This window comes from Lithobates pipiens, unplaced genomic scaffold, assembly GCF_037356315.1.
Source record: "Lithobates pipiens isolate NorthernLeopardFrog02 unplaced genomic scaffold, aLitPip1_a1.2 Scaffold_10, whole genome shotgun sequence".
Taxonomy (NCBI): Eukaryota; Metazoa; Chordata; class Amphibia; order Anura; family Ranidae; genus Lithobates; species Lithobates pipiens.
The window spans coordinates 28,336,103-28,624,460 of record NW_027507686.1 but is presented as its reverse complement, the minus strand read 5'-3'; the positions used below and the strand labels follow the sequence as shown (position 1 = coordinate 28,624,460).

The window sequence follows — 288,358 nt, the reverse complement described above, 5'->3', positions numbered from 1 at the left end:
GTGTATGGGGCTCAAGAGAAAGGATGGCTGGATAGACAGTCAGACAGAGATATGGATGGATGGATGGATGGATGGACAGACCAAAAGGAAGAGTGAATGTGAGAATAGATGGATGGACGGCCAAATATGAATGGCCCTAGAGTGGAATGATGGATAGATAGACAGACAGAAAGAGATATGAATGGACATAGAGAGGATGGATGGACAGACCAACAGAGAGGAAGGGTGAATGGGAGAATGGATGGACAGACAGATATGAATGGCCCTAGAGTGGAATGATGGACGGACGACAAACCAATAGATATATATGAATAAACAGAGTGTAGGAGAAAGGATGGCTGGATGAATAGACAGACAAAGAGAGATATGAATGGACCGAGGATGGACAGACCAACAGAGAGTGGAAGGGTGGATGGATGGAAGGGTGGACAGTCAGATATGAATGGCCCAAGAGCGGATAGATAAATGGGACAGACGGACATCTCAACAGATGTGAATGGACAGAATCATAGATATAAATGGACCAAGAGAAAGAATGGATGCATGAATATATGAATAAATATAGAGAAAGAGGAAGGGTAGATGGATTATTGGATAGACAGACTGATATGAATGACAGAGAGGGAGCAAGAGGATGGATGGACAGATCAATATGAATGGATAAAAAGAAAGAATGGATGACTAATTGACTAGAGAGACAGACATGAATGAACAGAGAGAAAGAAAAGGGTGGACGGACAGACATGTAGAGATATATACACACCATGTTATTATTATAAAGGATTTATATAGTGCCAATATACAATACAGAAGGGATCACACATTGCACATTATATGTACACAGGAGGACGCTCAGTATATTCCGGACTTTTCTCTTTCGGGTTCCTGGCAGCACAGGCGGTTCTGTGAAAGTCTACATGAAATTAACAGCTGCCAGGTACGTGTGACAGGCGAGTGTGACCAGGATGTGACAGCGCACTCGTGTAGATGGCAGAAACCCAAACGCCAAATAATCACCCCGCACTTCCTAAAGATGAAAGGAACGGCGGCCGGAAATTCCCGAGGACACAGGACTCTCCCCACAGGAGCTTACACTCTAATGTCCCCCCACGATCACACACCATTATGATTATACATGTATATAGCTCTGACATATACCATAGTGCTGTACAGAGAACACTGAGCCATTATCATCAATCTCTGCACCAGAGGAGCTTACACTCTAATGCCCCCCCCCCCCCCCCATCACACACCATTATTATTATACATGTATATAGTTCTGACATATACCATATGTGTGTGAGAGACATTAGAATGTAAGCTCCTCTTGTGCAGAGATGGATTATAATGGCTCAGTCTTCTCTGTACAGCACTGCTGTATATGTCAGTGCTATATACATGTATAACAATAATAGTGTGTGACTGTGGGGGGGACATTTGAGTGTAAGCTCCTCTGGTTCAGAGACTGATGTGATTGGCTCAGTGTTCTCTGTACAGCACTGTGGTATATGTAAGAGATATATAAACGTATAATAATTATAGTGTGCGTCTGTGGGGGGACATTAGAGTGTAAGCTCCTCTGGTCACCGATTGGTGCTCTGGAGGGTCTGAACACGGCATCCCCTCCGCAGTCTGGAGAGCCAATTAGGAGGTGGAAGCCAATTACCCTGCCAGCAAGCATGTATGGTGGGGGGGGGGGGGGGGGGGGGGGGGCACCTGGAGGAAACCCATACACACCCCCTGCAGACAGGGGAGGGGAGGCTGAGCACAGGATCTCAGTGCTGCAAGGATCCAGATGGAGACAGAGAACAGATATAGAAAGTTGTTGGCAGTTCAGTGAGGAGCAGGAAGTGTCAGTTGTCTGTACGCATTATATATATATAATATATATATATATATATATATACCCCCTCCCCCTCTCTATAGATATAGCAGAACGCTCAGGTGCTCTCCCTCCATACACTCCTCTCTGGGACTTGCAGTTCCTCCAGCTAGCAATATACTGGCAGAAGTGGCTCCCTATGAGCTCCTCTCAGGCTCACCTCTCCCACCATACCCCGGTGCCCTCCCCTCTTACCTTCTCCTCGGTGCCCGGCACACACCCCGCACTCTCCGCTCCAGCCTGCACTGACTGAGCCTTCGCTCTGCCCGGACCACGCCCACTGGCAGCAGCTGGTAGCTCTTAGCGTCTGCGCACTGTGCGCTACACCCAACTCAGCCCTACGGCCTCCATCTTACTCCTCCCATTAGAGGACGCGGGGGCTGCTGGGAGATGAAGTTCCCTCAACAGTTGAAATCTCCGGTGAAGGAAGACCTTTCACTTTCTACGTTGTAGCGCCTACAAGACCGACCAATCACCGAGAGGGATAAAAAATTAATAAATGGGAGGGACCAATCACTGAGAAGGATACAAAGTAATAAATTGGAGGGACCAATCACATACCAATCCTAGAGGTGCCTGTCAGTGCTGTAGAAATGTATAATCATCAAAATAACGAGAAAAAACACACATTAAATGATAGTATATATAAATATATATATATATATATATATATATATATATATCTATCACGAAAAATAAAACATTAATAATAAAATGTAATAATAAAACTATTAGAATAATAAAAAAAAATGATAATATAAGAAACAATAGTATTATTACTTAAAAATTGAAAATATAATAATAAAGTAGAATAAAACATTAATAATAAAATGAAATATAATTATAATATTATAAATATTATAATAAAAATAAAAGAATAAACTTATAATAAATAATAATAATATAGGAAACAATACAAATATTATAAATGGAAAATATAATAACAAAGTAATAAATGTAAGGGGCCAATCACATACCAATCCTAGAGGTGACTGCCAGGGCTGTAGAAATGTATAATCATCAAAATGACAAGAAATAAGAATAATTTAACTAAACTATTAGATATAAAAAAAAAAAAACACACACACAATAAATGATAGTATATATTTAAAAAAATAAATATAAAAAATAAATAAATAAATAAATAAATATATATATATATATATATATATATATATATATATATATATATATATATATATATATATATATATACATATATATATAAAATAAAGAAAAATAAAATTAATAATAAAATGTAATAATAAAACTATTAGAATAAAAAAAATACAATAAATGATAATAATATAAGAAACAATACTATTAATAATTAAAAATAGAAAATATAATAATAAAGAAGAGTAAAACATTAATAATTAAATGAAATAATAAAACTATTATAATAATAAAAAAACTTACAATAATTTATAATATTATAACAAACATTACAAATATTAATTAAAAATAGAAAATATAATAATAAAGAAGAATAAAACAATAATCATAAAATTAAATAATAAAAATAAAACTATTATAATAAAAAAAACGTACAACAAATAATAATAATATAACAAACAATACAAATATTAATTAATAATTGAAAATATAATAATAAAGACAAATAAAACATTAATCATAAAATGATATAGCAAAAATAAAACTATTATAATAAAAAAACGTAATAAATAAATAATAAATAAAATAATAACAATAATAATAATACAATAAAAATATAAAAAAATTAAAATAATAATAATTCATAATAATTGAATAATAAATAAGAAAATATTAATCATTCACTTCAATAACAATGAACAGCAATATTAAGATTACTACAACAAAAAAAAGTATTAATAAAAATAACAAAGTAATAAAAAGAATAAAAACTAGAAATAATAATAGCAGTGAAACTCATAATATTAGAATAAAATAATAATATTAATAATAAAAGAATAAGAACATTATTATTATTAGTGACTGTGGGGGGACATTCGAGTGTAAATTTTTGTTTATTAAAAAAATCATACAAACATACAGCTTATTAATAAAAACATATTTACACAAAAATAAACAACAACTAAACAAAAACAAGAGTGCTTACATCTGCAAGTAAAGAAAACCGTTTCCTGACAAGATAACCTAGAAAGAAACATATTTTAATGACAAAAAAAAAAAAAGACTACAAACCCCAAACCTTAACTTAAACACAACCCAGGCTAAGAAACCTTTTGAGATTTAATTGCCACCAGGGAGCGATTCCAAAACTCCCCATTAACCCCTCCCCCCACACCATTCACCCCGAACTTCCACATCATTAACCTTACATTCTGCACCAGCCACCCTCATTCCCACCTCCCCCTCCACCATCATCCAATCCACCCCTCACTCCACCCCTTGGTGTCCGCCGACCTCCAGCCGCACTTCTGCCACGCCAAGGAGGAGGGGTTGGCACCACCATACAAGCCGGTCCAGCACCCTCCACTGCCTTCCACAGAATCACAGTATATACAAAATAATCTGCAAAGTGGTTGGAGGGAAGCTTCGGAATGGCAAAAATGATTTTATTACAAATTATGTGAGCAGACTGCAGTTCCTCTTTAACCGACCAGATCAATATCCCAGGCGTTTCATTGACCTAATTAAAAAAGTGTTCTATACATTGTTGAGCAGTGTATGTCAGTGCTATATAAATGTATACATTTTCAGGAAATTCTGCCTTATTATTTAATGTTGGATCTCTGTAGTTCCTCGATTGTCACATCCGGGTCGGTCACATTCACCTGACAAGTTCCTGGCCATTGGCGGTAATTCTCAGGAATGTCAGACAGGAAGGAGAACATGGTGAAATGCTCGGTGTGTTCTCAAAATACAGGATACTGAGAGCATTAAAGCAGACCTTTAAAAAAATATATATACTGTAAATTTCCTCCCCCCACCTCCTCCATGTAATGTAAAAAATACATTGCTGGACCTTTCATAGGCACTTGTCAAGAGTCCTGACTATGCCCACCCTTTCTGTCCCCTCCTCTATTCATAGAAGCTGTACTATAGCTTTCAGCAATCACAAGTGATCTATGAATGGATTGGGCAGACCTATCAATCATCTGCCCATCCTCCAATCATAGATGGCTTTCCATTCATGGAAGTTGTAGCTTGGCTTTTATGAAAGGAGTAACTGGGTGTAAAGGGTGGGCATAGTCTGGCTTTATTGATGACAGTACCTTAGTCATATGACCCCCCAACACTGGAAGACTACAGGGGCTGGTTGGGGGGAAGCATCGACTGAAGAAGATTTCTACTACCAGAAGAGGAACCAGCACAAGGGACACATGCTGCATGTGCTGATTCTTCTGCTTTTTTATTTGGCTGCACAAATTCTAGAGAAAGCTAGAGGGAATTAGCAAAAAAGATGTCACAATTGGTCACATTTTATTTTCTGATTCACTCAATTGTTACATTAAACCTCTTGCTACAAAATGTATGTATTTCCCATGCTCTGCTTCTCCATCTAGTGGCCATAATGCGGTATTTTACTACTAGTTATAACAAAAGAACATTCGTTCAGAAAAGAAAATAGTCTGAAGAACATTTTTGTCCATTTCCCACAAAAAGAATGTACATGCAGGTTTGGTGGATGATAAGTATACCCCTAAGAGTCTATAGGACAGAAGCAGGTAAAGATTGCATAAAAATGTCTATAAAAATAAAAATAATTCTATATATATATATATATATATATATATATATATATATATATATATACAGTATCTCACAAAAGTGAGTACACCCCTCACATTTATGTAAATATTTTATTCTATCTTTTCATGTGACAACACTGAAGAAATGACACGTTGCTACAATGTAAAGTAGTGAGTGTACAGCTTGTATAACAGTGTAAATTTGCTGTCCCCTCAAAATAATTCAACACACAGCCAATAATGTCTAAACCGCTGGCAACAAAAGTGAGTACACCCCTAAGTGAAAATGTCCAAATTGGGCCCAAAATGTTAATATTTTGTGTGGCCACCATTAATTTCCAGCACTGCCTTAACCCTCTTGGGCATGGAGTTCACCAGAACTTCACAGGTCACCATTGGAGTCCTCTTCCACTCCTCCATGACGACATCACGGAGCTGGAGGATGTTAGAGACCTTGCGCTCCTCCACCTTCTGTTTGAGGATGTCTCAGATGCTAAATAGGGTTTAGGTCTGGAGACATGCTTGGCCAGTCCATCCCCTTTACCCTCAGCTTCTTTAGCAAGGCAGTGGTCATCTTGGAGGTGTGTTTGAGGTCGTTATCATGTTGGAATACTGCCCTGTGGCCCAGTCTCTGAAGGGAGGAGATCATGCTCTGCTTCAGTATGTCACAATACATGTTGTCATTCATGGTTCCCTCAATGAACTGTAGCTCCCCAGTGGCGGCAGCACTCATGCAGCCCCAGACCATGACACTCCCACCACCATGCTTGACTGTAGGCAAGATACACTTGTCTTTGTACTCCTCGCCCGGTTGCCGTCACATACGCTTGACACCATCTGAACCAAATAAATGTATCTTGATCTCATCAGACCACAGCACATGGTTCCAGTAATCCATGTCCTTAGTCTGCTTGTCTTCAGCAAACTGTTTGTGGGCTTTCTTGTGCATCATCTTTAGAAGAGGCTTCCTTCTGGGATGACAGCTATGCAGACCAATTTGATGCAGTGTGTGACGTATGGTCTGAGCACTGACAGGATAACCCCTACCCCTTCAACCCCTGCAGCAATGTTGGCAGCACTCATACCTCTATTTCCCAAAGACAACCTCTGGATAGGACGCTGAGCATGTGCACTCAACTTCTTTGGTTGACAATGGCGAGGCCTGCTCTGAGTGGAACCTGTCCTGTTAAACCGTTGTATGGTCTTGGCCATCGTGCTGCAGCTCATTTTCAGGGTCTTGGCAATCTTCTTATAGCCTAGGCCATCTTTATGTAAAGCAACAATTCTTTTTTTTCAGATTCTCAGAGAGTTCTTTGCCATGAGGTGCCATGTTGAACTTCCAGTGACCAGTATGAGAGAGTGAGAGCGATAACACCAAATTTAACACATCTGCTCCCCATTCCCTCCTGAGACCTTGTAATACTAACGAGTCACATGAAGGCGGGGAGGGAAAACAGCTAATTGGGCCCAATTTGGACATTTTCACTTTTTTTTTTTGCCAGCGGTTTAGACATTAATAGCTGTGTGTTGAGGTATTTTGAGGGGACAGCAAATTTACACTGTTATACAAGCTGTACACTCACTACTTTACATTGTAGCAACGTGTCATTTCTTCAGTGTTGTCACATGAAATGATATAATAAAATATTTTCAAAAATGTGAGGGGTGTACTCACTTTTGTGAGATATATATATATATATATATATATATATATATATATATATAAAAATATATAAAGTGCACACTCTCAGGTTTAATTTGAGGGTATGTACATCCAAATCGGAGGAAAGGTTTAGGAATTACAGCTCTTAAAGCGGGAGTCCACCGGGAGTTCCGCCGTTTTTTTTTTTTTTTAAAAGCCAGCAGCTACAAATACTGCAGCTGCTGACTTTTAAAATAAGGACACTTACCCGCCCAGCGCGCCCGCGATGTCGGCACCCGAAGCCGATCTCTCGATCGTCTCTCGGGTGCTGCCGCCGCCATCTTGGGTATGGGAGTCAGGAAGTGGAGCCTTTCGGCTTCATTTCCAGGTTCCCTACTGCGCATGCGCGAGTCGCGCTGCGCAATAAGGATGGACCCGCTGCCTCTGGGATCTGTGTGTTTCCCAGCAGGCAGCGGGGGACTTTCGGAAAGGGGCGTCGATTCTGCAGAATGTACGCCCCTTTCCGCAGATAGCTATGCCGGAAGTGGGTGCAGATACCTGTACTGTACAGGTACCTGCACCCCCCTCCCCCCTGAAAGGTGCCAATTGTGGCGCCGGAGGGGGGGAGGATTCCAATGAGCGGAAGGTCCACTTTAGGGTGGACCTCCACTTTAAGAATAGCCAGCCCCCTTTTTCAAGGGACCAAAAGTATTTGGACAATTAAATTAAAAGCTGTTTCATGGCCAGGTGTGGGCTATTCCTCTGTTATTTCTTCATCAATTAAGCAGTTCAAAGAAGTTAAGATTAATCTGTACCAAAATGACAGGAAGAAAAAAGTGTGGAGAAGACTTGGAATAGCTCATGGTCCAAAGCACACAACGTCATCTGTAAAACATGGTGGAGCTTGCAGTGCGATGGTATGGGCATGCAAGGCTTCCAGAGGCACTGGGTCATTGGTGTTTATTGATGATGTGACAGAAGACAGAAGCAGCCGGATGAATTCTGGAGTGTTTAGAGATATACACAAGCCCAGATTCAGTCAAATGCAGCAAAGTTGTTTGAATGGCGCTTCACAGTACAGCTGACAATGATCCAAAACACACTGCAAAAGCAACCCAGGAGCTTTTGAAGGAAAAGAAGTGGAATATTCTGCAATGGCCAAGCCCAAGTCAATCAACTAATTTCAACCCAATTGAGCATGCATTTAACTTGATGAAGGCAAAACTAAAGGCAGAAAGACCCACAAACAAAGAGCCAAAAGACTGGCAAAGCATCAGAAAGGAGGAAGCCCAGTCTTTGGTAATGTCCATGGGTTACAGACCTCAGGCAATCATTGCCAGTAAAGGATTCTCAACAAAAGATTAAAAATGAACATTTTATTTATGATTATATTCATTTGTCCAATTACATTTGAGCCCCTGAAAATGGGGGGACTGTGTATAAACATGGTTGCAGTTCCTAAAATTTGTACTTGATATTTAATTTCAACCCCTTGAATTAAAGCTGAAAGTCTGCACTTCAAATTCATTTAGATTGTTTGATTTTAATTTTATTCTGGTGGCATACAGAGCCAAAGTATGCAAATTGTGCCTGTCTCCAAATACATATGGACCTAACTGGAAATATTGTTATTGTAGAGCAGGGATAGGCAACCTCATCACTCCAGCTGTGGTGAAACTACAAATCCCATCATGCCTCTGCCTCTAGGAATTGCGCAGGTGATTGTCAGGGTCTTGCAATGTATCATGGGACTTGTAGTTTAAAAACAGCTGGAGGGCCGAGGTTGCCTAACCCTGATCTAGTGCAGTGATCTCCAAACTTTCTAAACAAAGGATCAGTTTACTGTTCTTTAAACTTTAGGGGGCCAGACTGTAGCCACTGGGAGTAGAAAAGTGGCTGAAATCAGTGGGAAAAAAAGCCTAATTGTTGGTGTCAGAGGGAAGGATTATGCTCCATCATCGGTATCATTGTAATAAATTGTGCACCATCATTGGTGTCAGTGGGAGGAATTGTGCCCCATTGTTGGTGTCATTGGTCCCCATTGTTGGTGTTCTTGGGAGAAATTGTGCCTCATCATCGTTGTAAGTGGGATGAATTGTGCCCCATTGTTGGTGTTCTTGGTAGAAACTGTGCTCCATCATTGGTCTAAGAGGGAGGAATAGTGCCTCATCAATGGTGTCATTGAGAGGAATTGTATCCCACCATTGGTGTCATTGGGAGAAATTGTGCCCCATTTTTAGTGAAAGTCAGAGGAATGGTGCCCTATCGTTGGTGTCAGTGTGAGAAATTTTGCCCCATCGTTGGTTTAAGTGGGAGCAATAGTGCCCCATCGTTGGTGTCATTGGACCTCATTGTTGGTGTTCTTGAGAGAAATTGTGCCCCATCCTTGGTGTCAGTAGGAGGAATTTTGCCCCATAGTTTATGTGTCATTGTGAGATATTGGGCCCCATCATTGGTGTCATTGGGAGAAAAAGTGCCCCATCGTTGGTGTCATTGAGAGGAATTGTGCCTTATTGTAGGTGCTATTGGGCCTCATTGTTGGTGTCAGTGGGGGTAGTTACGCCTCATTGTTGGTATCAATGGATGAAATAGTGCCCCAAGGGCTGGATAAAGGCAAGCAAAGGGCCACATCTGGACCCCCAGGCTGCAGTTTGGAGACCATTGACTTAGAGTGAATTGTTTCTGCAGATGTACTTGCTGGGTGACACTTAGGGGGTTATTTACGAAAGGCAAATCCACTGTGCACTGCAAGTGCACTTGAAAGTGCAGTCGCTCTAAATCTAAGCCCTCGTATACACGGTCAGACATTCCGATGGACAATGTCCGATAGGACTGTGTTGTCAGATAATCCGACAGTGTGTGGGCTCCATTGGACCAAGTTTTCTAGCTGGGCTATGAAATTTTACGACAACATGATCTGATAGGACTTTGTCCGATCATGTGTAGAAAATTTCGATCGGATAAAGTGCCACGCATGCTCAGATCAAATTCCTAGACCAAAGCTATTGGCTACTAGCCTGAACGTAGTCCCATCCTAACGAAATAACGTCATCAAGTTACATACGATCGGATTTTCTGACAACTTTGTCCGACTGTGTGTATGCAACAGTTTCGGACAAAATCAGACGGATTTGGTTGTCGGAATGTCCAACCGTGTGTACAAGGGCTAACGGGTGAATCTGAAATTAGGGGAAGCTCTGCTGATTTTATCATCCAATCATGTGCAAGCTAAAATGCTGTTTTTTATTTTCCTTGCATGTCCCCCTCGGATCTACAGTGACTTTACTTCCAAGTGCACTTTCAGTGCAAAATGGATTTTCCTTTAGTAAATAACCCCCTTATTTTCATTCTGGTGTTCATCTAGCTTTCATTCACGACTCCCAATATCCTTATTATATGAATGGCTTAGAATCTGACTTTATCGAAAACACAGGCCATGTGTTCTGGGGTTCCAGCACCGCCCTCCCTCACAGCCCACATATACACCAGAATCACAATGGACACGTAGATTGTGGGTAACTTAAAGAGGGATTCCACCTAAAAAAAAAAAATATTAAAAGCCAGCAGCTATAAATACTACAGCTGCTGACTTTTAATAAATGGACACTCACCTGTCCCGGGTTCCAGTGATGCCGGCAGCCGAGGCCGATCGATCGCTCGGCTCTCGGCTGCTGCCGTCACCATTTTAGGTGAGGGAATCAGGAAGTGAAGCGAATCGGCTTCACTTCCCGGTTCCCTATTGCGCATGCGCGAGTCGCGCAGCGCAATAGGAATTGTCCGCGCTGTCACTGGGACCCGTGTGTGTCCCAGCAGACAGCGCGGCAGGACAGGAAATGACATAGACTCCCACGGGAGTCTATGCCCGGAAGTGGGTGTAAATACCTGTCTTTGACAGGTATCTCCACCCCCCCCTCCCCCCTGTAAGGTGCCAATTGTGACACCAGAGGGGGGGAGGGTTCCGATTAGCGGAGGTTCCACTTTAGGGTGGAACCCCGCTTTAATGGACTTTTTTGACTTTGGCATGATTGCCTTATTTGCTGTATAGAACCAGCAGGTGATTCACTTTCTGAAGCTGCAACGTAAAAAAAAAACAAAAAAACAAAAAAACGAATTCACACACAAAGTCCATCAACTCTATTCAACACTTTGATTATGCTTATGATGTTCCTCTTTTCACCCAAAACACTTCAAGTGAACAACAAAGTTACGAAATAGAACAATAGCAGAAGAGAAGCACTTCCTTTTTTCAATGGGGGAATAAACACAGCTTAAGAAAACAATATACAATATTTCTTCACTATCATATATAAACGGATTACAGCTTTCCACGTAGCTCAAAGCAAAATTCCAGTCATTATAAAGCAAGAAAACATATTTTATTCTAGAAATTGGCTGGAGACACTCATAGACGGATCCACAGAAGGCCAAAAAAAGACGATTCCAGACATAGGATGATAATAGGTCACCCGGTGTTAATGAAGAGGTGGATGCTCCTTGCACAGATAGAAAGGGCTACAAAGGGCTGGGATAGTAATAATAATAATATTACTATTACTAATCTAATATTAGTCTGCCTAGACCAATTTTGAGCTTTCAGCGATGTCGCACTTTGAATGACAATTGCACGGTCATGCTACACTGTACCCAAATTAAATTTTTATCATTTTTTTCCCACAAATAGAGCTTTCTTTTGGTGGTATTTGATCACCTCTACGGTTTTTATTTTTTGCTAAACAAATAAAAAAATACGGACATTTTTTAAAAAAAATATGTTTTTTTTTGTTTCAGTTTCAAAACTTTGTAAATAAGTACGTTTTCTCCTTCACTGATGGGCACTGATGGGGTTACTCTGATGGGCAATGATAAGGCGGCACTGATGGGCACAGATGAGATGGCACCAATGAAGTGGCACTGATGAGGTGGCATTGATGGACACTGATATGTGGCACTGATAGGCGGCACTGATGGGCGACACGGATGGGCACTGATAGGTGGCACAAATTGGCACTGATAGCTGGCACGGATTGGCATGGATGGGTGGCATGGATAGGCGGCACAGATGGGCATGGCATAGATAGGCGGCACAGGTGGGCATGGATGGGCACTGATAGGTGGCACGGGTGGGAACTGATAGGCGGCATTGTATTATATTATACTGTATTAATGGATGCCAATCAGTACCAAACAATAATGCATGCCAATCAGTGATGCCCATCGAGGGGGCTGCGCTGATAATAGATCAGCACAGACCCCCCTGTCAGAGGAGCAGCCGATCGGCTCTCCTCTACTCGCGTCTGACAGACGCGAGTGAGGAAAAGCCGATCACCGGCTCTTCCTATTTACACTGTGATCAGCCGTGATTGGACACGGCTGATCACATGGTAAAGAGTCTCCGTCGGAGACTCTTTACTGAGATCGTAGTTGCAGGGTGTCAGACTGACACCCCGCAACAACGATCGCCGCGATGCGCGCCCCAAAATCCTGATCACGTCACATGACGTCCGGTCAGGATTTTGAAACCACTTTGCCGCCGTGTATCTGCTATAGGGCGGGCGGCAAGTGGTTAAGTAAGGGCGCTGAAAGAACAGTTAAAAGACAAAAATGTCAAACCATGTAGAGCTTACTACTAAATTCAGAACATCTGGGTAGCAGTGGCTATAACATGCGGTGGCGGCGCCACCCACCTTATCCATACACCTGGCCCCTAATCTACATGCAGGGCGCTGGATGCAGAGATTTCTATGGGTTTTTTTTTTTAAGCACATGATTACAGCTCAAGGCTCTAATAGGCTTAAAAAAGGGATGGGCCCTGAGCCCACCCACTTGTGTGACAATAGCAAATTGATATTTGCTATCGTCTTCCTGCTTCTCCTCCCAGCCAATCAGGCTCAAGGCTCTAACAGGATTCAAAAAAGGGTGGGCTCAGGGCACAGAGCGCTGTGCCCTGAGCCCACCCACTTGTGTGACAATAGAAAATTAATATTTTCTATTGTCTTCCTGCTTCTCCTCCCGGCCAATCAGGAAGTGGGTCCTGAGACCCGATTGGTCAGGGAGTCTCAGGACCTCTGGCCAGTTGGGTCTCAGGACCCACTTTGTTTGGCAGGAAGGAGAGGCCATGCCCCCCGGCTCTTCACTTGGCAAGATGGAGCAAGGAGCAGCATCAGCCTCCTAAGGTAAGGCCACCTATTGCCGCCGGGGGGGCAGGGGGGGCACTGATCGCCGACATCAGTCTCCCACGTGGGGATTGGGGGTCACTGATCGCCGCCGTCCGTCTCTCATGTGGGGATTTGGGGCCACTGATTGCCGCCATCCGTCTCCTGCATGGGGGTTGAGGGGCCACTGATCGCCATTGTCCATCTCCCGCATGGGGGTTGGGGGGCCACTGATCACTGTCGTTCGTCTCCCTCATGGGGGTTGGGGGGCCACTGATTGCCATTGTCCGTCTCCCGTGTGGGGGTTGGGGGGCCACTGATCGCCATTGTTTGTCTCCTGCATGGGGGATGGGGGGCCACTGACAGCCGGCGTTCGTCTCCCACGTTGGGGTTGGGGGGCCACTGATCACCATCATCTGTCTCCAGTGGGGGGCAGGAATGTTTGCCGCCCCTTCCCACTGATAACATCATTTAATTTAGCCCATGTTCACGCTGGGCCGATTTGACATGTGAAACGGCATGCTAAATCGGCGGCTATTGCCGGCAATGTCACCGTCCGAATTCCCGAAAGTAGTTTCTGCACTACTTTTGGCGACTTCATGGGTGATTTCAATAGACATCTGTGTCTCCCCTTGAAGTCGGACTGAAATGCCAGTTTGAAATTGTGCAAGTTCAGCTGAACTCACACGATTTCAAGCCCGCCCTCAGTGTGAACGTGGGCTTAGGGCCAGTTCACACCACCTGCAGTCCGGTGCCTTTTTTTTCTGCATCAAAAACACATGGAAAGTAGGTTATATGGTTTCCAAGGGCATAGTTCACAACAGCGCAGTTAGTTTCTAAAAAGTAGAACATGCTGCATTTTTCCTGTACTGGAACATGGTAAAACACATCAAAAATGCACTGGAATGTACTGGTATGCATCAAAAACGCAAAGGACCTCAGTACAGTTAAAAAAAAAAAAACAGAAAAAAAAAGCACCTGGAATGCATCAGAAGCACACCAAAAAAGTACCAGATCGCGACAAAAACGCGTTGAAAACGTACATGCAAAAATGCATTCTGGAACGAATCTGAAGTGCTTTTTTATGGTGTGAACCAGCCCTGTATGTTAGCTGTAAACAACAAACACATACGGGAAATATAAAAACACTTAACTTTAAGAGAGCAAATTTTCCAAGGATGAGGGCTGCTCTCCCAGTCTTAAACTGGCATTGATGTATGTGAACTCACTGCAACATACACTATATTGTCAAAAGTATTGGGGCGCCTGACTTTACACACACATGAACTTTAATGGCATCCCAGTCTTAGTCCGTAGGGTTCAATATTGAGTTGGCCCATCCTTTGCAGCTATAACAGCTTCAATTCTCCTGGGAAGGCCGTCTACAAGGTTTAGGAGAGTGTCTATGGGAATTTTTGAGCATTCTTCTGCATTTTTGAGGTGAGGCACTGATGTTGGACAAGAAGGCCTGGCACGCAGTCTCCGCTCTAATTCATCCCAAATGTGTTCTATCGGGTTGAGGTCAGGACTGTGCAGACCAGTCAAGATCCTCCACCCAAAGCTCTCTCATCTTTGTCTTGCTTTGTGCACTGGTCCGAATCATTTGTTGGAGGGGGGTTTATGGTGTGGGGTTGTTTCTCAGGGGTTTGGCTTGGCCCCTTAGTTCCAGGGAAGGTAGGCGTCAGCATAGCAAGACACAGCAGGCTGACAACGCTGCGGGTAATTGTGGGGCAATGGCTTAGTGTTGTCAGACTGCCACAGGAAGTGCGGATACTGGCAGGATCTTCACATAAGAAACTCTAGATATACAAAAATGATTTTGCTTGTAAAATCTGTGCGTAGCGAGCCATGATGTCACACATGCTGAAAAATAGAATCCAGATTTATGTCCACTTTTGGCATTCATATGTATTGCATAAACACAAACTTTATGTGTTGCCTGTGAGGCTTTCTGCAGTAATCTTCTTGGGAAGGTTGGCACATAGATGCCAGCTGTCCCAGATTTAATAAGACAGTCCCACATCCTAACCCTTTGCCCCGCTAATGCTGAGTCCAGGGCCATGTCCCGGAATCACAGCACCAACCTTATTTGGGTTACTGCAAATGAACAGGTGGGGTCTAGGAAGAATCAATCCATAAAGTGAGCATGGTGGGCAGTCCCTGCATATATAAAAGTCTGTAGGCTGGATCAAATGGTAAAGTGGGTGTGATGGGCGGTCCCTGCATATTTAGAGGCGGGGTCTAGGCTGGATCAACCTGTAAAGTGGGTGTGATAGGTGTTCCTTGTATATTTAGAGGTGGGTCTTGGTAGGTGTGATGCGCAGTCCATGCATATTTGGACGCGGGGTCTTAGCAGGGTCAACCAATAGAGTGGGAGATATAGGTGGTTCCTGCATATTTAGAGGTGGGTCTTGGCAGGATTAACCTATTAAGTAGGTGTGATGGGCAGTCTCTGCATATTTAGAGGCGGGGTCTTGGCAGGATCATTCTGTAAAGTGGGTGTGATGGGCAGTTCTTGCATATTAAGAGGCGGGGTCTTGGCAAGATCAACCCATAAAGTAGGTGTGATGGGTGGTTCCTGCATATTTAGAGGGGTGGTCTAAGCAGGCTCAACCTGTAAAGTAGGTGTGATGGGCAGTCTCTGCATATTTAGAGGCGGAGTCTTGGTAGGATCATTCTGTAAAGTGGATGTGATGGGCAGTCCCTGCATATTTAGAGTTGGGGTATTTGCAGGTTTAACCGCTAAAGTGGGTGATGGGCAGTCCCTGCATATTTAGTGGCAGGGTCTTGACAGGCTCAACATAAAGTGAGTGTGATAGGTGGTTCCTGCATATTTAGCGGCGGGGTCTTGGCAGGATTAACTTGTAATTTTGGCGTAATGGGCGGTCCACCACAACGGTAGTGCAAAACTGATAAGAAATGACAAGAAATTCACAAAGATGCTCGGCGGTCTGCCCCGACCTCACAGCATTGTATAGGAATGGGTATATGGGATTGTATGATTTTTTTTAATTTTATTTATGTATTTATTTTTTATGGTTGAACTAGACGGACTTGTGTCTTTTTTCAACTTGACTAACTATGTAACTATGCATTGGTACCTCTAAGGAAGAATTGTACAGAAACAGGTCTGACCTTTATAACATTCGACCACAAAATACATTTATACATAAAAAAAAAATAATAATAATTATGAAGAAAATCTGCGTACCAATCAACTTCATTGTGACTAGAGGACACAGATCATAAGAAATCATAAAAATTACACTTTGTAGCAGTCGAACCGATCCCAATGGTCTGAATAAGAACAAGTTTCACTATTTGTTAAAATCTCTCTTTATTATTATTTTTTTTTTCCAAGAATTAAACCCATCGAGTAGTTTTTATTTTCTTGTACAACAACATCTCACTATACACGCGCCACCACATCAGTGCAGATCCGAGGGGACTCAGATACAAGCGTGGTGTCGTTCCCCATGTTCTGCTCTAATAAAGTAGCCCAGCAGTCCATCCATATTCTGCACTAACAACCTCACCTAAAACATCCCCAGTTAAGCTAGATTGCAAGCTCCCATGACCACATCCGGATCTGGTGCCTTTGTTTCCATGTGTTATTATTTGATATGTTTTGACTGCAACATTTTTTTTTTTTTTTTTTTTTTTGAGGTGTACCATATTTTTGGGACCATAAGATGCACTTTTTTCCCCCCAGAAATATGGGGGAAAATGTGCCTGCGTCTTTTGGTGGGAATATACGCTTGGCACCGCCCCCCCCGCCGCGCTCCACGGCCTCGGCCTTAGGAAAGGCCGCGGCTTCAGCCTAGCTCCGGAGCGGCGGCCATCTTGGTGCACCCGCCATTTGCAATGCGATCGCTCCGTCAAATGACAGAGCAATCACTTGTAAATGAACCGGCGTCATGATGACGTTCCTCTCTCCCCTTTGTGTACAGATCTGTACAGTGGGGGGGAGAGGTCGGATGGCAGCAGTGCTGTGGGCTGCATCTGTAGTGCCCACAGCGCTGCTCTGTGACAAGTGCAGTCACAGCCATCCCTCAATTCCCTGCCAATACTCTGCCATACCCTGCCAATACTCTGCAATACACTGCCAATATGCTGCCAAAATGCTGCCATACCCTGCCAATACTCTGCCATACCCTGCCAATACTCTGCCATACCCTGCCAATACTCTGCCATACCCTGCCAATACTCTGCCATACACTGCCAATACTCTGCAATACCCTGCCAATACTCTGCCATACCCTGCCAATACTCTGCCATACCCTGCAAATACTCTGCAATACACTGCCAATACTCTGCCAATATGCTGCCATACCCTGCCAATACTCTGCCATACCCTGCCAATACTCTGCCATACACTGCCAATACTCTGCCATACCCTGCAAATACTCTGCAATACACTGCCAATACTCTGCCAATATACTGCCAATACTCTGCCAATATGCTGCCATACCCTGCCAATACTCTGCCATACCCTGCCAATACTCTGCCATACACTGCCAATACTCTGCAATACCCTGCCAATACTCAGCAATACCCTGCCAATACTCTGCAATACCCTGCCAATACTCTGCCATACCCTGCCAATACTCTGCAATACTCTGCAATACCCTGCCAATACTTTCTATGGTAATGGCCACTCTGCATTTTCTATGGTAATGGTCACTGCATTTCATGGGCACTGGAAAATATTTTAGTACACCATTTGGTTCAGAATATTTTTTTTTCTTGTTTTCAACCTCTAAAACCTAGGTGCGTCTTTTGAAGCGGATTTATAAAATACCATTTAGTTGCAAATGGGGCAAAATCAAAGGTTCTCACGTCCATTGTCCTTTATAGAGTGAATGAGGAAAATACTGCATTATCGCCATTAGATGGAGCGGACGATCAGAGTCAATAAGTATTTATTTTCTATGATCAGACTCCATCTAGTGGCCATAGTTGGTATTTTCCTGGTTAATTCTATTATGCTTGAATAAATAACATTCGACCTGGAGATATAATAGCCTAATAATATTAAATTTAAAATGTTACCCTCATTCACACAGAACTAATGTTTCACAGGATGCAAAGCTCTATTTTGATTAGTTTTTTTTTTTATAAATACCCCCCAACTATTGTAAACCTGTCAGTAAATACTTGTTGTTGGTCTGTATCCAGCCTAAAATCTGCTGACACCTACACACCTGTCCCACTGTGCATGATCTGATACAAGAGTGGCATGTGATAATTGTAAGACTCTACAAAAGGAAGGAAATATAAAAATTGGGAAAAACAGGCATTTATTTGTCTGGCTGAAAGGTCAATCTTAAATCCCTGCACCAGTCAGACATCAGAAGGTTGCACTACCTTCCGGTGTTTGCATCTCAGCACCCTACACACAATCCAACAAATTTCTACCCAGATCCCACAATGCACTACCTGCAATGCCCAGCCATCAAGGACCAATGTAAGTGCAATAAAGATGGTACACCCTCCTCATTGGATGTGACAGTGTAACTGCATTACCACTCACACCAGAGTAGTGCATTGTGGTGCACTAAAACCAAAATGCATTGGGGTGGCAGTAAGCATGAATGGCACTGCAGCACACCAATGCGTGTTGCAGTAACATGCTCAGTAACGCATTTTCAGCAAGCACAGAAAATACCTGTTGATCCTGCCAGAAACGCAGTGTTTGGGTCACTTCCTGTAATCTGAACTGAAAGTACAAGCAATGTTATCTTTCTTCTGTAAACTACCAATCCCTGTATACTCCATGTAATGAAGATGAACAAAGGCAGACATGTTTGCAGACTAGCCTGGGTGACAATCATGGCTCCCTCCATGGATACAATTGGTGAGCGTAGCTGCTTAAAGGCAAAGAAGTGTATAAGTCAAATGACAAAAGCCTGACAAATATAAAACTAATGCAGCAATGTCATCCAACAACTAGTAAGCTTCAATATTTTACTTTGTTGTTCAGGCCACTTCTTGCTATGGGGTGACCACACTCTGGCCTTGCCCTCATATTGTCCTTGAGTTGTCACCCTGCCGCATACGCCCCCTGGTGGAAACTAAATAAGGCTGTGCCCACAAATTTTGTACATAGGCATGGTCTGCCCTTTGGAAAGCTGGTCCAAAGCATTGATGTGCAGCCGATGCTGGTGTGGGTGCATATAATCAGGAAGTGGCTGAAAAGAGGCTGGAGGAGATTGGCAGCACTGAAAAAAGGGGGGGGGGGGTTTCTGAAAAAAATAAAAAAATAAAATAAAAACATGGCAAATATGTATCATACACAGTGCTTTAACAAACAAAATGTCATTCAGTTAGGTCTACTGTAGCAAATACAGTATATAGTACCCCACCCACATGTCCAAGGTACAACCTATTGGGGCAGTAGCTTCAGAGGGCCTATAATACACCTAAACCTGGCCCGGGTCAGTAGGGTTTTTGGAACCTTTCAGTTTGGTGGCAATTCAGCCCAATTGTTTTGTCACCTGATTGCTTAGTTATTGCAATCGCATCCAGGAAAAATTGAAGGGCATTATTTTTAATTCAGTCTTTTAATAGATTAAATTAGGATTTTATAAAAATGTATTTCACGGCTCTGCCTCGCATCGCCCTGGAAAAGAAAATATGATCAAAGATTCAGATCAAATCTTCAGAACTGATGTATGGACAGCCACATTGTAACATGAGTATTGCAGCTGCACACAAGAGTGGCATCTTGTGGCAGTAATTGGTACTGCAACCCATTATTATATACAAATTAAAAAATATAGATTTTAATTTTAAAATCTAAATTTAGCTAGTGCAACCTATACATGGAACCACCCTGGGCTTTTTACTGTTAATAAAATATTGCAATAGACCATTACTTTGTTGCTCAGGGTAAGTTACCTTCTTGCCATTTAGCTATACCCGCCCCCCGCTTGTTCCTGCTTTTAGATGGATGTACAAAAATAGGACCTGGTTTATCCTGCCCTGATAAAGGTGGGATCATTAATATATAAGTTAGGTATATATTTATATATTATTACATAGGGTAGGCTGATTATATACATGTAATGAGGTTTGCTTTTTTCATTTCCCTTGGTTTTCATTGTTTTTAAAAGCATCACTTTCAGACTCTTTAGTATCCTACAGAAACATTGCAATGCATTGCAAGGCCTGTCAGTACACCATCGATTAAAGAGTACATGCACTGCGTTTTCTGCCCTCCAGAGGTCGCCATAGTTGCTTGTTGAGGTTGGGAAAAGGGGTGGGGGTGGGAGACCTAGACAGTGAAATGACCCGGCTCCTCCCACCACGCTCCCCTAGGTTGTCCATAGTTGCATAGCTCGCAGGATTTCATCGAAGGCCTCCGGCGATGGCGGCTGAGAGTTCTGAAATTTGTCCTTCATGCGGCTGTACAGGCTGAAGGATTTCAGCTCCAGCCATATGAATCCGAAACGGTTGTCATCAAACAGGATGAAGAGGCCAGGTGTCCGCTCCGGGCTGCTGAATCCATGGCCGGCTATGAGGCCCGTTCCATAAAAGCTTTAAAAAGGCAAAACAGAAAATTCCGTTAGAAATAAAACAAAAATACACAATGACCAAATATATATATATTTTTTGTTTCACTGTTGTTCCCTGACCCGCCTGCTTTGGTGTCAATTAGGAAAATCTTCCAAAGATAAAAATAAGCGATCCGAGTGAGAAAAATCTCTCTCTTTACTATCTGCATCTAAGCCCTGATGAAGGGGAGTGTTGAGTCCTGGATGATGTTTGCATTTTCTTGTGACCTTGTGTGCAGATAAGAGTAACTATGCTTACACCATATCAACAGCGCTTCATTTCCCCACACTTTGTAATCTACTCCGGGGACCCCCAAGGATATTCTGGTTGATAGAGAGCTGCTTTGAAAATGGTGTCCAGTTTTGTCTCTCTACCTATTAAGGCTAAACCAGGGAATGCACTACCATCTGAGAGCACTGGGGCCTTGGGTGTTCTGGGCTGGAGGTAATCCAAATATGTATTTGGGCACTTGGAAGGAACTGCTCTATGGGCCCAGGTCTAATTTAGAAAGGTAAGGTGAGCCCACAAGTAGAGTTTAATGTAATGTTTACACATTTTGGGAAGACTTGCATGTTCATACAACTTACATATAGATGTATATATTGCTGCTGGAAAACCCTTGAATGACCCCCACTGCTTGACATATTCAGGGTCCCATCATCAGCACAAATAATTATCGAATACACACTATGCCAAAATGTTTGAACACCTGACCATCACACATCTATATGAGCTTGTTGGGTAACCCATTCCAAATCCATGCCTTGACACCATGACCATTAATATAGAGTTGACCCCCTTTGTGACCAGAACACCCTCCACTCGTCATGGCCATTACTATAGAGTTGACCCTAATTATGGAGTTAATCTTCACCATGGCTAATAATATAGAGTTGACCCTCACCATGGCCATTAAAATAGAGTTGCTCCTCGCCATGATCCTCAATCTACAGTTGACCCTCACAATGGCCACTAATCTAGAGTTGATTCTCAGCATGGCCGCTAAAGAGCTGACCCTTGACATGGCCATCAATATAGAGATGACCCTAGTCATGACCATCAATATAGAGATGACCCTCGTCAAGGCCACTAATAACGAGTTGACACTCATTATGGCCATTAATATAGAGTTGACTCTCACCTCACCATTGCCACTAATATAGAGTTGACCCTCAACATGGTCATTACTACAGAGTTGACCCTCGACATGGCCATTACTATAGAGTTGACTCTCACCTCACCATTGCCACTAGTATAGAGTTGACCCTCAACATGGTCATTACTACAGAGTTGACCCTCGACATGGCCATTACTATAGAGTTGACCATCATCAAGGCCATTACTATAGAGCTGGCTCTCACCATGGTCATTGCTATAGAGTTGACCCTCGATATGGCTATTATTATAGAGTTGACCCTCGTCATGACCATTGATATAGAGTTGACCCTCACCATGGCCTTTGCCTTCTTGGAGCCGGTGCCCCCAGACCACATCATGAATATATGGAGCTGGCTTTGTACACTGGGCACATGGTGGAACAGAAAAGGGTCTTCACCAAACTGTTCCAACAAGGCTGGAAGAGCACAATTGTCTACAATGTCTTTGTATGATATATTACCAGTACTTTTCACGGGAAACACCTGAGCTCCATAATTTGGAGGTGGAAGTGCACATACCTTTTGCCATATATTGTACATGTGCACACAGGCAATGAAAGTATACATGTTTCAGGATTATGGGGATTTGTCTAAAAAGACTAAAGGTGGTCTTAGAATGTTAGAACATACAACCCCCCAATCAATGGCCAGCTCACCTGTGTCTACATTTCCCACATCCCTCCCAATTTCTGTCTGTTTATCTAATACTCTCCTCTTGGCCTCATTCATGATGAAATTGAGCCATGGTATCCTGATGCTAAATAATTCAGTATGTAGCATGCCCTCACCAAACTCTACAGCTGCGGGGGTATTCTCCATTCCGTGCCATCACCTCCTCCGGGAGGACAAATGCTTGCAGATCTTGAGGTTGTTGCTCCCCGTTTTCGCTGGCATCCGGTCCATTGGAAGCGCTCTCCTCCACACTGGCAACAGGCGATGGTGCCTGTGCAGGTTCTGCCCTGTTGCTGCTTCCAGCATCCTCCACACCTCCCGCCAGCCGCTGCTCCCTAATGATCAGGTCCCGGATGTCCAAGATGAGTCGCGACAGTTCAGAGAAATTGCCTAACTGCTCTATGCTGGGAAGGCGCATCGGCCGGGTCAGGTCTACTTCCAGAGTTGGCTGCCCAGCTGGGACATTGGGGTCTCCCTGAATACAAAGAGAACAAATTCATAATGTATGTACGCACCATTATATGGCCACTACACAGATGACAACTATACATTGTACTTTACATCTGACCTCTGGCCTTCTCTTCAGTCTTGAACAGTTGTACAGGCTCCTCTCCTGTACTGAAATGGCTTACACTAATTTTACTGCACACTGCGAGATTCTCACAACGTGCATTAGAAGCTGAAGCAAGTCACATAGAGCCTGACAAATTTCCTGGCTGGAGGACTTGCAGCATCTTGTAGCCCTTTCCTCCCCAGCCTGACTGTCCCTGGCGAACCTCTTTCATTCTGGACACTCAACAGAGCATGTAGGCCCTACTTAGTGAGGTCTGTATGCAAATACAACGTGTAACAAGTGTGTAGGGCACTGAACTGCAATACCACCATATAGATAGATATCAGCAGACAGAATAGGGTGCAATGTCAGATATTGGGCAAATCCGAGACCCTCAGAATGATCACTGGGATAGTGGGATAAGGACAGCACTGAATAATACACTAGCCAGGTGCTTCAGTGGAATCGCATATGAACAGTCTGTGGAATGAGCGGTATACAATGGGCTAGATGACAGTTGATTTCAAAGCCCAAAATCCACAAGAGACAGGATGTCCAGTTCAAGTCACGATTTATTGTAATGAAAAGATAAAAAGTCTTATATGGTGCATCACAGTGTGTACCAATTGTTAAAGGAATGTGCCGGAGGGACTCGGATGACAGATGGGATCCATGAAAGGAGGATGGCGGCCGCGGTGGAGGAAAAGGGGGAGCTCTTGTCACCGGAAATCACATCACCAGAACCTGAAAGGCTACAGTCGCACAACGTGGACCACTGGAACACACCAAAGAGTTGCTAACTACACCAGTTGCCAGGACAACGTGTTTTGGGGGAATGCCCCTTTGTCAAATCCTGATGGGCTAACCGGCAAGGCAAACTTATATACCTACATCAATTGGAACAGCACATCCCCTAGCCCAGAGATAGGGCAATCAACTACCAGTGGATAACTAGATTTAAAAAAAGCCATTATACCAACAGATATACAGCTGTCCCAATATAAGATGATTAAAAAATAAAACTATGATGTAATAAAAAAATACAGTTACAGTCATATTATTCTACCAATGCTTGTTTGATACAATATAAATACCAGAAAAAAGTACTGGGCTGAAGCTCATGATATAATGAAAGACTAAAGGAGATGCATGGAAGGGAGAGGAAAAAAAAGGAGGGGCCAGAATCAGGGGTTACATCCATCCACACCCACATGCCCATGCCCATGCATACAGTGCCTTGAAAAAGTATTAATTTGCCTTGAAATGTTCCACATTCTGTCATGTTACAACCAAAAACGTGAATGTATTTTATTGGGATTTTATGTGATAGACCAACACAACGTGGCACATAATTGTAAAGTGGAAGGAAAATGATAAATGGTTTTCAAAATTTTTTACAAATAAATATGTGAAATGTGTGGTGTGCATTTGTATTCAGCCCCTTTTACTCTGATACCCCTAACTAAAATCTAGTGGAACCAATTGCCTTCAGAAGTCACCTAATTAGTAAATAGAGTCCACTTGTGTGTAATTTAATCTCAGTATAAATACAGCTGTTCTGTGAAGCCCTCAGAGGTTTGTTAAAGAACCTTAGTTAACAAACCACATCATGAAGGCCAAGGAAAACACCAGACAGGTCAGGGATAAAGTTGTGGAGAAGTGTAAAGCAGGGTTAGGTTATAAAAAAAAATTCCAAGCTTTGAACATCCCATGGAGCTCTGTTCAATCCATCATCCGCAAATGGAAAGAGTATGGCACAACTGCAAACCTACCAAGACATTGCTGTCCACCTAAACTGACCGGCCGGGCAAGGAGGGCATTAATCAGAGAAGCAGACAAGAGGTCCATGGTAACTCTGGAGGAGCTGCAGAGATCCACAGCTCAAGTGGGAGAATCTGTCCACAGGACAACTATTAGTTGTGCTCTCTACAAATCTGGCATTTATAGAAGAGTGGCAAGAAGAAAGTCATTGTTGAAAGAAAGCCATAATAAATCCTGTTTGCAGTTTGTGAGAATCCATGTGGGGACACAGCTAATATGTGGAAGAAGGTGCTCTGGTCAGATGAGATCAAAATGTAACTTTTTGGCCTAAAGTCAAAAACACTATGGGTGGTGGAAAACACTGCACATCACCCTGAACACACCATCCCCACCGTGAAATATGGTGGGAACAGCGTCATTCTGTGGGGATGCTTTTCTTCAGCAGGGACAGGGAAGCTGGTCAGAGTTGATGGGAAGATGGATGGAGCCAAATACAGGGCAATCTTAGAAGAAAACCTGTTAGGCCGCGTACACACGTGGGGACTGTTCGCCCAACTTTGTCCGTCAAACAGTTTCGGCAAACAGTCCGCTCAAAATTAGCATGGACGGACATGGCCACACACGACGTACGAACAGTTTGCTGAAACCGTGCGCGATGACGTGAACGGCACGTACGACGGGACGAAAAATACGACGTCCTATACACTGCATTATAACTTTCGGCGTGAAAATCCTTTCTGAGCATGCGCGCAACTTTGTTTGACGAACAAGCCTACACACGCGGGGACTGTCCGCTGAAACAAGGTTTCAGCGGACAGTTTTTCGGAATTTCCGAAAAACCTTGTTCAGCGGACTGTTCGCTGAAACTGTCCGCTGAAAGCCCACACACGAGCGGACTGTCCGCTGAAACTTGGTTTCAGCGGACAGTTTCAGCGAACAGTCCCCGCGTGTGTACGCGGCCTTAGAGTCTGCAAAAGACTTGAGACTGGCAAGATAGAACCAATGTTATGATGGACTGCTACCTTTGTCATTCTTGCTCCTCTTCCTTATTCCTCCTCCTAATCTTCCTCCTCATTCCCTGCCCCTTCTTTGTCTATGCCTGCTCACTTGGCTGTCGTTCCTTATATTCAATGGCTAATATTTGGCTACAGTTGCCGTAAAGATATGTAGATGGGTTTGGAGCAGTATATTATTGCTATTGTTCATATGTTATAGTATTGGTTGTGTTGCTCTCCATGTATCGGCACCCTCCATATTGGACCTCATGATGTATACCATGATCATTGCTTATTTGAGCGGGTTTACCCCTCTTATACTTTTTCTATGACTGTTATCAAACTGTGATGTTTTCTTTATGCATGCTGCACATACAAATAAAGATTATATAAAAATAAAAGACTTGAGACAGGGCCGGAAATTCACCTTCCAGTAGGACAAAGACCCTAAACATACAGCCAGAGCTACAATGGAATGGTTTAGATCAAAGCATATTCATGTGTTAGAATTGCCCAAAGCCCAGACCTAAATCCAATTGAGAATCTGTGGCAAGAACTGAAAATTGCTGTTCACAGAAGCTCTCCATCCAATCTGACAGAGCTTGAGCTATTTTGCAAAGAAGAATGGGCAAAAATCTCCCTCTCTAGATGTGCAAAGCTGGAAGAGACATCGCCAAAAAGACTTAGGCCGCGTACACACGGGCGGACTGTTCGCCCAACCTTGTCCGCTGAACAGTGTTTGGGCGGACAGTCCGCTCGTGTGTGGGCTTTCAGCGGACAGTTTCAGCGGACAGTTGGACGGACAAAGTCTTTCGGAAATTCCGAAAAACTGTCCGCTGAAACTGTGTTTGAGCGAACAGTCCGCCCGTGTGTGGGCCTGTCCGCTGTACTTTCGAAATGAGCGGACTGTTCCCGCTCGGAAAGTCCGCCCATTTCGAGCGCGTGTACAGGTAGGCGGGGCCCGCGAAGGAGACGTTGCGGGCTCCGCCGCCTGGAATGGGCTTAAAGGGGAACCCCAACGCCGAAAAAAATCGGCGTGGGGGTTCCCCCAAAGTCCACACCAGACCCTTGTCCGAGCACGCTACCCGGCCGGCCAGGAAAGGGGGGCGAGCGAGCGCGCCCCCCCTCCTGAGCCGTACCAGGCCGCGTGCCCTCAACATGGGGGGTGCCTTGGGGAAGGGGGGGGCCGCGCGGCCCCCCCACCCCAAAGCACCTTGTCCCCATGTTGATGAGGACAAGGGCCTCTTCCCGACAACCCTGGCCGTTGGTTGTCGGGGTCTGCGGGCGGGGGGCTTATCGGAATCCGGGAGCCCCCTTTAAGAAGGGGGCCCCCGGATACCGGCCCCCCCACCCTATGTGAATGAGTATGGGGTACAATGTACCCCTACCCATTCACCTGTGAAATAAAGTACAAAAAAAAACACAACACAGGGGAAAAAATATTTTATTGCACAGCTCCGGGGGTCTTCCGTCTTCGGGGGTCTTCTCGCCGGACTCCTCCGCTATGTGTGTGTAGCTCTTTTACTAGCGGAGGAGCCCGGCTTTCTTCCTCCCCGCCGCCGGCCTCTTCTCCCGACTTCGGGGGTCTTGTCCCCCTCTTCGGTTCTTCTGCCGGGCCACCGCGCCTTCTTGTAGCTCTTTTACAGGCGGTGGCCCGGTCTTCTGTCGCCGCTGCCTTCCGTTCTTCTGTCGCCGCCTTCGGTTCTTCTGCCGGGCCACCGCGCCTTCTTGTAGCTCTTTTACAGGCGGTGGCCCGGTCTTCTGTCGCCGCTGTCGCTGTCGCCGCCTTCCGTTCTTGTTCTTCTTCTTGTTCTTCTTCTTCTTCTCCAGGCGATGTTGACACGTCGCTCCCTCCGGCCGGAATGCCAGAGCCGCGCTGTGCGGTCACTTATATAGTGACAATGGGGCGGGGTCACATGGTATATGTCACATGGGTTGGTCACATGGGTTGATGTCACATGGGGACTATGACATCGTAAGGGGGCGGGGTCACCATGTGACCAACCCATGTGACATATACCATGTGACACCGCCCCATTGTCACTATATAAGTGACCGCACAGCGCGGCTCTGGCATTCCGGCCGGAGAGCTCGTCGAGTCAACATCTCCTGGGGAAGAAGAAGAAGAACAAGAAGAAGAACAAGAACGGAAGGCGGCGGCGACGACAGCGGCGACAGAAGACCGGGCCACCGCCTGTAAAAGAGCTACAAGAAGGCGCGGTGGCCCGGCAGAAGAACCGAAGGCGGCGACAGAAGAACGGAAGGCAGCGGCGACAGAAGACCGGGCCACCGCCTGCAAAAGAGCTATAAGAAGGCGCGGTGGCCCGGCAGAAGAACCGAAGAGGGGGACAAGACCCCCGAAGTCGGGAGAAGAGGCCGGCGGCGGGGAGGAAGAAAGCCGGACTCCTCCGCTAGTAAAAGAGGTACACACAGATAGCGGAGGAGTCCGGCGAGAAGACCCCCGAAGACGGAAGACCCCCGGAGCTGTGCAATAAAATATTTTTTCCCTGTGTTGTGTTTTTTTTTGTACTTTATTTCACAGGTGAATGGGTAGGGGTACATTGTACCCCATACTCATTCACATAGGGTGGGGGGCCGGTATCCGGGGGCCCCCTTCTTAAAGGGGGCTCCCGGATTCCGATAAGCCCCCCGCCCGCAGACCCCGACAACCAACGGCCAGGGTTGTCGGGAAGAGGCCCTTGTCCTCATCAACATGGGGACAAGGTGCTTTGGGGTGGGGGGGCCGCGAGGCCCCCCCTTCCCCAAGGCACCCCCCCATGTTGAGGGCACGCGGCCTGGTACGGCTCAGGAGGGGGGGCACGCTCGCTCGCCCCCCTTTCCTGGCCGGCCGGGTAGCGTGCTCGGACAAGGGTCTGGTGTGGACTTTGGGGGAACCCCCACGCCGATTTTTTTCGGCGTTGGGGTTCCCCTTTAAGCCCATTCCAGGCGGCGGAGCCCGCGACGTCTCCTTCGCGGGCCCCGCCTACCTGCACACGCGCTCGAAATGGGCGGATTTGCCTCCGCCTTACGTGGGCGAGTCCGTTCATTTCAAAAGTTGAGCGGACTGTTTGGCAAACAGTTCGTTGAAACAGTCCGCTCGTGTGTGGGCAAGTCCGCTCATGCAAATTTTGAGCGGACTGTTTGACGAAACTGTTTGACGAACAAGGTTGGGCAAACAGTCCGCGCGTGTGTACGCGGCCTCACAGCTGTAATTGCAGCAAAAGGTGGTTCTACAAAGTAGACTCAGGAGGCTTGAATACAAATGCACGCCACACTTTTCACATATTTATTTGTAAAAAAAAATTGAAAACCATTTATCATTTTCCTTCCACTTCATAATTATGTGCCACTGTGTGTTGGGCTATCACATAAAACCCCAATAAAATACATTTACATTTTTGGTTGTAACAAGATAAAATGTGGTCAAGGGGCATGAATAGTTTTTCAAGGCACTGTATGTGTGTATATTAAACTGTGGATTTCCTGGTCCTTGCCGAGGCCAATTGAGGATAAGGTGTTTAATTTATGGATCCAAAAGGTCTCACATTTACACAGCACAGAAAATCTTTAACTGGCAGTGAGAGATTTATCAGATATGCATTTGATGGCAAAGACAGTCAAGGCACCTGTGTCCCCACCCTGACATGAGGTGAAGTGGCATAGGACACAATGATTGTCTGAACGATCTTCAATGAATCTACGATGCTCACAGATTCTCTTACTAAGTGAGCATATAGTGCACCCCACATACAAGAGACTGTAAGAACACCTTAACCCATAGATCACATAATTCAAACGTGATGATCTGTTTAATATTGGAAACATTACCAGTCCCCGGAACATGGTTTGTCCAATAATTTCAATACTCCTGCATCTAGTGTTGACCCACGAGGGAGGGGCAAATATTACGAAGAATTTCTGCAAATCGGTTGGTGGTAACTCGTATTTACATTATATGAGTTGCCACCACCCCGCCTGGAAGGACAATATCCCCTCTGGCCAGTTCCATCGACTAAGAAAGAATTGTTCGAAGGTGGAGGACTATACAGAACAGAGCTGTCTTCTCAGACAAAAATAAACGCTATCCTAAGGAGTTAATACAAGAGGCATATTCTAAATTCCTTAATAGCCCAAAAGACCCCATATCAAAACTAAATCCCCTGAGCATAACATCACACATTTCACTACAGTATTCAACAGTGATTACCAACAGTGTTTTTGAAACAATGGCATATTTTACAGATGGACCCCAAATTGGCACCTGTCATTTCCGACACACCCCGTATCACCTTTAGAAGGGCAAGTTCTTTTGAAGAATATTATTGTGCGCAGCAAGTTAAGTGAGGCCAATAAGGCCAAACAGGAAGATATTAGCTTTTTCTTTGATAATATAATGGGCATTCTTATATGTGGTAAAACGAGGATGCCTCACAAACCACAGGGGGGACAAACCACATTTTGAGATAGGACTGGAAATGTTTAGAATATTAAACAGTTCATCACGTGTTCTACGGATTATGTGATCTATGCGTTACTGTGTTCTTGCGGTCTCTTGTATGTGGGGAGCAATATACCCCCACTTCATAAGACAATCGTTGAGCACCGTAGGGTAATTGAAGATCGCTCAGACAAGCATAGTGTCCTACACCACTTCACCTCATGTCATGGTGGGGACACAGGTGCCTTGAAGGTATTTGCCATCGAATGCATATCTGATAAGTCCCTCACTACCAAAGATTCTCGGTGTTGTGTAAACACGAGACCTATTGGATCCATAAATAAAACACCTTATCCCCAAATGGCCTCAACGAGGACCCGGAAATCCACAGTTTAATATAATTGTGATTGCACACACATATCCATGGGCACAGTTTTGTGGGTGCGGATGGATGTAACCCCTGATACTGACCCCTCCTTTTTCCCTCTCCCTTCCATACATCTCCTTTAATCTTTCATTATATTATGGGCTTTAGCCAGGTACTTTTTTCTGGTATTTGTATTGTATCAAACATGCATTGGTGGGATATTATGACTGTAACTGTATTTATTATTACATCATAGTTTTATTTTTCATTTTTAATCTTCTCATATTGGGACAGCTGTATAGTTATTTTTGGTATAATGGCTGTTTTTTAATCTAGTTACCCACTGGTAGTTGAATGGCCTATGTCGACGAGCCTTGAAACATGTTGCCCTGGCAACAGGTGTAGTTAGTAAATCCTTGGAGCGTTCCAGTGGTCCACGGTGTGCGGCTGTAGACTTCTGGATTTCATCGACGCAAGTCCTCCATTTCCTCTGTTGCGGCTGGCGGCCTGCTGCCATAAATCCCATTTGTCACCGGAGTCCTTTCCGGCACATCCCTTCCGCCCTCAGCCTGGGTTCTTCCAACAACTGGTACACAATAAATCATGACTTGAACTGGACATCCAGTCATTTGTAGATTTTGGGCTTTGGAATCATCTTTCATCAAGTCCGTTGTATACAGCTCATTCCACAGATTGTTCTCATGCAATTCTGCTGGAGCGCCTGGCTAGTGTATTATTTAGTACTGTGTGCAAATACAGCCTGCCTAGGAAAGCCCTCTGCTCCAGAATAATATCCACCAATCAAGGCATTTTAAAATTTGCATAGCTCCTCCCACGAGCCAGTCCACTGCTTACATCAGGACTGAGGGCTCTCTCCCCAATAGAGTTTCCCTTTTATCAGGGTCCCCCTTAGACTCCTTGCTTATATCAGGATTTCCATCAGAGTCCCCCTTACATTAGGGTCCCCAAAAAAGCTTCCCTCGCCTAAATCAGGGTCACCATCAGACTCTTCGCTTAAATCAGGATCCCCATCAGAGTCCCCCTTACAATATGGTACCCAAAAGAGTCCACCTTACATCCCGGTCCTCATCAGTCTCCCTACTTAAATCAGGGTCCCCATCAGACTCCCTATTTACACCAGGGTGCCCCTTCAGTCTCCCTACTTACACCAGGGTCCTCATCAGTCTCCCTACTTACATCAGGGTCCCCATCAGTCTCTCTACTTACATCAATGTCCCCATCAGACCCCCCCACTTACATCAGGATGCCCATCAGACCCCTTACTTACATCAGGGTCCCTATCAGACTCTCTACTTACATCAGGGCCCCCATTAGACTCCCCACTTACATCAGGGCCCCATCAGACTCTACTTACATCAGGGTCCCCATCAGACCCTCTACTTACATCAGGGCCCCCCATCAGACTCCCCACTTACATCAGGGTCCCCATCAGACTCCCCACTTACATCAGGGTCCCCATCATACTCTCTACTTACATCAGGGTCCCCATCAGACTCCCAACTTACACCAGGGTCCCCATCAGGCTCCCCACTTACATCAGGGCCACCATCAATCTCCCTACTTATACCAGGGTCCCCATCAGACCCCCAACTTACATCAGGGCTCCATCAGTCTCCCTACTTACACCAGGGTCCCCATCAGACCCCCAACTTACATCAGGGTCCCCATCAGTCTCCCTACTTACACCAGGGTCCCCATCAGTCTCCCTACTTACACCAGGGTCCCCATCAGTCTCCCTACTTACATCAGGGTCCCCATCAGTCTCCCTACTTACACCAGGGTCCCCATCATACTCCCTACTTACACCAGGGTCCCCATTGCACTCCCTACTTACACCTGGGTCCCCATCAGACCCCCAACTTACATCAGGGCCACCAGAAATCTCCCTACTTACACCAGGGTCCCCCTCAGGCCCCCAACTCACATCAGGGCCCCCATCAGTCTCACTACTTACATCAGGGTCCCCATCAGTCTCCCTACTTACATCAGGGTCCCCATCAGACTCCCTACTTACATAAGGGTCCCCATCAGACCCCCAACTTACATCAGGGTCCCCATCAGACTCTCTACGTACATCAGGGACCCCATCGGACACGCTACTTACATCAGGAACCCCATCAGACTCTCTACTTACATCAGTGTCCCCATCAGTCTCCCTACTTACACCAGGGTCCCCATCGCACTCCCTACTTACACCAGGGTCCCCATCGCACTCCCTACTTACACCAGGCTCCCCATCAATATCCCTACTTACATCTGGGTCCCCATCAGTCTCCCTACTTAAACCAGAGTCCCCATCGGTCTCCCTATCTACACCAGGGTCCGCATCAGACTCCCTACTTACACTAGGGTCCCAATCAGATTCTCCACTTACATCAGGGTCCCAGAGTCCACCCTTATCTGGCTGTGAGGCAAGTACCGCCCATTCTTAAATCAAGTCTTTCCACCAGCATTCTACAGCCCAATGTAGTACCCTCAGTAGGCTCTGGCATTGGACTGCTAAATAATGGGAGGGGCTTACCTCTAGATAATAGCAGGGCTTAGAGAAAGTTGGGCAAAGGTATCAATATACAGACATGAAGAAATTAAATACTCTCAGTGTATGGCCACGGCCCCCCCCCCCCCCCCCCCGGCCCGCTTAGCGGGTCTGAAAAAGGATAGAATTCCAGCTCTGTTCCCAGGATCCAATATTCTTCCTTATAGAAAAACACATCAGGCTCCTGCTCACCGTTATTTTTGTGGCCTTTGCTGTCATCCCCTGGAAACTCAGCATGACTATCTCCAGGCCATGGCTTCCATATGTGCCCTTGAAAAAGCCAGGCTTTACCAGATCATCCGGCCGGCTAGGTGGGTGATATATCCGGCGATAAGTAAGGCAATTGCTGCAAAGAGACACAAAAGAACAAGATAAAAAGGATAAAGAAGCCAACCATCTACTTCTTTGGTGTCCACATATGTCTGACACAGATCAGCCCCTACTTGCTACAAAGTTACAACACATAGACTGATCACTGGGAGAGAGGAGACCGCTCCCTCCTGCTTGCAGCAGACTTATGACATCATCTAATTTTGTGATAGCATTGGGCAGGTGACAGGTCCTCTTTATGGAAATATTGGGGGTAAAAAACAAAAATGAATTATTTTTATTTATTTTATATGATATCTTTTTTACACTTTTTTCTCTACTTAACTTTATTGCTATCACAATGGGCAAACAAACCACCATATGTAATAGCATTGGACAGATTACAGGTCCTCTTTATGGAGACGCTGGGGGCAAAAAAAATTATTTTAATTTAATATATATATATATTTAATTTATTTAAACAAACATAAATATTTTTTATTTATTTTATATAATATATTTTTTACACTTTTTTCTTTACTTAACTTTATTGCTATTGCAAGGGGCAAATAACCCCCCATATGTAATGGGTAATATATTAGCTGTAATGGAGGACAGTGGGGAAATTGATAGTCTAATAGGCTAACAAGCCCCCTATGTTATTGCATTGGGTAGGTGATAGATCATTTTTATAGAGACATTGAGGGGGGCTAGACCCCCAATGTCTCCATGAGGAGAACTGGTCACCTGCCCAATGCAATAACATAGGGGGCTTGTTCACCTATTAGGCTACCAATTTCCCCTCTGTCCTCCATTACAGCTAATCAAGCACAGGTCATGCTTGATTAGCTGCATCCTTGGCTCCAGTAACCAAGGAGTTGCAGCTGTAAACCCAGAAATTGGGTAATACACATCACTTTTGGATTCATCTTAAAGGGGATCAGGGAACAAATGTGTAAAGCTATTTGCCGCAGTCTTGAGCATACCCAAGGAAGGGGAGGGCCTGGGAAGCACCGCACGTGGTGGCAGTGGGAAGGTGTACCATTCAGAGCCCTATAGAAGTGATTATAAACAGGATCACTTTCATGTAAAAAGCCCTTTGCTGGCTCTACAAATAAATAGCAAGCTTATGGCTGCTGCTTGCTTTAACCCCTTGTATACCGCACCGTTTATGAACGTTGGTTGGTAGACGAGGTGACACTTTTCTGATAAATGATACTGTTCCTGTATATTATGACAGGTCAGAAATGTATTCATGGAAACATGGAAAGTTACTGGCAGGTGCACTTGAACCTTTTACCCAGCTTGAAAAAAACAGCCACTAGAGGGAGCTCTTACAAAGCTGAATTTGAAATAGAACCAGGCAAATATGGATCAGAAGTGTCCTATCAGGAACTATCTTTAGGTAAACATTATAATAGCTGAAGATGAGACTCACTGAAAACACATCACCATCCCCTTTTCAATACAAATTCCCAGAGGGGGAGGAGGAGGAAGACGAAAGGAAGGAAAAGAAGAAAGAAGAAGAAAAAGAAGAAAGAAGAAGAAAAAGAAGAAAGGAAGGAAGGAAAAGAAGAAAGAAGAAAAAGGAAGAAAGGAAGGAAAAGAAAAGAACAAAAGAAAAAGAAGAAAGGAAGGAAAAGAAGAAAGAATAAGAAGAAGCATTTTTCCCCAATGTCCTCTCACTTACTCATATGGCAGATATAGATGAATTTCATCAGGATGAGCTCCTGCATATGTTCATGGAAAATATCGTCCAGCGTCCTCCCCAAGTCATCTCGCAGCCACGTGTGAAATTCCTGCCGGCAAAAATTTTAAAAAGCGCAAGATAGTTAATACATCGATATGCGGGGATGGCTGCGGAACAAGAGATGATAGGTCCTCCCTTACCTCCTGCCGTCCTCCGGACATTCGGTGGTAGTCGGTCTGAAGGCATTTGGTACAGAACTCATCCTTCTTCACCATCTGTAGCAACAATGTAATTGGTTAGCAGTGGCAGGAACATATGTAATAAATTAGCAGGAAGCGAATACTTGCTGATAATTATGTTTATTATGATATTCCTGATATTATGATAAAATTATGATGATGACTAGTTTTGGAACAGGAAACATGTATTTTCAGTAGGGACAAGATTTAAAGCGGAGGTCCACCCTAAAGTGGACCTTCCGCTCATCGGAACCCTCCCCCCCTCCAGCGCCACAATTGGCACCTTTCAGGGGGGAGGGGGGTGCAGATACCTGTACAGTACAGGTATCTGCACCCACTTCCAGGATAGCGCTCTGCGGAAAGGGGCGTATATTACGCCCCTTTCCGAAAGTCCCCCGCTGCCTGCTGGGAAACACACGGATCCCAGAGGCAGCGGGTCCATCCTTATTGTGCAGCGCAACTCGCGCATGCGTGGTAGGGAACCGGGAAATGAAGCCGAAAGGCTCCATTTCCTGATTCCCATACCCAAGATGGCGGCGGCAGCACCCGAGAGACGATCAAGAGATCGGCTTCGGGTGCCGACATCGCAGGCGCGCTGGACAGGTAAGTGTCATTATTTTAAAAGTCAGCAGCTGCAGTATTTGTAGCTGCTGCCCTTTAAAAAAAAAAAAAAAAAACGCGGAGTCCCGGCAGACCGCTTTAATACAGAATAGACAATATGAGAATCAAGTGATTTCTATTAATTTCCTGTCCTGATGACACAACTGGAAGTGAGGGGAAATCCCATTTTAAAAAGGCCCTATGTGCTTTTATATTTGTCTTCTCTATATATAATACACACACACATTTATATCTATATAAAATACACTCTTCAATCAAATGTGCTTTAAAATGCATGGTTTTCCCTTTCATGAACAAGAAAATAATGGCGTTTGCTGTTGGGTTGGTATAAAAAATGCAATGGGGCTGGTATGAATTCTTTCCAGGGCTGGTTTTTATTCCCAGTCTGGCCCTGGTCACATGACCATAAGCCCCACCCTGCCTCGCCTTCCAGCAGTTCAAATCCTTTAAAGGACCGGCGGCAGTTGGCGCCAAGGGGTTAAACAACAAAAGTGCATCAAAAACTGATCAGTTTTAAAGGGCCCTAAGTGTATGGAAACCCAAAATCAATTATTGAGTATATCTGGCATCATATCTCACTGTATACAGTTTATAACAAAACAAATTGAATTTCACAGTTTCTTACCTGGAGATCCTGCCAGCAACACCACTTCCTGTTGCAGATGACAACCCTAAGCCACAATTTACATCAGCGTTGTCACCCTGCCATGGAAGCTACTTCAGTTGGCTGTTGGGTTGTATACATGATAGACAGCCCAATGGCCCAATGGCAGGGTGCACACAGCAGGCCGACAACACTGCTGCTAATTGCAAACTGGTGACTTAGCATTGTAAGTCCCCATCAGGAAGTGCTGTTACTGGCAGGATCTCCAGGTAAGAAATTTGGCAAAAGATTCACACAAAAGGATTTGCTTAAAGTGGCCTAAACCCATCAATTTAACGGATTCTCAACAGTTACATTTAAAGCGTGTCAATAATGCTAACTGACACAGTTGCTTGTGCTCTCAACCGAACTGTCAATCCATCAAATGACTGGTGACATAACTGATCACATGTGCAGCATAATGGCAGCTGCAGATAAACAGAGCTAAGATGGCAGCTCCCCTGGCTGTAAAGGAGAGAAGGGTTTAGTTCCACTTTAAGAAAACTGTATACAGAGAGACTTGATGCCAGACATAATAAATATAGATTTGGGGAATACATACACATTCAGGGAACTAGGATCACCATCAAGCCGCCATTGCTAACCTCTCCTCCTGGAAAAGCGAGCTGCCTGGCTGTCATGCTGATCCTCTGGCTCTGAGCCTTTCTCTTGCACTGACCCAGAACAAGTACACAAATTAGGAGGAGATCTGCTCTCATTGGCTCCATGCTTGTTCTGGGTCACAGCCAGGTCATCTGTATTTTCAGAAGCCACCACCATGCTTCACAGTAGGGATAGTATTGGCCAGGTGATGAGCGGTGCCTGGTTTCCTGCAGACGTGAAACTTGCCATTCAGGCCAAAGAGTTCAATCTTTGTTTAACCACTACAGATCCGCGCTATTGCCAAATGACGGCATTAGCGCGGACCTACATTTCCGGGACTACGTCTATTGACGTCGTCCCGGTTACGAGCGGCCTGCGCGCCCCTCAGCGCGCGCTCTGTGATCGGCGAGTCTGTGAGACTCGCCTGATCACCGATCCGTGTAAGGGGTCGATCCCGACCCCTTATCACGTGATCAGCTGTCAGCCAATGACAGCTGATCATGTGATAGAACGGAGCCGGTAACCGGCTATTATTCCTCCTCGCGCTGACAGCGCGAGGAGAGAAAAAAAAAGCCGATCACCGGCGGCCGTGATCGGGACATTAGTCTCGATCACGGCCATCAATACAAGGGACCACCTGCCACCTGCCTGTGCCCACCTGCCTCCCGCAGTGCCATCCTGAAGTAAAATAAAAGCAAAAGTAAGTGCCCCCCGTCAGTGCCCATAGTGCCCACAGTGCCACCCACAGTGCCACCCCACAGTGCCACCCAATCTGCCTCAAAGGTGCTGCACCCCAGTGCCGCCCATCAGTGCCCAGCAGTGCCGCCCATCTGTGCCCAGCAGTGCCGCCCATCAGTGCCCAGCAGTGCCACCTATCAGAGCCACCTATCAGTGCCACCTATCAGTGCCCATCAGTCCCATCTATCTGTGGTACCTATCAGTGCCCATCCGTGCCACCCATCCGTGCCACTTATCCGTGCCACCCATCCGTGCCATCTTATCTGTGCCCATCTTTGCCCATCAGTGCCGCCTTATCTGTGCCCATCGGTGCCGCCTTATCTGTGCCTATTAGTGCCGCCTTAACTATGCCTATCAGTGCCCACCGGTGCAGCCTATCAGTGCCCACCAATGCAGCCCATCAGTGCCCACCAATGCAGCCCATCAGTGCCCACCAATGCAGCCCATCAGTGCCCACCAATGCAGCCTATCAGTGCCGCCTAATCAGCGCACTTCAATGAAGGAGAAAAATGACCCGTTTGCAAAATTTTATAACAAACTATTAAAACATGATTTTTTTTTTTTTTTTTGCATCTTTTTTTGTTTGTTTAGCAAAAAATAAAACTCCGAGCTGTAACTAAATACCACCAAAAGAAAGCTCTATTTGTGGGAAAAAAATGATAAAAATTTCATTTGGGTACAGTGTTGTATGCCCGCGCAATTGTCATTCAAAGTGCATCAGCGCTGAAAGCTGAAAATTGGTCTGGGACTGAGGGGGGTTTAAGTGCCCAGTAAGCAAGTGGTTAATCAGACCAGAGAATTTTGTTTCTCATGGTCTGCGAGTCCTTCAGGTGACTTTTGGCAAACTCTAGTTGTGTACCTTTTACTGAGGAGTGGCTTCCGTCTGGCCTGATTGGTGGAGATGGTTGTTCTTCTGGAAGGTTCTCCTCTCTCCACAGAGAAACACTGGAGCGCTGTCAGAGTGATCATCGGGTTCTTGGTCACCTCCCTAAGGCCCTTCTCCTCCGATCGCTCAGCTTTGTCGGGAAGCCCACTCTCCAAAAAGAATCCTGGTGGTTCCAAACTTCTTCCATTTACTAGTTGATGGAGACCACTGTGCTCATTGGGACCTTCAATGCTGTGGAAATTTTTCTGTACCCTTCTCCAGATCTGTGCCTCAAAACAACCCTGTCTTGGAGGTCTACAGACAATTCCTTGGACTTCATGGCTTGGTTTGTGCTCTGACATGCACTGTTAACTGTGGGACCTTCTATAGACAGGTGTGTGTGCATGTCCAATCAACCGAATTTATCACAGGTGGACTCCAATCAAGTTGTATAAACATCTCAAGAATAGTGGAAACAGGACGCACCTGAGCGCAATTGTAAGTGTCAAGGCAAAGGCTGTGAATACTTCTGTACATGGGATTTTTTTTTTGTTTTTTATTATTAATAAATTTGCAAATATTTCAAGCAATCTTCTTTCATGATGTCATTATGGGGTATTGTTTCTAGAATTTTGAGGAAAATAATACATTTAATCCATTTTGGAATAAAGCTGTAACATAACAAAATGTGGAAAAAGTGAAGGGCTGTGAATACTTTTCGGATGCTCTGTATTTTACAAAGTTACTTCCCTGGAGGCCCAGCCAGTAGCAGCAGCACTTCCTGTTGCAGGATGACAACCCTAAGCCACAATTTACATTAGCGTTGTCACCCGGCCATGGAAGCTACTTCAGTTGGCTGTTGGGTTGTGTACATGATAGACAGCCCAATGGCCCAATGGCAGAGAGCACACAGCAAGACAACACTGCTGCTAATAGCAAAGTAGTGTCTTAGCATTGTAAGTCCCCATCAGGAAATGCTGTTACTGGCAGGATCTCCAGGTAAGAAACTCAACAAAGATTCACACAAAAGGATTTGCTTAAAGTGGCCTAAACCCATCAATATAACAGATTCCCAACAGTAACATTTAAAGCGTGTCAATAATGCTAACTGACACAGTTGCTTGTGCTCTCAACTGAACTATTAAGCCATCAAATGACTGGTGACACATCTGATCACATGTGCAGCACCATGGCTGCTGCAGATCAAACAGAGGCTAAGATGGCAGCTCCCCTGGCTGTAAAGGAGAGAAGGGTTTAGTTCCACTTTAACCACTTCCCGCCCGGCCTATAGCAAAATGACGGCTGGGCAGTGGTTGGGTTATCCTGACTGGGCGTCATATGATGTTCAGCAGGATAACAGCCGCCGAGCGCATCGCGGTGATTGGTGGTGCGGTGTGTCAGTCTGACACACCGCTAAACCGATCTCAGTAAAGAGCCTCCAATGGAGACTCTTTACCACGTGATCAGCCATGTCAAATCACGGCTGATCACGATGTAAACAGGAAGAGCCGTTGATCGGCTTTTCCTCACTCGTGTCTGATAGACGTGAGCAGAGGAGAGCCGATCGGCTGCTCTCCTAACAGGGGGGTCTGTGCTGATTGTTTATCAGCCCTGCCCCCCCTCGGATCCTGCCCAGGACCACCAGGATGACCATCCACACTGAAACACCAGGTATGTCCCCCAGACCACCAGGGAAATGCAAATCTGTGTCAAGGCAGCTGCCAATCAATGCCCAGGCAGCTGGCAATCAGTGCCCACTCACAATGCCTACCACTGCCAGTGCCACCAGGGATGCCTATCAGTAACATGTATCAGTGCCCATCAGTGCCACATATCAATGCCCATCAGTGCCGCATATCAGTGGCCAGCAGTGCCCCCTATCAGTGCCACCCATAAGTACCCCTCTTTGCAGCCTTTCAGTGCCCAGTGCCACCTATCAGTGCCCACCAGTACCTCCAACAAGTTCCGATCAGTCCTGCCTATCAATGCCCATCAGTGCTGTATATTAGTGGCACCCATCAGTGCTGCATATAAGTGCCCATCGTCAGTGCCACTCACTGGTGCCACCTCATCGGTGCTGCTTTATCAGTGCCCCTGAGTGCCGCCTTATCAGTCAAGGAGAGGACTTACTTATTTACAAAATTTTATAACAGAAACAAAAAAGCAAAACTTATTTTTTTTTCAAAATGTTCAGTCTTTTTTTTATTTGTTTAGCAAAAAATAAAAACTGCAGAGATGATCAAATGCCACCAAAAGAAATCTCTATTTGTGGGAACAAAATGATAACAATTCTGTTTGGGTACAGTGTAGCACGGCCGCGCAATTGTCATTCAAACAGCGACAGCTCAGAAAGCTGAAAATTGACTTTGTCAGGAAGGGGGGTAAATTCCTGGTATTGAAGTGGTTAAGAAAACTGCCGTTACTGGCAGGATCTCCAGTAAGGAAATCAACAAAAACATTCACACAATAGGATTTGCTTAATCCGTTGCCGTCCGGCCTCTGGCAGAAAGATGCTTGGGGGGGGGGCTATTTGTCGCTTCAGGTGGACATCATATGACGCGGGGGCGTGCTGCGGTGTGATCTGTCACCGACTGTCTCTACCAGACACAGCTGATGACTGATCAGTGTACCGGTCCGCTGTCAGTACCATGTGACCGCTGTAACCAAAAGTTAGCTGAGATTAGTCACAGTGATCACATGGAGTAGACTGGGGCCAATCACAACAAAATAAACTAAATGAATCCATTTCATTCTTTCATTCAGTAAATTTCTTGCTTAAAGTAACAAAATTCATTGCTATATGCAAACATAATGTGTAAAAAAAATAAAATAATAATAATAATAATGATCACTTCCCCAGAGTAGTACAATGATCCATGCCTTCCCCTAGTACAACCACCTCCCCCACAGTAGTAAAACTCTGGTCAGGCACGCATTTAACCCTTTGATCACCCCTGATGTTTAACCCGTTCTAAGCCAATGTCATTAGTACAGTGACAGTGCATATTTTTTAGCACTGATCACTGTATTAGCCTCACTAGTCCCCAAAAATTGTCAGTTAGATGTCACAAATGGCCGCTGCAATATTCCAGTGCCGCTCGAAGTCGCGAATCGCTGCCATTACTACTAAAAATAAATTAATAAAAATGTCCCATAGTTTATAGAAGCTATAAACTTTGCGCAAACCAATCAATATACGCTTATTGGGATTTTTTTTTTTTTTTACCAAAAATATGAATACATATTGGCCTAAATTGATGAAGAAATTCAATTTTTTTAAATAATTTTATTGGATATGTTTTATAAACAAAAATAAAAAATATTCCTTTTTTTTAATTTTTGGTGTTTTTTCATAAAAAAAATAATAAATATTGTTTTTCAACATTTTGGCTTTTTTTTAACCAAAAATATATACACATTGGATATGATTTATAGCAGAAAGTAAAAAAAAATTTTTTTTTTCATTTTTAGTCTTTTTTCATTTTTTTTTAAACAAAAATATTGTAAATGCTATAAGTAAGAAAACAATTAATATACATCTTTTTTTATAGCGAAGACAAATAGCAGAATGCATTTTGATCTAAATTTATGAAGATTTTTTTTAAAACTATATTATTAGATATGTTTTATAACTGAAACATTTTTTTTTGGTCTTTTTTACATTTATTTGAATATTCAGTTTTTTTATTTATATAATAAAAATACCAGTGGAGATCAAATACCACCAAAAGAAAGCTCTATTTGTGGGTAAAAAAAAGTGTAAATTTCATTTGTATACAGTGTTGCATAATGATGTAATTGCCAATTGAAGTAGAACAGTGCTAAATAGCAAAAATGTTCTGGTCATGAAAGGGTTAAAACCTTCTGGAGATGACAGGGGGAGAAGGATCCTTATCCTGGTGTGTTATCTTTGTGAAATTTGTCAATATGAGGACATCACATTTCATGGATGGGGTAGTTTTTCTTGTTATTTGTAATTTTTTTACATTTATCTATCTATCTATTTATGGGAAGTAAAACAGAAATAAACTTGTTTATTGCAGAAATGTAAATCTCAGCAGTCATCTCATCCTCCCCTCCCCCACAGATTAGAGAAAATTTGAAATCTGACAGTTGACAGTTGAAATCCAGAAATGTACTGGCTGAGGTCATGTGACTGTACTGGCTGAGGTCATGTGACTGTACTGGCTGGCTTTTTGCCAACTTAGGGGAGGAGTCACGGTGACCAGCACTGTGATTTGATTGGCCGGCGTGACAAGCACTGCGATGTGATTGGTCAGTGTGACCAGCTCTAGGATGTCATTGGCAGTGCCGCTATAAAAAGCAGTCTCACACCTGTGGAGCTCAGAAGAGTCTGACTTCTCTTGGTGTGAAGACCTATTCTGAGCTCCTAAGAGATTTCTTCTTCTAGCGTATGATTTTCACTGTGTTTTTAACCAGTGAAATGAGACCATTTATAATGGAAAGCATGATTCCAGAGATAAGACCTGAGCCATTTAATGGCTTTCTGGATCATGAGAGGGATGTAGTCCACACCATATCATCTGTGAGGACTCCCCAGAGCTGTGTCCCTAATAACATCAGGGGAAATATTGCAGCCATTAGGAAGATCATGAAAAATGCCGCGCCAGCTAGAAAGCCCATGAAAATTGCCGTCGCCGCTGAAGTCTCGCCTCTTGTTACTCCCCCCGGCTGTGACACTAGAGAGGGCATGAGAAATATTTCAGCGATTAGAAAGATCATGAGAAATGCCGCACCAGCTAGAAAGCCTCTGAGGATTGCAGCAGCAGAAGTCCCGCCTCTTGTCACTCCCCCGAGCTGTGACACTAGAAACATCAAACTTGTCACAGCAGGAAATGTCCAATCAATACCATCACACGGCGACAGCCAGTCACCTTTCATATTGCACCGCCTGCTCGGAGAAGGCGGATTCGGACAGGTCTTTCTGGCAACTCATTCTGCAGCCAAGAAGATCATGGCCATCAAGTCTGTAGTGAAGACTTCAGATCAACGTAGCGCCATTGAAACAGAGCAGAAGGTCATGCAGATGGCGGCAGGGTGTCCATTCCTCACCCAACTTTACACCACTTTTCAGACCCGCCATTCTGCCTGTTTCGCTATGGAATACGTCTCTGGAGGGGATCTGTTTGATTTCACCAATAAACATTTCCCTCTTCCTATTTCCGTCATAAGGTAAGTCTCATCACCACAATGAGAATAGAATAGAAAGTAATCTTTATAAGATATGTTGCTTTACAATCCAGGCTTTTAGGAGTTTAGAATTACATTGGACTCCATTAGAATGCGTAGCTACATCAGTCCACCCAGATCTGGCGTAGATACTTTAGAGTAATTTCACTCCGTCCCGCCAAAAATTGGGGACCCGGCGCCTCTCCCAAGCTTAGATACGCTATATTATCATAGTAGGGTTGGTGTTCCAAGTAGACTGTTCACACACATGGCATTCTGCAATCCCAGTTTCTCCAAAGCGGCAGTGATTGCACCATGTGGGGAAGGAGATGGAGACAGTCCAGAGTCACCTAGTAACGTTCTCTAAGAGGTTTGCCGGGAGATGGAGCTGGGTTTCTGATCATGTGACCACCGCCATGATTGGCTGTCACAGTGGTCACATGATCAGAGAGCTCCCAATCGCATGTAGATATCGGGAGCTTTCCTTTAGGCAGCAGTAACTGTGCCGGGAGTGCATCCTCAGGACAGCTCTGTTTACATTCTGGCACCCATATATGCGGCCTCTCAGCATTAATTCCCACCCACCTAGAGGCCACATATATGCATACCACCAGCACGAAGGGGTTAACACTTCTGGACCAATGATGTACTGGTACCTCATAACCCTGGTACTGCTTTTTAGAGGTGGCGGTCTAACTAACAGCTGGATTGGTTTTACATGCAGCAGGAGGGGACTTCCTCCACTCCCGGCACCTACCACAGATTTCTCAGGCTCTCTCATCCTACCGGGAGACCCAGGCGACCAGCCGGCACGTCTACTGGCTGGTCAGACAGCTGAACAAAGCTGTGATCGTGATCGATCGGCTCTCCGCTATGGTACCACGGATGTGATGACATTGAGACCTGACATTTTTAAGAAATCAAAATCATTCAAAAACTCAGATCTCGGTGTTGTGAATGCTGTTAAGGGCAGAGGAGAGACTTGGGGTCTTATAGTACCGGTCACATGCCTATTGCTGTGACAAGCATGTTTACAGCCTGGATCCTACCAATGGGTTCTCCCAGGAGACTCCAGAAATACCAGAAATGGTGAGCAGGTGCCATGCCCAGAACTCCGACCATACGGTAACCTAAACAAGCTCAAAGTTGGGACCGGTAATGGGATAGAGCCAGGTACTCCCTCCCCCTGCCCATGGATAATGTTTATACTTAAGTCTAATCACTGTAAAATCTAATGAATTTTTCTCTTTTATAGATTCATTGCGGCGGAAATAGCCTGCGGACTTGAGTTCCTCCACGGACGTGGCATAGTTCATAGAGACCTCAAGTTGAGCAACATCTTAATGGACAATGAAGGTCACGTCCGTATTGCAGACTATGGATTGGCAGAAATGGATCTGTTTGGTAATAGGAAGGTGACGGGCGTAGCCGGAACGATTGGATACATAGCGCCAGAAGTAAGTCACGCTCTTTTTACCCAACACTAGACCTCATCTATTCAGCATATCACAATCCAATCACTATCCCTCTGATACTTGTAATATAAACATTTTAGATTGCATACAGAACCCTGCAATGTAAAACACCTGATTGGTAATCATTAACCACTTAAAATTATTTAAAAAAAATATGTTAACCACTTGCTGACCGCCGCACGAACATATATACGTCAACACAATGGCACGGATAGGCAAATGGGCGTAGAGGTACGTCCCTTTAAATTTGCTGTTTTGTGGTCGCGTGCAAGCTCCAAGATCATGCCCACGGGACCCGCAAACTCGATGTCCGACGGTGTCCCGCGATCATGTCACGGAGCTGAAGAATGGGGAGATGTCAGTGTAAACACAACTTCTCCCTGTTCTTCCTAGTGACCTGTCACTGTTCATCTGCTATAGGGAGCAGCGATCAGTGACGTGCCACTCATAGCCACACCCCCTAACAGTTAGAACACATCCCTAGGACACACTTAACCCCCTTCCTAACCCCCTAGTGGTTAACCAATCAAACGCTTATTGTGATTTTTTTTTTTAATCAAAAACATGTAGAAGAATATATAGCCTAAACTGAGGAAAAAATTAGTTTTTATATTCTTTTGGGGGATATTTATTATAGCAAAAAGTAAAAAATATTGCTTTTTTTCAAAATTGTTGCTCTTTTTTTGTTTTTAATGCAAAAAATAAAACCACAGAGGTGATCAAATACCACCAAAAGAAAGCTCTATTTGTGGGGGGAAAAAAAGAAGTCAATTTTGTTTGGGAGCCACATAGCATGACCGGCAATTGTCAGTTAAAACGACGCAGTGCTGAATCACAAAAATTGCTCTGGTCTTTGGCCAGCCAAATGGTCCAGGCTGAAGTGGTTAATATATGTCCATGGGGGCAGCCATTGCGTATGCCGCCTCTGCCTCCTGGTTAGCTGTTGGGCACAGTGGTTGTTCTTTGCTATTCCTCTTGCTTAAAGCGAGTCTAGCTACAATATCTATAATAATGGACATATGAAATAGTAAACATATCAAATTTTAAAAAGCTACATCAAGGTTAATGTTGCAATGATTTCTACTGGAGAGCAGATATCACTATCTGCTCTCTGTTACAATCTGCAGAATTACGGCCCATTCATTAAATGCATGCCACTGTGTAGAGCCTGTGGTATCCTATGAAGTTCTATATACTTAGCATAACAAAGAGAACTCTGATTTGATTAGGGTGAATCACATGACTAGGCTCTCGCTCAAGTTTTTTTTTTATTTTTTATGTTTACACCCATTCCCTGTAATAGCACTCAAAGTCCCAATTCCACCGCTGTGCTTTATAAATGTCATTTTTATTAAAGTAGCGCTATTGCCACAGTAAGGACATACTGATGCTTTGTAAATGCCTCCCTTAGAATACACGTTCAATGAATATATATTATTATTTCTCTTATAAAAGGATGCTAAGTTTGTAGGAACTAAGTAACTGATTTCTCTTCTCTGATTGGCAGGTTATCAATGGCGACTTCTACCAGTTTGCACCCGACTGGTTTTCCATGGGGGTTGTCATATACAAGATGGCCACAGGAACTGTACCATTCCGTGACGATACCACTCAGGTATACAGGAGGGCCGTGAATTATGAAGATCCTGTTTACCCCCCGGACATGGACCAACATCTGAAGCACTTCCTGGGAGGAGTAAGTACAAGACATTTTCTAATTCTGAAGAAGCACAGGGAAGGTTTCTAGGCCTACTGCTGCTGCTTTAGCGGTATAATGTAGGGGTGTTGCCAATTCTGGTTGTCAGCTGGATTGTTGGGTAGTTTGGCTTCTTCATTCCATGGTGAAGATCCAATGGGAATACTTCATCCTGGGGCTTAGGGCTCAGACGATGATGCCACATGGGGTCAATCGCTGATGTGCACATTGTATGAGGTTATTAAAGCAGAACTCCTCCCCATTTATTATTGTTTTGAACATAGTGGGGAGGATTAGATCACCTGCCGTCATTGTGTCCCTGTTGTAGACATTTTGTTTCATATCATGTCCTGAGGACATGGAAATCTCACAAAGGGGGGACACAGAAAGCAACCACAACCTAACAGAGGGGTTCTAACCCATTCCAACTCCATTCATTAAACTGCTTTTATCGCCCGGTGCTGATAAATGATGTTAATGAGAAGAAAAAAAGATCTTTAAAAATATCCAATCTCCTCCCTTTTCTCGTGGCTGTAATTCTCCTTAAAGTGTCACCACCAATCTAAAGATCTCAGGGAGTTAGAAGCCATCTAATGGCGGCACATCATAACATAACATTCCAGCACAACACTGATTTGTTGTGCTGGAATATAATATGAATTCCATCCATGTCAGTAGACATCCAGCACCTGTACTTGGCTATATATGTGCCTTCACATGCTATGATCCTCCAATGGGTGAAAGGACCGCCCAGGAGGAGACGCACTGTAGTCAAAGTTTTTTTTTTCTTTTCTAAAAAGTGCAAAATGAACTCAAAATAACTCTTAATTTCTCTTTTATAGCTGCTATGCAAATGTCCGGAGAAGAGGCTTGGAGTTGGCAGCGACATAAGACGGCATCCATTCATGAGGTTCATCAATTGGAAGTCGATGGAACAAGGGAAAGGACGGCCCCCTTTCTCTGTAGGTCCGGTAAGTACACAAATCTTTATAGGATGAGGATTCAAAAAGAAGATTGTTACACACTGTAAGGAGCATTGCTGTGTCCTTACAGCTAATATAGGGGGTACAGACATATCCCAGCCTGCAGGAAAACCTCACAGACTAATCAGTCAATATTTCATTTTCTACGGAAGTAAATAAGAATGTAACTTTCTAGGCATCAGACACAATGGGGATGATTTACTAAAACTGGAGAGTGATAAATCTGATGCAGCTGTGAATGGTAGCCAATCAGCTTCTAACTTTCTGCTTGTTCAATAAAGCTTTGACAAAAACATGTCAGCTGATTGGTTACCATGCAGAGCTGCACCAGGTTTTGCACTCTCCAGTTTTAGTATATAAACCCCATTGGTGCACAGCTGGGAGTGATAGTTGAAGGGAGAAGGTGAAATGGTTCATAATACAATGTCTGGGGTGTCTAGGACATGTGACTTCGACCACCATGATGTGGTGGAAGGCATGGGACCAGACATGTAGTTTGCATCTAGATTTGTATCCTATCTGCTCCTCCACTGCATGGAAAGAGGAAGAAGGTTCTAGGTTGTATTAAAGAAGTTAGTCAATGTTAAAGCCCAACTCAAAAAATAAATAGATTGCGCAATAGGCAACCACCAACCCCACCCCACCCTGCACTCTAATGTTTTATTGCTTGTAAACTCTAGGGGCAGAGAAAGAGGGACCTAGCCCTAACCTCTCTGCATCATCATGTACAATACAGGCCTATCAGTCTTACATTGTATGTGGGGGTAAGAATGTGACCGTGGCTGGGAAAGCTTTAGAGAAGGTCTGTGAGGGATGGGTTGCATAGATGAAGGCTGTCCAAAGAAAGGAATACATTAGTATACCTTATTCCTCTACCCCTAGGCACAAAATCCACCCCCCCCCCCCCCACACACACACACAAATACTGCAAGGGTAATTTATACTTGTTTCAGGTATTGGGCTTTAAGCAATATCCTGATATTTACTCAGGTCAGAAATCTATGAATACAGAATCTCATATTTGTTTTTCATTTTACAGCCCACCAACATGGACATGGAAACATCTTCTCGACTTCCTCCGTCAGCGATAGATGGCAAGGCATTGGAAATTCCAGGAAAGAAAGTATTCTTGCCTGGATTCCCTAACATCGACATGATCAACCTATAGTGTGTAGTGTGGTGTGTGTGTAGTGTGTGTAGTGTGTGTAGTGTGTGTAGTGTGTGGTGTGTGTAGTGTGTGGTGTGTCGTGTGTCGTGTGTCATGTGTGGTGTGTCGTGTGTGGTGTGTTTAGTGTGTAATGTGTGGTGTGTTTAGTGTGTAGTGTAGTGTAGTGTAGTGTAGTGTAGTGTAGTGTTTAGTGGAGAGTGTGTTCCATCAGTGTGCCAGCCAGCAAGCCCAACAACATCAGGGTGCCAGCCAGCAAGCCCACCAACATCAGGGTGCCAGTCAGCAAGCCCACCAACATCTGGGTGCCAGCCAGCAAGCCCATCAACATCTGGGTGCCAGCCAGCAAGCCCACCAACATCAGGGTGCCAGTCAGTAAGCCCACCAACATCAGGGTGCCAGTCAGCAAGCCCACCAACATCAGGGTGCCAGTAAGCAAGCCCACCAACATCAGGGTGCCAGTCAGCAAGCCCACCAACATCAGGGTGCCAGTCAGCAAGCCCATCAACATCTGGGTGCCAGCCAGCAAGCCCACCAACATCAGGGTGCCAGTCAGCAAGCCCACCAACATCAGGGTGCCAGTCAGCAAGCCCACCAACATCAGGGTGCCAGTAAGCAAGCCCACCAACATCAGGGTGCCAGTCAGCAAGCCCACCAACATCAGGGTGCCAGTCAGCAAGCCCATCAACATCAGGGTGCCAGTCCGCAAGCCCACCAACATCAGGGTGCCAGCCAGCAAGCCCACCAACATCAGGGTGCCAGCCAGCAAGCCCACCAACATCAGGGTGCCGGCCAGCAAGCCCACCAACATCAGGGTGCCAGCCAGCAAGCCCACCCATATCAGGGTGCCAGCCAGCCAACCATAGCAAGGTGTCAGCCAGCCATCCACCCACAGCAAGGTGTCAGTCAGCAAGCCCACCCACAGCAGGGTGCCAGACAGAAAGCCCATTCACAGCAGGGTGCCAGCCAGAAAGCCCACCCAACGCAGGGAGGCCAGTCAGCAAGCCCACCCACAGCAGGGAGGCCAGCCAGCAAGCCCACCCACAGCAGGGAGGCCAGCCAGCCAGCCACAGCAGGCTGCAAGCCAGAAAGCCCACCCACAGCAGGGAGGCCAGCTAGCAAGCCCACCCACAGCAGGGAGGCCAGCCAGCCAGCCACAGCAGGCTGCAAGCCAGAAAGCCCAAGGGTGGATGGACAAGATGAAGATTGGTCATATTTGGACAATAGTTCTTGATGTGACATAATACGTGGATTGTACTGCTATACCCATATATTCATGAGAGATACGGAGAGGACAATTCATCTGTAAAGACATTGATATCATCCTCAGAAGATACAGATGAAAAAAAAAAAAACTGCACTGTACAGAGGAGCCACCCACAGCAGAGTGCGAGCCATGAAGCCCACCTGCAACAGGGTGCCTGCCAGCCAGCGAGCCATGAAGCCCACCTGCAACAGGGTGCCTGCCAGCCAGCAAGTCCACCCACAGCAGAGTGCGAGCCATGAAGCCCACCTGCAACAGGGTGCCTGCCAGACAGCAAGTCCACCCACAGCAGAGTGCGAGCCATGAAGCCCACCTTCAACAGGGTGCCTGCCAGCCAGCAAGTCCACCCACAGCAGAGTGCGAGCCATGAAGCCCACCTGCAACAGGGTGCCTGCCAGCCAGCAAGTCCACCCACAGCAGGGTGTGTTGGAGAATAATCAGACCGTCTCTCAAGTCAAGGTAAGACATTAATTCCATATTCAAGAGAAATGGTTACATGTACGCTCAGGCTTCAAAAATCCATGCATCCATCATTGGCATTGATGTGAGCTATGTGTTTTTCAATTTCTGCTAATGTAAGCATTTTCATAGTTATATGATTATTCAGCATATTGAAGTATAATAGGGTTATATAAAACATATTTCTAAGCATTTTAAACTTAATTAAGATAAAGCTATATTTCTATGCATATTCATAGTTGACATTTAGAGGTATAATACTTAATTTCTCTAACAGGGTGCCAGCCAGCAAGCCCAGCAACATCAGGGTGCCAGCCAGCAAGCCCAGCAACATCAGGGTGCCAGCCAGCAAGTCCACCAACATCAGGGTGCCAGCCAGCAAGCCCACCAACATCAGGGTGCCAGCCAGCAAGCCCACCAACATCAGGGTGCCAGCCAGCAAGCCCCCACATAAGGGTGTCAGCCAGCAAGCCTCCCCGCATCAGGGTGGCAGCCAGCAAGCCCACCAACATCAGGGTGCCAGCCAGCAAGCCCACCAACATCAGGGTGCCAGCCAGCAAGCCCACCAACATCAGGGTGCCAGCCAGCAAGCCCCCACATAAGGGTGTCAGCCAGCAAGCCTCCCCGCATCAGGGTGGCAGCCAGCAAGCCCACCTGCATCAGGGTGCCGGCCAATAACCCACCCACAGCAGGATGCCAACCAGCAAGCTCACCCACAGCAGGGTGCTGACAGCCTATGTTACGCTATGGGGACGGAGCAGCCGGGCAGCCGGGGAACACAGGTCCTAATTTGTGTGCATTCAGGGCCACTCACCCACTCCTGCACACCTGTTAAATTAGGGCTGTGTTTGTCCAGCCGCTGCGTCCCCGTAGGCTGGATTCACACCTATGCATTTCTAGTGCTCTTTGCATTTTGCACTACAGAATGTGTTCCATAGGAAACAATGTTAAATGGACTGTAGTGCAAATCTGCAAACTGCAAATAGCACTAAAACTGCATATGTGTGAATCCAGCATTAAAGAGGTGGATGGATATGATGATGAAGATTCCTCCCATATTTGGACAATAGTTCTTGATGTGACATGATGGATTGGATCTATATACCGATATATTCATGAGAAATTTGGGGAGGACAGTTCATCTGTAAAGACATTGATATCATATTCAAAGATCCTGATGAACAAAGATTCCTCATTTTTGTACATTACTTTTTGATATTCATCAAACAAGCTGTTTTAAATTGAAAACCATCAAAAGACATTGTAATGTCCACCCACAGATGTATAATACAGGGAGTAATCCGATCGCCTTCGGGGGTCAGGAAGGAATTTTTTCCCTGTTAGAGCAAATGACACCATGCTTTATCAGGGTTTTTTTCGCCTTCCTCTACATCTACACGGGTCTGGATAATCACACAAAAAAAACACAAAAAAAAAAAAAAACTGCACTGTACAGAGGAGCCTTGACGAGGCAGTGCAGCTTCCACATACATTTGCAAATGTGTGCAATGTGACTGCCTGCACGGGGATGCATGGAGTGCCTGTACCCACTGCCCTCACACGGGGTATGGATTCATACGCCTTGTGTGAACGAGGCCTTAGGACCTCGCACTTTACAGAGCAGCCTTGGCAAAGCAGTGCAGCTTCCCCATTTGCAAATGTGTGCAACTAAGACCTCTGTTTTTAATGTCAAGTGTTAGATTGTGCATTTTTGGATTTATTTGCAGGCAAGCTGGTAAGTGTGCTGGGAAATCTTTTGTTTTTGTGTTGTGCAAAGCCCTTCCATGTGCACCTTACTTCAAAAGCTAGTTCTAAACTGCTGTAGCTGTCCTTCTTTGTACACTGCTATTAGATACAACTTATATTATGCATATACAATTTTACTGTTGTCAATAAACATCAGATGACAAGTAAATACATTCCCAGAGCACAATGGGTTATCTAAAGAGGCAGAGGGCATAGCAGACAAAGCCTGGATTTGGGAAGATATGTGTGACTGAATCCTTAGAGGGGAGCCATAGAAAGGAGGAGACACGGCTGTAAATGTAGGCCTCCTAAAAGGGAATGTTTAACTGCAATGCATAGCAGGCCTCTGTTGTAGAAGCCCTTTCCTCAGAGGATGGACACCAAGCAAAAAGAAGAAGCTCATTACTCTTTACTCTGTGGGCCATTTCACTCCCGAGAGCTCAGGAGGAGCTGGTAGTACCAAGAGGAGTATGAAGGTAAAAGAAGGTTACTAAGGTCGAAAATTAACCACTTCCCACGTCCATGACGATGTATGTCGGCAGAATGGCACTGACAGGCATATGGGCGTACAGGTACGTCCCTTTAAGAATGCCGCCATGCAATCACGTGCGTGGGACGCCGTTCGGGACCCCCGTGGGTCTGGTCGCGGGTCCCGCGGACTCGATCGCCGCAGGGATACCTGCGATCGTCTCACGGGGAAGCTGAAGGGGGAGATGCGGAAGTAAATATCTCCCCGTTCTGCCTAGCAACAAGTGATACTGATCTCTGCTCCCTGTTATTGGAGCAGAGATCGGTGTTCACTAACACACAGCCCAGCCCCCCACAGTTAGTAACACGCCCCTAGGACACACTTAACCCCTACACTGCCACCCCCTGGTCAACCCCTTCACTGCCAGTGTCATTTACACAGGAATCAGTGCATTTGTATAGCACTGATTGCTGTATAAATGACAATGGTCCCAAAAATGTGTCAACAATGTCTGATTTGTCCACCATAATGTCGCAGTCACAATAAAAAAAAATAAAAAAAAAAATCGATGATCGCCGCCATTAATAGTAAAAAAAAAAATTAATAAAAATGCTATAAAACTATCTAAACTCCCTATTTTGTAAATGCTATATATTTTGCGCAAACCAATCAATTATCACTTATTGCGATTTTTTTTTACCAAAAACATGTAGAATACGTATCGGCCTAAAATGAGGAAAAAAAATGTTTTTTTATATATATATTTTTGGCAAATATTTATTATAGCAAAAAGTAAAATATAATGCGTTTTTTTCAAAATTGACGCTTTTTTTTGTTTATAGCACACAAAAAAAAACGCAGAGGTGATCAAATACCACCAAAAGAAAGCTCTATTTGTAGGACAAAAAGGACGTCAATTTTGTTTGGGAGCCACGTCGCACGACCATACATTTGTCAGTTAAAGCGACGCAGTGCTGAATCGCAAAAAGTGCGAGTCTGGTCTTAAGCCAGCAAAATGGTCCTGTCTGAAAGTGGCTAAAGAAAGAAAGCCAATGGAAACTGCCATGAAAATCAGAATAGATGGGGATGATGTGTGACCCTCAATGAATTGCACATGAAGTGCTAACTGCGCAAGAAAAAAAAGATGGGAGGCCGAAACAAAGAGGAATAGGCCAAGAAATAGACTGACTCACCAATGAAATAAATACGTGAATATCTCAATTTCCTCTGAAATATGCAAACAAGGAGAAGGATCATTCCCGCACATCCAACAAAACCCATAGGTAGTGATGGTAGCAACAGTCTCAGCTCAGAATCCATCCAGGCCTTGCCCGCTCTGACATGTTTCGCCCTGTCCACTGGACTCAGCCTTGGGGGACCTCCATGACTAGATTTTGTAGGATGTGCGGCAAAAAAAGATCCTTTTTCTTGTTTAAATTCACCAAGCTGAGACAAGCCCAGTGGTGTCACTAGGTTTGGTGTCACCTGGTGTGTAAAAACCCGGTGTCACTCCCCTTATCAGACCAGCTCAGAGTTGGAGGTTCAGCTACTGTACATATATATATTATAGCTGTGTCCAGCAGCACCCCCGTTATCAGATCAGCTTGGGGGGCAGCTCAGCTACTATGTGTATATTATATATAAAAATAGATGTGTGCAGCTGCACCCCCCCCCCCCCCCCCCACCTTTAGCAGACCAGCTCAGGGTGGGCAGCTCAGCTACTAAATATATTATATGTATATTTATATATTAGTTGTATAGTTGTATATAAAAAAAAAACTATAGTATATGTAGCAGCGGCTCCTGAAGAGCACGCACTATGCATTGTTCTAAAGTTAAAGTGGCCTAAACTGCAGTTTGGTTTGGGTATAATTATCTAAATTGGGCCTCTGCATCAGTCTGACTGGACTGTGAGATGTTCAGCCTGGCTACAGGGGGCACTGTCTCCTCTGGCAGGCATGGAACTATGGTCTGGTCAGGTGCTTAAGTTGCTCTCTCTCGGAGCATACCCAGTGGGAGTGGTGCTCTCTGGGAGAGGGTATTTAATATGCAGAGGACACGTGGTTCGGGGTTCTGGTCCAGAATGATGTGCTGACTTCATGGTCCTGGTCCTCCAGACCAGCCCCCAAGAAAGCTATGGCCTGGGGTGCAAATCCACCTGACTTTAATGTCTTGGGGCTGGCTAGCCTGAGGCAAGGAAACTAAGGAAGGATTCTGAGGTGGTTTGGTGTCGTCTCCGGTTCGGGAGAGACCCAGTATACTTCCAGCATTCCAGGGGAAGACTCTTCAGAAGAACACCACGTACAGGTTGGTTTTCTTAGCAAGAGCCTGGAAGGGCTGAAGTAACCAAGAGAATCTGGTCTTGTGGATATCGTCAAGTAGGTTGAGAGATCCAGGTATCCTACAAGTGTTCTCCAGCTTAGTTTTCCTACGGGTTCTACAGCAACGTCTGTGTCAGAGACATTATTTTGTACGTTTCTACAACAATGTCTGTGGCAGAGACTTGTTCCTGAGTAAGCACCAAGTTGGCGGCTAGGCCTTGTGAGAGAAGGACTGTCCAACCTGAGTGATCATCCCGTTGCAAATGGCTATTCTCTGGATGCAGTCAGAGTAAGCACGTTCTTCAACGTTTTTCCTGACTTTGACACTAAGGGTACCTGAACCCTCTTTCCAACCCTCTGATCCCAAGTTAAAAGACTGTTCAATTGTCTGAGTTTTGCAAATAAAATCCATTCAAGTGGACCTGTTGTCAGTCTCGAGTTATAGGCCATCTGCCACGGGACATCCCCTGGACGTGCTACAAGGAGAACGGAAGGTAACGGTAAGCCCAAAAATAACCAGCAGCTCCTTCGGGGGTTAGTGCTACATATAGTTGTATATAACAAGCACAAATTAATTTCCCAAATGTATAGTTGTATATAAAAGAAAACTATGGTATAGTTGTATATAAAATGCACAATTTAATTTCCCAGTGCTAAACCTTTCATCCAATTTCTAAGCGGCCATATTTGTTTATTTCTAAAAGACCCCCCACCCCTCCTTTACACTTCAATGTATTCAGATTGCCGAAAACAGCAATTCTGAATACCGTATATCTTTTTAAAACCGGCGCCATTGGCAGCAGAGTAAACGGGAAGTGACGTCATGACGTCGCTTCCGTGTTTACTATGAGGAGACTGGAACGAAGCCAATTACGGCTTTGTTCCAGTTCCTCACCAGCAGCCGGAGGCATCAGACGTGGAATCGGTGCTACCGATCGAGCGGGAGCACCGGTAACAGCCCGCTCCTCCGGCATAACAGCCGAGCGGCTTTTAGCCGATTCGGTTGTTATGGCTGGATAGCCAATCGCCCGCTGAAAAAAAACGGTACCGGGATGATGCCTGCAGGTGCGGGCATCATCCCGGTATACCCCCCGGAAGCCAAGCACGCACATCTGCGTACGCTCGGCGGGAAGGGGATAAACATTCCACCTGGAGATATAATAGAAACATTCTATTTCAATTTTACCCTCATTCACACAGAACTTATGTTTCACAGGATGCAAAGCTCTATTTATTTATTTTTTGTATAAATACACCCCCAACTATTGTAAACCTGTTTGTAAATACTTTTTGTTGGTCTGTATCCAGCCTAAAATCTGCTCACATCTACACACCTGTCCCACTGTGCATGGTCTGATACAAGAGCGGCATGTGCTAATTGTAAGAATCTACAAAAGGAAGGAAATTTAAAAATTGGGAAAATCAGGCATTTTTTTTGTCTGGCTGGAAGGTCAAACTTAAATCGCTGCACCAGATAGACACCAGGAGGTTGCACTACCTTCCGGTGTTTGCATCTCGGCACCCTACACACAATCCAACAAATGTCTACTCAGGTCCCACAATGCACTACCTGCAATGCCCAGCCATCAAGGACCAATGTAAGTGCAATAAAGAGGCTACACCCTCAAGTGACTCATTGGATGTGACAGTTTTACTGCATCACCACTCACACCAGTGTAGTGTATTGTGGTGCACTAAAACCAAAATGCATTGGTGTGGCATTAACAATGAATGGCACTGCAGCACACCAAGCAAGCACAGAAAATACCTGTTGATCCTGCCAGAAACGCTGTGTTTGGGTCACTTCCTGTAAGTTGAACTGAAAGTACAAGCAATGTTATCTTTCTTCTGTAAACTACCAATCCCTGTATACTCTATGTAATGGAGATGAACAAAGGCAAACATGTTTGCAGTATAGCCTGGGTGACAATCATGGCTCCTTCCATGGATCCTCACAATTGGTGAGCATAGCTGCTTAGAGGCAGGAGGTGTGTAATTCAAATGACAGTAGCCTGAAAAAGATAAAACTAATGCAGCCGTGTCATCCAACAACTAATAAGCTTCAATATTTTACTGTTACTTTTGTTCAGGCCACTTCTTGCTATGGGGTGACCACACTCCGGCCATGCCCTCCTATTGTCCTTGTGTTGTCACCCTGCCACTTACGCCCCCTGGTGGAAACTAAATATGCCTGTGCCCACAAATATTGTACACAGGCATGGTCTGCCCTTTGGAATGCTGGTCCAAAGCATTTATGTGCAGCCGATACTGGTGTGGGTGCATATAATCAAGAAGTGGCTGAAAAGAGGCTGGAGATCGGCAGCACTGAAAAGAGGGAGGCGGGAGGATTCTAAAAAGAAAACCTGCGGCAAATGTTTATCATACACAGTGCTTTAGCAAACTAAATGTCATCCAGTTAGGTCTACTGTAGCAAATACAGTATATAGTACCCCACCCACATGTCCAAGGTACAACCTATTGGGGCAGTAGCTTCAGAGGGCCTATAATACACATAAACCTGGCCCGGGTCAGTAGGGTTTTTGGAACCTTGCAGTTTGGTGGCAATTCAGACCAATTGTTTCGTCACCTGATTGCTTAGTTATTGCAATCACATCCAGGAAAATTTGAAGGACATTATTTTTAATTCAGTCTTTTAATAGACTAAATGAGCATTTTATATAAATTTATTTCACGGCTCTGCCTCGCATCGCCCTGGAAAAGAAAATACGATCAAAGATTCAGATCAAATCTTCAAAACTGATGTATGGACGGCCACATTGTAACACTGTATCATGTGTATTGCAGCTGCACACAATAGTGGCATCATGTGGCAGTAATTGGTACTGCAACCCATTATTATTTACAAATTAAAAAATATAGATTTTCATTTTAAAATCTAAATTTAGCTAGTGCAACGTATAGATGGAACTGCCTGGGCTTCACTAATAACGAGTTGGCCCTCATCATGGCAATTAATATAGAGTTGACCGTCACCTCACCATTGCTACTAGTATAGAGCCTCGACATGGCCATTAAAGTGGTGGTAAACCCTTACAAACCACTTTGACCTACATGTAAGCCTAGATTAAGGCTTACCTGTAGGTCCAAGAAATATCTCCTAAACCTACACAGTTTAGGACATATTTACAAAAAGACAGTCACTGCTGTCAAAGGTGCACTATATGCGGTTAGTGGCAGCTCCCGTGCGCATGCGTGGGAGTGACGTCATCGCTGCTCCGGCAAGGAGAGTGGCCGGAGCAGCGATACCTGGAAGAAGATGGATGCTCCGAGCTACAGGGGACATCGGCGACATCGCTGGTTCCTGTGTCAGGTAAGTGACACATAATGGGCTACTATGCGATGCATAGTAGCCCATTCTGCTTTACCTTTACAGGGAGACAAAGAAGAAGTAAACCCATAGTTGAACCTCGACATGGCCATTACTACAGAGTTGACCCTCGACATGGACATTACTACAGAGTTGACCCTCGACATGGCCATTACTATAGAGTTGACCATCATCAAGGCCATTACTATAGGGCTAGCCCTCACCAAGGCCATTGCTATAGAGTTGACCCTTGATATGGCTATTATTATAGAGTTGACCCTCGTCATGACCATTACCTTTTTAGAGCCGGTGTCCCCAGACCACATCATGAATTTATGGAGCTGGCTTTGTACACTGGGCACATGGTGGAACAGAAAAGGGTCTTCACCAAACTCTTACAACAAGGCTTGAAGAGCACAATTGTCTACAATATCTTTGTATGAGATATCACCAGTACTTTTCACTGGAAACACATGAGCTCCATCATTTGGAGGTGGAGGGGCACATACCTTTGGCCATATATTGTACATGTGCACACAGGCAATGAAAGTATACATGTTTCGGGATTATGGGGATTTGTCTAAAAAGACTAAAGGTGGTCTTAGAATGTTAGAACATGCAACCCCCAATCAATGGCCAGCTCACCTGTGTCTACATTTCCCACATCGCTCAACCCATTGTGTCTGCTTATCTAATGCACTCCTCTTGGCCTCATTCATGATGAAGTTGAGCCATGGTATCCTGATGCTAAATAAATCAGTATGTAGCATGCCCTCACCAAACTCTACAGCTGCGTGGGTATTCTCCATTCCGCACCACCTCCTCCGCAAGGACAAATGCTTGCAGATCTTGAGGTTGTTGCTCCCAGTTTTCGCTGGCATCTGGTCCATTGGCAGCGCTCTCTTCCACACTGGCAACAGGCGATGGTGCCTGTGCAGGTTCCGCCCTGTTGCTCCTTCCAGCATCCTCCACACCTCCCGCCAGCCGCTGCTCCCTACTGATCAGTTCCCGGATGTCCAAGATGAGTCGTGACAGTTTGGAGAAATTGCGTGACTGCTCTATGCAGGGAAGGCGCATTGGCTGGGTCAGGTCTACTTCCAGGGTTGGCCATCCAGCTGGGACATTAAGGTCTCCCTGAATACAAAGAGAACAAATTCATAATGTACGTCCGCACCATTATAGGGCCACTACACAGATGACAACTATACATTGTACTTTACATCTGACCTCTGGCCTTCTCTTCAGTCTTGAACAGTTGTACAGGCTCCTCTCCTGGACTGAAATGGCTTACAACAATTTCACTGCACACTGCGAGCTTCTCACAACAAGCATTAGAAGCTGCAGCAAGTCACATAGAGCCTGCCAAATTTCCCAGCTGGAGGACTTACAGCATCTTCTAGCCCTTTCCTCCCCAGCCTGACTGTCCCTGGCCAACCCCTTGCATTCAGAAGGCTCAACAGAGCATGTAGGCCCTACGTAGTAAGGTCTGTATGCAAATACAATGTGTAACAAGTGTGTAGGGTGCTGAACTTCAACACCACCATATAGCTAGGTATCAGCAGACAGAATAGGGTACAATGTCAGATATTGGGCAAATCCGAGCAGCCTCAAAATGATCACTGGGATAGTGGGATAAGGACAGTAATTAATAATACACTAGCCAGGCGCTCCAGTGGAATCGCATATGAACAGTCTGTGGAATGAGTGGTATGCAACCGGCTAGATGACAGTTGATTCCAAAGCCCCAAATCCACAAGAGACAGGATGTCCAGTTCAAGTAATGATTTATTGCAATGAAAAGATAAAAAGTCTTACATGGGGCATCACAGTGTGTACCAGTTGTTGAAAGAACCCAGCCTGAGGTCGGAAGGGATGTGCCGGAGGGACTCGGATGACAGATGGGATCCATGACAGGATGACGACGGCTGTGGCAGAGGAAACGGGTGAACTCTTGTCACTGGAAATCACATCACCAGAACCAGGAAGCCTACAGCCGCACAACGTAGACCACTGGAACACACCAAGGAGGTGCTGACAGAACAACATGCTTTGGGGTAATGCCCCCTTGTCAACTCCCAATGGGCTAACCAGCAAGGCAATCTTATATACCTATATCAACTGGAACGGCACATCCCCTTGCCCAGAGATAGGCAAATCAACTACCAGTGGATAACTAGATTAAAAAACAGCCATTATAGCAAGAACTATACAGCTGTCCCAATATAAGATGATTAAAAAAATGAACAATAAAACTATGATGTAATAAAAAATAGAGTTACAGTGATATTATCCCACCAATGCTTGTTTAATACAATACAAATACCAGAAAAAAGTACTGGGCTGAAGCTCATGATATAAGGAAAGACTAAAGGAGATGCATGGAAGGGAGAGGAAAAAAGGAGGGACCATTATCAGGGGTTACATCCATCCACACCCACATGCCCATGCTCATACATACAGTGCCTTGAAAAAGTATTCACACCCCTTGAAATTTTCCACATTTTGTCATGTTACAACCAAAAACTTAAATGTACTTTATTGGGCTTTTATGTGATAGACTAACACAAAACGGCACATAATTGACAGGTGGAAGGAAAATTATAAATGGTTTTCAACATTTTTTACAAATAAATATGTGAAAAGTGTAGCGTGCATTTCTTTTCAACCCCTTTTACTCTGATACCCCTAAGGCCCCTTTCACACGTGCGGACAGTATGTCCGTATTTCATCCATCCATTTATGGATGAAATACGGACATACATGCATTCCTATGGGATAACGGGTGTCAGCGGATGAAAATCTGCTGACACCTGATATCATCCGTCTCCGCTATGGTCCAATTCTTATTTTTCTATCCATCTGCAGAGCGGATCGGATGAACACGGACAGACGGTCCGTGTTCATCCGATCCCCCATAGAAGAGAGCGGAGATCTGACAGGGCGGTCCCTGCACAGTGTGCAGGGACCGCCCTGTCATCTTCCGGCTCAGCGTGGATAAACAGAGCAATCCCCGCTGAGCAAGCGGATGTTCACAGGGCGGATCATCACGGATCTGTCCCGTGTGAAAGGGGCCTATCTAAAATCTAGTGGAACAATTTGCATTCAGAAGTCAACTAATTAGTAAATACTTAGTAGTCCACCTGTGTGTAATTTAATCTCAGTATAAATACAGCTGTTCTGTGAAGCCCTCAGATGTTTGTTAGAGAACCTTAGTTAACAAACAGCATTATGAATGACAAGGAACACACCAGACAGGTCAGGGATAAAGTTGTGGAGAACTTTGAAACAGGGTTAGGTTATAAAAAAATATCCCAAGTATTTTACGTCTCACTGAGCTCTGTTCCATCCATCATCTGAAAATGGAAAGAGTATGGCACAACCGAAAACCTACCAACACATAGCCGTCCACCTAAACTGACAGACCGGGCAAGGAGGGCATTAATCAGAGAAGTAGCCGAGAGGCACATGGTAACTCCATGTGCCTGAAGGAGTTACAGAGATCCAGAGCTCAGGTGGGAGAATCTGTCCACAGGACAACTATTAGTCGCGCTCTCCACAAATCTGCCCTTTATGAAAGAGTGGCAAGAAGAAAGCCATTGTTGAAATAAAGCTACAAGAAGTCCTGTTTGCAGTTTGCGAGAAGCCATGTGGGGGACACAGCAAACATGTGGAAGAAGGTGCTCTGGTTAGATGAGATCAAAATGTTACTTTTTGGCCTAAAAGCAAAACGTTATATGTGGAGGAAAACTAACACTGTACATCACCCTGAACACACATCCCCACCGTGAAACATGGTGGTGACAGCACCATGCTGTGGGGATGCTATTCTTCAGGGACAGGGAAGCTGGTCAGAGTTGATAGAAAGATGGATGGAGCCAAATACAGGGCAATCTTAGAAGAAAACCTGTTCCAGTCTGCAAAAGACTTGAGACTGGTAGGATAGAACCAATGTTATGATGGAGTGCTACCTTTGTCATTATTCTTGCTCCTCTTCCTTATTCCTCCTCCTCCTCTTCCTCCTCATTCCCTGCCCCTTCTTTGTCTATGCCTGCTCACTTGGCTGTCGTTCCTTATGTTCAATGGCTAATATTTGGCCACAGATGCTTTAACCAGTTGCCGACCGCCGCACGACGATGTAGGTCGACAGAATGGCACGGGCAGGCATATGGGCGTACCTGTACGTCCCTGCCTTCCCGCGGGTGGGGGGCCCGATCGGGCCCCCCCCCGGTGCCAGCGGCGGTCGGAACCCGTTCAGGAGCGATCCGGGATGAGGGGGCGGCCATTCGTTCATGACCACCCCCTTGCGATCGCTCCTGACGAATGGAAGTGCAGCGTGACATCACTTTCTCTCCTGTAATGTAAACACAGGCAGAGGAAGTGATGTAATCTCTCCTCTGTGTCGGTATTTTTCGTTCCGGCACCGAGGAGAGAGGATCGGTGAGTTGCACCAACACTACACAATACAGTAGAACATGCCGGGCACACTCTCACCCCCCCTTCACCCCCCGATCACCCCCCCAATCACCCCTGCACCCCCAGTCACAGTGACACCAATTGCATTTTTTTTTTTTTGCATTTGTCATTTGTGTGTCATTTGTGTCATTTGTGACCGTAATAACTGTTAGGGCAGTTAGGGTTAGCCCCCTTTAGTTCTAGGGTACCACCCTAACCCCCCAATAAAGGTTTAACCCCGTGATCACCCCCCGTCGCCAGTGTCATTAAGGCTGGGTTCACATTGCAGCGGTTTATGAGAACGGATGTGATTCGCACCGCACTGCACTGCAAATCACATCCGATCTCTGTGCGATTCGAGTTCAGCCATACAGATAGTATGGCTGAATTCGCATCGCACCCGCCGCACCCGCTGCAAACTCGCACGGGACCCTTTTTTTGGTCCGCAGCAGAATCGGATCGCATGGGTGTTCACACCATGCGATCCGATTCCTGTCCGAGTTTGCAGATCGCACTGCGATATGCGAACTGATCTGGGGGTGTCATTAACATTTCACTGACACTCCCAGCAGTTCGCATAGGGCAGTGTGATGCGGGAACCCGCCGCGGATTCGTGGCGTTCCCGCATCGCTCCAGTGTGAACCCAGCCTAATAAGCGATCGTTTTTCTGATCGCTGTATTAGTGTCACCGGTGACGCTAGTTAGGCAGGTAGGTATTTAGTTTCGCCGCAGCTTTTTATAGCGCCAGGGACCCCCATATACTACCGCATAAAGCCCCCTGATTGCCCCCTAGTTAACCCTTTCACCAGTGATCACCAAATAACTGTTACAGGTGACGCTGGTTGGTTAGTTATTTTTTTATAGTTTCAGGGCACCCGCCATTTATTACCTAATAAAGGTTTAACCCCCTGATCACCCGGCGGGTGATATAAGTTTGAGGGTCAGATAAGGTCTGCGTCGCCCCAGGCAGCGTCAGGTTAGTGCCAGTACCGCTAACACCCACGCGCAAAGCATACACCTCCCTTAGTAATATAGTATCTGATCAGATCTATATTAGCGTCGCCAGCAGTTTAGGTTTCCCAAAACGCATTGTTAGCGGGATCAGCCCAGATACCTGCTAGCACCTGCATTTAGCCCCTCCGCCAAGCCCAGCCCAGCCCACCCAAGTGCAGTATCGATCGATCACTGTCACTTACAAAACACAACGCACATAACTGCAGCGTTCGCAGAGTCAGGCCTGATCCCTGTGATCGCTAACAGTTTTTTTTTGTAGCGTTTTGATACAGTCGCTGACAGCCTAGGTGCTTTTTTACCTGTGAGTCTCACTAGTGTACCCCTAAAATTAGGGGTGTCTACTTTCCAAAATGGGGTCATTTGGGGGGGTTTGTGCCATCTTGGCATTTTATGGCCTTCAAAACTGCGATAGGTAGTGAGGAGTGAAGTCAAAAATGTACGCCCTTAGAAAGCCTGAAGGCGGTGCTTGATTTTCGGGGCCTCGTACGCGGCTAGGCTCCCAAAAAGTCCCACATATGTGGTATCCCCGTACTCAGGAGAAGTAGCAGAATTTATTTTGGGGTGTCATTTCACATATGCCCATAGCATGTGTGAGCAATATATCATTTAGTGACAACTTTGTGAAAAAAAATAAAAAAAAAATAAAAGTGTGTAATTTTCCCGCAACTTATGGCAAAATATAAAATATTCCATGGTCTACTTTCTAAAATGGGGTCATTTGTGGGTGTTTTGTGCCATCTTGGCATTTTATGGCCTTCAAAACTGTGATAGGTAGTGAGGAGTGAAATTACAAATGTATGCCCTTAGAAATCCTGAAGGCGGTGCTTGGTTTTCGGGGCCCCGTACGCGGCTAGGCTTCCAAAAAGTCGACCACATGTGGTATCCCCGTACTCAGGAGAAGCAGCAAAATGTATTTTGGGGTACAATTCCACATATAACCATGGCATGTGTGAGCAATATATCATTTAGTGACAACTTTGTGTAAAAAAAAAATAAAACATTTTTTTTGTCATTATTCAATCGCTTGAGGCAAAAAAATAAAATATTCAATGGGCTCAACATGCCTCTTATCAATTTCCTTAGGGTGTCTACTTTCCAAAATGGGGTCATTTGGGGGGGTTTTGTACTGCCCTGCCATTTTAGCACGTCAAGAAATGAGATAGGCAGTCATAAACTAAAAGCTGCGTAAATTCCAGAAAACGTACCTTAGTTTGTAGATGTGACAACTTTTGCGCAAACCAATAAATATACAGTTATTGACTTTTTTTTACCAAAGACATGTGGCTGAATACATTTTGGCCTAAATGTATGACTAAAATTGAGTTTATTGGATTTTTCTAATAACAAAAAGTAGAAAATATAATTTTTTTTCAAAATTTGCGGTCTTTTTACGTTTATATCGCAAAAAATAAAAATCGCAGTCAGTCAAATACCTTTAAAAGAAAGCTCTATTTGTGGGAAAAAAAGGACGCAAATTTTGTTTGGGTACAACATTGCATGACCGCGCAATTACCAGTTAAAGCAGCGCAGTGCCAAATTGTAAAAAGACCTCTGGTCATTGACCAGCAAAATGGTCCGGTCTGAAAGTGGTTAAAGATATGTAGATATGTTTGGAGCAGTATATTATTGCTATTGTTCATATGTTACAGTATTGGTTATGTTGCTCTCCATGTTTTGGCACCCTCCATGTCGGATGGTCAATCGGACCTCATGGGGTATACGATGATCGTTGCTTATTTGAGCTGGTTTACCCCTCTTATACTTTTTCTATGCCTGTTATCAAACTGTGTTTTCTTCATGCAATCTGCATATACAAATAAAGATTATATAAATATAAAAAAAAAAGACTTGAGACTGGGGCGGAGGTTCACCTTCCAGTGGGACAACAACCCTAAATATACGGCCAGGGCTACAATGGAAAGTTTAGATAAAAGCATATTCATGTGTTAGAATGGCCCAGTCAAAGTCCAGACCTAAATCCAATTGAGAATCTGTGGCAAGAATTGAAAATTGCTGTTCACAGACGCTTCCCATCCAATCTGACAGAGCTTGAGATATTTTGCAAAAAAGAATGGGCAAAAATGTCTCTCTCTACATGTGCAAAGCTGGTAGAGACACCTCCAAAAAGACTTACAGATAGAATTGCAGCGAAAGGTGGCTCTACTAAGTAGACTCAGGGGAGCTGAATACAAATGCACACCACGCCTTTCACATATTTATTTGTAAAAAAAAATAAAATGAAAACCATTTATCATTTTCTTTCCACTTCACAATTATGTGCCAATTTGTGTTGGTCTACCACATAAAACCCCAATAAAATATATTTAGGTTTTTGGTTGTAACATGACAAAATGTGGAAAATTTCCAGGTGCATGAATACTTTTTCAAGGGACTGTATGTGTGTGTATTAAACTGTGGATTTCCGCATCCTTGCTGAGGCCATTTGGGGAAACGGTGTTTAATTTATGGATCCAAAAGGTCTCACGTTTACACAACACCGAAAATCTTTAACTGGCAGTGAGAGACTTATCAGGTATGCATTTGATGGCAAAGATAGTGAAGGCACCTGTGTCCCTGCCATGACACAAGGTGAAGTGGCGTAGGACACTATGCTTGTCTGAACGATCTTTGAAGAACCTATGGTGCTCACAGGTTCTCTTACTAAGTGGGCGTATAGTGCACCCCACATACAAGTGACTGTAAGAGCACCTTAACCCATAGATCACATAATTCAAACGTGATGACCTGTTTAATATTGGAAACATTACAAGTCCCCCGAAACATGGTTTGTCCAATAATTTCAATACTCCTGCTTCTAGAGTTGACCCACGAGGGAGGGGCAAATATTACGAAGAATTTCTGCAAATCGGTTGGTGGTAACTCGTATTTACATTATATGAGTTGCCACCACCCCGCCTGGAAGGATAATATCCCCACTGACCAGTTCCATCGACTAAGAAAGAATTGTTTGAAGGTGGAGGACTATACAGAACAGAGCTGTCTTCTCAGACAAAAATAAACGCTATCCTAAGGAGTTAATACAAGAGGCATATTCTAAATTCCTTAATAGCCCAAAAGACTCCATATCAAAACTAAATCTCCTGAGCATAACATCACACATTTCACTACAGTATTCAACAGTGATTACCAACAGTGTTTTCGAAACAATGGCATATTTTACAGATGGACCCCAAATTGGCACCTGTCATTTCCGACACACCCCGTATCACCTTTAGAAGGGCCAAGTGCTTTTGAAGAATATTATTGTGCGCAGCAAGTTAAGTGAAGCCAATAAGGCCAAACAGGAAGATATTAGATTTTTCTTTGATAATATAATGGGCATTCTTAGATGTGGTAAAACAAGGATGCCTCACAAACCACAGGGGGGACAAACCACATTTTGAGATAGGACTGGAAATGTTTAGAATATTAAACAGTTCATCATATGTTCTACGGATTATGTGATCTATGCGTTACTGTGCTTTTGCGGTCTCTTGTATGTGGGGCGCAATATACCCCCACTTCATAAGAGAATCGTTGAGCACCGTAGGGTAATTGAAGATCGCTCAGACAAGCATAGTGTCCTACACCCCTTCACCTCATGTCATGGTGGGGACAGAGGTGCCTTGAAGGTATTTGCCATCGAATGCATATCTGAGTCCCTCACTACCAAAGATTCTCGGTGTTGTGAAAACGAGAGACCTTTTGCATCCATAAATAAAACACCTTATCCCCAAATGGCCTCAACGAGGGCCCGGAAATCCACAGTTTAATATAATTGTGGTTGCACACACATATCCATGGGCACAGTTATGTGGGTGCGGATGGATGTAACCCCTGATACTGACCCCTCCTTTTTTCCTCTCCCTTCCATACATCTCCTTTAATCTTTCATTATATTATGGGCTTTAGCCAGGTACTTTTTTCTGGTATTTGTATTGTATCAAACATGCATTGGTGGGATATTATGACTGTAACTGTATTTATTATTACATCATAGTTTTATTTTTCATTTTTAATCTCCTCATATTGGGACAGCTGTATACCGTAGTTATTTTTGTTATAATGGCTGTTTTTTAATCTAGTTACCCACTGGTAGTTGAATGGCCTATGTCGACGAGCCTTGAAACATGTTGCCCTGACAACAGATGTAGTTAGTAAATCCTTGGAGCGTTCCAGTGGTCCACGGTGTGCGGCTGTAGACTTCTGGGTTTCATCGACGCAAGTCCTCCATTTCCTCTGTTGCGGCTGGCGGCCTGCTGTCATAAATACCATTTGTCACCGGAGTCCTTTCCGGCACATCCCTTCCGCCCTCAGCCTGGGTTCTTCCAACAACTGGTACACAATAAATCATGACTTGAACTGGACATCCAGTCATTTGTGGATTTTGGGCTTTGGAATCATCTTTCATCTAGTCCGTTGTATACAGCTCATTCCACAGACTGTTCTCCTGCAATTCTGCTGGAGCGATTGGCTAGTGTATTATTTAGTACTGTGTGCAAATACAGCCTGCCTAGGAAAGCCCTCTGCTCCAGAATAACATCCACCCATCAAGGCATTTTAAAATTTGCATAGCTCCTCCCACGAGCCAGTCCACTGCTTACATCAGGACTGAGGGCTCTCTCCCCAATAGAGTTTCCCTTTTATCGGGGTCCCCCTTAGACTCCTTGCTTATATCAGGATTTCCATCAGAGTCCCCCTTACATTAGGGTCCCCAAAAAAGCTTCCCTCGCCTAAATCAGGGTCACCATCAGACTCTTCGCTTAAATCAGGATCCCCATCAGAGTCCCCCTTACAATATGGTACCCAAAAGAGTCCACCTTACATCCCGGTCCTCATTAGTCTCCCTACTTAAATCAGGGTCCCCATCAGACTCCCTATTTACACCAGGGTGCCCCTTGAGTCTCCCTACTTACACCAGGGTCCCCATCAGTCTCCCTACTTACATCAGGGTCCCCATCAGTCTCTCTACTTACATCAGTGTCCCCATCAGAACCCCCCACTTACATCAGGATGCCCATCAGACCCCCTACTTACATCAGGGTCCCTATCAGACTCTCTACTTACATCAGGGCCCCCCATTAGACTCCCCACTTACATCAGGGTCCCCATCAGACTCTACTTACATCAGGGTCCCCATCAGACTCTCTACTTACATCAGGGCCCCCCATCAGACTCCCCACTTACATCAGGGTCCCCATCAGACTCCCCACTTACATCAGGGTCCCCATCATACTCTCTACTTACATCAGGGTCCCCATCAGACTCCCAACTTACACCAGGGTCCCCATCAGGCTCCCCACTTACATCAGGGCCACCATCAATCTCCCTACTTATACCAGGGTCCCCATCAGACCCCCAACTTACATCAGGGCTCCATCAGTCTCCCTACTTACACCAGGGTCCCCATCAGACCCCCAACTTACATCAGGGTCCCCATCAGTCTCCCTACTTACACCAGGGTCCCCATTAGTCTCCCTAATGACACCAGGGTCCCCATCAGTATCACTACTTACACCAGGGTCCCCATCATACTCCCTACTTACACCAGGGTCCCCATTGCACTCCCTACTTACACCTGGGTCCCCATCAGACCCCCAACTTACATCAGGGCCACCAGCAATCTCCCTACTTACACCAGGGTCCCCATCAGTCTCACTACTTACATCAGGGTCCCCATCAGACTCCCTACTTACATAAGGGTCCCCATCAGACCCCCAACTTACATCAGGGTCCCCATCAGACTCTCTACGTACATCAGGGACCCCATCAGACACGCTACTTACATCAGGAACCCCATCAGACTCTCTACTTACATCAGTGTCCCCATCAGTCTCCCTACTTACACCAGGGTCCCCATCGCACTCCCTACTTACACCAGGTTCCCCATCAATATCCCTACTTACATCTGGGTCCCCATCAGTCTCCCTACTTAAACCAGAGTCCCCATCGGTCTCCCTATCTACACCAGGGTCCGCATCAGACTCCCTACTTACACTAGGGTCCCAATCCGATTCTCCACTTACATCAGGGTCCCAGAGTCCACCCTTATCTGGCGGTGAGGCAAATACCGCCCATTCCTAAATCAAGTCCCTCCCACCAGCATTCTACAGCCCAATGTAGTACCCTCAGTAGGCTCTGGCATTGGACTGCTAAATAATGGGAGGGGCTTACCTCTAGATAATAGCAGGGCTTAGAGAAAGTTGGGCAAAAGTATCAATATACAGACATGAAGAAATTAAATACTCTCAGTGTATGGCCAATCCCACCCCCCCCCCCCAATATCCCCCCAGAATATCCAATATTCTTCCTTATAGAAAAACACATCAGGCTCCTGCTCACCGTTATTTTTGTGGCCTTTGCAGTCATCCCCTGGAAACTCAGCATGACTATCTCCAGGCCATGGCTTCCATATGTGCCCTTAAAAAAGCCAGGCTTTACCAGATCATCCGGCCGGCTAGGTGGGTGATATATCCGGCGATAAGTAAGGCAATTGCTGCAAAGAGACACAAAAGAACAAGATAAAAAGGATAAAGAAGCCAACCATCTACTTCTTTGGTGTCCACATATGTCTGACACAGATCAGCCCCTACTTGCTACAAAGTTACAACGCATAGACTGATCACTGGGAGAGAGGAGACTGCTCCCTCCTGCTTGCAGCAGACTTATGACATCATCGCATTTTGTGATAGCATTGGGCAGGTGACAGGTCCTCTTTATGGAAATATTGGGGGTAAAAAACAAAAATGAATATTTTTTATTTATTTTATATAATATATTTTTTACACTTTTTTCTTTACTTAACTTTATTGCTATTGCAAGGGGCAAATAACCCCCCATATGTAATGGGTAATATATTAGCTGTAATGGAGGACAGTGAGGAAATTGATAGTCTAATAGGCTAACAAGCCCCCTATATTATTGCATTGGGTAGGTGATAGGCCATTTTTATAGAGACATTGAGGGGGGGCTAGACCCCATTGTCTTCATGAGGAGAACCGGTCACCTGCCCAATGCAATAACATAGGGGGCTTGTTCACCTATTAGACTACCAATTTCCCCTCTGTCCTCCATTACAGCTAATTAAGCACAGGTCATGCTTGATTAGCTGCATCCTTGGCTCCAGTAACCAAGGAGTTGCAGCTGTAAACCCAGAAATTGGGTAATACACATCTCTTCTGGATTCATCTTAAAGGGGATCAGGGAACAAATGTGTAAAGCTATTTGCCGCAGTCTTGAGCATACCCGAGGAAGGGGAGGGCCTGGGAAGCACCGCACGTGGTGGCGGTGAGGAGGGTGTACCATTCAGAGCCCTATAGAAGTGATTATAAACAGGATCACTTTCATGTAAAAAGCCCTTTGCTGGCTCTACAAATAAATAGCAAGCTTATGGCTGCTGCTTGCTTTAACCCCTTGTATACCGCACCGTTTATGAACGTTGGTTGGTAGACGAGGTGAGACTTTTCTGATAAATGATACTGTTCCTGTATATTATGACAGGTCAGAAATGTATTCATGGAAACACGGAAAGTTACTGGCAGGTGCACTTGAACCTTTTACCCAGCTTGAAAAAAACAGCCACTAGAGGGAGCTCTTACAAAGCTGAATTTGAAATAGAACCAGGCAAATATGGATCAGAAGTGTCCTATCAGGAACTATCTTTAGGTAAACATTATAATAGCTGAAGATGAGACTCACTGAAAACACATCACCATCCCCTATTCAATACAAATTCCCAGAGGGGGAGGAGGAGGAAGAAGAAAGGAAGGAAAAGAAGAAAGAAGAAGAAAAAGAAGAAAGGAAGGAAGGAAAAGAAGAAAGAAGAAAAAGGAAGGAAAAGAAGGAAGGAAGGAAAAGAAAAGAACAAAAGAAAAAGAAGAAAGGAAGGAAAAGAAGAAAGAGGAATAAGAAGAAGCATTTTTCCCCAATGTCCTCTCACTTACTCATATTGGCAGATATAGATGAATTTCATCAGGATGAGCTCCTGCATATGTTCATGGAAAATATCGTCCAGCGTCCTCCCCAAGTCATCTCGCAGCCACGTGCGAAATTCCTGCTGGCAAAAATGTTAAAAAGCGCAAGATAGTTAATACATTGATATGTGGGGATGGCTGCGGAACGAGAGATGACAGGTCCTCCCTTACCTCCTGCCGTCCTCCGGACATTCGGTGGTAGTCGGTCTGAAGGCATTTGGTACAGAACTCATCCCTCTTCACCATCTGTAGCAACAATGTAATTGGTTAGCAGTGGCAGGAACATATGTAATAAATTAGCAGGAAGCGAATACTTGATAATTATGTTTATTATGATATTCCTGATATTATGATAAAATTATGATGATGACTAGTTTTGGAACAGGAAACATGTATTTTCAGTAGGGACAAGATTTAAAGCGGAGGTCCACCCTAAAGTGGACCTTCCGCTCATCGGAACCCTCCCCCCCTCCAGCGCCACAATTGGCACCTTTCAGGGGGGAGGGGGGTGCAGATACCTGTACAGTACAGGTATCTGCACCCACTTCCAGGATAGCTCTCTGCGGAAAGGGGCGTATATTATGCCCCTTTCCGAAAGTCCCCCGCTGCCTGCTGGGAAACACACGGATCCCAGAGGCAGCGGGTCCATCCCTATTGTGCAGCGCAACTCGCGCATGCGCGGTAGGGAACTGGGAAATGAAGCCGAAAGGCTCAATTTCCTGATTCCCATACCCAAGATGGCGGCGGCAGCACCCGAGAGTCGATCGAGAGATCGGCTTCGGGTGCCGACATCGCGGGCGCGCTGGACAGGTAAGTGTCACTATTTTAAAAGTCAGCAGCTGCAGTATTTGTAGCTGCTGCCCTTTAAAAAAAAAAAAAAAACGCGGAGTCCCGGCGGACTCCCGCTTTAATACAGAATAGACAATATGAGGATCAAGTGATTTCTATTAATTTCCTGTCCTGATGAGACAACTGGAAGTGAGGGGAAATCCCATTTTAAAAAGGCCCTATGTGCTTTTATATTTGGCTTCTCTATATATAATACACACACACACACACATTTATATATATATCTATATATATATATATATATATATATATATATATATATATATATATATATATATAAAATACACTCTTCAATCAAATGTGCTTTAAAATGCATGGTTTTCCCTTTCATGAACAAGAAAATAATGGCGTTTGCTGTTGGACTGGTATAAAAAATGCAATGGGGCTGGTATGAATTCTTTCCAGGGCTGGTTTTTATTCCCAGTCCGGCCCTGGTCACATGACCATAAGCCCCACCCTGCCTCACCTTCCAGCAGTTCAAATCCTTTAAAGGACCGGCGGCAGTTGGCACCAAGGGGTTAAACAACAAAAGTGCATCAAAAACTGATCAGTTTTAAAGGGCCCTAAGTGTATGGAAACCCAAAATCAATTATTGAGTATATCTGGCATCATATCTCACTGTATACAGTTTATAACAAAACAAATTGAATTTCACAGTTTCTTACCTGGAGATCCTGCCAGCAACACCACTTCCTGTTGCAGATGACAACCCTAAGCCACAATTTACATCACCGTTGTCACCCTGCCATGGAAGCTACTTCAGTTGGCTGTTGGGTTGTATACATGATAGACAGCCCAATGGCCCAATGGCAGGGTGCACACAGCAGGCCGACAACACTGCTGCTAATTGCAAACTGGTGACTTAGCATTGTAAGTCCCCATCAGGAAGTGCTGTTACTGGCAGGATCTCCAGGTAAGAAATTCGGCAAAAGATTCACACAAAAGGATTTGCTTAAAGTGGCCTAAACCCATCAATTTAACGGATTCTCAACAGTTACATTTAAAGCGTGTCAATAATGCTAACTGACACAGTTGCTTGTGCTCTCAACCAAACTGTCAAGCCATCAAATGACTGGTGACATAACTGATCACATGTGCAGCATAATGGCAGCTGCAGATAAATAGAGCTAATATGGCAGCTCCCCTGGCTGTAAAGGAGAGAAGGGTTTAGTTCCACTTTAAGAAAACTGTATACAGAGAGACTTGATGCCAGACATAATAAATATAGATTTGGGTAATACATACACATTCAGGGAACTAGGATCACCATCAAGCTGCCATTGCTAACCTCTCCTCCTGGAAAAGCGAGCTGCCTGGCTGTCATGCTGATCCTCTGGCTCTGAGCCTTTCTCTTGCACTGACCCAGAACAAGTACACAAATTAGGAGGAGATCTGCTTTCATTGGCTCCATGCTTGTTCTGGGTCACAGCCAGGTCATCTGTATTTTCAGAAGCCACCACCATGCTTCACTGTAGGGATAGTATTGGCCAGGTGATGAGCAGTGACTGGTTTCCTCCAGACATGACGTTTGCCATTCAGGCCAAAGAGTTCAATCTTTGTTTAATCAGACCAGAGAATTTTGTTTCTCATGGTCTGCGAGTCCTTCAGGTGACTTTTGGCGAACTCTAGTTGTGTGCCTTTTACTGAGGAGTGGCTTCCGTCTGGTCTGATTGGTGGAGATGGTTGTTCTTCTGGAAGGTTCTCCTCTCTCCATAGAGAAACACTGGAGCGCTGTCAGAGTGACCATCGGGTTCTTGGTCACATCCCTAAGGCCCTTCTCCCCCGATCGCTCAGCTTTGTCGGGAAGCCCACTCTCCAAAAAGAATCCTGGTGGTTCCAAACTTCTTCCATTTACTAGTTGATGGAGACCACTGTGCTCATTGGGACCTTCAATGCTGTGGAAATTTTTCTGTACCCTTCTCCAGATCTGTGCCTCAAAACAACCCTGTCTTGGAGGTCTACAGACAATTCCTTGGACTTCATGGCTTGGTTTGTGCTCTGACATGCACTGTTAACTGTGGGACCTTATATAGACAGGTGTGTGTGCATGTCCAATCAACCGAATTTATCACAGGTGGACTCCAATCAAGTTGTATAAACATCTCAAGAATAGTGGAAACAGGACGCACCTGAGCGCAATTGTAAGTGTCAAGGCAAAGGCTGTGAATACTTCTGTACATGGGATTTTTTTTCGTTTTTTATTATTAATAAATTTGCAAATATTTCAAGCAATCTTCTTTCATGATGTCATTATGGGGTATTGTTTCTAGAATTTTGAGGAAAATAATACATTTAATCCATTTTGGAATAAAGCTGTAACATAACAAAATGTGGAAAAAGTGAAGGGCTGTGAATACTTTCCGGATGCTCTGTATTTTACAAAGTTACTTCCCTGGAGGCCCAGCCAGTAGCAGCAGCACTTCCTGTTGCAGGATGACAACCATAAGCCACAATTTACATCAGCGTTGTCACCTGGCCATGGAAGCTACTTCAGTTGGCTGTTGGGTTGTGTACATGATAGACAGCCCAATGGCCCAATGGCAGGGTGCACACAGCAAGACAACGCTGCTGCTAATAGCAAAGTAGTGTCTTAGCATTGTAAGTCCCCATCAGGAAATGCTGTTACTGGCAGGATCTCCAGGTAAGAAACTCAACAAAGATTCACACAAAAGGATTTGCTTAAAGTGGCCTAAACCCATCAATATAACAGATTCCCAACAGTAACATTTAAAGCGTGTCAATAATGCTAACTGACACAGTTGCTTGTGCTCTCAACTGAACTATTAAGCCATCAAATGACTGGTGACACATCTGATCACATGTGCAGCATCATGGCAGCTGCAGATCAAACAGAGGCTAAGATGGCAGCTCCCCTGGCTGTAAAGGAAAGAAGAGTTTAGTTCCACTTTAACCACTTCCCGCCCGGCCTATAGCAAAATGACGGCTGGGCGGTGGTTGGGTTATCCTGACTGGGCGTCATATGATGTTCAGCAGGATAACAGCAGCCGAGCGCATCGCGGTGATTGGTGGTGCGGTGTGTCAGTCTGACACACCGCTAAACCGATCTCAGTAAAGAGCCTCCAATGGAGACTCTTTACCACGTGATCAGCCATGTCCAATCACGGCTGATCACGATGTAAACAGGAAGAGCTGTTGATCGGCTTTTCCTCACTCGTGTCTGATAGACGTGAGCAGAGGAGAGACGATCGGCTGCTCTCCTAACAGGGGGGTCTGTGCTGATTGTTTATCAGTCCTGCCCCCCCTCGGATCCTGCCCAGGACCACCAGGATGACCATCCACACTGGAACACCAGGTATGCACCCCCAGACCACCAGGGAAATGCAAATCTGTGTCAAGGCAGCTGCCAATCAATGCCCAGGCAGCTGGCAATCAGTGCCCACTCACAATGCCTACCACTGCCAGTGCCACCAGGGATGCCTATCAGTGCCATGTATCAGTGCCCATCAGTGCCACATATCAATGCCCATCAGTGCCGCATATCAGTGGCCAGCAGTGCCCCTATCAGTGCCACCCATAAGTACCCCTCTTTGCAGCCTTTCAGTGCCCAGTGCCACCTATCAGTGCCCACCAGTACCTCCAACAAGTTCCGATCAGTCCTGCCTATCAATGCCCATCAGTGCTGTATATTAGTGGCACCCATCAGTGCTGCATATAAGTGCCCATCGTCAGTGCCACTCACTGGTGCCACCTCATCGGTGCTGCTTTATCAGTGCCCCTGAGTGCCGCCTTATCAGTCAAGGAGAGGACTTACTTATTTACAACATTTTATAACAGAAACAAAAAAGCAAAACTTATTTTTTTTTCAAAATGTTCAGTCTTTTTTTTATTTGTTTAGCAAAAAATAAAAACTGCAGAGATGATCAAATGCCGCCAAAAGAAATCTCTATTTGTGGGAACAAAATGATAACAATTCTGTTTGGGTACAGTGTAGCATGACCGCGCAATTGTCATTCAAACAGCGACAGCTCAGAAAGCTGAAAATTTACTTTGTCAGGAAGGGGGGTAAATTCCTGGTATTGAAGCGGTTAAGAAAACTGCCGTTACTGGCAGGATCTCCAGTAAGGAAATCAACAAAAACATTCACACAAAAGGATTTGCTTAATCCGTTGCCGTCCGGCCTCTGGCAGAAAGATGCCTGGGGGGGGGGGGGGCTATTTGTCGCTTCGGGTGGACATCATATGAAGCGGGGGTGTGCTGCGGTGCGATCTGTCACCGACTGTCTCTACCAGACACAGCTGATGACTGATAAGTGTACCGGTCCGCTGTCAGTACCATGTGACCGCTGTAACCAAAAGTTAGCTGAGATTAGTCACAGTGATCACATGGAGTAGACTGGGGCCAATCACAACAAAATAAACTAAACAAATCCATTTCATTCTTTCATTCAGTAAATTTCTTGCTTAACCACTTGCTTACTGGGCACTTAAACCCCCCTCAGTCCCAGACCAATTTTCAGCTTTCAGCGCTGATACACTTTGAATCACAATTGCGCGGGCATACAACACTGTACCCAAATGAAATTTTTATCATTTTTTTCCCACAAATAGAGCTTTCTTTTGGTGGTATTTAGTTACAGCTCGGAGTTTTATTTTTTGCTAAACAAACAAAAAAAGATGCAAAAAAAAAAAAAAAATCATGTTTTAATAGTTTGTTATAAAATTTTGCAAACGGGTAATTTTTCTCCTTCATTGAAGTGCGCTGATTAGGCGGCACTGATAGGCTGCATTGGTGGGCACTGATGGGCTGCATTGGTGGGCACTGATAGGCTGCATTGGTGGGCACTGATAGGCTGCACTGGTGGGCACTGATAGGCATAGTTAAGGCGGCACTAATAGGCACAGATAAGGCGGCACCGATGGGCACAGATAAGGCGGCACTGATGGGCACAGATAAAATGGCACGGATGGGTGGCACGGATAAGTGGCACGGATGGGCACTGATAGGTACCACAGATAGATGGGACTGATGGGCACTGATAGGTGGCACTGATAGGTGGCTCTGATAGGTGGCACTGCTGGGCACTGATGGGCGGCACTGCTGGGCACTGATGGGCGGCACTGGGGTGCAGCACCTTTGAGGCAGATTGGGTGGCACTGTGGGGTAGCACTGTGGGTGGCACTGTGGGTGGCACTGTGGGTGGCACTGTGGGCACAGACGGGGGGCACTTACTTTTACTTTTATTTATCCTTCAGGATGGCACTGCGGGAGGCAGGTGGGCATTGGCAGGTGGCATGTGGTGCCTTGCATTGCTGGCCGTGATCGGGACTGATCAGGAATAATAGCCGATTACCGGCTCCGTTCTATCACATGATCAGCTGTCATTGGCTGACAGCTGATCACGTGATAAGGGGTCGGGATCGACCCCTTGCACGGATCGGTGATCAGGCGAGTCTCATAGACTCGCCGATCACAGAGCGCGCCGCGCGCGCCCCTCAGGGGGCGCGCAGGCCGCTCGTAACCGGGACGACGTCAATAGACGTAGTCCCGGAAATCTAGGTCCGCGCTAATGCCGTCATTCGGCAATAGCGCGGTACCCAAGTGGTTAAAGTAACAAAATTCATTGCTATATGCAAACATAATGTGTAAAAAAAATAAAATAATAATAATAATAATGATCACTTCCCCAGAGTAGTACAATGATCCATGCCTTCCCCTAGTACAACCACCTCCCCCACCGTAGTAAAACTCTGGTCAGGCACGCATTTAACCCTTTGATCACTTCTGATGTTTAACCCGTTCTAAGCCAATGTCATTAGTACAGTGACAGTGCATATTTTTTAGCACTGATCACTGTATTAGCCTCACTAGTCCCCAAAAATTGTCAGTTAGATGTCACAAATGGCCGCTGCAATATTCCAGTGCCGCTCGAAGTCGCGAATCGCTGCCATTACTACTAAAAATAAATTAATAAAAATGTCCCATAGTTTATAGAAGCTATAAACTTTGCGCAAACCAATCAATATACGCTTATTGGGATTTTTTTTTTTTTTTACCAAAAATATGAATACATATTGGCCTAAATTGATGAAGAAATTAAATTTTTTTAAATAATTTTATTGGATATGTTTTATAAACAAAAATAAAAAATATTCCTTTTTTGAATTTTTGGTGTTTTTTCATAAAAAAAATAATAAATATTGTTTTTCAACATTTTGGCTTTTTTTTTTACCAAAAATATATATACTTATTGGATATGATTTATAGCAGAAAGTAAAAAAAAATATTTTTTTTCATTTTTAGTCTTTTTTCATTTTTTTTAACAAAAATATTGTAAATGCTATAAGTAAGAAAACAATTAATATACATCTTTTTTTTTATAGCGAAGACAAGTAGCAGAATGCATTTTGATCTAAATTTATGAAGATTTTTTTTAAAACTATATTATTAGATATGTTTTATAACTGAAACTTTTTTTTTGGTCTTTTTTACATTTATTTGAATATTCTGTTTTTTTATTTATATAATAAAAAATACCAGTGGAGATCAAATACCACCAAAAGAAAATTTCATTTGTATACAGTGTTGCATAATGATGTAATTGCCAATTGAATTAGAACAGTGCTAAATAGCAAAAATGTTCTTGTTATTTGTAATTTTTTTACATTTATCTATCTATCTATTTATGGGAAGTAAAACAGAAATAAACTTGTTTATTGCAGAAATGTAAATCTCAGCAGTCATCTCATCCTCCCCTCCCCCACAGAATAGAGAAAATTTGAAATCTGACAGTTGACAGTTGAAATCCAGAAATGTACTGGCTGAGGTCATGTGACTGTACTGGCTGAGGTCATGTGACTGTACTGGCTGGCTTTTTGCCAACTTAGGGGAGGAGTCACGGTGACCAGCACTGTGATTTGATTGGCCGGCGTGACAAGCACTGCGATGTGATTGGTCAGTGTGACCAGCTCTAGGATGTCATTGGCAGTGCCGCTATAAAAAGCAGTCTCACACCTGTGGAGCTCAGAAGAGTCTGACTTCTCTTGGTGTGAAGACCTATTCTGAGCTCCTAAGAGATTTCTTCTTCTAGCGTATGATTTTCACTGTGTTTTTAACCAGTGAAATGAGACCATTTATAATGGAAAGCATGATTCCAGAGATAAGACCTGAGCCATTTAATGGCTTTCTGGATCATGAGAGGGATGTAGTCCACACCATATCATCTGTGAGGACTCCCCAGAGCTGTGTCCCTAATAACATCAGGGGAAATATTGCAGCCATTAGGAAGATCATGAAAAATGCCGCGCCAGCTAGAAAGCCCATGAAAATTGCCGTCGCCGCTGAAGTCTCGCCTCTTGTTACTCCCCCCGGCTGTGACACTAGAGAGGGCATGAGAAATATTTCAGCGATTAGAAAGATCATGAGAAATGCCGCACCAGCTAGAAAGCCTCTGAGGATTGCAGCAGCAGAAGTCCCGCCTCTTGTCACTCCCCCGAGCTGTGACACTAGAAACATCAAACTTGTCACAGCAGGAAATGTCCAATCAATACCATCACACGGCGACAGCCAGTCACCTTTCATATTGCACCGCCTGCTCGGAGAAGGCGGATTCGGACAGGTCTTTCTGGCAACTCATTCTGCAGCCAAGAAGATCATGGCCATCAAGTCTGTAGTGAAGACTTCAGATCAACGTAGCGCCATTGAAACAGAGCAGAAGGTCATGCAGATGGCGGCAGGGTGTCCATTCCTCACCCAACTTTACACCACTTTTCAGACCCGCCATTCTGCCTGTTTCGCTATGGAATACGTCTCTGGAGGGGATCTGTTTGATTTCACCAATAAACATTTCCCTCTTCCTATTTCCGTCATAAGGTAAGTCTCATCACCACAATGAGAATAGAATAGAAAGTAATCTTTATAAGATATGTTGCTTTACAATCCAGGCTTTTAGGAGTTTAGAATTACATTGGACTCCATTAGAATGCGTAGCTACATCAGTCCACCCAGATCTGACGTAGATACTTTAGAGTAATGTCACTCCGTCCCGCCAAAAATTGGTGGACCCCGCGCCTCTCCCAAGCTTAGATACGCTATATTATAGTAGGGTTGGTGTTCCAAGTAGACTGTTCACACACATGGCATTCTGCAATCCCAGTTTCTCCAAAGCGGCAGTGATTGCACCATGTGGGGAAGGAGATGGAGACAGTCCAGAGTCACCTAGTAACGTTCTCTAAGAGGTTTGCCGGGAGATGGAGCTGGGTTTCTGATCATGTGACCGCCGCCATGATTAGCTGTCACAGTGGTCACATGATCAGAGAGCTCCCAATCGCATGTAGATATCGGGAGCTTTCCTTTAGGCAGCGGTAACTGTGCCGGGAGTGCATCCTCAGGACAGCTCTGTTTACATTCTGGCACCCATATATGCGGCCTCTCAGCATTAATTCCCACCCACCTAGAGGCCACATATATGCATACCACCAGCACGAAGGGGTTAACACTTCTGGACCAATGATGTACTGGTACCTCATAACCCTGGTACTGCTTTTTAGAGGTGGCGGTCTAACAGCTGGATTGGTTTTACATGCAGCAGGAGGGGACTTCCTCCACTCCCGGCACCTACCACAGATTTCTCAGGCTCTCTCATCATACCGGGAGACCCAGGCGACCAGCCGGCACGTCTACTGGCTGGTCAGACAGCTGAACAAAGCTGTGATCGTGATCGATCGGCTCTCCGCTATGGTACCACGGATGTGATGACATTGAGACCTGACATATTTAAGAAATCAAAATCATTCAAAAACTCAGATCTCGGTGTTGTGAATGCTGTTAAGGGCAGAGGAGAGACTTGGGGTCTTATAGTACCGGTCACATGCCTATTGCTGTGACAAGCATGTTTACAGCCTGGATCCTACCAATGGGTTCTCCCAGGAGACTCCAGAATCTGGTAAAACCAGAAATGGTGAGCAGGTGCCATGCCCAGAACTCCGACCGTACGGTAACCTAAACAAGCTCAAAGTTGGGACCGGTAATGGGATAGAGCCAGGTACTCCCTCCCCCTGCCCATGGATAATGTTTATACTTAAGTCTAATCACTGTAAAATCTAATGAATTTTTCTCTTTTATAGATTCATTGCGGCGGAAATAGCCTGCGGACTTGAGTTCCTCCACGGACGTGGCATAGTTCATAGAGACCTCAAGTTGAGCAACATCTTAATGGACAATGAAGGTCACGTCCGTATTGCAGACTATGGATTGGCAGAAATGGATCTGTTTGGTAATAGGAAGGTGACGGGCGTAGCCGGAACGATTGGATACATAGCGCCAGAAGTAAGTCACGCTCTTTTTACCCAACACTAGACCTCATCTATTCAGCATATCACAATCCAATCACTATCCCTCTGATACTTGTAATATAAACATTTTATATTGCATACAGAACACTGCAATGTAAAACACCTGATTGGGAATCATTAAGCTCTTAAAATTATTTTAAAAAAATATGTTAACCACTTGCTGACCGCCGCACGAACATATACGTCAACACAATGGCACGGATAGGCAAATGGGCGTAGAGGTACGTCCCTTTAAATTTGCTGTTGTGTGGTCACGTGCAAGCTCCAAGATCATGCCCACGGGACCCCCAAACTCGATGTCCGACGGTGTCCCGCGATCATGTCATGGAGCTGAAGAATAGGGAGATGTCAGTGTAAACACAACTTCTCCCCGTTCTTCCTAGTGACCTGTCACTGTTCATCTGCTATAGGGAGCAGCGATCAGTGACGTGCCACTCATAGCCACACCCCCTAACAGTTAGAACACATCCCTAGGACACACTTAACCCCCTTCCTAGCCCCCTCGTGGTTAACCACTCAAACGCTTATTGTGATTTTTTTTTTTACCAAAAACATGTAGAAGAATATATAGCCTAAACTGAGGAAAAAATGTGTTTTTATATTTTTTTGGGGGATATTTATTATAGCAAAAAGTAAAAAAAAAATAGCTATTTTTCAAAATTGTTGCTCTTTTTTTGTTTTTAATGCAAAAAATAAAACCAGAGGTGATCAAATACCACCAAAAGAAAGCTCTATTTGTGGGGGGAAAAAAAGACATCAATTTTGTTTGGGAGCCACATAGCATGACCGGCAATTGTCAGTTAAAACGACGCAGTGCTGAATCACAAAAATTGCTCTGGTCTTTGGCCAGCCAAATGGTCCAGGCTGAAGTGGTTAATATATGTCCATGGGGGCAGCCATTGCGTATGCCGCCTCTGCCTCCTGGTTAGCTGTTGGGCACAGTGGTTGTTCTTTGCTATTCCTCTTGCTTAAAGCGAGTCTAGCTACAATATCTATAATAATGGACATATGAAATAGTAAACATATCAAATTTTAAAAAGCTACATCAAGGTTAATGTTGCAATGATTTCTACTGGAGAGCAGATATCACTATCTGCTCTCTGTTACAATCTGCAGAATTACGGCCCATTCATTAAATGCATGCCACTGTGTAGAGCCTGTGGTATCCTATGAAGTTCTATATACTTAGCATAACAAAGAGAACTCTGATTTGATTAGGGTGAATCACATGACTAGGCTCTCGCTCAAGTTTATTTTTTATTTTTTATGTTTACACCCATTCCCTGTAATAGCACTCAAAGTCCCAATTCCACCGCTGTGCTTTATAAATGTCATTTTTATTAAAGTAGCGCTATTGCCACAGTAAGGACATACTGATGCTTTGTAAATGCCTCCCTTAGAATACACGTTCAATGAATATATATTATTATTTCTCTTATAAAAGGATGCTAAGTTTGTAGGAACTAAGTAACTGATTTCTCTTCTCTGATTGGCAGGTTATCAATGGCGACTTCTACCAGTTTGCACCCGACTGGTTTTCCATGGGGGTTGTCATATACAAGATGGCCACAGGAACTGTACCATTCCGTGACGATACCACTCAGGTATACAGGAGGGCCGTGAATTATGAAGATCCTGTTTACCCCCCGGACATGGACCAACATCTGAAGCACTTCCTGGGAGGAGTAAGTACAAGACATTTTCTAATTCTGAAGAAGCACAGGGAAGGTTTCTAGGCCTACTGCTGCTGCTTTAGCGGTATAATGTAGGGGTGTTGCCAATTCTGGTTGTCAGCTGGATTGTTGGGTAGTTTGGCTTCTTCATTCCATGGTGAAGATCCAATGGGAATACTTCATCCTGGGGCTTAGGGCTCAGACGATGATGCCACATGGGGTCAATCGCTGATGTGCACATTGTATGAGGTTATTAAAGCAGAACTCCTCCCCATTTATTATTGTTTTGAACATAGTGGGGAGGATTAGATCACCTGCCGTCATTGTGTCCCTGTTGTAGACATTTTGTTTCATATCATGTCCTGAGGACATGGAAATCTCACAAAGGGGGGACACAGAAAGCAACCACAACCTAACAGAGGGGTTCTAACCCATTCCAACTCCATTCATTAAACTGCTTTTATCGCCCGGTGCTGATAAATGATGTTAATGAGAAGAAAAAAAGATCTTTAAAAATATCCAATCTCCTCCCTTTTCTCGTGGCTGTAATTCTCCTTAAAGTGTCACCACCAATCTAAAGATCTCAGGGAGTTAGAAGCCATCTAATGGCGGCACATCATAACATAACATTCCAGCACAACACTGATTTGTTGTGCTGGAATATAATATGAATTCCATCCATGTCAGTAGACATCCAGCACCTGTACTTGGCTATATATGTGCCTTCACATGCTATGATCCTCCAATGGGTGAAAGGACCGCCCAGGAGGAGACGCACTGTAGTCAAAGTTTTTTTTTTATTTTCTAAAAAGTGCAAAATGAACTCAAAATAACTCTTAATTTCTCTTTTATAGCTGCTATGCAAATGTCCGGAGAAGAGGCTTGGAGTTGGCAGCGACATAAGACGGCATCCATTCATGAGGTTCATCAATTGGAAGTCGATGGAACAAGGGAAAGGACGGCCCCCTTTCTCTGTAGGTCCGGTAAGTACACAAATCTTTATAAGATGAGGATTCAAAAAGAAGATTGTTACACACTGTAAGGAGCATTGCTGTGTCCTTACAGCTAATATAGGGGGTACAGACATATCCCAGCCTGCAGGAAAACCTCACAGACTAATCAGTCAATATTTCATTTTCTACGGAAGTAAATAAGAATGTAACTTTCTAGGCATCAGACACAATGGGGATGATTTACTAAAACTGGAGAGTGATAAATCTGATGCAGCTGTGAATGGTAGCCAATCAGCTTCTAACTTTCTGCTTGTTCAATAAAGCTTTGACAAAAACATGTCAGCTGATTGGTTACCATGCAGAGCTGCACCAGGTTTTGCACTCTCCAGTTTTAGTATATAAACCCCATTGGTGCACAGCTGGGAGTGATAGTTGAAGGGAGAAGGTGAAATGGTTCATAATACAATGTCTGGGGTGTCTAGGACATGTGACTTTGACCACCATGATGTGGTGGAAGGCATGGGACCAGACATGTAGTTTGCATCTAGATTTGTATCCTATCTGCTCCTCCACTGCATGGAAAGAGGAAGAAGGTTCTAGGTTGTATTAAAGAAGTTAGTCAATGTTAAAGCCCAACTCAAAAAATAAATAGATTGCGCAATAGGCAACCACCAACCCTACCCCACCCTGCACTCTAATGTTTTATTGCTTGTAAACTCTAGGGGCAGAGAAAGAGGGACCTAGCCCTAACCTCTCTGCATCATCATGTACAATACAGGCCTATCAGTCTTACATTGTATGTGGGGGTAAGAATGTGACCGTGGCTGGGAAAGCTTTAGAGAAGGTCTGTGAGGGATGGGTTGCATAGATGAAGGCTGTCCAAAGAAAGGAATACATTAGTATACCTTATTCCTCTACCCCTAGGCACAAAATCCACCCCCCCCCCCCACACACACACACACACACACACAAATACTGCAAGGGTAATTTATACTTGTTTCAGGTATTGGGCTTTAAGCAATATCCTGATATTTACTCAGGTCAGAAATCTATGAATACAGAATCTCATATTTGTTTTTTCATTTTACAGCCCACCAACATGGACATGGAAACATCTTCTCGACTTCCTCCGTCAGCGATAGATGGCAAGGCATTGGAAATTCCAGGAAAGAAAGTATTCTTGCCTGGATTCCCTAACATCGACATGATCAACCTATAGTGTGTAGTGTGGTGTGTGTGTAGTGTGTGTAGTGTGTGTAGTGTGTGGTGTGTGTAGTGTGTGGTGTGTCGTGTGTCGTGTGTCGTGTGTCATGTGTGGTGTGTCGTGTGTGGTGTGTTTAGTGTGTAATGTGTGGTGTGTTTAGTGTGTAGTGTAGTGTAGTGTAGTGTAGTGTAGTGTAGTGTTTAGTGGAGAGTGTGTTCCATCAGTGTGCCAGCCAGCAAGCCCAACAACATCAGGGTGCCAGCCAGCAAGCCCACCAACATCAGGGTGCCAGTCAGCAAGCCCACCAACATCTGGGTGCCAGCCAGCAAGCCCATCAACATCTGGGTGCCAGCCAGCAAGCCCACCAACATCAGGGTGCCAGTCAGTAAGCCCACCAACATCAGGGTGCCAGTCAGCAAGCCCACCAACATCAGGGTGCCAGTAAGCAAGCCCACCAACATCAGGGTGCCAGTCAGCAAGCCCACCAACATCAGGGTGCCAGTCAGCAAGCCCATCAACATCTGGGTGCCAGCCAGCAAGCCCACCAACATCAGGGTGCCAGTCAGCAAGCCCACCAACATCAGGGTGCCAGTCAGCAAGCCCACCAACATCAGGGTGCCAGTAAGCAAGCCCACCAACATCAGGGTGCCAGTCAGCAAGCCCACCAACATCAGGGTGCCAGTCAGCAAGCCCATCAACATCAGGGTGCCAGTCCGCAAGCCCACCAACATCAGGGTGCCAGCCAGCAAGCCCACCAACATCAGGGTGCCAGCCAGCAAGCCCACCAACATCAGGGTGCCGGCCAGCAAGCCCACCAACATCAGGGTGCCAGCCAGCAAGCCCACCCATATCAGGGTGCCAGCCAGCCAACCATAGCAAGGTGTCAGCCAGCCATCCACCCACAGCAAGGTGTCAGTCAGCAAGCCCACCCACAGCAGGGTGCCAGACAGAAAGCCCATTCACAGCAGGGTGCCAGCCAGAAAGCCCACCCAACGCAGGGAGGCCAGTCAGCAAGCCCACCCACAGCAGGGAGGCCAGCCAGCAAGCCCACCCACAGCAGGGAGGCCAGCCAGCCAGCCACAGCAGGCTGCAAGCCAGAAAGCCCACCCACAGCAGGGAGGCCAGCTAGCAAGCCCACCCACAGCAGGGAGGCCAGCCAGCCAGCCACAGCAGGCTGCAAGCCAGAAAGCCCAAGGGTGGATGGACATGATGAAGATTGGTCATATTTGGACAATAGTTCTTGATGTGACATAATACGTGGATTGTACTGCTATACCCATATATTCATGAGAGATACGGAGAGGACAATTCATCTGTAAAGACATTGATATCATCCTCAGAAGATACAGATGAAAAAAAAAAAAACTGCACTGTACAGAGGAGCCACCCACAGCAGAGTGCGAGCCATGAAGCCCACCTGCAACAGGGTGCCTGCCAGCCAGCGAGCCATGAAGCCCACCTGCAACAGGGTGCCTGCCAGCCAGCAAGTCCACCCACAGCAGAGTGCGAGCCATGAAGCCCACCTGCAACAGGGTGCCTGCCAGACAGCAAGTCCACCCACAGCAGAGTGCGAGCCATGAAGCCCACCTTCAACAGGGTGCCTGCCAGCCAGCAAGTCCACCCACAGCAGAGTGCGAGCCATGAAGCCCACCTGCAACAGGGTGCCTGCCAGCCAGCAAGTCCACCCACAGCAGGGTGTGTTGGAGAATAATCAGACCGTCTCTCAAGTCAAGGTAAGACATTAATTCCATATTCAAGAGAAATGGTTACATGTACGCTCAGGCTTCAAAAATCCATGCATCCATCATTGGCATTGATGTGAGCTATGTGTTTTTCAATTTCTGCTAATGTAAGCATTTTCATAGTTATATGATTATTCAGCATATTGAAGTATAATAGGGTTATATAAAACATATTTCTAAGCATTTTAAACTTAATTAAGATAAAGCTATATTTCTATGCATATTCATAGTTGACATTTAGAGGTATAATACTTAATTTCTCTAACAGGGTGCCAGCCAGCAAGCCCAGCAACATCAGGGTGCCAGCCAGCAAGCCCAGCAACATCAGGGTGCCAGCCAGCAAGTCCACCAACATCAGGGTGCCAGCCAGCAAGCCCACCAACATCAGGGTGCCAGCCAGCAAGCCCACCAACATCAGGGTGCCAGCCAGCAAGCCCCCACATAAGGGTGTCAGCCAGCAAGCCTCCCCGCATCAGGGTGGCAGCCAGCAAGCCCACCAACATCAGGGTGCCAGCCAGCAAGCCCACCAACATCAGGGTGCCAGCCAGCAAGCCCACCAACATCAGGGTGCCAGCCAGCAAGCCCCCACATAAGGGTGTCAGCCAGCAAGCCTCCCCGCATCAGGGTGGCAGCCAGCAAGCCCACCTGCATCAGGGTGCCGGCCAATAACCCACCCACAGCAGGATGCCAACCAGCAAGCTCACCCACAGCAGGGTGCTGACAGCCTATGTTACGCTATGGGGACGGAGCAGCCGGGCAGCCGGGGAACACAGGTCCTAATTTGTGTGCATTCAGGGCCACTCACCCACTCCTGCACACCTGTTAAATTAGGGCTGTGTTTGTCCAGCCGCTGCGTCCCCGTAGGCTGGATTCACACCTATGCATTTCTAGTGCTCTTTGCATTTTGCACTACAGAATGTGTTCCATAGGAAACAATGTTAAATGGACTGTAGTGCAAATCTGCAAACTGCAAATAGCACTAAAACTGCATATGTGTGAATCCAGCATTAAAGAGGTGGATGGATATGATGATGAAGATTCCTCCCATATTTGGACAATAGTTCTTGATGTGACATGATGGATTGGATCTATATACCGATATATTCATGAGAAATTTGGGGAGGACAGTTCATCTGTAAAGACATTGATATCATATTCAAAGATCCTGATGAACAAAGATTCCTCATTTTTGTACATTACTTTTTGATATTCATCAAACAAGCTGTTTTAAATTGAAAACCATCAAAAGACATTGTAATGTCCACCCACAGATGTATAATACAGGGAGTAATCCGATCGCCTTCGGGGGTCAGGAAGGAATTTTTTCCCTGTTAGAGCAAATGACACCATGCTTTATCAGGGTTTTTTTCGCCTTCCTCTACATCTACACGGGTCTGGATAATCACACAAAAAAAACACAAAAAAAAAAAAAAACTGCACTGTACAGAGGAGCCTTGACGAGGCAGTGCAGCTTCCACATACATTTGCAAATGTGTGCAATGTGACTGCCTGCACGGGGATGCATGGAGTGCCTGTACCCACTGCCCTCACACGGGGTATGGATTCATACGCCTTGTGTGAACGAGGCCTTAGGACCTCGCACTTTACAGAGCAGCCTTGGCAAAGCAGTGCAGCTTCCCCATTTGCAAATGTGTGCAACTAAGACCTCTGTTTTTAATGTCAAGTGTTAGATTGTGCATTTTTGGATTTATTTGCAGGCAAGCTGGTAAGTGTGCTGGGAAATCTTTTGTTTTTGTGTTGTGCAAAGCCCTTCCATGTGCACCTTACTTCAAAAGCTAGTTCTAAACTGCTGTAGCTGTCCTTCTTTGTACACTGCTATTAGATACAACTTATATTATGCATATACAATTTTACTGTTGTCAATAAACATCAGATGACAAGTAAATACATTCCCAGAGCACAATGGGTTATCTAAAGAGGCAGAGGGCATAGCAGACAAAGCCTGGATTTGGGAAGATATGTGTGACTGAATCCTTAGAGGGGAGCCATAGAAAGGAGGAGACACGGCTGTAAATGTAGGCCTCCTAAAAGGGAATGTTTAACTGCAATGCATAGCAGGCCTCTGTTGTAGAAGCCCTTTCCTCAGAGGATGGACACCAAGCAAAAAGAAGAAGCTCATTACTCTTTACTCTGTGGGCCATTTCACTCCCGAGAGCTCAGGAGGAGCTGGTAGTACCAAGAGGAGTATGAAGGTAAAAGAAGGTTACTAAGGTCGAAAATTAACCACTTCCCACGTCCATGACGATGTATGTCGGCAGAATGGCACTGACAGGCATATGGGCGTACAGGTACGTCCCTTTAAGAATGCCGCCATGCAATCACGTGCGTGGGACGCCGTTCGGGACCCCCGTGGGTCTGGTCGCGGGTCCCGCGGACTCGATCGCCGCAGGGATACCTGCGATCGTCTCACGGGGAAGCTGAAGGGGGAGATGCGGAAGTAAATATCTCCCCGTTCTGCCTAGCAACAAGTGATACTGATCTCTGCTCCCTGTTATTGGAGCAGAGATCGGTGTTCACTAACACACAGCCCAGCCCCCCACAGTTAGTAACACGCCCCTAGGACACACTTAACCCCTACACTGCCACCCCCTGGTCAACCCCTTCACTGCCAGTGTCATTTACACAGGAATCAGTGCATTTGTATAGCACTGATTGCTGTATAAATGACAATGGTCCCAAAAATGTGTCAACAATGTCTGATTTGTCCACCATAATGTCGCAGTCACAATAAAAAAAAATAAAAAAAAAAATCGATGATCGCCGCCATTAATAGTAAAAAAAAAAATTAATAAAAATGCTATAAAACTATCTAAACTCCCTATTTTGTAAATGCTATATATTTTGCGCAAACCAATCAATTATCACTTATTGCGATTTTTTTTTACCAAAAACATGTAGAATACGTATCGGCCTAAAATGAGGAAAAAAAATGTTTTTTTATATATATATTTTTGGCAAATATTTATTATAGCAAAAAGTAAAATATAATGCGTTTTTTTCAAAATTGACGCTTTTTTTTGTTTATAGCACACAAAAAAAAACGCAGAGGTGATCAAATACCACCAAAAGAAAGCTCTATTTGTAGGACAAAAAGGACGTCAATTTTGTTTGGGAGCCACGTCGCACGACCATACATTTGTCAGTTAAAGCGACGCAGTGCTGAATCGCAAAAAGTGCGAGTCTGGTCTTAAGCCAGCAAAATGGTCCTGTCTGAAAGTGGCTAAAGAAAGAAAGCCAATGGAAACTGCCATGAAAATCAGAATAGATGGGGATGATGTGTGACCCTCAATGAATTGCACATGAAGTGCTAACTGCGCAAGAAAAAAAAGATGGGAGGCCGAAACAAAGAGGAATAGGCCAAGAAATAGACTGACTCACCAATGAAATAAATACGTGAATATCTCAATTTCCTCTGAAATATGCAAACAAGGAGAAGGATCATTCCCGCACATCCAACAAAACCCATAGGTAGTGATGGTAGCAACAGTCTCAGCTCAGAATCCATCCAGGCCTTGCCCGCTCTGACATGTTTCGCCCTGTCCACTGGACTCAGCCTTGGGGGACCTCCATGACTAGATTTTGTAGGATGTGCGGCAAAAAAAGATCCTTTTTCTTGTTTAAATTCACCAAGCTGAGACAAGCCCAGTGGTGTCACTAGGTTTGGTGTCACCTGGTGTGTAAAAACCCGGTGTCACTCCCCTTATCAGACCAGCTCAGAGTTGGAGGTTCAGCTACTGTACATATATATATTATAGCTGTGTCCAGCAGCACCCCCGTTATCAGATCAGCTTGGGGGGCAGCTCAGCTACTATGTGTATATTATATATAAAAATAGATGTGTGCAGCTGCACCCCCCCCCCCCCCCCCCCACCTTTAGCAGACCAGCTCAGGGTGGGCAGCTCAGCTACTAAATATATTATATGTATATTTATATATTAGTTGTATAGTTGTATATAAAAAAAAAACTATAGTATATGTAGCAGCGGCTCCTGAAGAGCACGCACTATGCATTGTTCTAAAGTTAAAGTGGCCTAAACTGCAGTTTGGTTTGGGTATAATTATCTAAATTGGGCCTCTGCATCAGTCTGACTGGACTGTGAGATGTTCAGCCTGGCTACAGGGGGCACTGTCTCCTCTGGCAGGCATGGAACTATGGTCTGGTCAGGTGCTTAAGTTGCTCTCTCTCGGAGCATACCCAGTGGGAGTGGTGCTCTCTGGGAGAGGGTATTTAATATGCAGAGGACACGTGGTTCGGGGTTCTGGTCCAGAATGATGTGCTGACTTCATGGTCCTGGTCCTCCAGACCAGCCCCCAAGAAAGCTATGGCCTGGGGTGCAAATCCACCTGACTTTAATGTCTTGGGGCTGGCTAGCCTGAGGCAAGGAAACTAAGGAAGGATTCTGAGGTGGTTTGGTGTCGTCTCCGGTTCGGGAGAGACCCAGTATACTTCCAGCATTCCAGGGGAAGACTCTTCAGAAGAACACCACGTACAGGTTGGTTTTCTTAGCAAGAGCCTGGAAGGGCTGAAGTAACCAAGAGAATCTGGTCTTGTGGATATCGTCAAGTAGGTTGAGAGATCCAGGTATCCTACAAGTGTTCTCCAGCTTAGTTTTCCTACGGGTTCTACAGCAACGTCTGTGTCAGAGACATTATTTTGTACGTTTCTACAACAATGTCTGTGGCAGAGACTTGTTCCTGAGTAAGCACCAAGTTGGCGGCTAGGCCTTGTGAGAGAAGGACTGTCCAACCTGAGTGATCATCCCGTTGCGAATGGCTATTCTCTGGATGCAGTCAGAGTAAGCACGTTCTTCAACGTTTTTCCTGACTTTGACACTAAGGGTACCTGAACCCTCTTTCCAACCCTCTGATCCCAAGTTAAAAGACTGTTCAATTGTCTGAGTTTTGCAAATAAAATCCATTCAAGTGGACCTGTTGTCAGTCTCGAGTTATAGGCCATCTGCCACGGGACATCCCCTGGACGTGCTACAAGGAGAACGGAAGGTAACGGTAAGCCCAAAAATAACCAGCAGCTCCTTCGGGGGTTAGTGCTACATATAGTTGTATATAACAAGCACAAATTAATTTCCCAAATGTATAGTTGTATATAAAAGAAAACTATGGTATAGTTGTATATAAAATGCACAATTTAATTTCCCAGTGCTAAACCTTTCATCCAATTTCTAAGCGGCCATATTTGTTTATTTCTAAAAGACCCCCCACCCCTCCTTTACACTTCAATGTATTCAGATTGCCGAAAACAGCAATTCTGAATACCGTATATCTTTTTAAAACCGGCGCCATTGGCAGCAGAGTAAACGGGAAGTGACGTCATGACGTCGCTTCCGTGTTTACTATGAGGAGACTGGAACGAAGCCAATTACGGCTTTGTTCCAGTTCCTCACCAGCAGCCGGAGGCATCAGACGTGGAATCGGTGCTACCGATCGAGCGGGAGCACCGGTAACAGCCCGCTCCTCCGGCATAACAGCCGAGCGGCTTTTAGCCGATTCGGTTGTTATGGCTGGATAGCCAATCGCCCGCTGAAAAAAAACGGTACCGGGATGATGCCTGCAGGTGCGGGCATCATCCCGGTATACCCCCCGGAAGCCAAGCACGCACATCTGCGTACGCTCGGCGGGAAGGGGATAAACATTCCACCTGGAGATATAATAGAAACATTCTATTTCAATTTTACCCTCATTCACACAGAACTTATGTTTCACAGGATGCAAAGCTCTATTTATTTATTTTTTGTATAAATACACCCCCAACTATTGTAAACCTGTTTGTAAATACTTTTTGTTGGTCTGTATCCAGCCTAAAATCTGCTCACATCTACACACCTGTCCCACTGTGCATGGTCTGATACAAGAGCGGCATGTGCTAATTGTAAGAATCTACAAAAGGAAGGAAATTTAAAAATTGGGAAAATCAGGCATTTTTTTTGTCTGGCTGGAAGGTCAAACTTAAATCGCTGCACCAGATAGACACCAGGAGGTTGCACTACCTTCCGGTGTTTGCATCTCGGCACCCTACACACAATCCAACAAATGTCTACTCAGGTCCCACAATGCACTACCTGCAATGCCCAGCCATCAAGGACCAATGTAAGTGCAATAAAGAGGCTACACCCTCAAGTGACTCATTGGATGTGACAGTTTTACTGCATCACCACTCACACCAGTGTAGTGTATTGTGGTGCACTAAAACCAAAATGCATTGGTGTGGCATTAACAATGAATGGCACTGCAGCACACCAAGCAAGCACAGAAAATACCTGTTGATCCTGCCAGAAACGCTGTGTTTGGGTCACTTCCTGTAAGTTGAACTGAAAGTACAAGCAATGTTATCTTTCTTCTGTAAACTACCAATCCCTGTATACTCTATGTAATGGAGATGAACAAAGGCAAACATGTTTGCAGTATAGCCTGGGTGACAATCATGGCTCCTTCCATGGATCCTCACAATTGGTGAGCATAGCTGCTTAGAGGCAGGAGGTGTGTAATTCAAATGACAGTAGCCTGAAAAAGATAAAACTAATGCAGCCGTGTCATCCAACAACTAATAAGCTTCAATATTTTACTGTTACTTTTGTTCAGGCCACTTCTTGCTATGGGGTGACCACACTCCGGCCATGCCCTCCTATTGTCCTTGTGTTGTCACCCTGCCACTTACGCCCCCTGGTGGAAACTAAATATGCCTGTGCCCACAAATATTGTACACAGGCATGGTCTGCCCTTTGGAATGCTGGTCCAAAGCATTTATGTGCAGCCGATACTGGTGTGGGTGCATATAATCAAGAAGTGGCTGAAAAGAGGCTGGAGATCGGCAGCACTGAAAAGAGGGAGGCGGGAGGATTCTAAAAAGAAAACCTGCGGCAAATGTTTATCATACACAGTGCTTTAGCAAACTAAATGTCATCCAGTTAGGTCTACTGTAGCAAATACAGTATATAGTACCCCACCCACATGTCCAAGGTACAACCTATTGGGGCAGTAGCTTCAGAGGGCCTATAATACACATAAACCTGGCCCGGGTCAGTAGGGTTTTTGGAACCTTGCAGTTTGGTGGCAATTCAGACCAATTGTTTCGTCACCTGATTGCTTAGTTATTGCAATCACATCCAGGAAAATTTGAAGGACATTATTTTTAATTCAGTCTTTTAATAGACTAAATGAGCATTTTATATAAATTTATTTCACGGCTCTGCCTCGCATCGCCCTGGAAAAGAAAATACGATCAAAGATTCAGATCAAATCTTCAAAACTGATGTATGGACGGCCACATTGTAACACTGTATCATGTGTATTGCAGCTGCACACAATAGTGGCATCATGTGGCAGTAATTGGTACTGCAACCCATTATTATTTACAAATTAAAAAATATAGATTTTCATTTTAAAATCTAAATTTAGCTAGTGCAACGTATAGATGGAACTGCCTGGGCTTCACTAATAACGAGTTGGCCCTCATCATGGCAATTAATATAGAGTTGACCGTCACCTCACCATTGCTACTAGTATAGAGCCTCGACATGGCCATTAAAGTGGTGGTAAACCCTTACAAACCACTTTGACCTACATGTAAGCCTAGATTAAGGCTTACCTGTAGGTCCAAGAAATATCTCCTAAACCTACACAGTTTAGGACATATTTACAAAAAGACAGTCACTGCTGTCAAAGGTGCACTATATGCGGTTAGTGGCAGCTCCCGTGCGCATGCGTGGGAGTGACGTCATCGCTGCTCCGGCAAGGAGAGTGGCCGGAGCAGCGATACCTGGAAGAAGATGGATGCTCCGAGCTACAGGGGACATCGGCGACATCGCTGGTTCCTGTGTCAGGTAAGTGACACATAATGGGCTACTATGCGATGCATAGTAGCCCATTCTGCTTTACCTTTACAGGGAGACAAAGAAGAAGTAAACCCATAGTTGAACCTCGACATGGCCATTACTACAGAGTTGACCCTCGACATGGACATTACTACAGAGTTGACCCTCGACATGGCCATTACTATAGAGTTGACCATCATCAAGGCCATTACTATAGGGCTAGCCCTCACCAAGGCCATTGCTATAGAGTTGACCCTTGATATGGCTATTATTATAGAGTTGACCCTCGTCATGACCATTACCTTTTTAGAGCCGGTGTCCCCAGACCACATCATGAATTTATGGAGCTGGCTTTGTACACTGGGCACATGGTGGAACAGAAAAGGGTCTTCACCAAACTCTTACAACAAGGCTTGAAGAGCACAATTGTCTACAATATCTTTGTATGAGATATCACCAGTACTTTTCACTGGAAACACATGAGCTCCATCATTTGGAGGTGGAGGGGCACATACCTTTGGCCATATATTGTACATGTGCACACAGGCAATGAAAGTATACATGTTTCGGGATTATGGGGATTTGTCTAAAAAGACTAAAGGTGGTCTTAGAATGTTAGAACATGCAACCCCCAATCAATGGCCAGCTCACCTGTGTCTACATTTCCCACATCGCTCAACCCATTGTGTCTGCTTATCTAATGCACTCCTCTTGGCCTCATTCATGATGAAGTTGAGCCATGGTATCCTGATGCTAAATAAATCAGTATGTAGCATGCCCTCACCAAACTCTACAGCTGCGTGGGTATTCTCCATTCCGCACCACCTCCTCCGCAAGGACAAATGCTTGCAGATCTTGAGGTTGTTGCTCCCAGTTTTCGCTGGCATCTGGTCCATTGGCAGCGCTCTCTTCCACACTGGCAACAGGCGATGGTGCCTGTGCAGGTTCCGCCCTGTTGCTCCTTCCAGCATCCTCCACACCTCCCGCCAGCCGCTGCTCCCTACTGATCAGTTCCCGGATGTCCAAGATGAGTCGTGACAGTTTGGAGAAATTGCGTGACTGCTCTATGCAGGGAAGGCGCATTGGCCGGGTCAGGTCTACTTCCAGGGTTGGCCATCCAGCTGGGACATTAAGGTCTCCCTGAATACAAAGAGAACAAATTCATAATGTACGTCCGCACCATTATAGGGCCACTACACAGATGACAACTATACATTGTACTTTACATCTGACCTCTGGCCTTCTCTTCAGTCTTGAACAGTTGTACAGGCTCCTCTCCTGGACTGAAATGGCTTACAACAATTTCACTGCACACTGCGAGCTTCTCACAACAAGCATTAGAAGCTGCAGCAAGTCACATAGAGCCTGCCAAATTTCCCAGCTGGAGGACTTACAGCATCTTCTAGCCCTTTCCTCCCCAGCCTGACTGTCCCTGGCCAACCCCTTGCATTCAGAAGGCTCAACAGAGCATGTAGGCCCTACGTAGTAAGGTCTGTATGCAAATACAATGTGTAACAAGTGTGTAGGGTGCTGAACTTCAACACCACCATATAGCTAGGTATCAGCAGACAGAATAGGGTACAATGTCAGATATTGGGCAAATCCGAGCAGCCTCAAAATGATCACTGGGATAGTGGGATAAGGACAGTAATTAATAATACACTAGCCAGGCGCTCCAGTGGAATCGCATATGAACAGTCTGTGGAATGAGTGGTATGCAACCGGCTAGATGACAGTTGATTCCAAAGCCCCAAATCCACAAGAGACAGGATGTCCAGTTCAAGTAATGATTTATTGCAATGAAAAGATAAAAAGTCTTACATGGGGCATCACAGTGTGTACCAGTTGTTGAAAGAACCCAGCCTGAGGTCGGAAGGGATGTGCCGGAGGGACTCGGATGACAGATGGGATCCATGACAGGATGACGACGGCTGTGGCAGAGGAAACGGGTGAACTCTTGTCACTGGAAATCACATCACCAGAACCAGGAAGCCTACAGCCGCACAACGTAGACCACTGGAACACACCAAGGAGGTGCTGACAGAACAACATGCTTTGGGGTAATGCCCCCTTGTCAACTCCCAATGGGCTAACCAGCAAGGCAATCTTATATACCTATATCAACTGGAACGGCACATCCCCTTGCCCAGAGATAGGCAAATCAACTACCAGTGGATAACTAGATTAAAAAACAGCCATTATAGCAAGAACTATACAGCTGTCCCAATATAAGATGATTAAAAAAATGAACAATAAAACTATGATGTAATAAAAAATAGAGTTACAGTGATATTATCCCACCAATGCTTGTTTAATACAATACAAATACCAGAAAAAAGTACTGGGCTGAAGCTCATGATATAAGGAAAGACTAAAGGAGATGCATGGAAGGGAGAGGAAAAAAGGAGGGACCATTATCAGGGGTTACATCCATCCACACCCACATGCCCATGCTCATACATACAGTGCCTTGAAAAAGTATTCACACCCCTTGAAATTTTCCACATTTTGTCATGTTACAACCAAAAACTTAAATGTACTTTATTGGGCTTTTATGTGATAGACTAACACAAAACGGCACATAATTGACAGGTGGAAGGAAAATTATAAATGGTTTTCAACATTTTTTACAAATAAATATGTGAAAAGTGTAGCGTGCATTTCTTTTCAACCCCTTTTACTCTGATACCCCTAAGGCCCCTTTCACACGTGCGGACAGTATGTCCGTATTTCATCCATCCATTTATGGATGAAATACGGACATACATGCATTCCTATGGGATAACGGGTGTCAGCGGATGAAAATCTGCTGACACCTGATATCATCCGTCTCCGCTATGGTCCAATTCTTATTTTTCTATCCATCTGCAGAGCGGATCGGATGAACACGGACAGACGGTCCGTGTTCATCCGATCCCCCATAGAAGAGAGCGGAGATCTGACAGGGCGGTCCCTGCACAGTGTGCAGGGACCGCCCTGTCATCTTCCGGCTCAGCGTGGATAAACAGAGCAATCCCCGCTGAGCAAGCGGATGTTCACAGGGCGGATCATCACGGATCTGTCCCGTGTGAAAGGGGCCTATCTAAAATCTAGTGGAACAATTTGCATTCAGAAGTCAACTAATTAGTAAATACTTAGTAGTCCACCTGTGTGTAATTTAATCTCAGTATAAATACAGCTGTTCTGTGAAGCCCTCAGATGTTTGTTAGAGAACCTTAGTTAACAAACAGCATTATGAATGACAAGGAACACACCAGACAGGTCAGGGATAAAGTTGTGGAGAACTTTGAAACAGGGTTAGGTTATAAAAAAATATCCCAAGTATTTTACGTCTCACTGAGCTCTGTTCCATCCATCATCTGAAAATGGAAAGAGTATGGCACAACCGAAAACCTACCAACACATAGCCGTCCACCTAAACTGACAGACCGGGCAAGGAGGGCATTAATCAGAGAAGTAGCCGAGAGGCACATGGTAACTCCATGTGCCTGAAGGAGTTACAGAGATCCAGAGCTCAGGTGGGAGAATCTGTCCACAGGACAACTATTAGTCGCGCTCTCCACAAATCTGCCCTTTATGAAAGAGTGGCAAGAAGAAAGCCATTGTTGAAATAAAGCTACAAGAAGTCCTGTTTGCAGTTTGTGAGAAGCCATGTGGGGGACACAGCAAACATGTGGAAGAAGGTGCTCTGGTTAGATGAGATCAAAATGTTACTTTTTGGCCTAAAAGCAAAACGTTATATGTGGAGGAAAACTAACACTGTACATCACCCTGAACACACATCCCCACCGTGAAACATGGTGGTGACAGCACCATGCTGTGGGGATGCTATTCTTCAGGGACAGGGAAGCTGGTCAGAGTTGATAGAAAGATGGATGGAGCCAAATACAGGGCAATCTTAGAAGAAAACCTGTTCCAGTCTGCAAAAGACTTGAGACTGGTAGGATAGAACCAATGTTATGATGGAGTGCTACCTTTGTCATTATTCTTGCTCCTCTTCCTTATTCCTCCTCCTCCTCTTCCTCCTCATTCCCTGCCCCTTCTTTGTCTATGCCTGCTCACTTGGCTGTCGTTCCTTATGTTCAATGGCTAATATTTGGCCACAGATGCTTTAACCAGTTGCCGACCGCCGCACGACGATGTAGGTCGACAGAATGGCACGGGCAGGCATATGGGCGTACCTGTACGTCCCTGCCTTCCCGCGGGTGGGGGGCCCGATCGGGCCCCCCCCCGGTGCCAGCGGCGGTCGGAACCCGTTCAGGAGCGATCCGGGATGAGGGGGCGGCCATTCGTTCATGACCACCCCCTTGCGATCGCTCCTGACGAATGGAAGTGCAGCGTGACATCACTTTCTCTCCTGTAATGTAAACACAGGCAGAGGAAGTGATGTAATCTCTCCTCTGTGTCGGTATTTTTCGTTCCGGCACCGAGGAGAGAGGATCGGTGAGTTGCACCAACACTACACAATACAGTAGAACATGCCGGGCACACTCTCACCCCCCCTTCACCCCCCGATCACCCCCCCAATCACCCCTGCACCCCCAGTCACAGTGACACCAATTGCATTTTTTTTTTTTTGCATTTGTCATTTGTGTGTCATTTGTGTCATTTGTGACCGTAATAACTGTTAGGGCAGTTAGGGTTAGCCCCCTTTAGTTCTAGGGTACCACCCTAACCCCCCAATAAAGGTTTAACCCCGTGATCACCCCCCGTCGCCAGTGTCATTAAGGCTGGGTTCACATTGCAGCGGTTTATGAGAACGGATGTGATTCGCACCGCACTGCACTGCAAATCACATCCGATCTCTGTGCGATTCGAGTTCAGCCATACAGATAGTATGGCTGAATTCGCATCGCACCCGCCGCACCCGCTGCAAACTCGCACGGGACCCTTTTTTTGGTCCGCAGCAGAATCGGATCGCATGGGTGTTCACACCATGCGATCCGATTCCTGTCCGAGTTTGCAGATCGCACTGCGATATGCGAACTGATCTGGGGGTGTCATTAACATTTCACTGACACTCCCAGCAGTTCGCATAGGGCAGTGTGATGCGGGAACCCGCCGCGGATTCGTGGCGTTCCCGCATCGCTCCAGTGTGAACCCAGCCTAATAAGCGATCGTTTTTCTGATCGCTGTATTAGTGTCACCGGTGACGCTAGTTAGGCAGGTAGGTATTTAGTTTCGCCGCAGCTTTTTATAGCGCCAGGGACCCCCATATACTACCGCATAAAGCCCCCTGATTGCCCCCTAGTTAACCCTTTCACCAGTGATCACCAAATAACTGTTACAGGTGACGCTGGTTGGTTAGTTATTTTTTTATAGTTTCAGGGCACCCGCCATTTATTACCTAATAAAGGTTTAACCCCCTGATCACCCGGCGGGTGATATAAGTTTGAGGGTCAGATAAGGTCTGCGTCGCCCCAGGCAGCGTCAGGTTAGTGCCAGTACCGCTAACACCCACGCGCAAAGCATACACCTCCCTTAGTAATATAGTATCTGATCAGATCTATATTAGCGTCGCCAGCAGTTTAGGTTTCCCAAAACGCATTGTTAGCGGGATCAGCCCAGATACCTGCTAGCACCTGCATTTAGCCCCTCCGCCAAGCCCAGCCCAGCCCACCCAAGTGCAGTATCGATCGATCACTGTCACTTACAAAACACAACGCACATAACTGCAGCGTTCGCAGAGTCAGGCCTGATCCCTGTGATCGCTAACAGTTTTTTTTTGTAGCGTTTTGATACAGTCGCTGACAGCCTAGGTGCTTTTTTACCTGTGAGTCTCACTAGTGTACCCCTAAAATTAGGGGTGTCTACTTTCCAAAATGGGGTCATTTGGGGGGGTTTGTGCCATCTTGGCATTTTATGGCCTTCAAAACTGCGATAGGTAGTGAGGAGTGAAGTCAAAAATGTACGCCCTTAGAAAGCCTGAAGGCGGTGCTTGATTTTCGGGGCCTCGTACGCGGCTAGGCTCCCAAAAAGTCCCACATATGTGGTATCCCCGTACTCAGGAGAAGTAGCAGAATTTATTTTGGGGTGTCATTTCACATATGCCCATAGCATGTGTGAGCAATATATCATTTAGTGACAACTTTGTGAAAAAAAATAAAAAAAAAATAAAAGTGTGTAATTTTCCCGCAACTTATGGCAAAATATAAAATATTTCATGGTCTACTTTCTAAAATGGGGTCATTTGTGGGTGTTTTGTGCCATCTTGGCATTTTATGGCCTTCAAAACTGTGATAGGTAGTGAGGAGTGAAATTACAAATGTATGCCCTTAGAAATCCTGAAGGCGGTGCTTGGTTTTCGGGGCCCCGTACGCGGCTAGGCTTCCAAAAAGTCGACCACATGTGGTATCCCCGTACTCAGGAGAAGCAGCAAAATGTATTTTGGGGTACAATTCCACATATAACCATGGCATGTGTGAGCAATATATCATTTAGTGACAACTTTGTGTAAAAAAAAAATAAAACATTTTTTTTGTCATTATTCAATCGCTTGAGGCAAAAAAATAAAATATTCAATGGGCTCAACATGCCTCTTATCAATTTCCTTAGGGTGTCTACTTTCCAAAATGGGGTCATTTGGGGGGGTTTTGTACTGCCCTGCCATTTTAGCACGTCAAGAAATGAGATAGGCAGTCATAAACTAAAAGCTGCGTAAATTCCAGAAAACGTACCTTAGTTTGTAGATGTGACAACTTTTGCGCAAACCAATAAATATACAGTTATTGACTTTTTTTTACCAAAGACATGTGGCTGAATACATTTTGGCCTAAATGTATGACTAAAATTGAGTTTATTGGATTTTTCTAATAACAAAAAGTAGAAAATATAATTTTTTTTCAAAATTTGCGGTCTTTTTACGTTTATATCGCAAAAAATAAAAATCGCAGTCAGTCAAATACCTTTAAAAGAAAGCTCTATTTGTGGGAAAAAAAGGACGCAAATTTTGTTTGGGTACAACATTGCATGACCGCGCAATTACCAGTTAAAGCAGCGCAGTGCCAAATTGTAAAAAGACCTCTGGTCATTGACCAGCAAAATGGTCCGGTCTGAAAGTGGTTAAAGATATGTAGATATGTTTGGAGCAGTATATTATTGCTATTGTTCATATGTTACAGTATTGGTTATGTTGCTCTCCATGTTTTGGCACCCTCCATGTCGGATGGTCAATCGGACCTCATGGGGTATACGATGATCGTTGCTTATTTGAGCTGGTTTACCCCTCTTATACTTTTTCTATGCCTGTTATCAAACTGTGTTTTCTTCATGCAATCTGCATATACAAATAAAGATTATATAAATATAAAAAAAAAAGACTTGAGACTGGGGCGGAGGTTCACCTTCCAGTGGGACAACAACCCTAAATATACGGCCAGGGCTACAATGGAAAGTTTAGATAAAAGCATATTCATGTGTTAGAATGGCCCAGTCAAAGTCCAGACCTAAATCCAATTGAGAATCTGTGGCAAGAATTGAAAATTGCTGTTCACAGACGCTTCCCATCCAATCTGACAGAGCTTGAGATATTTTGCAAAAAAGAATGGGCAAAAATGTCTCTCTCTACATGTGCAAAGCTGGTAGAGACACCTCCAAAAAGACTTACAGATAGAATTGCAGCGAAAGGTGGCTCTACTAAGTAGACTCAGGGGAGCTGAATACAAATGCACACCACGCCTTTCACATATTTATTTGTAAAAAAAAATAAAATGAAAACCATTTATCATTTTCTTTCCACTTCACAATTATGTGCCAATTTGTGTTGGTCTACCACATAAAACCCCAATAAAATATATTTAGGTTTTTGGTTGTAACATGACAAAATGTGGAAAATTTCCAGGTGCATGAATACTTTTTCAAGGGACTGTATGTGTGTGTATTAAACTGTGGATTTCCGCATCCTTGCTGAGGCCATTTGGGGAAACGGTGTTTAATTTATGGATCCAAAAGGTCTCACGTTTACACAACACCGAAAATCTTTAACTGGCAGTGAGAGACTTATCAGGTATGCATTTGATGGCAAAGATAGTGAAGGCACCTGTGTCCCTGCCATGACACAAGGTGAAGTGGCGTAGGACACTATGCTTGTCTGAACGATCTTTGAAGAACCTATGGTGCTCACAGGTTCTCTTACTAAGTGGGCGTATAGTGCACCCCACATACAAGTGACTGTAAGAGCACCTTAACCCATAGATCACATAATTCAAACGTGATGACCTGTTTAATATTGGAAACATTACAAGTCCCCCGAAACATGGTTTGTCCAATAATTTCAATACTCCTGCATCTAGAGTTGACCCACGAGGGAGGGGCAAATATTACGAAGAATTTCTGCAAATCGGTTGGTGGTAACTCGTATTTACATTATATGAGTTGCCACCACCCCGCCTGGAAGGATAATATCCCCACTGACCAGTTCCATCGACTAAGAAAGAATTGTTTGAAGGTGGAGGACTATACAGAACAGAGCTGTCTTCTCAGACAAAAATAAACGCTATCCTAAGGAGTTAATACAAGAGGCATATTCTAAATTCCTTAATAGCCCAAAAGACTCCATATCAAAACTAAATCTCCTGAGCATAACATCACACATTTCACTACAGTATTCAACAGTGATTACCAACAGTGTTTTCGAAACAATGGCATATTTTACAGATGGACCCCAAATTGGCACCTGTCATTTCCGACACACCCCGTATCACCTTTAGAAGGGCCAAGTGCTTTTGAAGAATATTATTGTGCGCAGCAAGTTAAGTGAAGCCAATAAGGCCAAACAGGAAGATATTAGATTTTTCTTTGATAATATAATGGGCATTCTTAGATGTGGTAAAACAAGGATGCCTCACAAACCACAGGGGGGACAAACCACATTTTGAGATAGGACTGGAAATGTTTAGAATATTAAACAGTTCATCATATGTTCTACGGATTATGTGATCTATGCGTTACTGTGCTTTTGCGGTCTCTTGTATGTGGGGCGCAATATACCCCCACTTCATAAGAGAATCGTTGAGCACCGTAGGGTAATTGAAGATCGCTCAGACAAGCATAGTGTCCTACACCCCTTCACCTCATGTCATGGTGGGGACAGAGGTGCCTTGAAGGTATTTGCCATCGAATGCATATCTGAGTCCCTCACTACCAAAGATTCTCGGTGTTGTGAAAACGAGAGACCTTTTGCATCCATAAATAAAACACCTTATCCCCAAATGGCCTCAACGAGGGCCCGGAAATCCACAGTTTAATATAATTGTGGTTGCACACACATATCCATGGGCACAGTTATGTGGGTGCGGATGGATGTAACCCCTGATACTGACCCCTCCTTTTTTCCTCTCCCTTCCATACATCTCCTTTAATCTTTCATTATATTATGGGCTTTAGCCAGGTACTTTTTTCTGGTATTTGTATTGTATCAAACATGCATTGGTGGGATATTATGACTGTAACTGTATTTATTATTACATCATAGTTTTATTTTTCATTTTTAATCTCCTCATATTGGGACAGCTGTATACCGTAGTTATTTTTGTTATAATGGCTGTTTTTTAATCTAGTTACCCACTGGTAGTTGAATGGCCTATGTCGACGAGCCTTGAAACATGTTGCCCTGACAACAGATGTAGTTAGTAAATCCTTGGAGCGTTCCAGTGGTCCACGGTGTGCGGCTGTAGACTTCTGGGTTTCATCGACGCAAGTCCTCCATTTCCTCTGTTGCGGCTGGCGGCCTGCTGTCATAAATACCATTTGTCACCGGAGTCCTTTCCGGCACATCCCTTCCGCCCTCAGCCTGGGTTCTTCCAACAACTGGTACACAATAAATCATGACTTGAACTGGACATCCAGTCATTTGTGGATTTTGGGCTTTGGAATCATCTTTCATCTAGTCCGTTGTATACAGCTCATTCCACAGACTGTTCTCCTGCAATTCTGCTGGAGCGATTGGCTAGTGTATTATTTAGTACTGTGTGCAAATACAGCCTGCCTAGGAAAGCCCTCTGCTCCAGAATAACATCCACCCATCAAGGCATTTTAAAATTTGCATAGCTCCTCCCACGAGCCAGTCCACTGCTTACATCAGGACTGAGGGCTCTCTCCCCAATAGAGTTTCCCTTTTATCGGGGTCCCCCTTAGACTCCTTGCTTATATCAGGATTTCCATCAGAGTCCCCCTTACATTAGGGTCCCCAAAAAAGCTTCCCTCGCCTAAATCAGGGTCACCATCAGACTCTTCGCTTAAATCAGGATCCCCATCAGAGTCCCCCTTACAATATGGTACCCAAAAGAGTCCACCTTACATCCCGGTCCTCATTAGTCTCCCTACTTAAATCAGGGTCCCCATCAGACTCCCTATTTACACCAGGGTGCCCCTTGAGTCTCCCTACTTACACCAGGGTCCCCATCAGTCTCCCTACTTACATCAGGGTCCCCATCAGTCTCTCTACTTACATCAGTGTCCCCATCAGAACCCCCCACTTACATCAGGATGCCCATCAGACCCCCTACTTACATCAGGGTCCCTATCAGACTCTCTACTTACATCAGGGCCCCCCATTAGACTCCCCACTTACATCAGGGTCCCCATCAGACTCTACTTACATCAGGGTCCCCATCAGACTCTCTACTTACATCAGGGCCCCCCATCAGACTCCCCACTTACATCAGGGTCCCCATCAGACTCCCCACTTACATCAGGGTCCCCATCATACTCTCTACTTACATCAGGGTCCCCATCAGACTCCCAACTTACACCAGGGTCCCCATCAGGCTCCCCACTTACATCAGGGCCACCATCAATCTCCCTACTTATACCAGGGTCCCCATCAGACCCCCAACTTACATCAGGGCTCCATCAGTCTCCCTACTTACACCAGGGTCCCCATCAGACCCCCAACTTACATCAGGGTCCCCATCAGTCTCCCTACTTACACCAGGGTCCCCATTAGTCTCCCTAATGACACCAGGGTCCCCATCAGTATCACTACTTACACCAGGGTCCCCATCATACTCCCTACTTACACCAGGGTCCCCATTGCACTCCCTACTTACACCTGGGTCCCCATCAGACCCCCAACTTACATCAGGGCCACCAGCAATCTCCCTACTTACACCAGGGTCCCCATCAGTCTCACTACTTACATCAGGGTCCCCATCAGACTCCCTACTTACATAAGGGTCCCCATCAGACCCCCAACTTACATCAGGGTCCCCATCAGACTCTCTACGTACATCAGGGACCCCATCAGACACGCTACTTACATCAGGAACCCCATCAGACTCTCTACTTACATCAGTGTCCCCATCAGTCTCCCTACTTACACCAGGGTCCCCATCGCACTCCCTACTTACACCAGGTTCCCCATCAATATCCCTACTTACATCTGGGTCCCCATCAGTCTCCCTACTTAAACCAGAGTCCCCATCGGTCTCCCTATCTACACCAGGGTCCGCATCAGACTCCCTACTTACACTAGGGTCCCAATCCGATTCTCCACTTACATCAGGGTCCCAGAGTCCACCCTTATCTGGCGGTGAGGCAAATACCGCCCATTCCTAAATCAAGTCCCTCCCACCAGCATTCTACAGCCCAATGTAGTACCCTCAGTAGGCTCTGGCATTGGACTGCTAAATAATGGGAGGGGCTTACCTCTAGATAATAGCAGGGCTTAGAGAAAGTTGGGCAAAAGTATCAATATACAGACATGAAGAAATTAAATACTCTCAGTGTATGGCCAATCCCACCCCCCCCCCCCAATATCCCCCCAGAATATCCAATATTCTTCCTTATAGAAAAACACATCAGGCTCCTGCTCACCGTTATTTTTGTGGCCTTTGCAGTCATCCCCTGGAAACTCAGCATGACTATCTCCAGGCCATGGCTTCCATATGTGCCCTTGAAAAAGCCAGGCTTTACCAGATCATCCGGCCGGCTAGGTGGGTGATATATCCGGCGATAAGTAAGGCAATTGCTGCAAAGAGACACAAAAGAACAAGATAAAAAGGATAAAGAAGCCAACCATCTACTTCTTTGGTGTCCACATATGTCTGACACAGATCAGCCCCTACTTGCTACAAAGTTACAACGCATAGACTGATCACTGGGAGAGAGGAGACTGCTCCCTCCTGCTTGCAGCAGACTTATGACATCATCGCATTTTGTGATAGCATTGGGCAGGTGACAGGTCCTCTTTATGGAAATATTGGGGGTAAAAAACAAAAATGAATATTTTTTATTTATTTTATATAATATATTTTTTACACTTTTTTCTTTACTTAACTTTATTGCTATTGCAAGGGGCAAATAACCCCCCATATGTAATGGGTAATATATTAGCTGTAATGGAGGACAGTGAGGAAATTGATAGTCTAATAGGCTAACAAGCCCCCTATGTTATTGCATTGGGTAGGTGATAGGCCATTTTTATAGAGACATTGAGGGGGGGCTAGACCCCATTGTCTTCATGAGGAGAACCGGTCACCTGCCCAATGCAATAACATAGGGGGCTTGTTCACCTATTAGACTACCAATTTCCCCTCTGTCCTCCATTACAGCTAATTAAGCACAGGTCATGCTTGATTAGCTGCATCCTTGGCTCCAGTAACCAAGGAGTTGCAGCTGTAAACCCAGAAATTGGGTAATACACATCTCTTCTGGATTCATCTTAAAGGGGATCAGGGAACAAATGTGTAAAGCTATTTGCCGCAGTCTTGAGCATACCCGAGGAAGGGGAGGGCCTGGGAAGCACCGCACGTGGTGGCGGTGAGGAGGGTGTACCATTCAGAGCCCTATAGAAGTGATTATAAACAGGATCACTTTCATGTAAAAAGCCCTTTGCTGGCTCTACAAATAAATAGCAAGCTTATGGCTGCTGCTTGCTTTAACCCCTTGTATACCGCACCGTTTATGAACGTTGGTTGGTAGACGAGGTGAGACTTTTCTGATAAATGATACTGTTCCTGTATATTATGACAGGTCAGAAATGTATTCATGGAAACACGGAAAGTTACTGGCAGGTGCACTTGAACCTTTTACCCAGCTTGAAAAAAACAGCCACTAGAGGGAGCTCTTACAAAGCTGAATTTGAAATAGAACCAGGCAAATATGGATCAGAAGTGTCCTATCAGGAACTATCTTTAGGTAAACATTATAATAGCTGAAGATGAGACTCACTGAAAACACATCACCATCCCCTATTCAATACAAATTCCCAGAGGGGGAGGAGGAGGAAGAAGAAAGGAAGGAAAAGAAGAAAGAAGAAGAAAAAGAAGAAAGGAAGGAAGGAAAAGAAGAAAGAAGAAAAAGGAAGGAAAAGAAGGAAGGAAGGAAAAGAAAAGAACAAAAGAAAAAGAAGAAAGGAAGGAAAAGAAGAAAGAGGAATAAGAAGAAGCATTTTTCCCCAATGTCCTCTCACTTACTCATATTGGCAGATATAGATGAATTTCATCAGGATGAGCTCCTGCATATGTTCATGGAAAATATCGTCCAGCGTCCTCCCCAAGTCATCTCGCAGCCACGTGCGAAATTCCTGCTGGCAAAAATGTTAAAAAGCGCAAGATAGTTAATACATTGATATGTGGGGATGGCTGCGGAACGAGAGATGACAGGTCCTCCCTTACCTCCTGCCGTCCTCCGGACATTCGGTGGTAGTCGGTCTGAAGGCATTTGGTACAGAACTCATCCCTCTTCACCATCTGTAGCAACAATGTAATTGGTTAGCAGTGGCAGGAACATATGTAATAAATTAGCAGGAAGCGAATACTTGATAATTATGTTTATTATGATATTCCTGATATTATGATAAAATTATGATGATGACTAGTTTTGGAACAGGAAACATGTATTTTCAGTAGGGACAAGATTTAAAGCGGAGGTCCACCCTAAAGTGGACCTTCCGCTCATCGGAACCCTCCCCCCCTCCAGCGCCACAATTGGCACCTTTCAGGGGGGAGGGGGGTGCAGATACCTGTACAGTACAGGTATCTGCACCCACTTCCAGGATAGCTCTCTGCGGAAAGGGGCGTATATTATGCCCCTTTCCGAAAGTCCCCCGCTGCCTGCTGGGAAACACACGGATCCCAGAGGCAGCGGGTCCATCCCTATTGTGCAGCGCAACTCGCGCATGCGCGGTAGGGAACTGGGAAATGAAGCCGAAAGGCTCAATTTCCTGATTCCCATACCCAAGATGGCGGCGGCAGCACCCGAGAGTCGATCGAGAGATCGGCTTCGGGTGCCGACATCGCGGGCGCGCTGGACAGGTAAGTGTCACTATTTTAAAAGTCAGCAGCTGCAGTATTTGTAGCTGCTGCCCTTTAAAAAAAAAAAAAAAACGCGGAGTCCCGGCGGACTCCCGCTTTAATACAGAATAGACAATATGAGGATCAAGTGATTTCTATTAATTTCCTGTCCTGATGAGACAACTGGAAGTGAGGGGAAATCCCATTTTAAAAAGGCCCTATGTGCTTTTATATTTGGCTTCTCTATATATAATACACACACACACACACATTTATATATATATCTATATATATATATATATATATATATATATATATATATATATATAAAATACACTCTTCAATCAAATGTGCTTTAAAATGCATGGTTTTCCCTTTCATGAACAAGAAAATAATGGCGTTTGCTGTTGGACTGGTATAAAAAATGCAATGGGGCTGGTATGAATTCTTTCCAGGGCTGGTTTTTATTCCCAGTCCGGCCCTGGTCACATGACCATAAGCCCCACCCTGCCTCACCTTCCAGCAGTTCAAATCCTTTAAAGGACCGGCGGCAGTTGGCACCAAGGGGTTAAACAACAAAAGTGCATCAAAAACTGATCAGTTTTAAAGGGCCCTAAGTGTATGGAAACCCAAAATCAATTATTGAGTATATCTGGCATCATATCTCACTGTATACAGTTTATAACAAAACAAATTGAATTTCACAGTTTCTTACCTGGAGATCCTGCCAGCAACACCACTTCCTGTTGCAGATGACAACCCTAAGCCACAATTTACATCACCGTTGTCACCCTGCCATGGAAGCTACTTCAGTTGGCTGTTGGGTTGTATACATGATAGACAGCCCAATGGCCCAATGGCAGGGTGCACACAGCAGGCCGACAACACTGCTGCTAATTGCAAACTGGTGACTTAGCATTGTAAGTCCCCATCAGGAAGTGCTGTTACTGGCAGGATCTCCAGGTAAGAAATTCGGCAAAAGATTCACACAAAAGGATTTGCTTAAAGTGGCCTAAACCCATCAATTTAACGGATTCTCAACAGTTACATTTAAAGCGTGTCAATAATGCTAACTGACACAGTTGCTTGTGCTCTCAACCAAACTGTCAAGCCATCAAATGACTGGTGACATAACTGATCACATGTGCAGCATAATGGCAGCTGCAGATAAATAGAGCTAATATGGCAGCTCCCCTGGCTGTAAAGGAGAGAAGGGTTTAGTTCCACTTTAAGAAAACTGTATACAGAGAGACTTGATGCCAGACATAATAAATATAGATTTGGGTAATACATACACATTCAGGGAACTAGGATCACCATCAAGCTGCCATTGCTAACCTCTCCTCCTGGAAAAGCGAGCTGCCTGGCTGTCATGCTGATCCTCTGGCTCTGAGCCTTTCTCTTGCACTGACCCAGAACAAGTACACAAATTAGGAGGAGATCTGCTTTCATTGGCTCCATGCTTGTTCTGGGTCACAGCCAGGTCATCTGTATTTTCAGAAGCCACCACCATGCTTCACTGTAGGGATAGTATTGGCCAGGTGATGAGCAGTGACTGGTTTCCTCCAGACATGACGTTTGCCATTCAGGCCAAAGAGTTCAATCTTTGTTTAATCAGACCAGAGAATTTTGTTTCTCATGGTCTGCGAGTCCTTCAGGTGACTTTTGGCGAACTCTAGTTGTGTGCCTTTTACTGAGGAGTGGCTTCCGTCTGGTCTGATTGGTGGAGATGGTTGTTCTTCTGGAAGGTTCTCCTCTCTCCATAGAGAAACACTGGAGCGCTGTCAGAGTGACCATCAGGTTCTTGGTCACATCCCTAAGGCCCTTCTCCCCCGATCGCTCAGCTTTGTCGGGAAGCCCACTCTCCAAAAAGAATCCTGGTGGTTCCAAACTTCTTCCATTTACTAGTTGATGGAGACCACTGTGCTCATTGGGACCTTCAATGCTGTGGAAATTTTTCTGTACCCTTCTCCAGATCTGTGCCTCAAAACAACCCTGTCTTGGAGGTCTACAGACAATTCCTTGGACTTCATGGCTTGGTTTGTGCTCTGACATGCACTGTTAACTGTGGGACCTTATATAGACAGGTGTGTGTGCATGTCCAATCAACCGAATTTATCACAGGTGGACTCCAATCAAGTTGTATAAACATCTCAAGAATAGTGGAAACAGGACGCACCTGAGCGCAATTGTAAGTGTCAAGGCAAAGGCTGTGAATACTTCTGTACATGGGATTTTTTTTCGTTTTTTATTATTAATAAATTTGCAAATATTTCAAGCAATCTTCTTTCATGATGTCATTATGGGGTATTGTTTCTAGAATTTTGAGGAAAATAATACATTTAATCCATTTTGGAATAAAGCTGTAACATAACAAAATGTGGAAAAAGTGAAGGGCTGTGAATACTTTCCGGATGCTCTGTATTTTACAAAGTTACTTCCCTGGAGGCCCAGCCAGTAGCAGCAGCACTTCCTGTTGCAGGATGACAACCATAAGCCACAATTTACATCAGCGTTGTCACCTGGCCATGGAAGCTACTTCAGTTGGCTGTTGGGTTGTGTACATGATAGACAGCCCAATGGCCCAATGGCAGGGTGCACACAGCAAGACAACGCTGCTGCTAATAGCAAAGTAGTGTCTTAGCATTGTAAGTCCCCATCAGGAAATGCTGTTACTGGCAGGATCTCCAGGTAAGAAACTCAACAAAGATTCACACAAAAGGATTTGCTTAAAGTGGCCTAAACCCATCAATATAACAGATTCCCAACAGTAACATTTAAAGCGTGTCAATAATGCTAACTGACACAGTTGCTTGTGCTCTCAACTGAACTATTAAGCCATCAAATGACTGGTGACACATCTGATCACATGTGCAGCATCATGGCAGCTGCAGATCAAACAGAGGCTAAGATGGCAGCTCCCCTGGCTGTAAAGGAAAGAAGAGTTTAGTTCCACTTTAACCACTTCCCGCCCGGCCTATAGCAAAATGACGGCTGGGCGGTGGTTGGGTTATCCTGACTGGGCGTCATATGATGTTCAGCAGGATAACAGCAGCCGAGCGCATCGCGGTGATTGGTGGTGCGGTGTGTCAGTCTGACACACCGCTAAACCGATCTCAGTAAAGAGCCTCCAATGGAGACTCTTTACCACGTGATCAGCCATGTCCAATCACGGCTGATCACGATGTAAACAGGAAGAGCTGTTGATCGGCTTTTCCTCACTCGTGTCTGATAGACGTGAGCAGAGGAGAGACGATCGGCTGCTCTCCTAACAGGGGGGTCTGTGCTGATTGTTTATCAGTCCTGCCCCCCCTCGGATCCTGCCCAGGACCACCAGGATGACCATCCACACTGGAACACCAGGTATGCACCCCCAGACCACCAGGGAAATGCAAATCTGTGTCAAGGCAGCTGCCAATCAATGCCCAGGCAGCTGGCAATCAGTGCCCACTCACAATGCCTACCACTGCCAGTGCCACCAGGGATGCCTATCAGTGCCATGTATCAGTGCCCATCAGTGCCACATATCAATGCCCATCAGTGCCGCATATCAGTGGCCAGCAGTGCCCCTATCAGTGCCACCCATAAGTACCCCTCTTTGCAGCCTTTCAGTGCCCAGTGCCACCTATCAGTGCCCACCAGTACCTCCAACAAGTTCCGATCAGTCCTGCCTATCAATGCCCATCAGTGCTGTATATTAGTGGCACCCATCAGTGCTGCATATAAGTGCCCATCGTCAGTGCCACTCACTGGTGCCACCTCATCGGTGCTGCTTTATCAGTGCCCCTGAGTGCCGCCTTATCAGTCAAGGAGAGGACTTACTTATTTACAACATTTTATAACAGAAACAAAAAAGCAAAACTTATTTTTTTTTCAAAATGTTCAGTCTTTTTTTTATTTGTTTAGCAAAAAATAAAAACTGCAGAGATGATCAAATGCCGCCAAAAGAAATCTCTATTTGTGGGAACAAAATGATAACAATTCTGTTTGGGTACAGTGTAGCATGACCGCGCAATTGTCATTCAAACAGCGACAGCTCAGAAAGCTGAAAATTTACTTTGTCAGGAAGGGGGGTAAATTCCTGGTATTGAAGCGGTTAAGAAAACTGCCGTTACTGGCAGGATCTCCAGTAAGGAAATCAACAAAAACATTCACACAAAAGGATTTGCTTAATCCGTTGCCGTCCGGCCTCTGGCAGAAAGATGCCTGGGGGGGGGGGGGGGCTATTTGTCGCTTCGGGTGGACATCATATGAAGCGGGGGTGTGCTGCGGTGCGATCTGTCACCGACTGTCTCTACCAGACACAGCTGATGACTGATAAGTGTACCGGTCCGCTGTCAGTACCATGTGACCGCTGTAACCAAAAGTTAGCTGAGATTAGTCACAGTGATCACATGGAGTAGACTGGGGCCAATCACAACAAAATAAACTAAACAAATCCATTTCATTCTTTCATTCAGTAAATTTCTTGCTTAACCACTTGCTTACTGGGCACTTAAACCCCCCTCAGTCCCAGACCAATTTTCAGCTTTCAGCGCTGATACACTTTGAATCACAATTGCGCGGGCATACAACACTGTACCCAAATGAAATTTTTATCATTTTTTTCCCACAAATAGAGCTTTCTTTTGGTGGTATTTAGTTACAGCTCGGAGTTTTATTTTTTGCTAAACAAACAAAAAAAGATGCAAAAAAAAAAAAAAATCATGTTTTAATAGTTTGTTATAAAATTTTGCAAACGGGTAATTTTTCTCCTTCATTGAAGTGCGCTGATTAGGCGGCACTGATAGGCTGCATTGGTGGGCACTGATGGGCTGCATTGGTGGGCACTGATAGGCTGCATTGGTGGGCACTGATAGGCTGCACTGGTGGGCACTGATAGGCATAGTTAAGGCGGCACTAATAGGCACAGATAAGGCGGCACCGATGGGCACAGATAAGGCGGCACTGATGGGCACAGATAAAATGGCACGGATGGGTGGCACGGATAAGTGGCACGGATGGGCACTGATAGGTACCACAGATAGATGGGACTGATGGGCACTGATAGGTGGCACTGATAGGTGGCTCTGATAGGTGGCACTGCTGGGCACTGATGGGCGGCACTGCTGGGCACTGATGGGCGGCACTGGGGTGCAGCACCTTTGAGGCAGATTGGGTGGCACTGTGGGGTAGCACTGTGGGTGGCACTGTGGGTGGCACTGTGGGTGGCACTGTGGGCACAGACGGGGGGCACTTACTTTTACTTTTATTTATCCTTCAGGATGGCACTGCGGGAGGCAGGTGGGCATTGGCAGGTGGCATGTGGTGCCTTGCATTGCTGGCCGTGATCGGGACTGATCAGGAATAATAGCCGATTACCGGCTCCGTTCTATCACATGATCAGCTGTCATTGGCTGACAGCTGATCACGTGATAAGGGGTCGGGATCGACCCCTTGCACGGATCGGTGATCAGGCGAGTCTCATAGACTCGCCGATCACAGAGCGCGCCGCGCGCGCCCCTCAGGGGGCGCGCAGGCCGCTCGTAACCGGGACGACGTCAATAGACGTAGTCCCGGAAATCTAGGTCCGCGCTAATGCCGTCATTCGGCAATAGCGCGGTACCCAAGTGGTTAAAGTAACAAAATTCATTGCTATATGCAAACATAATGTGTAAAAAAAATAAAATAATAATAATAATAATGATCACTTCCCCAGAGTAGTACAATGATCCATGCCTTCCCCTAGTACAACCACCTCCCCCACCGTAGTAAAACTCTGGTCAGGCACGCATTTAACCCTTTGATCACTTCTGATGTTTAACCCGTTCTAAGCCAATGTCATTAGTACAGTGACAGTGCATATTTTTTAGCACTGATCACTGTATTAGCCTCACTAGTCCCCAAAAATTGTCAGTTAGATGTCACAAATGGCCGCTGCAATATTCCAGTGCCGCTCGAAGTCGCGAATCGCTGCCATTACTACTAAAAATAAATTAATAAAAATGTCCCATAGTTTATAGAAGCTATAAACTTTGCGCAAACCAATCAATATACGCTTATTGGGATTTTTTTTTTTTTTTACCAAAAATATGAATACATATTGGCCTAAATTGATGAAGAAATTAAATTTTTTTAAATAATTTTATTGGATATGTTTTATAAACAAAAATAAAAAATATTCCTTTTTTGAATTTTTGGTGTTTTTTCATAAAAAAAATAATAAATATTGTTTTTCAACATTTTGGCTTTTTTTTTTACCAAAAATATATATACTTATTGGATATGATTTATAGCAGAAAGTAAAAAAAAATATTTTTTTTCATTTTTAGTCTTTTTTCATTTTTTTTAACAAAAATATTGTAAATGCTATAAGTAAGAAAACAATTAATATACATCTTTTTTTTTATAGCGAAGACAAGTAGCAGAATGCATTTTGATCTAAATTTATGAAGATTTTTTTTAAAACTATATTATTAGATATGTTTTATAACTGAAACTTTTTTTTTGGTCTTTTTTACATTTATTTGAATATTCTGTTTTTTTATTTATATAATAAAAAATACCAGTGGAGATCAAATACCACCAAAAGAAAATTTCATTTGTATACAGTGTTGCATAATGATGTAATTGCCAATTGAATTAGAACAGTGCTAAATAGCAAAAATGTTCTTGTTATTTGTAATTTTTTTACATTTATCTATCTATCTATTTATGGGAAGTAAAACAGAAATAAACTTGTTTATTGCAGAAATGTAAATCTCAGCAGTCATCTCATCCTCCCCTCCCCCACAGAATAGAGAAAATTTGAAATCTGACAGTTGACAGTTGAAATCCAGAAATGTACTGGCTGAGGTCATGTGACTGTACTGGCTGAGGTCATGTGACTGTACTGGCTGGCTTTTTGCCAACTTAGGGGAGGAGTCACGGTGACCAGCACTGTGATTTGATTGGCCGGCGTGACAAGCACTGCGATGTGATTGGTCAGTGTGACCAGCTCTAGGATGTCATTGGCAGTGCCGCTATAAAAAGCAGTCTCACACCTGTGGAGCTCAGAAGAGTCTGACTTCTCTTGGTGTGAAGACCTATTCTGAGCTCCTAAGAGATTTCTTCTTCTAGCGTATGATTTTCACTGTGTTTTTAACCAGTGAAATGAGACCATTTATAATGGAAAGCATGATTCCAGAGATAAGACCTGAGCCATTTAATGGCTTTCTGGATCATGAGAGGGATGTAGTCCACACCATATCATCTGTGAGGACTCCCCAGAGCTGTGTCCCTAATAACATCAGGGGAAATATTGCAGCCATTAGGAAGATCATGAAAAATGCCGCGCCAGCTAGAAAGCCCATGAAAATTGCCGTCGCCGCTGAAGTCTCGCCTCTTGTTACTCCCCCCGGCTGTGACACTAGAGAGGGCATGAGAAATATTTCAGCGATTAGAAAGATCATGAGAAATGCCGCACCAGCTAGAAAGCCTCTGAGGATTGCAGCAGCAGAAGTCCCGCCTCTTGTCACTCCCCCGAGCTGTGACACTAGAAACATCAAACTTGTCACAGCAGGAAATGTCCAATCAATACCATCACACGGCGACAGCCAGTCACCTTTCATATTGCACCGCCTGCTCGGAGAAGGCGGATTCGGACAGGTCTTTCTGGCAACTCATTCTGCAGCCAAGAAGATCATGGCCATCAAGTCTGTAGTGAAGACTTCAGATCAACGTAGCGCCATTGAAACAGAGCAGAAGGTCATGCAGATGGCGGCAGGGTGTCCATTCCTCACCCAACTTTACACCACTTTTCAGACCCGCCATTCTGCCTGTTTCGCTATGGAATACGTCTCTGGAGGGGATCTGTTTGATTTCACCAATAAACATTTCCCTCTTCCTATTTCCGTCATAAGGTAAGTCTCATCACCACAATGAGAATAGAATAGAAAGTAATCTTTATAAGATATGTTGCTTTACAATCCAGGCTTTTAGGAGTTTAGAATTACATTGGACTCCATTAGAATGCGTAGCTACATCAGTCCACCCAGATCTGACGTAGATACTTTAGAGTAATGTCACTCCGTCCCGCCAAAAATTGGTGGACCCCGCGCCTCTCCCAAGCTTAGATACGCTATATTATAGTAGGGTTGGTGTTCCAAGTAGACTGTTCACACACATGGCATTCTGCAATCCCAGTTTCTCCAAAGCGGCAGTGATTGCACCATGTGGGGAAGGAGATGGAGACAGTCCAGAGTCACCTAGTAACGTTCTCTAAGAGGTTTGCCGGGAGATGGAGCTGGGTTTCTGATCATGTGACCGCCGCCATGATTAGCTGTCACAGTGGTCACATGATCAGAGAGCTCCCAATCGCATGTAGATATCGGGAGCTTTCCTTTAGGCAGCGGTAACTGTGCCGGGAGTGCATCCTCAGGACAGCTCTGTTTACATTCTGGCACCCATATATGCGGCCTCTCAGCATTAATTCCCACCCACCTAGAGGCCACATATATGCATACCACCAGCACGAAGGGGTTAACACTTCTGGACCAATGATGTACTGGTACCTCATAACCCTGGTACTGCTTTTTAGAGGTGGCGGTCTAACAGCTGGATTGGTTTTACATGCAGCAGGAGGGGACTTCCTCCACTCCCGGCACCTACCACAGATTTCTCAGGCTCTCTCATCCTACCGGGAGACCCAGGCGACCAGCCGGCACGTCTACTGGCTGGTCAGACAGCTGAACAAAGCTGTGATCGTGATCGATCGGCTCTCCGCTATGGTACCACGGATGTGATGACATTGAGACCTGACATATTTAAGAAATCAAAATCATTCAAAAACTCAGATCTCGGTGTTGTGAATGCTGTTAAGGGCAGAGGAGAGACTTGGGGTCTTATAGTACCGGTCACATGCCTATTGCTGTGACAAGCATGTTTACAGCCTGGATCCTACCAATGGGTTCTCCCAGGAGACTCCAGAATCTGGTAAAACCAGAAATGGTGAGCAGGTGCCATGCCCAGAACTCCGACCGTACGGTAACCTAAACAAGCTCAAAGTTGGGACCGGTAATGGGATAGAGCCAGGTACTCCCTCCCCCTGCCCATGGATAATGTTTATACTTAAGTCTAATCACTGTAAAATCTAATGAATTTTTCTCTTTTATAGATTCATTGCGGCGGAAATAGCCTGCGGACTTGAGTTCCTCCACGGACGTGGCATAGTTCATAGAGACCTCAAGTTGAGCAACATCTTAATGGACAATGAAGGTCACGTCCGTATTGCAGACTATGGATTGGCAGAAATGGATCTGTTTGGTAATAGGAAGGTGACGGGCGTAGCCGGAACGATTGGATACATAGCGCCAGAAGTAAGTCACGCTCTTTTTACCCAACACTAGACCTCATCTATTCAGCATATCACAATCCAATCACTATCCCTCTGATACTTGTAATATAAACATTTTATATTGCATACAGAACACTGCAATGTAAAACACCTGATTGGGAATCATTAAGCTCTTAAAATTATTTTAAAAAAATATGTTAACCACTTGCTGACCGCCGCACGAACATATACGTCAACACAATGGCACGGATAGGCAAATGGGCGTAGAGGTACGTCCCTTTAAATTTGCTGTTGTGTGGTCACGTGCAAGCTCCAAGATCATGCCCACGGGACCCCCAAACTCGATGTCCGACGGTGTCCCGCGATCATGTCATGGAGCTGAAGAATAGGGAGATGTCAGTGTAAACACAACTTCTCCCCGTTCTTCCTAGTGACCTGTCACTGTTCATCTGCTATAGGGAGCAGCGATCAGTGACGTGCCACTCATAGCCACACCCCCTAACAGTTAGAACACATCCCTAGGACACACTTAACCCCCTTCCTAGCCCCCTCGTGGTTAACCACTCAAACGCTTATTGTGATTTTTTTTTTTACCAAAAACATGTAGAAGAATATATAGCCTAAACTGAGGAAAAAATGTGTTTTTATATTTTTTTGGGGGATATTTATTATAGCAAAAAGTAAAAAAAAAATAGCTATTTTTCAAAATTGTTGCTCTTTTTTTGTTTTTAATGCAAAAAATAAAACCAGAGGTGATCAAATACCACCAAAAGAAAGCTCTATTTGTGGGGGGAAAAAAAGACATCAATTTTGTTTGGGAGCCACATAGCATGACCGGCAATTGTCAGTTAAAACGACGCAGTGCTGAATCACAAAAATTGCTCTGGTCTTTGGCCAGCCAAATGGTCCAGGCTGAAGTGGTTAATATATGTCCATGGGGGCAGCCATTGCGTATGCCGCCTCTGCCTCCTGGTTAGCTGTTGGGCACAGTGGTTGTTCTTTGCTATTCCTCTTGCTTAAAGCGAGTCTAGCTACAATATCTATAATAATGGACATATGAAATAGTAAACATATCAAATTTTAAAAAGCTACATCAAGGTTAATGTTGCAATGATTTCTACTGGAGAGCAGATATCACTATCTGCTCTCTGTTACAATCTGCAGAATTACGGCCCATTCATTAAATGCATGCCACTGTGTAGAGCCTGTGGTATCCTATGAAGTTCTATATACTTAGCATAACAAAGAGAACTCTGATTTGATTAGGGTGAATCACATGACTAGGCTCTCGCTCAAGTTTATTTTTTATTTTTTATGTTTACACCCATTCCCTGTAATAGCACTCAAAGTCCCAATTCCACCGCTGTGCTTTATAAATGTCATTTTTATTAAAGTAGCGCTATTGCCACAGTAAGGACATACTGATGCTTTGTAAATGCCTCCCTTAGAATACACGTTCAATGAATATATATTATTATTTCTCTTATAAAAGGATGCTAAGTTTGTAGGAACTAAGTAACTGATTTCTCTTCTCTGATTGGCAGGTTATCAATGGCGACTTCTACCAGTTTGCACCCGACTGGTTTTCCATGGGGGTTGTCATATACAAGATGGCCACAGGAACTGTACCATTCCGTGACGATACCACTCAGGTATACAGGAGGGCCGTGAATTATGAAGATCCTGTTTACCCCCCGGACATGGACCAACATCTGAAGCACTTCCTGGGAGGAGTAAGTACAAGACATTTTCTAATTCTGAAGAAGCACAGGGAAGGTTTCTAGGCCTACTGCTGCTGCTTTAGCGGTATAATGTAGGGGTGTTGCCAATTCTGGTTGTCAGCTGGATTGTTGGGTAGTTTGGCTTCTTCATTCCATGGTGAAGATCCAATGGGAATACTTCATCCTGGGGCTTAGGGCTCAGACGATGATGCCACATGGGGTCAATCGCTGATGTGCACATTGTATGAGGTTATTAAAGCAGAACTCCTCCCCATTTATTATTGTTTTGAACATAGTGGGGAGGATTAGATCACCTGCCGTCATTGTGTCCCTGTTGTAGACATTTTGTTTCATATCATGTCCTGAGGACATGGAAATCTCACAAAGGGGGGACACAGAAAGCAACCACAACCTAACAGAGGGGTTCTAACCCATTCCAACTCCATTCATTAAACTGCTTTTATCGCCCGGTGCTGATAAATGATGTTAATGAGAAGAAAAAAAGATCTTTAAAAATATCCAATCTCCTCCCTTTTCTCGTGGCTGTAATTCTCCTTAAAGTGTCACCACCAATCTAAAGATCTCAGGGAGTTAGAAGCCATCTAATGGCGGCACATCATAACATAACATTCCAGCACAACACTGATTTGTTGTGCTGGAATATAATATGAATTCCATCCATGTCAGTAGACATCCAGCACCTGTACTTGGCTATATATGTGCCTTCACATGCTATGATCCTCCAATGGGTGAAAGGACCGCCCAGGAGGAGACGCACTGTAGTCAAAGTTTTTTTTTTATTTTCTAAAAAGTGCAAAATGAACTCAAAATAACTCTTAATTTCTCTTTTATAGCTGCTATGCAAATGTCCGGAGAAGAGGCTTGGAGTTGGCAGCGACATAAGACGGCATCCATTCATGAGGTTCATCAATTGGAAGTCGATGGAACAAGGGAAAGGACGGCCCCCTTTCTCTGTAGGTCCGGTAAGTACACAAATCTTTATAAGATGAGGATTCAAAAAGAAGATTGTTACACACTGTAAGGAGCATTGCTGTGTCCTTACAGCTAATATAGGGGGTACAGACATATCCCAGCCTGCAGGAAAACCTCACAGACTAATCAGTCAATATTTCATTTTCTACGGAAGTAAATAAGAATGTAACTTTCTAGGCATCAGACACAATGGGGATGATTTACTAAAACTGGAGAGTGATAAATCTGATGCAGCTGTGAATGGTAGCCAATCAGCTTCTAACTTTCTGCTTGTTCAATAAAGCTTTGACAAAAACATGTCAGCTGATTGGTTACCATGCAGAGCTGCACCAGGTTTTGCACTCTCCAGTTTTAGTATATAAACCCCATTGGTGCACAGCTGGGAGTGATAGTTGAAGGGAGAAGGTGAAATGGTTCATAATACAATGTCTGGGGTGTCTAGGACATGTGACTTTGACCACCATGATGTGGTGGAAGGCATGGGACCAGACATGTAGTTTGCATCTAGATTTGTATCCTATCTGCTCCTCCACTGCATGGAAAGAGGAAGAAGGTTCTAGGTTGTATTAAAGAAGTTAGTCAATGTTAAAGCCCAACTCAAAAAATAAATAGATTGCGCAATAGGCAACCACCAACCCTACCCCACCCTGCACTCTAATGTTTTATTGCTTGTAAACTCTAGGGGCAGAGAAAGAGGGACCTAGCCCTAACCTCTCTGCATCATCATGTACAATACAGGCCTATCAGTCTTACATTGTATGTGGGGGTAAGAATGTGACCGTGGCTGGGAAAGCTTTAGAGAAGGTCTGTGAGGGATGGGTTGCATAGATGAAGGCTGTCCAAAGAAAGGAATACATTAGTATACCTTATTCCTCTACCCCTAGGCACAAAATCCACCCCCCCCCCCCACACACACACACACACACACACAAATACTGCAAGGGTAATTTATACTTGTTTCAGGTATTGGGCTTTAAGCAATATCCTGATATTTACTCAGGTCAGAAATCTATGAATACAGAATCTCATATTTGTTTTTTCATTTTACAGCCCACCAACATGGACATGGAAACATCTTCTCGACTTCCTCCGTCAGCGATAGATGGCAAGGCATTGGAAATTCCAGGAAAGAAAGTATTCTTGCCTGGATTCCCTAACATCGACATGATCAACCTATAGTGTGTAGTGTGGTGTGTGTGTAGTGTGTGTAGTGTGTGTAGTGTGTGGTGTGTGTAGTGTGTGGTGTGTCGTGTGTCGTGTGTCGTGTGTCATGTGTGGTGTGTCGTGTGTGGTGTGTTTAGTGTGTAATGTGTGGTGTGTTTAGTGTGTAGTGTAGTGTAGTGTAGTGTAGTGTAGTGTAGTGTTTAGTGGAGAGTGTGTTCCATCAGTGTGCCAGCCAGCAAGCCCAACAACATCAGGGTGCCAGCCAGCAAGCCCACCAACATCAGGGTGCCAGTCAGCAAGCCCACCAACATCTGGGTGCCAGCCAGCAAGCCCATCAACATCTGGGTGCCAGCCAGCAAGCCCACCAACATCAGGGTGCCAGTCAGTAAGCCCACCAACATCAGGGTGCCAGTCAGCAAGCCCACCAACATCAGGGTGCCAGTAAGCAAGCCCACCAACATCAGGGTGCCAGTCAGCAAGCCCACCAACATCAGGGTGCCAGTCAGCAAGCCCATCAACATCTGGGTGCCAGCCAGCAAGCCCACCAACATCAGGGTGCCAGTCAGCAAGCCCACCAACATCAGGGTGCCAGTCAGCAAGCCCACCAACATCAGGGTGCCAGTAAGCAAGCCCACCAACATCAGGGTGCCAGTCAGCAAGCCCACCAACATCAGGGTGCCAGTCAGCAAGCCCATCAACATCAGGGTGCCAGTCCGCAAGCCCACCAACATCAGGGTGCCAGCCAGCAAGCCCACCAACATCAGGGTGCCAGCCAGCAAGCCCACCAACATCAGGGTGCCGGCCAGCAAGCCCACCAACATCAGGGTGCCAGCCAGCAAGCCCACCCATATCAGGGTGCCAGCCAGCCAACCATAGCAAGGTGTCAGCCAGCCATCCACCCACAGCAAGGTGTCAGTCAGCAAGCCCACCCACAGCAGGGTGCCAGACAGAAAGCCCATTCACAGCAGGGTGCCAGCCAGAAAGCCCACCCAACGCAGGGAGGCCAGTCAGCAAGCCCACCCACAGCAGGGAGGCCAGCCAGCAAGCCCACCCACAGCAGGGAGGCCAGCCAGCCAGCCACAGCAGGCTGCAAGCCAGAAAGCCCAAGGGTGGATGGACATGATGAAGATTGGTCATATTTGGACAATAGTTCTTGATGTGACATAATACGTGGATTGTACTGCTATACCCATATATTCATGAGAGATACGGAGAGGACAATTCATCTGTAAAGACATTGATATCATCCTCAGAAGATACAGATGAAAAAAAAAAAAACTGCACTGTACAGAGGAGCCACCCACAGCAGAGTGCGAGCCATGAAGCCCACCTGCAACAGGGTGCCTGCCAGCCAGCGAGCCATGAAGCCCACCTGCAACAGGGTGCCTGCCAGCCAGCAAGTCCACCCACAGCAGAGTGCGAGCCATGAAGCCCACCTGCAACAGGGTGCCTGCCAGACAGCAAGTCCACCCACAGCAGAGTGCGAGCCATGAAGCCCACCTTCAACAGGGTGCCTGCCAGCCAGCAAGTCCACCCACAGCAGAGTGCGAGCCATGAAGCCCACCTGCAACAGGGTGCCTGCCAGCCAGCAAGTCCACCCACAGCAGGGTGTGTTGGAGAATAATCAGACCGTCTCTCAAGTCAAGGTAAGACATTAATTCCATATTCAAGAGAAATGGTTACATGTACGCTCAGGCTTCAAAAATCCATGCATCCATCATTGGCATTGATGTGAGCTATGTGTTTTTCAATTTCTGCTAATGTAAGCATTTTCATAGTTATATGATTATTCAGCATATTGAAGTATAATAGGGTTATATAAAACATATTTCTAAGCATTTTAAACTTAATTAAGATAAAGCTATATTTCTATGCATATTCATAGTTGACATTTAGAGGTATAATACTTAATTTCTCTAACAGGGTGCCAGCCAGCAAGCCCAGCAACATCAGGGTGCCAGCCAGCAAGCCCAGCAACATCAGGGTGCCAGCCAGCAAGTCCACCAACATCAGGGTGCCAGCCAGCAAGCCCACCAACATCAGGGTGCCAGCCAGCAAGCCCACCAACATCAGGGTGCCAGCCAGCAAGCCCCCACATAAGGGTGTCAGCCAGCAAGCCTCCCCGCATCAGGGTGGCAGCCAGCAAGCCCACCAACATCAGGGTGCCAGCCAGCAAGCCCACCAACATCAGGGTGCCAGCCAGCAAGCCCACCAACATCAGGGTGCCAGCCAGCAAGCCCCCACATAAGGGTGTCAGCCAGCAAGCCTCCCCGCATCAGGGTGGCAGCCAGCAAGCCCACCTGCATCAGGGTGCCGGCCAATAACCCACCCACAGCAGGATGCCAACCAGCAAGCTCACCCACAGCAGGGTGCTGACAGCCTATGTTACGCTATGGGGACGGAGCAGCCGGGCAGCCGGGGAACACAGGTCCTAATTTGTGTGCATTCAGGGCCACTCACCCACTCCTGCACACCTGTTAAATTAGGGCTGTGTTTGTCCAGCCGCTGCGTCCCCGTAGGCTGGATTCACACCTATGCATTTCTAGTGCTCTTTGCATTTTGCACTACAGAATGTGTTCCATAGGAAACAATGTTAAATGGACTGTAGTGCAAATCTGCAAACTGCAAATAGCACTAAAACTGCATATGTGTGAATCCAGCATTAAAGAGGTGGATGGATATGATGATGAAGATTCCTCCCATATTTGGACAATAGTTCTTGATGTGACATGATGGATTGGATCTATATACCGATATATTCATGAGAAATTTGGGGAGGACAGTTCATCTGTAAAGACATTGATATCATATTCAAAGATCCTGATGAACAAAGATTCCTCATTTTTGTACATTACTTTTTGATATTCATCAAACAAGCTGTTTTAAATTGAAAACCATCAAAAGACATTGTAATGTCCACCCACAGATGTATAATACAGGGAGTAATCCGATCGCCTTCGGGGGTCAGGAAGGAATTTTTTCCCTGTTAGAGCAAATGACACCATGCTTTATCAGGGTTTTTTTCGCCTTCCTCTACATCTACACGGGTCTGGATAATCACACAAAAAAAACACAAAAAAAAAAAAACTGCACTGTACAGAGGAGCCTTGACGAGGCAGTGCAGCTTCCACATACATTTGCAAATGTGTGCAATGTGACTGCCTGCACGGGGATGCATGGAGTGCCTGTACCCACTGCCCTCACACGGGGTATGGATTCATACGCCTTGTGTGAACGAGGCCTTAGGACCTCGCACTTTACAGAGCAGCCTTGGCAAAGCAGTGCAGCTTCCCCATTTGCAAATGTGTGCAACTAAGACCTCTGTTTTTAATGTCAAGTGTTAGATTGTGCATTTTTGGATTTATTTGCAGGCAAGCTGGTAAGTGTGCTGGGAAATCTTTTGTTTTTGTGTTGTGCAAAGCCCTTCCATGTGCACCTTACTTCAAAAGCTAGTTCTAAACTGCTGTAGCTGTCCTTCTTTGTACACTGCTATTAGATACAACTTATATTATGCATATACAATTTTACTGTTGTCAATAAACATCAGATGACAAGTAAATACATTCCCAGAGCACAATGGGTTATCTAAAGAGGCAGAGGGCATAGCAGACAAAGCCTGGATTTGGGAAGATATGTGTGACTGAATCCTTAGAGGGGAGCCATAGAAAGGAGGAGACACGGCTGTAAATGTAGGCCTCCTAAAAGGGAATGTTTAACTGCAATGCATAGCAGGCCTCTGTTGTAGAAGCCCTTTCCTCAGAGGATGGACACCAAGCAAAAAGAAGAAGCTCATTACTCTTTACTCTGTGGGCCATTTCACTCCCGAGAGCTCAGGAGGAGCTGGTAGTACCAAGAGGAGTATGAAGGTAAAAGAAGGTTACTAAGGTCGAAAATTAACCACTTCCCACTTCCATGACGATGTATGTCGGCAGAATGGCACTGACAGGCATATGGGCGTACAGGTACGTCCCTTTAAGAATGCCGCCATGCAATCACGTGCGTGGGACGCCGTTCGGGACCCCCGTGGGTCTGGTCGCGGGTCCCGCGGACTCGATCGCCGCAGGGATACCTGCGATCGTCTCACGGGGAAGCTGAAGGGGGAGATGCGGAAGTAAATATCTCCCCGTTCTGCCTAGCAACAAGTGATACTGATCTCTGCTCCCTGTTATTGGAGCAGAGATCGGTGTTCACTAACACACAGCCCAGCCCCCCACAGTTAGTAACACGCCCCTAGGACACACTTAACCCCTACACTGCCACCCCCTGGTCAACCCCTTCACTGCCAGTGTCATTTACACAGGAATCAGTGCATTTGTATAGCACTGATTGCTGTATAAATGACAATGGTCCCAAAAATGTGTCAACAATGTCTGATTTGTCCACCATAATGTCGCAGTCACAATAAAAAAAAATAAAAAAAAAAAAATCGATGATCGCCGCCATTAATAGTAAAAAAAAAAATTTATAAAAATGCTATAAAACTATCTAAACTCCCTATTTTGTAAATGCTATATATTTTGCGCAAACCAATCAATTATCATTTATTGCGATTTTTTTTTACCAAAAACATGTAGAATACGTATCGGCCTAAAATGAGGAAAAAAAATGTTTTTTTATATATATATTTTTGGCAAATATTTATTATAGCAAAAAGTAAAATATAATGCGTTTTTTTCAAAATTGACGCTTTTTTTTGTTTATAGCACACAAAAAAAAACGCAGAGGTGATCAAATACCACCAAAAGAAAGCTCTATTTGTAGGACAAAAAGGACGTCAATTTTGTTTGGGAGCCACGTCGCACGACCATACAATTGTCAGTTAAAGCGACGCAGTGCTGAATCGCAAAAAGTGCGAGTCTGGTCTTAAGCCAACAAAATGGTCCTGTCTGAAAGTGGCTAAAGAAAGAAAGCCAATGGAAACTGCCATGAAAATCAGAATAGATGGGGATGATGTGTGACCCTCAATGAATTGCACATGAAGTGCTAACTGCGCAAGAAAAAAAAGATGGGAGGCCGAAACAAAGAGGAATAGGCCAAGAAATAGACTGACTCACCAATGAAATAAATACGTGAATATCTCAATTTCCTCTGAAATATGCAAACAAGGAGAAGGATCATTCCCGCACATCCAACAAAACCCATAGGTAGTGATGGTAGCAACAGTCTCAGCTCAGAATCCATCCAGGCCTTGCCCGCTCTGACATGTTTCGCCCTGTCCACTGGACTCAGCCTTGGGGGACCTCCATGACTAGATTTTGTAGGATGTGCGGCAAAAAAAGATCCTTTTTCTTGTTTAAATTCACCAAGCTGAGACAAGCCCAGTGGTGTCACTAGGTTTGGTGTCACCTGGTGTGTAAAAACCCGGTGTCACTCCCCTTATCAGACCAGCTCAGAGTTGGAGGTTCAGCTACTGTACATATATATATTATAGCTGTGTCCAGCAGCACCCCCGTTATCAGATCAGCTTGGGGGGCAGCTCAGCTACTATGTGTATATTATATATAAAAATAGATGTGTGCAGCTGCACACCCCCCCCCCCCACCTTTAGCAGACCAGCTCAGGGTGGGCAGCTCAGCTACTAAATATATTATATGTATATTTATATATTAGTTGTATAGTTGTATATAAAAAAAAAACTATAGTATATGTAGCAGCGGCTCCTGAAGAGCACGCACTATGCATTGTTCTAAAGTTAAAGTGGCCTAAACTGCAGTTTGGTTTGGGTATAATTATCTAAATTGGGCCTCTGCATCAGTCTGACTGGACTGTGAGATGTTCAGCCTGGCTACAGGGGGCACTGTCTCCTCTGGCAGGCATGGAACTATGGTCTGGTCAGGTGCTTAAGTTGCTCTCTATCGGAGCATACCCAGTGGGAGTGGTGCTCTCTGGGAGAGGGTATTTAATATGCAGAGGACACGTGGTTCGGGGTTCTGGTCCAGAATGATGTGCTGACTTCATGGTCCTGGTCCTCCAGACCAGCCCCCAAGAAAGCTATGGCCTGGGGTGCAAATCCACCTGACTTTAATGTCTTGGGGCTGGCTAGCCTGAGGCAAGGAAACTAAGGAAGGATTCTGAGGTGGTTTGGTGTCGTCTCCGGTTCGGGAGAGACCCAGTATACTTCCAGCATTCCAGGGGAAGACTCTTCAGAAGAACACCACGTACAGGTTGGTTTTCTTAGCAAGAGCCTGGAAGGGCTGAAGTAACCAAGAGAATCTGGTCTTGTGGATATCGTCAAGTAGGTTGAGAGATCCAGGTATCCTACAAGTGTTCTCCAGCTTAGTTTTCCTACGGGTTCTACAGCAACGTCTGTGTCAGAGACATTATTTTGTACGTTTCTACAACAATGTCTGTGGCAGAGACTTGTTCCTGAGTAAGCACCAAGTTGGCGGCTAGGCCTTGTGAGAGAAGGACTGTCCAACCTGAGTGATCATCCCGTTGCAAATGGCTATTCTCTGGATGCAGTCAGAGTAAGCACGTTCTTCAACGTTTTTCCTGACTTTGACACTAAGGGTACCTGAACCCTCTTTCCAACCCTCTGATCCCAAGTTAAAAGACTGTTCAATTGTCTGAGTTTTGCAAATAAAATCCATTCAAGTGGACCTGTTGTCAGTCTCGAGTTATAGGCCATCTGCCACGGGACATCCCCTGGACGTGCTACAAGGAGAACGGAAGGTAACGGTAAGCCCAAAAATAACCAGCAGCTCCTTCGGGGGTTAGTGCTACATATAGTTGTATATAACAAGCACAAATTAATTTCCCAAATGTATAGTTGTATATAAAAGAAAACTATGGTATAGTTGTATATAAAATGCACAATTTAATTTCCCAGTGCTAAACCTTTCATCCAATTTCTAAGCGGCCATATTTGTTTATTTCTAAAAGACCCCCCACCCCTCCTTTACACTTCAATGTATTCAGATTGCCGAAAACAGCAATTCTGAATACCGTATATCTTTTTAAAACCGGCGCCATTGGCAGCAGAGTAAACGGGAAGTGACGTCATGACGTCGCTTCCGTGTTTACTATGAGGAGACTGGAACGAAGCCAATTACGGCTTTGTTCCAGTTCCTCACCAGCAGCCGGAGGCATCAGACGTGGAATCGGTGCTACCGATCGAGCGGGAGCACCGGTAACAGCCCGCTCCTCCGGCATAACAGCCGAGCGGCTTTTAGCCGATTCGGTTGTTATGGCTGGATAGCCAATCGCCCGCTGAAAAAAAACGGTACCGGGATGATGCCTGCAGGTGCGGGCATCATCCCGGTATACCCCCCGGAAGCCAAGCACGCACATCTGCGTACGCTCGGCGGGAAGGGGATAAACATTCCATCTGGAGATATAATAGAAACATTCTATTTCAATTTTACCCTCATTCACACAGAACTTATGTTTCACAGGATGCAAAGCTCTATTTATTTATTTTTTGTATAAATACACCCCCAACTATTGTAAACCTGTTTGTAAATACTTTTTGTTGGTCTGTATCCAGCCTAAAATCTGCTCACATCTACACACCTGTCCCACTGTGCATGGTCTGATACAAGAGCGGCATGTGCTAATTGTAAGAATCTACAAAAGGAAGGAAATTTAAAAATTGGGAAAATCAGGCATTTTTTTTGTCTGGCTGGAAGGTCAAACTTAAATCGCTGCACCAGATAGACACCAGGAGGTTGCACTACCTTCCGGTGTTTGCATCTCGGCACCCTACACACAATCCAACAAATGTCTACTCAGGTCCCACAATGCACTACCTGCAATGCCCAGCCATCAAGGACCAATGTAAGTGCAATAAAGAGGCTACACCCTCAAGTGACTCATTGGATGTGACAGTTTTACTGCATCACCACTCACACCAGTGTAGTGTATTGTGGTGCACTAAAACCAAAATGCATTGGTGTGGCATTAACAATGAATGGCACTGCAGCACACCAAGCAAGCACAGAAAATACCTGTTGATCCTGCCAGAAACGCTGTGTTTGGGTCACTTCCTGTAAGTTGAACTGAAAGTACAAGCAATGTTATCTTTCTTCTGTAAACTACCAATCCCTGTATACTCCATGTAATGGAGATGAACAAAGGCAAACATGTTTGCAGTATAGCCTGGGTGACAATCATGGCTCCTTCCATGGATCCTCACAATTGGTGAGCGTAGCTGCTTAGAGGCAGGAGGTGTGTAATTCAAATGACAGTAGCCTGAAAAAGATAAAACTAATGCAGCCGTGTCATCCAACAACTAATAAGCTTCAATATTTTACTGTTACTTTTGTTCAGGCCACTTCTTGCTATGGGGTGACCACACTCCGGCCATGCCCTCCTATTGTCCTTGTGTTGTCACCCTGCCACTTACGCCGCCTGGTGGAAACTAAATATGCCTGTGCCCACAAATATTGTACACAGGCATGGTCTGCCCTTTGGAATGCTGGTCCAAAGCATTTATGTGCAGCCGATACTGGTGTGGGTGCATATAATCAAGAAGTGGCTGAAAAGAGGCTGGAGATCGGAAGCACTGAAAAGAGGGAGGCGGGAGGATTCTAAAAAGAAAACCTGCGGCAAATGTTTATCATACACAGTGCTTTAGCAAACTAAATGTCATCCAGTTAGGTCTACTGTAGCAAATACAGTATATAGTACCCCACCCACATGTCCAAGGTACAACCTATTGGGGCAGTAGCTTCAGAGGGCCTATAATACACATAAACCTGGCCCGGGTCAGTAGGGTTTTTGGAACCTTGCAGTTTGGTGGCAATTCAGACCAATTGTTTCGTCACCTGATTGCTTAGTTATTGCAATCACATCCAGGAAAATTTGAAGGACATTATTTTTAATTCAGTCTTTTAATAGACTAAATGAGCATTTTATATAAATTTATTTCACGGCTCTGCCTCGCATCGCCCTGGAAAAGAAAATACGATCAAAGATTCAGATCAAATCTTCAAAACTGATGTATGGACGGCCACATTGTAACACTGTATCATGTGTATTGCAGCTGCACACAATAGTGGCATCATGTGGCAGTAATTGGTACTGCAACCCATTATTATTTACAAATTAAAAAATATAGATTTTCATTTTAAAATCTAAATTTAGCTAGTGCAACGTATAGATGGAACTGCCTGGGCTTCACTAATAACGAGTTGGCCCTCATCATGGCAATTAATATAGAGTTGACCGTCACCTCACCATTGCTACTAGTATAGAGCCTCGACATGGCCATTAAAGTGGTGGTAAACCCTTACAAACCACTTTGACCTACATGTAAGCCTAGATTAAGGCTTACCTGTAGGTCCAAGAAATATCTCCTAAACCTACACAGTTTAGGACATATTTACAAAAAGACAGTCACTGCTGTCAAAGGTGCACTATATGCGGTTAGTGGCAGCTCCCGTGCGCATGCGTGGGAGTGACGTCATCGCTGCTCCGGCAAGGAGAGTGGCCGGAGCAGCGATACCTGGAAGAAGATGGATGCTCCGAGCTACAGGGGACATCGGCGACATCGCTGGTTCCTGTGTCAGGTAAGTGACACATAATGGGCTACTATGCGATGCATAGTAGCCCATTCTGCTTTACCTTTACAGGGAGACAAAGAAGAAGTAAACCCATAGTTGAACCTCGACATGGCCATTACTACAGAGTTGACCCTCGACATGGACATTACTACAGAGTTGACCCTCGACATGGCCATTACTATAGAGTTGACCATCATCAAGGCCATTACTATAGGGCTAGCCCTCACCAAGGCCATTGCTATAGAGTTGACCCTTGATATGGCTATTATTATAGAGTTGACCCTCGTCATGACCATTACCTTTTTAGAGCCGGTGTCCCCAGACCACATCATGAATTTATGGAGCTGGCTTTGTACACTGGGCACATGGTGGAACAGAAAAGGGTCTTCACCAAACTCTTACAACAAGGCTTGAAGAGCACAATTGTCTACAATATCTTTGTATGAGATATCACCAGTACTTTTCACTGGAAACACATGAGCTCCATCATTTGGAGGTGGAGGGGCACATACCTTTGGCCATATATTGTACATGTGCACACAGGCAATGAAAGTATACATGTTTCGGGATTATGGGGATTTGTCTAAAAAGACTAAAGGTGGTCTTAGAATGTTAGAACATGCAACCCCCAATCAATGGCCAGCTCACCTGTGTCTACATTTCCCACATCGCTCAACCCATTGTGTCTGCTTATCTAATGCACTCCTCTTGGCCTCATTCATGATGAAGTTGAGCCATGGTATCCTGATGCTAAATAAATCAGTATGTAGCATGCCCTCACCAAACTCTACAGCTGCGTGGGTATTCTCCATTCCGCACCACCTCCTCCGCAAGGACAAATGCTTGCAGATCTTGAGGTTGCTGCTCCCAGTTTTCGCTGGCATCTGGTCCATTGGCAGCGCTCTCTTCCACACTGGCAACAGGCGATGGTGCCTGTGCAGGTTCCGCCCTGTTGCTCCTTCCAGCATCCTCCACACCTCCCGCCAGCCGCTGCTCCCTACTGATCAGTTCCCGGATGTCCAAGATGAGTCGTGACAGTTTGGAGAAATTGCGTGACTGCTCTATGCAGGGAAGGCGCATTGGCTGGGTCAGGTCTACTTCCAGGGTTGGCCATCCAGCTGGGACATTAAGGTCTCCCTGAATACAAAGAGAACAAATTCATAATGTACGTCCGCACCATTATAGGGCCACTACACAGATGACAACTATACATTGTACTTTACATCTGACCTCTGGCCTTCTCTTCAGTCTTGAACAGTTGTACAGGCTCCTCTCCTGGACTGAAATGGCTTACAACAATTTCACTGCACACTGCGAGCTTCTCACAACAAGCATTAGAAGCTGCAGCAAGTCACATAGAGCCTGCCAAATTTCCCAGCTGGAGGACTTACAGCATCTTCTAGCCCTTTCCTCCCCAGCCTGACTGTCCCTGGCCAACCCCTTGCATTCAGAAGGCTCAACAGAGCATGTAGGCCCTACGTAGTAAGGTCTGTATGCAAATACAATGTGTAACAAGTGTGTAGGGTGCTGAACTTCAACACCACCATATAGCTAGGTATCAGCAGACAGAATAGGGTACAATGTCAGATATTGGGCAAATCCGAGCAGCCTCAAAATGATGACTGGGATAGTGGGATAAGGACAGTAATTAATAATACACTAGCCAGGCGCTCCAGTGGAATCGCATATGAACAGTCTGTGGAATGAGTGGTATGCAACCGGCTAGATGACAGTTGATTCCAAAGCCCCAAATCCACAAGAGACAGGATGTCCAGTTCAAGTAATGATTTATTGCAATGAAAAGATAAAAAGTCTTACATGGGGCATCACAGTGTGTACCAGTTGTTGAAAGAACCCAGCCTGAGGTCGGAAGGGATGTGCCGGAGGGACTCGGATGACAGATGGGATCCATGACAGGATGACGACGGCTGTGGCAGAGGAAACGGGTGAACTCTTGTCACTGGAAATCACATCACCAGAACCAGGAAGCCTACAGCCGCACAACGTAGACCACTGGAACACACCAAGGAGGTGCTGACAGAACAACATGCTTTGGGGTAATGCCCCCTTGTCAACTCCCAATGGGCTAACCAGCAAGGCAATCTTATATACCTATATCAACTGGAACGGCACATCCCCTTGCCCAGAGATAGGCAAATCAACTACCAGTGGATAACTAGATTAAAAAACAGCCATTATACCAAGAACTATACAGCTGTCCCAATATAAGATGATTAAAAAAATGAACAATAAAACTATGATGTAATAAAAAATAGAGTTACAGTGATATTATCCCACCAATGCTTGTTTGATACAATACAAATACCAGAAAAAAGTACTGGGCTGAAGCTCATGATATAAGGAAAGACTAAAGGAGATGCATGGAAGGGAGAGGAAAAAAGGAGGGACCATTATCAGGGGTTACATCCATCCACACCCACATGCCCATGCTCATACATACAGTGCCTTGAAAAAGTATTCACACCCCTTGAAATTTTCCACATTTTGTCATGTTACAACCAAAAACTTAAATGTACTTTATTGGGCTTTTATGTGATAGACTAACACAAAACGGCACATAATTGACAGGTGGAAGGAAAATTATAAATGGTTTTCAACATTTTTTACAAATAAATATGTGAAAAGTGTAGCGTGCATTTCTTTTCAACCCCTTTTACTCTGATACCCCTAAGGCCCCTTTCACACGTGCGGACAGTATGTCCGTATTTCATCCATCCATTTATGGATGAAATACGGACATACATGCATTCCTATGGGATAACGGGTGTCAGCGGATGAAAATCTGCTGACACCTGATATCATCCGTCTCCGCTATGGTCCAATTCTTATTTTTCTATCCATCTGCAGAGCGGATCGGATGAACACGGACAGACGGTCCGTGTTCATCCGATCCCCCATAGAAGAGAGCGGAGATCTGACAGGGCGGTCCCTGCACAGTGTGCAGGGACCGCCCTGTCATCTTCCGGCTCAGCGTGGATAAACAGAGCAATCCCCGCTGAGCAAGCGGATGTTCACAGGGCGGATCATCACGGATCTGTCCCGTGTGAAAGGGGCCTATCTAAAATCTAGTGGAACAATTTGCATTCAGAAGTCAACTAATTAGTAAATACTTAGTAGTCCACCTGTGTGTAATTTAATCTCAGTATAAATACAGCTGTTCTGTGAAGCCCTCAGATGTTTGTTAGAGAACCTTAGTTAACAAACAGCATTATGAATGACAAGGAACACACCAGACAGGTCAGGGATAAAGTTGTGGAGAACTTTGAAACAGGGTTAGGTTATAAAAAAATATCCCAAGTATTTTACGTCTCACTGAGCTCTGTTCCATCCATCATCTGAAAATGGAAAGAGTATGGCACAACCGAAAACCTACCAACACATAGCCGTCCACCTAAACTGACAGACCGGGCAAGGAGGGCATTAATCAGAGAAGTAGCCGAGAGGCACATGGTAACTCCATGTGCCTGAAGGAGTTACAGAGATCCAGAGCTCAGGTGGGAGAATCTGTCCACAGGACAACTATTAGTCGCGCTCTCCACAAATCTGCCCTTTATGAAAGAGTGGCAAGAAGAAAGCCATTGTTGAAATAAAGCTACAAGAAGTCCTGTTTGCAGTTTGCGAGAAGCCATGTGGGGGACACAGCAAACATGTGGAAGAAAGTGCTCTGGTTAGATGAGATCAAAATGTTACTTTTTGGCCTAAAAGCAAAACGTTATATGTGGAGGAAAACTAACACTGTACATCACCCTGAACACACATCCCCACCGTGAAACATGGTGGTGACAGCACCATGCTGTGGGGATGCTATTCTTCAGGGACAGGGAAGCTGGTCAGAGTTGATAGAAAGATGGATGGAGCCAAATACAGGGCAATCTTAGAAGAAAACCTGTTCCAGTCTGCAAAAGACTTGAGACTGGTAGGATAGAACCAATGTTATGATGGAGTGCTACCTTTGTCATTATTCTTGCTCCTCTTCCTTATTCCTCCTCCTCCTCTTCCTCCTCATTCCCTGCCCCTTCTTTGTCTATGCCTGCTCACTTGGCTGTCGTTCCTTATGTTCAATGGCTAATATTTGGCCACAGATGCTTTAACCAGTTGCCGACCGCCGCACGACGATGTAGGTCGACAGAATGGCACGGGCAGGCATATGGGCGTACCTGTACGTCCCTGCCTTCCCGCGGGTGGGGGGCCCGATCGGGCCCCCCCCCCCCGGTGCCAGCGGCGGTCGGAACCCGTTCAGGAGCGATCCGGGATGAGGGGGCGGCCATTCGTTCATGACCACCCCCTTGCGATCGCTCCTGACGAATGGAAGTGCAGCGTGACATCACTTTCTCTCCTGTAATGTAAACACAGGCAGAGGAAGTGATGTAATCTCTCCTCTGTGTCGGTATTTTTCGTTCCGGCACCGAGGAGAGAGGATCGGTGAGTTGCACCAACACTACACAATACAGTAGAACATGCCGGGCACACTCTCACCCCCCCTTCACCCCCCGATCACCCCCCCAATCACCCCTGCACCCCCAGTCACAGTGACACCAATTGCATTTTTTTTTTTTTGCATTTGTCATTTGTGTGTCATTTGTGTCATTTGTGACTGTAATAACTGTTAGGGCAGTTAGGGTTAGCCCCCTTTAGTTCTAGGGTACCACCCTAACCCCCCAATAAAGGTTTAACCCTGTGATCACCCCCCGTCGCCAGTGTCATTAAGGCTGGGTTCACATTGCAGCGGTTTATGAGAACGGATGTGATTCGCACCGCACTGCACTGCAAATCACATCCGATCTCTGTGCGATTCGAGTTCAGCCATACAGATAGTATGGCTGAATTCGCATCGCACCCGCCGCACCCGCTGCAAACTCGCACGGGACCCTTTTTTTGGTCCGCAGCAGAATCGGATCGCATGGGTGTTCACACCATGCGATCCGATTCCTGTCCGAGTTTGCAGATCGCACTGCGATATGCGAACTGATCTGGGGGTGTCATTAACATTTCACTGACACTCCCAGCAGTTCGCATAGGGCAGTGTGATGCGGGAACCCGCCGCGGATTCGTGGCGTTCCCGCATCGCTCCAGTGTGAACCCAGCCTAATAAGCGATCGTTTTTCTGATCGCTGTATTAGTGTCACCGGTGACGCTAGTTAGGCAGGTAGGTATTTAGTTTCGCCGCAGCTTTTTATAGCGCCAGGGACCCCCATATACTACCGCATAAAGCCCCCTGATTGCCCCCTAGTTAACCCTTTCACCAGTGATCACCAAATAACTGTTACAGGTGACGCTGGTTGGTTAGTTATTTTTTTATAGTTTCAGGGCACCCGCCATTTATTACCTAATAAAGGTTTAACCCCCTGATCACCCGGCGGGTGATATAAGTTTGAAGGTCAGATAAGGTCTGCGTCGCCCCAGGCAGCGTCAGGTTAGTGCCAGTACCGCTAACACCCACGCGCAAAGCATACACCTCCCTTAGTAATATAGTATCTGATCAGATCTATATTAGCGTCGCCAGCAGTTTAGGTTTCCCAAAACGCATTGTTAGCGGGATCAGCCCAGATACCTGCTAGCACCTGCATTTAGCCCCTCCGCCAAGCCCAGCCCAGCCCACCCAAGTGCAGTATCGATCGATCACTGTCACTTACAAAACACAACGCACATAACTGCAGCGTTCGCAGAGTCAGGCCTGATCCCTGTGATCGCTAACAGTTTTTTTTGTAGCGTTTTGATACAGTCGCTGACAGCCTAGGTGCTTTTTTACCTGTGAGTCTCACTAGTGTACCCCTAAAATTAGGGGTGTCTACTTTCCAAAATGGGGTCATTTGGGGGGGTTTGTGCCATCTTGGCATTTTATGGCCTTCAAAACTGCGATAGGTAGTGAGGAGTGAAGTCAAAAATGTACGCCCTTAGAAAGCCTGAAGGCGGTGCTTGATTTTCGGGGCCTCGTACGCGGCTAGGCTCCCAAAAAGTCCCACATATGTGGTATCCCCGTACTCAGGAGAAGTAGCAGAATTTATTTTGGGGTGTCATTTCACATATGCCCATAGCATGTGTGAGCAATATATCATTTAGTGACAACTTTGTGAAAAAAAATAAAAAAAAAATAAAAGTGTGTAATTTTCCCGCAACTTGTGGCAAAATATAAAATATTCCATGGTCTACTTTCTAAAATGGGGTCATTTGTGGGTGTTTTGTGCCATCTTGGCATTTTATGGCCTTCAAAACTGTGATAGGTAGTGAGGAGTGAAATTACAAATGTATGCCCTTAGAAATCCTGAAGGCGGTGCTTGGTTTTCGGGGCCCCGTACGCGGCTAGGCTTCCAAAAAGTCGACCACATGTGGTATCCCCGTACTCAGGAGAAGCAGCAAAATGTATTTTGGGGTACAATTCCACATATAACCATGGCATGTGTGAGCAATATATCATTTAGTGACAACTTTGTGTAAAAAAAAAATAAAACATTTTTTTTGTCATTATTCAATCGCTTGAGGCAAAAAAATAAAATATTCAATGGGCTCAACATGCCTCTTATCAATTTCCTTAGGGTGTCTACTTTCCAAAATGGGGTCATTTGGGGGGGTTTTGTACTGCCCTGCCATTTTAGCACGTCAAGAAATGAGATAGGCAGTCATAAACTAAAAGCTGCGTAAATTCCAGAAAACGTACCTTAGTTTGTAGATGTGACAACTTTTGCGCAAACCAATAAATATACAGTTATTGACTTTTTTTTACCAAAGACATGTGGCTGAATACATTTTGGCCTAAATGTATGACTAAAATTGAGTTTATTGGATTTTTCTAATAACAAAAAGTAGAAAATATCATTTTTTTTCAAAATTTGCGGTCTTTTTACGTTTATATCGCAAAAAATAAAAATCGCAGTCAGTCAAATACCTTTAAAAGAAAGCTCTATTTGTGGGAAAAAAAGGACGCAAATTTTGTTTGGGTACAACATTGCATGACCGCGCAATTACCAGTTAAAGCAGCGCAGTGCCAAATTGTAAAAAGACCTCTGGTCATTGACCAGCAAAATGGTCCGGTCTGAAAGTGGTTAAAGATATGTAGATATGTTTGGAGCAGTATATTATTGCTATTGTTCATATGTTACAGTATTGGTTATGTTGCTCTCCATGTTTTGGCACCCTCCATGTCGGATGGTCAATCGGACCTCATGGGGTATACGATGATCGTTGCTTATTTGAGCTGGTTTACCCCTCTTATACTTTTTCTATGCCTGTTATCAAACTGTGTTTTCTTCATGCAATCTGCATATACAAATAAAGATTATATAAATATAAAAAAAAAAGACTTGAGACTGGGGCGGAGGTTCACCTTCCAGTGGGACAACAACCCTAAATATATGGCCAGGGCTACAATGGAAAGTTTAGATAAAAGCATATTCATGTGTTAGAATGGCCCAGTCAAAGTCCAGACCTAAATCCAATTGAGAATCTGTGGCAAGAATTGAAAATTGCTGTTCACAGACGCTTCCCATCCAATCTGACAGAGCTTGAGATATTTTGCAAAAAAGAATGGGCAAAAATGTCTCTCTCTACATGTGCAAAGCTGGTAGAGACACCTCCAAAAAGACTTACAGATAGAATTGCAGCGAAAGGTGGCTCTACTAAGTAGACTCAGGGGAGCTGAATACAAATGCACACCACGCCTTTCACATATTTATTTGTAAAAAAAAAAAAATGAAAACCATTTATCATTTTCTTTCCACTTCACAATTATGTGCCAATTTGTGTTGGTCTACCACATAAAACCCCAATAAAATATATTTAGGTTTTTGGTTGTAACATGACAAAATGTGGAAAATTTCCAGGTGCATGAATACTTTTTCAAGGGACTGTATGTGTGTGTATTAAACTGTGGATTTCCGCATCCTTGCTGAGGCCATTTGGGGAAACGGTGTTTAATTTATGGATCCAAAAGGTCTCACGTTTACACAACACCGAAAATCTTTAACTGGCAGTGAGAGACTTATCAGGTATGCATTTGATGGCAAAGATAGTGAAGGCACCTGTGTCCCTGCCATGACACAAGGTGAAGTGGCGTAGGACACTATGCTTGTCTGAACGATCTTTGAAGAACCTATGGTGCTCACAGGTTCTCTTACTAAGTGGGCGTATAGTGCACCCCACATACAAGTGACTGTAAGAGCACCTTAACCCATAGATCACATAATTCAAACGTGATGACCTGTTTAATATTGGAAACATTACAAGTCCCCCGAAACATGGTTTGTCCAATAATTTCAATACTCCTGCATCTAGAGTTGACCCACGAGGGAGGGGCAAATATTACGAAGAATTTCTGCAAATCGGTTGGTGGTAACTCGTATTTACATTATATGAGTTGCCACCACCCCGCCTGGAAGGATAATATCCCCACTGACCAGTTCCATCGACTAAGAAAGAATTGTTTGAAGGTGGAGGACTATACAGAACAGAGCTGTCTTCTCAGACAAAAATAAACGCTATCCTAAGGAGTTAATACAAGAGGCATATTCTAAATTCCTTAATAGCCCAAAAGACTCCATATCAAAACTAAATCTCCTGAGCATAACATCACACATTTCACTACAGTATTCAACAGTGATTACCAACAGTGTTTTCGAAACAATGGCATATTTTACAGATGGACCCCAAATTGGCACCTGTCATTTCCGACACACCCCGTATCACCTTTAGAAGGGCCAAGTGCTTTTGAAGAATATTATTGTGCGCAGCAAGTTAAGTGAAGCCAATAAGGCCAAACAGGAAGATATTAGATTTTTCTTTGATAATATAATGGGCATTCTTAGATGTGGTAAAACAAGGATGCCTCACAAACCACAGGGGGGACAAACCACATTTTGAGATAGGACTGGAAATGTTTAGAATATTAAACAGTTCATCATATGTTCTACGGATTATGTGATCTATGCGTTACTGTGCTTTTGCGGTCTCTTGTATGTGGGGCGCAATATACCCCCACTTCATAAGAGAATCGTTGAGCACCGTAGGGTAATTGAAGATCGCTCAGACAAGCATAGTGTCCTACACCCCTTCACCTCATGTCATGGTGGGGACAGAGGTGCCTTGAAGGTATTTGCCATCGAATGCATATCTGAGTCCCTCACTACCAAAGATTCTCGGTGTTGTGAAAACGAGAGACCTTTTGCATCCATAAATAAAACACCTTATCCCCAAATGGCCTCAACGAGGGCCCGGAAATCCACAGTTTAATATAATTGTGGTTGCACACACATATCCATGGGCACAGTTATGTGGGTGCGGATGGATGTAACCCCTGATACTGACCCCTCCTTTTTTCCTCTCCCTTCCATACATCTCCTTTAATCTTTCATTATATTATGGGCTTTAGCCAGGTACTTTTTTCTGGTATTTGTATTGTATCAAACATGCATTGGTGGGATATTATGACTGTAACTGTATTTATTATTACATCATAGTTTTATTTTTCATTTTTAATCTCCTCATATTGGGACAGCTGTATACCGTAGTTATTTTTGTTATAATGGCTGTTTTTTAATCTAGTTACCCACTGGTAGTTGAATGGCCTATGTCGACGAGCCTTGAAACATGTTGCCCTGACAACAGATGTAGTTAGTAAATCCTTGGAGCGTTCCAGTGGTCCACGGTGTGCGGCTGTAGACTTCTGGGTTTCATCGACACAAGTCCTCCATTTCCTCTGTTGCGGCTGGCGGCCTGCTGTCATAAATACCATTTGTCACCGGAGTCCTTTCCGGCACATCCCTTCCGCCCTCAGCCTGGGTTCTTCCAACAACTGGTACACAATAAATCATGACTTGAACTGGACATCCAGTCATTTGTGGATTTTGGGCTTTGGAATCATCTTTCATCTAGTCCGTTGTATACAGCTCATTCCACAGACTGTTCTCCTGCAATTCTGCTGGAGCGATTGGCTAGTGTATTATTTAGTACTGTGTGCAAATACAGCCTGCCTAGGAAAGCCCTCTGCTCCAGAATAACATCCACCCATCAAGGCATTTTAAAATTTGCATAGCTCCTCCCACGAGCCAGTCCACTGCTTACATCAGGACTGAGGGCTCTCTCCCCAATAGAGTTTCCCTTTTATCGGGGTCCCCCTTAGACTCCTTGCTTATATCAGGATTTCCATCAGAGTCCCCCTTACATTAGGGTCCCCAAAAAAGCTTCCCTCGCCTAAATCAGGGTCACCATCAGACTCTTCGCTTAAATCAGGATCCCCATCAGAGTCCCCCTTACAATATGGTACCCAAAAGAGTCCACCTTACATCCCGGTCCTCATTAGTCTCCCTACTTAAATCAGGGTCCCCATCAGACTCCCTATTTACACCAGGGTGCCCCTTGAGTCTCCCTACTTACACCAGGGTCCCCATCAGTCTCCCTACTTACATCAGGGTCCCCATCAGTCTCTCTACTTACATCAGTGTCCCCATCAGAACCCCCCACTTACATCAGGATGCCCATCAGACCCCCTACTTACATCAGGGTCCCTATCAGACTCTCTACTTACATCAGGGCCCCCCATTAGACTCCCCACTTACATCAGGGTCCCCATCAGACTCTACTTACATCAGGGTCCCCATCAGACTCTCTACTTACATCAGGGCCCCCCATCAGACTCCCCACTTACATCAGGGTCCCCATCAGACTCCCCACTTACATCAGGGTCCCCATCATACTCTCTACTTACATCAGGGTCCCCATCAGACTCCCAACTTACACCAGGGTCCCCATCAGGCTCCCCACTTACATCAGGGCCACCATCAATCTCCCTACTTATACCAGGGTCCCCATCAGACCCCCAACTTACATCAGGGCTCCATCAGTCTCCCTACTTACACCAGGGTCCCCATCAGACCCCCAACTTACATCAGGGTCCCCATCAGTCTCCCTACTTACACCAGGGTCCCCATTAGTCTCCCTAATGACACCAGGGTCCCCATCAGTATCACTACTTACACCAGGGTCCCCATCATACTCCCTACTTACACCAGGGTCCCCATTGCACTCCCTACTTACACCTGGGTCCCCATCAGACCCCCAACTTACATCAGGGCCACCAGCAATCTCCCTACTTACACCAGGGTCCCCATCAGTCTCACTACTTACATCAGGGTCCCCATCAGACTCCCTACTTACATAAGGGTCCCCATCAGACCCCCAACTTACATCAGGGTCCCCATCAGACTCTCTACGTACATCAGGGACCCCATCAGACACGCTACTTACATCAGGAACCCCATCAGACTCTCTACTTACATCAGTGTCCCCATCAGTCTCCCTACTTACACCAGGGTCCCCATCGCACTCCCTACTTACACCAGGTTCCCCATCAATATCCCTACTTACATCTGGGTCCCCATCAGTCTCCCTACTTAAACCAGAGTCCCCATCGGTCTCCCTATCTACACCAGGGTCCGCATCAGACTCCCTACTTACACTAGGGTCCCAATCCGATTCTCCACTTACATCAGGGTCCCAGAGTCCACCCTTATCTGGCGGTGAGGCAAATACCGCCCATTCCTAAATCAAGTCCCTCCCACCAGCATTCTACAGCCCAATGTAGTACCCTCAGTAGGCTCTGGCATTGGACTGCTAAATAATGGGAGGGGCTTACCTCTAGATAATAGCAGGGCTTAGAGAAAGTTGGGCAAAAGTATCAATATACAGACATGAAGAAATTAAATACTCTCAGTGTATGGCCAATCCCACCCCCCCCCCCCCAATATCCCCCCAGAATATCCAATATTCTTCCTTATAGAAAAACACATCAGGCTCCTGCTCACCGTTATTTTTGTGGCCTTTGCAGTCATCCCCTGGAAACTCAGCATGACTATCTCCAGGCCATGGCTTCCATATGTGCCCTTGAAAAAGCCAGGCTTTACCAGATCATCCGGCCGGCTAGGTGGGTGATATATCCGGCGATAAGTAAGGCAATTGCTGCAAAGAGACACAAAAGAACAAGATAAAAAGGATAAAGAAGCCAACCATCTACTTCTTTGGTGTCCACATATGTCTGACACAGATCAGCCCCTACTTGCTACAAAGTTACAACGCATAGACTGATCACTGGGAGAGAGGAGACTGCTCCCTCCTGCTTGCAGCAGACTTATGACATCATCGCATTTTGTGATAGCATTGGGCAGGTGACAGGTCCTCTTTATGGAAATATTGGGGGTAAAAAACAAAAATGAATATTTTTTATTTATTTTATATAATATATTTTTTACACTTTTTTCTTTACTTAACTTTATTGCTATTGCAAGGGGCAAATAACCCCCCATATGTAATGGGTAATATATTAGCTGTAATGGAGGACAGTGAGGAAATTGATAGTCTAATAGGCTAACAAGCCCCCTATGTTATTGCATTGGGTAGGTGATAGGCCATTTTTATAGAGACATTGAGGGGGGGCTAGACCCCATTGTCTTCATGAGGAGAACCGGTCACCTGCCCAATGCAATAACATAGGGGGCTTGTTCACCTATTAGACTACCAATTTCCCCTCTGTCCTCCATTACAGCTAATTAAGCACAGGTCATGCTTGATTAGCTGCATCCTTGGCTCCAGTAACCAAGGAGTTGCAGCTGTAAACCCAGAAATTGGGTAATACACATCTCTTCTGGATTCATCTTAAAGGGGATCAGGGAACAAATGTGTAAAGCTATTTGCCGCAGTCTTGAGCATACCCGAGGAAGGGGAGGGCCTGGGAAGCACCGCACGTGGTGGCGGTGAGGAGGGTGTACCATTCAGAGCCCTATAGAAGTGATTATAAACAGGATCACTTTCATGTAAAAAGCCCTTTGCTGGCTCTACAAATAAATAGCAAGCTTATGGCTGCTGCTTGCTTTAACCCCTTGTATACCGCACCGTTTATGAACGTTGGTTGGTAGACGAGGTGAGACTTTTCTGATAAATGATACTGTTCCTGTATATTATGACAGGTCAGAAATGTATTCATGGAAACACGGAAAGTTACTGGCAGGTGCACTTGAACCTTTTACCCAGCTTGAAAAAAACAGCCACTAGAGGGAGCTCTTACAAAGCTGAATTTGAAATAGAACCAGGCAAATATGGATCAGAAGTGTCCTATCAGGAACTATCTTTAGGTAAACATTATAATAGCTGAAGATGAGACTCACTGAAAACACATCACCATCCCCTATTCAATACAAATTCCCAGAGGGGGAGGAGGAGGAAGACGAAAGGAAGGAAAAGAAGAAAGAAGAAGAAAAAGAAGAAAGGAAGGAAGGAAAAGAAGAAAGAAGAAAAAGGAAGGAAAAGAAGGAAGGAAGGAAAAGAAAAGAACAAAAGAAAAAGAAGAAAGGAAGGAAAAGAAGAAAGAAGAATAAGAAGAAGCATTTTTCCCCAATGTCCTCTCACTTACTCATATTGGCAGATATAGATGAATTTCATCAGGATGAGCTCCTGCATATGTTCATGGAAAATATCGTCCAGCGTCCTCCCCAAGTCATCTCGCAGCCACGTGCGAAATTCCTGCTGGCAAAAATGTTAAAAAGCGCAAGATAGTTAATACATTGATATGTGGGGATGGCTGCGGAACGAGAGATGACAGGTCCTCCCTTACCTCCTGCCGTCCTCCGGACATTCGGTGGTAGTCGGTCTGAAGGCATTTGGTACAGAACTCATCCTTCTTCACCATCTGTAGCAACAATGTAATTGGTTAGCAGTGGCAGGAACATATGTAATAAATTAGCAGGAAGCGAATACTTGATAATTATGTTTATTATGATATTCCTGATATTATGATAAAATTATGATGATGACTAGTTTTGGAACAGGAAACATGTATTTTCAGTAGGGACAAGATTTAAAGCGGAGGTCCACCCTAAAGTGGACCTTCCGCTCATCGGAACCCTCCCCCCCTCCAGCGCCACAATTGGCACCTTTCAGGGGGGAGGGGGGTGCAGATACCTGTACAGTACAGGTATCTGCACCCACTTCCAGGATAGCTCTCTGCGGAAAGGGGCGTATATTATGCCCCTTTCCGAAAGTCCCCCGCTGCCTGCTGGGAAACACACGGATCCCAGAGGCAGCGGGTCCATCCCTATTGTGCAGCGCAACTCGCGCATGCGCGGTAGGGAACTGGGAAATGAAGCCGAAAGGCTCAATTTCCTGATTCCCATACCCAAGATGGCGGCGGCAGCACCCGAGAGTCGATCGAGAGATCGGCTTCGGGTGCCGACATCGCGGGCGCGCTGGACAGGTAAGTGTCACTATTTTAAAAGTCAGCAGCTGCAGTATTTGTAGCTGCTGCCCTTTAAAAAAAAAAAAAAAAACGCGGAGTCCCGGCGGACTCCCGCTTTAATACAGAATAGACAATATGAGGATCAAGTGATTTCTATTAATTTCCTGTCCTGATGAGACAACTGGAAGTGAGGGGAAATCCCATTTTAAAAAGGCCCTATGTGCTTTTATATTTGTCTTCTCTATATATAATACACACACACACACACATTTATATATATATCTATATATCTATATATATATATATATATATATATATATATATATATATATATATATATATATATATATATATATATATATATATAAAATACACTCTTCAATCAAATGTGCTTTAAAATGCATGGTTTTCCCTTTCATGAACAAGAAAATAATGGCGTTTGCTGTTGGACTGGTATAAAAAATGCAATGGGGCTGGTATGAATTCTTTCCAGGGCTGGTTTTTATTCCCAGTCCGGCCCTGGTCACATGACCATAAGCCCCACCATGCCTCACCTTCCAGCAGTTCAAATCCTTTAAAGGACCGGCGGCAGTTGGCACCAAGGGGTTAAACAACAAAAGTGCATCAAAAACTGATCAGTTTTAAAGGGCCCTAAGTGTATGGAAACCCAAAATCAATTATTGAGTATATCTGGCATCATATCTCACTGTATACAGTTTATAACAAAACAAATTGAATTTCACAGTTTCTTACCTGGAGATCCTGCCAGCAACACCACTTCCTGTTGCAGATGACAACCCTAAGCCACAATTTACATCACCGTTGTCACCCTGCCATGGAAGCTACTTCAGTTGGCTGTTGGGTTGTATACATGATAGACAGCCCAATGGCCCAATGGCAGGGTGCACACAGCAGGCCGACAACACTGCTGCTAATTGCAAACTGGTGACTTAGCATTGCAAGTCCCCATCAGGAAGTGCTGTTACTGGCAGGATCTCCAGGTAAGAAATTCGGCAAAAGATTCACACAAAAGGATTTGCTTAAAGTGGCCTAAACCCATCAATTTAACGGATTCTCAACAGTTACATTTAAAGCGTGTCAATAATGCTAACTGACACAGTTGCTTGTGCTCTCAACCAAACTGTCAAGCCATCAAATGACTGGTGACATAACTGATCACATGTGCAGCATAATGGCAGCTGCAGATAAATAGAGCTAATATGGCAGCTCCCCTGGCTGTAAAGGAGAGAAGGGTTTAGTTCCACTTTAAGAAAACTGTATACAGAGAGACTTGATGCCAGACATAATAAATATAGATTTGGGTAATACATACACATTCAGGGAACTAGGATCACCATCAAGCTGCCATTGCTAACCTCTCCTCCTGGAAAAGCGAGCTGCCTGGCTGTCATGCTGATCCTCTGGCTCTGAGCCTTTCTCTTGCACTGACCCAGAACAAGTACACAAATTAGGAGGAGATCTGCTTTCATTGGCTCCATGCTTGTTCTGGGTCACAGCCAGGTCATCTGTATTTTCAGAAGCCACCACCATGCTTCACTGTAGGGATAGTATTGGCCAGGTGATGAGCAGTGACTGGTTTCCTCCAGACATGACGTTTGCCATTCAGGCCAAAGAGTTCAATCTTTGTTTAATCAGACCAGAGAATTTTGTTTCTCATGGTCTGCGAGTCCTTCAGGTGACTTTTGGCAAACTCTAGTTGTGTGCCTTTTACTGAGGAGTGGCTTCCGTCTGGTCTGATTGGTGGAGATGGTTGTTCTTCTGGAAGGTTCTCCTCTCTCCATAGAGAAACACTGGAGCGCTGTCAGAGTGACCATCGGGTTCTTGGTCACATCCCTAAGGCCCTTCTCCCCCGATCGCTCAGCTTTGTCGGGAAGCCCACTCTCCAAAAAGAGTCCTGGTGGTTCCAAACTTCTTCCATTTACTAGTTGATGGAGACCACTGTGCTCATTGGGACCTTCAATGCTGTGGAAATTTTTCTGTACCCTTCTCCAGATCTGTGCCTCAAAACAACCCTGTCTTGGAGGTCTACAGACAATTCCTTGGACTTCATGGCTTGGTTTGTGCTCTGACATGCACTGTTAACTGTGGGACCTTATATAGACAGGTGTGTGTGCATGTCCAATCAACCGAATTTATCACAGGTGGACTCCAATCAAGTTGTATAAACATCTCAAGAATAGTGGAAACAGGACGCACCTGAGCGCAATTGTAAGTGTCAAGGCAAAGGCTGTGAATACTTCTGTACATGGGATTTTTTTCGTTTTTTATTATTAATAAATTTGCAAATATTTCAAGCAATCTTCTTTCATGATGTCATTATGGGGTATTGTTTCTAGAATTTTGAGGAAAATAATACATTTAATCCATTTTGGAATAAAGCTGTAACATAACAAAATGTGGAAAAAGTGAAGGGCTGTGAATACTTTCCGGATGCTCTGTATTTTACAAAGTTACTTCCCTGGAGGCCCAGCCAGTAGCAGCAGCACTTCCTGTTGCAGGATGACAACCCTAAGCCACAATTTACATCAGCGTTGTCACCTGGCCATGGAAGCTACTTCAGTTGGCTGTTGGGTTGTATACAGTACATGATAGACAGCCCAATGGCCCAATGGCAGGGTGCACACAGCAAGACAACGCTGCTGCTAATAGCAAAGTAGTGTCTTAGCATTGTAAGTCCCCATCAGGAAATGCTGTTACTGGCAGGATCTCCAGGTAAGAAACTCAACAAAGATTCACACAAAAGGATTTGCTTAAAGTGGCCTAAACCCATCAATATAACAGATTCCCAACAGTAACATTTAAAGCGTGTCAATAATGCTAACTGACACAGTTGCTTGTGCTCTCAACTGAACTATTAAGCCATCAAATGACTGGTGACACATCTGATCACATGTGCAGCATCATGGCAGCTGCAGATCAAACAGAGGCTAAGATGGCAGCTCCCCTGGCTGTAAAGGAAAGAAGAGTTTAGTTCCACTTTAACCACTTCCCGCCCGGCCTATAGCAAAATGACGGCTGGGCGGTGGTTGGGTTATCCTGACTGGGCGTCATATGATGTTCAGCAGGATAACAGCAGCCGAGCGCATCGCGGTGATTGGTGGTGCGGTGTGTCAGTCTGACACACCGCTAAACCGATCTCAGTAAAGAGCCTCCAATGGAGACTCTTTACCACGTGATCAGCCATGTCCAATCACTGCTGATCACGATGTAAACAGGAAGAGCTGTTGATCGGCTTTTCCTCACTCGTGTCTGATAGACGTGAGCAGAGGAGAGACGATCGGCTGCTCTCCTAACAGGGGGGTCTGTGCTGATTGTTTATCAGTCCTGCCCCCCCTCGGATCCTGCCCAGGACCACCAGGATGACCATCCACACTGGAACACCAGGTATGCACCCCCAGACCACCAGGGAAATGCAAATCTGTGTCAAGGCAGCTGCCAATCAATGCCCAGGCAGCTGGCAATCAGTGCCCACTCACAATGCCTACCACTGCCAGTGCCACCAGGGATGCCTATCAGTGCCATGTATCAGTGCCCATCAGTGCCACATATCAATGCCCATCAGTGCCGCATATCAGTGGCCAGCAGTGCCCCTATCAGTGCCACCCATAAGTACCCCTCTTTGCAGCCTTTCAGTGCCCAGTGCCACCTATCAGTGCCCACCAGTACCTCCAACAAGTTCCGATCAGTCCTGCCTATCAATGCCCATCAGTGCTGTATATTAGTGGCACCCATCAGTGCTGCATATAAGTGCCCATCGTCAGTGCCACTCACTGGTGCCACCTCATCGGTGCTGCTTTATCAGTGCCCCTGAGTGCCGCCTTATCAGTCAAGGAGAGGACTTACTTATTTACAACATTTTATAACAGAAACAAAAAAGCAAAACTTATTTTTTTTTCAAAATGTTCAGTCTTTTTTTTATTTGTTTAGCAAAAAATAAAAACTGCAGAGATGATCAAATGCCACCAAAAGAAATCTCTATTTGTGGGAACAAAATGATAACAATTCTGTTTGGGTACAGTGTAGCACGACCGCGCAATTGTCATTCAAACAGCGACAGCTCAGAAAGCTGAAAATTTACTTTGGCAGGAAGGGGGGTAAATTCCTGGTATTGAAGCGGTTAAGAAAACTGCCATTACTGGCAGGATCTCCAGTAAGGAAATCAACAAAAACATTCACACAAAAGGATTTGCTTAATCCGTTGCCGTCCGGCCTCTGGCAGAAAGATGCCTGGGGGGGGGGGGGGGGGGGGGGCTATTTGTCGCTTTGGGTGGACATCATATGACGCGGGGGCGTGCTGCGGTGTGATCTGTCACCGACTGTCTCTACCAGACACAGCTGATGACTGATAAGTGTACCGGTCCGCTGTCAGTACCATGTGACCGCTGTAACCAAAAGTTAGCTGAGATTAGTCACAGTGATCACATGGAGTAGACTGGGGCCAATCACAACAAAATAAACTAAACAAATCCATTTCATTCTTTCATTCAGTAAATTTCTTGCTTAACCACTTGCTTACTGGGCACTTAAACCCCCCTCAGTCCCAGACCAATTTTCAGCTTTCAGCGCTGATACACTTTGAATCACAATTGCGCGGGCATACAACACTGTACCCAAATGAAATTTTTATCATTTTTTTCCCACAAATAGAGCTTTCTTTTGGTGGTATTTAGTTACAGCTCGGAGTTTTATTTTTTGCTAAACAAACAAAAAAAGATGCAAAAAAAAAATCATGTTTTAATAGTTTGTTATAAAATTTTGCAAACGGGTAATTTTTCTCCTTCATTGAAGTGCGCTGATTAGGCGGCACTGATAGGCTGCATTGGTGGGCACTGATGGGCTGCATTGGTGGGCACTGATAGGCTGCATTGGTGGGCACTGATAGGCTGCACTGGTGGGCACTGATAGGCATAGTTAAGGCGGCACTAATAGGCACAGATAAGGCGGCACCGATGGGCACAGATAAGGCGGCACTGATGGGCACAGATAAAATGGCACGGATGGGTGGCACGGATAAGTGGCACGGATGGGCACTGATAGGTACCACAGATAGATGGGACTGATGGGCACTGATAGGTGGCACTGATAGGTGGCTCTGATAGGTGGCACTGCTGGGCACTGATGGGCGGCACTGCTGGGCACTGATGGGCGGCACTGCTGGGCACTGATGGGCGGCACTGGGGTGCAGCACCTTTGAGGCAGATTGGGTGGCACTGTGGGGTAGCACTGTGGGTGGCACTGTGGGTGGCACTGTGGGTGGCACTGTGGGCACAGACGGGGGGCACTTACTTTTACTTTTATTTATCCTTCAGGATGGCACTGCGGGAGGCAGGTGGGCATTGGCAGGTGGCATGTGGTGCCTTGCATTGCTGGCCGTGATCGGGACTGATGTCCCGATCACGGCCGCCGGTGATCGGCTTTTTTTTTTTCTCCTCGCGCTGTCAGCGCGAGGAGGAATAATAGCCGATTACCGGCTCCGTTCTATCACATGATCAGCTGTCATTGGCTGACAGCTGATCACGTGATAAGGGGTCGGGATCGACCCCTTGCACGGATCGGTGATCAGGCGAGTCTCATAGACTCGCCGATCACAGAGCGCGCCGCGCGCGCCCCTCAGGGGGCGCGCAGGCCGCTCGTAACCGGGACGACGTCAATAGACGTAGTCCCGGAAATCTAGGTCCGCGCTAATGCCGTCATTCGGCAATAGCGCGGTACCCAAGTGGTTAAAGTAACAAAATTCATTGCTATATGCAAACATAATGTGTAAAAAAAATAAAATAATAATAATAATAATGATCACTTCCCCAGAGTAGTACAATGATCCATGCCTTCCCCTAGTACAACCACCTCCCCCACCGTAGTAAAACTCTGGTCAGGCACGCATTTTAACCCTTTGATCACTTCTGATGTTTAACCCGTTCTAAGCCAATGTCATTAGTACAGTGACAGTGCATATTTTTTAGCACTGATCACTGTATTAGCCTCACTAGTCCCCAAAAATTGTCAGTTAGATGTCACAAATGGCCGCTGCAATATTCCAGTGCCGCTCGAAGTCGCGAATCGCTGCCATTACTACTAAAAATAAATTAATAAAATGTCCCCATAGTTTATAGAAGCTATAAACTTTGCGCAAACCAATCAATATACGCTTATTGGGATTTTTTTTTTTTTTTTTTACCAAAAATATGAATACATATTGGCCTAAATTGATGAAGAAATTACATTTTTTTAAATAATTTTATTGGATATGTTTTATAAACAAAAATAAAAAATATTCCTTTTTTGAATTTTTGGTGTTTTTTCATAAAAAAAATAATAAATATTGTTTTTCAACATTTTGGCTTTTTTTTTTACCAAAAATATATATACTTATTGGATATGATTTATAGCAGAAAGTAAAAAAAAATATTTTTTTTCATTTTTAGTCTTTTTTCATTTTTTTTAACAAAAATATTGTAAATGCTATAAGTAAGAAAACAATTAATATACATCTTTTTTTTATAGCGAAGACAAGTAGCAGAATGCATTTTGATCTAAATTTATGAAGATTTTTTTTAAAACTATATTATTAGATATGTTTTATAACTGAAACTTTTTTTTTGGTCTTTTTTACATTTATTTGAATATTCTGTTTTTTTATTTATATAATAAAAAATACCAGTGGAGATCAAATACCACCAAAAGAAAATTTCATTTGTATACAGTGTTGCATAATGATGTAATTGCCAATTGAATTAGAACAGTGCTAAATAGCAAAAATGTTCTGGTCATGAAAGGGTTAAAACCTTCTGGAGATGACAGGGGGAGAAGGATCCTTATCCTGGTGTGTTATCTTTGTGAAATTTGTCAATATGAGGACATCACATTTCATGGATGGGGTAGTTTTTCTTGTTATTTGTAATTTTTTTACATTTATCTATCTATCTATTTATGGGAAGTAAAACAGAAATAAACTTGTTTATTGCAGAAATGTAAATCTCAGCAGTCATCTCATCCTCCCCTCCCCCACAGAATAGAGAAAATTTGAAATCTGACAGTTGACAGTTGAAATCCAGAAATGTACTGGCTGAGGTCATGTGACTGTACTGGCTGAGGTCATGTGACTGTACTGGCTGGCTTTTTGCCAACTTAGGGGAGGAGTCACGGTGACCAGCACTGTGATTTGATTGGCCGGCGTGACAAGCACTGCGATGTGATTGGTCAGTGTGACCAGCTCTAGGATGTCATTGGCAGTGCCGCTATAAAAAGCAGTCTCACACCTGTGGAGCTCAGAAGAGTCTGACTTCTCTTGGTGTGAAGACCTATTCTGAGCTCCTAAGAGATTTCTTCTTCTAGCGTATGATTTTCACTGTGTTTTTAACCAGTGAAATGAGACCATTTATAATGGAAAGCATGATTCCAGAGATAAGACCTGAGCCATTTAATGGCTTTCTGGATCATGAGAGGGATGTAGTCCACACCATATCATCTGTGAGGACTCCCCAGAGCTGTGTCCCTAATAACATCAGGGGAAATATTGCAGCCATTAGGAAGATCATGAAAAATGCCGCGCCAGCTAGAAAGCCCATGAAAATTGCCATCGCCGCTGAAGTCTCGCCTCTTGTTACTCCCCCCGGCTGTGACACTAGAGAGGGCATGAGAAATATTTCAGCGATTAGAAAGATCATGAGAAATGCCGCACCAGCTAGAAAGCCTCTGAGGATTGCAGCAGCAGAAGTCCCGCCTCTTGTCACTCCCCCGAGCTGTGACACTAGAAACATCAAACTTGTCACAGCAGGAAATGTCCAATCAATACCATCACACGGCGACAGCCAGTCACCTTTCATATTGCACCGCCTGCTCGGAGAAGGCGGATTCGGACAGGTCTTTCTGGCAACTCATTCTGCAGCCAAGAAGATCATGGCCATCAAGTCTGTAGTGAAGACTTCAGATCAACGTAGCGCCATTGAAACAGAGCAGAAGGTCATGCAGATGGCGGCAGGGTGTCCATTCCTCACCCAACTTTACACCACTTTTCAGACCCGCCATTCTGCCTGTTTCGCTATGGAATACGTCTCTGGAGGGGATCTGTTTGATTTCACCAATAAACATTTCCCTCTTCCTATTTCCGTCATAAGGTAAGTCTCATCACCACAATGAGAATAGAATAGAAAGTAATCTTTATAAGATATGTTGCTTTACAATCCAGGCTTTTAGGAGTTTAGAATTACATTGGACTCCATTAGAATGCGTAGCTACATCAGTCCACCCAGATCTGACGTAGATACTTTAGAGTAATGTCACTCCGTCCCGCCAAAAATTGGTGGACCCCGCGCCTCTCCCAAGCTTAGATACGCTATATTATAGTAGGGTTGGTGTTCCAAGTAGACTGTTCACACACATGGCATTCTGCAATCCCAGTTTCTCCAAAGCGGCAGTGATTGCACCATGTGGGGAAGGAGATGGAGACAGTCCAGAGTCACCTAGTAACGTTCTCTAAGAGGTTTGCCGGGAGATGGAGCTGGGTTTCTGATCATGTGACCGCCGCCATGATTAGCTGTCACAGTGGTCACATGATCAGAGAGCTCCCAATCGCATGTAGATATCGGGAGCTTTCCTTTAGGCAGCAGTAACTGTGCCGGGAGTGCATCCTCAGGACAGCTCTGTTTACATTCTGGCACCCATATATGCGGCCTCTCAGCATTAATTCCCACCCACCTAGAGGCCACATATATGCATACCACCAGCACGAAGGGGTTAACACTTCTGGACCAATGATGTACTGGTACCTCATAACCCTGGTACTGCTTTTTAGAGGTGTCGGTCTAACAGCTGGATTGGTTTTACATGCAGCAGGAGGGGACTTCCTCCACTCCCGGCACCTACCACAGATTTCTCAGGCTCTCTCATCATACCGGGAGACCCAGGCGACCAGCCGGCACGTCTACTGGCTGGTCAGACAGCTGAACAAAGCTGTGATCGTGATCGATCGGCTCTCCGCTATGGTACCACGGATGTGATGACATTGAGACCTGACATATTTAAGAAATCAAAATCATTCAAAAACTCAGATCTCGGTGTTGTGAATGCTGTTAAGGGCAGAGGAGAGACTTGGGGTCTTATAGTACCGGTCACATGCCTATTGCTGTGACAAGCATGTTTACAGCCTGGATCCTACCAATGGGTTCTCCCAGGAGACTCCAGAATCTGGTAAAACCAGAAATGGTGAGCAGGTGCCATGCCCAGAACTCCGACCGTACGGTAACCTAAACAAGCTCAAAGTTGGGACCGGTAATGGGATAGAGCCAGGTACTCCCTCCCCCTGCCCATGGATAATGTTTATACTTAAGTCTAATCACTGTAAAATCTAATGAATTTTTCTCTTTTATAGATTCATTGCGGCGGAAATAGCCTGCGGACTTGAGTTCCTCCACGGACGTGGCATAGTTCATAGAGACCTCAAGTTGAGCAACATCTTAATGGACAATGAAGGTCACGTCCGTATTGCAGACTATGGATTGGCAGAAATGGATCTGTTTGGTAATAGGAAGGTGACGGGCGTAGCCGGAACGATTGGATACATAGCGCCAGAAGTAAGTCACGCTCTTTTTACCCAACACTAGACCTCATCTATTCAGCATATCACAATCCAATCACTATCCCTCTGATACTTGTAATATAAACATTTTATATTGCATACAGAACACTGCAATGTAAAACACCTGATTGGGAATCATTAAGCTCTTAAAATTATTTTAAAAAAATATGTTAACCACTTGCTGACCGCCGCACGAACATATACGTCAACACAATGGCACGGATAGGCAAATGGGCGTAGAGGTACGTCCCTTTAAATTTGCTGTTGTGTGGTCGCGTGCAAGCTCCAAGATCATGCCCACGGGACCCGCAAACTCGATGTCCGACGGTGTCCCGCGATCATGTCACGGAGCTGAAGAATAGGGAGATGTCAGTGTAAACACAACTTCTCCCCGTTCTTCCTAGTGACCTGTCACTGTTCATCTGCTATAGGGAGCAGCGATCAGTGACGTGCCACTCATAGCCACACCCCCTAACAGTTAGAACACATCCCTAGGACACACTTAACCCCCTTCCTAGCCCCCTCGTGGTTAACCAATCAAACGCTTATTGTGATTTTTTTTTTTACCAAAAACATGTAGAAGAATATATAGCCTAAACTGAGGAAAAAATGTGTTTTTATATTTTTTTGGGGGATATTTATTATAGCAAAAAGTAAAAAAAAAATAGCTATTTTTCAAAATTGTTGCTCTTTTTTTGTTTTTAATGCAAAAAATAAAACCACAGAGGTGATCAAATACCACCAAAAGAAAGCTCTATTTGTGGGGGGAAAAAAAGACATCAATTTTGTTTGGGAGCCACATAGCATGACCGGCAATTGTCAGTTAAAACGACGCAGTGCTGAATCACAAAAATTGCTCTGGTCTTTGGCCAGCCAAATGGTCCAGGCTGAAGTGGTTAATATATGTCCATGGGGGCAGCCATTGCGTATGCCGCCTCTGCCTCCTGGTTAGCTGTTGGGCACAGTGGTTGTTCTTTGCTATTCCTCTTGCTTAAAGCGAGTCTAGCTACAATATCTATAATAATGGACATATGAAATAGTAAACATATCAAATTTTAAAAAGCTACATCAAGGTTAATGTTGCAATGATTTCTACTGGAGAGCAGATATCACTATCTGCTCTCTGTTACAATCTGCAGAATTACGGCCCATTCATTAAATGCATGCCACTGTGTAGAGCCTGTGGTATCCTATGAAGTTCTATATACTTAGCATAACAAAGAGAACTCTGATTTGATTAGGGTGAATCACATGACTAGGCTCTCGCTCAAGTTTATTTTTTATTTTTTATGTTTACACCCATTCCCTGTAATAGCACTCAAAGTCCCAATTCCACCGCTGTGCTTTATAAATGTCATTTTTATTAAAGTAGCGCTATTGCCACAGTAAGGACATACTGATGCTTTGTAAATGCCTCCCTTAGAATACACGTTCAATGAATATATATTATTATTTCTCTTATAAAAGGATGCTAAGTTTGTAGGAACTAAGTAACTGATTTCTCTTCTCTGATTGGCAGGTTATCAATGGCGACTTCTACCAGTTTGCACCCGACTGGTTTTCCATGGGGGTTGTCATATACAAGATGGCCACAGGAACTGTACCATTCCGTGATGATACCACTCAGGTATACAGGAGGGCCGTGAATTATGAAGATCCTGTTTACCCCCCGGACATGGACCAACATCTGAAGCACTTCCTGGGAGGAGTAAGTACAAGACATTTTCTAATTCTGAAGAAGCACAGGGAAGGTTTCTAGGCCTACTGCTGCTGCTTTAGCGGTATAATGTAGGGGTGTTGCCAATTCTGGTTGTCAGCTGGATTGTTGGGTAGTTTGGCTTCTTCATTCCATGGTGAAGATCCAATGGGAATACTTCATCCTGGGGCTTAGGGCTCAGACGATGATGCCACATGGGGTCAATCGCTGATGTGCACATTGTATGAGGTTATTAAAGCAGAACTCCTCCCCATTTATTATTGTTTTGAACATAGTGGGGAGGATTAGATCACCTGCCGTCATTGTGTCCCTGTTGTAGACATTTTGTTTCATATCATGTCCTGAGGACATGGAAATCTCACAAAGGGGGGACACAGAAAGCAACCACAACCTAACAGAGGGGTTCTAACCCATTCCAACTCCATTCATTAAACTGCTTTTATCGCCCGGTGCTGATAAATGATGTTAATGAGAAGAAAAAAAGATCTTTAAAAATATCCAATCTCCTCCCTTTTCTCGTGGCTGTAATTCTCCTTAAAGTGTCACCACCAATCTAAAGATCTCAGGGAGTTAGAAGCCATCTAATGGCGGCACATCATAACATAACATTCCAGCACAACACTGATTTGTTGTGCTGGAATATAATATGAATTCCATCCATGTCAGTAGACATCCAGCACCTGTACTTGGCTATATATGTGCCTTCACATGCTATGATCCTCCAATGGGTGAAAGGACCGCCCAGGAGGAGACGCACTGTAGTCAAAGTTTTTTTTTTCTTTTCTAAAAAGTGCAAAATGAACTCAAAATAACTCTTAATTTCTCTTTTATAGCTGCTATGCAAATGTCCGGAGAAGAGGCTTGGAGTTGGCAGCGACATAAGACGGCATCCATTCATGAGGTTCATCAATTGGAAGTCGATGGAACAAGGGAAAGGACGGCCCCCTTTCTCTGTAGGTCCGGTAAGTACACAAATCTTTATAGGATGAGGATTCAAAAAGAAGATTGTTACACACTGTAAGGAGCATTGCTGTGTCCTTACAGCTAATATAGGGGGTACAGACATATCCCAGCCTGCAGGAAAACCTCACAGACTAATCAGTCAATATTTCATTTTCTACGGAAGTAAATAAGAATGTAACTTTCTAGGCATCAGACACAATGGGGATGATTTACTAAAACTGGAGAGTGATAAATCTGATGCAGCTGTGAATGGTAGCCAATCAGCTTCTAACTTTCTGCTTGTTCAATAAAGCTTTGACAAAAACATGTCAGCTGATTGGTTACCATGCAGAGCTGCACCAGGTTTTGCACTCTCCAGTTTTAGTATATAAACCCCATTGGTGCACAGCTGGGAGTGATAGTTGAAGGGAGAAGGTGAAATGGTTCATAATACAATGTCTGGGGTGTCTAGGACATGTGACTTCGACCACCATGATGTGGTGGAAGGCATGGGACCAGACATGTAGTTTGCATCTAGATTTGTATCCTATCTGCTCCTCCACTGCATGGAAAGAGGAAGAAGGTTCTAGGTTGTATTAAAGAAGTTAGTCAATGTTAAAGCCCAACTCAAAAAATAAATAGATTGCGCAATAGGCAACCACCAACCCCACCCCACCCTGCACTCTAATGTTTTATTGCTTGTAAACTCTAGGGGCAGAGAAAGAGGGACCTAGCCCTAACCTCTCTGCATCATCATGTACAATACAGGCCTATCAGTCTTACATTGTATGTGGGGGTAAGAATGTGACCGTGGCTGGGAAAGCTTTAGAGAAGGTCTGTGAGGGATGGGTTGCATAGATGAAGGCTGTCCAAAGAAAGGAATACATTAGTATACCTTATTCCTCTACCCCTAGGCACAAAATCCACCCCCCCCCCCCCCCCCACACACACACAAATACTGCAAGGGTAATTTATACTTGTTTCAGGTATTGGGCTTTAAGCAATATCCTGATATTTACTCAGGTCAGAAATCTATGAATACAGAATCTCATATTTGTTTTTCATTTTACAGCCCACCAACATGGACATGGAAACATCTTCTCGACTTCCTCCGTCAGCGATAGATGGCAAGGCATTGGAAATTCCAGGAAAGAAAGTATTCTTGCCTGGATTCCCTAACATCGACATGATCAACCTATAGTGTGTAGTGTGGTGTGTGTGTAGTGTGTGTAGTGTGTGTAGTGTGTGGTGTGTGTAGTGTGTGGTGTGTCGTGTGTCGTGTGTCGTGTGTCATGTGTGGTGTGTCGTGTGTGGTGTGTTTAGTGTGTAATGTGTGGTGTGTTTAGTGTGTAGTGTAGTGTAGTGTAGTGTAGTGTAGTGTAGTGTTTAGTGGAGAGTGTGTTCCATCAGTGTGCCAGCCAGCAAGCCCAACAACATCAGGGTGCCAGCCAGCAAGCCCACCAACATCAGGGTGCCAGTCAGCAAGCCCACCAACATCTGGGTGCCAGCCAGCAAGCCCATCAACATCTGGGTGCCAGCCAGCAAGCCCACCAACATCAGGGTGCCAGTCAGTAAGCCCACCAACATCAGGGTGCCAGTCAGCAAGCCCACCAACATCAGGGTGCCAGTAAGCAAGCCCACCAACATCAGGGTGCCAGTCAGCAAGCCCACCAACATCAGGGTGCCAGTCAGCAAGCCCATCAACATCTGGGTGCCAGCCAGCAAGCCCACCAACATCAGGGTGCCAGTCAGCAAGCCCACCAACATCAGGGTGCCAGTCAGCAAGCCCACCAACATCAGGGTGCCAGTAAGCAAGCCCACCAACATCAGGGTGCCAGTCAGCAAGCCCACCAACATCAGGGTGCCAGTCAGCAAGCCCATCAACATCAGGGTGCCAGTCCGCAAGCCCACCAACATCAGGGTGCCAGCCAGCAAGCCCACCAACATCAGGGTGCCAGCCAGCAAGCCCACCAACATCAGGGTGCCGGCCAGCAAGCCCACCAACATCAGGGTGCCAGCCAGCAAGCCCACCCATATCAGGGTGCCAGCCATCCACCCACAGCAAGGTGTCAGTCAGCAAGCCCACCCACAGCAGGGTGCCAGACAGAAAGCCCATTCACAGCAGGGTGCCAGCCAGAAAGCCCACCCAACGCAGGGAGGCCAGTCAGCAAGCCCACCCACAGCAGGGAGGCCAGCCAGCAAGCCCACCCACAGCAGGGAGGCCAGCCAGCCAGCCACAGCAGGCTGCAAGCCAGAAAGCCCACCCACAGCAGGGAGGCCAGCTAGCAAGCCCACCCACAGCAGGGAGGCCAGCCAGCCAGCCACAGCAGGCTGCAAGCCAGAAAGCCCAAGGGTGGATGGACATGATGAAGATTGGTCATATTTGGACAATAGTTCTTGATGTGACATAATACGTGGATTGTACTGCTATACCCATATATTCATGAGAGATACGGAGAGGACAATTCATCTGTAAAGACATTGATATCATCCTCAGAAGATACAGATGAAAAAAAAAAAAAACTGCACTGTACAGAGGAGCCACCCACAGCAGAGTGCGAGCCATGAAGCCCACCTGCAACAGGGTGCCTGCCAGCCAGCGAGCCATGAAGCCCACCTGCAACAGGGTGCCTGCCAGCCAGCAAGTCCACCCACAGCAGAGTGCGAGCCATGAAGCCCACCTGCAACAGGGTGCCTGCCAGACAGCAAGTCCACCCACAGCAGAGTGCGAGCCATGAAGCCCACCTTCAACAGGGTGCCTGCCAGCCAGCAAGTCCACCCACAGCAGAGTGCGAGCCATGAAGCCCACCTGCAACAGGGTGCCTGCCAGCCAGCAAGTCCACCCACAGCAGGGTGTGTTGGAGAATAATCAGACCGTCTCTCAAGTCAAGGTAAGACATTAATTCCATATTCAAGAGAAATGGTTACATGTACGCTCAGGCTTCAAAAATCCATGCATCCATCATTGGCATTGATGTGAGCTATGTGTTTTTCAATTTCTGCTAATGTAAGCATTTTCATAGTTATATGATTATTCAGCATATTGAAGTATAATAGGGTTATATAAAACATATTTCTAAGCATTTTAAACTTAATTAAGATAAAGCTATATTTCTATGCATATTCATAGTTGACATTTAGAGGTATAATACTTAATTTCTCTAACAGGGTGCCAGCCAGCAAGCCCAGCAACATCAGGGTGCCAGCCAGCAAGCCCAGCAACATCAGGGTGCCAGCCAGCAAGTCCACCAACATCAGGGTGCCAGCCAGCAAGCCCACCAACATCAGGGTGCCAGCCAGCAAGCCCACCAACATCAGGGTGCCAGCCAGCAAGCCCCCACATAAGGGTGTCAGCCAGCAAGCCTCCCCGCATCAGGGTGGCAGCCAGCAAGCCCACCAACATCAGGGTGCCAGCCAGCAAGCCCACCAACATCAGGGTGCCAGCCAGCAAGCCCACCAACATCAGGGTGCCAGCCAGCAAGCCCCCACATAAGGGTGTCAGCCAGCAAGCCTCCCCGCATCAGGGTGGCAGCCAGCAAGCCCACCTGCATCAGGGTGCCGGCCAATAACCCACCCACAGCAGGATGCCAACCAGCAAGCTCACCCACAGCAGGGTGCTGACAGCCTATGTTACGCTATGGGGACGGAGCAGCCGGGCAGCCGGGGAACACAGGTCCTAATTTGTGTGCATTCAGGGCCACTCACCCACTCCTGCACACCTGTTAAATTAGGGCTGTGTTTGTCCAGCCGCTGCGTCCCCGTAGGCTGGATTCACACCTATGCATTTCTAGTGCTCTTTGCATTTTGCACTACAGAATGTGTTCCATAGGAAACAATGTTAAATGGACTGTAGTGCAAATCTGCAAACTGCAAATAGCACTAAAACTGCATATGTGTGAATCCAGCATTAAAGAGGTGGATGGATATGATGATGAAGATTCCTCCCATATTTGGACAATAGTTCTTGATGTGACATGATGGATTGGATCTATATACCGATATATTCATGAGAAATTTGGGGAGGACAGTTCATCTGTAAAGACATTGATATCATATTCAAAGATCCTGATGAACAAAGATTCCTCATTTTTGTACATTACTTTTTGATATTCATCAAACAAGCTGTTTTAAATTGAAAACCATCAAAAGACATTGTAATGTCCACCCACAGATGTATAATACAGGGAGTAATCCGATCGCCTTCGGGGGTCAGGAAGGAATTTTTTCCCTGTTAGAGCAAATGACACCATGCTTTATCAGGGTTTTTTTCGCCTTCCTCTACATCTACACGGGTCTGGATAATCACACAAAAAAAACACAAAAAAAAAAAAAAAAAAACTGCACTGTACAGAGGAGCCTTGACGAGGCAGTGCAGCTTCCACATACATTTGCAAATGTGTGCAATGTGACTGCCTGCACGGGGATGCATGGAGTGCCTGTACCCACTGCCCTCACACGGGGTATGGATTCATACGCCTTGTGTGAACGAGGCCTTAGGACCTCGCACTTTACAGAGCAGCCTTGGCAAAGCAGTGCAGCTTCCCCATTTGCAAATGTGTGCAACTAAGACCTCTGTTTTTAATGTCAAGTGTTAGATTGTGCATTTTTGGATTTATTTGCAGGCAAGCTGGTAAGTGTGCTGGGAAATCTTTTGTTTTTGTGTTGTGCAAAGCCCTTCCATGTGCACCTTACTTCAAAAGCTAGTTCTAAACTGCTGTAGCTGTCCTTCTTTGTACACTGCTATTAGATACAACTTATATTATGCATATACAATTTTACTGTTGTCAATAAACATCAGATGACAAGTAAATACATTCCCAGAGCACAATGGGTTATCTAAAGAGGCAGAGGGCATAGCAGACAAAGCCTGGATTTGGGAAGATATGTGTGACTGAATCCTTAGAGGGGAGCCATAGAAAGGAGGAGACACGGCTGTAAATGTAGGCCTCCTAAAAGGGAATGTTTAACTGCAATGCATAGCAGGCCTCTGTTGTAGAAGCCCTTTCCTCAGAGGATGGACACCAAGCAAAAAGAAGAAGCTCATTACTCTTTACTCTGTGGGCCATTTCACTCCCGAGAGCTCAGGAGGAGCTGGTAGTACCAAGAGGAGTATGAAGGTAAAAGAAGGTTACTAAGGTCGAAAATTAACCACTTCCCACTTCCATGACGATGTATGTCGGCAGAATGGCACTGACAGGCATATGGGCGTACAGGTACGTCCCTTTAAGAATGCCGCCATGCAATCACGTGCGTGGGACGCCGTTCGGGACCCCCGTGGGTCTGGTCGCGGGTCCCGCGGACTCGATCGCCGCAGGGATACCTGCGATCGTCTCACGGGGAAGCTGAAGGGGGAGATGCGGAAGTAAATATCTCCCCGTTCTGCCTAGCAACAAGTGATACTGATCTCTGCTCCCTGTTATTGGAGCAGAGATCGGTGTTCACTAACACACAGCCCAGCCCCCCACAGTTAGTAACACGCCCCTAGGACACACTTAACCCCTACACTGCCACCCCCTGGTCAACCCCTTCACTGCCAGTGTCATTTACACAGGAATCAGTGCATTTGTATAGCACTGATTGCTGTATAAATGACAATGGTCCCAAAAATGTGTCAACAATGTCTGATTTGTCCACCATAATGTCGCAGTCACAATAAAAAAAAATAAAAAAAAAATCGATGATCGCCGCCATTAATAGTAAAAAAAAAAATTAATAAAAATGCTATAAAACTATCTAAACTCCCTATTTTGTAAATGCTATATATTTTGCGCAAACCAATCAATTATCACTTATTGCGATTTTTTTTTACCAAAAACATGTAGAATACGTATCGGCCTAAAATGAGGAAAAAAAATGTTTTTTTATATATATATTTTTGGCAAATATTTATTATAGCAAAAAGTAAAATATAATGCGTTTTTTTCAAAATTGACGCTTTTTTTTGTTTATAGCACACACAAAAAAACGCAGAGGTGATCAAATACCACCAAAAGAAAGCTCTATTTGTAGGACAAAAAGGACGTCAATTTTGTTTGGGAGCCACGTCGCACGACCATACAATTGTCAGTTAAAGCGACGCAGTGCTGAATCGCAAAAAGTGCGAGTCTGGTCTTAAGCCAGCAAAATGGTCCTGTCTGAAAGTGGCTAAAGAAAGAAAGCCAATGGAAACTGCCATGAAAATCAGAATAGATGGGGATGATGTGTGACCCTCAATGAATTGCACATGAAGTGCTAACTGCGCAAGAAAAAAAAGATGGGAGGCCGAAACAAAGAGGAATAGGCCAAGAAATAGACTGACTCACCAATGAAATAAATACGTGAATATCTCAATTTCCTCTGAAATATGCAAACAAGGAGAAGGATCATTCCCGCACATCCAACAAAACCCATAGGTAGTGATGGTAGCAACAGTCTCAGCTCAGAATCCATCCAGGCCTTGCCCGCTCTGACACGTTTCGCCCTGTCCACTGGACTCAGCCTTGGGGGACCTCCATGACTAGATTTTGTAGGATGTGCGGCAAAAAAAGATCCTTTTTCTTGTTTAAATTCACCAAGCTGAGACAAGCCCAGTGGTGTCACTAGGTTTGGTGTCACCTGGTGTGTAAAAACCCGGTGTCACTCCCCTTATCAGACCAGCTCAGAGTTGGAGGTTCAGCTACTGTACATATATATATTATAGCTGTGTCCAGCAGCACCCCCGTTATCAGCTCAGCTACTATGTGTATATTATATATAAAAATAGATGTGTGCAGCTGCACCCCCCCCCCCCCCCCACCTTTAGCAGACCAGCTCAGGGTGGGCAGCTCAGCTACTAAATATATTATATGTATATTTATATATTAGTTGTATAGTTGTATATAAAAAAAAACTATAGTATATGTAGCAGCGGCTCCTGAAGAGCACGCACTATGCATTGTTCTAAAGTTAAAGTGGCCTAAACTGCAGTTTGGTTTGGGTATAATTATCTAAATTGGGCCTCTGCATCAGTCTGACTGGACTGTGAGATGTTCAGCCTGGCTACAGGGGGCACTGTCTCCTCTGGCAGGCATGGAACTATGGTCTGGTCAGGTGCTTAAGTTGCTCTCTCTCGGAGCATACCCAGTGGGAGTGGTGCTCTCTGGGAGAGGGTATTTAATATGCAGAGGACACGTGGTTCGGGGTTCTGGTCCAGAATGATGTGCTGACTTCATGGTCCTGGTCCTCCAGACCAGCCCCCAAGAAAGCTATGGCCTGGGGTGCAAATCCACCTGACTTTAATGTCTTGGGGCTGGCTAGCCTGAGGCAAGGAAACTAAGGAAGGATTCTGAGGTGGTTTGGTGTCGTCTCCGGTTCGGGAGAGACCCAGTATACTTCCAGCATTCCAGGGGAAGACTCTTCAGAAGAACACCACGTACAGGTTGGTTTTCTTAGCAAGAGCCTGGAAGGGCTGAAGTAACCAAGAGAATCTGGTCTTGTGGATATCGTCAAGTAGGTTGAGAGATCCAGGTATCCTACAAGTGTTCTCCAGCTTAGTTTTCCTACGGGTTCTACAGCAACGTCTGTGTCAGAGACATTATTTTGTACGTTTCTACAACAATGTCTGTGGCAGAGACTTGTTCCTGAGTAAGCACCAAGTTGGCGGCTAGGCCTTGTGAGAGAAGGACTGTCCAACCTGAGTGATCATCCCGTTGCGAATGGCTATTCTCTGGATGCAGTCAGAGTAAGCACGTTCTTCAACGTTTTTCCTGACTTTGACACTAAGGGTACCTGAACCCTCTTTCCAACCCTCTGATCCCAAGTTAAAAGACTGTTCAATTGTCTGAGTTTTGCAAATAAAATCCATTCAAGTGGACCTGTTGTCAGTCTCGAGTTATAGGCCATCTGCCACGGGACATCCCCTGGACGTGCTACAAGGAGAACGGAAGGTAACGGTAAGCCCAAAAATAACCAGCAGCTCCTTCGGGGGTTAGTGCTACATATAGTTGTATATAACAAGCACAAATTAATTTCCCAAATGTATAGTTGTATATAAAAGAAAACTATGGTATAGTTGTATATAAAATGCACAATTTAATTTCCCAGTGCTAAACCTTTCATCCAATTTCTAAGCGGCCATATTTGTTTATTTCTAAAAGACCCCCCACCCCTCCTTTACACTTCAATGTATTCAGATTGCCGAAAACAGCAATTCTGAATACCGTATATCTTTTTAAAACCGGCGCCATTGGCAGCAGAGTAAACGGGAAGTGACGTCATGACGTCGCTTCCGTGTTTACTATGAGGAGACTGGAACGAAGCCGATTACGGCTTTGTTCCAGTTCCTCACCAGCAGCCGGAGGCATCAGACGTGGAATCGGTGCTACCGATCGAGCGGGAGCACCGGTAACAGCCCGCTCCTCCGGCATAACAGCCGAGCGGCTTTTAGCCGATTCGGTTGTTATGGCTGGATAGCCAATCGCCCGCTGAAAAAAAACGGTACCGGGATGATGCCTGCAGGTGCGGGCATCATCCCGGTATACCCCCCGGAAGCCAAGCACGCACATCTGCGTACGCTCGGCGGGAAGGGGATAAACATTCCACCTGGAGATATAATAGAAACATTCTATTTCAATTTTACCCTCATTCACACAGAACTTATGTTTCACAGGATGCAAAGCTCTATTTATTTATTTTTTGTATAAATACACCCCCAACTATTGTAAACCTGTTTGTAAATACTTTTTGTTGGTCTGTATCCAGCCTAAAATCTGCTCACATCTACACACCTGTCCCACTGTGCATGGTCTGATACAAGAGCGGCATGTGCTAATTGTAAGAATCTACAAAAGGAAGGAAATTTAAAAATTGGGAAAATCAGGCATTTTTTTTGTCTGGCTGGAAGGTCAAACTTAAATCGCTGCACCAGATAGACACCAGGAGGTTGCACTACCTTCCGGTGTTTGCATCTCGGCACCCTACACACAATCCAACAAATGTCTACTCAGGTCCCACAATGCACTACCTGCAATGCCCAGCCATCAAGGACCAATGTAAGTGCAATAAAGAGGCTACACCCTCAAGTGACTCATTGGATGTGACAGTTTTACTGCATCACCACTCACACCAGTGTAGTGTATTGTGGTGCACTAAAACCAAAATGCATTGGTGTGGCATTAACAATGAATGGCACTGCAGCACACCAAGCAAGCACAGAAAATACCTGTTGATCCTGCCAGAAACGCTGTGTTTGGGTCACTTCCTGTAAGTTGAACTGAAAGTACAAGCAATGTTATCTTTCTTCTGTAAACTACCAATCCCTGTATACTCCATGTAATGGAGATGAACAAAGGCAAACATGTTTGCAGTATAGCCTGGGTGACAATCATGGCTCCTTCCATGGATCCTCACAATTGGTGAGCGTAGCTGCTTAGAGGCAGGAGGTGTGTAATTCAAATGACAGTAGCCTGAAAAAGATAAAACTAATGCAGCCGTGTCATCCAACAACTAATAAGCTTCAATATTTTACTGTTACTTTTGTTCAGGCCACTTCTTGCTATGGGGTGACCACACTCCGGCCATGCCCTCCTATTGTCCTTGTGTTGTCACCCTGCCACTTACGCCGCCTGGTGGAAACTAAATATGCCTGTGCCCACAAATATTGTACACAGGCATGGTCTGCCCTTTGGAATGCTGGTCCAAAGCATTTATGTGCAGCCGATACTGGTGTGGGTGCATATAATCAAGAAGTGGCTGAAAAGAGGCTGGAGATCGGCAGCACTGAAAAGAGGGAGGCGGGAGGATTCTAAAAAGAAAACCTGCGGCAAATGTTTATCATACACAGTGCTTTAGCAAACTAAATGTCATCCAGTTAGGTCTACTGTAGCAAATACAGTATATAGTACCCCACCCACATGTCCAAGGTACAACCTATTGGGGCAGTAGCTTCAGAGGGCCTATAATACACATAAACCTGGCCCGGGTCAGTAGGGTTTTTGGAACCTTGCAGTTTGGTGGCAATTCAGACCAATTGTTTCGTCACCTGATTGCTTAGTTATTGCAATCACATCCAGGAAAATTTGAAGGACATTATTTTTAATTCAGTCTTTTAATAGACTAAATGAGCATTTTATATAAATTTATTTCACGGCTCTGCCTCGCATCGCCCTGGAAAAGAAAATACGATCAAAGATTCAGATCAAATCTTCAAAACTGATGTATGGACGGCCACATTGTAACACTGTATCATGTGTATTGCAGCTGCACACAATAGTGGCATCATGTGGCAGTAATTGGTACTGCAACCCATTATTATTTACAAATTAAAAAATATAGATTTTCATTTTAAAATCTAAATTTAGCTAGTGCAACGTATAGATGGAACTGCCTGGGCTTCACTAATAACGAGTTGGCCCTCATCATGGCAATTAATATAGAGTTGACCGTCACCTCACCATTGCTACTAGTATAGAGCCTCGACATGGCCATTAAAGTGGTGGTAAACCCTTACAAACCACTTTGACCTACATGTAAGCCTAGATTAAGGCTTACCTGTAGGTCCAAGAAATATCTCCTAAACCTACACAGTTTAGGACATATTTACAAAAAGACAGTCACTGCTGTCAAAGGTGCACTATATGCGGTTAGTGGCAGCTCCCGTGCGCATGCGTGGGAGTGACGTCATCGCTGCTCCGGCAAGGAGAGTGGCCGGAGCAGCGATACCTGGAAGAAGATGGATGCTCCGAGCTACAGGGGACATCGGCGACATCGCTGGTTCCTGTGTCAGGTAAGTGACACATAATGGGCTACTATGCGATGCATAGTAGCCCATTCTGCTTTACCTTTACAGGGAGACAAAGAAGAAGTAAACCCATAGTTGAACCTCGACATGGCCATTACTACAGAGTTGACCCTCGACATGGACATTACTACAGAGTTGACCCTCGACATGGCCATTACTATAGAGTTGACCATCATCAAGGCCATTACTATAGGGCTAGCCCTCACCAAGGCCATTGCTATAGAGTTGACCCTTGATATGGCTATTATTATAGAGTTGACCCTGGTCATGACCATTACCTTTTTAGAGCCGGTGTCCCCAGACCACATCATGAATTTATGGAGCTGGCTTTGTACACTGGGCACATGGTGGAACAGAAAAGGGTCTTCACCAAACTCTTACAACAAGGCTTGAAGAGCACAATTGTCTACAATATCTTTGTATGAGATATCACCAGTACTTTTCACTGGAAACACATGAGCTCCATCATTTGGAGGTGGAGGGGCACATACCTTTGGCCATATATTGTACATGTGCACACAGGCAATGAAAGTATACATGTTTCGGGATTATGGGGATTTGTCTAAAAAGACTAAAGGTGGTCTTAGAATGTTAGAACATGCAACCCCCAATCAATGGCCAGCTCACCTGTGTCTACATTTCCCACATCGCTCAACCCATTGTGTCTGCTTATCTAATGCACTCCTCTTGGCCTCATTCATGATGAAGTTGAGCCATGGTATCCTGATGCTAAATAAATCAGTATGTAGCATGCCCTCACCAAACTCTACAGCTGCGTGGGTATTCTCCATTCCGCACCACCTCCTCCGCAAGGACAAATGCTTGCAGATCTTGAGGTTGTTGCTCCCAGTTTTCGCTGGCATCTGGTCCATTGGCAGCGCTCTCTTCCACACTGGCAACAGGCGATGGTGCCTGTGCAGGTTCCGCCCTGTTGCTCCTTCCAGCATCCTCCACACCTCCCGCCAGCCGCTGCTCCCTACTGATCAGTTCCCGGATGTCCAAGATGAGTCGTGACAGTTTGGAGAAATTGCGTGACTGCTCTATGCAGGGAAGGCGCATTGGCTGGGTCAGGTCTACTTCCAGGGTTGGCCATCCAGCTGGGACATTAAGGTCTCCCTGAATACAAAGAGAACAAATTCATAATGTACGTCCGCACCATTATAGGGCCACTACACAGATGACAACTATACATTGTACTTTACATCTGACCTCTGGCCTTCTCTTCAGTCTTGAACAGTTGTACAGGCTCCTCTCCTGGACTGAAATGGCTTACAACAATTTCACTGCACACTGCGAGCTTCTCACAACAAGCATTAGAAGCTGCAGCAAGTCACATAGAGCCTGCCAAATTTCCCAGCTGGAGGACTTACAGCATCTTCTAGCCCTTTCCTCCCCAGCCTGACTGTCCCTGGCCAACCCCTTGCATTCAGAAGGCTCAACAGAGCATGTAGGCCCTACGTAGTAAGGTCTGTATGCAAATACAATGTGTAACAAGTGTGTAGGGTGCTGAACTTCAACACCACCATATAGCTAGGTATCAGCAGACAGAATAGGGTACAATGTCAGATATTGGGCAAATCCGAGCAGCCTCAAAATGATCACTGGGATAGTGGGATAAGGACAGTAATTAATAATACACTAGCCAGGCGCTCCAGTGGAATCGCATATGAACAGTCTGTGGAATGAGTGGTATGCAACCGGCTAGATGACAGTTGATTCCAAAGCCCCAAATCCACAAGAGACAGGATGTCCAGTTCAAGTAATGATTTATTGCAATGAAAAGATAAAAAGTCTTACATGGGGCATCACAGTGTGTACCAGTTGTTGAAAGAACCCAGCCTGAGGTCGGAAGGGATGTGCCGGAGGGACTCGGATGACAGATGGGATCCGTGACAGGATGACGACGGCTGTGGCAGAGGAAACGGGTGAACTCTTGTCACTGGAAATCACATCACCAGAACCAGGAAGCCTACAGCCGCACAACGTAGACCACTGGAACACACCAAGGAGGTGCTGACAGAACAACATGCTTTGGGGTAATGCCCCCTTGTCAACTCCCAATGGGCTAACCAGCAAGGCAATCTTATATACCTATATCAACTGGAACGGCACATCCCCTTGCCCAGAGATAGGCAAATCAACTACCAGTGGATAACTAGATTAAAAAACAGCCATTATAGCAAGAACTATACAGCTGTCCCAATATAAGATGATTAAAAAAATGAACAATAAAACTATGATGTAATAAAAAATAGAGTTACAGTGATATTATCCCACCAATGCTTGTTTAATACAATACAAATACCAGAAAAAAGTACTGGGCTGAAGCTCATGATATAAGGAAAGACTAAAGGAGATGCATGGAAGGGAGAGGAAAAAAGGAGGGACCATTATCAGGGGTTACATCCATCCACACCCACATGCCCATGCTCATACATACAGTGCCTTGAAAAAGTATTCACACCCCTTGAAATTTTCCACATTTTGTCATGTTACAACCAAAAACTTAAATGTACTTTATTGGGCTTTTATGTGATAGACTAACACAAAACGGCACATAATTGACAGGTGGAAGGAAAATTATAAATGGTTTTCAACATTTTTTACAAATAAATATGTGAAAAGTGTAGCGTGCATTTCTTTTCAACCCCTTTTACTCTGATACCCCTAAGGCCCCTTTCACACGTGCGGACAGTATGTCCGTATTTCATCCATCCATTTATGGATGAAATACGGACATACATGCATTCCTATGGGATAACGGGTGTCAGCGGATGAAAATCTGCTGACACCTGATATCATCCGTCTCCGCTATGGTCCAATTCTTATTTTTCTATCCATCTGCAGAGCGGATCGGATGAACATGGACAGACGGTCCGTGTTCATCCGATCCCCCATAGAAGAGAGCGGAGATCTGACAGGGCGGTCCCTGCACAGTGTGCAGGGACCGCCCTGTCATCTTCCGGCTCAGCGTGGATAAACAGAGCAATCCCCGCTGAGCAAGCGGATGTTCACAGGGCGGATCATCACGGATCTGTCCCGTGTGAAAGGGGCCTATCTAAAATCTAGTGGAACAATTTGCATTCAGAAGTCAACTAATTAGTAAATACTTAGTAGTCCACCTGTGTGTAATTTAATCTCAGTATAAATACAGCTGTTCTGTGAAGCCCTCAGATGTTTGTTAGAGAACCTTAGTTAACAAACAGCATTATGAATGACAAGGAACACACCAGACAGGTCAGGGATAAAGTTGTGGAGAACTTTGAAACAGGGTTAGGTTATAAAAAAATATCCCAAGTATTTTACGTCTCACTGAGCTCTGTTCCATCCATCATCTGAAAATGGAAAGAGTATGGCACAACCGAAAACCTACCAACACATGGCCGTCCACCTAAACTGACAGACCGGGCAAGGAGGGCATTAATCAGAGAAGTAGCCGAGAGGCACATGGTAACTCCATGTGCCTGAAGGAGTTACAGAGATCCAGAGCTCAGGTGGGAGAATCTGTCCACAGGACAACTATTAGTCGCGCTCTCCACAAATCTGCCCTTTATGAAAGAGTGGCAAGAAGAAAGCCATTGTTGAAATAAAGCTACAAGAAGTCCTGTTTGCAGTTTGCGAGAAGCCATGTGGGGGACACAGCAAACATGTGGAAGAAAGTGCTCTGGTTAGATGAGATCAAAATGTTACTTTTTGGCCTAAAAGCAAAACGTTATATGTGGAGGAAAACTAACACTGTACATCACCCTGAACACACATCCCCACCGTGAAACATGGTGGTGACAGCACCATGCTGTGGGGATGCTATTCTTCAGGGACAGGGAAGCTGGTCAGAGTTGATAGAAAGATGGATGGAGCCAAATACAGGGCAATCTTAGAAGAAAACCTGTTCCAGTCTGCAAAAGACTTGAGACTGGTAGGATAGAACCAATGTTATGATGGAGTGCTACCTTTGTCATTATTCTTGCTCCTCTTCCTTATTCCTCCTCCTCCTCTTCCTCCTCATTCCCTGCCCCTTCTTTGTCTATGCCTGCTCACTTGGCTGTCGTTCCTTATGTTCAATGGCTAATATTTGGCCACAGATGCTTTAACCAGTTGCCGACCGCCGCACGACGATGTAGGTCGACAGAATGGCACGGGCAGGCATATGGGCGTACCTGTACGTCCCTGCCTTCCCGCGGGTGGGGGGCCCGATCGGGCCCCCCCCCGGTGCCAGCGGCGGTCGGAACCCGTTCAGGAGCGATCCGGGATGAGGGGGCGGCCATTCGTTCATGACCACCCCCTTGCGATCGCTCCTGACGAATGGAAGTGCAGCGTGACATCACTTTCTCTCCTGTAATGTAAACACAGGCAGAGGAAGTGATGTAATCTCTCCTCTGTGTCGGTATTTTTCGTTCCGGCACCGAGGAGAGAGGATCGGTGAGTTGCACCAACACTACACAATACAGTAGAACATGCCGGGCACACTCTCACCCCCCCTTCACCCCCCGATCACCCCCCCAATCACCCCTGCACCCCCAGTCACAGTGACACCAATTGCATTTTTTTTTTTTTGCATTTGTCATTTGTGTGTCATTTGTGTAATTTGTGACTGTAATAACTGTTAGGGCAGTTAGGGTTAGCCCCCTTTAGTTCTAGGGTACCACCCTAACCCCCCAATAAAGGTTTAACCCCGTGATCACCCCCCGTCGCCAGTGTCATTAAGGCTGGGTTCACATTGCAGCGGTTTATGAGAACGGATGTGATTCGCACCGCACTGCACTGCAAATCACATCCGATCTCTGTGCGATTCGAGTTCAGCCATACAGATAGTATGGCTGAATTCGCATCGCACCCGCCGCACCCGCTGCAAACTCGCACGGGACCCTTTTTTTGGTCCGCAGCAGAATCGGATCGCATGGGTGTTCACACCATGCGATCCGATTCCTGTCCGAGTTTGCAGATCGCACTGCGATATGCGAACTGATCTGGGGGTGTCATTAACATTTCACTGACACTCCCAGCAGTTCGCATAGGGCAGTGTGATGCGGGAACCCGCCGCGGATTCGTGGCGTTCCCGCATCGCTCCAGTGTGAACCCAGCCTAATAAGCGATCGTTTTTCTGATCGCTGTATTAGTGTCACCGGTGACGCTAGTTAGGCAGGTAGGTATTTAGTTTCGCCGCAGCTTTTTATAGCGCCAGGGACCCCCATATACTACCGCATAAAGCCCCCTGATTGCCCCCTAGTTAACCCTTTCACCAGTGATCACCAAATAACTGTTACAGGTGACGCTGGTTGGTTAGTTATTTTTTTATAGTTTCAGGGCACCCGCCATTTATTACCTAATAAAGGTTTAACCCCCTGATCACCCGGCGGGTGATATAAGTTTGAGGGTCAGATAAGGTCTGCGTCGCCCCAGGCAGCGTCAGGTTAGTGCCAGTACCGCTAACACCCACGCGCAAAGCATACACCTCCCTTAGTAATATAGTATCTGATCAGATCTATATTAGCGTCGCCAGCAGTTTAGGTTTCCCAAAACGCATTGTTAGCGGGATCAGCCCAGATACCTGCTAGCACCTGCATTTAGCCCCTCCGCCAAGCCCAGCCCAGCCCACCCAAGTGCAGTATCGATCGATCACTGTCACTTACAAAACACAACGCACATAACTGCAGCGTTCGCAGAGTCAGGCCTGATCCCTGTGATCGCTAACAGTTTTTTTTTGTAGCGTTTTGATACAGTCGCTGACAGCCTAGGTGCTTTTTTACCTGTGAGTCTCACTAGTGTACCCCTAAAATTAGGGGTGTCTACTTTCCAAAATGGGGTCATTTGGGGGGGTTTGTGCCATCTTGGCATTTTATGGCCTTCAAAACTGCGATAGGTAGTGAGGAGTGAAGTCAAAAATGTACGCCCTTAGAAAGCCTGAAGGCGGTGCTTGATTTTCGGGGCCTCGTACGCGGCTAGGCTCCCAAAAAGTCCCACATATGTGGTATCCCCGTACTCAGGAGAAGTAGCAGAATTTATTTTGGGGTGTCATTTCACATATGCCCATAGCATGTGTGAGCAATATATCATTTAGTGACAACTTTGTGAAAAAAAATAAAAAAAAAATAAAAGTGTGTAATTTTCCCGCAACTTGTGGCAAAATATAAAATATTCCATGGTCTACTTTCTAAAATGGGGTCATTTGTGGGTGTTTTGTGCCATCTTGGCATTTTATGGCCTTCAAAACTGTGATAGGTAGTGAGGAGTGAAATTACAAATGTATGCCCTTAGAAATCCTGAAGGCGGTGCTTGGTTTTCGGGGCCCCGTACGCGGCTAGGCTTCCAAAAAGTCGACCACATGTGGTATCCCCGTACTCAGGAGAAGCAGCAAAATGTATTTTGGGGTACAATTCCACATATAACCATGGCATGTGTGAGCAATATATCATTTAGTGACAACTTTGTGTAAAAAAAAAATAAAACATTTTTTTTGTCATTATTCAATCGCTTGAGGCAAAAAAATAAAATATTCAATGGGCTCAACATGCCTCTTATCAATTTCCTTAGGGTGTCTACTTTCCAAAATGGGGTCATTTGGGGGGGTTTTGTACTGCCCTGCCATTTTAGCACGTCAAGAAATGAGATAGGCAGTCATAAACTAAAAGCTGCGTAAATTCCAGAAAACGTACCTTAGTTTGTAGATGTGACAACTTTTGCGCAAACCAATAAATATACAGTTATTGACTTTTTTTTACCAAAGACATGTGGCTGAATACATTTTGGCCTAAATGTATGACTAAAATTGAGTTTATTGGATTTTTCTAATAACAAAAAGTAGAAAATATCATTTTTTTTCAAAATTTGCGGTCTTTTTACGTTTATATCGCAAAAAATAAAAATCGCAGTCAGTCAAATACCTTTAAAAGAAAGCTCTATTTGTGGGAAAAAAAGGACGCAAATTTTGTTTGGGTACAACATTGCATGACCGCGCAATTACCAGTTAAAGCAGCGCAGTGCCAAATTGTAAAAAGACCTCTGGTCATTGACCAGCAAAATGGTCCGGTCTGAAAGTGGTTAAAGATATGTAGATATGTTTGGAGCAGTATATTATTGCTATTGTTCATATGTTACAGTATTGGTTATGTTACTCTCCATGTTTTGGCACCCTCCATGTCGGATGGTCAATCGGACCTCATGGGGTATACGATGATCGTTGCTTATTTGAGCTGGTTTACCCCTCTTATACTTTTTCTATGCCTGTTATCAAACTGTGTTTTCTTCATGCAATCTGCATATACAAATAAAGATTATATAAATATAAAAAAAAAAGACTTGAGACTGGGGCGGAGGTTCACCTTCCAGTGGGACAACAACCCTAAATATACGGCCAGGGCTACAATGGAAAGTTTAGATAAAAGCATATTCATGTGTTAGAATGGCCCAGTCAAAGTCCAGACCTAAATCCAATTGAGAATCTGTGGCAAGAATTGAAAATTGCTGTTCACAGACGCTTCCCATCCAATCTGACAGAGCTTGAGATATTTTGCAAAAAAGAATGGGCAAAAATGTCTCTCTCTACATGTGCAAAGCTGGTAGAGACACCTCCAAAAAGACTTACAGATAGAATTGCAGCGAAAGGTGGCTCTACTAAGTAGACTCAGGGGAGCTGAATACAAATGCACACCACGCCTTTCACATATTTATTTGTAAAAAAAAAAAAATGAAAACCATTTATCATTTTCTTTCCACTTCACAATTATGTGCCAATTTGTGTTGGTCTACCACATAAAACCCCAATAAAATATATTTAGGTTTTTGGTTGTAACATGACAAAATGTGGAAAATTTCCAGGTGCATGAATACTTTTTCAAGGGACTGTATGTGTGTGTATTAAACTGTGGATTTCCGCATCCTTGCTGAGGCCATTTGGGGAAACGGTGTTTAATTTATGGATCCAAAAGGTCTCACGTTTACACAACACCGAAAATCTTTAACTGGCAGTGAGAGACTTATCAGGTATGCATTTGATGGCAAAGATAGTGAAGGCACCTGTGTCCCTGCCATGACACAAGGTGAAGTGGCGTAGGACACTATGCTTGTCTGAACGATCTTTGAAGAACCTATGGTGCTCACAGGTTCTCTTACTAAGTGGGCGTATAGTGCACCCCACATACAAGTGACTGTAAGAGCACCTTAACCCATAGATCACATAATTCAAACGTGATGACCTGTTTAATATTGGAAACATTACAAGTCCCCCGAAACATGGTTTGTCCAATAATTTCAATACTCCTGCATCTAGAGTTGACCCACGAGGGAGGGGCAAATATTACGAAGAATTTCTGCAAATCGGTTGGTGGTAACTCGTATTTACATTATATGAGTTGCCACCACCCCGCCTGGAAGGATAATATCCCCTCTGGCCAGTTCCATCGACTAAGAAAGAATTGTTCGAAGGTGGAGGACTATACAGAACAGAGCTGTCTTCTCAGACAAAAATAAACGCTATCCTAAGGAGTTAATACAAGAGGCATATTCTAAATTCCTTAATAGCCCAAAAGACTCCATATCAAAACTAAATCTCCTGAGCATAACATCACACATTTCACTACAGTATTCAACAGTGATTACCAACAGTGTTTTCGAAACAATGGCATATTTTACAGATGGACCCCAAATTGGCACCTGTCATTTCCGACACACCCCGTATCACCTTTAGAAGGGCCAAGTGCTTTTGAAGAATATTATTGTGCGCAGCAAGTTAAGTGAAGCCAATAAGGCCAAACAGGAAGATATTCGATTTTTCTTTGATAATATAATGGGCATTCTTAGATGTGGTAAAACAAGGATGCCTCACAAACCACAGGGGGGACAAACCACATTTTGAGATAGGACTGGAAATGTTTAGAATATTAAACAGTTCATCATATGTTCTACGGATTATGTGATCTATGCGTTACTGTGCTTTTGCGGTCTCTTGTATGTGGGGCGCAATATACCCCCACTTCATAAGAGAATCGTTGAGCACCGTAGGGTAATTGAAGATCGCTCAGACAAGCATAGTGTCCTACACCCCTTCACCTCATGTCATGGTGGGGACAGAGGTGCCTTGAAGGTATTTGCCATCGAATGCATATCTGAGTCCCTCACTACCAAAGATTCTCGGTGTTGTGAAAACGAGAGACCTTTTGCATCCATAAATAAAACACCTTATCCCCAAATGGCCTCAACGAGGGCCCGGAAATCCACAGTTTAATATAATTGTGGTTGCACACACATATCCATGGGCACAGTTATGTGGGTGCGGATGGATGTAACCCCTGATACTGACCCCTCCTTTTTTCCTCTCCCTTCCATACATCTCCTTTAATTTTTCATTATATTATGGGCTTTAGCCAGGTACTTTTTTCTGGTATTTGTATTGTATCAAACATGCATTGGTGGGATATTATGACTGTAACTGTATTTATTATTACATCATAGTTTTATTTTTCATTTTTAATCTCCTCATATTGGGACAGCTGTATACCGTAGTTATTTTTGTTATAATGGCTGTTTTTTAATCTAGTTACCCACTGGTAGTTGAATGGCCTATGTCGACGAGCCTTGAAACATGTTGCCCTGACAACAGATGTAGTTAGTAAATCCTTGGAGCGTTCCAGTGGTCCACGGTGTGCGGCTGTAGACTTCTGGGTTTCATCGACGCAAGTCCTCCATTTCCTCTGTTGCGGCTGGCGGCCTGCTGTCATAAATACCATTTGTCACCGGAGTCCTTTCCGGCACATCCCTTCCGCCCTCAGCCTGGGTTCTTCCAACAACTGGTACACAATAAATCATGACTTGAACTGGACATCCAGTCATTTGTGGATTTTGGGCTTTGGAATCATCTTTCATCTAGTCCGTTGTATACAGCTCATTCCACAGACTGTTCTCCTGCAATTCTGCTGGAGCGATTGGCTAGTGTATTATTTAGTACTGTGTGCAAATACAGCCTGCCTAGGAAAGCCCTCTGCTCCAGAATAACATCCACCCATCAAGGCATTTTAAAATTTGCATAGCTCCTCCCACGAGCCAGTCCACTGCTTACATCAGGACTGAGGGCTCTCTCCCCAATAGAGTTTCCCTTTTATCGGGGTCCCCCTTAGACTCCTTGCTTATATCAGGATTTCCATCAGAGTCCCCCTTACATTAGGGTCCCCAAAAAAGCTTCCCTCGCCTAAATCAGGGTCACCATCAGACTCTTCGCTTAAATCAGGATCCCCATCAGAGTCCCCCTTACAATATGGTACCCAAAAGAGTCCACCTTACATCCCGGTCCTCATTAGTCTCCCTACTTAAATCAGGGTCCCCATCAGACTCCCTATTTACACCAGGGTGCCCCTTGAGTCTCCCTACTTACACCAGGGTCCCCATCAGTCTCCCTACTTACATCAGGGTCCCCATCAGTCTCTCTACTTACATCAGTGTCCCCATCAGAACCCCCCACTTACATCAGGATGCCCATCAGACCCCCTACTTACATCAGGGTCCCTATCAGACTCTCTACTTACATCAGGGCCCCCCATTAGACTCCCCACTTACATCAGGGTCCCCATCAGACTCTACTTACATCAGGGTCCCCATCAGACTCTCTACTTACATCAGGGCCCCCCATCAGACTCCCCACTTACATCAGGGTCCCCATCAGACTCCCCACTTACATCAGGGTCCCCATCATACTCTCTACTTACATCAGGGTCCCCATCAGACTCCCAACTTACACCAGGGTCCCCATCAGGCTCCCCACTTACATCAGGGCCACCATCAATCTCCCTACTTATACCAGGGTCCCCATCAGACCCCCAACTTACATCAGGGCTCCATCAGTCTCCCTACTTACACCAGGGTCCCCATCAGACCCCCAACTTACATCAGGGTCCCCATCAGTCTCCCTACTTACACCAGGGTCCCCATTAGTCTCCCTAATGACACCAGGGTCCCCATCAGTATCACTACTTACACCAGGGTCCCCATCATACTCCCTACTTACACCAGGGTCCCCATTGCACTCCCTACTTACACCTGGGTCCCCATCAGACCCCCAACTTACATCAGGGCCACCAGCAATCTCCCTACTTACACCAGGGTCCCCATCAGTCTCACTACTTACATCAGGGTCCCCATCAGACTCCCTACTTACATAAGGGTCCCCATCAGACCCCCAACTTACATCAGGGTCCCCATCAGACTCTCTACGTACATCAGGGACCCCATCAGACACGCTACTTACATCAGGAACCCCATCAGACTCTCTACTTACATCAGTGTCCCCATCAGTCTCCCTACTTACACCAGGTTCCCCATCAATATCCCTACTTACATCTGGGTCCCCATCAGTCTCCCTACTTAAACCAGAGTCCCCATCGGTCTCCCTATCTACACCAGGGTCCGCATCAGACTCCCTACTTACACTAGGGTCCCAATCCGATTCTCCACTTACATCAGGGTCCCAGAGTCCACCCTTATCTGGCGGTGAGGCAAATACCGCCCATTCCTAAATCAAGTCCCTCCCACCAGCATTCTACAGCCCAATGTAGTACCCTCAGTAGGCTCTGGCATTGGACTGCTAAATAATGGGAGGGGCTTACCTCTAGATAATAGCAGGGCTTAGAGAAAGTTGGGCAAAAGTATCAATATACAGACATGAAGAAATTAAATACTCTCAGTGTATGGCCAATCCCACCCCCCCCCCCAATATCCCCCCGGAATATCCAATATTCTTCCTTATAGAAAAACACATCAGGCTCCTGCTCACCGTTATTTTTGTGGCCTTTGCAGTCATCCCCTGGAAACTCAGCATGACTATCTCCAGGCCATGGCTTCCATATGTGCCCTTGAAAAAGCCAGGCTTTACCAGATCATCCGGCCGGCTAGGTGGGTGATATATCCGGCGATAAGTAAGGCAATTGCTGCAAAGAGACACAAAAGAACAAGATAAAAAGGATAAAGAAGCCAACCATCTACTTCTTTGGTGTCCACATATGTCTGACACAGATCAGCCCCTACTTGCTACAAAGTTACAACGCATAGACTGATCACTGGGAGAGAGGAGACTGCTCCCTCCTGCTTGCAGCAGACTTATGACATCATCGCATTTTGTGATAGCATTGGGCAGGTGACAGGTCCTCTTTATGGAAATATTGGGGGTAAAAAACAAAAATGAATATTTTTTATTTATTTTATATAATATATTTTTTACACTTTTTTCTTTACTTAACTTTATTGCTATTGCAAGGGGCAAATAACCCCCCATATGTAATGGGTAATATATTAGCTGTAATGGAGGACAGTGAGGAAATTGATAGTCTAATAGGCTAACAAGCCCCCTATGTTATTGCATTGGGTAGGTGATAGGCCATTTTTATAGAGACATTGGGGGGGGGCTAGACCCCATTGTCTTCATGAGGAGAACCGGTCACCTGCCCAATGCAATAACATAGGGGGCTTGTTCACCTATTAGACTACCAATTTCCCCTCTGTCCTCCATTACAGCTAATTAAGCACAGGTCATGCTTGATTAGCTGCATCCTTGGCTCCAGTAACCAAGGAGTTGCAGCTGTAAACCCAGAAATTGGGTAATACACATCTCTTCTGGATTCATCTTAAAGGGGATCAGGGAACAAATGTGTAAAGCTATTTGCCGCAGTCTTGAGCATACCCGAGGAAGGGGAGGGCCTGGGAAGCACCGCACGTGGTGGCGGTGAGGAGGGTGTACCATTCAGAGCCCTATAGAAGTGATTATAAACAGGATCACTTTCATGTAAAAAGCCCTTTGCTGGCTCTACAAATAAATAGCAAGCTTATGGCTGCTGCTTGCTTTAACCCCTTGTATACCGCACCGTTTATGAACGTTGGTTGGTAGACGAGGTGAGACTTTTCTGATAAATGATACTGTTCCTGTATATTATGACAGGTCAGAAATGTATTCATGGAAACACGGAAAGTTACTGGCAGGTGCACTTGAACCTTTTACCCAGCTTGAAAAAAACAGCCACTAGAGGGAGCTCTTACAAAGCTGAATTTGAAATAGAACCAGGCAAATATGGATCAGAAGTGTCCTATCAGGAACTATCTTTAGGTAAACATTATAATAGCTGAAGATGAGACTCACTGAAAACACATCACCATCCCCTATTCAATACAAATTCCCAGAGGGGGAGGAGGAGGAAGAAGAAAGGAAGGAAAAGAAGAAAGAAGAAGAAAAAGAAGAAAGGAAGGAAGGAAAAGAAGAAAGAAGAAAAAGGAAGGAAAAGAAGGAAGGAAGGAAAAGAAAAGAACAAAAGAAAAAGAAGAAAGGAAGGAAAAGAAGAAAGAGGAATAAGAAGAAGCATTTTTCCCCAATGTCCTCTCACTTACTCATATTGGCAGATATAGATGAATTTCATCAGGATGAGCTCCTGCATATGTTCATGGAAAATATCGTCCAGCGTCCTCCCCAAGTCATCTCGCAGCCACGTGCGAAATTCCTGCTGGCAAAAATGTTAAAAAGCGCAAGATAGTTAATACATCGATATGTGGGGATGGCTGCGGAACGAGAGATGACAGGTCCTCCCTTACCTCCTGCCGTCCTCCGGACATTCGGTGGTAGTCGGTCTGAAGGCATTTGGTACAGAACTCATCCTTCTTCACCATCTGTAGCAACAATGTAATTGGTTAGCAGTGGCAGGAACATATGTAATAAATTAGCAGGAAGCGAATACTTGATAATTATGTTTATTATGATATTCCTGATATTATGATAAAATTATGATGATGACTAGTTTTGGAACAGGAAACATGTATTTTCAGTAGGGACAAGATTTAAAGCGGAGGTCCACCCTAAAGTGGACCTTCCGCTCATCGGAACCCTCCCCCCCTCCAGCGCCACAATTGGCACCTTTCAGGGGGGAGGGGGGTGCAGATACCTGTACAGTACAGGTATCTGCACCCACTTCCAGGATAGCTCTCTGCGGAAAGGGGCGTATATTATGCCCCTTTCCGAAAGTCCCCCGCTGCCTGCTGGGAAACACACGGATCCCAGAGGCAGCGGGTCCATCCCTATTGTGCAGCGCAACTCGCGCATGCGCGGTAGGGAACTGGGAAATGAAGCCGAAAGGCTCAATTTCCTGATTCCCATACCCAAGATGGCGGCGGCAGCACCCGAGAGTCGATCGAGAGATCGGCTTCGGGTGCCGACATCGCGGGCGCGCTGGACAGGTAAGTGTCACTATTTTAAAAGTCAGCAGCTGCAGTATTTGTAGCTGCTGCCCTTTAAAAAAAAAAAAAAAACGCGGAGTCCCGGCGGACTCCCGCTTTAATACAGAATAGACAATATGAGGATCAAGTGATTTCTATTAATTTCCTGTCCTGATGAGACAACTGGAAGTGAGGGGAAATCCCATTTTAAAAAGGCCCTATGTGCTTTTATATTTGTCTTCTCTATATATAATACACACACACACACACATTTATATATATATCTATATATATATATATATATATATATATATATATATATATATAAAATACACTCTTCAATCAAATGTGCTTTAAAATGCATGGTTTTCCCTTTCATGAACAAGAAAATAATGGCGTTTGCTGTTGGACTGGTATAAAAAACGCAATGGGGCTGGTATGAATTCTTTCCAGGGCTGGTTTTTATTCCCAGTCCGGCCCTGGTCACATGACCATAAGCCCCACCCTGCCTCACCTTCCAGCAGTTCAAATCCTTTAAAGGACCGGCGGCAGTTGGCACCAAGGGGTTAAACAACAAAAGTGCATCAAAAACTGATCAGTTTTAAAGGGCCCTAAGTGTATGGAAACCCAAAATCAATTATTGAGTATATCTGGCATCATATCTCACTGTATACAGTTTATAACAAAACAAATTGAATTTCACAGTTTCTTACCTGGAGATCCTGCCAGCAACACCACTTCCTGTTGCAGATGACAACCCTAAGCCACAATTTACATCACCGTTGTCACCCTGCCATGGAAGCTACTTCAGTTGGCTGTTGGGTTGTATACATGATAGACAGCCCAATGGCCCAATGGCAGGGTGCACACAGCAGGCCGACAACACTGCTGCTAATTGCAAACTGGTGACTTAGCATTGTAAGTCCCCATCAGGAAGTGCTGTTACTGGCAGGATCTCCAGGTAAGAAATTCGGCAAAAGATTCACACAAAAGGATTTGCTTAAAGTGGCCTAAACCCATCAATTTAACGGATTCTCAACAGTTACATTTAAAGCGTGTCAATAATGCTAACTGACACAGTTGCTTGTGCTCTCAACCAAACTGTCAAGCCATCAAATGACTGGTGACATAACTGATCACATGTGCAGCATAATGGCAGCTGCAGATAAATAGAGCTAATATGGCAGCTCCCCTGGCTGTAAAGGAGAGAAGGGTTTAGTTCCACTTTAAGAAAACTGTATACAGAGAGACTTGATGCCAGACATAATAAATATAGATTTGGGTAATACATACACATTCAGGGAACTAGGATCACCATCAAGCTGCCATTGCTAACCTCTCCTCCTGGAAAAGCGAGCTGCCTGGCTGTCATGCTGATCCTCTGGCTCTGAGCCTTTCTCTTGCACTGACCCAGAACAAGTACACAAATTAGGAGGAGATCTGCTTTCATTTGCTCCATGCTTGTTCTGGGTCACAGCCAGGTCATCTGTATTTTCAGAAGCCACCACCATGCTTCACTGTAGGGATAGTATTGGCCAGGTGATGAGCAGTGACTGGTTTCCTCCAGACATGACGTTTGCCATTCAGGCCAAAGAGTTCAATCTTTGTTTAATCAGACCAGAGAATTTTGTTTCTCATGGTCTGCGAGTCCTTCAGGTGACTTTTGGCGAACTCTAGTTGTGTGCCTTTTACTGAGGAGTGGCTTCCGTCTGGTCTGATTGGTGGAGATGGTTGTTCTTCTGGAAGGTTCTCCTCTCTCCATAGAGAAACACTGGAGCGCTGTCAGAGTGACCATCGGGTTCTTGGTCACATCCCTAAGGCCCTTCTCCTCCGATCGCTCAGCTTTGTCGGGAAGCCCACTCTCCAAAAAGAGTCCTGGTGGTTCCAAACTTCTTCCATTTACTAGTTGATGGAGACCACTGTGCTCATTGGGACCTTCAATGCTGTGGAAATTTTTCTGTACCCTTCTCCAGATCTGTGCCTCAAAACAACCCTGTCTTGGAGGTCTACAGACAATTCCTTGGACTTCATGGCTTGGTTTGTGCTCTGACATGCACTGTTAACTGTGGGACCTTATATAGACAGGTGTGTGTGCATGTCCAATCAACCGAATTTATCACAGGTGGACTCCAATCAAGTTGTATAAACATCTCAAGAATAGTGGAAACAGGACGCACCTGAGCGCAATTGTAAGTGTCAAGGCAAAGGCTGTGAATACTTCTGTACATGGGATTTTTTTTCGTTTTTTATTATTAATAAATTTGCAAATATTTCAAGCAATCTTCTTTCATGATGTCATTATGGGGTATTGTTTCTAGAATTTTGAGGAAAATAATACATTTAATCCATTTTGGAATAAAGCTGTAACATAACAAAATGTGGAAAAAGTGAAGGGCTGTGAATACTTTCCGGATGCTCTGTATTTTACAAAGTTACTTCCCTGGAGGCCCAGCCAGTAGCAGCAGCACTTCCTGTTGCAGGATGACAACCCTAAGCCACAATTTACATCAGCGTTGTCACCTGGCCATGGAAGCTACTTCAGTTGGCTGTTGGGTTGTATACAGTACATGATAGACAGCCCAATGGCCCAATGGCAGGGTGCACACAGCAAGACAACGCTGCTGCTAATAGCAAAGTAGTGTCTTAGCATTGTAAGTCCCCATCAGGAAATGCTGTTACTGGCAGGATCTCCAGGTAAGAAACTCAACAAAGATTCACACAAAAGGATTTGCTTAAAGTGGCCTAAACCCATCAATATAACAGATTCCCAACAGTAACATTTAAAGCGTGTCAATAATGCTAACTGACACAGTTGCTTGTGCTCTCAACTGAACTATTAAGCCATCAAATGACTGGTGACACATCTGATCACATGTGCAGCATCATGGCAGCTGCAGATCAAACAGAGGCTAAGATGGCAGCTCCCCTGGCTGTAAAGGAAAGAAGAGTTTAGTTCCACTTTAACCACTTCCCGCCCGGCCTATAGCAAAATGACGGCTGGGCGGTGGTTGGGTTATCCTGACTGGGCGTCATATGATGTTCAGCAGGATAACAGCAGCCGAGCGCATCGCGGTGATTGGTGGTGCGGTGTGTCAGTCTGACACACCGCTAAACCGATCTCAGTAAAGAGCCTCCAATGGAGACTCTTTACCACGTGATCAGCCATGTCCAATCACTGCTGATCACGATGTAAACAGGAAGAGCTGTTGATCGGCTTTTCCTCACTCGTGTCTGATAGACGTGAGCAGAGGAGAGCCGATCGGCTGCTCTCCTAACAGGGGGGTCTGTGCTGATTGTTTATCAGTCCTGCCCCCCCTCGGATCCTGCCCAGGACCACCAGGATGACCATCCACACTGGAACACCAGGTATGCACCCCCAGACCACCAGGGAAATGCAAATCTGTGTCAAGGCAGCTGCCAATCAATGCCCAGGCAGCTGGCAATCAGTGCCCACTCACAATGCCTACCACTGCCAGTGCCACCAGGGATGCCTATCAGTGCCATGTATCAGTGCCCATCAGTGCCACATATCAATGCCCATCAGTGCCGCATATCAGTGGCCAGCAGTGCCCCTATCAGTGCCACCCATAAGTACCCCTCTTTGCAGCCTTTCAGTGCCCAGTGCCACCTATCAGTGCCCACCAGTACCTCCAACAAGTTCCGATCAGTCCTGCCTATCAATGCCCATCAGTGCTGTATATTAGTGGCACCCATCAGTGCTGCATATAAGTGCCCATCGTCAGTGCCACTCACTGGTGCCACCTCATCTGTGCTGCTTTATCAGTGCCCCTGAGTGCCGCCTTATCAGTCAAGGAGAGGACTTACTTATTTACAACATTTTATAACAGAAACAAAAAAGCAAAACTTATTTTTTTTTCAAAATGTTCAGTCTTTTTTTTATTTGTTTAGCAAAAAATAAAAACTGCAGAGATGATCAAATGCCACCAAAAGAAATCTCTATTTGTGGGAACAAAATGATAACAATTCTGTTTGGGTACAGTGTAGCACGACCGCGCAATTGTCATTCAAACAGCGACAGCTCAGAAAGCTGAAAATTTACTTTGTCAGGAAGGGGGGTAAATTCCTGGTATTGAAGCGGTTAAGAAAACTGCCATTACTGGCAGGATCTCCAGTAAGGAAATCAACAAAAACATTCACACAAAAGGATTTGCTTAATCCGTTGCCGTCCGGCCTCTGGCAGAAAGATGCCTGGGGGGGGGGCAGCTATTTGTCGCTTTGGGTGGACATCATATGACGCGGGGGCGTGCTGCGGTGCGATCTGTCACCGACTGTCTCTACCAGACACAGCTGATGACTGATCAGTGTACCGGTCCGCTGTCAGTACCATGTGACCGCTGTAACCAAAAGTTAGCTGAGATTAGTCACAGTGATCACATGGAGTAGACTGGGGCCAATCACAACAAAATAAACTAAACAAATCCATTTCATTCTTTCATTCAGTAAATTTCTTGCTTAACCACTTGCTTACTGGGCACTTAAACCCCCCTCAGTCCCAGACCAATTTTCAGCTTTCAGCGCTGATACACTTTGAATCACAATTGCGCGGGCATACAACACTGTACCCAAATGAAATTTTTATCATTTTTTTCCCACAAATAGAGCTTTCTTTTGGTGGTATTTAGTTACAGCTCGGAGTTTTATTTTTTGCTAAACAAACAAAAAAAGATGCAAAAAAAAATCATGTTTTAATAGTTTGTTATAAAATTTTGCAAACGGGTAATTTTTCTCCTTCATTGAAGTGCGCTGATTAGGCGGCACTGATAGGCTGCATTGGTGGGCACTGATGGGCTGCATTGGTGGGCACTGATAGGCTGCATTGGTGGGCACTGATAGGCTGCACTGGTGGGCACTGATAGGCATAGTTAAGGCGGCACTAATAGGCACAGATAAGGCGGCACCGATGGGCACAGATAAGGCGGCACTGATGGGCACAGATAAAATGGCACGGATGGGTGGCACGGATAAGTGGCACGGATGGGCACTGATAGGTACCACAGATAGATGGGACTGATGGGCACTGATAGGTGGCACTGATAGGTGGCTCTGATAGGTGGCACTGCTGGGCACTGATGGGCGGCACTGCTGGGCACTGATGGGCGGCACTGCTGGGCACTGATGGGCGGCACTGGGGTGCAGCACCTTTGAGGCAGATTGGGTGGCACTGTGGGGTAGCACTGTGGGTGGCACTGTGGGTGGCACTGTGGGTGGCACTGTGGGCACAGACGGGGGGCACTTACTTTTACTTTTATTTATCCTTCAGGATGGCACTGCGGGAGGCAGGTGGGCATTGGCAGGTGGCATGTGGTGACTTGCATTGCTGGCCGTGATCGGGACTGATGTCCCGATCACGGCCGCCGGTGATCGGCTTTTTTTTTTTCTCCTCGCGCTGTCAGCGCGAGGAGGAATAATAGCCGATTACCGGCTCCGTTCTATCACATGATCAGCTGTCATTGGCTGACAGCTGATCACGTGATAAGGGGTCGGGATCGACCCCTTGCACGGATCGGTGATCAGGCGAGTCTCATAGACTCGCCGATCACAGAGCGCGCCGCGCGCGCCCCTCAGGGGGCGCGCAGGCCGCTCGTAACCGGGACGACGTCAATAGACGTAGTCCCGGAAATCTAGGTCCGCGCTAATGCCGTCATTCGGCAATAGCGCGGTACCCAAGTGGTTAAAGTAACAAAATTCATTGCTATATGCAAACATAATGTGTAAAAAAAATAAAATAATAATAATAATAATGATCACTTCCCCAGAGTAGTACAATGATCCATGCCTTCCCCTAGTACAACCACCTCCCCCACCGTAGTAAAACTCTGGTCAGGCACGCATTTAACCCTTTGATCACTTCTGATGTTTAACCCGTTCTAAGCCAATGTCATTAGTACAGTGACAGTGCATATTTTTTAGCACTGATCACTGTATTAGCCTCACTAGTCCCCAAAAATTGTCAGTTAGATGTCACAAATGGCCGCTGCAATATTCCAGTGCCGCTCGAAGTCGCGAATCGCTGCCATTACTACTAAAAATAAATTAATAAAAATGTCCCATAGTTTATAGAAGCTATAAACTTTGCGCAAACCAATCAATATACGCTTATTGGGATTTTTTTTTTTTTTTTACCAAAAATATGAATACATATTGGCCTAAATTGATGAAGAAATTACATTTTTTTAAATAATTTTATTGGATATGTTTTATAAACAAAAATAAAAAATATTCCTTTTTTGAATTTTTGGTGTTTTTTCATAAAAAAAATAATAAATATTGTTTTTCAACATTTTGGCTTTTTTTTTTACCAAAAATATATATACTTATTGGATATGATTTATAGCAGAAAGTAAAAAAAAATATTTTTTTTCATTTTTAGTCTTTTTTCATTTTTTTTAACAAAAATATTGTAAATGCTATAAGTAAGAAAACAATTAATATACATCTTTTTTTTTTATAGCGAAGACAAGTAGCAGAATGCATTTTGATCTAAATTTATGAAGATTTTTTTTAAAACTATATTATTAGATATGTTTTATAACTGAAACTTTTTTTTTGGTCTTTTTTACATTTATTTGAATATTCTGTTTTTTTATTTATATAATAAAAAATACCAGTGGAGATCAAATACCACCAAAAGAAAATTTCATTTGTATACAGTGTTGCATAATGATGTAATTGCCAATTGAATTAGAACAGTGCTAAATAGCAAAAATGTTCTGGTCATGAAAGGGTTAAAACCTTCTGGAGATGACAGGGGGAGAAGGATCCTTATCCTGGTGTGTTATCTTTGTGAAATTTGTCAATATGAGGACATCACATTTCATGGATGGGGTCGTTTTTCTTGTTATTTGTAATTTTTTTACATTTATCTATCTATCTATTTATGGGAAGTAAAACAGAAATAAACTTGTTTATTGCAGAAATGTAAATCTCAGCAGTCATCTCATCCTCCCCTCCCCCACAGAATAGAGAAAATTTGAAATCTGACAGTTGACAGTTGAAATCCAGAAATGTACTGGCTGAGGTCATGTGACTGTACTGGCTGGCTTTTTGCCAACTTAGGGGAGGAGTCACGGTGACCAGCACTGTGATTTGATTGGCCGGCGTGACAAGCACTGCGATGTGATTGGTCAGTGTGACCAGCTCTAGGATGTCATTGGCAGTGCCGCTATAAAAAGCAGTCTCACACCTGTGGAGCTCAGAAGAGTCTGACTTCTCTTGGTGTGAAGACCTATTCTGAGCTCCTAAGAGATTTCTTCTTCTAGCGTATGATTTTCACTGTGTTTTTAACCAGTGAAATGAGACCATTTATAATGGAAAGCATGATTCCAGAGATAAGACCTGAGCCATTTAATGGCTTTCTGGATCATGAGAGGGATGTAGTCCACACCATATCATCTGTGAGGACTCCCCAGAGCTGTGTCCCTAATAACATCAGGGGAAATATTGCAGCCATTAGGAAGATCATGAAAAATGCCGCGCCAGCTAGAAAGCCCATGAAAATTGCCGTCGCCGCTGAAGTCTCGCCTCTTGTTACTCCCCCCGGCTGTGACACTAGAGAGGGCATGAGAAATATTTCAGCGATTAGAAAGATCATGAGAAATGCCGCACCAGCTAGAAAGCCTCTGAGGATTGCAGCAGCAGAAGTCCCGCCTCTTGTCACTCCCCCGAGCTGTGACACTAGAAACATCAAACTTGTCACAGCAGGAAATGTCCAATCAATACCATCACACGGCGACAGCCAGTCACCCTTCATATTGCACCGCCTGCTCGGAGAAGGCGGATTCGGACAGGTCTTTCTGGCAACTCATTCTGCAGCCAAGAAGATCATGGCCATCAAGTCTGTAGTGAAGACTTCAGATCAACGTAGCGCCATTGAAACAGAGCAGAAGGTCATGCAGATGGCGGCAGGGTGTCCATTCCTCACCCAACTTTACACCACTTTTCAGACCCGCCATTCTGCCTGTTTCGCTATGGAATACGTCTCTGGAGGGGATCTGTTTGATTTCACCAATAAACATTTCCCTCTTCCTATTTCCGTCATAAGGTAAGTCTCATCACCACAATGAGAATAGAATAGAAAGTAATCTTTATAAGATATGTTGCTTTACAATCCAGGCTTTTAGGAGTTTAGAATTACATTGGACTCCATTAGAATGCGTAGCTACATCAGTCCACCCAGATCTGACGTAGATACTTTAGAGTAATGTCACTCCGTCCCGCCAAAAATTGGTGGACCCCGCGCCTCTCCCAAGCTTAGATACGCTATATTATAGTAGGGTTGGTGTTCCAAGTAGACTGTTCACACACATGGCATTCTGCAATCCCAGTTTCTCCAAAGCGGCAGTGATTGCACCATGTGGGGAAGGAGATGGAGACAGTCCAGAGTCACCTAGTAACGTTCTCTAAGAGGTTTGCCGGGAGATGGAGCTGGGTTTCTGATCATCTGACCGCCGCCATGATTAGCTGTCACAGTGGTCACATGATCAGAGAGCTCCCAATCGCATGTAGATATCGGGAGCTTTCCTTTAGGCAGCAGTAACTGTGCCGGGAGTGCATCCTCAGGACAGCTCTGTTTACATTCTGGCACCCATATATGCGGCCTCTCAGCATTAATTCCCACCCACCTAGAGGCCACATATATGCATACCACCAGCACGAAGGGGTTAACACTTCTGGACCAATGATGTACTGGTACCTCATAACCCTGGTACTGCTTTTTAGAGGTGGCGGTCTAACAGCTGGATTGGTTTTACATGCAGCAGGAGGGGACTTCCTCCACTCCCGGCACCTACCACAGATTTCTCAGGCTCTCTCATCATACCGGGAGACCCAGGCGACCAGCCGGCACGTCTACTGGCTGGTCAGACAGCTGAACAAAGCTGTGATCGTGATCGATCGGCTCTCCGCTATGGTACCACGGATGTGATGACATTGAGACCTGACATATTTAAGAAATCAAAATCATTCAAAAACTCAGATCTCGGTGTTGTGAATGCTGTTAAGGGCAGAGGAGAGACTTGGGGTCTTATAGTACCGGTCACATGCCTATTGCTGTGACAAGCATGTTTACAGCCTGGATCCTACCAATGGGTTCTCCCAGGAGACTCCAGAATCTGGTAAAACCAGAAATGGTGAGCAGGTGCCATGCCCAGAACTCCGACCGTACGGTAACCTAAACAAGCTCAAAGTTGGGACCGGTAATGGGATAGAGCCAGGTACTCCCTCCCCCTGCCCATGGATAATGTTTATACTTAAGTCTAATCACTGTAAAATCTAATGAATTTTTCTCTTTTATAGATTCATTGCGGCGGAAATAGCCTGCGGACTTGAGTTCCTCCACGGACGTGGCATAGTTCATAGAGACCTCAAGTTGAGCAACATCTTAATGGACAATGAAGGTCACGTCCGTATTGCAGACTATGGATTGGCAGAAATGGATCTGTTTGGTAATAGGAAGGTGACGGGCGTAGCCGGAACGATTGGATACATAGCGCCAGAAGTAAGTCACGCTCTTTTTACCCAACACTAGACCTCATCTATTCAGCATATCACAATCCAATCACTATCCCTCTGATACTTGTAATATAAACATTTTAGATTGCATACAGAACACTGCAATGTAAAACACCTGATTGGGAATCATTAAGCTCTTAAAATTATTTTAAAAAAATATGTTAACCACTTGCTGACCACCGCACGAACATATACGTCAACACAATGGCACGGATAGGCAAATGGGCGTAGAGGTACGTCCCTTTAAATTTGCTGTTGTGTGGTCGCGTGCAAGCTCCAAGATCATGCCCACGGGACCCGCAAACTCGATGTCCGACGGTGTCCCGCGATCATGTCATGGAGCTGAAGAATAGGGAGATGTCAGTGTAAACACAACTTCTCCCCGTTCTTCCTAGTGACCTGTCACTGTTCATCTGCTATAGGGAGCAGCGATCAGTGACGTGCCACTCATAGCCACACCCCCTAACAGTTAGAACACATCCCTAGGACACACTTAACCCCCTTCCTAGCCCCCTAGTGGTTAACCAATCAAACGCTTATTGTGATTTTTTTTTTTACCAAAAACATGTAGAAGAATATATAGCCTAAACTGAGGAAAAAATGTGTTTTTATATTTTTTTGGGGGATATTTATTATAGCAAAAAGTAAAAAAAAAATAGCTATTTTTCTAAATTGTTGCTCTTTTTTTGTTTTTAATGCAAAAAATAAAACCACAGAGGTGATCAAATACCACCAAAAGAAAGCTCTATTTGTGGGGGGAAAAAAAGACATCAATTTTGTTTGGGAGCCACATAGCATGACCGGCAATTGTCAGTTAAAACGACGCAGTGCTGAATCACAAAAATTGCTCTGGTCTTTGGCCAGCCAAATGGTCCAGGCTGAAGTGGTTAATATATGTCCATGGGGGCAGCCATTGCGTATGCCGCCTCTGCCTCCTGGTTAGCTGTTGGGCACAGTGGTTGTTCTTTGCTATTCCTCTTGCTTAAAGCGAGTCTAGCTACAATATCTATAATAATGGACATATGAAATAGTAAACATATCAAATTTTAAAAAGCTACATCAAGGTTAATGTTGCAATGATTTCTACTGGAGAGCAGATATCACTATCTGCTCTCTGTTACAATCTGCAGAATTACGGCCCATTCATTAAATGCATGCCACTGTGTAGAGCCTGTGGTATCCTATGAAGTTCTATATACTTAGCATAACAAAGAGAACTCTGATTTGATTAGGGTGAATCACATGACTAGGCTCTCGCTCAAGTTTTTTTTTTATTTTTTATGTTTACACCCATTCCCTGTAATAGCACTCAAAGTCCCAATTCCACCGCTGTGCTTTATAAATGTCATTTTTATTAAAGTAGCGCTATTGCCACAGTAAGGACATACTGATGCTTTGTAAATGCCTCCCTTAGAATACACGTTCAATGAATATATATTATTATTTCTCTTATAAAAGGATGCTAAGTTTGTAGGAACTAAGTAACTGATTTCTCTTCTCTGATTGGCAGGTTATCAATGGCGACTTCTACCAGTTTGCACCCGACTGGTTTTCCATGGGGGTTGTCATATACAAGATGGCCACAGGAACTGTACCATTCCGTGACGATACCACTCAGGTATACAGGAGGGCCGTGAATTATGAAGATCCTGTTTACCCCCCGGACATGGACCAACATCTGAAGCACTTCCTGGGAGGAGTAAGTACAAGACATTTTCTAATTCTGAAGAAGCACAGGGAAGGTTTCTAGGCCTACTGCTGCTGCTTTAGCGGTATAATGTAGGGGTGTTGCCAATTCTGGTTGTCAGCTGGATTGTTGGGTAGTTTGGCTTCTTCATTCCATGGTGAAGATCCAATGGGAATACTTCATCCTGGGGCTTAGGGCTCAGACGATGATGCCACATGGGGTCAATCGCTGATGTGCACATTGTATGAGGTTATTAAAGCAGAACTCCTCCCCATTTATTATTGTTTTGAACATAGTGGGGAGGATTAGATCACCTGCCGTCATTGTGTCCCTGTTGTAGACATTTTGTTTCATATCATGTCCTGAGGACATGGAAATCTCACAAAGGGGGGACACAGAAAGCAACCACAACCTAACAGAGGGGTTCTAACCCATTCCAACTCCATTCATTAAACTGCTTTTATCGCCCGGTGCTGATAAATGATGTTAATGAGAAGAAAAAAAGATCTTTAAAAATATCCAATCTCCTCCCTTTTCTCGTGGCTGTAATTCTCCTTAAAGTGTCACCACCAATCTAAAGATCTCAGGGAGTTAGAAGCCATCTAATGGCGGCACATCATAACATAACATTCCAGCACAACACTGATTTGTTGTGCTGGAATATAATATGAATTCCATCCATGTCAGTAGACATCCAGCACCTGTACTTGGCTATATATGTGCCTTCACATGCTATGATCCTCCAATGGGTGAAAGGACCGCCCAGGAGGAGACGCACTGTAGTCAAAGTTTTTTTTTTCTTTTCTAAAAAGTGCAAAATGAACTCAAAATAACTCTTAATTTCTCTTTTATAGCTGCTATGCAAATGTCCGGAGAAGAGGCTTGGAGTTGGCAGCGACATAAGACGGCATCCATTCATGAGGTTCATCAATTGGAAGTCGATGGAACAAGGGAAAGGACGGCCCCCTTTCTCTGTAGGTCCGGTAAGTACACAAATCTTTATAGGATGAGGATTCAAAAAGAAGATTGTTACACACTGTAAGGAGCATTGCTGTGTCCTTACAGCTAATATAGGGGGTACAGACATATCCCAGCCTGCAGGAAAACCTCACAGACTAATCAGTCAATATTTCATTTTCTACGGAAGTAAATAAGAATGTAACTTTCTAGGCATCAGACACAATGGGGATGATTTACTAAAACTGGAGAGTGATAAATCTGATGCAGCTGTGAATGGTAGCCAATCAGCTTCTAACTTTCTGCTTGTTCAATAAAGCTTTGACAAAAACATGTCAGCTGATTGGTTACCATGCAGAGCTGCACCAGGTTTTGCACTCTCCAGTTTTAGTATATAAACCCCATTGGTGCACAGCTGGGAGTGATAGTTGAAGGGAGAAGGTGAAATGGTTCATAATACAATGTCTGGGGTGTCTAGGACATGTGACTTCGACCACCATGATGTGGTGGAAGGCATGGGACCAGACATGTAGTTTGCATCTAGATTTGTATCCTATCTGCTCCTCCACTGCATGGAAAGAGGAAGAAGGTTCTAGGTTGTATTAAAGAAGTTAGTCAATGTTAAAGCCCAACTCAAAAAATAAATAGATTGCGCAATAGGCAACCACCAACCCCACCCCACCCTGCACTCTAATGTTTTATTGCTTGTAAACTCTAGGGGCAGAGAAAGAGGGACCTAGCCCTAACCTCTCTGCATCATCATGTACAATACAGGCCTATCAGTCTTACATTGTATGTGGGGGTAAGAATGTGACCGTGGCTGGGAAAGCTTTAGAGAAGGTCTGTGAGGGATGGGTTGCATAGATGAAGGCTGTCCAAAGAAAGGAATACATTAGTATACCTTATTCCTCTACCCCTAGGCACAAAATCCACCCCCCCCCCCCCCACACACACACACAAATACTGCAAGGGTAATTTATACTTGTTTCAGGTATTGGGCTTTAAGCAATATCCTGATATTTACTCAGGTCAGAAATCTATGAATACAGAATCTCATATTTGTTTTTCATTTTACAGCCCACCAACATGGACATGGAAACATCTTCTCGACTTCCTCCGTCAGCGATAGATGGCAAGGCATTGGAAATTCCAGGAAAGAAAGTATTCTTGCCTGGATTCCCTAACATCGACATGATCAACCTATAGTGTGTAGTGTGGTGTGTGTGTAGTGTGTGTAGTGTGTGTAGTGTGTGGTGTGTGTAGTGTGTGGTGTGTCGTGTGTCGTGTGTCATGTGTGGTGTGTCGTGTGTGGTGTGTTTAGTGTGTAATGTGTGGTGTGTTTAGTGTGTAGTGTAGTGTAGTGTAGTGTAGTGTAGTGTAGTGTTTAGTGGAGAGTGTGTTCCATCAGTGTGCCAGCCAGCAAGCCCAACAACATCAGGGTGCCAGCCAGCAAGCCCACCAACATCAGGGTGCCAGTCAGCAAGCCCACCAACATCTGGGTGCCAGCCAGCAAGCCCATCAACATCTGGGTGCCAGCCAGCAAGCCCACCAACATCAGGGTGCCAGTCAGTAAGCCCACCAACATCAGGGTGCCAGTCAGCAAGCCCACCAACATCAGGGTGCCAGTAAGCAAGCCCACCAACATCAGGGTGCCAGTCAGCAAGCCCACCAACATCAGGGTGCCAGTCAGCAAGCCCATCAACATCTGGGTGCCAGCCAGCAAGCCCACCAACATCAGGGTGCCAGTCAGCAAGCCCACCAACATCAGGGTGCCAGTCAGCAAGCCCACCAACATCAGGGTGCCAGTAAGCAAGCCCACCAACATCAGGGTGCCAGTCAGCAAGCCCACCAACATCAGGGTGCCAGTCAGCAAGCCCATCAACATCAGGGTGCCAGTCCGCAAGCCCACCAACATCAGGGTGCCAGCCAGCAAGCCCACCAACATCAGGGTGCCAGCCAGCAAGCCCACCAACATCAGGGTGCCGGCCAGCAAGCCCACCAACATCAGGGTGCCAGCCAGCAAGCCCACCCATATCAGGGTGCCAGCCAGCCAACCATAGCAAGGTGTCAGCCAGCCATCCACCCACAGCAAGGTGTCAGTCAGCAAGCCCACCCACAGCAGGGTGCCAGACAGAAAGCCCATTCACAGCAGGGTGCCAGCCAGAAAGCCCACCCAACGCAGGGAGGCCAGTCAGCAAGCCCACCCACAGCAGGGAGGCCAGCCAGCAAGCCCACCCACAGCAGGGAGGCCAGCCAGCCAGCCACAGCAGGCTGCAAGCCAGAAAGCCCACCCACAGCAGGGAGGCCAGCTAGCAAGCCCACCCACAGCAGGGAGGCCAGCCAGCCAGCCACAGCAGGCTGCAAGCCAGAAAGCCCAAGGGTGGATGGACATGATGAAGATTGGTCATATTTGGACAATAGTTCTTGATGTGACATAATACGTGGATTGTACTGCTATACCCATATATTCATGAGAGATACGGAGAGGACAATTCATCTGTAAAGACATTGATATCATCCTCAGAAGATACAGATGAAAAAAAAAAAAACTGCACTGTACAGAGGAGCCACCCACAGCAGAGTGCGAGCCATGAAGCCCACCTGCAACAGGGTGCCTGCCAGCCAGCGAGCCATGAAGCCCACCTGCAACAGGGTGCCTGCCAGCCAGCAAGTCCACCCACAGCAGAGTGCGAGCCATGAAGCCCACCTGCAACAGGGTGCCTGCCAGACAGCAAGTCCACCCACAGCAGAGTGCGAGCCATGAAGCCCACCTTCAACAGGGTGCCTGCCAGCCAGCAAGTCCACCCACAGCAGAGTGCGAGCCATGAAGCCCACCTGCAACAGGGTGCCTGCCAGCCAGCAAGTCCACCCACAGCAGGGTGTGTTGGAGAATAATCAGACCGTCTCTCAAGTCAAGGTAAGACATTAATTCCATATTCAAGAGAAATGGTTACATGTACGTTCAGGCTTCAAAAATCCATGCATCCATCATTGGCATTGATGTGAGCTATGTGTTTTTCAATTTCTGCTAATGTAAGCATTTTCATAGTTATATGATTATTCAGCATATTGAAGTATAATAGGGTTATATAAAACATATTTCTAAGCATTTTAAACTTAATTAAGATAAAGCTATATTTCTATGCATATTCATAGTTGACATTTAGAGGTATAATACTTAATTTCTCTAACAGGGTGCCAGCCAGCAAGCCCAGCAACATCAGGGTGCCAGCCAGCAAGCCCAGCAACATCAGGGTGCCAGCCAGCAAGTCCACCAACATCAGGGTGCCAGCCAGCAAGCCCACCAACATCAGGGTGCCAGCCAGCAAGCCCACCAACATCAGGGTGCCAGCCAGCAAGCCCCCACATAAGGGTGTCAGCCAGCAAGCCTCCCCGCATCAGGGTGGCAGCCAGCAAGCCCACCAACATCAGGGTGCCAGCCAGCAAGCCCACCAACATCAGGGTGCCAGCCAGCAAGCCCACCAACATCAGGGTGCCAGCCAGCAAGCCCCCACATAAGGGTGTCAGCCAGCAAGCCTCCCCGCATCAGGGTGGCAGCCAGCAAGCCCACCTGCATCAAGGTGCCGGCCAATAACCCACCCACAGCAGGATGCCAACCAGCAAGCTCACCCACAGCAGGGTGCTGACAGCCTATGTTACGCTATGGGGACGGAGCAGCCGGGCAGCCGGGGAACACAGGTCCTAATTTGTGTGCATTCAGGGCCACTCACCCACTCCTGCACACCTGTTAAATTAGGGCTGTGTTTGTCCAGCCGCTGCGTCCCCGTAGGCTGGATTCACACCTATGCATTTCTAGTGCTCTTTGCATTTTGCACTACAGAATGTGTTCCATAGGAAACAATGTTAAATGGACTGTAGTGCAAATCTGCAAACTGCAAATAGCACTAAAACTGCATATGTGTGAATCCAGCATTAAAGAGGTGGATGGATATGATGATGAAGATTCCTCCCATATTTGGACAATAGTTCTTGATGTGACATGATGGATTGGATCTATATACCGATATATTCATGAGAAATTTGGGGAGGACAGTTCATCTGTAAAGACATTGATATCATATTCAAAGATCCTGATGAACAAAGATTCCTCATTTTTGTACATTACTTTTTGATATTCATCAAACAAGCTGTTTTAAATTGAAAACCATCAAAAGACATTGTAATGTCCACCCACAGATGTATAATACAGGGAGTAATCCGATCGCCTTCGGGGGTCAGGAAGGAATTTTTTCCCTGTTAGAGCAAATGACACCATGCTTTATCAGGGTTTTTTTCGCCTTCCTCTACATCTACACGGGTCTGGATAATCACACAAAAAAAACACAAAAAAAAAAAAAAAAAAAAACTGCACTGTACAGAGGAGCCTTGACGAGGCAGTGCAGCTTCCACATACATTTGCAAATGTGTGCAATGTGACTGCCTGCACGGGGATGCATGGAGTGCCTGTACCCACTGCCCTCACACGGGGTATGGATTCATACGCCTTGTGTGAACGAGGCCTTAGGACCTCGCACTTTACAGAGCAGCCTTGGCAAAGCAGTGCAGCTTCCCCATTTGCAAATGTGTGCAACTAAGACCTCTGTTTTTAATGTCAAGTGTTAGATTGTGCATTTTTGGATTTATTTGCAGGCAAGCTGGTAAGTGTGCTGGGAAATCTTTTGTTTTTGTGTTGTGCAAAGCCCTTCCATGTGCACCTTACTTCAAAAGCTAGTTCTAAACTGCTGTAGCTGTCCTTCTTTGTACACTGCTATTAGATACAACTTATATTATGCATATACAATTTTACTGTTGTCAATAAACATCAGATGACAAGTAAATACATTCCCAGAGCACAATGGGTTATCTAAAGAGGCAGAGGGCATAGCAGACAAAGCCTGGATTTGGGAAGATATGTGTGACTGAATCCTTAGAGGGGAGCCATAGAAAGGAGGAGACACGGCTGTAAATGTAGGCCTCCTAAAAGGGAATGTTTAACTGCAATGCATAGCAGGCCTCTGTTGTAGAAGCCCTTTCCTCAGAGGATGGACACCAAGCAAAAAGAAGAAGCTCATTACTCTTTACTCTGTGGGCCATTTCACTCCCGAGAGCTCAGGAGGAGCTGGTAGTACCAAGAGGAGTATGAAGGTAAAAGAAGGTTACTAAGGTCGAAAATTAACCACTTCCCACTTCCATGACGATGTATGTCGGCAGAATGGCACTGACAGGCATATGGGCGTACAGGTACGTCCCTTTAAGAATGCCGCCATGCAATCACGTGCGTGGGACGCCGTTCGGGACCCCCGTGGGTCTGGTCGCGGGTCCCGCGGACTCGATCGCCGCAGGGATACCTGCGATCGTCTCACGGGGAAGCTGAAGGGGGAGATGCGGAAGTAAATATCTCCCCGTTCTGCCTAGCAACAAGTGATACTGATCTCTGCTCCCTGTTATTGGAGCAGAGATCGGTGTTCACTAACACACAGCCCAGCCCCCCACAGTTAGTAACACGCCCCTAGGACACACTTAACCCCTACACTGCCACCCCCTGGTCAACCCCTTCACTGCCAGTGTCATTTACACAGGAATCAGTGCATTTGTATAGCACTGATTGCTGTATAAATGACAATGGTCCCAAAAATGTGTCAACAATGTCTGATTTGTCCACCATAATGTCGCAGTCCCAATAAAAAAAAATAAAAAAAAAAATCGATGATCGCCGCCATTAATAGTAAAAAAAAAAATTAATAAAAATGCTATAAAACTATCTAAACTCCCTATTTTGTAAATGCTATATATTTTGCGCAAACCAATCAATTATCACTTATTGCGATTTTTTTTTACCAAAAACATGTAGAATACGTATCGGCCTAAAATGAGGAAAAAAAATGTTTTTTTATATATATATTTTTGGCAAATATTTATTATAGCAAAAAGTAAAATATAATGCGTTTTTTTCAAAATTGACGCTTTTTTTTGTTTATAGCACACAAAAAAAAACGCAGAGGTGATCAAATACCACCAAAAGAAAGCTCTATTTGTAGGACAAAAAGGACGTCAATTTTGTTTGGGAGCCACGTCGCACGACCATACAATTGTCAGTTAAAGCGACGCAGTGCTGAATCGCAAAAAGTGCGAGTCTGGTCTTAAGCCAGCAAAATGGTCCTGTCTGAAAGTGGCTAAAGAAAGAAAGCCAATGGAAACTGCCATGAAAATCAGAATAGATGGGGATGATGTGTGACCCTCAATGAATTGCACATGAAGTGCTAACTGCGCAAGAAAAAAAAGATGGGAGGCCGAAACAAAGAGGAATAGGCCAAGAAATAGACTGACTCACCAATGAAATAAATACGTGAATATCTCAATTTCCTCTGAAATATGCAAACAAGGAGAAGGATCATTCCCGCACATCCAACAAAACCCATAGGTAGTGATGGTAGCAACAGTCTCAGCTCAGAATCCATCCAGGCCTTGCCCGCTCTGACATGTTTCGCCCTGTCCACTGGACTCAGCCTTGGGGGACCTCCATGACTAGATTTTGTAGGATGTGCGGCAAAAAAAGATCCTTTTTCTTGTTTAAATTCACCAAGCTGAGACAAGCCCAGTGGTGTCACTAGGTTTGGTGTCACCTGGTGTGTAAAAACCCGGTGTCACTCCCCTTATCAGACCAGCTCAGAGTTGGAGGTTCAGCTACTGTACATATATATATTATAGCTGTGTCCAGCAGCACCCCCGTTATCAGATCAGCTTGGGGGGCAGCTCAGCTACTATGTGTATATTATATATAAAAATAGATGTGTGCAGCTGCACCCCCCCCCCCCCCCACCTTTAGCAGACCAGCTCAGGGTGGGCAGCTCAGCTACTAAATATATTATATGTATATTTATATATTAGTTGTATAGTTGTATATAAAAAAAAAAACTATAGTATATGTAGCAGCGGCTCCTGAAGAGCACGCACTATGCATTGTTCTAAAGTTAAAGTGGCCTAAACTGCAGTTTGGTTTGGGTATAATTATCTAAATTGGGCCTCTGCATCAGTCTGACTGGACTGTGAGATGTTCAGCCTGGCTACAGGGGGCACTGTCTCCTCTGGCAGGCATGGAACTATGGTCTGGTCAGGTGCTTAAGTTGCTGTCTCTCGGAGCATACCCAGTGGGAGTGGTGCTCTCTGGGAGAGGGTATTTAATATGCAGAGGACACGTGGTTCGGGGTTCTGGTCCAGAATGATGTGCTGACTTCATGGTCCTGGTCCTCCAGACCAGCCCCCAAGAAAGCTATGGCCTGGGGTGCAAATCCACCCGACTTTAATGTCTTGGGGCTGGCTAGCCTGAGGCAAGGAAACTAAGGAAGGATTCTGAGGTGGTTTGGTGTCGTCTCCGGTTCGGGAGAGACCCAGTATACTTCCAGCATTCCAGGGGAAGACTCTTCAGAAGAACACCACGTACAGGTTGGTTTTCTTAGCAAGAGCCTGGAAGGGCTGAAGTAACCAAGAGAATCTGGTCTTGTGGATATCGTCAAGTAGGTTGAGAGATCCAGGTATCCTACAAGTGTTCTCCAGCTTAGTTTTCCTACGGGTTCTACAGCAACGTCTGTGTCAGAGACATTATTTTGTACGTTTCTACAACAATGTCTGTGGCAGAGACTTGTTCCTGAGTAAGCACCAAGTTGGCGGCTAGGCCTTGTGAGAGAAGGACTGTCCAACCTGAGTGATCATCCCGTTGCGAATGGCTATTCTCTGGATGCAGTCAGAGTAAGCACGTTCTTCAACGTTTTTCCTGACTTTGACACTAAGGGTACCTGAACCCTCTTTCCAACCCTCTGATCCCAAGTTAAAAGACTGTTCAATTGTCTGAGTTTTGCAAATAAAATCCATTCAAGTGGACCTGTTGTCAGTCTCGAGTTATAGGCCATCTGCCACGGGACATCCCCTGGACGTGCTACAAGGAGAACGGAAGGTAACGGTAAGCCCAAAAATAACCAGCAGCTCCTTCGGGGGTTAGTGCTACATATAGTTGTATATAACAAGCACAAATTAATTTCCCAAATGTATAGTTGTATATAAAAGAAAACTATGGTATAGTTGTATATAAAATGCACAATTTAATTTCCCAGTGCTAAACCTTTCATCCAATTTCTAAGCGGCCATATTTGTTTATTTCTAAAAGACCCCCCACCCCTCCTTTACACTTCAATGTATTCAGATCGCCGAAAACAGCAATTCTGAATACCGTATATCTTTTTAAAACCGGCGCCATTGGCAGCAGAGTAAACGGGAAGTGACGTCATGACGTCGCTTCCGTGTTTACTATGAGGAGACTGGAACGAAGCCAATTACGGCTTTGTTCCAGTTCCTCACCAGCAGCCGGAGGCATCAGACGTGGAATCGGTGCTCCCGATCGAGCGGGAGCACCGGTAACAGCCCGCTCCTCCGGCATAACAGCCGAGCGGCTTTTAGCAGATTCGGTTGTTATGGCTGGATAGCCAATCGCCCGCTGAAAAAAAACGGTACCGGGATGATGCCTGCAGGTGCGGGCATCATCCCGGTATACCCCCCGGAAGCCAAGCACGCACATCTGGGGAAGGGGATAAACATTCCATCTGGAGATATAATAGAAACATTCTATTTCAATTTTACCCTCATTCACACAGAACTTATGTTTCACAGGATGCAAAGCTCTATTTATTTATTTTTTGTATAAATACACCCCCAACTATTGTAAACCTGTTTGTAAATACTTTTTGTTGGTCTGTATCCAGCCTAAAATCTGCTCACATCTACACACCTGTCCCACTGTGCATGGTCTGATACAAGAGCGGCATGTGCTAATTGTAAGAATCTACAAAAGGAAGGAAATATAAAAATTGGGAAAATCAGGCATTTTTTTTGTCTGGCTGGAAGGTCAAACTTAAATCGCTGCACCAGATAGACACCAGGAGGTTGCACTACCTTCCGGTGTTTGCATCTCGGCACCCTACACACAATCCAACAAATGTCTACTCAGGTCCCACAATGCACTACCTGCAATGCCCAGCCATCAAGGACCAATGTAAGTGCAATAAAGAGGCTACACCCTCAAGTGATTCATTGGATGTGACAGTTTTACTGCATCACCACTCACACCAGTGTAGTGTATTGTGGTGCACTAAAACCAAAATGCATTGGTGTGGCATTAACAATGAATGGCACTGCAGCACACCAAGCAAGCACAGAAAATACCTGTTGATCCTGCCAGAAACGCTGTGTTTGGGTCACTTCCTGTAAGTTGAACTGAAAGTACAAGCAATGTTATCTTTCTTCTGTAAACTACCAATCCCTGTATACTCCATGTAATGGAGATGAACAAAGGCAAACATGTTTGCAGTATAGCCTGGGTGACAATCATGGCTCCTTCCATGGATCCTCACAATTGGTGAGCGTAGCTGCTTAGAGGCAGGAGGTGTGTAATTCAAATGACAGTAGCCTGAAAAAGATAAAACTAATGCAGCCGTGTCATCCAACAACTAATAAGCTTCAATATTTTACTGTTACTTTTGTTCAGGCCACTTCTTGCTATGGGGTGACCACACTCCGGCCATGCCCTCCTATTGTCCTTGTGTTGTCACCCTGCCACTTACGCCCCCTGGTGGAAACTAAATATGCCTGTGCCCACAAATATTGTACACAGGCATGGTTTGCCCTTTGGAATGCTGGTCCAAAGCATTTATGTGCAGCCGATACTGGTGTGGGTGCATATAATCAAGAAGTGGCTGAAAAGAGGCTGGAGATCGGCAGCACTGAAAAGAGGGAGGCGGGAGGATTCTAAAAAGAAAACCTGCGGCAAATGTTTATCATACACAGTGCTTTAGCAAACTAAATGTCATCCAGTTAGGTCTACTGTAGCAAATACAGTATATAGTACCCCACCCACATGTCCAAGGTACAACCTATTGGGGCAGTAGCTTCAGAGGGCCTATAATACACATAAACCTGGCCCGGGTCAGTAGGGTTTTTGGAACCTTGCAGTTTGGTGGCAATTCAGACCAATTGTTTCGTCACCTGATTGCTTAGTTATTGCAATCACATCCAGGAAAATTTGAAGGACATTATTTTTAATTCAGTCTTTTAATAGACTAAATGAGGATTTTATATAAATTTATTTCACGGCTCTGCCTCGCATCGCCCTGGAAAAGAAAATACGATCAAAGATTCAGATCAAATCTTCAAAACTGATGTATGGACGGCCACATTGTAACACTGTATCATGTGTATTGCAGCTGCACACAATAGTGGCATCTTGTGGCAGTAATTGGTACTGCAACCCATTATTATTTACAAATTAAAAAATATAGATTTTCATTTTAAAATCTAAATTTAGCTAGTGCAACGTATCGATGGAACTGCCTGGGCTTCACTAATAACGAGTTGACCCTCATCATGGCAATTAATATAGAGTTGACCGTCACCTCACCATTGCTACTAGTATAGAGCCTCGACATGGCCATTAAAGTGGTGGTAAACCCTTACAAACCACTTTGACCTACATGTAAGCCTAGATTAAGGCTTACCTGTAGGTCCAAGAAATATCTCCTAAACCTACACAGTTTAGGACATATTTACAAAAAGACAGTCACTGCTGTCAAAGGTGCACTATATGCCGTTAGTGGCAGCTCCCGTGCGCATGCGTGGGAGTGACGTCATCGCTGCTCCGGCAAGGAGAGTGGCCAGAGCAGCGATACCTGGAAGAAGATGGATGCTCCGAGCTACAGGGGACATCGGCGACATCGCTGGTTCCTGTGTCAGGTAAGTGACACATAATGGGCTACTATGCGATGCATAGTAGCCCATTCTGCTTTACCTTTACAGGGAGACAAAGAAGAAGTAAACCCATAGTTGAACCTCGACATGGCCATTACTACAGAGTTGACCCTCGACATGGCCATTACTACAGAGTTGACCCTCGACATGGACATTACTACAGAGTTGACCCTCGACATGGCCATTACTATAGAGTTGACCATCATCAAGGCCATTACTATAGGGCTAGCCCTCACCAAGGCCATTGCTATAGAGTTGACCCTTGATATGGCTATTATTATAGAGTTGACCCTCGTCATGACCATTACCTTTTTAGAGCCGGTGTCCCCAGACCACATCATGAATTTATGGAGCTGGCTTTGTACACTGGGCACATGGTGGAACAGAAAAGGGTCTTCACCAAACTGTTACAACAAGGCTTGAAGAGCACAATTGTCTACAATATCTTTGTATGAGATATCACCAGTACTTTTCACTGGAAACACATGAGCTCCATCATTTGGAGGTGGAGGGGCACATACCTTTGGCCATATATTGTACATGTGCACACAGGCAATGAAAGTATACATGATTCGGGATTATGGGGATTTGTCTAAAAAGACTAAAGGTGGTCTTAGAATGTTAGAACATGCAACCCCCAATCAATGGCCAGCTCACCTGTGTCTACATTTCCCACATCGCTCAACCCATTGTGTCTGCTTATCTAATGCACTCCTCTTGGCCTCATTCATGATGAAGTTGAGCCATGGTATCCTGATGCTAAATAATTCAGTATGTAGCATGCCCTCACCAAACTCTACAGCTGCGTGGGTATTCTCCATTCCGCACCACCTCCTCCGCAAAGGACAAATGCTTGCAAATCTTGAGGTTGCTGCTCCCAGTTTTCGCTGGCATCTGGTCCATTGGCAGCGCTCTCTTCCACACTGGCAACAGGCGATGGTGCCTGTGCAGGTTCCGCCCTGTTGCTCCTTCCAGCATCCTCCACACCTCCCGCCAGCCGCTGCTCCCTACTGATCAGTTCCCGGATGTCCAAGATGAGTCGTGACAGTTTGGAGAAATTGCGTGACTGCTCTATGCAGGGAAGGCGCATTGGCCGGGTCAGGTCTACTTCCAGGGTTGGCCATCCAGCTGGGACATTAAGGTCTCCCTGAATACAAAGAGAACAAATTCATAATGTACGTCCGCACCATTATAGGGCCACTACACAGATGACAACTATACATTGTACTTTACATCTGACCTCTGGCCTTCTCTTCAGTCTTGAACAGTTGTACAGGCTCCTCTCCTGGACTGAAATGGCTTACAACAATTTCACTGCACACTGCGAGCTTCTCACAACAAGCATTAGAAGCTGCAGCAAGTCACATAGAGCCTGCCAAATTTCCCAGCTGGAGGACTTGCAGCATCTTCTAGCCCTTTCCTCCCCAGCCTGACTGTCCCTGGCCAACCCCTTGCATTCAGAAGGCTCAACAGAGCATGTAGGCCCTACGTAGTAAGGTCTGTATGCAAATACAATGTGTAACAAGTGTGTAGGGTGCTGAACTTCAACACCACCATATGGCTAGGTATCAGCAGACAGAATAGGGTGCAATGTCAGATATTGGGCAAATCCGAGCAGCCTCAAAATGATCACTGGGATAGTGGGATAAGGACAGTAATTAATAATACACTAGCCAGGCGCTCCAGTGGAATCGCATATGAACAGTCTGTGGAATGAGTGGTATGCAACCGGCTAGATGACAGTTGATTCCAAAGCCCCAAATCCACAAGAGACAGGATGTCCAGTTCAAGTAATGATTTATTGCAATGAAAAGATAAAAAGTCTTACATGGGGCATCACAGTGTGTACCAGTTGTTGAAAGAACCCAGCCTGAGGTCGGAAGGGATGTGCCGGAGGGACTCGGATGACAGATGGGATCCGTGACAGGATGACGATGGCTGTGGCAGAGGAAACGGGTGAACTCTTGTCACCGGAAATCACATCACCAGAACCAGGAAGCCTACAGCCGCACAACGTAGACCACTGGAACACACCAAGGAGGTGCTGACAGAACAACATGCTTTGGGGTAATGCCCCCTTGTCAACTCCCAATGGGCTAACCAGCAAGGCAATCTTATATACCTATATCAACTGGAACGGCACATCCCCTTGCCCAGAGATAGGCAAATCAACTACCAGTGGATAACTAGATTAAAAAACAGCCATTATACCAAGAACTATACAGCTGTCCCAATATAAGATGATTAAAAAAATGAACAATAAAACTATGATGTATTAAAAAATAGAGTTACAGTGATATTATCCCACCAATGCTTGTTTGATACAATACAAATACCAGAAAAAAGTACTGGGCTGAAGCTCATGATATAAGGAAAGACTAAAGGAGATGCATGGAAGGGAGAGGAAAAAAGGAGGGACCATTATCAGGGGTTACATCCATCCACACCCACATGCCCATGCTCATACATACAGTGCCTTGAAAAAGTATTCACACCCCTTGAAATTTTCCACATTTTGTCATGTTACAACCAAAAACTTAAATGTACTTTATTGGGCTTTTATGTGATAGACTAACACAAAACGGCACATAATTGACAGGTGGAAGGAAAATTATAAATGGTTTTCAACATTTTTTACAAATAAATATGTGAAAAGTGTAGCGTGCATTTCTTTTCAACCCCTTTTACTCTGATACCCCTAAGGCCCCTTTCACACGTGCGGACAGTATGTCCGTATTTCATCCATCCATTCATGGCTGAAATACGGACATACATGCATTCCTATGGGATAACGGGTGTCAGCGGATGAAAATCTGCTGACACCTGATATCATCCGTCTCCGCTATGGTCCAATTCTTATTTTTCTATCCATCTGCAGAGCGGATCGGATGAACACGGACAGACGGTCCGTGTTCATCCGATCCCCCATAGAAGAGAGCGGAGATCTGACAGGGCGGTCCCTGCACAGTGTGCAGGGACCGCCCTGTCATCTTCCGGCTCAGCGTGGATAAACAGAGCGATTCCCGCTGAGCAAGCGGATGTTCACAGGGCGGATCATCACGGATCTGTCCCGTGTGAAAGGGGCCTATCTAAAATCTAGTGGAACAATTTGCATTCAGAAGTCAACTAATTAGTAAATACTTAGTAGTCCACCTGTGTGTAATTTAATCTCAGTATAAATACTGCTCTTCTGTGAAGCCCTCAGATGTTTGTTAGAGAACCTTAGTTAACAAACATCATTATGAATCACAAGGAACACACCAGACAGGTCAGGGATAAAGTTGCGGAGAACTTTGAAACAGGGTTAGGTTATAAAAAACATCCCAGGCTTTGAACGTCTCACTGAGCTCTGTTCCATCCATCATCCATCATCTGAAAAAGGAAAGAGTATGGCACAACCGAAAACCTACCAACACATGGCCGTCCACCTAAACTGACAGGCCGGGCAAGGAGGGCATTAATCAGAGAAGCAGCCGAGAGGCACATGGTAACTCTGAAGGAGTTACAGAGATCCACAGCTGAGGTGGGAGAATCTGTCCACAGGACAACTATTAGTCACGCTCTCCACAAATCTGCCCTTTATGAAAGAGTGGCAAGAAGAAAGCCATTGTTGAAATAAAGCTACAAGAAGTCCTGTTTGCCGTTTGCGAGAAGCCATGTGGGGGACACAGCAAACATGTGGAAGAAGGTGCTCTGGTTAGATGAGATCAAAATGTTACTTTTTGGCCTAAAAGCAAAACGTTATATGTGAAGGAAAACTAACACTGCACATCACCCTGAACACACATCCCCACCGTGAAACATGGTGGTGACAGCACAATGCTGTGGGGATGCTATTCTTCAGGGACAGGGAAGCTGGTCAGAGTTGGTAGAAAGATGGATGGAGCCAAATACAGGGCAATCTTACAAGAAAACCTGTTCCAGTCTGCAAAAGACTTGAGACTGGTAGGATAGAACCAATGTTATGATGGATCCCCTTTGTCATTATTCTTGCTCCTCTTCCTTATTCCTCCTCCTCCTCATTCCCTGCCCCTTCTTTGTCTATGCCTGCTCACTTGCCTGTCGTTCCTTATGTTCAATGGCTAATATTTGGCCACAGATGCTTTAAAGATATGTAGATATGTTTGGAGCAGTATATTATTGCTATTGTTCATATGTTATAGTATTGGTTATGTTGCTCTCCACAATTCGGCACCCTCCATGTCGGATGGTCAATCGGACCTCATGGTGTATATGATGATCGTTGCTTATTTGAGCTGGTTTACCCCTCTTATACTTTTTCTATGCCTGTTATCAAACTGTGTTTTCTTCATGCAATCTGCATATACAAATAAAGATGATATAAATATAAAAAAAAAGATTTGAGACTGGGGCGGAGGTTCACCTTCCAGTGGGACAACAACCCTAAATATACGGCCAGGGCAACAATGGAATGGTTTAGATCAAAGCATATTCATGTGTTAGAATGGCCCAGTCAAAGTCCAGACCTAAATCCAATTGAGAATCTGTGGCAAGAATTGAAAATTGCTGTTCACAGAAGCTTCCATCCAATCTGACAGAGCTTGAGATATTTTGCAAAAAAGAATGGGCAAAAATGTCCCTCTCTACATGTGCAAAGCTGGTAGAGACACCTCCAAAAAGACTTACAGATAGAATTGCAGCGAAAGGTGGCTCTACTAAGTAGACTCAGGGGAGCTGAATACAAATGCACACCACGCTTTTCACATATTTATTTGTAAAAAAAAAAAAATGAAAACCATTTATCATTTTCTTTCCACTTCACAATTATGTTCCACTTTGTGTTTGTCTACCACATAAAACCCCAATAAAATATACTTAGGTTTTTGGTTGTAACATGACAAAATGTGGAAAATTTCCAGGTGCATGAATACTTTTTCAAGGGACTGTATGTGTGTGTATTAAACTGTAGATTTCCGCATCCTTGCTGAGGCCATTTGGGGAAAAGATGTTTAATTTATGGATCCAAAAGGTCTCACGTTTACACAACACCGAAAATCTTTAACTGGCAGTGAGAGACTTATCAGGTATGCATTTGATGGCAAAGACAGTGAAGGCACCTGTGTCCCTGCCATGACACAAGGTGAAGTGGCGTAGGACACTATACTTGTCTGAACGATCTTTGAAGAACCTATGGTGCTCACAGGTTCTCTTACTAAGTGGGCGTATAGTGCACCCCACATACAAGTGACTGTAAGAGCACCTTAACCCAAAGATCACATAATTCAAAAGTGATGAACTGTTTAATATTGCAAACATTAACAGTCCTTGAAACATGGTTTGTCCGATAAGTTCAATATTCTTGCATCTAGAGTTGACCGATGAGGGAGGTGCAATCAGGGGTGTAACTATAGGGGGTGCAGCAGTTGCGACCGCAACCGGGCCCTGTGATGCAGGGGGCCCATGCAGCCCCCTCTACATATGGCTGCTCTTTAGTTGTGCATTCCCCGCATGACCTGTGTCCTCAGCCGGCTCTTCAGAGTACCCCTCTCCTGCTCCATGCATTGCCACTCAGTCCGATGTCTGTTCTCCCCAGCCAGAGTCCCGCCCACCCCGAGTCCGGCCCACTCTGCACTGCAAACTTTTCCCGGGAAAACAAACTTTAAGCACACAGATGCAGTGCAGCCCTATGAGAGCCGGCTCCCCGGAGGACACTGCAGGCTTGTCTGCCAGCCCCCCCTCCTCCCCGTCATACACAGATGATGAAAGGTCTTTCTGGGAGATAAGCTGATCGCCCGTGCAGCACACTGGATGGAGCCCAGGCCAACATGGATGAGTGCATGGCCTACAGCTTGGTCATGGTGAGTGAGAGGACCCAATCCCCCACACACCATTACATACCCCCTCCATCTCCCCCTGGGGACAGGGACCCCTTCTCACCTGGGGGCAGTAACTTCATCTGCCCTGGAGAAAAGGACCTCATCTCTTCTGGGGACGGGGACCCCATCCTGCCTAGGGACAGTCCCCCAATGGGGCACCTAAAAATAAAAATACTGATACCAGTGGTGGAACTACAGGGCTCACAAAGGTCATACCTGTGACCACGCTCTGGAGTTCCACCGCCGGACTCGGAGGGAAGGGTCCTGGCTGGGGTTCAGGGGGGCCCTTCATGGTTTCTTGCATTGGGGCCCTAAAGGTTCTAGTTACGCCACTGGGTGCAATTATTAAGAAGAATTTCTGCAAAGTTGGTGGTAACTAATATTTATATTATATGAGTTGTCACCACCCCACCTGGAAGGACAATATCCCCTCTGGCCAGTTCCATCGACTATGAAAGAATTGTTCGAAGGTGGAGGACAATATAGAACAGAGCTGTCTTCTCAGACAAAAAATTATAGACAAAGGCTATCCTAAGGAGTTAATACAAGAGGCATATTCTAAATTCCTTAATAGCTCACTTAAAAGACCCCATATCAAAACTAATGAGCATAACATCACACATTTCACTACAGTATTCAACAGTGATTACCATGCCATTGAGAGGGTGTTTTCGAAACAACGGCATATTTTACAGATGGACACCAAATTGGCACCTGTCATTTCCAACACATACCGTATCACCTTTAGAAGGGCAAGTGCTTTTGAAGAACATTATTGCGCCCAGCAAGTTAAGTGAGGCCAATAAGGCCAAAAAGGCAGATATTCAATTTTTCTTTGATAATATAATGGGCATTCTTAGATGTGGTAAAGGGAGAATGCCTCACAAACCATGGGGGACAAACCACGTTCATGGGAGGACAAACAATGTTTAGAATATTAAACAGTTCATCACAAGTTCTACGGATTATGTGATCTATGCGTTACTGTGCTCTTGCGGTCTCTTGTATGTGGGGCATAATATACACCCACTTTGTAAGAGAATCATTGAGCACCGTAGGTTAACCGAAGATGCTTCAGACAAGCATAGTGTCCCAAGCCAGTTCACCTCATGTCATGGTGGGGACACAGGTGCCTTGAAGGTATTTGCCATCGAATGCATATCTGATAAGTCCCTCACTACCAATGAAAAATTTTTGGCGGTGTGCAAACGTGACAACTTTTGGATCCATAAATAAAACATCTTATCCCCAAATAGCCTCAACGAGGGCCCGGAAATCCACTGTTTAATAGAATTGTGGTTGCACACACATATCCATGGGCACAGTTATGTGGGTGCGGATGGATGTAACCCCTGATACTGACCCCTCCTTTTTTCCTCTTCCTTCCATACATCTCCTTAAATCTTTCATTATATTATGGGCTTTAGCCAGGTACTTTTTTCTGGAATTTGTATTGTATAAAAAGCTTCCCTACTTATACCTGGGTTCCTATCAGTCCCCCTACTTACACCAGGGTCCCCATCAGTCTCGTTACTTACATAAGGGTCCCGAACAGACCCCCCTACTTACATCAGAGCCCCCATCAGACACCCTACTTACATCAGAGACCCCATCAGACTCCCTACTTACACCAAGGTCCCCATCAGTCTCCCTACTTACATAAGGGTCCCCAACAGACCCCCTACTTACATCAGGGTCCCCATCAGTCTCGCTATTTACATAAGGGTCCCGAACAGACCCCCTACTTACATCAGAGCCCCCATCAGACACCCTACTTACATCAGAGACCCCATCAGACTCCCTACTTACACCAAGGTCCCCATCAGTCTCCCTACTTACATAGCGGTCCCCATCAGACCCCCAACTTACATCAGGGCCCTCATCAGTCTCACTACTTACATCAGGGTACCCATCAGACTCCCTACTTACTCCTGGGTCCCCATCAGTCTCCCTACTTACACCAGGGTCCCCATCAGTCTCCCTACTTACACCAGGGTCCCTATCAGACTCCCTACTTACATAAGGGTCCCCATCAGACCCCCCAACTTACATCAGGGCCCCCATCAGACTCCCTACTTACACCAGGGTCCCCATCAGTCTCCCTACTTAAACAAGGGTCCCCATACATCAGGGTCCCCATCAGACTCTCTACTTATATCAGGGTCCCAATCAGATGCCCCCAAACACACTTACATCAGGATGCCCATCAGGGTCCCCATCAGTCTCCCTACTTACATTAGGGTCCCCATCAGACTCCCTACTTACATCAGGGTCCCCATCGGTCTCCCTAATTACACCAGGGTCCCCATCAGACTCCCTACTTACACCAGGGTCCCCATCAGTCTCCCTACTTAAACCAGGGTCCCTATCAGTCCCCATACATCAAGGCCCCCATCAGATTCTCCACTTACATCAGGGTCCCAAACAGAGTCCACCCTCACCTGGCTGTGAGGCAAGTACCGCCCATTCCTAAATCAAGTCTTTCCACCAGCATTCTACAACCCAATGTAGTACCCTCAGTAGGCTCTGGCATTGGACTGCTAAATAATGGGAGGGGCTTACCTCTAGATAATAGCAGGGCTTAGAGCAAGGTATCAATATACAGACATGAAGAAATTAAATATTCTCAGTGTGTGGCCACCCCTCCCCCTACCATTGGCGGGTCTGAAACAGGAAAGAATTCCAGCTCAGTTCACAGGATTCAATATTCTTCCTTATAGAAGGACACATCAGGCTCCTGCTCACCGTTATTTCTGTGGCCTTGGCAGTCATCCCATGGAAACTCAGCATGACTATCTCCAGGCCGTGAAAAAGTCAGACTTTCCCAGATCATCCGGCCGGCTAGGTGGGCGATATGTCCGACAGTAAGTAAGGCAATTGCTGCAAAGAGACACAAAAGAACAAGATAAACAGGATAAAGAAGCCGACCATCTACTTCTTTGGTGTCCACATATGTCGGGCACAGATCAGCCCCTACTTGCTATAAAGTTACAATGCACAGACTGATCACTGGGAGAGAGGAGAGCGCTCCCTCCTGCTTGCAGCAGTTTAATGACATCATCTCATTTTGTGATAGCATCGGGCAGGTGAAAGGTGATCTTTATGGAAATATTGGGGGTAAAAAACAAAAATGAATTATTTTACATAATATCTTTTTTTATACTTTTTTCTCTACTTACATATATGCCGGTGTATAAGACGAGCGGGCATATAAGACAGCCCCCTAATCTTACAGTTGTTTAGCATTTTTTTCTTGTACTTACCGTATAAGACGACCCCCTTCCGAGGCTTCCGACGCTTGATATTTCGTCCTAGCAGAAGAGCTGGCGCCATATCCTATTTCCTGCTGGAGCCAATCACAGTGAGCGATGTATTCTATTAATTAATACAAAGCCTGCTTGGATTGGCAGAGGCTGTATCATCATCAGCCCGCGCCTCTCTGACTCTCAAAGCCAATCCGATTGGCAGAGGTTGTTACTCCAATCCGAGCAGGCTCTGTATTCATTTGAATACATTGCTCACTGGGATTGGCTCAGCGGTATATACTGTATGTAGCCGAAGCTACATACAGTATTACCGAACCCTCAGAAGGCATCCGAGGGGCTGATCCGGCGTATAAGACGACCCCCGATTTTTGCCCAGTTTTTTTAAGTGTAAAAGGTCATCTCATACGCTGGAAAATATTTAATTTATTTAAACAAAAATATTTATTTATTGTATTTAATATATTTTTTACACTTTTTTCTTTACTTAACTTTAATGCTATAACAAGGGGCAAATAGGCAAATAACCCCCTATATGTAATGGGTAATATATTAGCTGTAATGGAAGATAGTGGGGAAATTGATAGTCTAATAGGCTAACAAGCCCCCTATGTTATTGCATTGGGTAGGTCATTTTTATAGAGACATGGGGGGGCTAGACCCCAATGTCTCCATGAAGAGAACCGGTCACCTGCTCAATGCAATAACATAGGGGGCTTGTTAGCCTATTAAACAACTAATTTTCCCCCTGTCTTCCATTACAGCTAATCAAGCACAGGTCATGCTTGATTAGCTGCATCCTCGGCTCCAGTAACCAAGGAGTTGCAGCTGTAAACCCAGAAATTGGGTAATACAAATCTCTTCTGGATTCATTAATCTTAAAGGGGATCAGGGAACAAATATGAAAAGCCATTTCCTGCAGTCTTGATCATCCCAGAGGAATGGGAGGGCCTGAGAAGCACCGCACGTGGTGGCAGTGGGAAGGTGTACCATTCAGAGTGTACCATTCAGAGCCCTATAGAAGTGATCATAAATGGGATCACTTTCATGTAAAAAGCCCTTCGCTAGCTCTACAAGCTTATGGCTGCTGCTTGCTTTAACCCCTTGTATACAGCACCGTTTATGAACGTTCGTTGGTAGATGGGGTGACGCTTTTCTGAAAAATTATACTGTTCCTGTATATTATGAAAGGTCAGAAATGTATTCATGGAAACATGGAAAGTTACTGGCAGGTGCACTTGAACCTTTTACCCAGCTTGACAAAAAAAACAGCCACTAGAGGGAGCTCTTACAAAGCTGAATTTGAAATAGAACCAGGCAAATATGGATCAGAAGTGTCCTATCAGGAACTATCTTTAGGTAAATATTATAATAGCTGAAGATGAGACTCACTGAAAACACATCACCATCCCCTATTCAATACAAATTCCCAGAGGCGGAGGAAGAAGGAAGGAAGGATTGAAGGAAGAAAAAAGAAGAAAGAAGAAGAAAGAGGAAGGAAGGAAAAGAAGAAGAAAAAAAGAATAAAAGAAGAAGAAATGAAGGAAGGAAGGAAAAGAAGAAAGGAAGGAAAGAAGGGAAAGAAGAAGAAAAAGAAAGGAAGGAAGGAAATTAATTAAGAAGAAGAAAAAGTAGAAAGGAATGAAGATAAAGATGAAAGGAAGGAAAAGAACAAAGAAGAAAAAGAGGAAAGGAGGGAAGGAAAAGAAGAAAGAAGAAGAAAAAGAAGAATTTTTCCTTATGTCCCCTCACTTACTCATATTGTCAGATATAGATGAATTTCATCAGGGTGAGCTTTGTTTGTGGAAAATATCGTCCAGCTTCCTCCCAAAGACATCTTGCAGTCATGTGCGAAATTCCTGCCGGGAAAAAATAAAAAAGATTGTTAATACGTCAATATGCGGGGATGGCAGCTGACCGAGAGATGACAGCCCAATGGCAGAGTGCACACAGCAAGACAACGCTGCTGCTAATTGCAAAGCAGTGTCTTAGCATTGTAAGTCCCCATCAGGAAGTGCTGTTACTGGTAGGATCTACAGGTAAGAATCTCGGCAAAAGATTCACACACAAGGATTTGCTTAAAGTGGACTAAAAACATCAATTTAATGGATTAGCAACAGTTACATTCAAAGCGTGCCAAATATGCTAACTGACACAGTTGCTTGTGCTCTCAGCTGAAATGTTAAGCCATGAAATGACTGGTGACATAACTGATCACATGTGCAGCACCATAGCTGCTGAAGATCAAACAGAGGCTGAGATGGCAGCTCCCCTGGCTGTAAAGGAGAGAAGGGTTTAGTTCCACTTTAACCACTTCCCGCCCGGCCTATAGCAAAACGACGGCTGGGCGGTGGTTGGGTTATCCTGACTGGGCGTCATATGACGTTCAGCAGGATAACAGCCGCCGAGCGCATCGCGGTGATTGGTGGTGCGGTGTGTCAGTTTGACACGCCACTACACCGATCTCAGTAAAGACCCTCCAATGGAGACTCTTTACCACGTGATCAGCCATGTCCAATCACTGCTGATCACAATGTAAACAGGAAGAGCCGTTGATCGGCTTTTCCTCACTCGTGTCTGTTAGACGTGAGTAGAGGAGAGACGATCGGCTGCTTTCCTAACAGGGGGGTCTGTGCTGATTGTTTATCAGCCCTGCCCCCCCTTGGATCCTGCCCAGGACCACCAGGATGACCATCCACACTGGAACACCAGGTATGCACCCCCAGACCACCAGGGAAATGCAAATCTGTGTCAAGGCAGCTGCCAATCAATGCCCAGGCAGCTGGCAATCAGTGCCCACTCACAATGCCTACCACTGCCAGTGCCACCAGGGATGCCTATCAGTGCCATGTATCAGTTCCCATCAGTGCCACATATCAATGCCCATCAGTGCCGCATATCAGTGGCCAGCAGTGCCCCCTATCAGTGCCACCTATAAGTACCCCTCTTTGCAGCCTTTCAGTGCCCAGTGTCACCAGTACCTCCAACAAGTTCCGATCAGTCCCGCCTATCAATGCCCATCAGTGCTGTATATTAGTGGCACCCATCAGTGCTGCATATAAGTGCCCATCGTCAGTGCCCGCTCACTGGTGCCACCTCATCGGTGCTGCTTTATTAGTGCCCCCGAGTGCCGCCTTATCAGTGAAGAGGAGGACTTACTTATTTACAAAATTTTATAACAGAAACAAAAAAGCAAAACTTATTTTTTTTCAAAATGTTCAGTCTTATTTTTATTTGTTTAGCAAAAAAATAAAAACTGCAGAGATGATCAAATGCCACCAAAATAAATCTCTATTTGTGGGAACAAAATGATAACAATTCTGTTTGGGTACAGTGTAGCACGACCGCGCAATTGTCATTCAAACAGCGACAGCTCAGAAAGCTGAAAACTGACTTTGTCAGGAAGGGGGGTAAATTCCTGGTATTGAAGCGGTTAAGAAAACTGCCGTTACTGGCAGGATCTCCAGGTAAGGAAATCGACAAAAACATTCACACAAAAGGATTTGCTTAATCCGTTTGCCGCCCGGCCTCTGGCAGAAAGATGCCTGGGGGGCAGCTATTTGTCGCTTTGGGTGGACATCATATGACGCGGGGGCGTGCTGCGGTGCGATCTGTCACCGACTGTCTCTACCAGACACAGCTGATGACTGATCAGTGTACCGGTCCGCTGTCAGTACCATGTGACCGCTGTAACCAAAAGTTACCTGAGATTGGTCACAGTGATCACATGGAGTAGACTGGGGCCAATCACAACAAAATAAACTAAATGAATCCATTTCATTCTTTCATTCAGTAAATTTCTTGCTTAAAGTAACAAAATTCATTGCTATATGCAAACATAATGTGTAAAAAAAAAAAATAATAATACTAATAATAATAATGAGCACTTCCCCAGAGTAGTACAATGATCCATGCCTTCCCCTAGTACAACCACCTCCCCCACAGTAGTAAAACTCTGGTCAGGCACGCATTTAACCCTTTGATCGCCCCTGATGTTTAACCCCTTCTAAGCCAATGTCATTAGTACAGTGACAGTGCATATTTTTTAGCACTGATCACTGTATTAGCCTCACTAGTCCCCAAAAATTGTCAGTTAGATGTCACAAATGGCCGCTGCAATATTCCAGTGCCGCTAGACGTCGCGGATCGCTGCCATTACTACTAAAAATAAATTAATAAAAATATCCCATAGTTTATAGAAGCTATAGACTTTGCGCAAACCAATCAATATACGCTTAATGGGATTTTTTTTAACCAAAAATATGAATGCATATTGGCCTAAATTGATGAAGAAATTCAATTTTTTTAATAATTTTATTGGATATGTTTTATAAACAAAAATAAAAAATATTCCTTTTTCAATTTTTGGTGTTTTTTCATAAAAAAATAATAAATATTGTTTTTCAACATTTTAGCTTTTTTTAACCAAAAATATATATACTTATTGGATATTTATTATAGCAGAAAGTAAAAAAAAAAAATAGCTATTTTTCAAAATTGTTGCTCTTTTTTTGTTTTTAATGCAAAAAATAAAACCACAGAGGTGATTAAATACCACCAAAAGAAAGCTCTATTTGTGGGGGGAAAAAAAGACATCAATTTTGTTTGGGAGCCACATAGCATGACCGGCAATTGTCAGTTAAAACGACGCAGTGCTGAATCACAAAAACTGCTCTGGTCTTTGGCCAGCCAAATGGTCCAGGCTGAAGTGGTTAATATATGTCCATGGGGGCAGCCATTGCGTATGCCGCCTCTGCCTCCTGGTTAGCTGTTGGGCACAGTGGTTGTTCTTTGCTATTCCTCTTGCTTAAAGCGAGTCTAGCTACAATATCTATAATAATGGACATATGAAATAGTAAACATATCAAATTTTAAAAAGCTACATCAAGGTTAATGTTGCAATGATTTCTACTGGAGAGCAGATATCACTATCTGCTCTCTGTTACAATCTGCAGAATTACGGCCCATTCATTAAATGCATGCCACTGTGTAGAGCCTGTGGTATCCTATGAAGTTCTATATACTTAGCATAACAAAGAGAACTCTGATTTGATTAGGGTGAATCACATGACTAGGCTCTCGCTCAAGTTTATTTTTTATTTTTTATGTTTACACCCATTCCCTGTAATAGCACTCAAAGTCCCAATTCCACCGCTGTGCTTTATAAATGTCATTTTTATTAAAGTAGCGCTATTGCCACAGTAAGGACATACTGATGCTTTGTAAATGCCTCCCTTAGAATACACGTTCAATGAATATATATTATTATTTCTCTTATAAAAGGATGCTAAGTTTGTAGGAACTAAGTAACTGATTTCTCTTCTCTGATTGGCAGGTTATCAATGGCGACTTCTACCAGTTTGCACCCGACTGGTTTTCCATGGGGGTTGTCATATACAAGATGGCCACAGGAACTGTACCATTCCGTGACGATACCACTCAGGTATACAGGAGGGCCGTGAATTATGAAGATCCTGTTTACCCCCCGGACATGGACCAACATCTGAAGCACTTCCTGGGAGGAGTAAGTACAAGACATTTTCTAATTCTGAAGAAGCACAGGGAAGGTTTCTAGGCCTACTGCTGCTGCTTTAGCGGTATAATGTAGGGGTGTTGCCAATTCTGGTTGTCAGCTGGATTGTTGGGTAGTTTGGCTTCTTCATTCCATGGTGAAGATCCAATGGGAATACTTCATCCTGGGGCTTAGGGCTCAGACGATGATGCCACATGGGGTCAATCGCTGATGTGCACATTGTATGAGGTTATTAAAGCAGAACTCCTCCCCATTTATTATTGTTTTGAACATAGTGGGGAGGATTAGATCACCTGCCGTCATTGTGTCCCTGTTGTAGACATTTTGTTTCATATCATGTCCTGAGGACATGGAAATCTCACAAAGGGGGGACACAGAAAGCAACCACAACCTAACAGAGGGGTTCTAACCCATTCCAACTCCATTCATTAAACTGCTTTTATCGCCCGGTGCTGATAAATGATGTTAATGAGAAGAAAAAAAGATCTTTAAAAATATCAAATCTCCTCCCTTTTCTCGTGGCTGTAATTCTCCTTAAAGTGTCACCACCAATCTAAAGATCTCAGGGAGTTAGAAGCCATCTAATGGCGGCACATCATAACATAACATTCCAGCACAACACTGATTTGTTGTGCTGGAATATAATATGAATTCCATCCATGTCAGTAGACATCCAGCACCTGTACTTGGCTATATATGTGCCTTCACATGCTATGATCCTCCAATGGGTGAAAGGACCGCCCAGGAGGAGACGCACTGTAGTCAAAGTTTTTTTTTTCTTTTCTAAAAAGTGCAAAATGAACTCAAAATAACTCTTAATTTCTCTTTTATAGCTGCTATGCAAATGTCCGGAGAAGAGGCTTGGAGTTGGCAGCGACATAAGACGGCATCCATTCATGAGGTTCATCAATTGGAAGTCGATGGAACAAGGGAAAGGACGGCCCCCTTTCTCTGTAGGTCCGGTAAGTACACAAATCTTTATAGGATGAGGATTCAAAAAGAAGATTGTTACACACTGTAAGGAGCATTGCTGTGTCCTTACAGCTAATATAGGGGGTACAGACATATCCCAGCCTGCAGGAAAACCTCACAGACTAATCAGTCAATATTTCATTTTCTACGGAAGTAAATAAGAATGTAACTTTCTAGGCATCAGACACAATGGGGATGATTTACTAAAACTGGAGAGTGATAAATCTGATGCAGCTGTGAATGGTAGCCAATCAGCTTCTAACTTTCTGCTTGTTCAATAAAGCTTTGACAAAAACATGTCAGCTGATTGGTTACCATGCAGAGCTGCACCAGGTTTTGCACTCTCCAGTTTTAGTATATAAACCCCATTGGTGCACAGCTGGGAGTGATAGTTGAAGGGAGAAGGTGCAATGGTTCATAATACAATGTCTGGGGTGTCTAGGACATGTGACTTTGACCACCATGATGTGGTGGAAGGCATGGGACCAGACATGTAGTTTGCATCTAGATTTGTATCCTATCTGCTCCTCCACTGCATGGAAAGAGGAAGAAGGTTCTAGGTTGTATTAAAGAAGTTAGTCAATGTTAAAGCCCAACTCAAAAAATAAATAGATTGCGCAATAGGCAACCACCACCCCCACCCCACCCTGCACTCTAATGTTTTATTGCTTGTAAACTCTAGGGGCAGAGAAAGAGGGACCTAGCCCTAACCTCTCTGCATCATCATGTACAATACAGGCCTATCAGTCTTACATTGTATGTGAGGGTAAGAATGTGACCGTGGCTGGGAAAGCTTTAGAGAAGGTCTGTGAGGGATGGGTTGCATAGATGAAGGCTGTCCAAAGAAAGGAATACATTAGTATACCTTATTCCTCTACCCCTAGGCACAAAATCCACCCCCCCCCCCCCCCACACACACACAAATACTGCAAGGGTAATTTATACTTGTTTCAGGAATTGGGCTTTAAGCAATATCCTGATATTTACTCAGGTCAGAAATCTATGAATACAGAATCTCATATTTGTTTTTCATTTTACAGCCCACCAACATGGACATGGAAACATCTTCTCGACTTCCTCCGTCAGCGATAGATGGCAAGGCATTGGAAATTCCAGGAAAGAAAGTATTCTTGCCTGGATTCCCTAACATCGACATGATCAACCTATAGTGTGTAGTGTGGTGTGTGTGTAGTGTGTGTAGTGTGTGTAGTGTGTGGTGTGTGTAGTGTGTGGTGTGTCGTGTGTGGTGTGTCGTGTGTGGTGTGTCGTGTGTCGTGTGTGGTGTGTTTAGTGTGTAATGTGTGGTGTGTTTAGTGTGTAGTGTAGTGTAGTGTAGTGTTTAGTGGAGAGTGTGTTCCATCAGTGTGCCAGCCAGCAAGCCCAACAACATCAGGGTGCCAGCCAGCAAGCCCACCAACATCAGGGTGCCAGTCAGCAAGCCCACCAACATCTGGGTGCCAGCCAGCAAGCCCATCAACATCTGGGTGCCAGCCAGCAAGCCCACCAACATCAGGGTGCCAGTCAGTAAGCCCACCAACATCAGGGTGCCAGTCAGCAAGCCCACCAACATCAGGGTGCCAGTAAGCAAGCCCACCAACATCAGGGTGCCAGTCAGCAAGCCCACCAACATCAGGGTGCCAGTCAGCAAGCCCATCAACATCTGGGTGCCAGCCAGCAAGCCCACCAACATCAGGGTGCCAGTCAGCAAGCCCACCAACATCAGGGTGCCAGTCAGCAAGCCCAGCAACATCAGGGTGCCAGTAAGCAAGCCCACCAACATCAGGGTGCCAGTCAGCAAGCCCACCAACATCAGGGTGCCAGTCAGCAAGCCCATCAACATCAGGGTGCCAGTCCGCAAGCCCACCAACATCAGGGTGCCAGCCAGCAAGCCCACCAACATCAGGGTGCCAGCCAGCAAGCCCACCAACATCAGGGTGCCGGCCAGCAAGCCCACCAACATCAGGGTGCCAGCCAGCAAGCCCACCCATATCAGGGTGCCAGCCAGCCAACCATAGCAAGGTGTCAGCCAGCCATCCACCCACAGCAAGGTGTCAGTCAGCAAGCCCACCCACAGCAGGGTGCCAGACAGAAAGCCCATTCACAGCAGGGTGCCAGCCAGAAAGCCCACCCAACGCAGGGAGGCCAGTCAGCAAGCCCACCCACAGCAGGGAGGCCAGCCAGCAAGCCCACCCACAGCAGGCTGCAAGCCAGAAAGCCCACCCACAGCAGGGAGGCCAGCCAGCAAGCCCACCCACAGCAGGGAGGCCAGCCAGCCAGCCACAGCAGGCTGCAAGCCAGAAAGCCCAAGGGTGGATGGACATGATGAAGATTGGTCATATTTGGACAATAGTTCTTGATGTGACATAATACGTGGATTGTACTGCTATACCCATATATTCATGAGAGATACGGAGAGGACAATTCATCTGTAAACACATTGATATCATCCTCAGAAGATACAGATGAAAAAAAAAAAAAACTGCACTGTACAGAGGAGCCACCCACAGCAGAGTGCGAGCCATGAAGCCCACCTGCAACAGGGTGCCTGCCAGCCAGCAAGTCCACCCACAGCAGAGTGCGAGCCATGAAGCCCACCTGCAACAGGGTGCCTGCCAGCCAGCAAGTCCACCCACAGCAGAGTGCGAGCCATGAAGCCCACCTGCAACAGGGTGCCTGCCAGCCAGCAAGTCCACCCACAGCAGAGTGCGAGCCATGAAGCCCACCTGCAACAGGGTGCCTGCCAGACAGCAAGTCCACCCACAGCAGAGTGCGAGCCATGAAGCCCACCTTCAACAGGGTGCCTGCCAGCCAGCAAGTCCACCCACAGCAGAGTGCGAGCCATGAAGCCCACCTGCAACAGGGTGCCTGCCAGCCAGCAAGTCCACCCACAGCAGGGTGTGTTGGAGAATAATCAGACCGTCTCTCAAGTCAAGGTAAGACATTAATTCCATATTCAAGAGAAATGGTTACATGTACGTTCAGGCTTCAAAAATCCATGCATCCATCATTGGCATTGATGTGAGCTATGTGTTTTTCAATTTCTGCTAATGTAAGCATTTTCATAGTTATATGATTATTCAGCATATTGAAGTATAATAGGGTTATATAAAACATATTTCTAAGCATTTTAAACTTAATTAAGATAAAGCTATATTTCTATGCATATTCATAGTTGACATTTAGAGGTATAATACTTAATTTCTCTAACAGGGTGCCAGCCAGCAAGCCCAGCAACATCAGGGTGCCAGCCAGCAAGCCCAGCAACATCAGGGTGCCAGCCAGCAAGTCCACCAACATCAGGGTGCCAGCCAGCAAGCCCACCAACATCAGGGTGCCAGCCAGCAAGCCCACCAACATCAGGGTGCCAGCCAGCAAGCCCCCACATAAGGGTGTCAGCCAGCAAGCCTCCCCGCATCAGGGTGGCAGCCAGCAAGCCCACCAACATCAGGGTGCCAGCCAGCAAGCCCACCAACATCAGGGTGCCAGCCAGCAAGCCCACCAACATCAGGGTGCCAGCCAGCAAGCCCCCACATAAGGGTGTCAGCCAGCAAGCCTCCCCGCATCAGGGTGGCAGCCAGCAAGCCCACCTGCATCAGGGTGCCGGCCAATAACCCACCCACAGCAGGATGCCAACCAGCAAGCTCACCCACAGCAGGGTGCTGACAGCCTATGTTACGCTATGGGGACGGAGCAGCCGGGCAGCCGGGGAACACAGGTCCTAATTTGTGTGCATTCAGGGCCACTCACCCACTCCTGCACACCTGTTAAATTAGGGCTGTGTTTGTCCAGCCGCTGCGTCCCCGTAGGCTGGATTCACACCTATGCATTTCTAGTGCTCTTTGCATTTTGCACTACAGAATGTGTTCCATAGGAAACAATGTTAAATGGACTGTAGTGCAAATCTGCAAACTGCAAATAGCACTAAAACTGCATATGTGTGAATCCAGCATTAAAGAGGTGGATGGATATGATGATGAAGATTCCTCCCATATTTGGACAATAGTTCTTGATGTGACATGATGGATTGGATCTATATACCGATATATTCATGAGAAATTTGGGGAGGACAGTTCATCTGTAAAGACATTGATATCATATTCAAAGATCCTGATGAACAAAGATTCCTCATTTTTGTACATTACTTTTTGATATTCATCAAACAAGCTGTTTTAAATTGAAAACCATCAAAAGACATTGTAATGTCCACCCACAGATGTATAATACAGGGAGTAATCCGATCGCCTTCGGGGGTCAGGAAGGAATTTTTTCCCTGTTAGAGCAAATGACACCATGCTTTATCAGGGTTTTTTTCGCCTTCCTCTACATCTACACGGGTCTGGATAATCACACAAAAAAAACACAAAAAAAAAAAACTGCACTGTACAGAGGAGCCTTGACGAGGCAGTGCAGCTTCCACATACATTTGCAAATGTGTGCAATGTGACTGCCTGCACGGGGATGCATGGAGTGCCTGTACCCACTGCCCTCACACGGGGTATGGATTCATACGCCTTGTGTGAACGAGGCCTTAGGACCTCGCACTTTACAGAGCAGCCTTGGCAAAGCAGTGCAGCTTCCCCATTTGCAAATGTGTGCAACTAAGACCTCTGTTTTTAATGTCAAGTGTTAGATTGTGCATTTTTGGATTTATTTGCAGGCAAGCTGGTAAGTGTGCTGGGAAATCTTTTGTTTTTGTGTTGTGCAAAGCCCTTCCATGTGCACCTTACTTCAAAAGCTAGTTCTAAACTGCTGTAGCTGTCCTTCTTTGTACACTGCTATTAGATACAACTTATATTATGCATATACAATTTTACTGTTGTCAATAAACATCAGATGACAAGTAAATACATTCCCAGAGCACAATGGGTTATCTAAAGAGGCAGAGGGCATAGCAGACAAAGCCTGGATTTGGGAAGATATGTGTGACTGAATCCTTAGAGGGGAGCCATAGAAAGGAGGAGACACGGCTGTAAATGTAGGCCTCCTAAAAGGGAATGTTTAACTGCAATGCATAGCAGGCCTCTGTTGTAGAAGCCCTTTCCTCAGAGGATGGACACCAAGCAAAAAGAAGAAGCTCATTACTCTTTACTCTGTGGGCCATTTCACTCCCGAGAGCTCAGGAGGAGCTGGTAGTACCAAGAGGAGTATGAAGGTAAAAGAAGGTTACTAATGTCGAAAATTAACCACTTCCCACTTCCATGACGATGTATGTCGGCAGAATGGCACTGACAGGCATATGGGCGTACAGGTACGTCCCTTTAAGAATGCCGCCATGCAATCACGTGCGTGGGACGCCGTTCGGGACCCCCGTGGGTCTGGTCGCGGGTCCCGCGGACTCGATCGCCGCAGGGATACCTGCGATCGTCTCACGGGGAAGCTGAAGGGGGAGATGCGGAAGTAAATATCTCCCCGTTCTGCCTAGCAACAAGTGATACTGATCTCTGCTCCCTGTTATTGGAGCAGAGATCGGTGTTCACTAACACACAGCCCAGCCCCCCACAGTTAGTAACACGCCCCTAGGACACACTTAACCCCTACACTGCCACCCCCTGGTCAACCCCTTCACTGCCAGTGTCATTTACACAGGAATCAGTGCATTTGTATAGCACTGATTGCTGTATAAATGACAATGGTCCCAAAAATGTGTCAACAATGTCTGATTTGTCCACCATAATGTCGCAGTCACAATAAAAAAAAAATTTAAAAAAATCGATGATCGCCGCCATTAATAGTAAAAAAAAAAATTAATAAAAATGCTATAAAACTATCTAAACTCCCTATTTTGTAAACGCTATATATTTTGCGCAAACCAATCAATTATCACTTATTGCGATTTTTTTTACCAAAAACATGTAGAATACGTATCGGCCTAAAATGAGGAAAAAAAATGTTTTTTTATATATATATTTTTGGCAAATATTTATTATAGCAAAAAGTAAAATATAATGCGTTTTTTTCAAAATTGACGCTTTTTTTTGTTTATAGCACACAAAAAAAAACGCAGAGGTGATCAAATACCACCAAAAGAAAGCTCTATTTGTAGGACAAAAAGGACGTCAATTTTGTTTGGGAGCCACGTCGCACGACCATACAATTGTCAGTTAAAGCGACGCAGTGCTGAATCGCAAAAAGTGCGAGTCTGGTCTTAAGCCAGCAAAATGGTCCTGTCTGAAAGTGGCTAAAGAAAGAAAGCCAATGGAAACTGCCATGAAAATCAGAATAGATGGGGATGATGTGTGACCCTCAATGAATTGCACATGAAGTGCTAACTGCGCAAGAAAAAAAAGATGGGAGGCCGAAACAAAGAGGAATAGGCCAAGAAATAGACTGACTCACCAATGAAATAAATACGTGAATATCTCAATTTCCTCTGAAATATGCAAACAAGGAGAAGGATCATTCCCGCACATCCAACAAAACCCATAGGTAGTGATGGTAGCAACAGTCTCAGCTCTGACATGTTTCGCCCTGTCCACTGGACTCAGCCTTGGGGGACCTCCATGACTAGATTTTGTAGGATGTGCGGCAAAAAAAGATCCTTTTTCTTGTTTAAATTCACCAAGCTGAGACAAGCCCAGTGGTGTCACTAGGTTTGGTGTCACCTGGTGTGTAAAAACCCGGTGTCACTCCCCTTATCAGACCAGCTCAGAGTTGGAGGTTCAGCTACTGTACATATATATATTATAGCTGTGTCCAGCAGCACCCCCGTTATCAGATCAGCTTGGGGGGCAGCTCAGCTACTATGTGTATATTATATATAAAAATAGATGTGTGCAGCTGCACCCCCCCCCCCCACCTTTAGCAGACCAGCTCAGGGTGGGCAGCTCAGCTACTAAATATATTATATGTATATTTATATATTAGTTGTATAGTTGTATATAAAAAAAAAACTATAGTATATGTAGCAGCGGCTCCTGAAGAGCACGCACTATGCATTGTTCTAAAGTTAAAGTGGCCTAAACTGCAGTTTGGTTTGGGTATAATTATCTAAATTGGGCCTCTGCATCAGTCTGACTGGACTGTGAGATGTTCAGCCTGGCTACAGGGGGCACTGTCTCCTCTGGCAGGCATGGAACTATGGTCTGGTCAGGTGCTTAAGTTGCTCTCTCTCGGAGCATACCCAGTGGGAGTGGTGCTCTCTGGGAGAGGGTATTTAATATGCAGAGGACACGTGGTTCGGGGTTCTGGTCCAGAATGATGTGCTGACTTCATGGTCCTGGTCCTCCAGACCAGCCCCCAAGAAAGCTATGGCCTGGGGTGCAAATCCACCTGACTTTAATGTCTTGGGGCTGGCTAGCCTGAGGCAAGGAAACTAAGGAAGGATTCTGAGGTGGTTTGGTGTCGTCTCCGGTTCGGGAGAGACCCAGTATACTTCCAGCATTCCAGGGGAAGACTCTTCAGAAGAACACCACGTACAGGTTGGTTTTCTTAGCAAGAGCCTGGAAGGGCTGAAGTAACCGAGAGAATCTGGTCTTGTGGATATCGTCAAGTAGGTTGAGAGATCCAGGTATCCTACAAGTGTTCTCCAGCTTAGTTTTCCTACGGGTTCTACAGCAACGTCTGTGTCAGAGACATTATTTTGTACGTTTCTACAACAATGTCTGTGGCAGAGACTTGTTCCTGAGTAAGCACCAAGTTGGCGGCTAGGCCTTGTGAGAGAAGGACTGTCCAACCTGAGTGATCATCCCGTTGCGAATGGCTATTCTCTGGATGCAGTCAGAGTAAGCACGTTCTTCAACGTTTTTCCTGACTTTGACACTAAGGGTACCTGAACCCTCTTTCCAACCCTCTGATCCCAAGTTAAAAGACTGTTCAATTGTCTGAGTTTTGCAAATAAAATCCATTCAAGTGGACCTGTTGTCAGTCTCGAGTTATAGGCCATCTGCCACGGGACATCCCCTGGACGTGCTACAAGGAGAACGGAAGGTAACGGTAAGCCCAAAAATAACCAGCAGCTCCTTCGGGGGTTAGTGCTACATATAGTTGTATATAACAAGCACAAATTAATTTCCCAAATGTATAGTTGTATATAAAAGAAAACTATGGTATAGTTGTATATAAAATGCACAATTTAATTTCCCAGTGCTAAACCTTTCATCCAATTTCTAAGCGGCCATATTTGTTTATTTCTAAAAGACCCCCCACCCCTCCTTTACACTTCAATGTATTCAGATCGGCGAAAACAGCAATTCTGAATACCGTATATCTTTTTAAAACCGGCGCCATTGGCAGCAGAGTAAACGGGAAGTGACGTCATGACGTCGCTTCCGTGTTTACTATGAGGAGACTGGAACGAAGCCGATTACGGCTTTGTTCCAGTTCCTCACCAGCAGCCGGAGGCATCAGACGTGGAATCGGTGCTACCGATCGAGCGGGAGCACCGGTAACAGCCCGCTCCTCCGGCATAACAGCCGAGCGGCTTTTAGCCGATTCGGTTGTTATGGCTGGATAGCCAATCGCCCGCTGAAAAAAAACGGTACCGGGATGATGCCTGCAGGTGCGGGCATCATCCCGGTATACCCCCCGGAAGCCAAGCACGCACATCTGCGTACGCTCGGCGGGAAGGGGATAAACATTCCATCTGGAGATATAATAGAAACATTCTATTTCAATTTTACCCTCATTCACACAGAACTTATGTTTCACAGGATGCAAAGCTCTATTTATTTATTTTTTGTATAAATACACCCCCAACTATTGTAAACCTGTTTGTAAATACTTTTTGTTGGTCTGTATCCAGCCTAAAATCTGCTCACATCTACACACCTGTCCCACTGTGCATGGTCTGATACAAGAGCGGCATGTGCTAATTGTAAGAATCTACAAAAGGAAGGAAATATAAAAATTGGGAAAATCAGGCATTTTTTTTGTCTGGCTGGAAGGTCAAACTTAAATCGCTGCACCAGATAGACACCAGGAGGTTGCACTACCTTCCGGTGTTTGCATCTCGGCACCCTACACACAATCCAACAAATGTCTACTCAGGTCCCACAATGCACTACCTGCAATGCCCAGCCATCAAGGACCAATGTAAGTGCAATAAAGAGGCTACACCCTCAAGTGACTCATTGGATGTGACAGTTTTACTGCATCACCACTCACACCAGTGTAGTGTATTGTGGTGCACTAAAACCAAAATGCATTGGTGTGGCATTAACAATGAATGGCACTGCAGCACACCAAGCAAGCACAGAAAATACCTGTTGATCCTGCCAGAAACGCTGTGTTTGGGTCACTTCCTGTAAGTTGAACTGAAAGTACAAGCAATGTTATCTTTCTTCTGTAAACTACCAATCCCTGTATACTCCATGTAATGGAGATGAACAAAGGCAAACATGTTTGCAGTATAGCCTGGGTGACAATCATGGCTCCTTCCATGGATCCTCACAATTGGTGAGCGTAGCTGCTTAGAGGCAGGAGGTGTGTAATTCAAATGACAGTAGCCTGAAAAAGATAAAACTAATGCAGCCGTGTCATCCAACAACTAATAAGCTTCAATATTTTACTGTTACTTTTGTTCAGGCCACTTCTTGCTATGGGGTGACCACACTCCGGCCATGCCCTCCTATTGTCCTTGTGTTGTCACCCTGCCACTTACGCCCCCTGGTGGAAACTAAATATGCCTGTGCCCACAAATATTGTACACAGGCATGGTCTGCCCTTTGGAATGCTGGTCCAAAGCATTTATGTGCAGCCGATACTGGTGTGGGTGCATATAATCAAGAAGTGGCTGAAAAGAGGCTGGAGATCGGCAGCACTGAAAAGAGGGAGGCGGGAGGATTCTAAAAAGAAAACCTGCGGCAAATGTTTATTATACACAGTGCTTTAGCAAACTAAATGTCATCCAGTTAGGTCTACTGTAGCAAATACAGTATATAGTACCCCACCCACATGTCCAAGGTACAACCTATTGGGGCAGTAGCTTCAGAGGGCCTATAATACACATAAACCTGGCCCGGGTCAGTAGGGTTTTTGGAACCTTGCAGTTTGGTGGCAATTCAGACCAATTGTTTCGTCACCTGATTGCTTAGTTATTGCAATCACATCCAGGAAAATTTGAAGGACATTATTTTTAATTCAGTCTTTTAATAGACTAAATGAGGATTTTATATAAATTTATTTCACGGCTCTGCCTCGCATCGCCCTGGAAAAGAAAATACGATCAAAGATTCAGATCAAATCTTCAAAACTGATGTATGGACGGCCACATTGTAACACTGTATCATGTGTATTGCAGCTGCACACAATAGTGGCATCTTGTGGCAGTAATTGGTACTGCAACCCATTATTATTTACAAATTAAAAAATATAGATTTTCATTTTAAAATCTAAATTTAGCTAGTGCAACGTATCGATGGAACTGCCTGGGCTTCACTAATAACGAGTTGACCCTCATCATGGCAATTAATATAGAGTTGACCGTCACCTCACCATTGCTACTAGTATAGAGCCTCGACATGGCCATTAAAGTGGTGGTAAACCCTTACAAACCACTTTGACCTACATGTAAGCCTAGATTAAGGCTTACCTGTAGGTCCAAGAAATATCTCCTAAACCTACACAGTTTAGGACATATTTACAAAAAGACAGTCACTGCTGTCAAAGGTGCACTATATGCCGTTAGTGGCAGCTCCCGTGCGCATGCGTGGGAGTGACGTCATCGCTGCTCCGGCAAGGAGAGTGGCCAGAGCAGCGATACCTGGAAGAAGATGGATGCTCCGAGCTACAGGGGACATCGGCGACATCGCTGGTTCCTGTGTCAGGTAAGTGACACATAATGGGCTACTATGCGATGCATAGTAGCCCATTCTGCTTTACCTTTACAGGGAGACAAAGAAGAAGTAAACCCATAGTTGAACCTCGACATGGCCATTACTACAGAGTTGACCCTCGACATGGACATTACTACAGAGTTGACCCTTGACATGGCCATTACTATAGAGTTGACCATCATCAAGGCCATTACTATAGGGCTAGCCCTCACCAAGGCCATTGCTATAGAGTTGACCCTTGATATGGCTATTATTATAGAGTTGACCCTCGTCATGACCATTACCTTTTTAGAGCCGGTGTCCCCAGACAACATCATGAATTTATGGAGCTGGCTTTGTACACTGGGCACATGGTGGAACAGAAAAGGGTCTTCACCAAACTGTTACAACAAGGCTTGAAGAGCACAATTGTCTACAATATCTTTGTATGAGATATCACCAGTACTTTTCACTGGAAACACATGAGCTCCATCATTTGGAGGTGGAGGGGCACATACCTTTGGCCATATATTGTACATGTGCACACAGGCAATGAAAGTATACATGTTTCGGGATTATGGGGATTTGTCTAAAAAGACTAAAGGTGGTCTTAGAATGTTAGAACATGCAACCCCCAATCAATGGCCAGCTCACCTGTGTCTACATTTCCCACATCGCTCAACCCATTGTGTCTGCTTATCTAATGCACTCCTCTTGGCCTCATTCATGATGAAGTTGAGCCATGGTATCCTGATGCTAAATAATTCAGTATGTAGCATGCCCTCACCAAACTCTACAGCTGCGTGGGTATTCTCCATTCCGCACCACCTCCTCCGCAAAGGACAAATGCTTGCAAATCTTGAGGTTGCTGCTCCCAGTTTTCGCTGGCATCTGGTCCATTGGCAGCGCTCTCTTCCACACTGGCAACAGGCGATGGTGCCTGTGCAGGTTCCGCCCTGTTGCTCCTTCCAGCATCCTCCACACCTCCCGCCAGCCGCTGCTCCCTACTGATCAGTTCCCGGATGTCCAAGATGAGTCGTGACAGTTTGGAGAAATTGCGTGACTGCTCTATGCAGGGAAGGCGCATTGGCCGGGTCAGGTCTACTTCCAGGGTTGGCCATCCAGCTGGGACATTGGGGTCTCCCTGAATACAAAGAGAACAAATTCATAATGTACGTCCGCACCATTATAGGGCCACTACACAGATGACAACTATACATTGTACTTTACATCTAACCTCTGGCCTTCTCTTCAGTCTTGAACAGTTGTACAGGCTCCTCTCCTGGACTGAAATGGCTTACAACAATTTCACTGCACACTGCGAGCGTCTCACAACAAGCATTAGAAGCTGCAGCAAGTCACATAGAGCCTGCCAAATTTCCCAGCTGGAGGACTTGCAGCATCTTCTAGCCCTTTCCTCCCCAGCCTGACTGTCCCTGGCCAACCCCTTGCATTCAGAAGGCTCAACAGAGCATGTAGGCCCTACGTAGTAAGGTCTGTATGCAAATACAATGTGTAACAAGTGTGTAGGGTGCTGAACTTCAACACCACCATATGGCTAGGTATCAGCAGACAGAATAGGGTGCAATGTCAGATATTGGGCAAATCCGAGCAGCCTCAAAATGATGACTGGGATAGTGGGATAAGGACAGTAATTAATAATACACTAGCCAGGCGCTCCAGTGGAATCGCATATGAACAGTCTGTGGAATGAGTGGTATGCAACCGGCTAGATGACAGTTGATTCCAAAGCCCCAAATCCACAAGAGACAGGATGTCCAGTTCAAGTAATGATTTATTGCAATGAAAAGATAAAAAGTCTTACATGGGGCATCACAGTGTGTACCAGTTGTTGAAAGAACCCAGCCTGAGGTCGGAAGGGATGTGCCGGAGGGACTCGGATGACAGATGGGATCCGTGACAGGATGACGATGGCTGTGGCAGAGGAAACGGGTGAACTCTTGTCACCGGAAATCACATCACCAGAACCAGGAAGCCTACAGCCGCACAACGTAGACCACTGGAACACACCAAGGAGGTGCTGACAGAACAACATGCTTTGGGGTAATGCCCCCTTGTCAACTCCCAATGGGCTAACCAGCAAGGCAATCTTATATACCTATATCAACTGGAACGGCACATCCCCTTGCCCAGAGATAGGCAAATCAACTACCAGTGGATAACTAGATTAAAAAACAGCCATTATACCAAGAACTATACAGCTGTCCCAATATAAGATGATTAAAAAAATGAACAATAAAACTATGATGTAATAAAAAATAGAGTTACAGTGATATTATCCCACCAATGCTTGTTTGATACAATACAAATACCAGAAAAAAGTACTGGGCTGAAGCTCATGATATAAGGAAAGACTAAAGGAGATGCATGGAAGGGAGAGGAAAAAAGGAGGGACCATTATCAGGGGTTACATCCATCCACACCCACATGCCCATGCTCATACATACAGTGCCTTGAAAAAGTATTCACACCCCTTGAAATTTTCCACATTTTGTCATGTTACAACCAAAAACTTAAATGTACTTTATTGGGCTTTTATGTGATAGACTAACACAAAACGGCACATAATTGACAGGTGGAAGGAAAATTATAAATGGTTTTCAACATTTTTTACAAATAAATATGTGAAAAGTGTAGCGTGCATTTCTTTTCAACCCCTTTTACTCTGATACCCCTAAGGCCCCTTTCACACGTGCGGACAGTATGTCCGTATTTCATCCATCCATTCATGGCTGAAATACGGACATACATGCATTCCTATGGGATAACGGGTGTCAGCGGATGAAAATCTGCTGACACCTGATATCATCCGTCTCCGCTATGGTCCAATTCTTATTTTTCTATCCATCTGCAGAGCGGATCGGATGAACACGGACAGACGGTCCGTGTTCATCCGATCCCCCATAGAAGAGAGCGGAGATCTGACAGGGCGGTCCCTGCACAGTGTGCAGGGACCGCCCTGTCATCTTCCGGCTCAGCGTGGATAAACAGAGCGATTCCCACTGAGCAAGCGGATGTTCACAGGGCGGATCATCACGGATCTGTCCCGTGTGAAAGGGGCCTATCTAAAATCTAGTGGAACAATTTGCATTCAGAAGTCAACTAATTAGTAAATACTTAGTAGTCCACCTGTGTGTAATTTAATCTCAGTATAAATACTGCTCTTCTGTGAAGCCCTCAGATGTTTGTTAGAGAACCTTAGTTAACAAACATCATTATGAATCACAAGGAACACACCAGACAGGTCAGGGATAAAGTTGCGGAGAACTTTGAAACAGGGTTAGGTTATAAAAAACATCCCAGGCTTTGAACGTCTCACTGAGCTCTGTTCCATCCATCATCCATCATCTGAAAAAGGAAAGAGTATGGCACAACCGAAAACCTACCAACACATGGCCGTCCACCTAAACTGACAGGCCGGGCAAGGAGGGCATTAATCAGAGAAGCAGCCGAGAGGCACATGGTAACTCTGAAGGAGTTACAGAGATCCACAGCTGAGGTGGGAGAATCTGTCCACAGGACAACTATTAGTCACGCTCTCCACAAATCTGCCCTTTATGAAAGAGTGGCAAGAAGAAAGCCATTGTTGAAATAAAGCTACAAGAAGTCCTGTTTGCCGTTTGCGAGAAGCCATGTGGGGGACACAGCAAACATGTGGAAGAAGGTGCTCTGGTTAGATGAGATCAAAATGTTACTTTTTGGCCTAAAAGCAAAACGTTATATGTGGAGGAAAACTAACACTGCACATCACCCTGAACACACATCCCCACCGTGAAACATGGTGGTGACAGCACAATGCTGTGGGGATGCTATTCTTCAGGGACAGGGAAGCTGGTCAGAGTTGGTAGAAAGATGGATGGAGCCAAATACAGGGCAATCTTACAAGAAAACCTGTTCCAGTCTGCAAAAGACTTGAGACTGGTAGGATAGAACCAATGTTATGATGGATCCCCTTTGTCATTATTCTTGCTCCTCTTCCTTATTCCTCCTCCTCCTCATTCCCTGCCCCTTCTTTGTCTATGCCTGCTCACTTGCCTGTCGTTCCTTATGTTCAATGGCTAATATTTGGCCACAGATGCTTTAAAGATATGTACATATGTTTGGAGCAGTATATTATTGCTATTGTTCATATGTTATAGTATTGGTTATGTTGCTCTCCACAATTCGGCACCCTCCATGTCGGATGGTCAATCGGACCTCATGGTGTATACGATGATCGTTGCTTATTTGAGCTGGTTTACCCCTCTTATACTTTTTCTATGCCTGTTATCAAACTGTGTTTTCTTCATGCAATCTGCATATACAAATAAAGATGATATAAATATAAAAAAAAAGATTTGAGACTGGGGCGGAGGTTCACCTTCCAGTGGGACAACAACCCTAAATATACGGCCAGGGCAACAATGGAATGGTTTAGATCAAAGCATATTCATGTGTTAGAATGGCCCAGTCAAAGTCCAGACCTAAATCCAATTGAGAATCTGTGGCAAGAATTGAAAATTGCTGTTCACAGAAGCTTCCATCCAATCTGACAGAGCTTGAGATATTTTGCAAAAAAGAATGGGCAAAAATGTCCCTCTCTACATGTGCAAAGCTGGTAGAGACACCTCCAAAAAGACTTACAGATAGAATTGCAGCGAAAGGTGGCTCTACTAAGTAGACTCAGGGGAGCTGAATACAAATGCACACCACGCTTTTCACATATTTATTTGTAAAAAAAAAAAAATGAAAACCATTTATCATTTTCTTTCCACTTCACAATTATGTTCCACTTTGTGTTTGTCTACCACATAAAACCCCAATAAAATATACTTAGGTTTTTGGTTGTAACATGACAAAATGTGGAAAATTTCCAGGTGCATGAATACTTTTTCAAGGGACTGTATGTGTGTGTATTAAACTGTAGATTTCCGCATCCTTGCTGAGGCCATTTGGGGAAAAGATGTTTAATTTATGGATCCAAAAGGTCTCACGTTTACACAACACCGAAAATCTTTAACTGGCAGTGAGAGACTTATCAGGTATGCATTTGATGGCAAAGACAGTGAAGGCACCTGTGTCCCTGCCATGACACAAGGTGAAGTGGCGTAGGACACTATGCTTGTCTGAACGATCTTTGAAGAACCTATGGTGCTCACAGGTTCTCTTACTAAGTGGGCGTATAGTGCACCCCACATACAAGTGACTGTAAGAGCACCTTAACCCAAAGATCACATAATTCAAAAGTGATGAACTGTTTAATATTGCAAACATTAACAGTCCTTGAAACATGGTTTGTCCGATAAGTTCAATATTCTTGCATCTAGAGTTGACCGATGAGGGAGGTGCAATCAGGGGTGTAACTATAGGGGGTGCAGCAGTTGCGACCGCAACCGGGCCCTGTGATGCAGGGGGCCCATGCAGCCCCCTCTACATATGGCTGCTCTTTAGTTGTGCATTCCCCGCATGACCTGTGTCCTCAGCCGGCTCTTCAGAGTACCCCTCTCCTGCTCCATGCATTGCCACTCAGTCCGATGTCTGTTCTCCCCAGCCAGAGTCCCGCCCACCCCGAGTCTGGCCCACTCTGCACTGCAAACTTTTCCCGGGAAAACAAACTTTAAGCACACAGATGCAGTGCAGCCCTATGAGAGCCGGCTCCCCGGAGGACACTGCAGGCTTGTCTGCCAGCCCCCCCTCCTCCCCGTCATACACAGATGATGAAAGGTCTTTCTGGGAGATAAGCTGATCGCCCGTGCAGCACACTGGATGGAGCCCAGGCCAACATGGATGAGTGCATGGCCTACAGCTTGGTCATGGTGAGTGAGAGGACCCAATCCCCCACACACCAATACATACCCCCTCCATCTCCCCCTGGGGACAGGGACCCCTTCTCACCTGGGGGCAGTAACTTCATCTGCCCTGGAGAAAAGGACCTCATCTCTTCTGGGGATGGGGACCCCATCCTGCCTAGGGACAGTCCCCCAATGGGGCACCTAAAAATAAAAATACTGATACCAGTGGTGGAACTACAGGGCTCACAAAGGTCATACCTGTGACCACGCTCTGGAGTTCCACCGCCGGACTCGGAGGGAAGGGTCCTGGCTGGGGTTCAGGGGGGCCCTTCATGGTTTCTTGCATTGGGGCCCTAAAGGTTCTAGTTACGCCACTGGGTGCAATTATTAAGAAGAATTTCTGCAAAGTTGGTGGTAACTAATATTTATATTATATGAGTTGTCACCACCCCACCTGGAAGGACAATATCCCCTCTGGCCAGTTCCATCGACTATGAAAGAATTGTTCGAAGGTGGAGGACAATATAGAACAGAGCTGTCTTCTCAGACAAAAAATTATAGACAAAGGCTATCCTAAGGAGTTAATACAAGAGGCATATTCTAAATTCCTTAATAGCTCACTTAAAAGACCCCATATCAAAACTAATGAGCATAACATCACACATTTCACTACAGTATTCAACAGTGATTACCATGCCATTGAGAGGGTGTTTTCGAAACAACGGCATATTTTACAGATGGACACCAAATTGGCACCTGTCATTTCCAACACATACCGTATCACCTTTAGAAGGGCAAGTGCTTTTGAAGAACATTATTGCGCCCAGCAAGTTAAGTGAGGCCAATAAGGCCAAAAAGGCAGATATTCAATTTTTCTTTGATAATATAATGGGCATTCTTAGATGTGGTAAAGGGAGAATGCCTCACAAACCATGGGGGGACAAACCACGTTCATGGGGGGACAAACAATGTTTAGAATATTAAACAGTTCATCACGTGTTCTACGGATTATGTGATCTATGCGTTACTGTGCTCTTGCGGTCTCTTGTATGTGGGGCATAATATACACCCACTTTGTAAGAGAATCATTGAGCACCGTAGGTTAACCGAAGATGCTTCAGACAAGCATAGTGTCCCAAGCCAGTTCACCTCATGTCATGGTGGGGACACAGGTGCCTTGAAGGTATTTGCCATCGAATGCATATCTGATAAGTCCCTCACTACCAATGAAAAATTTTTGGCGGTGTGCAAACGTGACAACTTTTGGATCCATAAATAAAACATCTTATCCACAAATAGCCTCAACGAGGGCCCGGAAATCCACTGTTTAATAGAATTGTGGTTGCACACACATATCCATGGGCACAGTTATGTGGGTGCGGATGGATGTAACCCCTGATACTGACCCCTCCTTTTTTCCTCTTCCTTCCATACATCTCCTTAAATCTTTCATTATATTATGGGCTTTAGCCAGGTACTTTTTTCTGGAATTTGTATTGTATAAAAAGCTTCCCTACTTATACCTGGGTTCCTATCAGTCCCCCTACTTACACCAGGGTCCCCATCAGTCTCGTTACTTACATAAGGGTCCCGAACAGACCCCCCTACTTACATCAGAGCCCCCATCAGACACCCTACTTACATCAGAGACCCCATCAGACTCCCTACTTACACCAAGGTCCCCATCAGTCTCCCTACTTACATAAGGGTCCCCAACAGACCCCCTACTTACATCAGGGTCCCCATCAGTCTCGTTATTTACATAAGGGTCCCGAACAGACCCCCTACTTACATCAGAGCCCCCATCAGACACCCTACTTACATCAGAGACCCCATCAGACTCCCTACTTACACCAAGGTCCCCATCAGTCTCCCTACTTACATAGCGGTCCCCATCAGACCCAGAATTAACATCAGGGCCCTCATCAGTCTCACTACTTACATCAGGGTACCCATCAGACTCCCTACTTACTCCTGGGTCCCCATCAGTCTCCCTACTTACACCAGGGTCCCCATCAGTCTCCCTACTTACACCAGGGTCCCTATCAGACTCCCTACTTACATAAGGGTCCCCATCAGACCCCCCAACTTACATCAGGGCCCCCATCAGACTCCCTACTTACACCAGGGTCCCCATCAGTCTCCCTACTTAAACAAGGGTCCCCATACATCAGGGTCCCCATCAGACTCTCTACTTATATCAGGGTCCCAATCAGATGCCCCCAAACATACTTACATCAGGATGCCCATCAGGGTCCCCATCAGTCTCCCTACTTACATTAGGGTCCCCATCAGACTCCCTACTTAAATCAGGGTCCCCATCGGTCTCCCTAATTACACCAGGGTCCCCATCAGACTCCCTACTTACACCAAGGTCCCCATCAGTCTCCCTACTTACATAAGGGTCCCCAACAGACCCCCTACTTACATCAGGGTCCCCATCAGTCTCGTTATTTACATACGGGTCCCGAACAGACCCCCTACTTACATCAGAGCCCCTATCACACCCTACTTACATCAGAGACCCCATCAGACTCCCTACTTACACCAAGGTCCCCATCAGTCTCCCTACTTACATAACGGTCCCCATCAGACCCCCAACTTACATCAGGGCCCTCATCAGTCTCACTACTTACATCAGGGTACCCATCAGACTCCCTACTTACTCCTGGGTCCCCATCAGTCTCCCTACTTACACCAGGGTCCCCATCAGTCTCCCTACTTACACCAGGGTCCCTATCAGACTCCCTACTTACATAAGGGCCCCCATCAGACCCCCCAACTTACATCAGGGCCCCATCAGACTCCCTACTTACACCAGGGTCCCCATCAGTCTCCCTACTTAAACAAGGGTCCCCATACATCAGGGTCCCCATCAGACTCTCTACTTATATCAGGGTCCCAATCAGATGCCCCCAAACACACTTACATCAGGATGCCCATCAGGGTCCCCATCAGTCTCCCTACTTACATTAGGGTCCCCATCAGACTCCCTACTTACATCAGGGTCCCCATCGGTCTCCCTAATTACACCAGGGTCCCCATCAGACTCCCTACTTACACCAGGGTCCCCATCAGTCTCCCTACTTAAACCAGGGTCCCTATCAGTCCCCATACATCAAGGCCCCCATCAGATTCTCCACTTACATCAGGGTCCCAAACAGAGTCCACCCTCACCTGGCTGTGAGGCAAGTACCGCCCATTCCTAAATCAAGTCTTTCCACCAGCATTCTACAACCCAATGTAGTACCCTCAGTAGGCTCTGGCATTGGACTGCTAAATAATGGGAGGGGCTTACCTCTAGATAATAGCAGGGCTTAGAGCAAGGTATCAATATACAGACATGAAGAAATTAAATATTCTCAGTGTGTGGCCACCCCTCCCCCTCCCATTGGCGGGTCTGAAACAGGAAAGAATTCCAGCTCAGTTCACAGGATTCAATATTCTTCCTTATAGAAGGACACATCAGGCTCCTGCTCACCGTTATTTCTGTGGCCTTGGCAGTCATCCCATGGAAACTCAGCATGACTATCTCCAGGCCGTGAAAAAGTCAGACTTTACCAGATCATCCGGCCGGCTAGGTGGGCGATATGTCCGACAGTAAGTAAGGCAATTGCTGCAAAGAGACACAAAAGAACAAGATAAACAGGATAAAGAAGCCGACCATCTACTTCTTTGGTGTCCACATATGTCGGGCACAGATCAGCCCCTACTTGCTATAAAGTTACAATGCACAGACTGATCACTGGGAGAGAGGAGACCGCTCCCTCCTGCTTGCAGCAGACTTATGACATCATCTCATTTTGTGATAGCATCGGGCAGGTGAAAGGTGATCTTTATGGAAATATTGGGGGTAAAAAACAAAAATGAATTATTTTACATAATATCTTTTTTTATACTTTTTTCTCTACTTACATATATGCCGGTGTATAAGACGAGCGGGCATATAAGACAGCCCCCTAATCTTACAGTTGTTTAGCATTTTTTTCTTGTACTTACCGTATAAGACGACCCCCTTCCGAGGCTTCTGACGCTTGATATTTCGTCCTAGCAGAAGAGCTGGCGCCATATCCTATTTCCTGCTGGAGCCAATCACAGTGAGCGATGTATTCTATTAATGAATACAAAGCCTGCTTGGATTGGCAGAGGCTGTATCATCATCAGCCCGCGCCTCTCTGACTCTCAATGCCAATCCGATTGGCAGAGGTTGTTACTCCAATCCGAGCAGGCTCTGTATTCATTTGAATACATTGCTCACTGGGATTGGCTCAGCGGTATATACTGTATGTAGCCGAAGCTACATACAGTATTACCGAACCCTCAGAAGGCATCCGAGGGGCTGATCCGGCGTATAAGACGACCCCCGATTTTTGCCCAGTTTTTTTAAGTGTAAAAGGTCATCTCATACGCTGGAAAACATTTAATTTATTTAAACAAACAAAAATATTTATTTATTGTATTTAATATATTTTTTACACTTTTTTCTTTACTTAACTTTAATGCTATAACAAGGGGCAAATAGGCAAATAACCCCCTATATGTAATGGGTAATATATTAGCTGTAATGGAAGATAGTGGGGAAATTGATAGTCTAATAGGCTAACAAGCCCCCTATGTTATTGCATTGGGTAGGTCATTTTTATAGAGACATGGGGGGGCTAGACCCCAATGTCTCCATGAAGAGAACCGGTCACCTGCTCAATGCAATAACATAGGGGGCTTGTTAGCCTATTAAACAACTAATTTTCCCCCTGTCTTCCATTACAGCTAATCAAGCACAGGTCATGCTTGATTAGCTGCATCCTCGGCTCCAGTAACCAAGGAGTTGCAGCTGTAAACCCAGAAATTGGGTAATACAAATCTCTTCTGGATTCATTAATCTTAAAGGGGATCAGGGAACAAATATGAAAAGCCATTTCCTGCAGTCTTGATCATCCCAGAGGAATGGGAGGGCCTGAGAAGCACCACACGTGGTGGCAGTGGGAAGGTGTACCATTCAGAGTGTACCATTCAGAGCCCTATAGAAGTGATCATAAATGGGATCACTTTCATGTAAAAAGCCCTTCGCTAGCTCTACAAGCTTATGGCTGCTGCTTGCTTTAACCCCTTGTATACAGCACCGTTTATGAACGTTCGTTGGTAGATGGGGTGACGCTTTTCTGAAAAATTATACTGTTCCTGTATATTATGAAAGGTCAGAAATGTATTCATGGAAACATGGAAAGTTACTGGCAGGTGCACTTGAACCTTTTACCCAGCTTGACAAAAAAAAACAGCCACTAGAGGGAGCTCTTACAAAGCTGAATTTGAAATAGAACCAGGCAAATATGGATCAGAAGTGTCCTATCAGGAACTATCTTTAGGTAAATATTATAATAGCTGAAGATGAGACTCACTGAAAACACATCACCATCCCCTATTCAATACAAATTCCCAGAGGCGGAGGAAGAAGGAAGGAAGGATTGAAGGAAGAAAAAAGAAGAAAGAAGAAGAAAGAGGAAGGAAGGAAAAGAAGAAGAAAAAAAGAATAAAAGAAGAAGAAATGAAGGAAGGAAGGAAAAGAAGAAAGGAAGGAAAGAAGGGAAAGAAGAAGAAAAAGAAAGGAAGGAAGGAAATTAATTAAGAAGAAGAAAAAGTAGAAAGGAATGAAGATAAAGATGAAAGGAAGGAAAAGAACAAAGAAGAAAAAGAGGAAAGGAGGGAAGGAAAAGAAGAAAGAAGAAGAAAAAGAAGAATTTTTCCTTATGTCCCCTCACTTACTCATATTGTCAGATATAGATGAATTTCATCAGGGTGAGCTTTGTTTGTGGAAAATATCGTCCAGCTTCCTCCCAAAGACATCTCGCAGTCATGTGCGAAATTCCTGCCGGCAAAAAATAAAAAAGATTGTTAATACGTCAATATGCGGGGATGGCAGCTGACCGAGAGATGACAGCCCAATGGCAGAGTGCACACAGCAAGACAACGCTGCTGCTAATTGCAAAGCAGTGTCTTAGCATTGTAAGTCCCCATCAGGAAGTGCTGTTACTGGTAGGATCTACAGGTAAGAATCTCGGCAAAAGATTCACACACAAGGATTTGCTTAAAGTGGACTAAAAACATCAATTTAATGGATTAGCAACAGTTACATTCAAAGCGTGCCAAATATGCTAACTGACACAGTTGCTTGTGCTCTCAGCTGAAATGTTAAGCCATGAAATGACTGGTGACATAACTGATCACATGTGCAGCACCATGGCTGCTGCAGATCAAACAGAGGCTGAGATGGCAGCTCCCCTGGCTGTAAAGGAGAGAAGGGTTTAGTTCCACTTTAACCACTTCCCGCCCGGCCTATAGCAAAACGACGGCTGGGCGGTGGTTGGGTTATCCTGACTGGGCGTCATATGACGTTCAGCAGGATAACAGCCGCCGAGCGCATCGCGGTGATTGGTGGTGCGGTGTGTCAGTTTGACACGCCACTACACCGATCTCAGTAAAGACCCTCCAATGGAGACTCTTTACCACGTGATCAGCCACGTCCAATCACTGCTGATCACGATGTAAACAGGAAGAGCCGTTGATCGGCTTTTCCTCACTCGTGTCTGATAGACGTGAGTAGAGGAGAGACGATCGGCTGCTCTCCTAACAGGGGGTCTGTGCTGATTGTTTATCAGCCCTGCCCCCCCTTGGATCCTGCCCAGGACCACCAGGATGACCATCCACACTGGAACACCAGGTATGCACCCCCAGACCACCAGGGAAATGCAAATCTGTGTCAAGGCAGCTGCCAATCAATGCCCAGGCAGCTGGCAATCAGTGCCCACTCACAATGCCTACCACTGCCAGTGCCACCAGGGATGCCTATCAGTGCCATGTATCAGTTCCCATCAGTGCCACATATCAATGCCCATCAGTGCCGCATATCAGTGGCCAGCAGTGCCCCCTATCAGTGCCACCTATAAGTACCCCTCTTTGCAGTCTTTCAGTGCCCAGTGTCACCAGTACCTCCAACAAGTTCCGATCAGTCCCGCCTATCAATGCCCATCAGTGCTGTATATTAGTGGCACCCATCAGTGCTGCATATAAGTGCCCATCGTCAGTGCCCGCTCACTGGTGCCACCTCATCGGTGCTGCTTTATCAGTGCCCCCGAGTGCCGCCTTATCAGTGAAGAGGAGGACTTACTTATTTACAAAATTTTATAACAGAAACAAAAAAGCAAAACTTTTTTTTTTTCAAAATGTTCAGTCTTTTTTTTATTTGTTTAGCAAAAAAATAAAAACTGCAGAGATGATCAAATGCCACCAAAATAAATCTCTATTTGTGGGAACAAAATGATAACAATTCTGTTTGGGTACAGTGTAGCACGACCGCGCAATTGTCATTCAAACAGCGACAGCTCAGAAAGCTGAAAACTGACTTTGTCAGGAAGGGGGGTAAATTCTTGGTATTGAAGCGGTTAAGAAAACTGCCGTTACTGGCAGGATCTCCAGGTAAGGAAATCGACAAAAACATGCACACAAAAGGATTTGCTTAATCCGTTTGCCGCCCGGCCTCTGGCAGAAAGATGCCTGGGGGGCAGCTATTTGTCGCTTTGGGTGGACATCATATGACGCGGGGGCGTGCTGCGGTGCGATCTGTCACCGACTGTCTCTACCAGACACAGCTGATGACTGATCAGTGTACCGGTCCGCTGTCAGTACCATGTGACCGCTGTAACCAAAAGTTACCTGAGATTGGTCACAGTGATCACATGGAGTAGACTGGGGCCAATCACAACAAAATAAACTAAATGAATCCATTTCATTCTTTCATTCAGTAAATTTCTTGCTTAAAGTAACAAAATTCATTGCTATATGCAAACATAATGTGTAAAAAAAAAAAAAAATAATACTAATAATAATAATGATCACTTCCCCAGAGTAGTACAATGATCCATGCCTTCCCCTAGTACAACCACCTCCCCCACAGTAGTAAAACTCTGGTCAGGCACGCATTTAACCCTTTGATCGCCCCTGATGTTTAACCCCTTCTAAGCCAATGTCATTAGTACAGTGACAGTGCATATTTTTTAGCACTGATCACTGTATTAGCCTCACTAGTCCCCAAAAATTGTCAGTTAGATGTCACAAATGGCCGCTGCAATATTCCAGTGCCGCTAGACGTCGCGGGTCGCTGCCATTACTACTAAAAATAAATTAATAAAAATATCCCATAGTTTATAGAAGCTATAGACTTTGCGCAAACCAATCAATATACGCTTAATGGGATTTTTTTTAACCAAAAATATGAATGCATATTGGCCTAAATTGATGAAGAAATTCAATTTTTTTAATAATTTTATTGGATATGTTTTATAAACAAAAATAAAAAATATTCCTTTTTCAATTTTTGGTGTTTTTTCATAAAAAAATAATAAATATTGTTTTTCAACATTTTAGCTTTTTTTAACCAAAAATATATATACTTATTGGATATGATTTATAGCAGAAAGTAAAAAAAATATTGTTTTGTATATTGTGTATTGTGACTTGTATATTATGTATATCTAATTGTATATTGTGATCAAAAATTGTCGTTCTTTTTATGTTTATAGTCCAAAAAATAAAAACCGCAGATGTTATCAAATACCACCAAAAGAAAGCTCTATTTGTGGGGAAAAAAATACATACATTTTATTTGGGTACATCATTGCACGACCAATTGTCAGTTAAAGTAACACAGTGCCATATCGCAAAAATGGCCTGGTCATTAGGGGGGGGGTTAAATCTTAAATCTTGTTTAAGTGGTTAAGGGCCTCAAAAAATAAAATAGGTTGTCAGTACTGATCAATGTTCAAATATATAGAGTACAGTATATACCATAGATTGCAGATGCTATAACTAAGAATCCAATTAATATACTTTTTTATTTTCCACAAACATATAGTAGAATACATTTTGGCCAAAATTAATTTGAAGATCATAAATTGTTTTAATTATGAATTAATATATACTTATTGGGATTATTTTTTTACCAAAAATATGTAGTAGAATACATATTGATTTAAACTGATGAAGACATTCAATTTTTTTTAATTATTTTAATCAGATATGTTTTATAACTGAAAATAAAAAATATTCCTTTTTTTAATATTCTGTTTTTTCATTTTTTTTTTGCAAAAAGGATTGTAGACGTTATAACAAAGAAACCAATTAAAATAATGAACCTTTTTTTTAACCAAAGATATGGACAAGAATACATTTTGGCCTAAATATATGTATAAATTAGATTTTTTGAATTATTTTATTGGATATGTTTTATAACTAAAATGCTAGATTGTAAATGCTAGGTAAGAAAAAAAATAATATATATTTTTTTTATCAATGACATGTAGCAGAATATATTTTGGTTTAAATTTTATGAAGATTTTTTACTATTTTTTTTTTTACTATTTTATTAGATATGTTTAATAACTAAAAATAAAAAAATACTGTTTCTTCAGTAATTTTTTCTTTTTTTTACCAAAAAGATTGTAGATGCTATAACAAAAACTAATTAATATAAACTTTTTTTTAATTTAATCTAAAGACATGTACCAGAATACATTTTGGCCTAAATTTATGTAGAAATTTGATTTTTTTTATTATTTTATTAGATATGTTTGATAACTGAAAATAAAAAATACTGTTTTTTTTTTTATTTTTAGTCTTGTTTCATTTTTTTTTTTTAACAAAAATATTGTAAATGCTATAAGTAAGAAAACAATTAATATACAATTTTTTTTATAGCGAAGACAAGTAGCAGAATGCATTTTGATCTAAATTTATGAAGATTTTTTTTAAAACTATATTATTAGATATGTTTTATAACTGAAACATTTTTTTTGGTCTTTTTTACATTTATTTGAATATTCTGTTTTTTTATTTATATAATAAAAAATACCAGTGGAGATCAAATACCACCAAAAGAAAGCTCTATTTGTGGGTAAAAAAAAGTGTAAATTTCATTTGTATACAGTGTTGCCTAATGATATAATTGTCAGTTGAAGTAGAACAGTGCTAAATAGCAAAAATGTTCTTGTTATGAAAGGTTTAAAACCTTCTGGAGTTGACATGGTGAAAAAAAAAACGTAAATAAAAAAAAAAAAGGGGGGATCCTTATTTCATGGATGGGGTCGTTTTTATTGTTATTTGCCACACATCTGAATTTCACATTTATCTATATATATATATTTATGGGAAGTAAAACAGAAATAAACTTGTTTATTACAGAAATGTAAATCTCAGCAGTCATCTCATCCTCCCCTCCCCCACAGAATAGAGAACAGTTGAAATTTGACAGTTGACAGTTGTCAGTTGACAGTTGTCAGTTGACAGTTGTCAGTTGAAATCCAGAAATGTACTAGCTGGCCAGCACTGTGATGTGATTGGTCGGCGTGTCCAGCACTGCGATGTGATTGGTCAGTGTGACCAGCTCTAGGATGTCACTGGCAGTGGGCTATAAAAGGCAGTGTCACACCTGTGGGGCTCAGAAGAGTCTGACTTCTCTTGGTGTGAAGACCTATTCTGAGCTCCTAAGAGATTTCTTCTTCTAGCGTATGATTTTCACTGTGTTTTTAACCAGTGAAATGAGACCATTTATAATGGAAAGCATGATTCCAGAGATAAGACCTGAGCCATTTAATGGCTTTCTGGATCATGAGAGGGATGTAGTCCACACCATATCATCTGTGAGGACTCCCCAGAGCTGTGTCCCTAATAACATCAGGGGAAATATTGCAGCCATTAGGAAGATCATGAAAAATGCCGCGCCAGCTAGAAAGCCCATGAAAATTGCCGTCGCCGCTGAAGTCTCGCCTCTTGTTACTCCCCCCGGCTGTGACACTAGAGAGGGCATGAGAAATATTTCAGCGATTAGAAAGATCATGAGAAATGCCGCACCAGCTAGAAAGCCTCTGAGGATTGCAGCAGCAGAAGTCCCGCCTCTTGTCACTCCCCCGAGCTGTGACACTAGAAACATCAAACTTGTCACAGCAGGAAATGTCCAATCAATACCATCACACGGCGACAGCCAGTCACCTTTCATATTGCACCGCCTGCTCGGAGAAGGCGGATTCGGACAGGTCTTTCTGGCAACTCATTCTGCAGCCAAGAAGATCATGGCCATCAAGTCTGTAGTGAAGACTTCAGATCAACGTAGCGCCATTGAAACAGAGCAGAAGGTCATGCAGATGGCGGCAGGGTGTCCATTCCTCACCCAACTTTACACCACTTTTCAGACCCGCCATTCTGCCTGTTTCGCTATGGAATACGTCTCTGGAGGGGATCTGTTTGATTTCACCAATAAACATTTCCCTCTTCCTATTTCCGTCATAAGGTAAGTCTCATCACCACAATGAGAATAGAATAGAAAGTAATCTTTATAAGATATGTTACTTTACAATCCAGGCTTTTAGGAGTTTAGAATTACATTGGACTCCATTAGAATGCGTAGCTACATCAGTCCACCCAGATCTGACGTAGATACTTTAGAGTAATGTCACTCCGTCCCGCCAAAAATTGGTGGACCCCGCGCCTCTCCCAAGCTTAGATACGCTATATTATAGTAGGGTTGGTGTTCCAAGTAGACTGTTCACACACATGGCATTCTGCAATCCCAGTTTCTCCAAAGCGGCAGTGATTGCACCATGTGGGGAAGGAGATGGAGACAGTCCAGAGTCACCTAGTAACGTTCTCTAAGAGGTTTGCCGGGAGATGGAGCTGGGTTTCTGATCATGTGACCGCCGCCATGATTAGCTGTCACAGTGGTCACATGATCAGAGAGCTCCCAATCGCATGTAGATATCGGGAGCTTTCCTTTAGGCAGCGGTAACTGTGCCGGGAGTGCATCCTCAGGACAGCTCTGTTTACATTCTGGCACCCATATATGCGGCCTCTCAGCATTAATTCCCACCCACCTAGAGGCCACATATATGCATAGCACCAGCACGAAGGGGTTAACACTTCTGGACCAATGATGTACTGGTACCTCATAACCCTGGTACTGCTTTTTAGAGGTGGCGGTCTAACAGCTGGATTGGTTTTACATGCAGCAGGAGGGGACTTCCTCCACTCCCGGCACCTACCACAGATTTCTCAGGCTCTCTCATCCTACCGGGAGACCCAGACGACCAGCCGGCACGTCTACTGGCTGGTCAGACAGCTGAACAAAGCTGTGATCGTGATCGATCGGCTCTCCGCTATGGTACCACGGATGTGATGACATTGAGACCTGACATATTTAAGAAATCAAAATCATTCAAAAACTCAGATCTCGGTGTTGTGAATGCTGTTAAGGGCAGAGGAGAGACTTGGGGTCTTATAGTACCGGTCACATGCCTATTGCTGTGACAAGCATGTTTACAGCCTGGATCCTACCAATGGGTTCTCCCAGGAGACTCCAGAATCTGGTAAAACCAGAAATGGTGAGCAGGTGCCATGCCCAGAACTCCGACCGTACGGTAACCTAAACAAGCTCAAAGTTGGGACCGGTAATGGGATAGAGCCAGGTACTCCCTCCCCCTGCCCATGGATAATGTTTATACTTAAGTCTAATCACTGTAAAATCTAATGAATTTTTCTCTTTTATAGATTCATTGCGGCGGAAATAGCCTGCGGACTTGAGTTCCTCCACGGACGTGGCATAGTTCATAGAGACCTCAAGTTAGGCAACATCTTAATGGACAATGAAGGTCACGTCCGTATTGCGGACTATGGATTGGCAGAAATGGATCTGTTTGGTAATAGGAAGGTGACGGGCGTAGCCGGAACGATTGGATACATAGCGCCAGAAGTAAGTCACGCTCTTTTTACCCAACACTAGACCTCATCTATTAAGCATATCACAATCCAATCACTATCCCTCTGATACTTGTAATATAAACATTTTAGATTGCATACAGAACCCTGCAATGTAAAACACCTGATTGGGAATCATTAAGCTCTTAAAATTATTTAAAAAAATATGTTAACCACTTGCTGACCGCCGCACGAACATATACGTCAACACAATGGCACGGATAGGCAAATGGGCGTAGAGGTACGTCCCTTTAAATTTGCTGTTGTGTGGTCACGTGCAAGCTCCAAGATCATGCCCACGGGACCCGCAAACTCGATGTCCGACGGTGTCCCGCGATCGTGTCACGGAGCTGAAGAACGGGGAGATGTCAGTGTAAACACAACTTCTCCCCGTTCTTCCTAGTGACCTGTCACTGTTCATCTGCTATAGGGAGCAGCGATCAGTGACGTGCCACTCATAGCCACACCCCCTAACAGTTAGAACACATCCCTAGGACACACTTAACCCCCTTCCTAGCCCCCTAGTGGTTAACCAATCAAACGCTTATTGTGATTTTATTTTTACCAAAAACATGTAGAAGAATATATAGCCTAAACTGAGGAAAAAATTAGTTTTTATATTCTTTTGGGGGATATTTATTATAGCAAAAAGTAAAAAATATAGCTTTTTTTCAAAATTGTTGCTCTTTTTTTGTTTTTAATGCAAAAAATAAAACCACAGAGGTGATCAAATACCACCAAAAGAAAGCTCTATTTGTGGGGGGAAAAAAAAATTTCAATTTTGTTTGGGAGCCACATAGCATGACCGGCAATTGTCAGTTAAAACGACGCAGTGCTGAATCACAAAAACTGCTCTGGTCTTTGGCCAGCCAATTGGTCCAGGCTGAAGTGGTTAATATATGTCCATGGGGGCAGCCATTGCGTATGCCGCCTCTGCCTCCTGGTTAGCTGTTGGGCACAGTGGTTGTTCTTTGCTATTCCTCTTGCTTAAAGCGAGTCTAGCTACAATATCTATAATAATGGACATATGAAATAGTAAACATATCAAATTTTAAAAAGCTACATCAAGGTTAATGTTGCAATGATTTCTACTGGAGAGCAGATATCACTATCTGCTCTCTGTTACAATCTGCAGAATTACGGCCCATTCATTAAATGCATGCCACTGTGTAGAGCCTGTGGTATCCTATGAAGTTCTATATACTTAGCATAACAAAGAGAACTCTGATTTGATTAGGGTGAATCACATGACTAGGCTCTCGCTCAAGTTTTTTTTTTTTTTTTAATGTTTACACCCATTCCCTGTAATAGCACTCAAAGTCCCAATTCCACCGCTGTGCTTTATAAATGTCATTTTTATTAAAGTAGCGCTATTGCCACAGTAAGGACATACTGATGCTTTGTAAATGCCTCCCTTAGAATACACGTTCAATGAATATATATTATTATTTCTCTTATAAAAATATGCTAAGTTTGTAGGAACTAAGTAACTGATTTCTCTTCTCTGATTGGCAGGTTATCAATGGCGACTTCTACCAGTTTGCACCCGACTGGTTTTCCATGGGGGTTGTCATATACAAGATGGCCACAGGAACTGTACCATTCCGTGACGATACCACTCAGGTATACAGGAGGGCCGTGAATTATGAAGATCCTGTTTACCCCCCGGACATGGACCAACATCTGAAGCACTTCCTGGGAGGAGTAAGTACAAGACATTTTCTAATTCTGAAGAAGCACAGGGAAGGTTTCTAGGCCTACTGCTGCTGCTTTAGCGGTATAATGTAGGGGTGTTGCCAATTCTGGTTGTCAGCTGGATTGTTGGGTAGTTTGGCTTCTTCATTCCATGGTGAAGATCCAATGGGAATACTTCATCCTGGGGCTTAGGGCTCAGACGATGATGCCACATGGGGTCAATCGCTGATGTGCACATTGTATGAGGTTATTAAAGCAGAACTCCTCCCCATTTATTATTGTTTTGAACATAGTGGGGAGGATTAGATCACCTGCCGTCATTGTGTCCCTGTTGTAGACATTTTGTTTCATATCATGTCCTGAGGACATGGAAATCTCACAAAGGGGGGACACAGAAAGCAACCACAACCTAACAGAGGGGTTCTAACCCATTCCAACTCCATTCATTAAACTGCTTTTATCGCCCGGTGCTGATAAATGATGTTAATGAGAAGAAAAAAAGATCTTTAAAAATATCCAATCTCCTCCCTTTTCTCGTGGCTGTAATTCTCCTTAAAGTGTCACCACCAATCTAAAGATCTCAGGGAGTTAGAAGCCATCTAATGGCGGCACATCATAACATAACATTCCAGCACAACACTGATTTGTTGTGCTGGAATATAATATGAATTCCATCCATGTCAGTAGACATCCAGCACCTGTACTTGGCTATATATGTGCCTTCACATGCTATGATCCTCCAATGGGTGAAAGGACCGCCCAGGAGGAGACGCACTGTAGTCAAAGTTTTTTTTTTCTTTTCTAAAAAGTGCAAAATGAACTCAAAATAACTCTTAATTTCTCTTTTATAGCTGCTATGCAAATGTCCGGAGAAGAGGCTTGGAGTTGGCAGCGACATAAGACGGCATCCATTCATGAGGTTCATCAATTGGAAGTCGATGGAACAAGGGAAAGGACGGCCCCCTTTCTCTGTAGGTCCGGTAAGTACACAAATCTTTATAGGATGAGGATTCAAAAAGAAGATTGTTACACACTGTAAGGAGCATTGCTGTGTCCTTACAGCTAATATAGGGGGTACAGACATATCCCAGCCTGCAGGAAAACCTCACAGACTAATCAGTCAATATTTCATTTTCTACGGAAGTAAATAAGAATGTAACTTTCTAGGCATCAGACACAATGGGGATGATTTACTAAAACTGGAGAGTGATAAATCTGATGCAGCTGTGAATGGTAGCCAATCAGCTTCTAACTTTCTGCTTGTTCAATAAAGCTTTGACAAAAACATGTCAGCTGATTGGTTACCATGCAGAGCTGCACCAGGTTTTGCACTCTCCAGTTTTAGTATATAAACCCCATTGGTGCACAGCTGGGAGTGATAGTTGAAGGGAGAAGGTGAAATGGTTCATAATACAATGTCTGGGGTGTCTAGGACATGTGACTTCGACCACCATGATGTGGTGGAAGGCATGGGACCAGACATGTAGTTTGCATCTAGATTTGTATCCTATCTGCTCCTCCACTGCATGGAAAGAGGAAGAAGGTTCTAGGTTGTATTAAAGAAGTTAGTCAATGTTAAAGCCCAACTCAAAAAATAAATAGATTGCGCAATAGGCAACCACCAACCCCACCCCCACCCTGCACTCTAATGTTTTATTGCTTGTAAACTCTAGGGGCAGAGAAAGAGGGACCTAGCCCTAACCTCTCTGCATCATCATGTACAATACAGGCCTATCAGTCTTACATTGTATGTGGGGGTAAGAATGTGACCGTGGCTGGGAAAGCTTTAGAGAAGGTCTGTGAGGGATGGGTTGCATAGATGAAGGCTGTCCAAAGAAAGGAATACATTAGTATACCTTATTCCTCTACCCCTAGGCACAAAATCCACCCCCCCCCACACACACACAAATACTGCAAGGGTAATTTATACTTGTTTCAGGTATTGGGCTTTAAGCAATATCCTGATATTTACTCAGGTCAGAAATCTATGAATACAGAATCTCATATTTGTTTTTCATTTTACAGCCCACCAACATGGACATGGAAACATCTTCTCGACTTCCTCCGTCAGCGATAGATGGCAAGGCATTGGAAATTCCAGGAAAGAAAGTATTCTTGCCTGGATTCCCTAACATCGACATGATCAACCTATAGTGTGTAGTGTGGTGTGTGTGTAGTGTGTGTAGTGTGTGTAGTGTGTAGTGTGTGGTGTGTCGTGTGTCGTGTGTCGTGTGTCATGTGTGGTGTGTCGTGTGTGGTGTGTTTAGTGTGTAATGTGTGGTGTGTTTAGTGTGTAGTGTAGTGTAGTGTAGTGTAGTGTTTAGTGGAGAGTGTGTTCCATCAGTGTGCCAGCCAGCAAGCCCAACAACATCAGGGTGCCAGCCAGCAAGCCCACCAACATCAGGGTGCCAGTCAGCAAGCCCACCAACATCTGGGTGCCAGCCAGCAAGCCCATCAACATCTGGGTGCCAGCCAGCAAGCCCACCAACATCAGGGTGCCAGTCAGTAAGCCCACCAACATCAGGGTGCCAGTCAGCAAGCCCACCAACATCAGGGTGCCAGTAAGCAAGCCCACCAACATCAGGGTGCCAGTCAGCAAGCCCACCAACATCAGGGTGCCAGTCAGCAAGCCCATCAACATCTGGGTGCCAGCCAGCAAGCCCACCAACATCAGGGTGCCAGTCAGCAAGCCCACCAACATCAGGGTGCCAGTCAGCAAGCCCAGCAACATCAGGGTGCCAGTAAGCAAGCCCACCAACATCAGGGTGCCAGTCAGCAAGCCCACCAACATCAGGGTGCCAGTCAGCAAGCCCATCAACATCAGGGTGCCAGTCCGCAAGCCCACCAACATCAGGGTGCCAGCCAGCAAGCCCACCAACATCAGGGTGCCAGCCAGCAAGCCCACCAACATCAGGGTGCCGGCCAGCAAGCCCACCAACATCAGGGTGCCAGCCAGCAAGCCCACCCATATCAGGGTGCCAGCCAGCCAACCATAGCAAGGTGTCAGCCAGCCATCCACCCACAGCAAGGTGTCAGTCAGCAAGCCCACCCACAGCAGGGTGCCAGACAGAAAGCCCATTCACAGCAGGGTGCCAGCCAGAAAGCCCACCCAACGCAGGGAGGCCAGTCAGCAAGCCCACCCACAGCAGGGAGGCCAGCCAGCAAGCCCACCCACAGCAGGGAGGCCAGCCAGCCAGCCACAGCAGGCTGCAAGCCAGAAAGCCCACCCACAGCAGGGAGGCCAGCCAGCCAGCCAGCCACAGCAGGCTGCAAGCCAGAAAGCCCAAGGGTGGATGGACATGATGAAGATTGGTCATATTTGGACAATAGTTCTTGATGTGACATAATACGTGGATTGTACTGCTATACCCATATATTCATGAGAGATACGGAGAGGACAATTCATCTGTAAAGACATTGATATCATCCTCAGAAGATACAGATGAAAAAAAAAAAAACTGCACTGTACAGAGGAGCCACCCACAGCAGAGTGCGAGCCATGAAGCCCACCTGCAACAGGGTGCCTGCCAGCCAGCAAGTCCACCCACAGCAGAGTGCGAGCCATGAAGCCCACCTGCAACAGGGTGCCTGCCAGCCAGCAAGTCCACCCACAGCAGAGTGCGAGCCATGAAGCCCACCTGCAACAGGGTGCCTGCCAGACAGCAAGTCCACCCACAGCAGAGTGCGAGCCATGAAGCCCACCTTCAACAGGGTGCCTGCCAGCCAGCAAGTCCACCCACAGCAGAGTGCGAGCCATGAAGCCCACCTGCAACAGGGTGCCTGCCAGCCAGCAAGTCCACCCACAGCAGGGTGTGTTGGAGAATAATCAGACCGTCTCTCAAGTCAAGGTAAGACATTAATTCCATATTCAAGAGAAATGGTTACATGTACGTTCAGGCTTCAAAAATCCATGCATCCATCATTGGCATTGATGTGAGCTATGTGTTTTTCAATTTCTGCTAATGTAAGCATTTTCATAGTTATATGATTATTCAGCATATTGAAGTATAATAGGGTTATATAAAACATATTTCTAAGCATTTTAAACTTAATTAAGATAAAGCTATATTTCTATGCATATTCATAGTTGACATTTAGAGGTATAATACTTAATTTCTCTAACAGGGTGCCAGCCAGCAAGCCCAGCAACATCAGGGTGCCAGCCAGCAAGCCCAGCAACATCAGGGTGCCAGCCAGCAAGTCCACCAACATCAGGGTGCCAGCCAGCAAGCCCACCAACATCAGGGTGCCAGCCAGCAAGCCCACCAACATCAGGGTGCCAGCCAGCAAGCCCCCACATAAGGGTGTCAGCCAGCAAGCCTCCCCGCATCAGGGTGGCAGCCAGCAAGCCCACCAACATCAGGGTGCCAGCCAGCAAGCCCACCAACATCAGGGTGCCAGCCAGCAAGCCCACCAACATCAGGGTGCCAGCCAGCAAGCCCCCACATAAGGGTGTCAGCCAGCAAGCCTCCCCGCATCAGGGTGGCAGCCAGCAAGCCCACCTGCATCAGGGTGCCGGCCAATAACCCACCCACAGCAGGATGCCAACCAGCAAGCTCACCCACAGCAGGGTGCTGACAGCCTATGTTACGCTATGGGGACGGAGCAGCCGGGCAGCCGGGGAACACAGGTCCTAATTTGTGTGCATTCAGGGCCACTCACCCACTCCTGCACACCTGTTAAATTAGGGCTGTGTTTGTCCAGCCGCTGCGTCCCCGTAGGCTGGATTCACACCTATGCATTTCTAGTGCTCTTTGCATTTTGCACTACAGAATGTGTTCCATAGGAAACAATGTTAAATGGACTGTAGTGCAAATCTGCAAACTGCAAATAGCACTAAAACTGCATATGTGTGAATCCAGCATTAAAGAGGTGGATGGATATGATGATGAAGATTCCTCCCATATTTGGACAATAGTTCTTGATGTGACATGATGGATTGGATCTATATACCGATATATTCATGAGAAATTTGGGGAGGACAGTTCATCTGTAAAGACATTGATATCATATTCAAAGATCCTGATGAACAAAGATTCCTCATTTTTGTACATTACTTTTTGATATTCATCAAACAAGCTGTTTTAAATTGAAAACCATCAAAAGACATTGTAATGTCCACCCACAGATGTATAATACAGGGAGTAATCCGATCGCCTTCGGGGGTCAGGAAGGAATTTTTTCCCTGTTAGAGCAAATGACACCATGCTTTATCAGGGTTTTTTTCGCCTTCCTCTACATCTACACGGGTCTGGATAATCACACAAAAAAAACACAAAAAAAAAAAAAAAAAAACTGCACTGTACAGAGGAGCCTTGACGAGGCAGTGCAGCTTCCACATACATTTGCAAATGTGTGCAATGTGACTGCCTGCACGGGGATGCATGGAGTGCCTGTACCCACTGCCCTCACACGGGGTATGGATTCATACGCCTTGTGTGAACGAGGCCTTAGGACCTCGCACTTTACAGAGCAGCCTTGGCAAAGCAGTGCAGCTTCCCCATTTGCAAATGTGTGCAACTAAGACCTCTGTTTTTAATGTCAAGTGTTAGATTGTGCATTTTTGGATTTATTTGCAGGCAAGCTGGTAAGTGTGCTGGGAAATCTTTTGTTTTTGTGTTGTGCAAAGCCCTTCCATGTGCACCTTACTTCAAAAGCTAGTTCTAAACTGCTGTAGCTGTCCTTCTTTGTACACTGCTATTAGATACAACTTATATTATGCATATACAATTTTACTGTTGTCAATAAACATCAGATGACAAGTAAATACATTCCCAGAGCACAATGGGTTATCTAAAGAGGCAGAGGGCATAGCAGACAAAGCCTGGATTTGGGAAGATATGTGTGACTGAATCCTTAGAGGGGAGCCATAGAAAGGAGGAGACACGGCTGTAAATGTAGGCCTCCTAAAAGGGAATGTTTAACTGCAATGCATAGCAGGCCTCTGTTGTAGAAGCCCTTTCCTCAGAGGATGGACACCAAGCAAAAAGAAGAAGCTCATTACTCTTTACTCTGTGGGCCATTTCACTCCCGAGAGCTCAGGAGGAGCTGGTAGTACCAAGAGGAGTATGAAGGTAAAAGAAGGTTACTAAGGTCGAAAATTAACCACTTCCCACTTCCATGACGATGTATGTCGGCAGAATGGCACTGACAGGCATATGGGCGTACAGGTACGTCCCTTTAAGAATGCCGCCATGCAATCACGTGCGTGGGACGCCGTTCGGGACCCCCGTGGGTCTGGTCGCGGGTCCCGCGGACTCGATCGCCGCAGGGATACCTGCGATCGTCTCACGGGGAAGCTGAAGGGGGAGATGCGGAAGTAAATATCTCCCCGTTCTGCCTAGCAACAAGTGATACTGATCTCTGCTCCCTGTTATTGGAGCAGAGATCGGTGTTCACTAACACACAGCCCAGCCCCCCACAGTTAGTAACACGCCCCTAGGACACACTTAACCCCTACACTGCCACCCCCTGGTCAACCCCTTCACTGCCAGTGTCATTTACACAGGAATCAGTGCATTTGTATAGCACTGATTGCTGTATAAATGACAATGGTCCCAAAAATGTGTCAACAATGTCTGATTTGTCCACCATAATGTCGCAGTCACAATAAAAAAAATTAAAAAAAAAATCGATGATCGCCGCCATTAATAGTAAAAAAAAAAATTAATAAAAATGCTACAAAACTATCTAAACTCCCTATTTTGTAAACGCTATATATTTTGCGCAAACCAATCAATTATCACTTATTGCGATTTTTTTTTACCAAAAACATGTAGAATACGTATCGGCCTAAAATGAGGAAAAAAAATGTTTTTTTATATATATATCTTTGGCAAATATTTATTATAGCAAAAAGTAAAATATAATGCGTTTTTTTCAAAATTGACGCTTTTTTTTGTTTATAGCACACAAAAAAAAACGCAGAGGTGATCAAATACCACCAAAAGAAAGCTCTATTTGTAGGACAAAAAGGACGTCAATTTTGTTTGGGAGCCACGTCGCACGACCATACAATTGTCAGTTAAAGCGACGCAGTGCTGAATCGCAAAAAGTGCGAGTCTGGTCTTAAGCCAGCAAAATGGTCCTGTCTGAAAGTGGCTAAAGAAAGAAAGCCAATGGAAACTGCCATGAAAATCAGAATAGATGGGGATGATGTGTGACCCTCAATGAATTGCACATGAAGTGCTAACTGCGCAAGAAAAAAAAGATGGGAGGCCGAAACAAAGAGGAATAGGCCAAGAAATAGACTGACTCACCAATGAAATAAATACGTGAATATCTCAATTTCCTCTGAAATATGCAAACAAGGAGAAGGATCATTCCCGCACATCCAACAAAACCCATAGGTAGTGATGGTAGCAACAGTCTCAGCTCAGAATCCATCCAGGCCTTGCCCGCTCTGACATGTTTCGCCCTGTCCACTGGACTCAGCCTTGGGGGACCTCCATGACTAGATTTTGTAGGATGTGCGGCAAAAAAAGATCCTTTTTCTTGTTTAAATTCACCAAGCTGAGACAAGCCCAGTGGTGTCACTAGGTTTGGTGTCACCTGGTGTGTAAAAACCCGGTGTCACTCCCCTTATCAGACCAGCTCAGAGTTGGAGGTTCAGCTACTGTACATATATATATTATAGCTGTGTCCAGCAGCACCCCCGTTATCAGATCAGCTTGGGGGGCAGCTCAGCTACTATGTGTATATTATATATAAAAATAGATGTGTGCAGCTGCACCCCCCCCCCCCCACCACCTTTAGCAGACCAGCTCAGGGTGGGCAGCTCAGCTACTAAATATATTATATGTATATTTATATATTAGTTGTATAGTTGTATATAAAAAAAAAACTATAGTATATGTAGCAGCGGCTCCTGAAGAGCACGCACTATGCATTGTTCTAAAGTTAAAGTGGCCTAAACTGCAGTTTGGTTTGGGTATAATTATCTAAATTGGGCCTCTGCATCAGTCTGACTGGACTGTGAGATGTTCAGCCTGGCTACAGGGGGCACTGTCTCCTCTGGCAGGCATGGAACTATGGTCTGGTCAGGTGCTTAAGTTGCTCTCTCTCGGAGCATACCCAGTGGGAGTGGTGCTCTCTGGGAGAGGGTATTTAATATGCAGAGGACACGTGGTTCGGGGTTCTGGTCCAGAATGATGTGCTGACTTCATGGTCCTGGTCCTCCAGACCAGCCCCCAAGAAAGCTATGGCCTGGGGTGCAAATCCACCTGACTTTAATGTCTTGGGGCTGGCTAGCCTGAGGCAAGGAAACTAAGGAAGGATTCTGAGGTGGTTTGGTGTCGTCTCCGGTTCGGGAGAGACCCAGTATACTTCCAGCATTCCAGGGGAAGACTCTTCAGAAGAACACCACGTACAGGTTGGTTTTCTTAGCAAGAGCCTGGAAGGGCTGAAGTAACCGAGAGAATCTGGTCTTGTGGATATCGTCAAGTAGGTTGAGAGATCCAGGTATCCTACAAGTGTTCGCCAGCTTAGTTTTCCTACGGGTTCTACAGCAACGTCTGTGTCAGAGACATTATTTTGTACGTTTCTACAACAATGTCTGTGGCAGAGACTTGTTCCTGAGTAAGCACCAAGTTGGCGGCTAGGCCTTGTGAGAGAAGGACTGTCCAACCTGAGTGATCATCCCGTTGCGAATGGCTATTCTCTGGATGCAGTCAGAGTAAGCACGTTCTTCAACGTTTTTCCTGACTTTGACACTAAGGGTACCTGAACCCTCTTTCCAACCCTCTGATCCCAAGTTAAAAGACTGTTCAATTGTCTGAGTTTTGCAAATAAAATCCATTCAAGTGGACCTGTTGTCAGTCTCGAGTTATAGGCCATCTGCCACGGGACATCCCCTGGACGTGCTACAAGGAGAACGGAAGGTAACGGTAAGCCCAAAAATAACCAGCAGCTCCTTCGGGGGTTAGTGCTACATATAGTTGTATATAACAAGCACAAATTAATTTCCCAAATGTATAGTTGTATATAAAAGAAAACTATGGTATAGTTGTATATAAAATGCACAATTTAATTTCCCAGTGCTAAACCTTTCATCAAATTTCTAAGCGGCCATATTTGTTTATTTCTAAAAGACCCCCCACCCCTCCTTTACACTTCAATGTATTCAGATCGCCGAAAACAGCAATTCTGAATACCGTATATCTTTTTAAAACCGGCGCCATTGGCAGCAGAGTAAACGGGAAGTGACGTCATGACGTCGCTTCCGTGTTTACTATGAGGAGACTGGAACGAAGCCGATTACGGCTTTGTTCCAGTTCTTCACCAGCAGCCGGAGGCATCAGACGTGGAATCGGTGCTCCCGATCGAGCGGGAGCACCGGTAACAGCCCGCTCCTCCGGCATAACAGCCGAGCGGCTTTTAGCCGATTCGGTTGTTATGGCTGGATAGCCAATCGCCCGCTGAAAAAAAACGGTACCGGGATGATGCCTGCAGGTGCGGGCATCATCCCGGTATACCCCCCGGAAGCCAAGCACGCACATCTGCGTACGCTCGGCGGGAAGGGGATAAACATTCCACCTGGAGATATAATAGAAACATTCTATTTCAATTTTACCCTCATTCACACAGAACTTATGTTTCACAGGATGCAAAGCTCTATTTATTTATTTTTTGTATAAATACACCCCCAACTATTGTAAACCTGTTTGTAAATACTTTTTGTTGGTCTGTATCCAGCCTAAAATCTGCTCACATCTACACACCTGTCCCACTGTGCATGGTCTGATACAAGAGCGGCATGTGCTAATTGTAAGAATCTACAAAAGGAAGGAAATTTAAAAATTGGGAAAATCAGGCATTTTTTTTGTCTGGCTGGAAGGTCAAACTTAAATCGCTGCACCAGATAGACACCAGGAGGTTGCACTACCTTCCGGTGTTTGCATCTCGGCACCCTACACACAATCCAACAAATGTCTACTCAGGTCCCACAATGCACTACCTGCAATGCCCAGCCATCAAGGACCAATGTAAGTGCAATAAAGAGGCTACACCCTCAAGTGACTCATTGGATGTGACAGTTTTACTGCATCACCACTCACACCAGTGTAGTGTATTGTGGTGCACTAAAACCAAAATGCATTGGTGTGGCATTAACAATGAATGGCACTGCAGCACACCAAGCAAGCACAGAAAATACCTGTTGATCCTGCCAGAAACGCTGTGTTTGGGTCACTTCCTGTAAGTTGAACTGAAAGTACAAGCAATGTTATCTTTCTTCTGTAAACTACCAATCCCTGTATACTCCATGTAATGGAGATGAACAAAGGCAAACATGTTTGCAGTATAGCCTGGGTGACAATCATGGCTCCTTCCATGGATCCTCACAATTGGTGAGCGTAGCTGCTTAGAGGCAGGAGGTGTGTAATTCAAATGACAGTAGCCTGAAAAAGATAAAACTAATGCAGCCGTGTCATCCAACAACTAATAAGCTTCAATATTTTACTGTTACTTTTGTTCAGGCCACTTCTTGCTATGGGGTGACCACACTCCGGCCATGCCCTCCTATTGTCCTTGTGTTGTCACCCTGCCACTTACGCCCCCTGGTGGAAACTAAATATGCCTGTGCCCACAAATATTGTACACAGGCATGGTCTGCCCTTTGGAATGCTGGTCCAAAGCATTTATGTGCAGCCGATACTGGTGTGGGTGCATATAATCAAGAAGTGGCTGAAAAGAGGCTGGAGATCGGCAGCACTGAAAAGAGGGAGGCGGGAGGATTCTAAAAAGAAAACCTGCGGCAAATGTTTATCATACACAGTGCTTTAGCAAACTAAATGTCATCCAGTTAGGTCTACTGTAGCAAATACAGTATATAGTACCCCACCCACATGTCCAAGGTACAACCTATTGGGGCAGTAGCTTCAGAGGGCCTATAATACACATAAACCTGGCCCGGGTCAGTAGGGTTTTTGGAACCTTGCAGTTTGGTGGCAATTCAGACCAATTGTTTCGTCACCTGATTGCTTAGTTATTGCAATCACATCCAGGAAAATTTGAAGGACATTATTTTTAATTCAGTCTTTTAATAGACTAAATGAGGATTTTATATAAATTTATTTCACGGCTCTGCCTCGCATCACCCTGGAAAAGAAAATACGATCAAAGATTCAGATCAAATCTTCAAAACTGATGTATGGACGGCCACATTGTAACACTGTATCATGTGTATTGCAGCTGCACACAATAGTGGCATCTTGTGGCAGTAATTGGTACTGCAACCCATTATTATTTACAAATTAAAAAATATAGATTTTCATTTTAAAATCTAAATTTAGCTAGTGCAACGTATCGATGGAACTGCCTGGGCTTCACTAATAACGAGTTGACCCTCATCATGGCAATTAATATAGAGTTGACCGTCACCTCACCATTGCTACTAGTATAGAGCCTCGACATGGCCATTAAAGTGGTGGTAAACCCTTACAAACCACTTTGACCTACATGTAAGCCTAGATTAAGGCTTACCTGTAGGTCCAAGAAATATCTCCTAAACCTACACAGTTTAGGACATATTTACAAAAAGACAGTCACTGCTGTCAAAGGTGCACTATATGCCGTTAGTGGCAGCTCCCGTGCGCATGCGTGGGAGTGACGTCATCGCTGCTCCGGCAAGGAGAGTGGCCAGAGCAGCGATACCTGGAAGAAGATGGATGCTCCGAGCTACAGGGGACATCGGCGACATCGCTGGTTCCTGTGTCAGGTAAGTGACACATAATGGGCTACTATGCGATGCATAGTAGCCCATTCTGCTTTACCTTTACAGGGAGACAAAGAAGAAGTAAACCCATAGTTGAACCTCGACATGGCCATTACTACAGAGTTGACCCTCGACATGGACATTACTACAGAGTTGACCCTTGACATGGCCATTACTATAGAGTTGACCATCATCAAGGCCATTACTATAGGGCTAGCCCTCACCAAGGCCATTGCTATAGAGTTGACCCTTGATATGGCTATTATTATAGAGTTGACCCTCGTCATGACCATTACCTTTTTAGAGCCGGTGTCCCCAGACAACATCATGAATTTATGGAGCTGGCTTTGTACACTGGGCACATGGTGGAACAGAAAAGGGTCTTCACCAAACTGTTACAACAAGGCTTGAAGAGCACAATTGTCTACAATATCTTTGTATGAGATATCACCAGTACTTTTCACTGGAAACACATGAGCTCCATCATTTGGAGGTGGAGGGGCACATACCTTTGGCCATATATTGTACATGTGCACACAGGCAATGAAAGTATACATGTTTCGGGATTATGGGGATTTGTCTAAAAAGACTAAAGGTGGTCTTAGAATGTTAGAACATGCAACCCCAATCAATGGCCAGCTCACCTGTGTCTACATTTCCCACATCGCTCAACCCATTGTGTCTGCTTATCTAATGCACTCCTCTTGGCCTCATTCATGATGAAGTTGAGCCATGGTATCCTGATGCTAAATAATTCAGTATGTAGCATGCCCTCACCAAACTCTACAGCTGCGTGGGTATTCTCCATTCCGCACCACCTCCTCCGCAAGGACAAATGCTTGCAAATCTTGAGGTTGCTGCTCCCAGTTTTCGCTGGCATCTGGTCCATTGGCAGCGCTCTCTTCCACACTGGCAACAGGCGATGGTGCCTGTGCAGGTTCCACCCTGTTGCTCCTTCCAGCATCCTCCACACCTCCCGCCAGCCGCTGCTCCCTACTGATCAGTTCCCGGATGTCCAAGATGAGTCGTGACAGTTTGGAGAAATTGCGTGACTGCTCTATGCAGGGAAGGCGCATTGGCCGGGTCAGGTCTACTTCCAGGGTTGGCCATCCAGCTGGGACATTAAGGTCTCCCTGAATACAAAGAGAACAAATTCATAATGTACGTCCGCACCATTATAGGGCCACTACACAGATGACAACTATACATTGTACTTTACATCTGACCTCTGGCCTTCTCTTCAGTCTTGAACAGTTGTACAGGCTCCTCTCCTGGACTGAAATGGCTTACAACAATTTCACTGCACACTGCGAGCTTCTCACAACAAGCATTAGAAGCTGCAGCAAGTCACATAGAGCCTGCCAAATTTCCCAGCTGGAGGACTTGCAGCATCTTCTAGCCCTTTCCTCCCCAGCCTGACTGTCCCTGGCCAACCCCTTGCATTCAGAAGGCTCAACAGAGCATGTAGGCCCTACGTAGTAAGGTCTGTATGCAAATACAATGTGTAACAAGTGTGTAGGGTGCTGAACTTCAACACCACCATATGGCTAGGTATCAGCAGACAGAATAGGGTGCAATGTCAGATATTGGGCAAATCCGAGCAGCCTCAAAATGATCACTGGGATAGTGGGATAAGGACAGTAATTAATAATACACTAGCCAGGCGCTCCAGTGGAATCGCATATGAACAGTCTGTGGAATGAGTGGTATGCAACCGGCTAGATGACAGTTGATTCCAAAGCCCCAAATCCACAAGAGACAGGATGTCCAGTTCAAGTAATGATTTATTGCAATGAAAAGATAAAAAGTCTTACATGGGGCATCACAGTGTGTACCAGTTGTTGAAAGAACCCAGCCTGAGGTCGGAAGGGATGTGCCGGAGGGACTCGGATGACAGATGGGATCCGTGACAGGATGACGACGGCTGTGGCAGAGGAAACGGGTGAACTCTTGTCACCGGAAATCACATCACCAGAACCAGGAAGCCTACAGCCGCACAACGTAGACCACTGGAACACACCAAGGAGGTGCTGACAGAACAACATGCTTTGGGGTAATGCCCCCTTGTCAACTCCCAATGGGCTAACCAGCAAGGCAATCTTATATACCTATATCAACTGGAACGGCACATCCCCTTGCCCAGAGATAGGCAAATCAACTACCAGTGGATAACTAGATTAAAAAACAGCCATTATACCAAGAACTATACAGCTGTCCCAATATAAGATGATTAAAAAAATGAACAATAAAACTATGATGTAATAAAAAATAGAGTTACAGTGATATTATCCCACCAATGCTTGTTTGATACAATACAAATACCAGAAAAAAGTACTGGGCTGAAGCTCATGATATAAGGAAAGACTAAAGGAGATGCATGGAAGGGAGAGGAAAAAAGGAGGGACCATTATCAGGGGTTACATCCATCCACACCCACATGCCCATGCTCATACATACAGTGCCTTGAAAAAGTATTCACACCCCTTGAAATTTTCCACATTTTGTCATGTTACAACCAAAAACTTAAATGTACTTTATTGGGCTTTTATGTGATAGACTAACACAAAACGGCACATAATTGACAGGTGGAAGGAAAATTATAAATGGTTTTCAACATTTTTTACAAATAAATATGTGAAAAGTGTAGCGTGCATTTCTTTTCAACCCCTTTTACTCTGATACCCCTAAGGCCCCTTTCACACGTGCGGACAGTATGTCCGTATTTCATCCATCCATTCATGGCTGAAATACGGACATACATGCATTCCTATGGGATAACGGGTGTCAGCGGATGAAAATCTGCTGACACCTGATATCATCCGTCTCCGCTATGGTCCAATTCTTATTTTTCTATCCATCTGCAGAGCGGATCGGATGAACACGGACAGACGGTCCGTGTTCATCCGATCCCCCATAGAAGAGAGCGGAGATCTGACAGGGCGGTCCCTGCACAGTGTGCAGGGACCGCCCTGTCATCTTCCGGCTCAGCGTGGATAAACAGAGCGATCCCCGCTGAGCAAGCGGATGTTCACAGGGCGGATCATCACGGATCTGTCCCGTGTGAAAGGGGCCTATCTAAAATCTAGTGGAACAATTTGCATTCAGAAGTCAACTAATTAGTAAATACTTAGTAGTCCACCTGTGTGTAATTTAATCTCAGTATAAATACTGCTCTTCTGTGAAGCCCTCAGATGTTTGTTAGAGAACCTTAGTTAACAAACATCATTATGAATCACAAGGAACACACCAGACAGGTCAGGGATAAAGTTGCGGAGAACTTTGAAACAGGGTTAGGTTATAAAAAACATCCCAGGCTTTGAACGTCTCACTGAGCTCTGTTCCATCCATCATCCATCATCTGAAAAAGGAAAGAGTATGGCACAACCGAAAACCTACCAACACATGGCCGTCCACCTAAACTGACAGGCCGGGCAAGGAGGGCATTAATCAGAGAAGCAGCCGAGAGGCACATGGTAACTCTGAAGGAGTTACAGAGATCCACAGCTGAGGTGGGAGAATCTGTCCACAGGACAACTATTAGTCACGCTCTCCACAAATCTGCCCTTTATGAAAGAGTGGCAAGAAGAAAGCCATTGTTGAAATAAAGCTACAAGAAGTCCTGTTTGCCGTTTGCGAGAAGCCATGTGGGGGACACAGCAAACATGTGGAAGAAGGTGCTCTGGTTAGATGAGATCAAAATGTTACTTTTTGGCCTAAAAGCAAAACGTTATATGTGGAGGAAAACTAACACTGCACATCACCCTGAACACACATCCCCACCGTGAAACATGGTGGTGACAGCACAATGCTGTGGGGATGCTATTCTTCAGGGACAGGGAAGCTGGTCAGAGTTGGTAGAAAGATGGATGGAGCCAAATACAGGGCAATCTTACAAGAAAACCTGTTCCAGTCTGCAAAAGACTTGAGACTGGTAGGATAGAACCAATGTTATGATGGATCCCCTTTGTCATTATTCTTGCTCCTCTTCCTTATTCCTCCTCCTCCTCATTCCCTGCCCCTTCTTTGTCTATGCCTGCTCACTTGCCTGTCGTTCCTTATGTTCAATGGCTAATATTTGGCCACAGATGCTTTAAAGATATGTAGATATGTTTGGAGCAGTATATTATTGCTATTGTTCATATGTTACAGTATTGGTTATGTTGCTCTCCATGTTTTGGCACCCTCCATGTCGGATGGTCAATCGGACCTCATGGTGTATACGATGATCGTTGCTTATTTGAGCTGGTTTACCCCTCTTATACTTTTTCTATGCCTGTTATCAAACTGTGTTTTCTTCATGCAATCTGCATATACAAATAAAGATGATATAAATATAAAAAAAAAGACTTGAGACTGGGGCGGAGGTTCACCTTCCAGTGGGACAACAACCCTAAATATACGGCCAGGGCAACAATGGAATGGTTTAGATCAAAGCATATTCATGTGTTAGAATGGCCCAGTCAAAGTCCAGACCTAAATCCAATTGAGAATCTGTGGCAAGAATTGAAAATTGCTGTTCACAGACGCTTCCATCCAATCTGACAGAGCTTGAGATATTTTGCAAAAAAGAATGGGCAAAAATGTCCCTCTCTACATGTGCAAAGCTGGTAGAGACACCTCCAAAAAGACTTACAGATAGAATTGCAGCGAAAGGTGGCTCTACTAAGTAGACTCAGGGGAGCTGAATACAAATGCACACCACGCTTTTCACATATTTATTTGTAAAAAAAAAAAAATGAAAACCATTTATCATTTTCTTTCCACTTCACAATTATGTTCCACTTTGTGTTTGTCTACCACATAAAACCCCAATAAAATATACTTAGGTTTTTGGTTGTAACATGACAAAATGTGGAAAATTTCCAGGTGCATGAATACTTTTTCAAGGGACTGTATGTGTGTGTATTAAACTGTAGATTTCCGCATCCTTGCTGAGGCCATTTGGGGAAAAGATGTTTAATTTATGGATCCAAAAGGTCTCACGTTTACACAACACCGAAAATCTTTAACTGGCAGTGAGAGACTTATCAGGTATGCATTTGATGGCAAAGACAGTGAAGGCACCTGTGTCCCTGCCATGACACAAGGTGAAGTGGCGTAGGACACTATGCTTGTCTGAACGATCTTTGAAGAACCTATGGTGCTCACAGGTTCTCTTACTAAGTGGGCGTATAGTGCACCCCACATACAAGTGACTGTAAGAGCACCTTAACCCAAAGATCACATAATTCAAAAGTGATGAACTGTTTAATATTGCAAACATTAACAGTCCTTGAAACATGGTTTGTCCGATAAGTTCAATATTCTTGCATCTAGAGTTGACCGATGAGGGAGGTGCAATCAGGGGTGTAACTATAGGGGGTGCAGCAGTTGCGACCGCAACCGGGCCCTGTGATGCAGGGGGCCCATGCAGCCCCCTCTACATATGGCTGCTCTTTAGTTGTGCATTCCCCGCATGACCTGTGTCCTCAGCCGGCTCTTCAGAGTACCCCTCTCCTGCTCCATGCATTGCCACTCAGTCCGATGTCTGTTCTCCCCAGCCAGAGTCCCGCCCACCCCGAGTCTGGCCCACTCTGCACTGCAAACTTTTCCCGGGAAAACAAACTTTAAGCACACAGATGCAGTGCAGCCCTATGAGAGCCGGCTCCCCGGAGGACACTGCAGGCTTGTCTGCCAGCCCCCCCTCCTCCCCGTCATACACAGATGATGAAAGGTCTTTCTGGGAGATAAGCTGATCGCCCGTGCAGCACACTGGATGGAGCCCAGGCCAACATGGATGAGTGCATGGCCTACAGCTTGGTCATGGTGAGTGAGAGGACCCAATCCCCCACACACCATTACATACCCCCTCCATCTCCCCCTGGGGACAGGGACCCCTTCTCACCTGGGGGCAGTAACTTCATCTGCCCTGGAGAAAAGGACCTCATCTCTTCTGGGGATGGGGACCCCATCCTGCCTAGGGACAGTCCCCCAATGGGGCACCTAAAAATAAAAATACTGATACCAGTGGTGGAACTACAGGGCTCACAAAGGTCATACCTGTGACCACGCTCTGGAGTTCCACCGCCGGACTCGGAGGGAAGGGTCCTGGCTGGGGTTCAGGGGGGCCCTTCATGGTTTCTTGCATTGGGGCCCTAAAGGTTCTAGTTACGCCACTGGGTGCAATTATTAAGAAGAATTTCTGCAAAGTTGGTGGTAACTAATATTTATATTATATGAGTTGTCACCACCCCACCTGGAAGGACAATATCCCCTCTGGCCAGTTCCATCGACTATGAAAGAATTGTTCGAAGGTGGAGGACAATATAGAACAGAGCTGTCTTCTCAGACAAAAAATTATAGACAAAGGCTATCCTAAGGAGTTAATACAAGAGGCATATTCTAAATTCCTTAATAGCTCACTTAAAAGACCCCATATCAAAACTAATGAGCATAACATCACACATTTCACTACAGTATTCAACAGTGATTACCATGCCATTGAGAGGGTGTTTTCGAAACAACGGCATATTTTACAGATGGACACCAAATTGGCACCTGTCATTTCCAACACATACCGTATCACCTTTAGAAGGGCAAGTGCTTTTGAAGAACATTATTGCGCCCAGCAAGTTAAGTGAGGCCAATAAGGCCAAAAAGGCAGATATTCAATTTTTCTTTGATAATATAATGGGCATTCTTAGATGTGGTAAAGGGAGAATGCCTCACAAACCATGGGGGGACAAACCACGTTCATGGGGGGACAAACAATGTTTAGAATATTAAACAGTTCATCACGTGTTCTACGGATTATGTGATCTATGCGTTACTGTGCTCTTGCGGTCTCTTGTATGTGGGGCATAATATACACCCACTTTGTAAGAGAATCATTGAGCACCGTAGGTTAACCGAAGATGCTTCAGACAAGCATAGTGTCCCAAGCCAGTTCACCTCATGTCATGGTGGGGACACAGGTGCCTTGAAGGTATTTGCCATAGAATGCATATCTGATAAGTCCCTCACTACCAATGAAAAATTTTTGGCGGTGTGCAAACGTGACAACTTTTGGATCCATAAATAAAACATCTTATCCCCAAATAGCCTCAACGAGGGCCCGGAAATCCACTGTTTAATAGAATTGGGGTTGCACACACATATCCATGGGCACAGTTATGTGGGTGCGGATGGATGTAACCCCTGATACTGACCCCTCCTTTTTTCCTCTTCCTTCCATACATCTCCTTAAATCTTTCATTATATTATGGGCTTTAGCCAGGTACTTTTTTCTGGAATTTGTATTGTATAAAAAGCTTCCCTACTTATACCTGGGTTCCTATCAGTCCCCCTACTTACACCAGGGTCCCCATCAGTCTCGTTACTTACATAAGGGTCCCGAACAGACCCCCCTACTTACATCAGAGCCCCCATCAGACACCCTACTTACATCAGAGACCCCATCAGACTCCCTACTTACACCAAGGTCCCCATCAGTCTCCCTACTTACATAAGGGTCCCCAACAGACCCCCTACTTACATCAGGGTCCCCATCAGTCTCGTTATTTACATAAGGGTCCCGAACAGACCCCCTACTTACATCAGAGCCCCCATCAGACACCCTACTTACATCAGAGACCCCATCAGACTCCCTACTTACACCAAGGTCCCCATCAGTCTCCCTACTTACATAGCGGTCCCCATCAGACCCAGAATTAACATCAGGGCCCTCATCAGTCTCACTACTTACATCAGGGTACCCATCAGACTCCCTACTTACTCCTGGGTCCCCATCAGTCTCCCTACTTACACCAGGGTCCCCATCAGTCTCCCTACTTACACCAGGGTCCCTATCAGACTCCCTACTTACATAAGGGTCCCCATCAGACCCCCCAACTTACATCAGGGCCCCCATCAGACTCCCTACTTACACCAGGGTCCCCATCAGTCTCCCTACTTAAACAAGGGTCCCCATACATCAGGGTCCCCATCAGACTCTCTACTTATATCAGGGTCCCAATCAGATGCCCCCAAACATACTTACATCAGGATGCCCATCAGGGTCCCCATCAGTCTCCCTACTTACATTAGGGTCCCCATCAGACTCCCTACTTAAATCAGGGTCCCCATCGGTCTCCCTAATTACACCAGGGTCCCCATCAGACTCCCTACTTACACCAAGGTCCCCATCAGTCTCCCTACTTACATAAGGGTCCCCAACAGACCCCCTACTTACATCAGGGTCCCCATCAGTCTCGTTATTTACATACGGGTCCCGAACAGACCCCCTACTTACATCAGAGCCCCTATCACACCCTACTTACATCAGAGACCCCATCAGACTCCCTACTTACACCAAGGTCCCCATCAGTCTCCCTACTTACATAACGGTCCCCATCAGACCCCCAACTTACATCAGGGCCCTCATCAGTCTCACTACTTACATCAGGGTACCCATCAGACTCCCTACTTACTCCTGGGTCCCCATCAGTCTCCCTACTTACACCAGGGTCCCCATCAGTCTCCCTACTTACACCAGGGTCCCTATCAGACTCCCTACTTACATAAGGGCCCCCATCAGACCCCCCAACTTACATCAGGGCCCCATCAGACTCCCTACTTACACCAGGGTCCCCATCAGTCTCCCTACTTAAACAAGGGTCCCCATACATCAGGGTCCCCATCAGACTCTCTACTTATATCAGGGTCCCAATCAGATGCCCCCAAACACACTTACAACAGGATGCCCATCAGGGTCCCCATCAGTCTCCCTACTTACATTAGGGTCCCCATCAGACTCCCTACTTACATCAGGGTCCCCATCGGTCTCCCTAATTACACCAGGGTCCCCATCAGACTCCCTACTTACACCAGGGTCCCCATCAGTCTCCCTACTTAAACCAGGGTCCCTATCAGTCCCCATACATCAAGGCCCCCATCAGATTCTCCACTTACATCAGGGTCCCAAACAGAGTCCACCCTCACCTGGCTGTGAGGCAAGTACCGCCCATTCCTAAATCAAGTCTTTCCACCAGCATTCTACAACCCAATGTAGTACCCTCAGTAGGCTCTGGCATTGGACTGCTAAATAATGGGAGGGGCTTACCTCTAGATAATAGCAGGGCTTAGAGCAAGGTATCAATATACAGACATGAAGAAATTAAATATTCTCAGTGTGTGGCCACCCCTCCCCCTACCATTGGCGGGTCTGAAACAGGAAAGAATTCCAGCTCAGTTCACAGGATTCAATATTCTTCCTTATAGAAGGACACATCAGGCTCCTGCTCACCGTTATTTCTGTGGCCTTGGCAGTCATCCCATGGAAACTCAGCATGACTATCTCCAGGCCGTGAAAAAGTCAGACTTTCCCAGATCATCCGGCCGGCTAGGTGGGCGATATGTCCGACAGTAAGTAAGGCAATTGCTGCAAAGAGACACAAAAGAACAAGATAAACAGGATAAAGAAGCCGACCATCTACTTCTTTGGTGTCCACATATGTCGGGCACAGATCAGCCCCTACTTGCTATAAAGTTACAATGCACAGACTGATCACTGGGAGAGAGGAGACCGCTCCCTCCTGCTTGCAGCAGACTTATGACATCATCTCATTTTGTGATAGCATCGGGCAGGTGAAAGGTGATCTTTATGGAAATATTGGGGGTAAAAAACTAAAATGAATTATTTTACATAATATCTTTTTTTATACTTTTTTCTCTACTTACATATATGCCGGTGTATAAGACGAGCGGGCATATAAGACAGCCCCCTAATCTTACAGTTGTTTAGCATTTTTTTCTTGTACTTACCGTATAAGACGACCCCCTTCCGAGGCTTCCGACGCTTGATATTTCGTCCTAGCAGAAGAGCTGGCGCCATATCCTATTTCCTGCTGGAGCCAATCACAGTGAGCGATGTATTCTATTAATGAATACAAAGCCTGCTTGGATTGGCAGAGGCTGTATCATCATCAGCCCGCGCCTCTCTGACTCTCAAAGCCAATCCGATTGGCAGAGGTTGTTACTCCAATCCGAGCAGGCTCTGTATTCATTTGAATACATTGCTCACTGGGATTGGCTCAGCGGTATATACTGTATGTAGCCGAAGCTACATACAGTATTACCGAACCCTCAGAAGGCATCCGAGGGGCTGATCCGGCGTATAAGACGACCCCCGATTTTTGCCCAGTTTTTTTAAGTGTAAAAGGTCATCTCATACGCTGGAAAACATTTAATTTATTTAAACAAACAAAAATATTTATTTATTGTATTTAATATATTTTTTACACTTTTTTCTTTACTTAACTTTAATGCTATAACAAGGGGCAAATAGGCAAATAACCCCCTATATGTAATGGGTAATATATTAGCTGTAATGGAAGATAGTGGGGAAATTGATAGTCTAATAGGCTAACAAGCCCCCTATGTTATTGCATTGGGTAGGTCATTTTTATAGAGACATGGGGGGGCTAGACCCCAATGTCTCCATGAAGAGAACCGGTCACCTGCTCAATGCAATAACATAGGGGGCTTGTTAGCCTATTAAACAACTAATTTTCCCCCTGTCTTCCATTACAGCTAATCAAGCACAGGTCATGCTTGATTAGCTGCATCCTCGGCTCCAGTAACCAAGGAGTTGCAGCTGTAAACCCAGAAATTGGGTAATACAAATCTCTTCTGGATTCATTAATCTTAAAGGGGATCAGGGAACAAATATGAAAAGCCATTTCCTGCAGTCTTGATCATCCCAGAGGAATGGGAGGGCCTGAGAAGCACCGCACGTGGTGGCAGTGGGAAGGTGTACCATTCAGAGTGTACCATTCAGAGCCCTATAGAAGTGATCATAAATGGGATCACTTTCATGTAAAAAGCCCTTCGCTAGCTCTACAAGCTTATGGCTGCTGCTTGCTTTAACCCCTTGTATACAGCACCGTTTATGAACGTTCGTTGGTAGATGGGGTGACGCTTTTCTGAAAAATTATACTGTTCCTGTATATTATGAAAGGTCAGAAATGTATTCATGGAAACATGGAAAGTTACTGGCAGGTGCACTTGAACCTTTTACCCAGCTTGACAAAAAAAAACAGCCACTAGAGGGAGCTCTAACAAAGCTGATTTTGAAATAGAACCAGGCAAATATGGATCAGAAGTGTCCTATCAGGAACTATCTTTAGGTAAATATTATAATAGCTGAAGATGAGACTCACTGAAAACACATCACCATCCCCTATTCAATACAAATTCCCAGAGGCGGAGGAAGAAGGAAGGAAGGATTGAAGGAAGAAAAAAGAAGAAAGAAGAAGAAAGAGGAAGGAAGGAAAAGAAGAAGAAAAAAAGAATAAAAGAAGAAGAAATGAAGGAAGGAAGGAAAAGAAGAAAGGAAGGAAAGAAGGGAAAGAAGAAGAAAAAGAAAGGAAGGAAGGAAATTAATTAAGAAGAAGAAAAAGTAGAAAGGAATGAAGATAAAGATGAAAGGAAGGAAAAGAACAAAGAAGAAAAAGAGGAAAGGAGGGAAGGAAAAGAAGAAAGAAGAAGAAAAAGAAGAATTTTTCCTTATGTCCCCTCACTTACTCATATTGTCAGATATAGATGAATTTCATCAGGGTGAGCTTTGTTTGTGGAAAATATCGTCCAGCTTCCTCCCAAAGACATCTTGCAGTCATGTGCGAAATTCCTGCCGGCAAAAAATAAAAAAGATTGTTAATACGTCAATATGCGGGGATGGCAGCTGACCGAGAGATGACAGCCCAATGGCAGAGTGCACACAGCAAGACAACGCTGCTGCTAATTGCAAAGCAGTGTCTTAGCATTGTAAGTCCCCATCAGGAAGTGCTGTTACTGGTAGGATCTACAAGAATCTCGGCAAAAGATTCACACACAAGGATTTGCTTAAAGTGGACTAAAAACATCAATTTAATGGATTAGCAACAGTTACATTCAAAGCGTGCCAAATATGCTAACTGACACAGTTGCTTGTGCTCTCAGCTGAAATGTTAAGCCATGAAATGACTGGTGACATAACTGATCACATGTGCAGCACCATGGCTGCTGAAGATCAAACAGAGGCTGAGATGGCAGCTCCCCTGGCTGTAAAGGAGAGAAGGGTTTAGTTCCACTTTAACCACTTCCCGCCCGGCCTATAGCAAAACGACGGCTGGGCGGTGGTTGGGTTATCCTGACTGGGCGTCATATGACGTTCAGCAGGATAACAGCCGCCGAGCGCATCGCGGTGATTGGTGGTGCGGTGTGTCAGTTTGACACGCCACTACACCGATCTCAGTAAAGACCCTCCAATGGAGACTCTTTACCACGTGATCAGCCATGTCCAATCACTGCTGATCACGATGTAAACAGGAAGAGCCATTGATCGGCTTTTCCTCACTCGTGTCTGATAGACGTGAGTAGAGGAGAGACGATCGGCTGCTTTCCTAACAGGGGGGTCTGTGCTGATTGTTTATCAGCCCTGCCCCCCCTTGGATCCTGCCCAGGACCACCAGGATGACCATCCACACTGGAACACCAGGTATGCACCCCCAGACCACCAGGGAAATGCAAATCTGTGTCAAGGCAGCTGCCAATCAATGCCCAGGCAGCTGGCAATCAGTGCCCACTCACAATGCCTACCACTGCCAGTGCCACCAGGGATGCCTATCAGTGCCATGTATCAGTTCCCATCAGTGCCACATATCAATGCCCATCAGTGCCGCATATCAGTGGCCAGCAGTGCCCCCTATCAGTGCCACCTATAAGTACCCCTCTTTGCAGTCTTTCAGTGCCCAGTGTCACCAGTACCTCCAACAAGTTCCGATCAGTCCCGCCTATCAATGCCCATCAGTGCTGTATATTAGTGGCACCCATCAGTGCTGCATATAAGTGCCCATCGTCAGTGCCCGCTCACTGGTGCCACCTCATCGGTGCTGCTTTATCAGTGCCCCCGAGTGCCGCCTTATCAGTGAAGAGGAGGACTTACTTATTTACAAAATTTTATAACAAAAACAAAAAAGCAAAACTTATTTTTTTTCAAAATGTTCAGTCTTATTTTTATTTGTTTAGCAAAAAAATAAAAACTGCAGAGATGATCAAATGCCACCAAAATAAATCTCTATTTGTGGGAACAAAATGATAACAATTCTGTTTGGGTACAGTGTAGCACGACCGCGCAATTGTCATTCAAACAGCGACAGCTCAGAAAGCTGAAAACTGACTTTGTCAGGAAGGGGGGTAAATTCCTGGTATTGAAGCGGTTAAGAAAACTGCCGTTACTGGCAGGATCTCCAGGTAAGGAAATCAATAAAAACATTCACACAAAAGGATTTGCTTAATCCGTTTGCCGCCCGGCCTCTGGCAGAAAGATGCCTGGGGGGGGGCTATTTGTTGCTTTGGGTGGACATCATATGACGCGGGGGCGTGCTGCGGTGCGATCTGTCACCGACTGTCTCTACCAGACACAGCTGATGACTGATCAGTGTACCGGTCCGCTGTCAGTACCATGTGACCGCTGTAACCAAAAGTTACCTGAGATTGGTCACAGTGATCACATGGAGTAGACTGGGGCCAATCACAACAAAATAAACTAAATGAATCCATTTCATTCTTTCATTCAGTAAATTTCTTGCTTAAAGTAACAAAATTCATTGCTATATGCAAACATAATGTGTAAAAAAAAAAAAAAATAATACTAATAATAATAATGATCACTTCCCCAGAGTAGTACAATGATCCATGCCTTCCCCTAGTACAACCACCTCCCCCACAGTAGTAAAACTCTGGTCAGGCACGCATTTAACCCTTTGATCGCCCCTGATGTTTAACCCCTTCTAAGCCAATGTCATTAGTACAGTGACAGTGCATATTTTTTAGCACTGATCACTGTATTAGCCTCACTAGTCCCCAAAAATTGTCAGTTAGATGTCACAAATGGCCGCTGCAATATTCCAGTGCCGCTAGACGTCGCGGATCGCTGCCATTACTACTAAAAATAAATTAATAAAAATATCCCATAGTTTATAGAAGCTATAGACTTTGCGCAAACCAATCAATATACGCTTAATGGGATTTTTTTTAACCAAAAATATGAATGCATATTGGCCTAAATTTATGAAGAAATTCAATTTTTTTAATAATTTTATTGGATATGTTTTATAAACAAAAATAAAAAATATTCCTTTTTCAATTTTTGGTGTTTTTTCATAAAAAAATAATAAATATTGTTTTTCAACATTTTAGCTTTTTTTAACCAAAAATATATATACTTATTGGATATGATTTATAGCAGAAAGTAAAAAAAATATTGTTTTGTATATTGTGTATTGTGACTTGTATATTATGTATATCTAATTGTATATTGTGATCAAAAATTGTCGTTCTTTTTATGTTTATAGTCCAAAAAATAAAAATCGCAGATGTTATCAAATACCACCAAAAGAAAGCTCTATTTGTGGGGAAAAAAATACATACATTTTATTTGGGTACATCATTGCACGACCAATTGTCAGTTAAAGTAACACAGTGCCATATCGCAAAAATGGCCTGGTCATTAGGGGGGGGGTTAAATCTTAAATCTTGTTTAAGTGGTTAAGGGCCTCAAAAAATAAAATAGGTTGTCAGTACTGATCAATGTTCAAATATATAGAGTACAGTATATACCATAGATTGCAGATGCTATAACTAAGAATCCAATTAATATACTTTTTTATTTTCCACAAACATATAGTAGAATACATTTTGGCCAAAATGAATTTGAAGATCATAAATTGTTTTAATTATCAATTAATATATACTTATTGGGATTATTTTTTTACCAAAAATATGTAGTAGAATACATATTGATTTAAACTGATGAAGACATTCAATTTTTTTTAATTATTTTAATCAGATATGTTTTATAACTGAAAATAAAAAATATTCCTTTTTTTAATATTCTGTTTTTTCATTTTTTTTTTGCAAAAAGGATTGTAGACGTTATAACAAAGAAACCAATTAAAATAATGAACCTTTTTTTAACCAAAGATATGGACAAGAATACATTTTGGCCTAAATATATGTATAAATTAGATTTTTTGAATTATTTTATTGGATATGTTTTATAACTAAAATGCTAGATTGTAAATGCTAGGTAAGAAAAAAAATAATATATTTTTTTTTTATCAATGACATGTAGCAGAATATATTTTGGTTTAAATTTTATGAAGATTTTTTACTATTTTTTTTTTTACTATTTTATTAGATATGTTTAATAACTAAAAATAAAAAAATACTGTTTCTTCAGTAATTTTTTCTTTTTTTTACCAAAAAGATTGTAGATGCTATAACAAAAACTAATTAATATAAACTTTTTTTTTATTTAATCTAAAGACATGTACCAGAATACATTTTGGCCTAAATTTATGTAGAAATTTGATTTTTTTTATTATTTTATTAGATATGTTTGATAACTGAAAATAAAAAATACTGTTTTTTTTTTTTATTTTTAGTCTTGTTTCATTTTTTTTTTTTTAACAAAAATATTGTAAATGCTATAAGTAAGAAAACAATTAATATACAATTTTTTTTATAGCGAAGACAAGTAGCAGAATGCATTTTGATCTAAATTTATGAAGATTTTTTTTAAAACTATATTATTAGATATGTTTTATAACTGAAACATTTTTTTTGGTCTTTTTTACATTTATTTGAATATTCTGTTTTTTTATTTATATAATAAAAAATACCAGTGGAGATCAAATACCACCAAAAGAAAGCTCTATTTGTGGGTAAAAAAAAGTGTAAATTTCATTTGTATACAGTGTTGCCTAATGATATAATTGTCAGTTGAAGTAGAACAGTGCTAAATAGCAAAAATGTTCTTGTTATGAAAGGTTTAAAACCTTCTGGAGTTGACATGGTGAAAAAAAAAACGTAAATAAAAAAAAAAAAAGGGGGGATCCTTATTTCATGGATGGGGTCGTTTTTATTGTTATTTGCCACACATCTGAATTTCACATTTATCTATATATATATATTTATGGGAAGTAAAACAGAAATAAACTTGTTTATTACAAAAATGTAAATCTCAGCAGTCATCTCATCCTCCCCTCCCCCACAGAATAGAGAACAGTTGAAATTTGACAGTTGACAGTTGAAATCCAGAAATGTACTAGCTGGCCAGCACTGTGATGTGATTGGTCGGCGTGTCCAGCACTGCGATGTGATTGGTCAGTGTGACCAGCTCTAGGATGTCACTGGCAGTGGGCTATAAAAGGCAGTGTCACACCTGTGGGGCTCAGAAGAGTCTGACTTCTCTTGGTGTGAAGACCTATTCTGAGCTCCTAAGAGATTTCTTCTTCTAGCGTATGATTTTCACTGTGTTTTTAACCAGTGAAATGAGACCATTTATAATGGAAAGCATGATTCCAGAGATAAGACCTGAGCCATTTAATGGCTTTCTGGATCATGAGAGGGATGTAGTCCACACCATATCATCTGTGAGGACTCCCCCGAGCTGTGTCCCTAATAACATCAGGGGAAATATTGCAGCCATTAGGAAGATCATGAAAAATGCCGCGCCAGCTAGAAAGCCCATGAAAATTGCCGTCGCCGCTGAAGTCTCGCCTCTTGTTACTCCCCCCGGCTGTGACACTAGAGAGGGCATGAGAAATATTTCAGCGATTAGAAAGATCATGAGAAATGCCGCACCAGCTAGAAAGCCTCTGAGGATTGCAGCAGCAGAAGTCCCGCCTCTTGTCACTCCCCCGAGCTGTGACACTAGAAACATCAAACTTGTCACAGCAGGAAATGTCCAATCAATACCATCACACGGCGACAGCCAGTCACCCTTCATATTGCACCGCCTGCTCGGAGAAGGCGGATTCGGACAGGTCTTTCTGGCAACTCATTCTGCAGCCAAGAAGATCATGGCCATCAAGTCTGTAGTGAAGACTTCAGATCAACGTAGCGCCATTGAAACAGAGCAGAAGGTCATGCAGATGGCGGCAGGGTGTCCATTCCTCACCCAACTTTACACCACTTTTCAGACCCGCCATTCTGCCTGTTTCGCTATGGAATACGTCTCTGGAGGGGATCTGTTTGATTTCACCAATAAACATTTCCCTCTTCCTATTTCCGTCATAAGGTAAGTCTCATCACCACAATGAGAATAGAATAGAAAGTAATCTTTATAAGATATGTTGCTTTACAATCCAGGCTTTTAGGAGTTTAGAATTACATTGGACTCCATTAGAATGCGTAGCTACATCAGTCCACCCAGATCTGACGTAGATACTTTAGAGTAATGTCACTCCGTCCCGCCAAAAATTGGTGGACCCCGCGCCTCTCCCAAGCTTAGATACGCTATATTATAATAGTAGGGTTGGTGTTCCAAGTAGACTGTTCACACACATGGCATTCTGCAATCCCAGTTTCTCCAAAGCGGCAGTGATTGCACCATGTGGGGAAGGAGATGGAGACAGTCCAGAGTCACCTAGTAACGTTCTCTAAGAGGTTTGCCGGGAGATGGAGCTGGGTTTCTGATCATGTGACCGCCGCCATGATTAGCTGTCACAGTGGTCACATGATCAGAGAGCTCCCAATCGCATGTAGATATCGGGAGCTTTCCTTTAGGCAGCGGTAACTGTGCCGGGAGTGCATCCTCAGGACAGCTCTGTTTACATTCTGGCACCCATATATGCGGCCTCTCAGCATTAATTCCCACCCACCTAGAGGCCACATATATGCATACCACCAGCACGAAGGGGTTAACACTTCTGGACCAATGATGTACTGGTACCTCATAACCCTGGTACTGCTTTTTAGAGGTGGCGGTCTAACAGCTGGATTGGTTTTACATGCAGCAGGAGGGGACTTCCTCCACTCCCGGCACCTACCACAGATTTCTCAGGCTCTCTCATCATACCGGGAGACCCAGACGACCAGCCGGCACGTCTACTGGCTGGTCAGACAGCTGAACAAAGCTGTGATCGTGATCGATCGGCTCTCCGCTATGGTACCACGGATGTGATGACATTGAGACCTGACATATTTAAGAAATCAAAATCATTCAAAAACTCAGATCTCGGTGTTGTGAATGCTGTTAAGGGCAGAGGAGAGACTTGGGGTCTTATAGTACCGGTCACATGCCTATTGCTGTGACAAGCATGTTTACAGCCTGGATCCTACCAATGGGTTCTCCCAGGAGACTCCAGAATCTGGTAAAACCAGAAATGGTGAGCAGGTGCCATGCCCAGAACTCCGACCGTACAGTAACCTAAACAAGCTCAAAGTTGGGACCGGTAATGGGATAGAGCCAGGTACTCCCTCCCCCTGCCCATGGATAATGTTTATACTGAAGTCTAATCACTGTAAAATCTAATGAATTTTTCTCTTTTATAGATTCATTGCGGCGGAAATAGCCTGCGGACTTGAGTTCCTCCACGGACGTGGCATAGTTCATAGAGACCTCAAGTTGAGCAACATCTTAATGGACAATGAAGGTCACGTCCGTATTGCAGACTATGGATTGGCAGAAATGGATCTGTTTGGTAATAGGAAGGTGACGGGCGTAGCCGGAACGATTGGATACATAGCGCCAGAAGTAAGTCACGCTCTTTTTACCCAACACTAGACCTCATCTATTCAGCATATCACAATCCAATCACTATCCCTCTGATACTTGTAATATAAACATTTTAGATTGCATACAGAACCCTGCAATGTAAAACACCTGATTGGGAATCATTAAGCTCTTAAAATTATTTAAAAAAAATATGTTAACCACTTGCTGACCGCCGCACGAACATATACGTCAACACAATGGCACGGATAGGCAAATGGGCGTAGAGGTACGTCCCTTTAAATTTGCTGTTGTGTGGTCGCGTGCAAGCTCCAAGATCATGCCCACGGGACCCGCAAACTCGATGTCCGACGGTGTCCCGCGATCATGTCATGGAGCTGAAGAATAGGGAGATGTCAGTGTAAACACAACTTCTCCCCGTTCTTCCTAGTGACCTGTCACTGTTCATCTGCTATAGGGAGCAGCGATCAGTGACGTGCCACTCATAGCCACACCCCCTAACAGTTAGAACACATCCCTAGGACACACTTAACCCCCTTCCTAGCCCCCTCGTGGTTAACCAATCAAACGCTTATTGTGATTTTTTTTTTTACCAAAAACATGTAGAAGAATATATAGCCTAAACTGAGGAAAAAATGTGTTTTTATATTTTTTTGGGGGATATTTATTATAGCAAAAAGTAAAAAATATTGCTTTTTTTCAAAATTGTTGCTCTTTTTTTGTTTTTAATGCAAAAAATAAAACCACAGAGGTGATCAAATACCACCAAAAGAAAGCTCTATTTGTGGGGGGAAAAAAAGACATCAATTTTGTTTGGGAGCCACATAGCATGACCGGCAATTGTCAGTTAAAACGACGCAGTGCTGAATCACAAAAATTGCTCTGGTCTTTGGCCAGCCAAATGGTCCAGGCTGAAGTGGTTAATATATGTCCATGGGGGCAGCCATTGCGTATGCCGCCTCTGCCTCCTGGTTAGCTGTTGGGCACAGTGGTTGTTCTTTGCTATTCCTCTTGCTTAAAGCGAGTCTAGCTACAATATCTATAATAATGGACATATGAAATAGTAAACATATCAAATTTTAAAAAGCTACATCAAGGTTAATGTTGCAATGATTTCTACTGGAGAGCAGATATCACTATCTGCTCTCTGTTACAATCTGCAGAATTACGGCCCATTCATTAAATGCATGCCACTGTGTAGAGCCTGTGGTATCCTATGAAGTTCTATATACTTAGCATAACAAAGAGAACTCTGATTTGATTAGGGTGAATCACATGACTAGGCTCTCGCTCAAGTTTATTTTTTATTTTTTATGTTTACACCCATTCCCTGTAATAGCACTCAAAGTCCCAATTCCACCGCTGTGCTTTATAAATGTCATTTTTATTAAAGTAGCGCTATTGCCACAGTAAGGACATACTGATGCTTTGTAAATGCCTCCCTTAGAATACACGTTCAATGAATATATATTATTATTTCTCTTATAAAAGGATGCTAAGTTTGTAGGAACTAAGTAACTGATTTCTCTTCTCTGATTGGCAGGTTATCAATGGCGACTTCTACCAGTTTGCACCCGACTGGTTTTCCATGGGGGTTGTCATATACAAGATGGCCACAGGAACTGTACCATTCCGTGACGATACCACTCAGGTATACAGGAGGGCCGTGAATTATGAAGATCCTGTTTACCCCCCGGACATGGACCAACATCTGAAGCACTTCCTGGGAGGAGTAAGTACAAGACATTTTCTAATTCTGAAGAAGCACAGGGAAGGTTTCTAGGCCTACTGCTGCTGCTTTAGCGGTATAATGTAGGGGTGTTGCCAATTCTGGTTGTCAGCTGGATTGTTGGGTAGTTTGGCTTCTTCATTCCATGGTGAAGATCCAATGGGAATACTTCATCCTGGGGCTTAGGGCTCAGACGATGATGCCACATGGGGTCAATCGCTGATGTGCACATTGTATGAGGTTATTAAAGCAGAACTCCTCCCCATTTATTATTGTTTTGAACATAGTGGGGAGGATTAGATCACCTGCCGTCATTGTGTCCCTGTTGTAGACATTTTGTTTCATATCATGTCCTGAGGACATGGAAATCTCACAAAGGGGGGACACAGAAAGCAACCACAACCTAACAGAGGGGTTCTAACCCATTCCAACTCCATTCATTAAACTGCTTTTATCGCCCGGTGCTGATAAATGATGTTAATGAGAAGAAAAAAAGATCTTTAAAAATATCCAATCTCCTCCCTTTTCTCGTGGCTGTAATTCTCCTTAAAGTGTCACCACCAATCTAAAGATCTCAGGGAGTTAGAAGCCATCTAATGGCGGCACATCATAACATAACATTCCAGCACAACACTGATTTGTTGTACCTGTACTTGGCTATATATGTGCCTTCACATGCTATGATCCTCCAATGGGTGAAAGGACCGCCCAGGAGGAGACGCACTGTAGTCAAAGTTTTTTTTTTCTTTTCTAAAAAGTGCAAAATGAACTCAAAATAACTCTTAATTTCTCTTTTATAGCTGCTATGCAAATGTCCGGAGAAGAGGCTTGGAGTTGGCAGCGACATAAGACGGCATCCATTCATGAGGTTCATCAATTGGAAGTCGATGGAACAAGGGAAAGGACGGCCCCCTTTCTCTGTAGGTCCGGTAAGTACACAAATCTTTATAGGATGAGGATTCAAAAAGAAGATTGTTACACACTGTAAGGAGCATTGCTGTGTCCTTACAGCTAATATAGGGGGTACAGACATATCCCAGCCTGCAGGAAAACCTCACAGACTAATCAGTCAATATTTCATTTTCTACGGAAGTAAATAAGAATGTAACTTTCTAGGCATCAGACACAATGGGGATGATTTACTAAAACTGGAGAGTGATAAATCTGATGCAGCTGTGAATGGTAGCCAATCAGCTTCTAACTTTCTGCTTGTTCAATAAAGCTTTGACAAAAACATGTCAGCTGATTGGTTACCATGCAGAGCTGCACCAGGTTTTGCACTCTCCAGTTTTAGTATATAAACCCCATTGGTGCACAGCTGGGAGTGATAGTTGAAGGGAGAAGGTGAAATGGTTCATAATACAATGTCTGGGGTGTCTAGGACATGTGACTTTCACCATCATGATGTGGTGGAAGGCATGGGACCAGACATGTAGTTTGCATCTAGATTTGTATCCTATCTGCTCCTCCACTGCATGGAAAGAGGAAGAAGGTTCTAGGTTGTATTAAAGAAGTTAGTCAATGTTAAAGCCCAACTCAAAAAATAAATAGATTGCGCAATAGGCAACCACCACCCCCACCCCACCCTGCACTCTAATGTTTTATTGCTTGTAAACTCTAGGGGCAGAGAAAGAGGGACCTAGCCCTAACCTCTCTGCATCATCATGTACAATACAGGCCTATCAGTCTTACATTGTATGTGGGGGTAAGAATGTGACCGTGGCTGGGAAAGCTTTAGAGAAGGTCTGTGAGGGATGGGTTGCATAGATGAAGGCTGTCCAAAGAAAGGAATACATTAGTATACCTTATTCCTCTACCCCTAGGCACAAAATCCACCCCCCCCCCCCCACACACACACACAAATACTGCAAGGGTAATTTATACTTGTTTCAGGTATTGGGCTTTAAGCAATATCCTGATATTTACTCAGGTCATAAATCTATGAATACAGAATCTCATATTTGTTTTTCATTTTACAGCCCACCAACATGGACATGGAAACATCTTCTCGACTTCCTCCGTCAGCGATAGATGGCAAGGCATTGGAAATTCCAGGAAAGAAAGTATTCTTGCCTGGATTCCCTAACATCGACATGATCAACCTATAGTGTGTAGTGTGGTGTGTGTGTAGTGTGTGTAGTATGTGTAGTGTGTGTAGTGTGTGTAGTGTGTGGTGTGTGTAGTGTG

The 288,358-nt window shown here is 44.8% G+C and overlaps 4 protein-coding genes across 8 annotated transcripts in view; all 4 read right to left on the bottom strand.

The window, feature by feature from the left end:
• KIAA0513 (KIAA0513 ortholog) overlaps positions 1–2,172 on the bottom strand; it is a gene marked incomplete in the record, with an annotated part of 64,783 nt that extends 62,611 nt beyond the window's left edge. Inside the window, 1 exon segment of the mRNA XM_077453348.1 lies at positions 2,078–2,172.
• A 14,522-nt stretch (positions 2,173–16,694) lies between these two features.
• LOC143928514 (F-box only protein 31-B-like) lies at positions 16,695–61,456 on the bottom strand. Of its 2 annotated transcripts, none has more exons than XM_077453347.1 (5): positions 35,631–35,702; positions 35,431–35,539; positions 33,624–33,777; positions 22,877–23,235; positions 16,695–20,913 (listed from the first exon to the last, which is right to left on the bottom strand). In XM_077453347.1, the coding sequence occupies exons 3-5, from the start codon at positions 33,666–33,668 to the stop codon at positions 20,691–20,693; spliced, it is 627 nt and encodes a 208-aa protein (XP_077309473.1). In that variant the 5' UTR covers positions 33,669–33,777; positions 35,431–35,539; positions 35,631–35,702; the 3' UTR covers positions 16,695–20,690. The 2 variants fall into 2 exon arrangements, 1 of the variants encoding a protein (XP_077309473.1); XR_013262419.1 differs by lacking the exons at positions 16,695–20,913; positions 22,877–23,235 and adding exons at positions 60,014–60,369; positions 61,051–61,456 and having other exon boundaries at positions 33,635–33,777; positions 35,631–35,705.
• Positions 61,457–72,707: 11,251 nt separating this feature from the next.
• On the bottom strand, positions 72,708–135,336 carry LOC143928488 (F-box only protein 31-B-like). 2 transcript variants are annotated; one of them, XM_077453344.1, is made up of 7 exons: positions 133,966–134,090; positions 109,873–109,947; positions 109,672–109,781; positions 108,071–108,224; positions 97,041–97,396; positions 72,846–72,920; positions 72,708–72,754 (listed from the first exon to the last, which is right to left on the bottom strand). In XM_077453344.1, coding segments are annotated over exons 2-6 (696 nt in total). In that variant the 5' UTR covers positions 133,966–134,090; the 3' UTR covers positions 72,708–72,754; positions 72,846–72,919. The 2 variants fall into 2 exon arrangements, with proteins under 2 accessions (XP_077309470.1, XP_077309472.1); XM_077453346.1 differs by lacking the exons at positions 72,708–72,754; positions 72,846–72,920; positions 97,041–97,396; positions 108,071–108,224 and adding an exon at positions 135,003–135,336 and having other exon boundaries at positions 109,725–109,781; positions 133,966–134,321.
• An 11,311-nt stretch (positions 135,337–146,647) lies between these two features.
• LOC143928452 (F-box only protein 31-B-like) lies at positions 146,648–218,536 on the bottom strand. 3 transcript variants are annotated; one of them, XM_077453341.1, is made up of 9 exons: positions 218,431–218,536; positions 216,157–216,291; positions 208,365–208,721; positions 183,991–184,065; positions 183,790–183,899; positions 182,189–182,342; positions 171,191–171,546; positions 146,800–146,874; positions 146,665–146,708 (listed from the first exon to the last, which is right to left on the bottom strand). In XM_077453341.1, coding segments are annotated over exons 4-8 (696 nt in total). In that variant the 5' UTR covers positions 208,365–208,721; positions 216,157–216,291; positions 218,431–218,536; the 3' UTR covers positions 146,665–146,708; positions 146,800–146,873. The 3 variants fall into 3 exon arrangements, with proteins under 3 accessions (XP_077309469.1, XP_077309467.1, XP_077309468.1); XM_077453342.1 differs by lacking the exons at positions 216,157–216,291; positions 218,431–218,536 and adding an exon at positions 209,403–209,508; XM_077453343.1 differs by lacking the exons at positions 182,189–182,342; positions 183,790–183,899; positions 183,991–184,065; ... (1 more) ...; positions 216,157–216,291; positions 218,431–218,536 and adding an exon at positions 172,228–172,633 and having other exon boundaries at positions 146,648–146,708.
• Positions 218,537–288,358: the final 69,822 nt, after the last annotated feature.

Bases quoted from the DNA above. Each gene is read 5' to 3' on its own strand.
- LOC143928514 (XM_077453347.1), bottom strand. From the start codon at position 33,668: ATGCTGAGTTTCCAGGGGATGACAGCAAAGGCCACAAAAATAACG. The intron at 23,236-33,623 runs GTGAGCAGGAGC...CTTTGTATTCAG, and splicing joins CAAAGGCCACAAAAATAACG to GGAGACCCCAATGTCCCAGC. The intron at 20,914-22,876 runs GTGAGGGCATGC...GCCTTTTTAAAG, and splicing joins CCCCGCAGCTGTAGAGTTTG to CTTTTATGGAACGGGCCTCA.
- LOC143928488 (XM_077453344.1), bottom strand. From the start codon at position 109,947: ATGGTGAAGAGGGATGAGTTCTGTACCAAATGCCTTCAGACCGACTAC. The intron at 109,782-109,872 runs GTAAGGGAGGAC...TTTTGCCAGCAG, and splicing joins TGTCCGGAGGACGGCAGGAG to GAATTTCGCACGTGGCTGCG. The intron at 97,397-108,070 runs GTGAGCAGGAGC...CTTTGTATTCAG, and splicing joins CAAAGGCCACAAAAATAACG to GGAGACCTTAATGTCCCAGC.
- LOC143928452 (XM_077453341.1), bottom strand. From the start codon at position 184,065: ATGGTGAAGAAGGATGAGTTCTGTACCAAATGCCTTCAGACCGACTAC. The intron at 183,900-183,990 runs GTAAGGGAGGAC...TTTTGCCAGCAG, and splicing joins TGTCCGGAGGACGGCAGGAG to GAATTTCGCACGTGGCTGCG. The intron at 171,547-182,188 runs GTGAGCAGGAGC...CTTTGTATTCAG, and splicing joins CAAAGGCCACAAAAATAACG to GGAGACCTTAATGTCCCAGC.